Source organism: Halichoeres trimaculatus, unplaced genomic scaffold (genome assembly GCF_033239565.1).
Source record: "Halichoeres trimaculatus isolate MK-OKI-2021-1 unplaced genomic scaffold, fHalTri1.1 fHalTri1_scaffold_3, whole genome shotgun sequence".
Taxonomy (NCBI): Eukaryota; Metazoa; Chordata; class Actinopteri; order Labriformes; family Labridae; genus Halichoeres; species Halichoeres trimaculatus.
In genome coordinates, this window is record NW_027437181.1 from 7,783,289 (window position 1) to 8,044,240 (window position 260,952).

General features: G+C 41.4%; 7 protein-coding genes and 1 non-coding gene across 9 annotated transcripts; 5 read left to right on the plus strand and 3 right to left on the minus strand.

The window, feature by feature from the left end:
• Positions 1 to 5,703: 5,703 nt before the first annotated feature.
• Positions 5,704 to 62,611, plus strand: plekhg4 (pleckstrin homology domain containing, family G (with RhoGef domain) member 4). 2 transcript variants are annotated; one of them, XM_074666341.1, is made up of 24 exons: positions 5,704 to 5,861; positions 30,162 to 30,359; positions 32,594 to 34,550; positions 35,339 to 35,530; positions 36,499 to 36,622; positions 36,709 to 36,802; positions 37,774 to 37,860; positions 37,941 to 38,057; positions 38,159 to 38,257; positions 38,340 to 38,627; positions 38,724 to 38,846; positions 38,942 to 39,133; positions 55,842 to 56,782; positions 56,864 to 57,113; positions 57,276 to 57,365; positions 58,774 to 58,998; positions 59,097 to 59,267; positions 59,366 to 59,546; positions 59,636 to 59,752; positions 59,841 to 59,982; positions 60,066 to 60,166; positions 60,304 to 60,458; positions 60,608 to 60,667; positions 62,300 to 62,611. In XM_074666341.1, the coding sequence occupies exons 1-23, from the start codon at positions 5,859 to 5,861 to the stop codon at positions 60,644 to 60,646; spliced, it is 5,886 nt and encodes a 1,961-aa protein (XP_074522442.1). In that variant the 5' UTR covers positions 5,704 to 5,858; the 3' UTR covers positions 60,647 to 60,667; positions 62,300 to 62,611. The 2 variants fall into 2 exon arrangements, with proteins under 2 accessions (XP_074522442.1, XP_074522441.1); XM_074666340.1 differs by having other exon boundaries at positions 60,265 to 60,458; positions 62,300 to 62,610.
• Positions 62,612 to 68,617: 6,006 nt separating this feature from the next.
• LOC141787515 (ras-related protein Rab-8B) lies at positions 68,618 to 83,059 on the minus strand. The gene is made up of 8 exons (XM_074665983.1): positions 82,772 to 83,059; positions 72,086 to 72,146; positions 71,923 to 71,983; positions 71,733 to 71,810; positions 69,672 to 69,761; positions 69,348 to 69,413; positions 69,224 to 69,274; positions 68,618 to 69,127 (listed from the first exon to the last, which is right to left on the minus strand). The coding sequence occupies exons 1-8, from the start codon at positions 82,893 to 82,895 to the stop codon at positions 69,038 to 69,040; spliced, it is 621 nt and encodes a 206-aa protein (XP_074522084.1). The 5' UTR covers positions 82,896 to 83,059; the 3' UTR covers positions 68,618 to 69,037.
• Positions 83,060 to 85,986: 2,927 nt separating this feature from the next.
• LOC141787719 (isocitrate dehydrogenase [NAD] subunit alpha, mitochondrial) lies at positions 85,987 to 92,877 on the minus strand. Its single transcript, XM_074666360.1, has 11 exons — positions 92,727 to 92,877; positions 91,684 to 91,749; positions 90,796 to 90,879; positions 90,600 to 90,714; positions 90,330 to 90,517; positions 89,275 to 89,408; positions 87,725 to 87,827; positions 87,572 to 87,636; positions 87,404 to 87,488; positions 87,169 to 87,321; positions 85,987 to 86,794 (listed from the first exon to the last, which is right to left on the minus strand). Exons 1-11 carry the CDS (start codon positions 92,751 to 92,753, stop codon positions 86,711 to 86,713), a joined length of 1,104 nt encoding a protein of 367 aa, XP_074522461.1. The 5' UTR covers positions 92,754 to 92,877; the 3' UTR covers positions 85,987 to 86,710.
• A 1,486-nt stretch (positions 92,878 to 94,363) lies between these two features.
• Positions 94,364 to 102,330, plus strand: LOC141787952 (calcium and integrin-binding family member 2-like). Its single transcript, XM_074666711.1, has 6 exons — positions 94,364 to 94,645; positions 94,941 to 94,975; positions 97,396 to 97,507; positions 97,991 to 98,138; positions 98,769 to 98,964; positions 101,571 to 102,330. The coding sequence occupies exons 1-6, from the start codon at positions 94,595 to 94,597 to the stop codon at positions 101,590 to 101,592; spliced, it is 564 nt and encodes a 187-aa protein (XP_074522812.1). The 5' UTR covers positions 94,364 to 94,594; the 3' UTR covers positions 101,593 to 102,330.
• Positions 102,331 to 107,669: 5,339 nt separating this feature from the next.
• trnaq-cug (transfer RNA glutamine (anticodon CUG)) lies at positions 107,670 to 107,741 on the plus strand. The gene has a single exon. It is a non-coding gene; the product is annotated as a tRNA-Gln (tRNA).
• An 8,037-nt stretch (positions 107,742 to 115,778) lies between these two features.
• Positions 115,779 to 151,985, minus strand: hsd11b2 (hydroxysteroid (11-beta) dehydrogenase 2). The gene is made up of 5 exons (XM_074667181.1): positions 151,508 to 151,985; positions 133,316 to 133,528; positions 127,825 to 128,010; positions 125,640 to 125,777; positions 115,779 to 118,375 (listed from the first exon to the last, which is right to left on the minus strand). Exons 1-5 carry the CDS (start codon positions 151,785 to 151,787, stop codon positions 117,975 to 117,977), a joined length of 1,218 nt encoding a protein of 405 aa, XP_074523282.1. The 5' UTR covers positions 151,788 to 151,985; the 3' UTR covers positions 115,779 to 117,974.
• A 72,465-nt stretch (positions 151,986 to 224,450) lies between these two features.
• zdhhc1 (zDHHC palmitoyltransferase 1) lies at positions 224,451 to 241,461 on the plus strand. The gene is made up of 11 exons (XM_074667300.1): positions 224,451 to 225,054; positions 227,239 to 227,458; positions 229,574 to 229,749; positions 233,452 to 233,553; positions 234,067 to 234,191; positions 234,281 to 234,436; positions 234,841 to 234,962; positions 236,890 to 236,978; positions 237,795 to 237,909; positions 239,229 to 239,304; positions 240,529 to 241,461. The coding sequence occupies exons 2-11, from the start codon at positions 227,240 to 227,242 to the stop codon at positions 241,005 to 241,007; spliced, it is 1,659 nt and encodes a 552-aa protein (XP_074523401.1). The 5' UTR covers positions 224,451 to 225,054; position 227,239; the 3' UTR covers positions 241,008 to 241,461.
• Positions 241,462 to 248,383: 6,922 nt separating this feature from the next.
• Positions 248,384 to 259,757, plus strand: tppp3 (tubulin polymerization-promoting protein family member 3). Its single transcript, XM_074666783.1, has 4 exons — positions 248,384 to 248,484; positions 253,111 to 253,313; positions 253,402 to 253,555; positions 258,806 to 259,757. The coding sequence occupies exons 2-4, from the start codon at positions 253,126 to 253,128 to the stop codon at positions 259,001 to 259,003; spliced, it is 540 nt and encodes a 179-aa protein (XP_074522884.1). The 5' UTR covers positions 248,384 to 248,484; positions 253,111 to 253,125; the 3' UTR covers positions 259,004 to 259,757.
• Positions 259,758 to 260,952: the final 1,195 nt, after the last annotated feature.

Here is a 260,952-nt window from a genome sequence, read left to right on the forward strand (position 1 = left end):
TTTCTCATCTTCTTTGTTGGGAGATTACAAAATAATGTATTTCTAGTCATGTTGAACAAAGAGACGTGACCAGGAGCATAAAACACTCCCAATGTTAACTTTTAAACTTTCTTACATTTCTATTTACTGAATGATTAAAGCACAGTGGTTGAAAGTGAAACTGTGTTTAAATTAATAAATATGAGTCTGAAATATTATAATCCAAAATTAAGTCCCTCCAAAACTGTCCTTAGCTCAACCCAAATTTATTTATGTGTAACTTTTTATACATTCAGCCAATCTGGATGACGACTCATAGAAACAGACGGATTAGAAACAAAAACAGAACTTGACCACCAAAAAAAGTATTAGGAGACTTAAAATAAAAAAAGACAAGATTAAATCTTTCAAAGACCATAAAACTACTCTGGAGAAGAAATCTAAAGTAAGATTTTTTGACAAATCTGCAAATTGATTTGTTCACAAAATCATAATGCATTCAGCTTGCTGCTTTTTTCCTATTCAGGATGTGAACGTTAAGGCAAGTAAACAACCAAAGCACTGCCTTTTTGTCTACTGAGCACCAGAATTATAAGTTGGGTGAAGAAATTGGGAATATTTTCTTAATTTCAGGCCTTAAAATGCAAGTTATATGACGTGTTCAATGCTGGGCTGTAGCTTCGATACCTGGCAATTGCCTTGATGTTCTAAAGCTCTACTACTTGGATGTAAACAGTCACAGATGTTGTCAGTATTTTGATCTTGAGATAAATGGAGATAAAGTTGTTTTTAGACTGTATCTGCTTAAACTGACAAACTGACATACTCCATCAAAGACACCAGGAACCAGAACAGACATGAGGACGTTAACCTGCAAGGAGAACTGAAGGCTGCTGGAGCTAGCTCTGCTAACTTTAGCTACACCCTGTAAACCAACTTGTGGACTCCGTGATACCAGGTTTAGCTTTGCTCGATAGCTAGAGCTTAGTTTTGACTTTACTATCCTGTTTTCTTACCTTTTGACTAGTTAGCTGGACTCTAAATTTCTGTCTAAAAGATTAATGATGGAAATTAATCGCCTCAGAATGAACAGGGAACTGCACATTTCATTTAAGTCTGACTTATTAAAATATCTAATTTAGAACCCAATGAATCGCCTGAACAAAAAAAAAACTTTGGGGTTCAATTATTTTTTGTGTTGATGTATTTTTTTCTGTGAGCATAATCTACTTTTAAGACAGACTTGAGACTTCTGATAGTCATGCTTATTCCTACTTATCTTGCTGGTACAACTGATAAAAGTGTCTTAGAGTTTTCTCATGTTTTTACTGAAACCACTCTAGACTGATAGAAAACCCTTCCTCAGTCGACCAGATAATAAATTGATTTGAAAGAGGAAGTGACGCTGCAGTCAGTAGCAGTAACCAAACATTTCTTCTCTCTGCTCACATGACTAATGTCTTTATAGCGATTAATCTAACCTGACAGTGACGTGTGCAAACATACCTGCTGTGACCTTTTTGCTATCTGTGAAATCAGGTCATGAATCAATAATGTTTGATCTGAACTTCCTGCAGGTGAGTTACTACGCCCATTCATAAGTTACAAAGCTGCTGTGTGCACCTTGGATGTAAATCAAACACACTGAGTGATCGCCTGTGTGTGACTCTATCTAGGTCAGCTAGCTGTTGTCTCAGGTGTTAAGGTTCTGTACATACAGGTGTGTTCAAGTAACAATATGAGATGGGAAAAAAACAATTCAGACACTTTTTTTTTTCTTTTAATATGTTGATTTTTCTGGTCTTGTCAGGCGAATGAGGCTCATATTAAGTCCAATGTGACAGTTCTGCTAAAAATAATACATATGTACTTAGATTGTGTCTGAATTTATATAATCCAAAAAACCAACGAGTCAGTGCAGTTTTTTTTTTCTCAGAGTGATGCTCCCAACAGGAAGTCGTCTCCTTGTTGACGGACATCCTCTGTCTTGATGAACAGCCGTATTTCTTTACAGGTGGTCCAGAGTCAGGGTGACAGGGTTTATTTGTGTTGTTAAGAGCCTTGCAGGAAGCAAAGAAGCTCAGCAGTGTCCCCAGTGCTCCCATTAAACCCCTGACAGGGAGGGGAGGGGAGAGAAGGGGAGTAAGGAGGAGCATTTAATCCAACATGTCACCTCCTCAAAGCCATGGTCATTGTGACTCTGCCAGGCTGTCTCAAAGCTCTGATCTGGTATTTTCTCCTCAGTGAGAGCTCATTTCAGCCCCGTGGAAACCAGAACAAATCCCAACTCAGGACTGGTTTTAGTGGTCCTGCTGGACTGTCAGTCTGTCTGGGATTATTCCAACTTTGAGACACTTCTCTAGCTTTAAAGTTACAAGTTCTAAAATGTTGAAAGAGACATAATATTTAGGGAGGAAAAGATGTAAAGATTTTGCAGGTATAGGGAAACTTCAGATCCACATGCATACATGGATTTATCAGAGGTAGTTTAAATGTAATGTTTGAAAGTGTTAATGCAACAGTTAGAATGTAAAAAAAACATGCACCAGAAAGAAAGAAGATGTCCCGTGAATCTGGTGAAAACATCGCAAAAATCTTTGAGGTTTACTTCTCCTGATTTGCAGAGAGACGGAATCACAACAACAAGAATTTGAGATGTGTCTTTGCTTCTTTTTTTTAGATCTGGAAAGTAGAAACCTCAGATTTCTTACAATTCTGCATTTTTAATTCATTAGTTAATTGTCCTTTTGACTTTTGTATTGCTCCAACATAACAAACATTGGCTTCAACTTTATTCCAGTCGTAGGGTGGATTTCAAAGGATATAGGACTATCTAGATGTGTTAAATTTTCAGCAATCTAAAGCTGAAATCTAACTTTACGGAGCTGAAAATGGTAGTGGAGTTACCTGGATGGAGTTCTTGGAAAGGCTGCAGGGTTTCCGGATCCAATTTCAGTCGTGATGTGAGTCCGACATGTGGGTTACTTCCTGAGAACATGACCAAACAAAGCTGCAATTTGCAATTGAAATACACATGCCTGTTGGTCTGTGAGCATTAAAGCCTCACTCCCGGAGTCTCTAGTTTTGTGCAAGAGTATCTTTTTTTGGTTTGGTCATGAGACTATCCAGACCTCAGGGTAACCAACATGAATGTCTGAGCACGAGCACAACATGCTGAAAGAGTTACAGCTTTGGGCGAATATTTTTGATTCAGTAATGGCAACTTTTAGCAGATAGAAGTGCAAAACTTGCAAAGCCTCTAATTCGTGCAGTAGAACAGCCAGTTTGTATCATCACCTGAGACAGCGCTGAGAAAAGTATGATGAATGCATGCAGGGGAAGGCTAAGGCAAGTAAAGACAAAGAGAAAGAGACAGCTAAAGGTTGCTACCACTAAATAAAACCAGAGAGCAGAGCATGATAATGGACTCAGAAGTCATTTACACCTGGTTTCGACATGCCTTCTGGGCCTTTAGATTAAAATGTGGAGCTCTGAGGATGCATGTTTATGTGAACAGCATTTATTTCCAGTGAGTCACCTGTGATGGTGCAAAACTATCTCTGCATGCTCCTTGATCACCATGCAAGTGTTTTACTAGTTTGTGCAGCACTAAAATTGTCTTTGCAGTGTCTTCTGATGATCTAGGACAGGGTTGCCCTTAGTTTTTGGAAAGTTTATAGAAAGGTAGGATGAAGTAAAGAGAGGTCAAAAAGCATACTAAGTTGGTTCGAACAGCTTCAGGATTCAGCTGAGCATTGTGTTTTAAAAGTCACTGCCATCACAAACAGGTTTCCAGCCTGAGCGCGAGCAACAGATCTGTCATCAGGTGAAAAATAACTCTTTTCCAGGCACAGAGCCAACCGGACAATAAAGCAGCCCAGTTTTGTGTCTCTCTGGCTCGCTGCCATCACATTATCTGCTTCCCCGACCCCAAACTCAGGGGTCAGCTCAGTGTGATGAAGGCAGCAGCTGTTTGTCTCCAGCTGTGACTGCAGTTCAAACTGGACTCTGACTGGAAGCTGTGGGAGTGGAAGCAGCTCAGAGCAGGGTTTTGTCCCTGCTCAGTAAAGAGCTGCAGGTCCACAGTCACATGTGGGATCTGTTAGTGCGGTAATGGATTCAGCAGAGGACGAATCGCTCGGTTCACAACTTCTCTTCATGGCTCACAATAAGAACAGGAGCTGGTGTTTGGTTCCAGTTTAAGATTAATTTGTCTGTCAGTTTAGCCTTCTTCTGCTTCTTTTGGTCTTCCCTATTCACCAGATGTTTTAGCGTTTTGTCCTTCTTCTGGTTCCTTTGTTTGCCCCTCCATCAGGTCTGATTAGATAGGATTTCTAAAGATTGAGGCTGTACCTGTGAAAGAGGTGGAGCAGAGAGTGACAGGCGATCGTCTCGTTCATTGATTTGGATGATAAACACAAGAAAATACTGGATAACAGAGCCCACTTAGCATAGGAGTAGGTGTAATATACGTTGTATGACTGTGATCCACTTCTACCTTCTTTCTACTTCTTTTTCCTTGTGGTTGAAAGTTATATCAACCTTGCCCTACCTGATACTACACCCAGCTATAAAACACATGATAATAAAAGGTTGAACAGGCTGATGATCATATACTGTGGAGAATTTTCTGGACAAAATATCCAAAATATCCAGGCAAGGGCAGGTGGATATCATGACGTCAAATACAAAAGGTCTATAACAAAGGAGAGGTGTAGAAATGTAGAAATGGTTGTGTATTACTTTGGAGGCCCAAAATATATGAGTCGCACACAAAGTTGCAATATGTGTAAAAAACATTATCTTATATATGATTAGTTTGCTACTGTTGAAAATCATTTAATCACTTTAAATCATAAGCCAAATATGGAGTAATTTATCTGTCCTCTATTTGCTCCTTTTTTTCTAAATGCTGTGAAATATTCTCAGTTTTTGGGGACGTCACTTTGGATTTTCTTCCTGATCTAAAAAGGGTCTAAGATATTAAATTTAGCTGATGTGTAGAAAACGAGTACCTTAGGTCACATGTTGCTGTGTTTCCTAAACAAATCTACCTCCACTGGTACCATAGTTATACTGGTTTAGTCACCTTGGGGGGTCCTCAATCAAGAAAAAATCATCAATTTTTATTTTTTTCTGTTTGCATACTTTTATATCAAGTTTAGTGCCTATTTTTATTATAAATCTTTAATACTGGATGCAATATATGTTTACAGATAGTTTCTTGATTTTGAGAGGAATTTCACAACCCCTAAATCAATGTTTGGAGACACCAGGTAAATTTAATTCCTAAATTTAGAAATTGCTTCAGGTAAAAGCTAGTGGTGTTCTGGAATAGAGGTAACATCCTTATCCTTTGTTGCCACTTAAGCCACAGGTCTTTGCTCTTAGGCTCTTGAATTATTAAGAAAGGTTGCTTCCTTTTAGGGATTGAGGAAGATGCTTTAAGTGAAACTGAAAAGTCATCATAAGGCACATAGATTCCATGTAAAATTTGATTTGACATGTCACATATTGCACTAGTACACCTTGATCTGTTTCTGTTTGGGTTATGGCACCGTCAATGTGTCATGGTGTGGATTTATCTTAGGTAAGACAAAAACCTGCCAGCAGAGAGAGACAGAGGGGTGAGGAGGAGGAGGAGGAGGAGGAGGAGGAGGGGGAGGATCCGGAGAAGACTGAATGACTGACTGACAGCTGGTGGGCGGAGCTTAACATGTGAGCAGTTTGACTGTGAGTTCCAGATGAATCAGACCTGAGGGGACACACACAGACACACACACAGTGAGACGCTCTCCCCAGAGAGACAGAGAGAGACAGACAGAGGAAAATGACCTTAAAGTGGAATATACTGCTCCAGACTACACACTGCAAACACCATGGTAAGGCCACTAACACAGCAACACACACACACATGGGCTACAAGACATGCTGATTGTGTCCATGTGTGTGAGAGCTGAAGCCGGGTCTTTGATGGGGGAGGGGGCTGCAGGGGTGTAGGGTTTCAACCAAGGTGTATGCTTTAGACATTTGCCCTGAGGTGTGTGTTTGTGTGTGTGTTTTCAGCCACTTAAACAGTCATTACAATTTGTGTGTGTGTGTGTTTGCAGTTTGTATAGGGAGGTATTCTTGATGAATTTATCTCAGGTACTTTGTCAAGTTTGCTTGTGTTTACATTATCAGTATAAAAATAACTATATTAAGGGCAGTTGATTTTGCAGTAAATGTGAAAATATCCTTTTTAAAAGTTTTATTTGAGACAAAACAGAGACCGTCAGTAAGAACAGATTTAGTAAGAAACAGCTGAATCCAAAATCAAGACTCTAAATCAATAAGTTATATTTTATATGTACTTCTGTTTTGACAAGTTAAGGAATTGTCAACGTAACCGTCTCTAGAAATTCCCTTTTTACTGTGAGTGTCCTAAAAACACAAAATTCTCTCATCAGTCTGCACTGACAGTTGCGAAATAAATCTGAAAAAACATGTTTTCAGATTTGATGAAGGGCAACATGTTTGCCTATCAAACTTTAAGGAACAAGAAATGTTTGATTTTACTGCAGTACATTTCCACGGTGGTGATATTTACCTCTTACTGTGTGGTATTTCTGTGGACACAGAGACACAGATGGTGATGTTGTTTCTGTCCTGTTGTGGATCATCAGCATGTGAAGGACTTTTGTGGTGTCAGTGGGAGTCTCTGTTTTGTCCCTCAGCTTTTCCTGGAGTTACTCAGTATTTTAGTTTATTAAAATGTTTGGTTTATTATGAGTCTAAGTCAAACTGGAATTTTAACCACCTGAAAACACGTTGGTCTGACTGAAATTCAAAAAGCTGGATGAACACACCTGGATAATGCAGTCGGGGTTTGATTTTCTTTTTTACACATGTGCACCTCAGTTAACTGCAAACTCCACAGTTTGCACACCAGATTCTGATCCAGGAGTGTATCAGCATGAATGCATGGAAGGATGTATGGAGTAAACATTAAAGAGGATTAAACCAGAGAAACTCATATCCTATGTAACAAAAGTGCAGACTTAACTTACAACCTGCTGTACCACCTACAAACAGTTAAACCTGGTTTATACATCAGTGTTGAATCTACGCCTTAGTGGCCAGCAGTCCTAGATGCTACTTACTTTTGGGTCTGAAACATGTCTGTTTTCAGTCCCACTATGTTTGCTGCTTTTTCACAGCAGTTTTGAACATGTTTTGTTTTAGTGCAGCCGGAAGGTGTTGTCTTACATCATACAGCAAACTATTAAGGGCTAATTATACTTTTGCCTGGCTCCGTTCTCGGGTGGCGTGCGCACCTCAATAGAGCGCAGTGGCATTTATGCTTGGCGTATTCTCCGTTGTAATATTTACCGCAAAGACAGGGAGCGGTAGAGAAAAAAATGTTACAGAAAGCAGTAAAAGGAACCAAAAGACGAAGAAGTGAAGTCACATGGACCAAACATAAGGACCAAAACAATGGCGGCACCAAAGTTACGAATGAAGGAGGAGGAATTATTATGTTTACTGTTGTTGAGCAGTCAAAAGCAGTGCCGGAGAAGAAGGTTGTCTGTCAGCCCGTTGCATGCAGCGAGGCATCTGGATAGGGAACACACCCAGCTCGTGAAACTCATGCGGGCTGTAGATGAGGAAATGCACTTCAGCTACTTTCGCATGTCTGTACACCGCTTCGATGACCTGCTGTATCGGATCAAGCCGTTCCTGCAGCACGAAAGGACCCATCGTTGTCCGGTCAGTTTACAGGAAAGACTGAAAATCTAGAAGCGCCACTCGCAGCTCTTGAGACACGTTTGAAAATTTTGGAGGTGCACGACCACGCAAAGCGCCAGCGCGCCCGACTGTCGCGAATTGCGCACCTCGCGACCACGCGACTGCGTCAAGCATAAACTAGGCTTTACAAAGAGGGGCATAGGGGAGATGAACTGTACTATTGACTTGTGGTGATTCTGAAGATAAAGCCTGTTCTGCAGATCAATAACGGGGCTTTAGGTTAGCGATAGTCACATTTTGAAGGACATAAAAACACAGAAATATAAACCAGGCGGTAGCCCCTACTTTTTAGCCAGTTGTCATGAGTAGGGATGTCTCGATCCGATACACTAATCTGTATCGGTGCCTGATATGGCAACTTTTGGTGAATGGAATAGCATCAGATTTCATTATGTGATCGGGATCGATCCAGTTTTCACATGTTTTCACATGTTTTCAGCACTGTCACGCTTCACGGCTGCTGTAATTCAAACCCCGTTGCAAACATGTTGTGTGGGACTACTTCTCTTTGGAAAGCAATGATAGTGAAACAGGGTCTTGTAACATCTGTAAAGTGAGAGTTCCTCGAGGAGGTACCAACAGGGCTCACTTTAATACAACAAACATGATTCATCATTTACAACAGAATCACCCAACGATTTATCAGAGAAAGGTATCAAATCAGCAAAACATATCATGGAAAAATTGGACCAGGACATCATAAGTAAGATGTTGGATCATTGGCATGACATACAGTAGAGTCAGTTCTGGTTGCTAAAGAGTCTCTGGATTCTGGTTTTAGCCCCTTATGGTTAAACATTACTCCTCAGGTGTCTGATGTGGTAATGATCACCTAAGCGAGAGCTGCGTGCCCACTCCTCTATAGTCTCAACAAATCATCTCTGTAACATAAATGTTTGGGAGCACAAGCTTTCAGTCAAGTTCACTCTTTCATTTGCATAAAGCAGCAGAGTGCAAACTGTTGATGTGTGCAAACTTTGCTCGTAGCGAGACGTGTTTACAGAGAGACAAACAGCCAGTTAGGAGCAGACAGACAGGTTTTAAACACAGCCTAAGTTTATCAAGTTCACCCCAAACATCTGAAGCATTCTCCTCAAGCATTCTCACCCTCAAGTTTAAAACATTTTACACTTTAAGCACCGAAACCAACTCAAGACAGACCACTGAAAGGGCCACGTCACATAGCAGCTTTTATTTTGGAAGTTTATTAACAGGAAGTGAAAGAAAACTTGGAATAAGGAAGTCATGGATTATAGATTTGAGATACCAGGGATTCACATGCTGAGAGAAGTGATTTTTGATTGTTATTATCTTAGCTATAAATAGTTTTTTTGTTCTTTCTTCTAAGAAAAACTTGTTGAAATGTAAAAATAAAGAAATAAGTTTAGAGATCTTTCGTCTTATAGATTTAAACATTTAGATATGGGAATGTTGTGGCTGTGCAGCAGCTGATCTCCAGTTTTCAGTCTTGTTTTTGGTCCTGGTTTCACCTCAGGAGGTTTGGGAGATTTTCATGTTGATTTCCTCTGTACCAGAAGAGAGTTAAACAAAAGGAGTAAAGAAACCTTCGGCTGTTGTTTCAGTTATGTCATTGCGCTCTTTGTGTCTCATTACACACCTTAGCAAGGATGTTGTGTTTCCAAGGACACACTGTGTGTGATTGTACACACTCATCGGGGTGTGTTTTCATGGCTGGAGTCATTTTGTTAAAAAAGAGACAAACACAAGGGCAGACATGTTGGATGAAGAAATCTGATTTAATTCAGACTCAAACCTGAACCTGATAGGAATCAGCTTTTCATATGAAACACGTGAGACCTGAGTTATCTGAAACCTTGGTTTGGAAAAATTCCTGTCCTTGCTAAACTTTGTGATTTGGAAAAGTTGATTGACAAAAAAAGGGAGGTAAAACAACATTTTTAGTCTCAATATTGGAGCCACCTTTGTGTTGTTGAAGACAACGTTGAAAAAGGAAAGAGAAGTTAGAGAAGTGAAAGAAGTTAGCTGCTTGAAGTTGTTTTTTTGTCTGTGTGATTGTGCCCACCTGATCTTGAAGTTAAAGTTTAATAGAGGTCTGCAGACGCTTTAAGGCGTGCTGCCTTAAGCCAAACTGCTGCTGACGTCGTCACAGCTCAACAGGAATGAATCGTCCTGCTGTTTGGAGACATGCTTCCTCGTATTGATCTGCGCTGACCCATGACTCAGAGACCGTGTGATGTTATGCCATCATGTTAATGATGTTGGACCCTGATGTCACTGAGGTTAGACCGCTGCGGCTGCCTGGGTTTATTGCCTTTTAACCCTTCACTGACTTAAAAACCCTGTCACTTTTATTGGAAGATTAATGCCAGCAGAGCCGGACTGAATCAATGTGAAGAAGCTGTTCCTTATCTTCCAGTTCCGATTTTTTTAAGTGTGATTTATTGTCATGTTTTCTGAGTAGGTGCCTTTTTTAAAATTATTTTTCTGTTGCAAACATCAGTTTGAGAAGTCACAACAGCTTCCTGGTGGTCTTGTCCAGCACATTTGCTTCTCAGATTTGAAGACAAAGAGAGATTTTGTGGACTGTAAAACATAACCGGCATCCTGTCCAAAGACAGCTGGAAGAGGCTCCGGCCTCCCTGTGACCCTAACAGAAGAAGCAGTGGAGCTGATAGACGGATGGGCGAGAAACTGGTGTGACATTGTGTCCTGAATACTTTCCAGCGTAAAGACAAACTCTCCTCGAGAATTTTTTAGTTTCACTGTTTTAAATACAGTTTTTTTAGTTAGTTAACAAATCTGCATCACACACGTATGTCCTTTAATGACTTTCTTCTATTTATTTGGATGCAACAAGAGCAGGATCTGTGTGATTGAAATTCCTCTCCTGCAGAATACGGTCACGGTGCAGCTCGGCAGAAACAGATGCTCCCCTGCTAAAAACAGTGCCTATAGATGATGTGTGTGAGAGATAAACGATGCACAAAACAGATTACAGTCAACTAGGGGTGTGCATTTCAAGAAAAATTACTTTTCAAAAGTCACTGCCAACTATTCACCGATTATTTGCAGACTTTAGGAGATAAAGATTAATTAAATGACTGCTGAAAGTGAGTTAGATGTGTTAAAAAAAATGCATATGAGCTACATATTTTAGGGGTGCATCACAATAGTTAGGTCGTGATGAGATAGTGTCATGATTTATCACAATATCACAATATTGTGATATATTATGATATTCTACACAGTTGAATAGGAAAAAAATAGGGGTGCTGTTTATGTAAATCAAAATATTACTCAAAGTTAAAAGGACCAAAGAAAACATTGATGTCTATGGTGTACTGACTTGCTCAGTGCAACAAAAACCAACATTATCAAGTTTAGAAATTAGATATTTTAAATATGCTTTGAGATTATATTTATCAGAGAACCTATTGGCAACATACAGGGTAGTAGCTCTTCGGCCTCATCTGCCACCAGTTTTTATTTTTACAGAAATATCAATAATTAAAGTTGAAATATGGATATTGTATCAGAGGTCAAAGAATCACAATATATTGCTGTATTGTTATTTTTTACAAACCTCTTACGTAAATATTCTGTCTTGACTGAGCAAAGTTTGCACTCATTGTTTGTCAAGTTTTGTTTATTACTTTTTGTTTAAATTCCTCCTGTAGCTCTTTGAGGCAGAAGTCTCAATTTTTTTTGCCACTACTGAATTTCACCTAGTCTACCAGCAAATGGCACTTTTCTTTCTCCTGTTACTAAGATGTTTTATAAATGTTATGATGAAAGCTTCAAAAGCCTTGCACACACCTTTTCTGAAAAGTAATTTAAATTTAAGTTATTAAGATAAGTCATCATCACCTAGATGATTCAATATTTTTCACAAATATTCAGAGAAAACATGTTCCCTAATGTTATGTAACTGGAGGCAGCGGTGAAATAACCCTCATTTAGCCAGGATCGATGTTTTGAACCTGGACTTGGCATTTGTTTTTCCAGCATATCAGATCCTTGTGGGACACCATCCAAAAACAATAACTCAGTTATCTTATTCGTTCTGAGCATAGCACAACAGTTTCATCACCAACAAAGTGTCCACTGATGATGATGAGAAATGAACAGCATGAGAAGCAGCAGCATGTTCTAACCCTGACAGATGGTGACTCAAATCACCTGAGTGTTCACACTTGTAGTTTGGCCTTGCTCGGCATAATGCAACATAATCCCCTCAGCCCACGCTGCAGAGTTAGCCAATCAAAGTTTTACTGGTTCACATTCCTGATAGATGAGTTTGTCACGTGGATGGTGCGGTCGTACTGTTTATGTAGTGATAAAGTGACTGTTGCTGTGAGAGGAGAAACAGATCTTTTACTCATTGCTGAACTTTGTGAATCACTGCATCGCCTCAGCTTGGCAGCAGAGCGTGTAGAAACACGTCCAGAACAACACGACCCCTGCGTGTTTTCACCGCACTGTGTTCTCACAGATAAATGCTGGCTGAGAGAGTCATGAGTGCATTAAAACTGGAAAAAAAAAAGAAAATAACAAGACATAACAATAACAGCACATAATAACACATCATCTGAGTCCCCATGCCCTGGAGGGGAGGAGGCAGTTTTGTAGATATTTTCACCAAAAAGTAGCCACACATGGTGGAGGAGAAAGTATCTTTTGTGTCCCTTGACATTTACATCAGTGTGTTTATAATCTGATGCCCAGCAGCGCTGCACTCAAATGGACACACAGAGATAAAAGGAAGGGGACATTTTCTTCAGAGACTTTGAATCTGTGATGTTCAGACTTGTTGAGGGAATGGCGAGGCAGCGGGGGTGGCACAGTCCTGAGACCTGCAGGAATGTCAGGAGCACTTTCATAATGGACTGATACTGATGGATGGAGGCTGATGAGGTCACATGAGGAAAAACAAGCACAAAGTCACGACATGTCATTATTTAATCTATAGCTTTAATCAAGAATATCTGATTCAATGGACTGTATTTTTCATCACGTTTCTCAATATATAATGAGCTTTGCAGATACACTGCTGTAGGACTCCATCCCTCATAGTATTCGGTAAATTTAACTGCAATGTCTCAGACCTCAAATAGAGTTGACCTTCATACCCCTCATGTACTGCTGCAGACATTGTAATTGTATATTTTACTCCAGTTATGCAGCTATTCCTGCCTGAGATCCAAAATATTACAGCCAGACATCAAGTTGCATTGGCTGTCCATAAATATCCAGCAGTGTTTGGAAAACAGAGCTGAAAATATCAGATAAACCAATGAGGTGCCAGGGGAGCGCTGTCCTCCAGTCACAGATGGAAACTCCATCAGGATGCGTTACGAGCATACGGTAAAATGCAATCGAGGGACTGCAGATGTTGATGTTTAAGACAGTTATAAGAAATTATTGGTCTTCCTGTGGAGGGTGGAAACAAAACAGAGAAATGTAAAGAGTTCGTAGAGTAGTAAACAGGATTTATTATTGCTATGTTACTGGATTCTAAAGTTAGCACGAGAACAGACAATCAATAATAAATTGAGAGAATGAAAAAAGTTTTGCTGCAGAAATTTCAACTCTAGGAAGCTGGAATGGAAAAAGAAAAGTTGTTAAATGTGACAAATTCTTTTGGACAATACCCAGACCAACAGCAGATCAAGATCAAGGAGACCCCAAGAGCAATAGAGAGCCAGAAAAGGTGGTGTCAAGACCAAAACACAACAAATACTTAGAGAAGGCAGGACAAGAAGTTGTCTTTAAGGGACTTGAGCTGGGTTGAGAAAAAGACTTAGAGAGGATTTAACGAAGACAAAACCAAGACTAAGTTATAGAGAGATCAAACAGATGCGTATCAAGAACAAGTCAAAACCAGGACTTTAAGAATTGAGGCTGAGTGAAGGTGAAACCTGGATGTGTTGAGACCGATCCAAGTCCAAGACAATGGCATGGAGAAACAAGTCCGGAGTGGTTAAAAACGAGGCTGGGACCAAGACTTTGAGGGCCGACCCCACAACAAGACTGTGATTGAGTCAAGGCCAAAACCAATGAATGGAACTAAGGCTTTGAGGGTCATAGATTTAGTCAAGGCCAAGACTTGAAGAGGTAAAGGTCAACTTAAGTCCCTCAAACTTTCTTTAGTTACGTATATTTTAAGACGAACACTCTCACTCAAGCTGCTCTACAAGATCCACTTTCCAAAGCAGAAAAACTCAGAAAACACAGTAATTTACAAACATGACAGCAGTTTTTAAATTTCTATAAGACCTTTCTGATGCTTGATTTTTGTCTTATTCCAAGATGAAAGTTACAGGAGCAGCCCAAACACTTTCATCCAAACCATGAAATCAGCTTTGAACAGAAGAAACTCTGAAAAGAAATGATCATCTCTCAAAGGCCCAGTCTACAAACAGAAAGAGGCCTCCCATGAGCCGGACCGCCTCAGCTCTCTGGATCATGTTTAACACACTGACCCACTGGGCACCTCTTCAGGTCCTGATGGAAGCTGTTGTCACGCTTCCTGTCTACGGGTCAGATATCAGGGAAAGGAGTTCACCCTCTGGACCTGAAGGCTTCAGCTCACCCTGAAAAGCTTTTATATCCCCTGACTTGTCAGTGACAGGAAACGTCCATTGTCTGCGGTATTGAGTGCCATGTTGTTGGTGGACTACAAAGTCCTGGCGTCGGACAATGGGGCAGTATTCTTACAGATCCAAAGGCGTTTTTCATCTTCTTGCTCAAGCCTGTCTGAAACTTGAAGCCCTTTGGACCCCTCACTTCCATCCTTTGGCAAAACACCCGCCATGTGGAGACACACGGCACCCTCCACCTTAACCTGACACCCACACGAGAGACGATTCCCTGCGGACCATTAAATTCTGACCCACTTCAGTGAGAGGTGAAAGCTGCTTACGTTCACTGACTGCTTAAAGACCCTCAGATATTTACAGATACGGATATTGATCCATCTGGATTTACATTCATGAACTTTTATTCATCTGTCAATACCAACATACATGAACATTTTCTGCAATATTGATTATCACTTTTTCTTTTCCAGAAATTAAAACAAAAAGGACATAAATGATGCCTTCACTGGGATAACAAACCATAAACAGCAGCAGAACCGGTTCCTCTGCTTGTTCTAAACTGGATGTCACAAGTATCAGATGATTATTTGGATTAAAAGCAGGATCATTTCCTATTGTTTCAGCGTTGTTTTGTTGCAGTGCAAATAGCCAGACCGAATAAAACATGTTCTGTTAAAATCACGTGCCTGAACAACAGGACGTCAGGACAAACATGAGGAACAAAATTTGCTCCTTTGACTCCAACTTCTAGCGAGCTGAGATAAAAACTTGTACATTTGGATGTAATTTAGTAGCAGTTCCCTTTTCACTTATCAAGTCATGCATACTTCAATCACAAAAACAAACATCTTGCATGGATAAATGTGTTTTGAAGTTTGTTTGAGTCTAGAACTAAGACTAGACTAACTCATCTTTTTGTGTGTTGGTATGGTGACTGTATCAGACTAGGTGATCACACAGTCGTTAATTCAGCATTCAGATGTGTTTGCATTGAGCATGATGGAAAAGACTTTGTCAGAGGGGGCTCTCAACATACCTGTTCTATCAAATTGGCAGAAGTTGGGGCAGGCCTCCAGCGGTTGGCTCGGGTTTGAGTCAAACCTGCAGCCTGTTTCCTGCAAGTCACTCCTCATTCTTACCCTGTATTCTGCTTTATTCACTTTCCTTTCCTCTCTGAATTAAGGCAGGAAAGTCTCCAAAAATATCTTTGGGCTGTTGAGCAAATTATCTAAACCTGGTTTGGACATGGCGACCCAACTCAGGTGTTAAAACAGTCACAGTAACTGCCAAATTTTTCTTAAAATACATACGTTTTTATGTTGTATTAGCCTAAGCTAATAAACCCTCTTGTTTTAAATATTACGGAGAGACTCTGGGGTGAAATTCTTCAGCAAAGGAAACTTACTGGGAAATTAACCTTGAGCCACTGAGACTATGAACCAAAAATAGCACATTCTTCACTTCAAAATAACATGGGTCATTATTCTATTTCTGTCACTTACCCAAAGAATGACACGTCAATGACACGTTATTAAAGGCAAAAAGCTTCAAAAGTAGTGCCAAACTATAGGTCCACACAGCTTAAAACAGGCACAAGAAATCATGTTGTGACTGGTCTTCACACAGTGAGAAATGAGACCTTTCTCACGTGTTAGATTGAAGAACTTCCTGAGTCTTCCTGAGCTCACCTTGTTCATCATTTTGCTCCCAACTCTGACAGGTTGTTAGTCTGACATCTCACTCTGTATCCCTGAGATTATGATTTCTACCTTTGCAAGGTAAACCGTAAATTTTTTGTCCTCCTGCAGCCTCTTTGAGCCCGTCTTTGGTCAGAGATTAGCTCAGTGCTTAAATCACAGCAGGTCCCCGAGGGCCTGAAGCATTACCTCTTTATTTCCTCAAAGAAGCTCAGAGGAGCTGCCCTGACGTCTGCACAGCTGGGCTCCTCTTATTAAGCGGGAATCATTCAGTGCCTGTGAGACGCTCAAATCTAATCTCCTGTTGGAGGAACTCACTGCGTGTCAAGGTCATCGCTCGGCACTATCAGTCTCAGCTCAGTGGCGCCTGCCTTTACAACAGCCGGTTTGGATGTCTTTGTCCTCCTCTCATGGGGAGAGGTTTGTGTCAGTGTGGGATGAATCGACCTCCCCCCCTCATCCCAGCCTCGGCTTCAGCTGCTGTCCGCTCACATGAAGGTGTGAACTCCTGAGAAAACACAGGAGGCAGTTGCAGAGACAACAGGCAGTGAAGGCTGGTTGTAAATGCTGTTTGGTTTGAAGAAGCATGCTGAGGTGATACCTGCAGAGTGCAGACTCTCTGAAAACTTCAACACAGAATGCATCTTTTTCTCTCACTGCCAGAATCACCTACGAAGAGTGGACTCTTTTCTTTCATGTCTCTTTTCTTGTTTTGATAAAAAAAAAAAAAGACAAAACATACTTTTTTCATCAAGTTCATCACGGGCACCCCCACTCTTTGATCCTCTCAATGATCTCCGTCGTCTTTTCTCACAATCACGCCACTCTTTCTCTCTGAACTACCACGACACATCCACAGTTTGTGCGTGAGCTGACGGAACTTTTCTGACTTGCAGCGTCTCGCTGTGTCCCTGTCATCTCACATCTTCTCCTCATCTCCATGCTGAGCTCTCATCCAGAAAGCGCACCGCTCTCACCCACAGTAGTTTGTGAGCATGATTTTGATTGACAAGCTCCACCAGACCCTGCTTCTACAGACATCAATGGCAGCGAACAGGGACATTTCAATATTGGCCCTTTGAAAAAAATTTACATTTACAAATCTTCTCCTCTTGGTGTATTCATTTGATTAGTCACGCTCTACCATTTTGAAATGTCTTTTATATGAGATTAAATTGCAATTAATTTAGATTAATTAATTGCCTATCTTGTAATTAATTGGATTTTTATAATCACCAATAGCACTTATTTAATCATAACAGTTGGATTGTTCAGTTTGTGAGAAAAACTTTGCAGAGTTAACAATTATTCTGATCAGTGAGTCTGAGCTGTGCTGCTACAGGCAGGTGGATGAGTTTAGAAATGGAGGAAATGGGCATCAGAGTTGGATTAAAGTCAAGACTATGATGGGAAAACTGTGCGTATCATATCATTGTTCTTTGTCAACAGCGTGCACCAACCATGAACATTTTTGCTGCCAACTCACTGAAGCGAATGTTACTTAAGGACCTTGTCTGAGTGTCCATTCTCTTGCGTACATGCGGTGAGAAAAGTGAAAGAGGGAAGAGTTAAAGATGAATGACATGACCTCACCCACATTGACTTACAGAGGCTTTATATTAAATCCCTGCGTCAGCCTCATAGAAGTATTTCTGCCACAAGACAGGCCGATGACAGGGAACTGTGAGGTGGAGATGTTGCCAAGATAAAGCTGTTTCTTTCACGCCTCAACAAAGAAGGGAATAGTTGCTAAAACTTGCTAAAAGTTGCACCAAAATATAACTTTTGCATGCAACCAAAATTGCACGATTTTCTTTGTGTTGCTGAAGGTAATGTGCATATTTTTGTTATCTTCCCCAGACAACGCCTAGATGCACTTTATGCAGAAAGAGGGGAACACACTTCCTTCCTACAAAATCTAAAGACCAGGGGGGTAAACTACAAAAATTCACGTTTGGTGCTTGTGAATTGTAAGCAGGTTGTACATAGGGCTTTGAAATTCAAAAAAAAGGAGAAACAGGAGCTAGAGACAGAAAATCAAGAGTTGGTTATTCAAGGAAAACTGCATGAAATGACCCCCTGATGGCAAAGGCTAAAATGCTTTCTGTCTTTGGTTGTTGCACAATTGATGAGCTACACAGAAAGCCTTTCGCTATCACTGCCGAGGTTGGTTACTGTAAGATACTAATTTCTTGTTTCCTCAAAAGATCCTGAGGGGTGTGGAATGAAAAAGATTTGGGGTAGATACAGAAAGTTCACTTGCAATGAGCGAGAGGAACTGACAGGATGTCTGTGAAGACACAGGCCGATCCTCCATCCAAGTTCAGGCTTTTACTGCTGCTGACTGCACTCAAATAACATCCAGTTTTCTGCTCTGTTACCATCCCATCCTCTCCCAACAGAGGTTTAAAAGCCCCCCCATAAATATATTTATACATCCATGCCCAGTCGACAATGAAAGTAAAGTTAGCCTTTAATAAGGTGAGGAAACTCGTGAAATCTGAGATCTAACTTTAGGCTTGGTTTGATGACTTCCTCCTCCACCTGTCAGTGTCAGTTCACAGAAAAGAAAGGATCATCATGTGATGGACTTGAAGTCGTTTTTCACATCCTGTTAAAACATTTGCAGGTTGTGAAAGTTGCTGTAGTGTGGCAGTGCCCAATGTGTTTGTGTTTGTACTTCTGTAGCTTCAGTTGACGTACAGAATGAATCGACTGTTCGTACACATTCCTGATCTCAGTTGAAACATAACATCCTGATACGCTGTCTCATCTCACACCTCGTGGTTTCCCCCCGAGCTCCAACTGTTGCTGCACACACACGCCGCGATCACTTTACAGCTTTCACATTAATCTCTCTCTGTATCTGCTCAGCTCTCGTTCCAGCTCGTCATTCAGACAGCCCCGATACAATCTGACAGATGAAACCTGGATCCAGTGTGGCTTTAAACAAGCTGCAGCATGAAACGACAGACAGAGGTGAAAACAACAATGAGAACAAAGCAAAGTCATTATGAGAGGAAATGTAGGAATGAGGAAATAAGAAGAGCAGACGTAAAACAACACCAGAGGAGCTTCATGGGAGTCTCACACGGGACTCAGATTACCTGTGGACCTCCTCACTTGCATAAGAGTTCAGAAAACAGAGGGGTTCTGTGTTTTAATCCTGTGTGTAATCTATAAAGTAAAATTCCTCCAATAATTAAAGCCATAATTCACCTGGGGTCACCTGATAATATTACAGCTAAATATAATAAACAGCTTCTTTGAGAGGAAACGTGATGAATGACGGGATCTACCAAGTTCAGCTAAATGAACCCCTGATGTGTTTATGTATCAGACAGTGAGAGGTGTGTAGATTTGTTTTTATTAGTTTGCGGCTAATTTTTGTTTTCTTTTCTAACGCTGCCAGTTATATGCTAACTAATGTAATCATTGTTGTGTTATTCATCCTTTAAAAATCCCCATCAGTGATGGACATATGACCGAACTGTCTGCAGCTTTTGCATCACAACCGATTTGGGAATCCCAGAAGAGCAAATGTATAAAGGCAGTTCAGATTGATTTTTAAAATCTCAATCCTCTGAACGCGCTCTCAACATTTAGTTCTGTGGACATGAAATCTCACAGAATCCATAGTGTCAATCAAAAGCAACATCAACTATCTGACCTGTCGAATCCTGCGTACAAATCTACTAAAAACCTCCCTTTGATGTTTTCGGAGTAATGAAACCGAGCAGCATGACTTATATCCATCCCAAACTAATCTGCATGGTTTTGTTGATGCCAAGGCACTTTGTTACAAGTTACATACAGGAGCAGGTAAGCTGCAGAAGTTTACCAAAAGAAATAGAAAAACAGCACAGGACAAAAATCTGCTGCAAAAGTAATGCCAGGCCTACACTAGACTTCACAAAGATCTTCCATAAGACTGCCACACCAGAAACTTAACATTCAAGTTCACATATATATGACATCACAGAATCTTGTGTGATCAAATGTGGGGATGGGTACCTTTCACATTTGAAACAATACGGTACAAATGCTGAACGGAACCACTTTTGGTGCTTTTGTGTGTGTTTATATGGTGATAAATATCAATTAGTTCAATGATAAAATCTCAAAGTGTTTTAATTAAACATATCTATTCTTCAGTATATAACCTTGCTATGCTGTGTTTATGTCCAGCATGGAAAATTGCCTGCTCTTTCACTCTCTCACAGTCACAAGGATGCGTCTAGGTACCTAGTTATGGTACCATTTGATTTTACTTGACTCGGTACGACAGACAGATTTCAGTCTATACCTATAAAAGTACCTAATTTCGGTACCCATCCCTAATCGAATGTGACTTAGATCATTCGCCAGTCTCGTTTACAATATGTGTTTAGTTGACTTGGCACAGCTTTTACGTCTGATGCTCTTTCGTTAACGCAACCATCCCCATTTTTTTAGCATGGGATGGGCGCTGAGGAGAACATCGACTTGTGACCGTGAGTGATTTTGTATGAACACCCCCTGAACAACAGTAGGAGCAATTTGGGGTTCAGTATCTTGCTCAAGGACACTCCACATGTGACCCCAGGAGCCGGGACCAAACCCCTACTGATTGAGAGACAGTGTTAGAAAAAATGAACAGAAAAAAAACTTCACTAAATTGTTAATAAGTAATAATATTAATAAATGGAAGGAGTAGAAAAAAAATTAAGAAAAATGAATGAACCAATTTAAAGAGGAACAAACAAAAAACCCTCCTTAGGAATCTTGAATATTAAACATGCTTGGTGTTCAAGTATCAACTCCAAACCCTCAAGAATTTTTTTGACAAATAACCTGTTACGATGAGTCACAATTCAGACAACGCCCCCTGATCACTGGATTTAAACCTGGATTAAAATGACCAGGACTAGAGGTGCACGTGTGTTTGTGTGAGAAAATACAACTGATGGCATGCAGAAAACCCTACAAGTAGTATGTGATCAGATACTTCAATAGTAAACTGTGTAATAATATATGACTTTTATTAAGTGATGATCATTCATCATTCTGCAGAAGCGCTGACCTTGATTCGTCTTTTGGTCGTGACTTTCACCTCCAGATATGAACACAATAAGAAAGTATGTGTCACGTGTCTGTTTCTGCCCTGTAGTTTTATTAGCAACATGATTATTTCCCTTTGACCTGTCTGTCAAGGAGGATTTTGATGATTGGCACATTGTCCAACATGCCTTCCAAACACCTGATTCTGCATTTAGAAAGTATTGTAGGTGAGTAGTGATGTTTTGTGTGTGAGACACTCCTGCACATGTGGTATGTGATGCTTAAACACCATCTTCGTTTTTTTCTCTGAGGATACACGGAATAAAACTCTGAGTGCAACCTGAACTTTCACGATCCAGTCCAGTCATGTTGTAGATACATTTCCATTTTTTCACTCTCACGGTTTGAGAAAAATGATTTTCACTTTACCCTCAAGTGTCTGTAACGTGCAGGCTTCACGTTTCAACATCCCAATCGTGTCAGGTTCATTTAGAAAACACGCTTTAAGGGGTTCTCAATCTTATCTCTGACTGAAGGAGGTGTAGAGTGTGAGAAAAGTTCTGTGTTTTTGAGATGCAGCTGCAAATCAGATCTGTTGTATTTTAGCAGTCAGGGGACATTAAAGTTTCAGATTCAGCGTACTTTACTGACAGTAAACACCAAGAGAAGAGAGTTTCATTGCAGCCAGGAGACTGAAGCAACCTGCACTGTCTGCTTGACATCCAGACGTTAGTTTTCTGGCTTTTGGTTCATTTAAAGATGTTTTTGAAGCTTTAAACCTTTCAAGCTGTGCTTCTGTATCGCTTTGTGTAAGGTTGTGGAAAAAAAAACTCCAAAAAAGCAAATTTACTGTTTGTACAAATAGAAAATACCAATCCATTGGTCGTCTTTACTGATCTTAAGGACATTTTTCATTTTTAAATGCATCACTTTGAATTGCACAAGCGTAAAAATAATACATCATGGCCAACATTTCCTCTTCAGGGAACAATCTGGGTGTAGGGGTTCAAAGTAAACAGGGTAACAGCGTGATATGAAGACTTATCTTGGTTTTGTGTCATGCTTGCGCCCAACAACCATCCACCACAAGCGACAGCTGGCCTGATCTGTCACCGTGTTCACTCCTAAGAGGTCAGAGGTCTCGTCTCCTGTGGCTCCCTTGCATTTGGAGCTCCTCCCTCCCTGTGCCATGCCTCCATGATTGGTTACTAAAACAGGTCGTGAACTCAGCTTTTGGGAAACCGTGACCCCACTTAGGGTCTGGTTGTTCAAACACGTGAGCAGCAGAGACGGCGTTAAAGATGTTCCATCACACACAAAGTGACTATAAATATACATTTGTAGGTTCAGTTCAGGATCTGGACTCCAACAGTGACCCTGTTATTAGCTGCACCCTCTTCCTCCACACCCAACAGGAACTGGTTTTTCCATCAGTAAGTCAGCTGAGCCACCGTGGGGATGAATCATGGCCCTCTAGGGAGAGAGAGGCTGCCACTGACTATTCATTAAAACCAGAATAACCTGAGAGATTGGATTAGTTTATCCTAAAGGCTCCATCTGGATGATTAAACAACAGCCTGTTGTCTGTGGTCAGAAACCTGGAAGGCGCTAACACGTGACGGATTCTGTGATCTGAAGCCTGAATTTATGTCCCGGGACTCTTCTGGATCATTAAACAAGGCTGCACGTTTCTACTCTGACACTTGATGGATGTATTTGCACTCCACATGTGTGTGTGTGGGTTGATTTAATACTACAATGCCCATGAAGCTTTGCTGCTAATGTTTTGTTGAAGGATGCAGTTACAAAGTGCCATGGTTTCTAAAAGTTGCACAAACATTAAAATAAGCATACATGTGCAGGGTTTCTTCAGCTCTGTAACTGGCGTATGAAATGCACTCTGGGAGTTGTAGTCCGTCAAACTAAACAGGGTTCTCCATTTAATACACTGCTTTCAGCCGTACTTAATCATCTCTGAGAATTAAAAAAAGATATTTATAATCTTGTTCCGTGAACGAAACTCCTCCTTCTATGTAGTTCCTCTAGGTAATCATGGACAGATGTTAAATGCTCCATCAGAGGTATAAAAAGACTCTGGCATGATGTTGATCACTCCTTGCTTTGTCTATTTGACGTGTTACACTACTTCTTGTCATGATTCGATGATGAGACGTGGATCAGGTCTGTCTGGTCTCTCTGGTCCTGGTTCGTAATACCAAAGTAATGAACTCTGAATGTGATCATAATCATTATCGAGCCATGGCATTTGACTACAGTCGACAACAAGCTGAACATACCTTTTTTTTTTGTTTCTACTGAGCCACATTTGGACTGAGAGACAAAACCTTTTACTCACGAGCTTGTCTGATTTATTTGACTGTATTTTTGTATTTTGGATAAAGTGGCATACTGCCTTCAAGGCCTGAGTCTGGATCAACTTTTCTGAGCTTGGTTAGATAAAATTTTAGCTTGTTTTGAAACCAAGATTTCTACAACAACTGCTTTGTTTCCACAGAGGAGCACCTCTCCATCTGCCCTTGGTGAGTGGCAGTGCCCATCTTTTTTAATCCTCTTTGTTTGCGTTTTAAATTGGTATTTTCAGGCTTTTTATGCCTTAAATCAAAGAGGACAGGACAGTGGATGGATCAGGTCATATGGGAAAAGTGCTGCAGGTTTGGATGCTAACCAGAGCTGTTTACTCGAAAGAAGTTCCCACACGGAGCATGCAGCCTAGACCGCCAGGCGCCCTTGTCTGATTTTTAAGCAAATCACACAGCAGCTAAATCTAGCTTTTTACAATAGTTTCAAACCAAAATGAAGATATTTTTCTGATTAAATAATCTGTAGAAGAGTTTTGAATAAGTCATAAGGTTTGTATACACAAAAGAACGACCAAAGAACTACGAAGATGGAGTTTGGATTGACTCTTGTGTGGAGAATCTCTGCAGCATATTGTTCGTCCAGTCATGCGAATCTGTCTATTTTTGCAGCCTCCTGCAAAGTAACTTTTGGTTGTGTATTTTTGCATCCTTGGCTAGACTTCTTATGTTATCATTCAGGTGTAAGCATCACCTCTATTCTAGTCCGAACAAACCTTCAGTCCAGATTCCCAAAACAAGCTGTATCCTCATGTAGTTTATCTGATGCGTTGAAGCAGTTTTGCGTTGCCCAACTTATTCCAGTTTCACACCCTGATCACAGTATTTAGATTTGAAGACTCTGGGATTTCCTTTCCCTCATTATAAAACAAAAACGCCTCCTCTGCCTGGAGGCACTGACCACAGGAAGGAGCCTTAAACCCACTGCTTTGACCCCTGACCTTTGACCCCTCTCCTAATTGTGTGTTTGTGTTGTGGATGATCTCTGAAGTGAAGCTTTTTGTGTGTTTTTACCTCCAGTAAGAGCTGCAGATGAAGGAATGAATGAATGAAACTCCAAATGAAATAAGATGGTGTGTTTTTATCGCAGAAGTGCGCTCTGTGGAGGATAATGAAGTTATTCAGCAGGGCCGCTGAGTGGGTGGCCTCTTTCGGTCTCATGGGAACCTCACTCGGGCGGCTTTGATGTCCCTCCTCCTCACCCTCCTCACCCCTCCTCACCCTCCTTCACATGGCAGAGCTGCATTCTTAATACTATAATCCTCACAGTTATATACTCTGTATTCCTACAGTTGGATTAACATTTTGTGTGAGCTGAAGTTAGCTCTCATTTCCTTCTTTCTTCGTCTCAGAGATGCTTTCTGTTATTGAATCACACTGGGTTTAATGCTTACAAGCTTCTACATCACACACACAGTTTGTCCAATTTGTAGTGAGGGATTTAGCTTCAGTTCAGGGTTTGGAGGATGATGATGAACAAGGATCGTTTCATACCAGCCTTTTTTGGTGAATTGAAGAAGTTTTATGGTTAAGCATCAGAGTTAGAACTCCTTTCTGCTTTTCATGACTGTTATTTGTAAAGAAGGGACTCTTACGTTAAGAGGAAGACTGTCTCTTTAAAAACTGGGTATGTTGTTTGAGAATAGCCAGGAAATGCAAAAGTAGCTTACAGTAAGCTACCTGATACATGGCTAACAATAATATGTTGCAGCATTTTGGGATTTGATAAACTGCAAAATAATCATGTAATGAAATAATCCAATGTCTGAGTAAATGCAGACCATACAATGCTTTTTAAGGGTGAGGAGCAGGATTAATGTCTCTTGTAACTCTGGGAGGAGCTCAGAGAGATTTTTTTTGTTTGAATTATTGATTTTTTTGAGCTTTTAACCTTTTCTTGAAAGGACAGCTTGAGAGCGAGACAGGAAACATGCACCAAATTGTGTAAGAAAAAGGAATCAATCCTGCAGCCTGTGTAAAACCTAGTACGTCCTTTGTACATGGGGCGCTTGCTCTACCAGCTAAAGCTACATATAGGACCAGAGGATCCAAGAACTTTTTCTCCCTGTTAAAACATTCCCTAAGACCAAATAGTTCCTGCGGCCCATTGTTTGTCAGACCACCGGGCAGAAGACCCAGGCAGATTGTGCTACAGACCGGTAGAGGGTAGTAAGACAATAACGAGGGCTTTTCAGCCCAAAAATTAGAAATAGTGGACTGAGCGCTCCCTTGTTTAAAGCATGAAGACAGCAGAGATGGAGCCATGTTTGAGCTTCAAAAGGAGCCCCGTTGATTGAGGACTTGGGAGGCAGAGGGGCATCCCTAGATTTAGATCATCATTAAATACTTATCTGATGTGGACATTATGACACTTATATAAACGTAAACTAAACTAAGATGCATTCCCCAGGACTAGGCCTGCGCAATATATCGTTTGAACATCGCCGTCGCAATTTGCGCATGCGCAATAGTCACACTGCGCATGTGATGTGACCATCGCATTTCCCCCATTTATCGGAGAAATGGAAAAAAAGCAACTGAAATTGAAACCTATTCTATTTTGTACAGAGTCATGGCCTCCTGGATCCCTTTCCTATACAGTAAACTTCATCATTCACAGATAAACCCCCGTAACCTGGATTAAACGGTATTATAGGAATACAATGGTGTCATTGTGAGTCAACCAAATTCTTCCCAAACAGAGCTATTCAAGTCATCTGGTGAAAATTCTTCTATCTTTAATAATGCAATATATATCGCAAACCCCCCAAAAATTGCAATGACAGTTTTTTCCAATATCGTGCAGCCCTACCCAGGACTTCTTCTGTGTTTGAACAGCTGTTGTCAAACTGTATATCCACTGACATGTTCAGCTGAAGGTCTTCAGTTTACAGGGTCTTTCTTTGAACTGGAACACCAGGACCTGACAGAGACACATTCACGCTATCAGGCTCAAAGAAGACCATTAGGAGTTGTTAAATCAAGTCCATCACAGCTGGGGGTCTGCTTATCGTGGACTGAGGGAGGGGGAAATAAAGGAAAGATGTCCGAGTCAAATATTAACAAGATGATAGCACAGTGATTTCAGAGACATTCAAAACATGTTTCCATGGCTCCTCTGCTTCCGTAAACATGAATCTCCTCTGGTTAATACGAGCTCATCAGCCACAGTCTGGGTTAAGTATGTGGAGTTTGCTTCAGGCCAAAACACACCTCACAAACTGATTTACTGCGGAGTGACAAGTCATGAATTGATAAGGTTAAGCTGTAAAAGGCGATGATGATTTAGCTTCTGAAGCCTCTGTGACACTTAATTTCTCACACACTGAGAGAGTGTTTTAATATTTCTTCTCTTGTTTTTGCCCTGTGGAGCAGCGTGTTGATACCCCTGTGGGAAATTCTGTTGACTTTAGCAGCCGCTCTGATCCAAAAGAGGTTCTGTCTCTGCTTGCGTCAACAGTTTGCACTCATGATCTGTGATTGGTCATCGTTCCTCTCAGCAGTGCAGAAATCCCCCCCTGCAACCCGTGCCACCCTCCACCCTGTGTCATCTGATATCCTGCTGCTAATATTGGCCTTAGAACTGCATTTGGCTGCCAGTTGTTGTGTGTGAATCCTGACCGGCTGAGTCACATCCAGAATATTCACTCCAGCACAGACTGATGGAGAACTCTGTGTGTGTCGCTGGGTGAAAGGGTGATGTTTAACTGGATGGAAGCAGCGGGGATCAACCTTATGATGCACATATTGTTGTGCGAACAGGCAAATTATTAGTTCACTTTGTTGAGCTAAAGATACTTCATGCATTCTCCTGAACTGTTTTGTTAACGTTTAGCTCCAGTGTGCAAAAACCAAACATCCTCTGTAAACATGCACAACTGAAACTTCTTTAAATTGTGCAAATAGGCTGCACATGGGAGACAGTTTAAAGACCTGGAAATGTCCTGCTGCTGGGAAGCTAGACTGATGATAGCACTCTTATACACCTCAAATTCATCTCAGCACACAGCAAAACAAGCTCAACTTTACTCAGAAGTTCAACAGTTCTTTCATGAACCTTTAACGTCAAAGTGAAGCCATGGGCCAATACGCATGTGCACTGCAAAAACTGAAAACTAAACGTGTTTATGTCTTTTCTTAGTAAAAGATTAGTCTGAAAAGACTTTATATACGCCAGATTCACCTGAAAAGTCCAGAAAATGTCTTATTTCATGATGTTGGAAGACAAAAATGAAGTCTGAGTTGTTAGTAAGGGTTTTGTCATGGCAGGTTTTGTGAAATAACAATATCTTAATACAAGAAAATGTAAGAGCAAAGTTTTTGTACCTCGATGGCAGATTTTTTTACCCCTTCTTCTTTATTATAACTTGAAATAAGACATTTCTTGGTCATTAGTAACTATAAGTAAGACATAAAAACTTGATTATATTTCTGTTTTTGCTGTGTATGCATGCTGCCTCTGAACTGTTTATGGTTAACATGGCTCGCATGTGCAGAAACCACAACAGCCTCTCTCAAACATGCTGAACCTTCTGACAATTTCCTGAAATTTTGAGAATAAGCTGCAGGTTTGACACTGAAATATGTCGGATTTCACATTGCAGAATCAGATTAACTGTACTCAGGAGGTTGGCTTTTCTTACTTGAAATTTTAACAAATCTAGGAACGGCCAAGCAGATTTTCCGATCTCAATTTGCAGAATTTTTTTTATTAGTAATTAAAGTGAAATTTTTGTCTTTAAATATCTTGAAAGCAGACAATTTCTAGACATTTCAACTAAAAAAGACACTATCACTATCGCCTACATTTTAGATTACACCATGCACATACATTTCTGAGCTCTTTTTGGTTAATTTGTGTATTTTATGTGCAAAAACAAACCAAACAAAAAAAACAGACCCGTTCAAAACATACACTCAACTTTAGACAATTTACTGAAATTGTGCAAGTAAGCTGCAAGTTTGACACAACAGGTTAAAGTCAGGAAGATTCCCTGTTACAGAGATATTTTGTGCTGATGATATCACTAAGTTGATTCTTGTTTACTTCTTAAACTAAGACATTTTTCTTATTTCAAGAAACAAAACAGGTAAATTTTTCAAGTCCATTGACAGATTGTTTAAGAATTCTGGGGTCAGGTTCTGGTTCTGCTGGTTGTGGGCACTGGAAGTGTCTGTCTCAACCTTAATGTCACAGTTTCTGTAAAGCAGCAGCGTGCTGTTTGTTTACATTTTACAGCCAGCGACTGACCCCACGGTTTTCTTCTTCTTTTGCAATTTGATGCAATTAATATTCTTCTTCTTCTTTTGTGTAATGCTGTTAGCAAACAGCTTTAAGATGTGCCACAGCCACTGTTTGGAGGGAATGCTGTGTTTAAAACCAGGCATTGATAAAAACAAGGGAAACTTAATGTTTTTTATGATAACATTTCAAGTATCAACGCTTCAAAATTCATGACCCATCATTGATAATAGGTTGTAATTCTCTCTTTTCATCGGTTTTTTATCTAACCTTCTTCTGTGGCTCAGTAGTGGAGTGGGTCGTTTCACCATCAAAAAGTTGAAGGTTGGATCTCCAGCTTTTGAAGTTTGCCTGTCAAAGTGAAGCTTTGAAAGTGCTCATGTGATCACTACAGATGGAGAGTTGTGCGCTTTATCTCGCCGCCTCTTTCAGAAATGAATGTAACATGTAGAGAAAAAGTGCCTAAAGTGGTCGGAAAACTAGAAAAACATGAACTTAAAGCATTTCATTAACGTGTCAAAGATGCAGAACTTTCAAAAGATGAAATAACACAAGGAAATAAATCATCTTTACTGTCTGACTCAATGTGTTTGAATCTCTGGAGCAGCTATCGTGTCAGACGATGTTTACTAAAGCTCTGGAAACCTCCAAAGATAGACATCAAGTATTTACATGTAAGAATAAAGAGACTGACGGTGGAGGATGAAATTAAAAGTGGTCCAAGCTCATGTTCCCCCGTGCCAACAGAACGAGAGAGCAGATTGAACAGAAATACTCTGCTACACATAAACTGTGAGAACCGCCGCAGTCAGCAGTGCGGCGTATGTCGGTCAGAGAGCAGGAGCCAGACGTCGTGTGCCGGCTGATATTTTTACCTGAGCTCCAGTCCCTGCAGCTTCCAGACCAGTGGATCCACTTACAGCCCAGCACCACACCTCTGGGGCCTGCCGGGTACGCCCGGGGCCGTTTAGTTAGCTCAGTGTTGAACTTGTTTTTGTCTTTGCGCTGAAAGATTGAACACGTGCTGATGTGAGGCGTGTCGAGGAGCAGAATTGAGCTGACTGAACACTAATGCACAGAGACGTAAATGTGTCAACTAATAAAAGTAAAGGAGGCTGTGGTTTGTGTTAATGGTCTGGGTTAATTTACCTTTTAGTACAGAGCAACCAAAATACAGATTAATCCAGCCAGGGTTTGATAGAGAGAGATGGTTGAGACGTGGAGGCGTTAAATGACTCTCTGTTCTTTGTTTGACTGGAATGTCATGTAGAGGTGTGTGGTGTGTCTAAAGACAGCAGCTGGATGTCCTGTAAACACAAGCATGTGTTCCTGGACTAAGCTTTAACAATCAGACCCTGGAGGGTTTGGTGCCAGGGTTTAGTCCACCTCTCGAGTAAAGATCTTCATGTAGTGAAGAACACATTTTCTGACCCTCTCTTCTCCTTTCTTCCATTAGGACTCTGAATCTCTGGACCGCTGCATCCAGACCACTCTGTCCTCCCTCTACCCGCCCTTCCACGCCACGTCTCCCACTGTCCTCTGTCAGGTCCTCAACGTGGTGGAGAGCTGCTACAGAGGAGACGGTCTGCGCTACCTGTTACACTTCCTGCTGCCTGTGAAGCAGTTCTTAGCAAACCTCCAGCAAGATGCCTGTGTGAGTATCTGTCCTCCAGTCAGTTGGGGATTTAAAGGATTTGTTTTCTTTTATGGCTGTTATACCCTCTGTAATCTGTAGGGTGCGTTGTTCAGCCTGTGGTTGTCCTTCAGTTTCAAGTCATCAAGGCCATTGGTCAACCTCCTGTGGTCGCTGTTTCTTGTTTATAAGCTACCATAAGCCTCTGGCTGCTATGAGGAGCACTGTCTGAACAACTTGTGGGAAGAAACTGTTTTTCAGTCTGTGATTAATTTAGTGAAACTCTTTCCAGAGAGGAGGGGAAACAGTTTGAGGTCCTTCCTGTTCTCTGCGGTGCTGCTGCTGAACCACACCGTGCAGCCGTCGGTCAGTTAGGCTGTATAGTTAACCAGTAGAAGTTGGTCAGCAGGTGTTAAGGGATGTGGGCCTGCTTGAGCTCCCCGAGGGGATGTAGTCTCTGCTGGGTCCTGCCCACCTGAGCCCCAAGAAACTTGAAACGATCCACCTTCCATCTCCTCTCCCTGAATGAAGAGGATAGAGTGCCCAGTGCGCTTTGATCCGCTGAAGTCCATGATTACTTCCTTAGTATTTGAGATGATTATTGTTTCAGCACCGTTCTGTCATGAGCTGCACCTCCTCCCTGTAGGCTGTCTCATTGTTGTCCATCATCAGTCCTACTGCAGTGATGTCATCAGCAAAGTTGACAACAAAGTTGAAGACTGAGAAGTGGAGAGGACTAAGGACACACCCCTGTGGAGTTCCTATATTCACACAACAAACAACAAGCTGTAAGATGAAGTTTAACATTATAAAATTAAGAAGGTTGGTCAAACATAAAATCAACAGCACTTCTAATAGAAAGAACCATGATGTGGTCAGAACAACAGATCTTAACCTCCTAAGACCCTGAGTCCACAAATGTGGACTTTACATTCCTGCTTCTCAGACTCATGATACTTCATTTTTGAAAACTTTGACCATTTAACCACATTTAGGGACACTGCCCATGACATCTGTGGTGATATCACAACATTACACCCCTTTCAGTGACTAAAGTGTATTTATTTACAATAACACTGATTGCAAATAACTGATAACCTGTGCAAAGACCAAATTTAGATATTATACTTATTAGGCCTTACCTTTTTCAAATAGCACGGAGATATAAGAAAATGCACACCAGAAAAAAGCTTGAGTCTCAGGAGGTTAAAATGTTCACTGCTGTTCAAAATCATAGTTTTGGAATTAAAAATCCTACATCCTTAATGGCATGGTAAAAATATTAAACTCCATATATCAGTGTTTTTATTTATTCTACTTTATTTAACAGTTATATAATCATGGAAGAACAATTTACTTTTTACAAAGGCAACCTACCAGAAGGCTCAAAGTCTCTTGGGACAAGAGGAACAGGGGCTTAAAGAATCTTTTTCCTCCTCATAATGACTTCAGATGATTGGCTGAGAACTCAACTTGATGCAGTCTGTGGCTAGTTCCATTCATACTGCGGTGGATACTGATCCTTTTTGTCATCATTGTTCTGCAGAAAAGCACAGATTAAAAGTGTTGGACTGTTTGGAGGTGGCGGTTTGTTCACTCTTCATGTTTAATCTCTGAACTCAATGTATCAAGAAGTCTCTGCACAACTGAGTCTAGTCTGTGACTTCTTCCTCCAGCTGTCAGATACGGTGCAGGAGGTTTTTCTGTGAGTCAGGACTAAACTCTGTGAGGAACTTACTCTCACTAATGACTCTCATCTTCTCCCCCTCCCTCCCTCTTCCTCTGCTCTTGTCTCTTCTTGCCTGTTGTGCTCCTGGCGTGGTTCTCCGATGTGTCACACTCCGTGTTTCAGTGACTCTGAGGCTTTGTCACTCACCTTGCGGCTGTTGGGCCCCGCCTCGCCCACAATCATCAATCACTCAGATGCCTTAGAGCAAAGAAGGAAGTCAGTGTGTGTTTGGAGGATGATCTGATTATTTTGAATCACGTCCAGGAACAAGAAGAGTTGGGTTTGTTTATGCTGCAGATTAGGAACAGATTATTGGAAACAAGCAGAGATAGTTGCTTGAATCCAACGTGTGACCTAACCATGACTGGTCGAAGGGGGAATGTGATAGAAAATTCAACCTTTTCAGTATTTTGGTGTTACAAAAAGCTTCAGATTGCAAAATTATGTTGTACTGTTGGTGGCAAGGAGTTTAAAGTTTGATAAAACAATGAACTCTGACTGATCTCTCCTCCCCTCTGCTCCTCAGGTGCAGTACTGCGGTCTGTTGTTCCGTCACGAAGGCTGGCCTCTCTGCGTCCACGAGAAGGTAGTCGTCCAGCTCTGTCCTCTGGACCCTCGCCTCCTCCGCCCAGGAGACTTCTACCTACTCGTATCTCCTCCTGCTGCGGCCCCTCCTCCACCTCGAGCACGCGGGGCCTCCTGCAGGAGCGCTGTTGCCTCCTCCCCTCGCCTGCTCCTGTGCAGCGTGTCAGCCAGCGCCCACCATGTGGAGCAGCAGGAGGTGTCCGAGTTAGCGCTGCGCTCGCTCTTTAGCATGGCGTGGCTGGACTCTGTGAATAGGGAGAGGGAGCAGCGAGGAGCGTCCAGGCTGGAGCGCTGCCTCCTCTCTGCCAACGGAGACGTCTTCAGGGTCCCCTGGGAGGACCTGGTCTACCCACAGTTCATCAACCGGCCCCGGACCTCCCTGAAGGATGAGTCATCAACTAAAGATGGAGATTTGTTGATAAATACATCAACCAATCAGTGTAAAGATGCTAATACCTCAAGACCTGACGTCAAGCTCCTCCCATCTTCTCCAAAAACTGACCAATCACAGGCGAGCAGTGAGGACTCGGACTCAGAGGGCGAGTACGTGGAGCTGTCGGAGATCACGCTGCCTCGCTTCTCACCACAGAAAGGTTCTTTAACTCAGTCCATCAGCCTGCAGCACCGAGCCAAGACCAGCGCACACACACCTGCACACGCACCTCAGAACACTGCAGCAAATACAAACACACACACACCTCTAAATACTCACACATGCACAGACACACACTCAACTGTGAGCACACACAAGTTTGAAAAAACATTGACTGCTGCTGTCACACACACCACCACGCACTCCTCCACGACCTGTGAGGAGGTCGGCGCCCGCCAAGACCAGGATACCTCTGGATCCATCATCCTCACCCCGATATTCTGCTCCACCTCCTCCTGCACTGCTCCTCCTGAAGGCGTGGAAACCCAGGAGCAAAGAGAAGGTACTGATTCAGAGAGGAGTGTGAGCCCAAACACTGAACCTGTAAACTGCACCGAGGAGACAGAGAAAGAGGAGGTGAAAGAGGAGAGGAAAGAAAAGGAAGGAGATACAGAGAGGGAAGAGAAAGAGGAGAAAGAATCGAATGTAAAGTTAGCGTCAGACGATGAGGATGAGGAGAAGGAAGAGGAACAACAGATGCAGGAAGGAGAAAGTGAGACAGAGGATGATGAGGAGGAAGATGAGTTAGAGGAAGTGGAGGTAGAAGAGGAGGTTCAGTTTATAATCGTACAGCACAGTCAGGAAAGGAGGGAGGAAGAGGAGAAGCAAGTGATGAGAGATGAGGAGGAGGTGAGAGGAGGTGAAGAGAAAGATCAGGAGGTCGAAACACAGGTTGAGGGTTCGCCTGTTAACAGTACACAACACACACACTCTGAAAACTCTCAAACACACTCTGAAAACTCTCACACACACTCCGAGGGCTTGGACTGTGAAAACAAAACACACCCTGAGGAGTTCAGCACACCTCACACACCCTCAGAGGACTCTTATTCTGAAAACATCGCCCAAAACACACTCTCAGAGGACTCTTATTCTGAAAATACCACACAACACACTCTTTCAGTAAACTCTTATCCTGAAGAAAATATGATACACACAAACAATGAAGACTCTCACACTGAAAATAATAAACACACACACTCGCACTGTCACACAGAGAGGTCTAACACACACCAGAATCACCCTGAAGACCGCTATTATGAAACAAACACTCTGCACTCGACCTCTGAAGACTCAAACCCTGAAAAGGAAACGCTTATAACACACTTTGAGGAGTCGAAAACACCGGCAATGGATCCAGACTGTCTCAAGACACCATCTGAGGAGACGCTGGAGGAGAAGGAGGAGAAGAAAGAGGAGGAGGAGGAGGTTGGTGGAGGAAGAACTGCAGAGCTCCAAACTGAAGGTACAGAAACACGTCTCTCCTCATCACTCCCTTTTTTTTTCTACATTTTCCTGCTGTTCATCCCACAACCTGTCCTCGTTTTTTACCACCTCCTCCTTCTCCTCCTGTTCCTCCTCTGACAGCCCTCCTCGTCCTCCTCGTCCTCTTCGTCCTCTTCGTCGTCCTTCTCTTTTTTACCACCCTCTTCATGCACTTCAAACACATCTCATACTTTCTAACTAAAACAGTCCAGCTTCAGGTTGTATAACTTAAAGATGAAGAATCACTCCTCCTTTGTTGCAGACATTCAGACTCCATCCTTCAGACTTGACTGATTTTGTCGTTTTTTTAAATTTAAACAATCTCGACTGAAGAGAAATAGTCATTCGCTCTTTTTAAATCCTGACAGGCGTCTGAAATCTCTGCAGGACGTGATGTGTAATCCAGATTTTTACTTTTATCCACCTGATGATCATGTGTCAAATTAAAGAAGAGAAACTTGTATAAATCAGATTCTAACGAGAAATATTTGAAGTTATCCTTTTAAATGAAGCTGAGTCTGATGTTTGAATTTACAACCTTGTGGCTTTTCAAGCTTCAGTTGAATAGAAAATCGTACTGGATCAATGTGATGTATCTTTTCGAGTCTGTATCAAATCGATACCAAATACCATGACTGGGTTAGTGTATCCCTAACTCAGACAGCTGTTGGAGGGTCACTGGTGGTTTTACGTTGACGTGAAGCACCAGGATCAGTTTTGTTTGAATGTCATACAAAGGAGTGAGTGTTTGTGTCTTTTTTTCCACAGGACTCGGCAGAGAGCCACCTCCTGCTCAGCCGTATCTCAGTCTACCTGATAATCCTGGTCAAGCAGAACCAGGACCATCTCCAGCTGGTCCTACAGTCCCAGTTCGCACCCCTCAGTCCTCCCAGTCCTCCAAGTCCCACCGGCCGAATTTTTACAGCGTGCTGCTGAACTCTGCAGCTCTCTGTTTACCTGGTGAGGACATTTCAGGTGTTAGCTGAGGTTTATTTTCTATTTGGGTTTAATTTAGTCTGTTTTGGTGCTGGCCTGTTAGTTCATTTAGTTTTTATTATCTGAAAATACAAAGTTTTATTACTTTTACTGTTGTCTCGTCAGGGGGCAGAAAGCAGTATGTTCATAAAATCTAAAATCATCCAATGTCATCATTTGCAATAAATCAACCATAAAAGGGATGTGTCACACTGCAAAAACAGAAATTTGAGCAAGTGTTAATGCTGTATTTTAGGCTGAACATATATTTGCCTTAAAATGAGCCACAGTCACCTGACAAGTCCAGAAAAATGACTTATTTCAAGATCTTAGAAAACAAAAATGATGCCTGATTTGCTTGTTAGGATTTTAAAAACCTGCCAATGAGATATAAAAATGTAGCAAATGTTTCTTACCCCATCGCTAGATTTTTTAAAAACCATTTCAGGTGTGAGTATTGTCCTTTATATCTTAAAATAAATCTAAAGAGACATTTTTTTATAAGAAAAATCATAAACTCCCGTTTGGTTTTTAGTATCTGCAGTCCTGTTGATGCACTTGTGTCATAAATCAGATTAATATCTTCAAAAGAGCACCTCAGTACTTGTCTAAGACAATACTAAAGATATTTTCTTTTGTATTTTTATTTTTTAGTTATGTTGTAAACAAATGATGTAGTTTCAGTTATTATTGTTTGTAAAGTTCGGTTTTTATTATTGATTTTGCAAATGAAAAGTCGTGACAGTTTAGTTTTTTGTCATTTTGTTATTTTTATCTGTGAATTCAAAGCCTCTGTGGGGAGTTTTCAGCTGGTGAATGAATCAAACTGAAGTGAGTTCCGATGGATCCTTTAACCAGGACGAACACAGACTGATTCGAGCAGTGTGAGATGTTAACATAAGGTACATCAGGACTGTTTTTGTCACCCGCGTGTCTTCTGTGTCTCTCTGCAGGAACCAGAGACCGAGGCAGTCGAGCTCTCCTGACCATCTGCACCAAGAACCCTGTGTGGTCAAACCAGGAGTGTGACAGTGCAGAGCTTCTCCGCCTCTTCCTCTACTACACCTCCACCCTCAGGTAAGAGAACACCTCCATGTTCACTCCAGACTCCACTCTACATGTTGGTACTCTGACATCTTTATTTCCTCTGTGGTAAAAAACAGGAAGGAGGTGATGGCGCTGGGACTGACGGTGCTGGTGGATGCCCGTAGAGCTGCTCCTCCCCCTGTCATCTTTTCTGCCCTCAGGTCCCTTCAGGTGAGTCTGTCTGGAGGCTTGTGGAGGTAAATACAGGAGAGAACGAGTGCTGGGTAAAAGAGGAGCTCTATGTTTGCTGAACAGCTTGCTCTGAGTAAATGTGGGTCAAACTCTAAACCACAGACTCACTAATTTCTTACTGTCACGATACCTTCACAGACCTTCTCTTTAATTAGAAAAGCGTGCAAAAACTTCTGCGTCAGTGTTTGGGAAGTAGGTCTTCATGAGGGGTTTTACTGAAATTAGGTCTCGTTCCAAAACGTTGGTTACAATTTTCTTTTGCAAGTTGGACAGTGTGCAAAATTTTCTGCAAACTTTGTTCTTCTCACCCCACTCCTACTCACCTGAGTTATAAAAGTAAAGAAATGCATGACATTTAGTGCAGAAAAAGTAAGAATTTGTTCATGTAAATGTAGATTCAGCATCTCTTAATCCTAGGTTGCACATTTGATAGTTTTGGTATCAATTCAAGCGGCCTGTTCTCCTGGTTTTTTCGTCTTTGTAGCAGTTTTTGATGTAGACTCCAAGCTACAGGGGATCCCCAAGGCTGCTGGTTCACCAGACTCATCCTGATTTTGACCAGCAGAGGGCGACAGTTGCACAATGTCAGAGGCCTCTTCAGCCTCTTGGTCAGATTTCACCTTTGCTCTGTCTTCCTCCTTCCTTGGTTTGAATCAAATCAAACCGGCTTCAGTTATTTTCTTAACATATGATGAGTGAACTGCAGCTTCAAGCCTCAGGGAAACACGTTCAACCTCAAGGCAGAAAGTCAGACGGCCTGTGTTGTTGGCACATAGATTGTTTGTGTTAGGCTCCAGACAGACACAGCAAATCGAAACAGTAAACTCATAACTCAGAAAGAAGCCAACGGTGTGTCAGCATTCTGTTCATGTCACAAAGTAAGAAATGAAGCATGGAATCAAAGACCTTACACTCTGAAGTCTGATTTCTCTGAGTGTGTGTGTTCACAGGAGAACATACCTGGCTCCATCCACACAGTGCTGCTGCTGGTCAACAAGGACTCATCTCTGCGCCTGGACAAACCTGCAGCGCTACAGGTAACCCCTCACACACCCTGCGGCATCACCTGACCTCCTTTAAGTCAAGGTTAAGGAGCCTGTGTGTGTTTGTGTTTCAGGTGGAGGTGTGCAGCTCTCTGAAATCTGTTCAGAAACATGTGGAGCTACGACAGCTTCCTGCAGAGCTCGGTGGATCGTTCAGCTTCAGTCAGAGCAGCTGGATCTGCTTCAGATCGGTCAGTGCTGCACAAAGCACTCAGGATTTCCCCTCCTTAACTTGTGTGTTTCTCTACCAAACCCAAATATATTTAACTGTTTGTGTGTGTGTGTCATTCAGAGAGTGGAGCAGCTGACCAATCAGTGTGGAGACGTCATTAACCTCCTGCAGAAAACTATCAACATCCTGCAGTCCACACCTCTACCTGCTGAAGCTCAGGTAACACACACACTCACAGAAACACACACACACTCAGAGATATCATTATGATCTAACTAAACCTCTCCCCTCTTTTTCCCAGGATGCCGAGCTGCTGCTGTCCAGGTACAAGTCAGTGATGCGCAGCATTCTGGAAGACAGCCGATTGGTGCAGCTGCAGCAGGAGGGCGGAGCTTTGCTGTCGCGGCTGCGCAGGGAGGAGAGCAGCCTCAGCTGGACGGAAGATTATCGCGCAGCGGTGGAAACGGTGTCGACTCTGTACAACGAGGTGGACGAGCTGCTCCACCGCCTGGTGACGCTCTCCAACTCCAGGACTCAGGAGCTCACCTTCATCCTGGAGTTCAGCCGGCTGGAGCAGGGCTTTAACGAGGTCAGTTCAACAGATATTATTCAAGTTTATCACTACAGTTTTTTTTGTGGAAGTGCATTTGTAAATTTGGTTCATACTTCTTTTTGTGTGTCTCAGGTGAAGTCGTGGCTGCAGGAGGTCGGGGAGGTTCATCTGAAGAGTCTCAACGAACCTGATGATTCTTTGGAGCTTGTGAACAAAAAACAGCAGGACTTCAAAGATTTTCACAGCGCTGCATATGTATGACTCACAAACACACACACACACAGACTTCTGCAGTCGAAACCTGTTCCCCTGCAAGATTCTGACCCTTTTCTTCTTCTCTCCCTCTGCAGGAGCAGTGTAATCGAGGCAAGGAGTTGTTGGGTCACCTGGACCGATGGGGTGATATGTCATCACCTGATCTTCATGTCTACGAGGTCAAAGTTCATTCTTTTTGGGCTCAGCTTCAGGACTTCTCTCAGCGGGCTAAAATTACAGGAACTAACATCGAGCAAGCCGTGTGTCTCTACCGCTTCTTAGACCAGGTACGGTTTGTGTTCATCAAACAGCTGATGGTGTTACATGTTACACCCTCTAAACACTGAATTAGATGCATATCACACTCTTTCAGTCTCCACCCTGAATTTATTGATTAAAGTTTTTTTGTTTTTTGGGGGATTTTGTCAGTGTAAAGATGTTGACATCAGGTCAGAGAGGCATGAATTTGGATAAACGTCATCTTTTCCAGCAGTATGTCAATTGATTAGAGCAAAAGTAACCAAAATATTTAGTGACAGGTTTTAATTGATAATTTCATGTTCATTTTTAAAGTTTTATCCTCGTTTGAATCTTTCTCTTCATATTATAAACATGAAAAATGTTCTTTTTGGAGGCTTGATGGAAACAGAAACATGCTACTTCCTCCTTTTCTGAGACTAATCTTCAAAAAGTCAAAGTCTTCCTGATATCACAGAAGCACAGAGTTAACCAGAGTGAACTGACTGCTGTGAATGCAGAGTCTGTGTGTTTCCTGACTGTGAACTAGCACGGGATACTGCCGCAAATTACGCTGGATTGATGCCCAAGTCACAGCAGAAAGAAAGCCAGTGCATTGGTAAAGTTGCATGTGTAATTCATGCTAAGATGCAGATTTATTCTGGGGCTTTTACACCTTTATTTGGAGATAATTCAACAGTGGATGTGAAGTGTGGTTGTTAATTTGAAGTCTAAACTGTGTCAACTTTTTATTCTCTACATGGAAACAAACAAAGACTCCCCCATCTCTGATGTAGCTTCATCACCTCCTCCTCCTCCTCAGATCATCCTCCTGCGGGGAAACTGACAGCTTGTATTGAGGCCAGGAGGGAGGTTTGGGTGAGGATGGGGGAGAGAGTGTCAATATTGCTTTGTACGGAGTGTATAGTGGACCCTGCGTGTTGTAAAGGGGTGTGGTGGGGGTGTTGGTCTTTGTCCACATGACCCTGCACTGTAGGAGGGAAGGAGAGTGTGTGTGTGTGCGTGCGTGTGTAAATGTCAGCACTTATACACGATCAGAGGAGCAGTCATGGGGTCTCCAAATCCGAGGTGTGATTTGACATTAACCGCTTCAAAACTTCATCAACAGCTCGGTTGCTTCCACTACATTCAAATACAGGAAGCCTGTTTTTTTCGTGATAGATTTCACAGAGATTAATTTGAATTGATCAGTAAAATGAAAGAAAGAACAAACACATCATGATTCAGAGGTGTCATAAGACTGAATCCATAATTTGTTTGCTTCATCTGCAGCTCAAGACAGGACACTGACTTTGCTGCTGCTTTGTCTTTTAAATTGCTATGTGGGATGACTCACAAGAAACAAGAAATTTGTCTCGAAACAGCAAATCCGTACACAGACAGGCTTGTTTTATGCTTCCTTTTCAATGTGAACACAAGCAGCAACTTCACTTTGATTTGGCGTTAAAGCTCTGCTTTTCAGAGTACTCCCTGGGTTAGCGGAGCAGTCTTCTCAAGCTTTCCAAGGAGTGCTTAGTAAAAACCCCCATACGTACATGCAGATTTAAAGGATGCACACAGATCAATAGGATATGTACACAGTCTCAAGGTGGAGGCTGGGGTGGAGGAGGAATTATTAAGACAGCAGCAGCTGGGTAGCAAAGAGGTAGCAGGAATAAGGGAGAGTGAAGACGTGATTTAAATACACTGCCTTATTGTTGGACACACGCTGTGATTGGTTGTGAGGGGTCAGTGATTGAACATCAGCCTGTCAGCTGATCACAGCGGGGGGTATGACTTCCCTGTCCTGCATGAACTTATGCTAACTTCATTCACATTTTAAGTGATAAAACTTCACTACTTTATGTAGGCCTGGACACTGAGGGAGGATGCGTCAATAAAATGGTCTCTGATGAATCTCACTGCCTCCTTCACTGCTGTCTTACTGACACTTAATCTCCACCCAGCTGTTCTGTTTTAGTCTCTGTCCCTGCGCTCTTCTAGAGTGACCCCTAGGAAAGGGACCACAGTTTAGATTCGTACCCAGGCTCCCTGCTGCAGGGCTTACCTGATGAGGTGCACAACATAAATGCCAGGCCATTCCAGCTCCCAAACATCATTTTAACACTGCTTCTTACATGAGGTGAGGGGAGTCAATAGCTGTGTTTCCATTACACTTTTCACAAAATCAAAGGGATATTTCTGGAGTTTCATACAGTACGATTGCGCCTGGTCAATGTTTCCATTACAGCTAGTGAGCAAATAACTAAAAGAGGAGCTGTTTGAATAATGCCAGAGTCTGTATGCGTGGCAGTGGACACATACTAGGGACTTCTGGGAGAGGATCATGGCCTGGGGGAGGTGATGGAGGTGCGTCAGTTATTAACCTCCAGTGACGTTATTTTTTTGCAAAAAAAAGGTGTTTCCATTGAACTTTTGGGATAAACCTTAACAACAAAACTTCTGAAAAATCACCTCATGTGATCCTATATATTTTAATTTTTTTTTCCAACTTTGAGGGAAAAAATTTTGGTGTTCCCATTACTATTTTTATTGTGATATTGAAGTTTTGCGCAATTCTAAGTGTAATGGAAACACAACCAGAGAGACATGACAGATGATGTCCTAACAGAGTTTTTTCTTTGCCTCCAGAGGGGCATTTTTTTAAAGTTGTGAGCATTTTGCCTTTATTTTGAAAGGACAGCTCGACAGAGACAGGAAATTTTGGGAGACCAAGAAATAAAAAGCACCAAATCATGCTGTTTTTGGGAAATGATCCTTCAATCAACTGTCAAGGACTTTAGCCTCTGTACATTAGTCTCCTACTTTAACTGAGCTATGATGGCACCATGTTAATTGTTGTCTCTGCTGTTTATATATACTCCCATAACTTTACCATTTATTGGGAAATGACATAAAGTAATCGGAGTGCAAGGTAGGAAGAAAAGCCAAATAAAAGTATCACAACAGTAGTTAAACAGTCTGTAAATCTAGATTATAATCCAGTAGCCAACTCTCTGTATCTCCTGGTGTCTGTGTTTTAATCTGTGCAGTGAAGTGACGGCAGTTTATTGTGAAGTTTCCACTCTGATACACCGACCGGCTGATATATTGACCTGACACACACACACACACACACACACACACACACTTACAGTCGCAGCAGGACTCTCTCCTCTCAGCGGGAAACTTAGCATCTCCACATCATGGATTTGTCAGAAAGAGGAAAAGCTTTTCTTTAAACGTCTGTGTGTGTGTGTGTGTGTGTGTGTGTGTGTGTGTGTGTGTGTGTGTGTGTGTGTGTGTGTGTGTGTGTGTGTGTGTGTGTGTGTGTGTGTGTGTGTGTGTGTGTGTTTTCATTCATGTGTGTGTGTGTTTGTGTAGTCCAGGTATCACTCCAGTGCCAAGTTTTCCCTCCTTCCTCCTTTCTCTCCTTCCACAAAGTCTTTGTTGCTGTGGTGACCCACCCTCCCCCTGCCCCGTCCTCCTCCTGGGACCGCCCATCTGCCATTCAGCCTGTGAATGAGGTGGGGGGGTGGTCTGTGTGTGTGTGAGCGTGAGTGTGTGTGTGTGTGTGTGTGTGTGTGTGTGTGTGTGGTCGGCTGGCTGCTGCTGCTCTCCGCTCCCTTCAGTCAGTCTGCTGCGCTCAAACAGAACACACCGAGGTAGGGTTGACTCATTTACTCACACATTAATACACTTTTATACACACACACTCTTTGCTTGTGTTAAGATGGTGTACAGCTGCTGAGTTGTGTAGTTTGTGTGTGTGTTTGTGTCTGTGTGTGTCACAGGGATTCAGTTGGATATGAAGTTGGCGTCAGTTTGACTCCACATTCTTTGATTTGAAAGCCGCTCTCCTCTCCCTTTTTGCTCCCTCCTCCTTTGCTGTGTGTGTGTGTGTTTGTGATGGTGGTGTGTGTGAAAGTAGACGTGCGTGTGTGTGTTTGGTATTAGGCTAACTTTGCTGGAGTCAAAAGTTATGTTGACTAGAGCAGGCTAACAGATGCTAACTACTGTCTTCTTGTTTTGGATTCTCTCTGAGGAGTGTGTGTGAGAGTTTAGAGTTTAACTCAGCTCAGATTAAACCCTCTCTGAGGAGTGTGTGTTAGAGTTGAAAGTATAATTCAGTTCAGATTAAACTCTGAAAGCTTCTTATTCTCTTTGAAGATGCCGCTGAGTCTTGTTTTTCAGTTTTGGTCAAAGAGTTGATTGACATTTCAACCTTCTCATGAACCCTTGCAAAAGACATGTTTCTACTGCAGAAACTCCTCTGGGGACTAAGGAACCATTTCCATGCTCTGGATTAAGATTTAGGGACTTAATTTTCCCCATACCAGTACATAAACTTCAGGTTTAAGCTTTCAACTCTGAAAGTATTTGCAGTTTTTAATCTTAACTTTTACTGTGAAAATCTGCAGCCTTGAATCTGTGTGTTTGATTTTTATTTACTGACAAACTGATTGGTGTGTGCCCTTTTGAAACTGAGAATAAAACCTAGAACATATTGGAAAAAATGATGTAAGAAAGTTACTTTACACAGTTAAACAAAAAGAAACATCCCTTCTTATCAAAGACAGAAGAAGATTGGTACCTCAGCTGCCAATCATAATCAGGAAGCATTTGACTATATGGTTAATTTTGTAAACAAAGATGGTGGAAAGAGTGACACTTCCAGATCTGGAGTTGCAGTTAATGCAAGGACGATTCTTTCCAACTCTTCTTAAATTCTTTGTTACATTGAAGCTTTTTTTTTCCCCTAATAATGATGGTCAACTGTTGTTGCGTTTTTCTCATAAGTTACATTTTCAGGCATAAGTCATTCAGTGATATTCTAGGAAGAGCAAGAGAAAGTGAAACCAGACCTCCTGCACAAGGGTTATCCTCACAAACTGGCACCTAAACCACTTACCCATACTTACGCCCCCTGTTGTTCCGTTTTACCCGCTTATTTCAGGAAACCAAAAAAACAAACATTTGAAAACACAATATCTTCCATTGCTGCGTAAATATGTAAATGCACCCTAAAAAGTGACATCACAGCCTTGTGTGTGTTGTGTTTCTAGTAAAATCTCCACAAGTAGGTTTGTTGAAGAATAACCACAACAATGGAGGAGCTCCAGCGAGCTGTTAGTGCCCTGACTCCACTGAATTATTAACGCTAAGATGTAAAAAATGTCCTTTGTCTTTCCTCATAGTCTTATTCTCTGTTTGTATAGGCTGCTTTGTTAAAGAGCTGCTTCTTATGCAGGCGTGTTGTTTGCCGTTTTAGGATTTCATTCCAAAGTTTAAGCGCCAACTACTGGCCTAGCATGCAAACTGACATTTTCAGTTGTGGCGTCCAAATATGATTTTAGTTAGTTTTTCTTTCAGACTTTACTATATGTTATGAGTCTGCTCTTGAGTTGAATTGCAGTTACTTTGTCCTTGAATAAAAACAGTTATCAAGCATGAAGAATTATTTATTCGCTCAGTAATAAAGTACACTGAACAGTCACAAAAAGTGCCAACAAAACTTTGGAAAACCCAGCAACATGGTCTGGCCTTGGCCTACTGGCTCAGTCACGTGTTCGCACAGCAAACCACCAGGATTTTGCGTGTATTCTTCCTACCCAGAAACTAGTCCCTGATCCCAAAGGTTCCTGTTCACAGGGTCAATAACTCAACTTCTGATAATGTGTCTTTGTCATTCTTTAGAGGATGGTTAAATAGTATGACGACGATGCTGTCTAATGCATGAACACTCTGAAGTCAAGTTGATGTTCTGTTTTCTTTTGCTGATATTGAATAAGTCATCTCGTGAGTTTGTTTCCCACATTCATCTCTCTTTCTTGTGACTCTAGTCTGACGGCTTCAGTGTAAAACCTTCCAAACTGAGTCACTTTGACATGTTTGAATTTCCCGAAGGATTAATGTTATCATCAGATATCAGAGTAATAGAAATGTTGTTGTCTGCACACTCTACACCACATCCTGTAAACCCTTTGTCCTCAGCAACAGAATCAGAAAGTACACCACAGACGGTGTGTGTCCTCTGGAGCGCTCCTCAGTGCTTCTTGTTACCCTGCTGTGTTTGTTTTTCGGAGGACACAGAGAGTCAGTTTGTCTCCTCACAGATCAGATAGAGAGGAACAGTTTGAGATGTGATGAAGTCAGTCAGGCTGTTGTGACTCATGGGTCCTGTGTGTTACTAACAAACAGAACAATTTAAAACCTCGGAAATCTTTCACTTAAAGTGGAGGTGTAGTAATTTGAAACTGGGCTCTACCTCAGTCAATTCAGTGAATTAAGATTCTTAAAATGTTCTTGTTTCTTCACTGACAAGCTCAGGTTGTGACATTCAAGAAAGGATACAGACTCAATCAGCTGTTTTTGAAGTAGAGGAATGATTTTTTTCTAAGCATAAGAATATTTTGCTTTGCTTTCTGAAAAATTTTAAGACTGCTTCTAGAGCATCAGGACAGCAAAGAAACTTCTTTTCTTCTGCAGCCTCTTTAAGTTCCTTAAGGTGCTTTTTAACCACAGCACCTTTGCCCATGAACTAAGTACTTTTTGAGGCTTGTTTTACAAGCCAAACAGTGGTAAACTGCTTTAGATGGCAAAGCGGTCCGCAGTTTTAACCAGTGTTTTTGAAACTGCTTGGTCCTGGTCCCTTGTCTCCTTTCAAGTGCTGATTCTGTAAATCTAAAAGTACCAAAAATTGGTACCATTGAGTACTGGTACCGATTGCCAGGTACCAGGCATCGGTATCGTATTGTTTCAAATATGAAAGGTAACCATCCTACTTTCAGTGGTACCGAGGATAACTCTTTGTTTGGAAAATGGAATCACGAAACAGAGTAAAACTGCTGTCGAAACAAAACAGTTGTATTTTTCCTCTTCTGTGCCCACCAAGAAGGGCACGGTTGGCTGTGAACTCAGGCTTTACCGGCTTCCTGGACGTTGTGGTTAAAAAGTTTCTTTAGTGTCAAACAGAAAAAAACCTTACTAATTCAGACTGTGGCAGACAGTTTGGGTCAAAGCACTGTTTGCAAATAAAGTTCTTGGCTTTGAATATTTATAAACCAGCTGAGCCCAACAAAAGGAAAAAAACAAAAACTTCCTTTTACTGTCACACATAAAACAGGCAGATTTCAACCAAGCATGTCATCTCTGCAGCAGTTACAGCTCCTTCAGAGCAGCCACAACATTTCAAAACAACATCCAAACTTTTGATTGTATTAGATAATTGGCACCTTCAATAATAAAATGAAGGCCGGGGTTTGAAAACAACAGAATTCAACTTTAACATCACTATAGATCTGAATTCATCAGTCTCTCCTGCTGTGTTTAAATTTGTAGTCACAAGCTGCTGATCTGTGCTCAGATCCCTGCAGACAAGTTTCAGTACTGTGAGCAAACAGCAGCTGAAACAGAGTAAATAACTCTGTTGTCTCCTAAAATGAGCTTCATAAAGTTACAAACTGAGCATTGAGAGAAGCTTTAACCTTTAGAGGGGACCTGACAGACCCAGTAAACATGTCGCTGTGTAAACTGTTTGAAGTGAGTCCACTCCCCCACCGCCGCCCGTGAAGGTGAAGAAAAGAGGCCCTCCCCCTTCTTCCTCCTTTCATCTGGGTTTGGAGGGTTTTGGCCTCCTAACCCCCCTCCTCCCTCCTTTCCTCCTCCTCCTCTTTGGATCTTTGGTTGACTGCGTCCTGGTCTGGAGTCCTGCAGGGCCACTGTCCCCAAAAACCAGAGCCCGTCTCGTCGTGGTCCTCACTCCCTCCTCCTCTCCCTCCTCTCCCTCTGTCTCTGCAGCACAATAACAGGCACATGTTATTTTAATTAGTGTAGCGGTCAGTCCTCATGGTGTGTTGTCTTCTCTCTGCACCGCTCTCCTCTCCTCAGTCTCATCCACCGAACAGAGCTGAAACTCAGAGTCCAATCAGGAATCATCACCATTGATTACCAATTAAAGATTTAAATGGACACTGCTGTAAGAAAGTAAAACACTTTGAAGTAAGAAAGAAAAGTTTGAACACTCCTACAAAGTTTTTCTGGCGCCTGTAGCTGTTGCAGGTCTTGGTTAATCCTATATGCTGGGAAATCTTACTTCGCCTGTAGACCTGCACGCACAGGTTGAGCCAGGCAACGATACATTCCTGTTGAGTGGAGTTCCCCTCTCCACTGAGGTTGAACGTTGCTATTATATTTCTGCTTTAGGCTTTCTTTTTGCTAAACTGTCCTCCTTATTGTTGCAGTGGTGTTAAACCAGAAACAGAAACAGAGACTGTCATTGAACTCTTCTCTTCTTCTCTTCCTCCTCTAAGGTTAAAAACTTTGTCTAACCATCTCCTGCTGTTTCATCAAAGAAAATACAGGAAATTTGATGACCTAAATGATGTGAAAGTGTCAGGTAAAGAAGCTGTCACCTGCTGGCACAGACTTCTGATCCAAACAAGACAACAGTATAGCTCCTTTTAGAGATGTGTGAAACCCCTGAAAATTTCCTGACTCCTTGCAACAAGGTAGTTATTTGTTGAGGTTTTCTATCTTTAATGGACAAGACAGCTGAAGAGATGCTGGAGTCAAACCAGCAACTGCTGTGGCAAGGACTAAAACATTAAACTTCTAGGCCAACTATGCCCCAAACATTTTGATTTTTAAGTGAAGTTGTGGAGAGCAGATGCACAAACACAGGAGGGCAAAGTCAAAAAAATTCAAGACAGTAAATTTCTTTCCTTAAAGTCTTTACTCATCTCAGTTGCTGGTGTGTTTCTTTGAGATTTCTGTGTTAGAGTTAATTTGCTTGAATTTTTTTGTAATTGTTGTGCACTCCTGAAAATTTTCAGACTTTGCACGAGACTATTGTATATGTGAGTGAAACCATGAAACTGTATTTGCCAACTTTGTCCAAACTTTTTCAATCCTCCTTGTAACATTTCTGCAGTGAAGTCAGGGTGTGCATATGGATGAACACTGCAGGTCAAAGTCAGGAAAATTTCAAGTTACTCTGATTTCTTTAGAATTAGAAATCTCTGGGTATGAAGCACACGTGAAATAATATTCAGATAACCTGAATTCACTAGAATTATTTTAAGAATGTGAGAGTATTTTTGGATAGAGAGGCTTTACATTCTTGTGCACAGTCTGAGCCCGATCAGATTTTTTCAATTGCTTGCTCAAAAGTCTGCTCCAAACAAAAGAGCGTTATCACAAATATCTGAAACCCCCGAATTTGTCCAGACTTTGGTCAACTGGGCCAAAATTTTGAATGCAAATTGCTCAATTTTTCACTTTATCCAAATGTTGGCAGCTTTCTAGGAAAATTCCCAGCTGGAATGAGCTGGTGAGCCGATTTGTAAACACAGCAGGTAAAAGTCAGTAAAATTTAAGACAGCAAGACAGTTGGCCAAGTGGTTACTTTTGTTATGTTTTGAGGAGTTTCTTTGACAAAAATTGAGTTTTGGTTGCCAGATTTTGTCCCACACTCCTGAAATTTTGCAGATTTTGCAAGTGAGTTGCATGTTTAAATGCAAACAGACATATTTTTCACACTAACTTTGTTCAGACTTTTCCAGGCAGCTCCTTGCAACGTTTTTGCAGGAAGCTATAGGTGTCAAAATCTGGAAATTGCTTGCCTCATTAAGTTTTCTCCTGGCGTCTTTGTCTTGTAAGAAAAAAGAACCTGAAAACATGCTGTAATGACATCAAAATTGTGGATTAACATTCCCCACAACCTGACTTTTCCTCCCATAGACATACTATTTTTTTAGAGCTGAAATCTCCCATGATGAATCACGCATGTTTCAATTTTCTGGAAAACTTTGGGCCTAAAAACCTCAGAATTATTCTAAAAATGTGAGGGTGTTTTTGCATAAAAAAGCTTTAAATTCTTGCGTACAGTCTGAGCTCCTTTAGATCCTTCCACCTGCCTGCTCAGAGGTCTGATCCTGACTAAACTATAAGAGCTGATGGTATGTTGAATCTGTTTATTCTTCAGGGAATTAGGAGTTTGCCTCATGCACAGATCAGCTCTGTGGGTGTGAGTGGATGTGAGTGGGAGCTGTGCCACATTGTTGTGTAGATAAATGTTAAAGGAATGTCTAGGATTTACTGAGAGGCAGAGGCTGGTGCAGCCACACACCGGGAGACACTGGGGGGAAGCTGTGGGCCAAAGTCCGCCTCCTGAAGTGGTCTGACTCTCCTTATGCCCTCCTTTGGATGTGTGGAGGTTTCAGTATGTGGTGTTGATTGTGAGAAGTGTTTAGTCTATCCCCTCCTCTCTTTCTGATGTGGACTCAGGGTTTTTCTCACTGTGTTTCTGCTCTGTGGGACATCTCAATGTTAAAAAAACGGCCTGTCCACCCTCCTCTTCTTCACCACGAGGACAGATGATTGACAGCCTCCTCCTCCTCCTTCCACCAGCTCCTCACACGCGAGCATTAGCATCAAGTCTGTAATTGTGTTATGTGCAGCTCGAGCTTCTCCTCAGTGTGTGTGTGTGTGTGTGTGTGTGTGTGTGTGTGTGTGTGTGTGTGTGTGTGTGTGTGTGTGTGTGTGTGTGTGTGTGTGTGTGTGTGTTTGTGGGAACGGAGCGGCTGCTGTGATCGGGACATATCAGGCAGCTAATCAGTTTGGAGAGCACTCAGCCGACACACATGCAGGCCCACACACACACACAGCTGACCCAGTAGCCTACTGTAGGAGTGTGCGATGGTCCATATGGTTTGATTGTTGAGACAGCTGACCTCCCGTCCTAACAAACAAACGCTGAGGCCTCAATGAAACAGGCCGAACAATGGGGGAGTATGGATCCTCGTCTCATGCTTCATATGATCTCTGAATGTGACTCATGGTTTGTGTCATGAAGTCTGACATGTTCTCATCGCCAGAGGACTTTTCACCTAGCGATCAACCTGTAAGGATGCGTTTCATTGTACCTTAACACTAGAAGTCCCACAGCCCAGCCATTTGGCTTTTCTACCTTCCATGCCCAAGGGGCAGCCAAGTGGCTGGATTAGTCTGGAATCAACATCTCTACTTTAGGTGTGAACAGCCATCGGATCACCATTGTTTTGTAAATGAGGCAATTACTTTCTCCTGAACTACTGAAAAAGGGAAAGATGTTGCTATGCCTTTACCTGAATAAACCAATGTGTTGTAATGTTATGAGAGAGAGGTAGAGGTTTAGTATAAAATGTTAATGACTTCATTTTATGTTCAACAAGCTATAATTAGTCCACTTTTGTGATCACGACAGAAAGTTATTTTCCCCTCCCTTCTCAGTATGAGGTCAACACAGTTTATGATTTTTATTTCTTGCTGAGATTTATTGCTGATGCACAGGTTGAGTAAATAAACTATCATGGGCTGTGAGTGAGCTTTTTATCCACTTCAGGTCCCTAGTTTAGCCATCGGTCACAGCCACACCCACCCTTCCACCCTACATCCAGTTGGCCTGCTTTTACATTTTCCATCCATCTTTCTAACTATTTATTTTCTTATTCTATTGTTTTAACCAGGATTTTCTGTGTCTCTCAGGAGTAAATGTTAAATATGGGTAGATGAAGATAAACTTTATCCAGGCTACTCAAAGCACCCCATGTCAACTTTGCATGCTTGAGACTCAACGCTCTATTATAGTGAAAAAAACACTGGATCATTTTCTTTTAATATACATGTCTTCAAAGTTAGATCTTTGGGTGGCACCTGTGTGTGTGTGTGTGTGTGTGTGTGTGTGTGTGTGTGTGTGTGTGTGTGTGTGTGTGTGTGTGTGTGTGTGTGTGTGTGTGTGTGTGTGTGTGTGTGTGTATGTGTGTGTGTGTGTGTGCATTTGTGAAATGTGAACCAAAAGTTATACAAGCAGATATATTGTTAAAAAAAATAGCAGCCATGCAAACAGTGGACCTGACGGGAGCTTGTGACAGAGGCAGTCAGTTCAGTTTAGGTTTCTTTTAGCAGCTTACAGTGTTCACAGTCACACAAAAGGCTGTACACACATAAACAAAGTTCTATCAAGAAGAATATAGAGATAGTATAGCTATAAAAACAAACTTCAGAATAAATATAGTAAACTTAAACTAAACAGTCAACAGCTGTTTTGGACAAGGGCACTCTAATATGGGTTATGGAAGCAATATTTTTTTCTAATTATATCAGAGATATTTACAGCTACACTTGCCTCACACTCTGGCAGCCCGATGCAAAAAGTTTCAGTAGATGTTGGAAGCTTCCAGGCTCTTTTCAGGCACACCCCTCCCCCCTGATCATGTATCACATCTGTGGACTGCCAATCTGTCAGGTAAGGGCTGCATTTGCAAAACAATGGTGGCTAATTGAAGGCCGTTCAGTTGTACATTCTAACTGAGCAGCCATTTGGCTGTCCTCTGGGCATGGCAGCAGGGGTAAGAAAACCCTGGGACTTCTAGTGTTAAGAGGTCTTTCAGGGTTAACTGTGATATCTCCTCTAGTGTTTGTTAGAGATGTTCGATACCACTTTTTGTGCAGACTGATACCAGTACGAGTACTCCCTCTTGAGTACTCACCAATACTACTAGCACTTTTGATACATGAAATTTCAAATAACAGTGACAGATCATTTTGATCAAAGACAGCACAGTCACTCTGCCATTAAGTCAAAATAAAACACAAAGAAGTCTCTCTGAGTTGAGAACTTTTTTGATAAACTTTAAAAATATATATTAAGAATGCACAATAAAACTGACAACTGTCAGAGTTTAAGTAAACTAAAGTGCAAAATAAAAAAAGAAGTTTAACTGTTAACTCTTCCTGGTTCATTCATATTGTCTGAAAAGGACCTGGCACACGTTTGCAGTGGTTGTTCACTAGCAACAATTAGCAGCATCTAGTGGCGAGGAGGACTTGCTCCACTTAAGATTTTCTTGCCTAGAGTATCTGCTGCTAGTATCTGCAGCCCTCTCGAGTACTGATACCTTGAAAAAAGGCTTGTATCAGCCCGATACCGATCTATTGGTATCAGTATCTAGCCATCCCTAGTGTTTGTTTTAAGGATCCATTTGCATCTATCAAAGGGTACCCCTTAGAGTCCACATCAAGTTAATATCCAATGACTGTTTCAAGCGTCATCCTGTATCTGTGTTAAAGTACCTTACAGTTTTAATTAAAATTGATTTGGAAGATTCTTTCCCAGGATAAACTCTAATGTCTGGTGTAATGATCTTTTTTAAAAACCTCCTATGTGATGTGTATCAGGGTACCCAAAAGTAGCTGTAACACAGTACCTTTTAACATACTATATTGCTTTTAATTCAAGAAACCATTTAGGGTCAGCACCTTGAAGATGGCTGTCAGGGTCTGTTGTAAGGTACACTTTTTCAGCTTTCAAGTTGCTCACTATTTCAAGGGACCTTTAAGCATCTCGTTAAAAGGAAACCTTAAGCATCTACTTAAGGGTACCCCTTAGAGTGTGCATCAAGTAACTCTTCAGTGTCTGGTTAAAGGCATCCTTTAGGTTCTATTTTAAGGTACCCTTCCTTTTTTCTTTTTCAAACTATTGTAAGATGTCCTTTTCAGGGTTACCTTTGCGTTGTGGTGTTATTATCTCTTGAAAAACCTGCATTGTGTTTTGAGGTACCCCAGAGTAGCTGCATCAGAGTACACGTTAATACACTATAGCTATCTTTTTTTGTTTTCACATCCCTGTGATGTAGAATTTAGTGACTTTTACAAGATTACTCAAAGGGTCAGTACGTAAAATGTTCCTTCAGTGTTGGTTTTCTGGTACCTTTTGTTTGCTGTTTCCAAGGCCCCACATAGCATCTCATTTAGTGGGTACCTTGAGCATATATTTAAGGGTAACCCTTCTGAATCTAAGGCTTACTTTTCAGTAGCTTATTAAAGGTATCATCCTATGTCCGTGGTAGGGTACCTTACAGTTTTAAGTTAAATCAGTCAGTCTGCTATTTTGTTGTTGTCAGAATTGCCAAGTGTTTTTAAGGGTACCCTCTGGTGTCTGGTGAAATCATACTTTAAAAAACTTGTAGGTTGTGTATCAAGGTGCCTTGACATAGCAGTAACAGGGTTTCCTCACATACAATCTGTTTCAAGGTGCCATACAATTCTGTTTCACGGTACCATATCTGTTTCTATTTCAAGCAGCAATTTAGTGTCTCTGTGATTTACAGGATCAACTCTTAGGGCCAGTACTTAAAAGTTAGTTTCTGTTTCTTGTCTCATGGTTCCCCTCAGTGTCAGTCTAATGGTATGCTGTATAACTTTGTCCAAGCTCCTATTTGGCAACAAACTATTGAGGAGATACCGTGATTTCCCATTTTTATGAAAGGAAAACCCAGCTGTCATTCTCTCTACCAAGGTACCCCATGGAGCAGGTTAAGAGTTAAGGAAGAAATTCTAGATGAATGTAAGTTGACATAATTCAGAATCAGGACGTACAGCAGATGATGTTGTCATCATCTTCTTACATTCTCTTAAAGGAGTTTAAATCATTCATAAATAAATTTGTACACCTTCTTAAATACAGCACTCACTGTGTTAAAAGAAGCTTTAAGGACGTTGTCAGTTTGAACACCATCAGCGGTACCCCCCCTGCTTTTGGAAATATGCTCCCTGAAAGTTTGAAAGCTGCTTTTCAGGACAAAATTGGTTTCAAACGCTGTGTCTCTGAGAGGAGAGAAGCTGAATTTTCAGCCTTTTTCTCCTTGAGGAAGTGAATGTTAGTCTGTGTAAATAACCTGAGTAAACATGTGTGTTTGTGTGTGTGTTTTAGTGCACGGGTGTGTGTGTGCTGTTTCAGTGGTGAGGTAATGTGTTGGTTGTCTGTGAGGAGGGTAAAAGCTCTTTCAGTCCATCAGTGCAGAAAAGGAGGAGGCCTCTCCTCTTTCATTTACCCCCCTCCTCACATTCCTCCTCCTTCAGCCGCGACAAAAAGGAGGTCGGCGGTCGGCTCCTTTGTGGCGCTTGAACTCACACTCACACACTCGCGCACACACAAACTCATACACACATTAACGCACAAACTTCAAAGCCTTCGCTTCACCAACGTGGAGGGTGATGTCATCTTCTGCCCTCCTCTCTGTCTCTCCGGTTGTTTGTTGTTGGACCACTAACAGACCGAACCACACACTCACACACGCACACACACACCTCCGGCCATCATCCCACCGTGAATCTGAAGCAGAGTGGGTTTCTTTAAGTTGTCCTGTGTTTCATGCCTGAACAGGATCTTTGTTCAAACAGCACATACAGAATAAATGAAGCGTGTCTGGAGGAGATTCTCACAGTGATACGACCAGAAGTTTGTTACAGAGACGGGAACTCTGAGGGAACAAACCAGAACAAAACCCAGTCTGAGGATCAGCTTCCTGAGGGTTCAACTTGATTTAAACTTCTGTATTCAGTCCATGCCATAACCACAAAATGCATCAATGTGAGCTGGCTGATTGGTAGCTCTGAAACCATGAGCAGCTCAGTGCTTTGTTTTTTAACCAGCTGCTTCAGGCTGTTAGAGAAAGAAGAGGATGCAAACCCACATGCATTTTCTCCAGACATACACAAACACCCAAATGTCTTCCCACCATTTGTTTCTGCTCAGTGCAAATGTTGGTTTCCTGTTGAAGCATAGTGGAGTATCAAAGAAAGAGGAGGAAGACATGGTTTCATCAGGCATCTCAAAGTTTAAAGTTAAGTTACAAAAGTTTCCCGCTTTTTTTTCCTTTTGAGACACTTAAAAGTTAGGACAATTTCTAAACAAGGAACAAAAACAGCATTGATGACTGAATTATAAATAAACAAAAAGACAAAAATAGATAGTTTAAAGGGTGACCCTGTAAACTGGTGACCTTTAGCAGAACGTGTCAGTGGATATCCAGTTTACAACAGTTTAAACACAAGAGTAGTCCTGGGGAATTCATCCTAGGTTAGTCTGATATACGTATGTGCCATAATCTCCTCATCAGATCAGTATTTAATGTTGATCTAAAGCTGTTTAAGAAGGATGCATCCCGCTCAGAGTCCTCAGTGAACAAGCTCCTTTTAAAGCTCAAACACAGCTCTATCTCTGCCGTCTTCATGCTGAAGACCGGGGAGCAGTCAGTTTGCCGTTTCTCCCTCAAAGCTGTTGTGGCTTTTAGAAACAGTTACGACAGGCCTTACACGGTTCTGTCTCTAGAGCTCGTCTCCTTTCAGATGTCAACAAATCACAACATCGATCAAAAACAGCACAGGCTGAATATTCTCCATGCAAAAGACTGTGCCTTGCATAAACAGACATCGAGCAAATGCTTTCAAGTATTAGAGCATGTTTGTGATTTTTCTAAACATGGGGATTTTCAATTTGGACATTTCAGGGCATATTTCCTCTTGATTTTCAGTCATCTCACAGTACTCTTGATTTTTTGCTTTCCATTTCAACATCCATTCATAGCATTTTAACTCTAAGTAGAATTGTTAGCTCCAAAGTCTGTTGGCATCTCTTTTTTTATGTTGCAGGATTTCCAAGTTTAAGTTGCTGAAAAATATCTACAGCTCTACAGCGATGAGCTTGTTTCAGCTCGTTCTGTTTGGAGTTTATGTTGGGGTTAATAAAAAATGCACAGACATCAGGGTTTGAGGTCTGAGAGGGTTTGAACATGTGGGACTGAAGACTGAATGTTCCTGCTGCTGTTAGTGTAACTGAGTGTCACGCCTCAGGGTCAAAGGTCAGAGGTTAACAGGAGGACACACCCCCTCGTTATGATGTCCTGATCTGAAGCTTCCTCTCCTCTCTGTCTGCAGGCCTATGGCTGGGCGCTGGAGGGTATGCGTCACCTAGCTGGAGTCAGCATGGAGGAGTGCACGCTGCCAGACAAATGCCAGTCTGTGATTGGCTGCCTGGAGGACTATCAGCGCCAGCACCCACCAATCCCCGATGCCCATTTCCAGGAGATGAAGGCACTGGCAGAGGAGCTGCGCGGCGAGCGAGGCCTCCGTCAGTGGACCTTCGCCTGGTCCAAATGCCAGGAGACGAAGAAGATGTTCGACCGAAAGATGGAGGCGGCGCTCAGGACACGAGACTCCGCCCACAGACAGCGTTCTGACTCCAACATCAGCAGGAACTCAGTCTCCTCCAGGAGATCCCTCTCAGGACTTTTAGGGGTGTTTGATCGGTCCACCTCGTCCTTATCCTCCTGCCCCCCTGAGGAGGAGACATCAGCTCCTTCTCATAGCACTTCCTTCTCCTCACCCATCACCTCCTCACCCATCGCCTCCTCCACTGTCACCCCCCAACACACTCCCCTCCTGCAGCGTCTGTTCCGCAGCCCCTCCTCTGAGGAGGCGTCTGATAAAGTGGAAATCTGCTCCTCGGGTCCCAGTCTGCCCCGCCTCGGCTCCTGTCACAGCTTCACCCCCTCTTTAGCCTCCTCCCCGTCCTCCTCCTCCTTCTCCTCCTGCAGGCGGCAGCAGCTGAGGAAGACTCAGAGCTTCGACTGTCCCTCCACCCCAGAGCCGACACGCTACGGGCCAAACCCCCGCGCTCTGAGCGAGCCGGTGCGCAGAGGAAACACAGGCGTGTTCATCCGCGGTCTGGAAGTCAGCAGCTCTGAGGCAGCTGACCGCACACTCTGCCCCAGGACGGGGACTCAGGGCTGGGCAGGGACAGGGGCACGCAATCCAGGGACGCCCAGTACACCCAGAACCAACGGCAGCCCGGCCACAGAGTCCAGACCCAGAGGGAGGTGGGTCATCAACCTAGTTCTAACACTTTCTGTTCCAACCGAATGTGAAAATCTGAGGTTGTTGATTTTGTGTTTTTGCAGTAAACTCCGGCACGTCGTGGAGGAGATGGTGACCACAGAGAGGGAGTACGTACGCTCCCTGAGTTACGTCATCCGTCACTACTTCCCCATGATGGACCGAGCCGACCTCCCTCAGGACCTGCGGGGAAAACGCTCCGTGGTGTTTGGGAACCTGGAGAAACTTCTGGACTTTCACAGCCAGTTCTTCCTGAGAGAGCTGGAGGCGTGCTGGAAACACCCGCTCAGAGTGCCGCACTGCTTCCTCAGACATGTACGACACACACACACACACACACACACACACACACACACACACACACACACACACACACACACACACACACACACACACACACACACACACACACTTCTGTGGATACAGCCTGAAGATGTTCTGCTTTGTAAACATGTTGTTTTGTTTTGTGTTGAGCAGCAGGAGCAGTTCAGTCTCTACGCTCTCTACAGTAAGAACAAACCGAAGTCTGACGCACTGCTCGCTCTGCACGGACACTCCTTCTTCAGGGTGAGGACTCATCATCATCACGACCTTTAACTTTAAACATCCCAATGTCTGAATGTGATAATGAAAAGTTGAAGAACAGTTAACCAGGGTGTCTGCAGGGTCTTAAAAAGTATTAAAAATTTACAAATAAATTGTGGGAAAGTTAAGGCCCTTTAAAAGTATTAAAAAGTCTTAATCATGGTTTTATGAGGGTTTAAATTTTATTTATTTTAAATCGGTGCTGATTTCCTTAATTTTGGGGGATCAGTGATCTGCCCATCCTAACATATGAAACTGATCTTGTTTACCTCCAGAAAGGTCTGACAGCCAGCCATTGTCGCTTTTTGCTCTGAGACCTAAAACGCAGGACACTATATTGGTTGTTTAGGTGTAAACATTAAGATTCTATTGTTTCAAAGGTTTTGTTCGATGATTTTAAATAAAACAAGATTGGAACATTTAAGTTATACGCTGTCAGTTATAAAAAACAAATCGGTATCGGCCCATATCAGTATCTGCAAGTCAGGCTTTTTAAAGATCGGTGGTTGGCCAGAAAATTGTGATCGGTGCACCCCTGTATTCATGCCTTGACTCCAAAAATACCCATGAACATTTATTTTACTCTGTGGCTGTTAAGCATCTGGTGAAAATGTAAGCCATTAGAGCTTGTCAAGATGGAGATGCAGGATTTCAGAAAATAAACCACGCGAGTCGTCTAGATCGCCTCAGAGCCCCCTGCTTACATGTCATCAATGACGTGCCGATGATGGACACAGAGAAGCTGATGAAAATCAAATCACACAATCTCTGGCACATTTCCTAAATTTTGATAATGATGAAATAAGCTCTTGTTTTTTTAGCTAGTTAGCCTCGAATAACTGCTGTTAGTTGTTGTGGGAATGGGAATGTCAATTAATCTGCCCTTGGTTTCATTTATTCTTTCAGGCTTTATTCCTTCTCAGTTTACCTCACTTCTGTTAAAATGCAAACTACAACTGTTAAAGATGGGTTACTAACATCAGCTTAAAGTTGCCATGAGGTCTAAAACTTTTTAAAAAGTTTTTTATTAGTCTTAAAAAGGTATCGAAATTAACCTTAGGATTTAAGTATCTACCCTGTTGATTGACTGAATGTCTCCTCTTCATCTTCCATTTCTTCCTTTTATCACATCTGGTGCCATTTCTCTTTTTTCCTCCTCCATCTCTTCCCTGCTCTCACCTTTCTTGACCACCTTCTTACTTCCCACCTCTTCGTACCCCTTATTCTGATTTGTCCTTCTCCCAAATTCTTCTTCTTCTCCTTCATCTCCTTTCTCTCTTCTCCCTCTTCTTAACTATTCTCCCTTACTCTTCTTTCTCCCTGCCTCGCTCTTCCTTCTTTATCTTTTTCTTCCTCCTCCTCTTTCTCCTCCTCCTTCTCCTCCCTGCAGAGGAAGCAGGTGGAGTTGGGGGATAAGATGGATTTGTCGTCCTACCTGCTGAAGCCGATCCAGAGGATGAGTAAATACGCTCTCCTCCTCACCGACCTCATGAAGGAAGTGGGCGGAGCTCAGGAAGCCGAGCACGCCGCGCTGCAGGCTGCCACCAGCATGGTCAAGTTCCAGCTCCGCCATGGCAATGACCTGCTTGCGATGGATGCCATCAGAGACTGTGACGTGAGTCTGAACCCCACAGTGTGATAGTCTTCCTCCTCTTCCTCACGCAAGGAGATCTTTGACTCCTCCTCCTACGTCTGTGTGTCCTTGTTGTCCAGGTGAACCTGAAGGAGCAAGGTCAGCTGATCCGTCAGGATGAGTTCACTGTCTGGACGGGAAGGAGGAAGTGTCAGCGCTACGTCTTCCTGTTCGAGGAGCTCGTCCTCTTCAGTAAGCCGAAGAAGATGGAGGGAGGACTCGACGTCTTCATCTACAAAAACTCCTTCAAGGTAAAGCCAATCAAGATCCACTTGAGGATGAGGATCCACGAAGAGTCCGTCCAGGTTCAGGTCTGACTCAGACTGATCTCCTCTTCCTCCTCCTCCAGACAGCTGACGTGGGTCTGACAGAGTCTGCCGGGGACAACGGGCTCCGCTTTGAGATCTGGTTCAGAAGGAGGACGTCCAAGAACCTGACCTTCATCCTCCAGGCGCCATCTGCTGACGTCAAACACGCCTGGACCAGTGACATCGCTCGAATCCTGTGGACGCAGGCCACGAAGAACAAAGGTACGGACTCACACACCTCAGGGACGTCTGTTTACTGAGAGCGCGCCTCCTCCTCCTCTTTAGTGACATCACTTCCTGTCCTGTTTCAGAGATGCGTCTGAAGGAGATGGTGTCGATGGGGGTGGGCAACAAACCATTTCTGGACATCCAGCCTAGCGACGCTGCCATCAGCGACCGAGCCGTTCACTACATTATGAAGAGCAGAGGTCACCACCTCTCAAAATAAAAGTCTGATTTCATTAGACCCCTTTGTGATGATCAAATGATTAAATATGTGTGTGTGTTTGTGTGTAGGTGCCAGAACACGGGCGTCCATCGCCGTCTCTGTCTTTGATCACTCCAACCCGTTCAAACGAGGCATGGCGACCCCTGACCCCGCAGCCTGTGGCCCCTCCTCATCCAGCCTGCTGGGGCCGCTCAACCTGCACATGTACAGGTACGACACACACCTGTCTGCTCTGTTCACTTCAACATGACACAGCTTTCACACCTCCTTCTCTTTCTCCTCCTCCTCCTCAGTCAAACCCTGTCCTCCTCCCCTGCTGCTGAGAGCTCCTTCATCACCTCCTGCATCGAGGAGGACGAGCAGGAGCACGAGACCAGCAGTCAACCCTCCATGAGTAAGTACAGATGCTCTGAGCATCACAGCTCTGGCTCCTACATCCCCCATAATGCACCTGGGTCTATGTCAAACCTTTGACCTTTGTCGTCCTCTCAGCCACAGAGAGTTCAGGCTCATCGTCTCGCTGTCTCTCAGGCTCCACCGGCTCCGACAGCGGCTGCGTCTCCTCACACCTCCAGGAGGCGCTCCCAGAGGAGCCCAGCCCCACCAGCCAGCCTTCCTCCTCCTCTTCTTCCTCCTCCTGCTCCTCTTCCAACAAACAGCACCTCAATAGCCAGTACATTTCACCGGTGAGTGCAGGGAGCTCAGACACATTCTGGTCTTTCAGTCTAATGCGAGCTCGTGTTAACTCTCTGTCTCTTCCTCTGTCTTTTTCTCCTTCTCTTCCTCTGTCTCTTCCTCCGTCTCTTCCTCCATCTCTTCTTCTGTCTGTCTGCAGAAAACAGCTCCGGTCATCAGCCCCGCCACCATCGTGTGAGTCAGCCGACCTGACGGACTTGTAAGTGAATGCATCTCTCTAAAGCATCTCATCAATCTCATAATGTTTGGTTAAGTTTTCACATTTGAAATCTTACTACAGATGTTAGTGAGCCTCTGACAGCTTCTTGTCCAGCAGAGGGCGCTCTAACTTCAATTTTCCCCACATAAAACGAGAAAGAGAAGAAATAATACAGACAAAAAAAAAACTTATTCTTCTTCTGGAAACAAGCCTTTTGGTTAAATTCTGACATTTTTTCTGAACCTGTCCCTTTAAATGAAATTAATCAATCACTCTAGATTTAAAAAAAAGAAGACGGTGATATCAATCTGTGTTTTGGGCACATGCTGGACAGCCTAAGGGCTTTGCACTCCAACAGCGAAGCGAATAAGCAGCACGAAATTGTGAAAAAATTGGAGGCTTCATATTCATATCCACAATTATTCTCCTCTAGTCGTTGTCTTTTTAGTTTTTATGTCTTTCGTCGTGAAAAACTGGGTGCTGGGACACGAACACAATCAAGCGGTACACTATGTTGAATGTTTTAGTATGTGACGTATCAACATTGAGTGTTTTGACTGGTCGAATGTGGTTGCGAGCAAAACTTTGGAAAAACCAACCTCAGTCTGAAAAAATCATAGCCACAATTTTTCTCTGTAAAATAATGCTGCTGGTGTTAAAGCTTGCATTAAAAAACAGTAGGTTAGAAAAAATAATTTATGGGAAAAACATTTGTGCGTCTGGTGTGCAAAAAGCTTTAATCCCAAATTGAGGACCTGGTTTGTGCCCTCGAGTGACGTCTCAGAGTGTTGAAGGATAGTAATGTTAATAATCAGTCTGAACACTCCATATGTGTTTGTGTGTAGACCATAGACTGTAAAAAAATTGACGTCCACTTGCTCAGCTCGAAGTGAGGTCTCCACAAAATCTGCTCCCCCTGGTGACTGGCTGCAGTACAGGTTAAAAAATCTGGCTCTCCAGTCATTCCAGATAGGCTGTGGTCGAACTTTAAAAAATTATTACACCTCGCAGAAATGTTTCTCACGTCCGATTGTTGTGGTGATTTGAAGATATTGTTTGGCTGTCTTGTATCCAAGTCCTCTTTTTTTCTGAAAAGTTTCGTTTTCATTAGTTATAAGAGGTTAAAAACAAGGCTTTATGTAACGTTTAACGATGATTGACAGCTGCCGTTCTCGTGTATTTTTTCGGGGATTGTAAAATATGTAGGGAGGTAGAATCAGGAAGTGATAAGACTCTCGAAAGAAAAAAAATATATATTTTTTTGTCTTCCAGCTCCATTCAGTTTCTCCCAGAATCCCTCATTGTCTCTACTGCGCAGACTCTGGCTCCAAATTGCTACAATGGTGGCGCCCGAGACGGCGGTATTTTGGCTTCAAAACCGTAGAATGATAAATGACAGAGCCACGCTGTCCACTCTATATACAGTCTACGGTGTAGACAGACTATATCTGAAAAAGTGACGAAACAAATAAAATCTCAGTTTAATGAAAAAAACATTTGGTCATTAAACTTCTAAAGGTTAAAACTTTTTCACTTTAAACGTTATCACCTGTAAGACAATCTTCTGAGCAGTTAATCCCAGAGATTACCTTCGTCGTTTAATCAAACTCTCCCTCTCTATTTGTGTCTCAGGTCGACGAGTCTCCGGCTGCAGTTTGGCGTTCCCCCCCAGACCTGAAGAGCCCCCTTTGATGGATTCTGTTGTTTGGATCATTGTGTTCTTGTTGTTGAGCTCCAGTAGAGTTTCTTCTGTAAATACTGTTAGAGTTTATTAAACTTCGTCTGTCTGTAGTTCGACTCCTCACAGCTGCCGTCTGTGCTCTCTGAATGTGTGGCTCGTCCCGGCTGTGAAGAGTCCAGGTTTTGTGGATCGGAGCTGGTCCAGGATCAGCAAGCTGGAGTTCTTTGTACATGTGTGTAAATATAACACAGCTGAGTGTCTGCTGTTACTTTTCTTACTTGAAAATAAATGAGTTTGTTTCAAACTGATCAAATCTCACTTTCGTCCATGTTAATTAATATTCGTTCACCTCTGAACGTTCACTCTGTGCAGACTGAATTAAAAACTCCTCTCTGCTCCAGTCGGAGAGTTTCTCCTCTTTGGACTCACAGAGACTCGGCTCTGCTCCATGTTACCCATGATGTCTATTTCATGTTGGTGCTGTGTGTCCTCTCTCACAGCCTGTAGCTGATGGAGCTCACCTGTGCCCATTAACCAATCAGGAGCAGAGTGAAATGAGAGTGGAGGCCAGTGTGAGGTGGACTTTTGATCTATAAGATTGAATTCAAAGAGTTTTTATTCTGTTTAAGGTTGTGTTTCTTTTTGTTAACTCTCAAACTGTGGGTTACTTTTTTATTTTCGTCATCACTCTGAGCAGCTGAAAACAGAGGTCTCTATGGATTAACCTGAGAAACACTGCCCTCTGCTGGTGAGTTTGAGCACACTGCCACAAGACATCAACAAACTGAAACATCTCAAAGAAGGGAGGGAAGAAAGGGAGAAGAAAATTGTGGAATATATATATATATATATATATATATATATATATATATATATATATATATATATATATATATATATATATATATATATAATTTATCTATGCGGTCAAGCCTGATGATCCCGTTTGCGTGTGCACCATAGCAAACCGCGCCCTCTCGTGGTAGGCGGCGCGTAAGCCGGATGCCGTAAACCGCATTTGTTATAATAACGTGACGTCACATCAGCGCGACACAGTGTACCCGGCTAATGAATCCCGCGAAGAACAAATTGCGACATAGTCAACAAACAGCAGCGATGGAGGACATGCAGTGGCTTTTCTTCTTTATGATCGACATGTGGATTTTTGTTACAAATCGCAACCAGGCTTTGTTCGAGAGAAGGCTGCGGGCTGCGAGAAGAAACACAGCCGAAAAAACAAGACTACTTTGGGAGATGGTTCTTAAGACGTCCGATGTGGACAACAGCACAATAACTCGACAGAAACGACGACGCAGAAGGGTAAGCTATACTTTCATTTCTTGTGAAACAGTGTATTTCCTCATAAGTGTTTGTACAAGTTTTCTACCTAAAGCGTTAAAGGGAAAGTTCAGTTTTTTTGAAGTGGGGTTGTATGAGCTCTATGTGACCACTAACAGTAAGACACAAACTGTAATCGCTGGTGACGAGGAAATAGGCACTAACAGGGAAATACCGTACCAGATTCAAAGGCTATTTTCTCTGCCTACAAGAACTAAAATCAAAAAGTAATACCACAGTTTAAGAGTATGCTACATAGAATAATTTTCAAGTGCATTAAGTCTTCGGAAATATAAACATTTATCCGGACCTAACTAACTGGTCATGTATCCTTCCGCGCAGCGCTAGTGCGCTCCGTCCCCCTCCTCCTTTCAGCTGTAGGGAACGTAAACAAGCTACCTCGAGCGCCGGTTACAGACATAAATGTTTATATTTCCGAAGACTTAATGCACTTTGCAATGCAAGTTAACTGAGGGCTAGGGCTGAAAGAAACAAAGCACACAGCACAACTGATGTATTCAATGTGATTTATTAAAAGTACTGATGACTTGTGTTTTTTAGGTACTTCAACTGCTGGAGAATTATCGTCACAGACCAACTTCGCGTTCCTCACGGCGTTGTCTATTTCCCCCTGCTCGACCTCTTCGTCGGTGATGCCAAAGAAGGTCTGGACCTCGACGGTAGTCCAAGGAACATTCAGTAGTCCACTCATTGTCTTAAAAGTCAGTTTTTCTTAGCAAAGTCATCTGAAGATTCAAACATGGAAGGCACGGGAAGTGACGATTCTACCGACCAATCGGCATTCTGCAGTGTCGTAGCTCCGCCCTTTGAGAGCGGATCGGTTCAGCCTGGAACCAAACTGTACTTAGTGGAAACGCGGCTTTAGAAAACTACACATAGACCCAATCCTGGACCTGGATTCTTCAGAGCTGCAGACTCCCCCTGCTGGCCGAAACTGGGTGCTACAGCTGAGAAAGTGAACTTTTCATGACTGTTTAACGGGATTTACACAAAACTTGAACCGTATTTAGCCGATCAGAAACTCTACTGCCCCCCACAGGAAGAGAGCAGGAGCTACAGATTTATAAACTACATCAAAGGCAAGAATCAATCTGAGAGGAATTGATAAAAAAAACTGTTTATTGATCACAGAGCAGGAAATGAGACATATGATCACATCATCATAACAAGGCAAAGGTCAAAGTGGGGTCAACTCGGGGTCACATGGTTTATTTTCTCTAAAAGAAGGTAAACATCAGGCTGCTGAGGTCAGAGCCTTCATCTGTCCTTGTACACCTGTCCTTAATGTTTCTGCTCCTCATGTTTCATGAATCACCAAAGCTGAACAATCTGACAAACACAGAATTAAAACTTTTTTGTTCCTCTGAATTCACTTCCTCCTGATCTCTGAATCGACACATTTTGTCCGTTCACACATTTAAACCCACAAATGTTTTGACAAGAACCAGGAGTTTGTGTTTGCATAGCCATGTTTTATCAAAAAGTGCAGAGAAAATAAAAACAAGTTTTTACAGTAAAACAAACACTGATTGTTGCTGTGAATGACTATTTGACTCAGGGGTTTAATCTGTAAAAAGTGAGCACTAAATATTTATTATTCAGGAAAAAGCAGCGGAGAGGACGGACATGAAACAAAACAAACTGCTCCACTGAGTGGATGAGTTTGTTTTTTTGCACAGGAGACGTTTGAAATGTTTCCACAGGACGGTTCATAAAAGCACCTTTTTTAGCGAACAGACAGAACATAAAGTGCAGCAAGGCAAGGAGACTAAAAAAATCTTTAAGATGATAATAATAATAACACTGCTGCAGGGTGTCTGTAAACAAACACACAGGAGGAGGAGGAGGAGCAGCAGGAGGAGGATGTTCCTGTGGCAGAATCAAGGCATCAGGACCAGAGCCGACCCAGAGACAGGATTTATTCTACACACCTGAAGTTTAAAATGAGGTCTTAAGAGTGTTGCATTTGAAATTAAAGATCAGGGAACATGTTTCAGGAATGGTTTTTGTTCTCTCCTGCTTTAGGCAAACTGTTTGTCTGTTTGAAACGAAAAAGTTGACCGGACACGATCAGGAAAGAGAAATCAGTTTCCTGCATCGTTCACATGACACAGTTTTATTTAACAGAAACACAAACTTAGAGAATTTGCAAGCAATATGAGTTCCTTAAAACTGTTGGTAAACTGACACTTCTAAAATCAATTCGAGTTTTGGTAAAGCTCCTGTGTAGGTTTTAGCTGAGGATGAACTGGAAGAATGTGTGGCTTTTCCTGATGACAACTGTAGGATAAATTTAACAAAATCTGAGCTAGGGTCACCAGGTGTCCCACTTTGCTTTAAGCCTTGTTTCCACCAAGCTGTTCAGTTTGGTTCATCTCAGTTCAGCACACATTTTGTGGTGTTTTCTTTGACCAAAATCGGGAAAGGTCCCCCCCCCCCCAAAAAAAACAACCAGTACCATCTCACTTTTTGGTCCCCTTATGTTGGGGTGCCAGGCACACCAATCCAATCTCAAAAGATGAGGCTAGAAATACTGTAATCTGCTGATTGTTGGGGAGGAACTTCCCGAACCAGGAGCACAGATCTGAGAGGAATTGATTAAGTTAGACCCAGCGGTCTAAGTTGCGCCCCGTGGAGTTCACCCTTGAATGGGCGACCCAGGTTTGATTTCAGCATGTAGCATTTTTCTCTTAAGTCACTCTCACTTCAATGGAAGCCCATTGTTGCCAATGACAAAAAAAATCAACATCATGAGATTAAAACTCATTATTATGAGATAATAAGTAAAAATTATGTGATACAAAGTCATAGTTGTGAGATAATAATTTCATATTAAGAGATTCATGTGCTCTTGGGTTGTAGTTTCTGCATTACTTCATTCTTAGTGCATCACTGTACGTGTATATGTAGATCTGTAAACAATATGCAACCCTAAACAAGGTAATTTATTTCAACAAATGAATAGATAGATGAATATTAGCGTAATTAATAGTTGTGTTTGTTAATCTGGTGTCATAAGAACTAAACACATTACATAACTATTGTAATGTGTTTAGATTTTTTTTTTTTTTTCACAAAATCGTGACATTTTACCCCATAATTATAACTTTAAATCTCACAATAATGACTTCTTATCTCATAATTTTGACTTTTTTGTGTCTTTTTTTCTTTAAATGGTAGAAATGGGCTTCCATACGCCCCCTTTCCTGCTCTGTCCACGGTCCTCTCCTTTCTCATTCAAGGCAGGAAAAAACCCAAATTATAACAGGGAAAAAAAAAACCCTTATCAAACTGTGCTAATCCATACCAGACCACTTGGTAGATACAACGCTTTATAATCACTTTTCCTACTTCCTGCCAATAGAGACGTTGTCCCAATGACACAGCACAACTCCATCCGTTATTTCTTATTTAAATGTTCAAATATATTTTGTATTATAATTATGTTAATCTGCAAAAATGACATTTATTTTCTCCTAAAATTATTCATAAAGAAGGGGAAACAATATGACAGTATTTTCTTACATTAAGAATAATACATTATTGATTAAAACCCTTTATCATTTTCAAAGCTGTGACATGTTTTAGCAGCGTCACTGCTCATGTGTAGAATAAAAGATGTTTCTGGATCAGCTCAGGCGACAGGAAGTTATTTCCTTTAAACTGCACAGACTGTTTAAGGCTGGACGAACACACTGATCAACTTCACAAGTTAAAGAACTAATCAAAGACATACACACTTCTGCATTAATGATGCATTTCAAACTAAACACACAGTTAAAGGTTAAATCCACTGTTTTAAAGCAGGTGTGTTTCAGTCATAACAACCTTTTCTGTGATTGAGTGAATTTAAACTTCATGATGTTGAACATGAAGAGATCAGAGAACAGAGGTGTGGACGGGTTGAAGCTGCACATGAATCAAACTGTTTTAAGACATCGTAGATAGAAATCCTTCAGGTTGATACAAAAATAAGAATCCAAACAAACGTTCTGTAAAAATCCTTCTTCATGACGGAAAATCAAATCAACACAGTGCTGTTAAAGAGGAGAGAGAAAAGGCAACGATGATTTCAGAGCTGATCCTGGTCAGTGAACGCATCACGTCAGTCTATTCACCTTTTCCTATGTTTTTTTTTTTAAACTACTTTCAGGATGAATTCGTCTCTATTTCTGGATTCAAACACTCAGATCATCTTTAAGACTTTTCTGAAAATAATATAAATATCACATATATATTCTGTATATATAGTTTCTTATATAAAGGTAGGATGATGCTCAGTGCTTAATGATTGATCCTTCACATTCATATAGTTAGAATTAAACTGTGAATACTGCATTTAAAGAATAGAATAACGATATAAATCTATGAATTCTTTAAGAAGACTTTCAAAATAAAAAAGGAAACAGGAAGTGATGATTATTTTAGATCCTGTTCAGTTTCTTCACATGGACTAATGATCAAATTGATTCATTTAAGAGAAGGTGTCCTGCTCTTCTTCAGACTTTGAAAACTCTTTTTGTCCAATTGCACAACTTTTTAGAAGCTTCCTCCACTGCTGCAAATCTGCAAAGATATCACCAACACTCACAGGTAACAAAGATCAGATTTGGTAAGTTTGCTAAAGTCTTTAAAGATTTACCAATTAGTGACATCACAAATTGAGTTTCTTCTCCTGACGTTAGATTCTGACATCCAACATTTTTGATCTCTTTCCTTCTTGAACTGATAAAACAAGCATAATAGTTCTTAAATGTTTCCGTCTCTTTTCATAAATTCATAAATAGAAACGTGTGTGTGCTGATTGTAACAGTCTGTAAACCGTTCCTCAGACTGACTAAAATTCTTCATCCTCTACGTTTCAATAAAGATTCATCACTTATCTGATCAGATCCTCTTCAGGCTCCTCTTCAGGCTCCTCTTCAGTCTTTGGACTTAAAGTTTCTCTTCTTCCTCCAGCCTGTAGGGGGCGAACTTCTGCAAACACCTGACCCAAAACACAACGCTGTCCACTTAGTCCAAGGAGGTAAACATCCTCTGAGAGCGAGTTAAAGCACAAAGAAGAGGAGGAGGTGAGGATGAAGGTCTGAGCAGATCAAGAAGCAGAGACACTCCTGATGGAGCAGATTTGATACGAAGAGTTTGATTCTTCACGTGTCCACAGGTTTTTCTTTCCACAGGTTTTTCTTTCCGCAGGTTTGTTTACACAGGTTCGACCCTCGGCTGAGCGACGCTCCGTCCTGCAGTCAGAGCTTCAGTCCTGCAGCAGCCAGAGGAGGAAGAGGAGGAGGAGGGGGATGAAGAGGGACAGGGGAGAAGGGAAACTCCTCCTACAACAGTGTACACCTGAAGAAGCTTTTCTTAGAGCGGGACTCCGTGATCTTCACCGGGCCGCCGCCTCCTGCTGGGTTGTTGTCATTCTGCAGGGGGAGATCAGAAATCAGTCATCTTCATCATCCTCATCATCACCCAGCATTCTGAGGAACTGGACTTTGGCAGATTTGTGTCAGACTCACCATTTTTCTGTTGAGTCTCGTCATGATGTCTCTGCCCAGAGTGAAAAAAGCCTGAAGGAGCAGAAAGTTCTGGATTAATATTCTGGACATGACGTGACATGAGAAATGTGTGATCTGGACTCACCTCCTCCACGTTGATGCTGGACTTGGCGCTGGTTTCTAGAAACTTGATCCCGTAATCTATGGCCAGCTGAGAGACGAGAGGAGAGACTTTAAAGTCAGTGACAGAGTTTAACGTTCAGCTGTTTGAGATCAGAACAGCTCCAAAAATAGAAATTAGAGAGTTTTGTAGAAAATATGTTAATGGTTTGAGAGTTTAAAAAAAAATATCTGCTTTTAGTAGTTGGTTTTTGTAATATACAGGTTTGACGCTGTCAGATTTGAAGCTAGGGTATCATCTGATGTGTCTGTAAACAAAGAGGACATAAAAAAGGAAGCGTAATCTCACCTTCTCTCCTCTCTCCTTGGACACTTGTCTCTTGTCGTTCATGTCACATTTGTTCCCCAGAACCATCCTCTCCACGTCTGCAGAGGCGTGCTGATCAAACACAAACACGCACAGGAGATATTACTCACCACGACTTATACTTGTTACACTCACAACCCCAAAAGACACTTATTCTAAACTCACTGTAAGAGCAAAAACACCAAAAAGTCAAGAAAAATAAAAAGAAGAAAAAATAGTGACAGTTGCTTCAAAATCAGCCAATAAGCTGAGAGAGTTTAAATAATATTTAAGACATTAAAAAAGGTTTTTGGTCAAGGAAATTAAAAAAATGAAGTTTTAAAAACTGATATGATACACAGTTTGTCCAGCAGATGGCAGCTCTGACACGTCAGACTCAGAGAGTGACCGTGGCCGAACCTCAATGTCCCACTCAGTGACTGAGTGAGTAAGTCTGCAGAGCTCAAAATGGTAAAACTTGGGTTGGTACAACACTTTGCCACTTCTCATAAAAAAATACATGTATGTCACCATGTAGCTCACCTGAGCAGCAGAATTAATTGTTACTGAACAAGGTTTAGATTGAAATAATTGAAAACTTTAACAATACGCCCCTAGTAAATCCAGTTTTAAGAAACTAGAAAAAGAAAAACTAACACCAATTAATAAACACTGATGAATTCTTACTGTAATACATGTTGTAAATGCTGATACTTTTTATATCAAATTATGTATATCTTGATGTGTTTATTGTTAGTTGTTGTATATTTCATTCTGTATGTAGTTGATAGCTACTTGTATTTTGTGTGTTTTTTTGTTGTTGTTTTTTTAAATGTGGACCACAGGAAGAGTAGCTGCTGAGCTGCTGCATTGGTGGCAGCTAATGGTGAGCCGATGAAATAAAGAATAAAGAATTTATTTAAAACAATTTATCCACAAGAATGAAAGGAATATGAAAATGAAGAATCTTAGTATGGGCTGCATGATGGCGCAACGGTTAGCGATGCAGCTTTACAGCAAGGTCACTGGTTTGATTCCCAGCTTGGCCTGTGGGCCTTTCTGTGGAGTTTGCATGTTCTCCTGAGCATGTGTGGGTTCTGGCTTCCTCCCACAGTCCAAAAACATGCTCATCAGGTTAATTGATCACTCTAAATTGTGACTAGGTGTGAGTGTGTGTGTGAAAGGTTGTCTGTCTATGTGTCAGCCCTGTGATTGACTGGCGACCAGTCCAGGGTGCACCTTGCCTCTCGCCCAATGACAGCTGGGATAGGCTCCAGCCACCCGCAACCCTGAACAGGATAAGCGGTTCGAAAATGAATGAATGAAGAATCTTAATACATTAGCCTAATTAGCAGTACGTGTTGATGTAAAGATATGGGTAGATTAAGGCTATTATACACATTCTGACTGTAAGAGTTAATAGACTGGCCTTTTTGTTTTTTATAATTTTATTCTATATTTTACATTTTTCTGTGCAAAACAGTGTTGTTTAATAAATTCTATTATGAGAGAGATCGTTTTGGCATTTATTTGGGATACATTGTGGTTTTGAAATAATTGAACAACAGAAAAAAAATCGTTAGACTAATCATCCAATTCATCGTTACATTAGTCGACTAATCGATAAAATAATTGCCCGATTAGTCGTTTTAAAAATAATCATTTACCCCCAGCCCTATCTGAAAGACAGACAAATGTATGTCTCTGAAACATCAACTGTGGTTTTAATTTCTGCGATTCTTGTTTGTCTCTTTTTTCATGTTTCCATGTTACAGGTTTGTTCATCCTGCCGAATTCATGGGTTACCCCTGGGAACCTCATGGCAAGGAACTGTGGGTAGTTCCCTCACACTTAGTCTGCAAACTAACCGACTTATGGAAAGGGTGCATTAAGGGCCCCAAAAGTCAGGGCGAGAGCCCTCACACTTTACGTGTGTGAGTGTGAACATTGAGATTGGGCCTGTCTCTCTGGAATAAAGTGCGTGTGTTAGTTTATTCAGATTTATTCAAAAATTAAAATACTACATGGTCTGGTCACATGTTGGCGTGTGATGTCATGGCGTACCTCCTCAATGTTGCGGATCCAGTTCCTAATGTTATCGAAGGACTTCTCGTTGGTGATGTCGTAAACCAGCATGATGCCCTGTAGCACAAAAGACAGGAAGTGACTGCAGAGGAAGTGATGTCAGCGCAGGAAGTGCCCGAGCAGTGTTTGACATTTAGCTGACACATGCACACACACACACAGGTCTTACCATAGCTCCTCTGTAGTAGGCTGTTGTGATGGTCCTGAACCTCTCCTGACCTGCCGTGTCCCTGCAAGATCAAGAAACAGACTAAGTGAAGGCTGATAGCGCTAATGGCACTGCCGTGTGTCATCATGATGATGATGGCGTCCTGCTCTGAGTCCAAACTCACCAAATCTGAAGTTTGATCTTCTTTCCATCAAGCTCGATCGTCCTGATCTTGAAGTCGATTCCTGAAACACAAAGTCAGCTCGTTTAACTTCAGTGTTGTTACTTTTCTGCTCTGTTAGACCCCACCCGTCTGACGTACAGGGTGCGTTTGTTTCCCTTCTCTCTCTCTGTGTTAAATCTGTCGGCTGACTGGGTGCGACTCACAGCTTGAAAAGGAAGTTAAAGATATTTTTAACAAACAAAAGTGAGTCAAACGTCGCTTCCTGATTCGACAGAGAGAAAATCTGTTTCCAAGAAGTCTGACAGCTCGGTTTCCTGACGCGTTTCCTGCTCAGAGCAGCGAGGAGATGTCGGTGATGCTGGTTCAAATCCCTGTATGCGTCACACTGACCTGCTCTGCCTCTTATACACTCTGATCAGCTTCACCAGCCTGTGTGTCAGCAGCTAGTTCACCCAACACACCGAGGAAGATGATTGGCACTCCTTCCATTTAAAGCATCAACACTAAAAACACAGCCCATCTGGAACGACTGGGGAGACCTTTGACCTATACTGCAGCCAGCCACCAGGGGGAGCAGTTTTTGTGGCTACCTCACATTGAGCTGAGCAAGATGACGTCCATTTATTTTTTTATTTTCAGTACGTTAGCTCCAACTCACCAATTTGACCTGTGAACTGATGAAATTTGTATCATATCAGCTTTTTCCGGTTTGTTTATGTATATTTCTGATTTTCCCTGCTTGATATTAATAAAGAATTTCTGACTGTATGTATCTCTAAATTATAAACCACGAATCTGTGAATTATTGAAAACATCATCCAATTTGTTTTGCTACATTATTCTCTTTGAATAGCTGCTGTAGCGCCACCAACAGGCCTATTAATCCACTTTACTTAGCCTATGTGAGAAGTTTTGATTATTTCTTTAAGAGGGGTTTCCAGGTTTTCTTAGCGAAAGCAGAACATTGATGGAGATCAGATCAATATTTTTAACCATCTAATGATCTGAAAACATTTAGAAATAGAAAATAAAATAAAGTGTTTCTTCGGTTTCGCTCAGATCAAAAGAGGGAGGAATAATTCGTCTGGTATAACAGACTGAGTTTCAAACATTCAGTTGTCTCTCCTCCTCCCTTCATTCTTCTCCGTCACCAGGAAGTGAAACCACGTTACTGCTGTTTGAACGGAAACGTGCAGCTCTGTGGGTCAGTGACCTCCTCCTACTCCTCCTCCTCCTCTCTGCTCCTCAGAGTCAAACTAAACTGTTCACTTCATGTGTGAGGAAACATTTTTATACGCTACCAAAAAAGTTCAGTGTCACCGTACTACATCTGTTACATTAAGAAAAGAACTGTACCGTCATGTAGCTTCTGATTCATTTCCTGTTGATTCTGTGATCATTTTACACACTTTTATTGGGCTTTTCATGTTGTTGTTAACATTATTATCTGCTATCACTACCAAAACAGCATAATGCAGGTGTTAACATCACGTCAATGTCAGTAATCAATAAGAATATCTCTCCATTTGAACTCAAACTTCAAATTTTAGCTTTTCTTACAGAGTCAGAGTCTCTAGCTGCAACTTGTAATATAACCTCATTCTTCTTCATGTGTAGCAGTGTAGCATGACAGTGATGCTAACTTAGCCCACAGAGCAAACACATTGTTTACTTCAAGCACTGATGTGCAATGATATGCTGTTGTGCAATAAATTAAAGTTGTAGTTTTAAGCTGTTTTGTGTTCATTTTGGGATTGTAAAATAATCTCGAATTTCTAAAATGTGTCAATAAAGCTACAATGTAACTAAAGCTACTGTTAGGGATGTTCGATACCACTTTTTTTCAGACCGATACCAGTACGAGTACTCCCTCTTGAGTACTCGACGACACCTAGTACCAATACTACTAGTACTTTTGATACATAGAATTTAAATAAACAGTTACAGATCATTTTGATCAAAGACAGCACAGTCACTCAAGTCAAAAATAAAAAATAAACAACTCTGAGTTTACTTTTTTTTAAATAATTACACTGGCATCAGTGGTTTAACATTAATTGTACATATTCCACAACAAATTCGTTCATGCAGTTAAAACAAAGTAAAAAACAAAAAAGATTTAGAGGCTATGCGGAGGATCTGTTGGACTGGACTTGCCACCCTCTGGTCCAGAGTCTCACGCGCACTGTCATAAAAATTTGACTTTTAAACAGCCACATATTTGTTCTTGAACAAATTTTCTTTGTTCAAGACAACTTTTTACTGGATACAACATGACAAGGCAAGGTATGTATTAGTACAGTACAAACTTTGTCAGTTTGTACTGTCCATCAATAGCTGGCTTTATGCAGCGCTACAAGCAGCTCTGTGTGACAACATATCCGTAGGCTGACCTGTCAACAAGCAAACTGTCAGTTCATACAGTAGTTCGTACGTAGCACTGACAGACCAGTGCTGTGAGGCATGTCCATAATCTGAAACGTTAAATCCTGGTAAGCTATGTCCTGCCAGTCATCTACCAAGCAGAGCTAATGTGACCTCACTCTTCATTTCATTGACAGACTCTCAAGTTTGAACAGACCACTGCAGAATAACTGCACGTGGGTTGGAATGGACATCATCACAGACAGCTTAACCCCTTTAGCCTTTAGCTTGTGCACAATCTCTCTCCTGTTTATCTTTCTTCTGCTCTTCTGTCCTTTTTCTGTCTGACAGTTAGGCTCGTGTCCACCATCACTACAAAGTTAATCACAGAAATCTTTTTCAGCAGAGAAAGACACAGATATATCTACTCACTACTAAAGTTATACAGCTGGCATGGTGTTGTCATAGAGACTTGGATGTGCCATAAATCAGCCTGTTTTGCTCGACCACATTGGGAAGCTATGAAGTAGCATTTCGAACAGCCTACATTGGCGCTGATAATCTCATTTTAAAATGTGGATTACAATCAGGCACATACCTAAAAGGAAGAATTTTCCAAGATCACTTTCAAATTCTTCACAGCCCCTTTAACAGTTGCAAAAACTGACTTTTTACAGCTTTGTTCAGTGAGAATACTGTGCAGTGACAGTCGTTGAAATAACACATCTGATACATTTAAAACAGCAAACTGAATGAAAACAATCAAAGGAAGTGTTTGTATTTGTATTCCATCACTAAAACACATTCATCACTTCCTGTCGTTTTACTGACAACATAACAAATCAGTCAGCTCAGACACTGATCCATAAACTGATCTCTAACACAGTGTCAGTGTCCTCTGACCCACAGATCAGAGTCTCGGGTCTTCAGTCAGTTTGTGGGTCAGTTTCTCTGAATGTGTCTTTGTGTTCAGTCCGTTATAAATCCATCCCCAAGATCCGTGTCACATCCCTCACATACTGCACACACATCCCACTTCCACGTTCTCACACACACACTCACACACACACAGCCAGAGGTCAGCTGACTCTCACGAGACCCGGGCAGCGTGGTGACAGTGCATCCTCTGTCCGACCATAGCAGCAAGGGATTGTGGGATGTCGTTTAAAATTCGTCCAGTTTGAGTAGCTGAACTGGAGGAGAAACCGGCGGACACACTCACACACACTCTCACACATTCAGATGGTCATTTCTGATGACATCACTGCTGAGAGCCAGGTGGAGGTGTCTTAATGATGTGTGCTTTCAGTGTCAAGGTGAACGCAATACATGGGTTACACATGTAATAGACATGCTAACACTTTAATGAATGCTAATGATGAAGCTAACTCTATAAGACTGATCAAGTCACAGACTGTCAGTTCACCGTCACAGGTTCATGATTACTTAAATGCTGCCGTTTGGGTTTCCCCACAAAAAGGCCCCAAAAAATCTTGATAAGGGAAGCTTTCCAAACTCTCACAGGTGAGTCATTAGACTTTTTATGTTGCCTGCCAAAAATGGAGCTGTAAAGCCAAGCTTGGTAATGGAAAAGTCTTTCTTCTGCTGAGCGTGGATCAGAGGGTTTCATTTAGCTATTAATGCTTGTAAGGACAAGACCTGATGTAAAATCACACTCTGGGACACAAATATTACAACACTGGCATCATGGGTTCATTGTAGGGCTGCACGATAATGGAAAAAACTGACATTTTTTTTAGGGGGGGTTGCGATATATTGCGATATATATTGCGATATATATATTGCGATATATATATTGCGATATATATTGCGATATTTAAAAAAAAAAAAATTCACCAGATGACTTGAATATCTCTGTTTGGGAAGAATTTGGTTGACTCACAATGACACCATAGTATTCCTATAATACCGTTAAATCCAGGCTAAAGGGGTTTATCTGTGAATGATGAAGTTTGCTGTATAGGAAAGGGATCCAGGAGGCCATGACTCTGTACAAAATAGAATAGGTTTCAATTTCCGTTGCTTTTTTTCCATTTCTCCGATAAATGGGGGAAATGCGAGGTCACATCACATACGCAATGTGACTATTGCGCATGCGCAAATTGCGATGGCGATGTTCAAACGATATATTGTGCAGGCCTAGTTCATTGTGTGTGAGACAAAGGGAGAGTGACTGCAGGGCCTCAAAATGGGGGGAATTCCCCACTATGTTCTTATCATAAAAGGGATTTTATCGGTACACTTTCTCAAACTCTTCCCAATGCTCTGTGTGGTGAAGAAGCAGCTAACAGCTCCCAGTGAATCAGTCAGAAGTGCTCACAGCTAATAGCATGCTCTATATTTGGTCATGTAGCACAGATAGCAGTAGGCCGCATGGATATTCACTGATGAGAAGCTGAAAAAGAAAATCAGGGATGTCCTAATACAGATTTTTTGACATCCGATCCAGTACAATTTTTTCATGATATGTGTTGCCAATGCCGATCCAATACCTTTCTCTGAAAAGACCCGTACTCTGTTGGGTGATTCCATTGTAAATGATGAATCATATTTGTTGAATTAAAGTGAGCCTTGATGGTACCTCCTCAAGGAACACTCACTTAACAAATGTTGCAAGATGCTGTTTTACTAAGAGCACCAAGAGCCGAGTATAAATAAAGCTCCCTACTAGCTTTGGCTAACGTGACTGAGTGCTGGATGCAGGGACTCTGCTCTGCGGAGCAGCTCGGCTTTACATGGTGAATTAGTAGTTAAAAGACTGTAGTTTTAGCAGATGTCGTAATACTTGTGAGACTGTGATATTTGCATGCTTGTTCTGACATATACTGTGAGCCTGGACCACAATAATGTGTGTAATGCTGCGGTAATAACATAGTGACGAACTGACGGTAGAGGCGATCTGTAGACGACACTTTCAGCATGATGGATAAAGCAGACAGAGAAAAGTGAAGGAGCAGGATGGAGCCCTGTTATAGAAATAGTTTATTGGTGAAGTCTGCCTATATTTCCACGTATAAACTATACATGTTACAGTACCAGTTTGACTCACCACACTGAAGCGTCCTGAGATGATCTGTGTCGAGGTGGATTTTCTTCCTCCTGAGCTGCAGAACCGTCCGGGTCTGACTCGGGGTCCAAAAAGGACGTATCCTACACTCTGCCATTTTATTAGTGCTATCAATGCCTTACGGTGAAGTTTTGGCAAACAGCAAACTCGCTCGGTCTGCTCCATTCAATATGGCGATTTTAAAAATATTGCCATGCTGCAAAAACCGCCCCCTGGCTCTACGCCCTCCGCCCCTCTGATAGAACTGACCAATCAGAGCACAAAGGGCTGTGATGCGAGGTTACTGGAGGTCATTCTCCAAACGGAGCGTTTCAACGAGATCTTCAGAATGGCCTAAAATGAGGATATTGAGAATACTATTGTGGGGCAATGAAGGAACTAAATGACTTGTACTGAGGGCAGAAATACTTTACAGGCATCCTAGTCTGGCATAGTGAAAAGGAGAAACAAGCATGATATGTCCCCTTTAAGGAAAACATGGATTCCAGCGTATTGACCGGTCTAAGGGTAAGAGAATGTATGTCACACAGCTGGATCACATGAGTCAGCAGATAAACTGTGTCAGGAGGTTTACAGAGTGTGGCTAACGTTTACCAGGCTGGCAGCGTCCCCTCTCCAACGTCCACATGTCTCAGTTTGTTACACATACCACGCAAAAATGATCTGGAGGTCAAACTTTGACAAAACGCAGACATTTGCTTTTTTATGTCTGTGTAAAGACACTCAATAGAAATATGGCTGTATCCTCATCCTGATGATGCTTTTCACAAAACAAGAAACAATGAGCATATTTAGCTGTGTCATCAGCTTATATCTTAAGTCTGTCTGAAGTTTCTATTTGCATCTCCATCTGAACTGCAGAATCAGACACTGCTACACAAAATGAAAAATGCTCACTACCCCACCACACACACACAAAAACACACAGAGTGAACAAGACAGTTCCCACTTCCTGTTTCCACCAGGAAGACACACTCTGCACGGCTCACTCTGACGAACAGGAAACACAGAGAGAAAGACATATTTGTGTGTGTCGGTCTTCTGTTAGAAAGTCTGTGTGTGAGTGAGAAAGAGGCTCCTCGTGTGCTTGTCGACCTCTGACCTGCTGGTAGAGGATGAACTCAGGGCTCACAGCAGTACAGACTACAATGAGGAAAACAAAGATCGAGTCATCGACACACGCTCTGTGCAAACACCAGCTCATGACCAAGAAAAGGAAGAAGAAGAAGAAGAGCTCTTTTGTTCATCCTATTGTCAAAAGTCAGAGAAGAAGTGTGTCAGACTGACACCACATGTTCAGCTGCTTCACTCTTGGCACAGACTGTCAGTCAGTCACTCATTCATTCATTCATTTATTCCAAGGAGCTGGTGTCACATTTCACTCAGGGTTTGATGAGCTCATGATCAAATCCCAGCCATGCAGATATTCAGGAGATCGGACACCCTCTGCCTGATGACCCTCTAGCTGTAAGAGTGGTGTCTGTCTTAGGCTAGCTTGAGGAGCTACTAGACCATCTCAGACAGAGGAAAGGAGAGCGATGTCCTGTCCTGCAATCCAGGCAAGACTCTCTATGACTTTGGGCCCAGCTCACCTTGGTATTTACACAACCACCCCTTCACTAATAATTTTTTAACATGCTATTGAAAGCCTTTAGTATAACTATAATATAAAAACACCTTTTTATCTCCAGCACAAGGCCACAGCTGCTGATACAAAAACCCTTTAGCATCTTTTTACCTGAATATCATACTGTTGCCCCACTGAGTTATTAGTTATATATAACAGTGGTGTGCACGGAGGGGGGCAAGTGTCCTCTTGGGAGCCAATATGAGCACTTAGGTACCCTCTTCCTCCAAAACACGCACTATAAGGCCCTCTCGGGAGCCAGAATGTGCATTAAGTGCCCTTTTGGGAGCAAAAATACACTCAAGTCCTCTATTAGGAGCCAAAACCTGCACTAAAGTGCCTTCCTCGATTTTTCAAGTGCATTTAACACCATCCAGCCCATGATACTGAGAGATAAGCTCAAAGACATAGGAGTGAACCCATCCTTTGTCTCCTGGATCACAGACTATCTCACAGATAGGCCACAGTTTGTCAGGTTGGGGGCTCCACAAGGAACTGTTCTGGCTCCATTCCTATTCACACTTTATACTGCAGACATCAAATACAACTCTGAGTCCTGTCACATCCAAAAATACTCCGATGACACTGCTATTGTGGCGTGTATCCAAAATGGACAGGAATCTGAATACAGGGATCTGATAAAGGCTTTCTGTGACTGGAGTCATAGAAATTGTCTCATACTGAACACCTCAAAAACAAAGGAAATGATTGTGGATTTCCGAAAGTCTGGGCTCTGCCATCAGCCAGTTAACATCCATGTGGTGGACGTGGAGGTGGTGCCAACCTACAAACATCTTGGTGTACATCTGGACAACAAGTTGGACTGGTCCCTTAATACAGATGCACTCTTTAAGAAGGGGCAGAGCCGTCTCTTTTTCTTAAGGAAGCTCAGATCAATTGATGTCTGTGGAAAGCTGCTGCAGATGTATTATCAGTCTGTGGTAGCGAGTGTTTTGTTTTATGGTGCAGTCTGCTGGGGAAATAGTTTAAAGCAGAAGGACAAGAGGCGACTGGAAAAACTGGTGAAGAGAGCGAGTTCTGTGGTTGAATCCAGTTTGGACTCACCGGAGGCTGTGGTGGAAAGGTATACACAGAAGAAAGTGGTGGCCATCATTCGTTACGCTGATCACCCACTTCACGCCATCATTGACCAGAGAAACAGCAGCAGTGGACGACTCACCTCTGTGCGCTGCAGGACTGAGAGATACAGAAGATTGTTCCTCCCTGCAGCTATCAGAGTTTTTAATTCTTTAATCTTTGGAAGATGAGCCCACACAACATGAATTTCCCTTCGGGGATCTATCTATCTATCTATCTATCTATCTATCTATCTATCTATCTATCTATCTATCTATCTATCTATCTATCTATCTATCTATCTATCTATCTATCTATCTATCTATCTATCTATCTATTCTTTGGAGCCTAAATATGCCCATAAAGTGCCCTTCAGGTGGCAAAAACATGTGTTAATGTGCCCTTGAAAAACATGCTGAATTTAGTAACCTCTTCAGTGGCAAGAACATGCTGTATGTGCCCTTGCCCTTTAAGAAGCCTGTGCACGCCACTGTTTTACAATATTGTTTTATAATCAGTTTTACAGTTTCATTTCAGCGTCTGCTTAATGAAACTGTCTAACCATAGAAATGTAATCAAACTTCAGACAAACACAGTATGCAGCACCCACAACCTCAAACACTTCCTGCTAATACTTGCAACAAGAACTGACAGTGAGCTATCTTCTCGCCAAAAGCCACGCTGCCCACCTTAACCAGTCACTTGTATAGAACTGAGGAGACTTTTCAACACCTGGTTTAGTTTGAAGTTTATCACAGATTTTTTAGTGCAGATCACTATGACATAGTGAAAGAGAAAGCTGTTAAAAGTGGCGCCACTGACCTGATTGCTGGGTATGTAAATATGCTCTGCACAGACTTTCAGCTGGGCCCCGTCACATTCACTTGGCAAGTTTTCAGAGCTGCTGCACAGTGAGATTTACAACTTTTTAAACCCAAAGAGATTAACAGATATAGTTATTTCACAGTGGAAGAACAGAATTTACTTCTCTTACTTCTGGTCTTAAAATTATTAGTTTAGGTTCGTCAGACTGGCTGATGCACATGTATGTGTTGAATATTTTGTAGTAAGATTATGGCTTTTGGGGAGGGTGAGTGGAAAATGAAGCCAGAGTTTGACAGACTAATCAGGGGGGTGTCGGCAGAGATACTGACGCTATACCAATCCGTTTTGATGAAGAGAAAGCTGAGCCAGAAGGCAAGGCTCTCAATTTACTAGTCAATCAAGGTTACAACCCTCACCTATGGTCATGAGCTGTGAGTAGTGACCAAAAGAACAAGATGGCAAATACAAGCGGCTAAAATGAGCTGTCTCTGTAGGGCGTTTGGACCCAGCCTTAGAGATAGGATTTGGAGTCCAGACATCCAGGAGAGGCTCAAAGTACAGCCTCTGCTCCTCCAAATTGAGAGGAGCCAGATGAGGTGGCTTGGATGCCTCCATGTGGAGGTGTTTTGGGCATGTCCGTGTAGGAAGAGACTCCGAGGTAGGCATAGGACATGATGGAGTGATTCTATTTCTCAGCTGACCTGGGAACACCTTGGTATCCCCCCAGAAGACCTGTTAGAAGTGGCTGGAGACAGAGGTCATTGGTCTTTGCTGATGGCATTGCAGCCCCCATGACCCGGGGAAAAAAGCAGTGGATGTCTGGACTTTATTGTCAGACTTTACAACAAAAACTGCAGGAAAACATGTCGCTGTACATTCCAAATAATAACAGAAAAAAAAAGTGTGTGTCCAAAACAGGTGATAGAAAGGGGCTCTCAAAGTAGAGGGGATGAATCCACAGCTCTTAACTTTGAAATTAAAGTCCTATAACTCAAGTCCTGGTGCTTGAGATACATTCTGTAACATTTCTCCTCCAGTATTAATGTTGAAACTGTTAATCCCACCCCTGATTGTTATTGGTTTGAGAGGAAGAAGTGAAATTGCTGACTGGCATGACATTGTTCCAAAGTTTTTAAGCAGCACTATCACAGTGACAACAGCAGCTGATGTGGAGGGGGTTTTGTTCATAGGATGCTTACAGACACTGACTTTTATGGAGGGAGTGGAAAAAACCTACTATAGTTTTTACTTCTTGTTTCATTATGCGTAGACTGCCACATGTCACTTCCACCCTCAGGGACAGTAAAGTTTCTTTAATGATGGTACAATGAGTTATAACTTCTTATTTTCGGTCATATTAAGTGTAAACATTGTGGTTTTCAGTGTTGTATAACGACATTAACTGGGGTTAAAGGTGTGAGAACTTCTTGTTCTCCTGTGAACTCTGAGTGTTCAGAAAAAAAAACTTTACAGCTTCTTAAACTCAAACAGCCACTGAAGAGATGATCAATACTCTGAGTAAATAATCTGATCAGGTAATTGATTTCGCCTGGCTCACTGATGGGGTCAAAGGTCACCTGAAGCTAACATCTGGACTGTCAGTTAGCTCTGGTCCGTTAGCTACCATCAGAACCAGAACCATTGGCAGCTAAAACTCGAGTCTGTACCGGGTTAACTCGACGTTAAAGGGTCAGAGGGGACTCACCGATGGTGGAGATAAAGGTGGTGTTGAAGGCGTCCTCACTGAACCTGAACAGCAGGCAGGTTTTACCGACCCCGCTGTCCCCGATCAGCAGCAGTTTGAACAGATAGTCATAAGTCTTCGCCATTTTCCCGCCCTTTGTCCCGGTGCTCCCGGTACTTTAACGGAACCTCCGGCCTCCTCTCGCACTGTCGGCCCTCCGGCTCTCTGCTGAGATCACTGGGTTCACTGGGAGCACTGGTTCTGTACTGGGTTCCACTGAGAAGGGACTGAGAGGGAGCAGGAAATGGTCCAGCTTCAAGGCGAACGAAGTTAGCTGCGCCATACATCCGGTGAGGCTCTTTCACAATAAAGCACCAAACCAACGAATGATTGTTTTTCTGTACTGCAGGAATTAATTCCACTGATTCCTCTAATTAAAGCTTTATAATGAAACTAATAATAATAAAATGCTAGAGAGGTCGTAAATGCTTGCGAGCTAAACTAATTTACTTAAATCTCATTGTATTAAATGAAGCATATAGCATTTTGGCTATTTCTTAGTTTGATGTAAATTTGACAGTAACATATATTTTCATACGAAATCATTACATGGTTAAATAATTGTTGCGATTTTTACTTTTTTAAACATACAAAAAGAAAAGGGGTTTGCGGCAAAGGTTTTCTGAGGTTTTTTTTTTTTTTTTTTTTGGACAGCATGCTGAAATAGGGGACACCACTAGTTTTCAATTTTTAAATAATCAGATAAAAACAAATTATTTTTCTTCAAAATTGAACTTCATTTGCTCTTAAAAAGATGTATAATCAGAATAGTTCTACAAATTTCACAAAAAGGCAACACTATGGACCTAATTGGTTTTACACTAGTATCTTAAGACATTTCCAGCTGCGTTAACAATTTTTCTAAATTTAACCACAAGAGAAAATTATTACCTTAAGTATTTATAGTTTTCCTCAAATCTATAGAATTTAAGCTCTTGATAAAATAAATTATTTTTCTTCTTTTGCTTTGCTCTCATTGTTTTCTACTCCCAAGCTTGTATTTTTAGAGACAATCTACCCACTTTTCCGGTCAGTCTAGCGCAGCTTTATGAAGCCAGGAAAAAGGGGGTGTTTACATTTGACGTCATATGCTGGGAGGCGTGGTCAGGGCGCGCCCTCGGTGGTGGGCTGCCAGATTAGGACAGAACATTTCCAGGTCCATACCATGGGTCCTGGCTCAAAGAGCTGAGGGGGGAGATGGTTTCTATGATGTACTGATTCTATCAGTCTGAAGGAGTCAAAGGAAAAACTAAGGGCTAAGAAACACAACAAACCGCTGGCACAGGGTAAATTATGACTATGGCTCCTTCCACATCTGGACTCCGACAGCTGGACAATCAGGGGACGGCAGAGACATGAGGAAGGACATGAGACTGACCCTGGAACAGTGAGGAGGACACATCCTCACATCCTCTGAGGAAGTTACACCCTCACAAGTACCAAAAAGTTCATCTGTGAGCAGTTCTGAATGAGAAAGGACTAAACCCCCCTAATGTGGGATGTGAATACATTACTATCTGATTGCAATAATCCTATTCTGTTGTCAAATACATTTGGTTTGGTTACGAGGGATAACAGAGATGGTAGATTATTAGAAATTAATTAGATTTATCTGCTCTTTGTTTTCTTTTTGTATAACTTAAATAATAATGTATGGTGGCCTTGACGATTGACATGGAGCAGCAGAAACATTTCACCAAAATACTGCAAGGATCTACAAAAACTACTTCAACTGGTTAATTTTATCTCGAAGTCAGCTTTCTGAGACTCTGATTGGCCGCATCCTGTTTGCTTATTATCTGCCTGTGTGCTGGACAGTATTCAGTTTATGTACTGTTTGTTGTTAATGCTTTTTTTTTTACTTCCAATTTTCCTTTTTAAAACCTTATCCCTTTGTCCTCAAGAGGCTTTGCATTTTTTGCCAGACTGTAAATCAGTAATTGTTCTCAATGACTTGCATTGTTAATCAAAAGATAGAAGCTAAAACTATAAAATATTTTGCATGTTTCTTCACATTGGTTCTATGTTTGCGTTGCCATTGCTTTTATGGTGTCATTGCATCGATGGCATCATTGCATTGACACATAGCAGGATTGTGGTGATTTTTTTTTCACTTATTGTGCATGGTGGTAGGAAATTTAGTTAATTTATCTTATCATTATCATTTATTGAGTTTCAGCCAGTATTATCTTTCCCATTTTCGCCTTCACTGCTCAATGGCTCCTTTTTGATTCGGAATTTAGATTTTGAGGCATAGATATACTTAAAACTGATCATGGACCTTCAGAATCTTTGAAAACGTCACAAAAAAAGTTTCAAAATCCTCAGCTGCTGAAATTTTGAAAGAGAGCCCCAACAAGATACATTTATGATAATTAAAAACATATTACAGCACAAAATAATTCATGAAATACAAAAACAGTACACAAAAAAGAAAGTCCTCGAATTACAAAATTGTTTCACTAAATGCTAAAGGCTCTTAAAAAAGTTTGAAAATACATGAAATATAAATAAATATAAATATTTAATATTTATTTATTTTTTCTTCAATAAGGATATATATATATATATATATATATATATATATATATATATATATATATATATATATATATATATATATATACATATATATATATATATGTATTTCATTTTATTCTTTGTCAAAAAATGGTAGCGTTTTTGTATTTGCATTGTTTGAAACACTTTAATCATTTGCTGAAATGTTTGTGGTCTGTGTCTGCTTTTTTTAACTGCCTTCACTATCAAATAATTAAAAGTTGATAAATTCTTTATACTTCAACTTTGCACATAAAACGTTTACATTTGGTCAGATAAAATTGTGCATTCATTAAATGAGTTGCCTTCTACTGCTTGCTGATATACAGTATGTTTGATGAAGTTCAACAGGCTTGCTGGCTGCAAAATGCAACACATGAATCGTTGGATTACTACAGCCTGGTATTTGGGGGGATGAGTTCTAGTTTTAAAGTACGGCTGAAAAAATCCAGTCTATGAGGGATGTTGTACTCTGTGTGCAGCCTGTAGAAAATTTTAAGATCCACTTTGGGAAGAACAACAACTCGTGGTAAAAATAAGAAATGTGGACTAAAAAAGAAAACATTTTCAAAAAGCATTTTTTGGCTTAACTGGTTGAGTTTGAGACTGAAAAAGAAGTTTTCTTCTCATTGCTGTCATTTATTATTTATTCTCACATTAAAGCAAACAACATTGATCAGATAAAGCGCCTGAAACGTTTTCAAAAAGCCCTTTTTAAAGAGTTTGAATGTTTGAAAGCACTCAGTAAAAAGCTTGTGTGTGTGTGTGTTTCAAAGAGAAGAAAAAGGAGAAAGACAGGATCAGTGTGTTCTCTCTTTCTTTATATACGTTCATATATCTGTGGATCTCTGAAACTGAAGAGAGCAGCATGAGACGGTAACAGGAAACAATAAATAAGAGGACATTTCAGCTACGGCTACACTGCATTACCGTTAAAAAAATAGCAAATATACCAAAGCGGAGTGTCGATATTAATCATGTTAAGATGATACTTTCAGTAAGACACACTCCGCTGATGATGTCATTCAAAATTGGTCATGTGACATTTGTGCGTATGCTTGCTGTGAATGTTTTATGGTAACTAATCAGGTTGCTGCTGCAGAAGCCCCACCCCCTTCCCCGCCCTGCCTGTCATGTCACTACAAAGAACAGATTTTTCTTGATGTAAATACAGTTGAAAGAAAAACAGAAGCTCCCAGTTTCCCAGTAGACTGTGTCCCTGCAGCTCCAGAGAGGTAAAACCGGTCAGCAGATGGGCGAGGGGGGCGGAGTTTGGAGGAGGCCGGGCTTTGTGGTTGTGGTGGTGGGCGGGGCTTCCACAGCAGCTCTGTCACTGCAGGCTCAGTTGCTGTCTTGAATGCGACGACAGATTTCGGCTGTAAACTCTGAACACTTGGAGTTTCCACCCAGGTCCTTTGTCAGCACCTGAGACAGAAAAACACAGCCCATCAAATATTCATGCAGTGGTTACGCCTAAAGAGTTTCATAACACTGAGCTGCATCAACACTGTAGGTACACGCCAAGAGGAACATGATACGTCCCTCTGATCGAAGCAAAAGAGGGCAGATAAAGACTGAACACAACACAAGAGAGATAGGTAAGTGTAGTGTGTGTGTGGTGAAAGCAAAACAGAGGGATTAGGCTTCAAATAGTGAGTTGAGCACACATCTGTCAGACAAAAAAAATCTCCTTCTGCGAGGTGAATGTCAAAGCTTCAAGTCAGCCCTGCATGTCCTGAAATCATCTGCAAAATGTCTCATTCATGTCTGAGCCCTGACTGAGGACGTCTGATTCTCACCTTCTTGTCTCTGATGGTGTCAAAACACGCTGTCTGGATCTTGCTGGCGTGATCGTGGAGACCCATGTGACGCAGCATCATGACAGCGCTGAGTAGCAGAGCGGTGGGGTTCGCCATGTCCAAACCTGCGATGTCTGGAGCTGTACCGTGAACCTGTAGGAGAAGTGTTTCTAAATCAGAGTTTGGTCTTTTTTCAGTTTATTAAAGATGATAAGCAACGTAAAAGAGGACAAACCGATTCAAAAATAGCGACTCCATTTGCTCCGATGTTCCCGCTGGGAGTAACTCCGAGTCCTCCGATGAGCCCGGCGCACAGATCACTGAAAGACAAACACAACTCCTCAATATGACCACCCTCTACTCCTTTTAACAGGTGTTTCTAACAAATGCTCTCCAGACTGACCTGAGAATGTCTCCGTACAGGTTGGGCATCACCAGGACGTCAAACTGAGTGGGATCCTGAACCATCTACAAGCCCAGATCATCAGGAGGTCAGAAATCAGTTTCAGTGAGTGTATTTTAGACTTAAAGGTGGATAATTTGAAAATGAGCTTACATTGAGGCACACAGTGTCGAGGTACATCTCAGTAAACTTGATATCTTTGTAGTTCTCTGCCACCTCACGACATTTCCTCAGAAACAGACCGTCTGACATTCGCCTGGACAGAAACACAAACACACAGAGTCAAGCATCTCTGATTCAGAACTTTGATATTCCCAGATTTTACAGTAACACAAAGTGACTCGGCTGAAGTTTGCCCCTCTGACCCTGCAGCACAATAATCTCTCTGTCCTGGCTTTGTGGAGGTGGATGTCTCAGGGTGGAGCCCTGTGTGCAGATTCTTCAGTGTTAAGGCTGCAGTTTGATCCTGAGAGCAGCTGCTATTTAAAACTTAGTCTGCTGCAGAGCCACGTTAACACAAACATCATTTAGAGACGTGTGTTTATGTGCATGAAGGGACACGAGGGCTGCTCGACTTTAGCCGGAAATATTTTGAAAAAGGCAAAAATACAAAGAACTTGTGAACATGATACACTTATACAAAGAATATGTATGAAATCTGAGATCCCTTTATGCTTTGTCTGACATTTTTAAAGCAACATGAGACATAAAAGTTCATCTTTCTGAGGATAAATAACACTTCTAATCTCATTAAAAGATTAAAACAAATCAGATTTCACAGCTTTACTAAAAATAAACTTCTTCAAGAAACATCTTGGATTTAAAAAAGAAAATCACTTATCTCTTTTGTCATTGTAAATGAGTTTTTCTCAAACTATAAGCTCATAATTAGTGTCTCTTAACTGTTGATTTTACCGCTGCCATCCTATAAGATTAATTAGATCTCTTCTACTTTTACTGTTTTTTGTTCATTTTATCACATTTTGGTCACTTGTTTGAATGTACTCTATTTCCAATTATCTTATTTTAATGTCTGATTTTACTTTAAGCTCCACTGACAGGTTTTTGGCCTGATATAAAAACTGAGAGTAACTAAAAAGCACGCTAACCTGACTCTGACCAAACCATCACCAAAAAACCGAGGCACATATTGAACCCTGGACGAACTGTGTTGCTGCGTCTTCAGTAGGTGGTTCGGATAAGGTGAACTTAATGCTTAAATATAAGCCACAAATGATGCAGTGAGTATTTTTAAAAGCATGAAACAAGACACCTTTGTTTAAATTTTCCACAGAAAGTGATATCTGATGGTATAAAAGAAGCAAAATGATGTTTTGTGTGCAGTAAAGGATCATTAAAGACATGAAAGTTACTGCTTCATCCTTAGAAGACGCCAAATTATCCCAGACTTAGAGCTCCTGATGAGACCTTTGTCATATCTTACCTCTGTAAGCACTCTGAATCGGTTTATGTATGAACAAAGTTTTATAAATACACTTCTTTTTTCTCTAGAAAGCCCAATATTAAACACTCTGCAGACAGGTAAGATGCTTTTTTTTCCAAAAGAGGTCAAAACTCCAGCAGCAGCTGTAGTAAAATAGAGGCCTTGCGGGAGTTTTGACCTTCTTCTGTGTCTTATACCCCTCTGCCCCTCTTGGAAGGAGGTGAAGTTGTGCCAGAGTCCTGTACTCTGTTTGACTTACATGATGTTTGCTTTGTGAACAGCCGTCACGCTGCTTCTTTGGTTGTTTCTGGCGTATTCGAAGGCGTACTCGGCGATGCGTCTGCTGGCGTTCTCTGTGATCAGTTTGATGCTCTGAACGACGCCATCGACAATCTACAACAAAAACCAGACAAAAAGCAATCAGAGAAACACTTCCAGAGGGATTTTTCTGCAATGTTTTGAATGGATTCACGTGTTGAATGTACTAGACAGAGTTTCCTCAATATCTTAAAACAAATGCAGGTGAGAAAAAAGGGAAACATTCGGAGAAGAGATTGTGTAATTTCGACAATATTTCTGTCTCTGGGAGGGTTAATTTTTGTTTTCTGAGAGCGGTGAAGAGGCAAGAAGTTAAAGGAAAGAGTAACAAGTACAGCCACACACACTGAGGAAAAGATAACCAGGAGCCAGGTGTGTGTAAAACATTAACTGAATGTGACATCACACACGTTGGGGACGTTTACCGCCAGCTGACAGATCTGTACTCGTGGTTTGGTCACAGATTCACTAACTAATTATGTCAATGCTGTTGTTTCTATGTTGATGCACCATGGCTAACAGTCTCCACCTGCTTCCATTCTTTGTGCTAAGCTAAGCTAATGACAGTCTGTTCCTGCCACTGGGTTCACATGCAGGTGAAACTAATCTCCATCCTGGGATCTTCAGATCTGAGCTGACAGCGTAAACACAAACAGATCCACATCAGGACTGAGCAGGTGGACAGGTAAAAGGTTCAGGAAGCTTCAGTGCTTTCATTTTGGAAAACTGAACCACTTCCTGTGTCTTACCCTGGAGATGAAAGGGAGCAGCAGCTACAGCTACAAGCTGACCTACAGGAAGACAGGTGAGGAGGGCAGGTACACCATCATCGTTGTGTCGGCTGTTCCTGTTTCTGCTCAAACTCTCTTTGTCTATCTTTTCAAACCAGAATTAAATCTACTTTTTGGTCCTTACAACTAAGATTTCATATAAAAACTGGACCCAGGTTAAATAAAATCACTGTGAGCGTGAGCAAAGGCAGCTCTGTCCACCCACCACGTGTTCGATGCCACTGTATTCGCCCTCTGTATTCTCGCGGATGGTGACCAAGTCGACGTCGGTGTATGGAGTCTTGTAGCCCTCAATGGAGACACAGGGTCGCACATTGGCGTAAAGGTCAAAGGTCTTCCTCAGCAGCAGGTTCATGGAGGGGTGACCTGCAGCAATGGGGGTCTTCAGGGGTCCTTGAAGAGCAAACATGCAAAGTGGGGGTCAACTCAAGCTTTAACGGAGTGGAATGTAGCTCAGAACAAAATGTCAACACACCCTTCAGTCCGATCTTGCTCTTATCCATGGAGTCTTTGGCGTCAGGAGGAATCATCCATTTGCCACCAGGTCCCTTAATCGCAGTCACGTTCCTCTCCTCCCATCTGATTGGAGCCTGCAGGAGAAAATAAACTCTTGAAAACACAGACTCTGAGGAGCTGGAGTTGAAAGATTCACTCTGAGAGATCACACTCACTTTTGCAGCTTCAAAGATCTTCATGACAGCGGTGGAGATCTCAGGTCCAATTCCATCCCCGGGGATCAGTGTGACCGTCTGCAGCTGCAGAGACAACACAGACAGAGATGTTGTTTTTAAGTTAGGGTTTATCCCGTCAGCCCTCTGATACTGTGTTACATTTAAAAACTGTATTAATATCTGTTTTATTCCCTCTTTAGCTTAACCCTTACATATTTTCTTCCCTCTTGTTTCCACGCGAAGCATATAGATCTGAGATCAATAAACAGTGAAAACTACTCGAAAGATAGAGCTATTTTTGTCTCAGCACTCTGTGATATTGAAGGATGTCCAAAAACAGAATAAAAAAGGAGAACCTGTCAAGAAAGTTTGACATCTTATAAAGCTTTTAACCCTGTAAATCCTCCGCTTACCTGTGCCCTAACACCTTATTATTATCATCAAAATGTGGATCATAATCATCATTATCAAAGAGCTGTTAAAACTGAATAACGAGATAATGAAGAAAAAGTAAATCCTGAGCTACTACAATAATTGCAACCATTCTCCAATCTGATGTGACCGATTATTTCTGAAGATTTGAAGGTTTTGTTGTTAAGTAAGAAGTAGGTTAAGAGTTTTAGGCTGTGGAGGAAGAGGAATTTGGCAACTTCACATGCCATCTGGAGGTTTCAAAGAGCTTTTTGCAAATTGTTGAAGATTTTAATGACACTGGAATAATCAATTCATCATCAACTAACAAGTTGATCACTCCATGAGAATAGGAAACCTTTCCCGCTGTCTGTGTTCTGGTGGGTCAGTGTGTGTGTGTGTGTGTGTATGTGTATGACTGAGATCCCCTGTGTTTTCTGTCACTATGTGCTGGTGTCATGTTGGTGAACTACTCACCCCTCTGGAAAAGGAAGTTGAAGAGAGAGCAGGTCTCCTCACTGCCCCCGCCACCACCTGGGTCAGCTGAAGGAGACAACATGAAGGTCACACACAAGACAAGAAACAGCCACAGTAAAAACAATACATTTATCAGAGGAAGTTATTATGTCTGTTTCTTCTTTATCAGGGGAAGAAGATCCAAACACAGACTGTTGATATTCAGTTGCACAGCTTCTGGATGGGAAAACTTCTTCTCTTAAATATTGTTGAGATATGCTCGTCTATTGTCCATCCAATCACACATTACCTATAGTATTCCATTTATGTATTTGTTCATATATCTAATCACATATATCTCCGTTTTTATGAAGTTATCTATTATTGCTTTAACGTATAACAATCTTCCTCCTGTCTCAGATTTTGTGCATCCATGCCTCACGCTCTATAGAACTTCATAGGATTTTCTGATAAGGTATTTCTATATTGTTGGATGCAAGTGATGTGTCCTGTTATACAACACCAAGTACATTTTAAAGGTAAATAGTTCAAATGGTGTTTAAGTGTGCCGTATTCATATACCTTAATTTACATTATTTTCAAATCTTTAATAACCAAATCTTAAGTATAATTTCCGATGAAAACCAACTTCAACTTAAACTAATAAACTAATATGGGTTTCCATCCAGTTTGGTGAGGGTTTCTACACACATGAACCAGAGGCTGACACCATCTGTAGTAGTTTTACTTATAACAGGTTAATTAAAATCCTTTATAAAGAGAGATGAATTTTCTTCCTTTAAACCATCTTTGATAAAAGTCGTGACTGTATCTGTGAATAACGGTCAGCTCCTCGTTAGCTCTGCTAGCTGTCATCACGCTGAAGGACACTCACAGGGAGCTAACATGCTAACCGGCTAAAAGCAGCGTGTAAAGTCACGTTCAGGGATAGAATAGCGAAGCACGGTGATACAAACATCTCCGCTCTCATATGAGACGCATATCCTCTCAATTTGAACCATATTTAGTGATTTTAAAGGTGTAATAAATGAACATTTTCATACCATTGACCTCCACGCGCTACCTGCCATCCTGCTGAGGAAGAGGATTCACTCTGATCCGCGACAGGGAGACGAGAAGCCGGCAAAAAGATCCTCTAACAAGACAAGGACTCACTCTGAAGCTCCGCTCACGCATGTGAAGATAAACAGATTGATTCATAAACTGAAGCCAAGTTTGTAAATCTTCCTCACTAGCTATCTCATGCTAACACTTTGATTTATGTGAAATATACACTGATTAAAATTTGCGCCAATAAAATTCTTCAGCTTTAACAACAGATTTGGCAACGGGTATACATCGTGAATTTAATAGACGATCTTGGGTCCAGCATTGAAACAGGAGCTGGGTGGCGTCGTCAGGAGCGTGATGACGTCAGAGAAGTCTTTGTTGCCAGATTTGTGTCTTCCAGTTTCACAGGTGATATAATTCACACTTGATCAATTTATCTCTTCATTTCTTATAATTTACAATCTCACATAACAATTGCTCCTTCTCTAACTACTAGACTACTGTTTAGTAATAATAATAATAATAATAATAATAATAATAATAATAATATAATAACAACCAAACAAGATTATAATACTTAACTTACTGTAGAATAGTTGTGTTATCATGTCTTTTTGTCATTGAAGCATGAACAAAAAATTCCAACATGTGGTTATCCCAGACTCTGTGCTGCCTTCAAGTGCTGTGAGTAATACTCAAATCTTTGGAGATGTTTACAAAGAATGTGACCTTTTGTGTTTTATAATTAAACATCAGATGCAGTAGCAACATTAGCTGTCGCACCAGTGGCTACACTTGCATGCTTTCACATTATTTCCTGACTCTGAAACAAAAAACACTGATGTTTTTGACGCAGTATTAACAGGCAGATGTGAAATAAGGGACTACTTTCATGTTGGATCAGGGCTACTGAAACAAAATGTTTGAACGTTTTTTGACCTATTTTGTTTACTGTTCAATGTTTGCACACAGATAAAATTGTGAAATGAAATAAGAAATAAAATTGATGAGAAGGGTGTAGGACCTAACATTTGCAATCAAAACACATAAGAGCAACTAAAAAAAGCATAATCCAAGTTAAAATGAATTACTGACAGAACGAAAAAAATAATAATTCTATGGTTAGATAAAAAAAGATTAACTTTTATCTCAGAATTCTGCTTTTGTTTTCCTCCTCAGAATTTTGACTTTAAAGCTAGACTAAACAAAAAACTATTTTGTGCAGGTGTGATCAGCTTGTCCCTTTAATTGTCTTAATGAGAATATTGTCTCAAGGTTTCAATCAATAATAATCACTGCTGGGAAAAATAATGTTTGTTATATGTGTTCAATTATATTTCATTATGTTGTTTTTGTAATTTAGCATTCGTTTTTCATTGCTGTTTACTATATAAAAAATATTAAGTTACCACCTTTAAAGCATATTTCTCTTGTTCTACTGTTCATATGATAAAAAAGGCAACAGAGAAAGAAAAGAAGACACTTGTAAAGCTCATAAAACCCCATTTAAAAAAAGGTGAGAAGAGAAAAGGCCCAGAAACAAGCCACTCAACTTGCATAACTTTTAAACCTTAGTTGAACTCCACCGTGAGAGTTGGAATGTACGTGCGGTACCTGAAGGCATCACCCTGGTACCCGCACAGCCTCCTCCCAGCACCACCTCCAGGCGTCTAAATCGGCTCCTTCTCCGCGCTGAAACGGCAGCACTCAGCTCAGAGACTAAGCTGGATTAAACTGGGAGCAGGACCTCGAGTGGTGGAGCACCTGTCGGACCAGAAATGTCTTTTTCTACGGATTTAAAGTGAGCTGAGAGGGAGAGGGGACTGATGCAGCTGTGTGATGGGAGAATCAGCCGAGCAGGATGGGCAACAAGCAGACAACCTTCACCGATGAGCAGCTGGAGGCGTATCAGGTGATCACAGACACTGATTATCACACACACACAGAGATCTCAGCTGCAGTGTTTAAACCTTCTTTCCACTAAAGTAAGACGGGGTGTTTGTGCAGAAAAGAAGAAGTGAATGAAGAGGAGCAGGCAGGGCAGGGTGTCTCTCCTGTTGCTGATTGGCTGAACTCCAGCCTCCCTCTGCATCCTGCTGCATGCAATGCAATGCTGCTGCTGCTGAGGGGCTGACTGATGGTGTGAAAGCAGATCCTCCCAGAGGAGCAGCAGCTCTGTGACTCATTGTGACTCTGTCTGTTTACAGGACTGCACCTTCTTCACCAGGAAAGAGGTCCTGAGGTGAGTCAGAGCTCTGACAGAAAGCCCCATCAGCACAGGTGAGGTGCAGGTCAGCCGAGTGAGAGGATGGGTTACATAACGACCACGCCTGTCTGTCCAGCCCACTGAGAAAACTTGATTTATGTAACGCCTTCGTACAAACATGCAGCTTAAAGTTTTTCGTTGTTATCGGAAATAGAAGCTAAATAAAGTTGATCAGAGGTAACATCTGAAAACTTAGCCAGAAGAAAAGCTGCTGTCACACATACAAATTTGGTCTGGCCTGAAGAAATTTCCTTTTTTCTCTATAAGATTCTCTTTGTATTACTTTCCTTCTAATGAAATAGTCTCAATTTGAGCTTAAAGCTTTCCTGGTTCCCAAAAAGCAAATGAGAGCATCTTAAATGTCTGTCACTTCTGCTATCAAACTGTTTCTGACAACAAAATTTACAGCACGCTCACTGAAAGAGCGTTTGTTTACATGCCCCTCAGCCAAGTTTACTTTTAAATGTTCACTTTCACAGTTAAAAGAAAGAAAAAAACAGATCATTACTTCCCAGAAAGGACTGTGCAGGCATGCCAAAACTGCTGTAAGAGCGGGATCTTTCATTCTGACACTGGAGCTGATTTATTTCAGGTACTTAAAGATGATTTGCTCTGCTTCTGCTTAACTTGTGTACTTGCACTCAAGTACAGTTTGCAGAAATTAATCAGAGAGCAGCAGGAACTTGAGGGTGAAGAAGCTGGGAAGGAGGAAACTCAGTTTGAAGGGAGGGTATTCTGCCCTCGCGAATATAGTATGCAGATTTTCAAACCTCCATATTTTTTTGTGTTGTAGAAATCCCTGAATCTGTCAGATCATCACAAAGTTATGAGGCACATTGGAAGGGTGGGTCTCAAACACCAAGGTCTGCTCTTTACTAGCTCTGGCTAACTTGACTGAGTGCTGGAAGAAGGGACTCTGCTCTGCTGAGCAGCTCGGCTTTACATGGTGAATTAGCAGTTAAAACACTGTAATTTTAGCAGATGTCGTAATACTTGTGAGACTATTTGCATGCTTGTTCTGACATGCACTGTGAACCTGGACCACAATAATGCTGCGGTAATAACATAGTGAGGAACTGACGGTAGAGGCCATCTTTAGACTACACTTTTAGCATGATGGATAAAACAGACAGAGAAAAGTGAAGGAGCAGGATGGAGCCCTGTTATAGAAATAGTTTATTGGTGAAGTCTGCCTATATTTCCACGTATAAACTATACATGTTACAGTACCGGTTTGACTCACCACACCGAAGCATCCCGAGATGATCTGTGTTGAGGTGGATTTTCTTCCTCCTGAGCTGCAGAACCGTCTGGGTCTGACTCGGGGCCCGATGCAAAAGCACGTATCCTACACTCTGCCATTTTATTAGTGCTATCAGTGCCTTACGGTGAAGTTTTGGCAAACAGCAAACTCGCTCAGTCTGCCCCATTCAATGTGGCGATTTTGTAAATACTGCCATGCTGCAAAAACCCCCCCCTGGCTCTACCCCCTCCGGCCCTCTGATAGAACTGACCAATCAGAGCAGAGAGGTTACTGGAGGTCATTCTGGAAACGGAGCGTTTCAATGAGATCTTCAGAATGGCCTACACTGAAGATATTGAGAACGCTATTGTGGGGCAATGAAGGAACTAAATGACAGAAATGCTTTACAGGCTTCCTAGTCTGGCATGGTGAAAAGGAGAAACAAGCATGATATGTCCCCTTTAAAGAGACAACAGCTAAAGCAAAATGTTCCATACAGAGGCTGAAGTAAGGGTTTTCTAAAACACCAGAGAGAGAAAAATTGAGATTTTATGAGATGTAAATTATGTAAAGATACCACAGGGGTACCTGAGGGACAGAAAAAAGACTAAAAAAAACCCACAATACCCCCTCTTTAAGCAAGAGACTATCTGATTTCAGGCAAGAGGAGAGTTGTCGGGGCAGAATCACAAAATCTTACCATGAATAAAAAGAACATACTAATAAAGAAATATTTGTCTTTTTCTGTAACTTGGGTCTTTAAATCACCAAAATGTGCATTGCAGAATGAGCAAATTTAAACATGCCTTGCAGAACCCTGACAAACTGCAATTTTAATATCTCAATGTCATGATAGATCATTAGCTGCTACACATGCATGTTCATACTCATGTTTCTAAATTACTTTGGTGTCAAGTGAAACCTGTTTGGGATAAAAAAAAAAACTAGTTTAATACCTCTTTCCAAAACTCTCACAGGCTTAAGTTCATCCTGAAGTTTTCTAGCCATTTTTTTTTGTTTGGGAATCAGTCACTTCTTCCACCTTATGAAGAAAAATCTGTCTAAAATGCATCAAAGGAGGTTTATCATCAAACAAAGCTCTGCAGTCTGACTCATGAAGGTGTTTAAACACTTTTTCTTCACGTTTTTGCAGTTTACACAGCAGATTTCGAGAGCTGGCTCCACACTTAGTGCCGCTGGATTACACCAACAACCCCGACATCAGAGTTCCCCCGACGCTCATCGTCACCATGCCGGAGCTGAAGGTAGGTGCTCACACCTGCTGTCCTCAGGTCACCTGACTCTGAGAGACTCAAACATCACTGACATGAAGGAGTCTGTGATTAAGACATAATTGTGCAAGAATAGTTTCTACAGATGCACTTTAATCCAGCATGGATGCTTTATTTTCAAACAGACATGTTACGGATCCTGTTCCTCAGCTTCTTTAAAGTTCAGTCAGAATGCAGGAAAGTAGATTACAGCAGCTTACTAACCTTTTTGCAAAGAGAAGTGGGTAATATCCTGGACTTGAAGTGCAGTAAAATGACTACAACCTCACCAAAAAGCTAACTCATCACATCACATAAAATCAGGAATCAAACCCTGTCTCTTTTTAAAGCTGAGTGAGTAACAGCTGCTCCTTTATCCCCGTTTAGTTCCATTAAACAATGAATAATGAATGAAGTGTTTGTAATGCGGTTAAATCTGTCTGTGTATGCGTGTGTGTGTGTGTTTTTTGCCGACAGGAGAACCCGTTCAGAGACAGAATTGTGGAGACGTTCTCCGAGGACGGACAGGGGAACCTCACCTTCAACGACTTTGTCGACATGTTTTCTGCTCTCTGTGAAACGTCACCTCGAGAGCTAAAGACCATCTACGCCTTCAAGATCTATGGTGAGACTCACCACTCTGATTACACTCTGATTTACAAGAAGATACGCTTCATTTTTTAAATCTCTTTTACCTAAAGAACAATTCTATTTTGCGTAAAAATCTTTTAACTATAAATTATCTACCTTAACTCCTTCATTATCAAGAGCAAGTATGAAATGAAAAGTGAATCAGTCCTTTAGTTTCAACAGTGGTAGTGCATTATTGCTGGTCAAACTAACATTAAAGAGGGGGTATTGTGCTTTTTTAAATGTCTTTATTCTGTCCCTCTTGTGCCCCATAGTAGCTTTACAGCTCAAAAATCTCAATTTTTCTCTCTGTGGTGTTTTTGGAAACCTCTTTTACAGCCTCTGTCTGAAACACTTTTTTTTTCAGCTGCTGTCTCTTTAAGGCTCCCTGCTCCACAAACCCCCTTTGCTCTGATTGGCCAGGCCTCTGGGGGGCGGAACTGGGAGTTTCGTGCAGACCTTGGTGTTAGACCTCATCACTTGAGCCAGTCTTGTGAAGATCTCGTAAAGATGCCCTGCAGTTTTTAGAACAGCATCCTCCAGTAGATGTTCTCAGAACTGCAGTTTTTAGCACTTCAGTATCAGCCTCTGTAATAAACTGTGTGATCTCCTGTTTGTGCTCCAGACTACAACAGGGACAACTTTATCTGTAAGGAGGACCTGACAAAGACTCTGAACAAGCTGACCAAAGGAGAGCTGACGCCAGAGGAGGTCACGCTGGTGTGCGATAAAGCCATGGAGGAGGCTGACCTCGACGGAGACAGCAAGCTCTCCTTTGCAGATTTCGAGAACATGATCTCGAAGGCTCCTGACTTCCTGAGGTACGACTCTTCTTTCTCTTAGCTTCAACATTTTGTCCATATATTACGACAAGCGGCATGTCTCAAGAAAGAAGCTAAAGTCCCGTCATAGGCAGGAAGTGATGTCAGGAGATGCTGTGGCAGAGCAAATAAAGGACTGGATTTATCTGGTCATAAACATGTCCATCACCTCGAATCACTGCTCACAGGCAAACCTGGAATGAGGTCTCGTGGGTGTTAATATGGGGTCAGATTTGAGTAATGAAGCTGTGTTTGTGCATTCTGTTAGTTACAGGTGTTAAATCAGACTGAGCGCTCCTGCTTCACCTTTATGAAAGAGGAACAGCTCATTCACATTCTGTCCTCTGAATGAACACTGACTCTTATTAACGTCTGCACAGGCCAACAGGAGATGCAACACCAACCAAATCTGAACAGGTTGATTCAGATTTTGTAAAGAGGAAGGTTAAAGAAAATAAAAAAGACACACAACAGTTTGATTCTTATGCTTATTTTCTTTCCTGCAGACTGAAGATAAACATGACACAACAAAGGCACAGAAACACACAGAGTATGGGGAGAAATGCAGAACCTGGGAAACATTTACAGCCAAAGTGAAGGCAGGATTAAATCTGCTATATTAATCAGTGTTGAATCAATGCTGTCACCTACCCTTGAGGTCTATAGAACCCTGTTTCTTTGCAAAAGCTTACACACTTAGACTGACATTCACATCCTCCAGAAGGATTTCCAAAATCTCTGTGCATCCTATCATCTCCGTTCTTTTTCTTTTTGTAACATTTATCACCTTCAGTTTAACATAATACACAGAATCACTGTAGACAAGCTGCAGAAAACATTGCAGACAACAGAGAAAATAAACCAGGTCATTGTTTCAAATTTGATATGACTAACACTAAAAGCACTATAAGGAGTTTCAAAGTGATGACAAGTCTCCATTCTAGATATATGCCTGATAGTATCTCACTTTAAAATGAGATTATCAGCACCAATATAGCTTATTCCTAAATGCTATTTCCGGATCAGATTGATTTACGGCACATCAGAGTCTCTGTGACAACATCACACTGGCTGACAAAGTTAAGGTGTGAGTAAAGAGATTTGTGTTTTTCTCAACTGAAAACTTTCTGTGATTAATTTTGTAGTGATGGTGGACACTGGAGCCTAACTGTCAGACAGAAAAGGGACAGAAGAGCAGAAAAAAGGACAGGAGAATGATAGAGCACGGGCTAAAGGCTAAAACACAAGCTAAGTTGTTTGTGACATGCAGCAGTTATACTGTAGTGGTCGCACATAACTAGGAATACCTACTGTTACATGTTACCAACACGTCTCAGAGCACCGGCTGTGTGTGGCACTAAACATAGCTGACTCCTAAACTACAGTACAAACTGACAAAGTTTACTTTTTGTTACATTTTAAACTGTAGTTCTATGTAACTGTTGATAAATACATTGCCTGGCCAAAAAGACACAAGATTTATTTCCGTCTAATGTTGATTAATTCTTCACCAAGATCTTATGATGATGGTAGAGGCTGACTGCTGCACAAATCCTCCTCCAGCACATCCCAAAGATTCTTGATGGGGTTAAGGTCTGGACTCTGTGGTGGCCAATCCATGTGTGAAAATGATGTCTCATGCTCCCTGAACCACACTTTCACAATTTGAGTCCGATGAATCCTTGCATTGTCATCTTGGAATATGGACAGTTGTTAACCCAATTGTAGTAGTTTCTGCAACCTCCTCAGATGTTTTCTCTGCGTGATGCATGCCAGTGATTCCATCCTTCTCAAATAGACTAACATCTTCTTCACGACCACGGGGTGTGTCTTTCCACGTGGTTGTTTAAGGAATGAGAAGCAACTTATTGCACTAGTTGGGGCTAAATAACTTGTTGCCAGCTGAAAGATAATCACCCATGCAGTAATTATCCAATAAGAGGCTTCTATTTGCTTAGTTAAATTCCGATGGCGACTTCTTTTTGGCCAGGCAGTGTACCTTACCTCATTGTGTGGTATCCTGTAATAACTTATCTTGAAGAAAGAAAGATAGAGTAAAAAAGAAGATCTAGAAAGAAGAGTTACTTGAACGCCTTTGTGAACATTTTCACAATCACTCACTTGGTTTCCTGATAACAGCTGAGGTTGCGTTCAGGGTTTAACTTCCAACTGCATACATGCCACTTTAAATGTGGTGTGTCTGCGTTGCAGCTGCAAACAATTGCACAGTTCCCGTACAAAAAGCTCTGTTCAGACATGTAAACAGGGTAAGGAGTTCAGGATAGTACAATAAAATACCTGCGTGCTCGTGTTTCTTTGGTACATCTTGTGAAGCACACTGAGTTTACATTTTGAATGAAATGTTCATGGAGGGAGGGATTATGCTCTCCTCTTCGCCTTGAAGAACCTTGAGCTCTCAGTTATGTTAAAAGATGAATGGATGTGATGACTGATGCTACACCTTCACGATGCTTAACTTTTATAGCAGCAGTATTTCAAGCTGCTGAGTGCTCTCAAACTCAGAGGATGAATGGAGAGGCTGTGGTGAGGTTTCATGATTCTCCAGCACTCCTGAATCAAACTCTTTCTGTTTTTGCTTCTCGCAGTAACTTCCACATACGTATCTGAGACAACGCTGAGATCCTGCCATGGACAGACGTCTCACTTTGACTGTTTCCTGCTTCCACCGGTCTCCACCCCCCCAGACTCCACCTCCACCTGAACCTCAGACACCACCTCGACTCAGTGCCTGTCCTTTGTACCGCCGGTGGGGAGTCCTCTTGAGACCTGACACAGAGTCCGCTCCGGACTCAGAGAAGCACAGGCAGTTTTTTTTTGCCAACTTGCATCTTCTGGAGACCCGAGAGTTTCTGAGAGAACGTTGTTACTGCATGGTCCTCTATTTCAGTTCTTTATAAACCGAGGGGAAGGATCGATAACCAAGATGGGGCTAATTTTCTACCACGAGGGCTTCTCTGCAGCTCTGTGTCTCCTATGGACGGGTTTGCTCCCCTGAGACACGTCTGGAGACTCTGCAGAGTAAAGGGAACAGGGCTTTTTTGACTCCAGTGCTTTGCAGAGAGGCCAGATCCACGGACTGGATTCTTTTCAACAAGCACAGTTTTTAAAGGGCGAAACAGTAAAGAGCTATGCAATCTTTCTTTGTGACGTGCATGTTGTAAATTGCTTCTAGCTGTGGTTCCTTTGTACACCTGAGTAGTTTGACGTTTCGGTGCATAATGACAATCATAGTAAACTGTAGTTCAGTTAATGGAAGGGCTCTCTGTTGTCTCAACTGTAAACTCTGGCTTTGATAAATCTTTTCCTGCTGCCGACCAACTTTATAGTAGAGCTTTCAGTCATTGGACAGAAACGGTTTTGTGGCTTGAATCCAATAAAAGATTTTTCTGTTGCTCAATGCTCACTCAAGGGTTTTTCTATTTATTGTTTTGGGTTTGCTATTTTTTTTCTGGATGTTGATCAGCTTCAAGGCCGCTTCATGAAGGTCTTTATCCTGTCTCAGCATAGATAAAACAGATTTTTATGCTCACTTATTCTATAAGACTGCTACACTATATGCGTAACATTTGTGGCAACAACTCCACAGACATGAGATCTCACAGAATCTCAAACGTGACTCCAGAAGATGAACAAACAAGGAGGACGATCTGGGTAAATAACTGTGTGTGGTTATGATCTGACATCAAGTTTTGTATTTTAAGGACGCTTGATAATTGAGAGCCCCAGAGATCAGGGGGCGTGGCCTGATTCATGGCTGATTGTCACTGATAATTTGTCCAAATTATCCTGAAGTGTGTGAAGTTAATACAACTTCCTGAGTGTGTCAGAGTTTGAATCCAAAGTACGCATTCAGACTTTAAAAGGAGACAGAAGATTGTGAAAAATCAAGAAGAAGAGCAACAAAAAGTAATTGTTAGAATCAAATAAATTGATTTATGATTTTAATAAAAAATGTCTGTTGCCCCCTGTGGACAAAGTTAGTCATTGGTAGGGTTCACATTTCGGACAAATTAACTAAACAAGTGGGATTTTTTTTTGCTTTTTTCAAACTTTTTCTCAAAACTGATGTAAACGTAAGCTTAGAACAAGTAACCTTTTGGCGCCCCCTGTGGTGAAAGTAGATAATTGACTCAGGTATAAAATTGGAATGAACATCATCATCATAAACAGTTTAACCTGTGGTTTAGGTTTTAGCTCATGTTTAGCTTTAGCCCCTGTTTAAGCTTGTTAACCCCCTGTTTAAGCCATAGACTGTTAAAAAAATGGATGTCTGTTTGCTTGGCTCAAAGTGAGGTCTCCACAAAAACTGCTCCCCCTGGTGACTGGCTGCAATATAGGTTTAAAAATACGGCTTTCCAGCCATTCCAGATGGGCTATGGTCAAACTCAAAAAAATTATTACACCTTGTAGAAATGTTTCCCTCGCCCTATTGTTATGGTGATTTGAAGATATTATTTGGCAGTCTTGTATCCAAGTCCTCTTTTGTTTTCATTAGTTATACGAGGTTAAAAACAAGGCTTTACGTAACGTTACCTTTACGTTTAACAATGATTGGCAGCTGATTTGCTTCAAAAACCGTACGATGATAAATGGCGGAGCCACGCTGTCTACTCTATATACAGTCTATGGTTTAAGCCTGTAGCTCATGTTCCACCGCTCATGTTAGCCTTTAGCTCTTGTTTTAACCTTTAGCCTGTGTTTAAGCCTTCAGCTAATTTTTTTGCCATTAGCTTGTATTAGCCTTTAGCTCATGTTTTAGCCTTTAGCTTGGGCTCTATCACTCTCCTATTTAGCTTTCCTCTGCTCTTCTGTCAGAAAATTAGAATCCAGTGTCCACCATCACTACAAAATTAATCAGAGTAATCATTTTCAGCAGAGAAAAACACAGATTTTTCTTCTCTCTACAAAACTTTGTTATCTGAAAATCATCAATGTTCTGTAAATCAGTCTGGTCCTCCCTGACCTGACGGGGGAGCTGAGAAATAGCATTCAGGAGTTGCCAATATTGGTGCAGACAATCTCATTTCAAAGTGAGGATTAGTATCATATATGTTATTTTTAGAAGGGAGTCTGTTTCTAAGATCACTTAAAAAGTCTTCACAAAGACCTGCTGCCTTTTTGTAACCGGGAAAACATTAGAGACAGGATCAAATAGAAATAGTTGAGCCTAGAGGGTTGCAAAATCAATTTAAATACAAAATACATCTCCTCATCAGTAGCGCTCTGAAAACAAGTAGTGTTTAAAGACAGTATATGAGTTATTGGACTCATGCACACAATCATCTGCATGTATTGATAGTTTAACTCCTCAGAAGCATCTCCAGTGTCACATGGTCTCTTAGCTGAAAGTGGCTACTGTTGGTATTTTTATATGGGTTTGTCATTTTTTTTAGTCTCTGTCACAATCATCCTGTAATTCAAAACAGACTAAACCATGGAAGAAAGACGAAAAACAGAAGATAAAGAGTCTTTGAAGACTTGATGTTGATGATTCATTCTCACAGACATCATGGTGATGAAGATGAATGCAGGTTTTCCAGGCAGAGGAAGCAGCTGCTGGTTTCAGGTTTCAGGCTGCCATTCAGAGGTTGCTCGGTTCAGGTGGAGACTTGTTCGCTGCAGCACTGAAACACCAGCGGGACATTTATTCTGATTATTGTGACCAGCCAACTGTGGTTATTTCACCGTGTTCCTGCTGCAGCAGCACATCGGCTTTTAACTGCCGGACCACACGGCCTGCTGGACCTGCTGCGTTCACCTGAGGAAGGTGTTACTCGCTGATCGACGCTTTAACAGGATGACTGCTGCAGGACACATGGAGATTAATTCACACAAGGTTTTACTGACATGAACAAAGCTTTTACAGGTAATAACACTGCATTCAAGGGCTCTGTGACTGCACAGTCATTCCATAAAATTGGAAAATCAAAGGTTAAAGAGGGGGTATTATGCAATTTTTTTTTTTAGACCATTCTGCTTCTAGTTTCTCATAGCATCTTTACAAAGAAGAAATGGGAACATCAAAAAACAAACACACACACTAACAGATACATATTTGCCCCTTTAAAAGAATGATTGCTGATGATAAAAAAAAAAAAAAAAAAAAAAAAAAAAAGTGAGTGTTTGGTGTCCCCGGACAGGATAAGTTAATATACTATTGAAAACAAACAAAAAAATAAACAAAACCAAAACAAAACAAAAATAATTATTGAATAATATTAGGAATAAATTGAATAAATAATAAAATGTTCTAATCATTCTGTTGATCCCTGTGGGATAAGGTTCATGTTCAGACTTCAAAAGACAACATAAGGTTTGTGAAAAATCAAGAAGAAAAAAATAAAAATAAACGAATAAAAAGGAAAACAGAAGAAAATCTGACAAAATTTTAACCAAACCACAAGTGCATAGAAATAAATATCTGGTGTCCCTGATGGACAAACTCTGTCATTGATAGGGTGCACATTTATATTGTAAAATCAAAGTCTAACAACTAAAAAAACGAAAAGCCATTTTTTTTTTTGTTTGAGTGAAGGGACTGCATGGTACACTGTAAAATGTGATTTTGCACATTTTTTGTTCTAACATATTATTTTAAGTATGTATGTAGTATGACAAAAGATTACTCAAGTTGTGTGAAGTGTAAACTTTAAATGCAACTTGTTTCAACATAAAAGTTTGAGTTAAAGGGTTGTCTTACAATTTTAAGTTAGGAAAATGATACATTTTGTTTTTCGTACAACAACAGAAGTTAACTTGATTAAATACAATGTTTTGTGTCAACCCTTTTCTTAGTTTGGTTGATTCATTATTGTTCGTTGACTTAACTTCTTCAGGTAGTTGTTTGAAATTATTAATCTATTTTAACTCAATTAAACTTTTCAGTTATGTTAGCATGCAATTTTATGGGGAGTTGAATTACAATGTTAGTCAACTTAACTTTAATACTGTAAAACATTTCACCACACTGTAAAAAAAAATAATGGTAAAATACCGGCAACAGGGGCTTCCAGTTATTTTCTGTTATTTTACAGTGTATGTACTGTCATTAATTTTAACACCATACTATAGGTTGGATACAGCATATGACTGTGAAATAACATTAAAATACTGGCAACCCTGGTTTTACTGTTATTTTACAGCAAAGTGATTGTACACTGACATGGCACACTGCAGGGGGCACAGGACACGATGTCCTCTGTTATTTGAGCACAGCTCAGGATTAAACCTTTCCATCACATACATGTTGGTATATACTGATATCTTCTTCCATGTGTGTTTGAGCCTCAGATGTGATGTTTGTGTTTGTTTTGATGCCACTTCTCACCACAGCAAAGCATCAGCTTTCTGTCTCTTTATATGGATCAATCTTGTTTCTGTCTGCAGCATTTTCAGTTGTCTGTTTCCTCCTGGAAACATGTCAATGGATCCTCAGCTTCAGTTACACATGAATCTAATTTCAGCCACTTTACTCTGCTCTCTGTGTTTATATAAAAACATACAGGAAGTCTGAGTGCTCCCTCTCTCTGCTGGCCACGTGCGTTCAAAGACACTTCTGTTTGGGTGGTTTTTGGACTGACAGGATGAATACTGACATGAAGTCACAGCAGAGTCAGAGCAGAAACAAAGAATCAATCAGTGTGTCTGCAATGATCAGCCACTCTATGACAAACCAAGGAAACATTAACAGTGATGTAGCTTAGTATAAGAAAAATTTAGTGAAAGGAGACCCACTTGTTTCAAAATAAAATGAGTAAGTGTAAAACATTATATTGAAAAACATGCATGCATACATAATGTAAAGCAAATCAATTGTTAAATACTTCAACTATATTACATATTGTCATATTTCTTGGTCATTTTCAAATTTATTTGATGTAAATATTAATTGGCAGTTTTTTTTTTTGTTTTAATTCCACTGAATAAATAAACAATACTTATTTATAATAAGGAAAATTAAATTTAATCAGAAGTTGCCAGCAGATGAGTGATTGTGGTAATGAACAAAAATATTTTAATCAAACAAGAAGGTTTTTTCTTTCTTCTTTTTCTTTTTCTTTGTATCCCAATTTTTAAGAAATGGCATTGTGCCACCTTTCATTTCATTTCATCATATGTTTTAACCTATAAGAATTAATAACTATAAGAACACCAACAAAAATCCTTTGTAGTAATAAATTATATCTACAATGGCTTTTTCCCTTTTTTGAAAACTGTTTCTTTTGTAACTCTTTGTTTACCTAATGTCACTTGAACGTTTCAGGAACAGGCCCCTCTGAAGGGATCCGCTGCCCTAGACTGACACCTAGTGGCAAGGTGCAGAACTGCATTATATAAAAATATATACAATTACTTCGAATCCTCACATCGGTTTTGAATTCCTTCCTTTGATAACTTTCTTAATTTGCTCCATATCTGTTTCCTTTATATCGCTGTTTAATTGTCCGTGTATCGTTATTTGAACGTTAACAAATATTCGGGTAAGAAAAGTGTGACGTTTCTAGCCACAAACAAGCTCACGCCCTCGCTGTTAAGGGCAACAAAGATTATTTAACAATGAAAAACGTCATCGAAACATCAAAAGTCTCAGTACAACTACAACATATGTATCAGTATATCAGACTTCTACTATCCAAAAACTCATTAGTTTTATTACTCATAGAGTCGTCCCGATGTGCTCACGGGGTTCCATGGTGTAATGGTTAGCACTCTGGACTCTGAATCCAGCGATCCGAGTTCAAATCTCGGTGGAACCTGCGATGTCTCTTTTCCCTCACCGGTGAGTCTTAGGGTTACAGTCGTGCAGTACTGCAGCATAGTACAACCAATAAGTCAAAATCAAGCAAACCAACACAGATTTAAATAAAATCAGAGTAACTGCTCTATTTTTTTTTTATTTAATGAACCAACAAAATGGTATAAACTTAGGAAAAAAGCAAGGAGATGTATTCAAGTCTTTGTGCTCAGAGGTTTAACTGTGCAAATGTAAAAAAAAAAAAAATCCTTTGTACCAAGAAGACAACCCGTATATTTGACAACATAACTAGATAAATGAAATTTAAATAAAATTAAAATAAAAGAACATTCAAAGTAACAAAAAAAGAGATTCCGAGTCTGAGGTGATGTTAATATATGCTAAAATAAATTGTAATTCCTTTATTGTCATAAATCAATCAATCAATCAATCAATCAATAAAAAGAAAGAGAAAAATTGCGTTTTTTTCTGTAGCCTTAAGTACTTTTTTATTTCCACTGTGCCAGGGTAGGTGTAACTAAGAAAATTAAAAAGGGGGTTTGCATAACTGTATACATTTTATATACACATTTTTAATAGCAACCTTGGGAAATTGAAAAAAAATAATTTCCACTGTGGTTCTTTCATATGTAGTCCAGTGTAGTTAGTGTAGATTCTGGTGCCCCCAGAATCTACAATTTGTGTTTCTTGCAGTTGCTTTAAACAGAATTTGTGGATCAAAAGATAAATGTCAAATAATATTAATCAACTTTTATGCAGATGGAATTGTTTTTTGTTACCTATGATGTTTAAAACACACGCAGCACCAGAGTGGCTACAATTCTCTGGCTTAAAATAACTCAGTCCTTATTTTGTCAGTTGAAAAGCAATTAAAAAAAAAAAAAAGATTTTAAATGTTGAATGAATCGGACATAGCACTGCCATGTAACTCCAGCCAAGCAATCCATAAAATCTCTCTGAAAAGCAGCATTGTTAGAAAATCCAGTGAATCAAACCAGTTTCATGTGAACTTAAGTTCAGCTTCCTGAGGGTTAAGCTGTTCTTTGGCGCTGCTCGTGTGTCCTCTGAATGATCTCATGAGTGTGTTTTTTATGTGTGAGAGGAGAGCAGCAGGTGATGTAATAAAGTTCAGAAATGAGCTCAGACCGTGCTGGCCTACATTCACCCAGAGCCAAACGGTCAGGACATCTGCAGCGCGGCCTCCTCTGCCAACACACCACAAATGAAGTGACTGGTTTCAGCTGAACTGAGTGAACCACGGAGACAATCTGCTGAAATCATCGCGCTGACACTTCATGAAGCTCATTCTGATTAGCTTAGCACAAGCACTGGAAGCCTGTAAAACAGCTAGCATGACCAGTTTAATAGCTTGTTTTGCAACCACAAGCTGTTTGTAGAAATGTATAAACAACAAAACCACCCAGACAAAATATTTAAACCTCAGGGGTGATTTTTAGAGCAGCAAGACGTCTTAATGTAGAGCAAATTTACCTTAGCCTCTATAATCTGAGTTTACTGATGCTGACCTCATTCAGTGCTAATCAAACCCTAATTAAAATGGGTTTTACAGGTGAATTAATAACATATAAAGATATTTTAAAAGGGTATGACAGCCACACAGTTAAATAAATTGTTCCAGTTGGAAATTGTGAAAAAAACAAATGGTGTTAACTCAATAAACCAAATCAAGAACGTTTTGAAAAGGCCTCTCACCAAAAGACAAGTCTAAAGAGGTTGGTCTTGAGACGGAACAGGGTGATTAAGAGATTTAAATGCTGATGAAATAATTTTAAAATGGATGTGTAATGTGAACTGTTGTTCTAGGCTTTATCAGCGGAATTTTGAAGCGGCCCATTTCGGGGCCAAAATGCTCTTGGCTGGTTAAGATGTGTTTGTGTTTAACGTGTCTTAAGTGCCCTCTAAAATATGTGCAACTTAATGCCCTCTCCAGTGGTCAGGGTGCGCTGTGCCTTTTTGTTTTTCCTTTCGCCCCTGCCCTTCAAAAAGTCTGTGCACGCCACTGCCTTTAATAATCCAGGATGGATGAATCCACAGTGACTCTGTTAAAAGCACCTGTCCCAAGAGGTAACTAGCCCCTAGAAGATAGTGTACACACTGCAAAATTTTTGGCACTTGCAAAGATTTGAATTCTTAGATTTAACATATGATCATGTGTAAGCCTAAATTAAGTATCAGGTACCGATTCACGTAAAATCAAAAGGTACCATGCTTAGGTACCTAAATGCATCCTTGTGACTGTGAGGGAGTGAGTGGAAGAGAATGTGATTTTCCATGCTGGACATGGACACAGCATTGCAAGGTTATATACTGAAAAATACAAATATGTGAAATTGAAAATAATTTAGATTTTATTATCAAACAAATTGATATTTTTTACCACATCAATGCATAAAAGCACCCAAAATTGGTACCCTTGAGTACCATTGAGTACCAATACCGATTAGCAAGTACCAGTAATCCGTACCTTATCATTTCAAATATGAAAGGTACCCATCCCTAGTGTTGAGTGTTAACTTATTTCTTATATTTGAGCTTAATCTAGACTGAGCATCTTTTTATCTCGAATTGTGAGGGGATCTAAGAATTCAGTAAAAAACTGTTTGTAAGACAAATTAGTTATTTTCACAAAAGTGTCATTAAAATAAAATTAGTTTAAAGATTCCAAAAACCCTCAAGGTGCTTGATTTCAGAATATCACAAAGATGCATTGTTACATCAGTTAAAAACAGACTTCAAACCACATCTCCTGATAAAGTTATACATCCTAAGGCCCGTTTGTTTATTCATTTATTTATCTATGTGTCTATTTTTAATTTCCAATTTTTTTGTAATTAAAATAGTAACTATATATATATATATATATATAAATTCATTTATACAGTCATTTATAATTAGCATTTTTTTTAATCTTACAAGTCTGACTTTTTTTTCTCAGAAGAAATAGTAACAGACAAAAAAGAGATTTGAATTCTTTTGTTCCAAATCTAAATCCCCCCCCAAAATCAAAACAAAAAAACATTTTGATCATACTTTTTTAAATATGAGGCACACACACAGCTTTAAACAACTTCTCCCTCCCTACTTGAATACCCCTCCTCTTTCTGATTTGCCTCCAGGGATTATGATACGGAGCATTTTGATTCAAAACGTATCCACCTCAAAGTCCAGGATGCAGAGCAGGAAATGTGTAAAACCAGAGCCGTGGTTGAAAGAGTTCAGCTTGGGTTGAAGAAAATCTATGAAACATAAAAAGTCTGAGTTCTGGGTGCTTCAAATTAAAGCCTTTCAAATGTCATCATGGTGTTTCCATCAGAGTGTTGATGCAGCTTTTCTTCTCAGCTGGAGCAGAAACAGGTCAAACGAGGAGAAAGGAGGGAAAGTGTGTGTTGAAGAAGAATAAATCAAAGTGCTCCGTAGGGATTTGTGTGCTTCTTGTTAAGTGAGACTTAAACTCAGTGACTCGCTGATGCAGCCAGCTGGTATCCCACAGAGCTTTAAACAATGTGAGTTATTTCCATCACTTGGCTCAGAGCTGCTGCAGGGAGGGGGGGGGGTCCGGCCTCCGACACAGACCACATATGTTAACCCAGGGGGAACATTTGGACTCTTCTCCTCTCGGTCTCAGTGGAAACAAGCCGGATTTCCTCAGCTGCTGCTCTCCAGGATGCACGACCACATTCAAGGCGACTCAGCTGGAGATGAACGTCCACGCTGACGTCCAGTTAGCGCTGGAACCGTCTATGCACCATGACAGTGCAAACACTACTCCAAAAGAAGCAGCTACTAGCTCAACGGCTGCTGGAGCTGGTCCACCGCAGACCATGTGAGGACACACACCTGGTTTTATCCAGAAAGAGATTTCCTAGAAGCCCGAAGGACGACTGAACGTGTGAGTGAGATGAATTCAAGGAAAAGACTGATGAGAGCTTTCTTCATTTTCAGACTGAAAGCTGCAGAGTTTGATCTCCTAATAAGGCCTGTGTGTGTATCACAGCTCAGTATTTCTTTTTCCACTGAGTAATAAAGCTCCATTGTTGTCCAGAAACTATTAAAAACACATCAGTGAGGGATTGCTTCACTCAGTAACATGTTCCCTTTATAACCATGAACACACAGTGTGATCCCTCTGGTTTGGGACTAATATAGTACATATCAGATTTCATTTAAAATATCTATAGCTGTATTTAATTTTTTTTACAGCCATCAACAAAATTAACATTATATGCTCTATAAATGCATGTATCATCCACTGATGATGATAAATAGAATGTAACACAGTTAATAGACTTTAAAGAAGAGGTGTTCTGCTTTCTCCTATCGTAAACATAAATATAAAGTATCGATCCTGGATGTTCAGACTGAGCATGTGCAAATTTTCAAAGCTCATCATATTCATATGTTGTAGAAATACCTGAATCTGTCTGTAAACTGATAAAAAGTAGTTAAAAGTAGTGCCAGATCTGCATGAGATCTTCATGAGACTTGCTGAAATGATAAAGCCTTTGCATGAGGATATCAGACGGGCCTCAAACACCAAGGTCTGACCATACATTCACCCCTGACAAGTCTCCGGAGGGCTGGCCAATCAGAGTCAAGGGGGTTTGTGGAGCAGGGAGCCTTAAAGAGACAGCAGCTCAAACAAAGTGTTTCTGACAGAAGCTGAAATAAAGGTTTTCTAAAACACAGAGAGGGAAAAATGTTTTTTAAAGCTTTAAATCATGTAAAGATACAACAGAGACACCAACAGACATAATAAAGACTAAAAAGGCACAGTACCCCGACTTTAAAGACCAAACAAACAATACGGGTTTAAAGTTACAGCTAAGAAACATCTTTGACTTTGATTTCTCACAGTCAGTATGAAAAAATGTATTTTTTAAACCACCTGTGTTTCAGTTTTTGTACTTCGAAAAGTGAGGACACAACGTTATTATGAGACAAACTCTTTGACAACAAGTTTACTGAACACTGACGGGAACATGGAGTTATGAAGTGCAAGGATGGCGGCTCAATCTATGATTGAGAACCAAAATGCCAAACTTATGCAAAGAAATCTCAGAAATGAAGTACTTAGGACCCTCTTTTCACTCTTTCAGTCGGAACAGTTCCTCCAGGAACTGTCTCTTGTTGTTATGTTTCTCAAAACTCCTCCGTCTGTTGTAGGTTTGATTTATTCTGAAAGTTGCTCTAAGGAAATAAAAGTTTAGATTGTGTTATATAATCTGTCTAATTTGATTTCCCATCTCCTCTTTTCTGTCACGTTTCCAGCGACAGTGATGAAAAACAAACGTCAGTGGAAAACCACAGCGTGCTGAAAAGCTGCTAATGTGTGAGTTCTAACAGCGCTGATCTGAAGAGATCCTCTCCCTCTGTCAGAGTGTTTCATCGTGTTTCTCTCTCCCGAGTCCTGATTTCCAGGAAGCATTTTGGAGGCTGCTGTTGAGAAATACACCACATGATGACGACCTTTGACCCTTCGTGTGTTTCATTTCCATCAGCTGGACTCATGACTCCTCTCAGCACCTCATCAGAGAAAAAGCAGACCAAGATCTGCTCTTATGCAAGGTGTTGGACACAGAGAGGGTGAAATATTAGATGGATGGAGACTCAGATTAACATCACACCGCATTAAAAAACTTAAAGAATTTATGAATATAAGATTCATGTCTTAAAAGGACGAGAAATTTCCAGGCACTGCTCACAATTTGGAAGATACAGAGGAAAACTGGGACTACTTTCACAGTGGATGAAGACACATTTTATTCTCTTCATACACAGATATGAAGGTTCAGAATCTCATTCACTGTGTGCTTCAGAGTTAAATGAGGACGGTACAAGCTTTTCATGGTTACAGTCTAGTGAGCAACTTCTGAAGTAGGACTTTATTCTAAATGTGTTAGTTTCTGAAAAAAGGCATGAAGGCCCAAGTGATACATCACTTCAAAAAAGAAACAAAACAAAACAAAACAAAAAAAACCTAAAGTGAAGTCTGTCAACAAAAGGAGAAGACAACGACTTCAAACTGCTGAATGGAGGCCTGTGTAAGAGGAAACGGATCGTGTTTTCTAAGTAAGTTTTGAGAAATTTGACTGAGTGAAATTTTAGTCAACCTAATGTGTTCACATGTGATTTTTAAAGCCTATTTTTAATCCCACTAATGCAAAATCTACCTTTTAAATATCACTGAAGCATCCTGAGCATCTCTCTATCAATGGTAGAGTTAAATTGTGGGCCTAAGTGAAGTATATGAAAAAGACTCAGTGGCCATAGTTCTAATAGTCTTACAAGCCTCTCTATGCTCAGAAGGCCTGTGACTCAGGAGAAGAACAAAATAGGCAGGGCTTCTGACTAATAGGCCTTCTGATTTTCTGACCAACAGGCCTTCTGGGTAAAAGGCTTCCTGACTAATGAGTCATCTGACTAACATGCCTTTGGACCACTGAGCCTTGTGAATAATGAGTCATCTGACTAGCAGCCTTTCTGAACAGTTAGTCCTCTGACTTATGAGCCTCTTAATGGGCTTCCTTCACTGCAAAAACTGAAATCTTATCAAGTGTTTTTGTCTTATTTTCAGTAGAAATTTCCTTTTTAGACTCAATATGAGCCAAATTCACATGACCAATCCAGAAAAACGTCTTATTTAAAGTTATTTAAGGACAAAAATGAAGTCTGAATTGCTTGTAACCAGTAAAAAATCTGCCAATGGAACGAGAGAAAAGTTACTTGTATTAAGACATTATTCTAGTCTTGAGGAAATTTTCAAGCAATTTTTTCTTGTTCCATGGGCATATTTTTTTTACTGGTTACAAGCGATTCAAACCTCATTTTTGTACTCTGATAACTAGAAACAAGACATTTTTCTGGATTGATAAGTTGAAAGTGGCTCATATCGAGTATAATAAGACAATTTTTACTTAAAAAAAGACAATAACACTTGATAAGATTTCAGTTTTTTGCAGTGTTCAGACTAGTGGGCCTTTTGACTAATGCGCCTTCTGACCAATAAGCCCTTCGACCAAAGGGCTTTCTGACCAACAGGCCCTCTGACTAAGGGGTCTTTTGACCAGTGAGCCCTTTGATTAAAGGGCCTTCTGACTAAAGGGCTCACTGACTAAGGCGCCTTCAGACAAACTGGCCTTTTGACCAACAGGCCTTTCCTGACCAATGGGCCTTCTAACTTAGAGGCTTACTGACTGAGGCGCCTTCTGACTAAGGGGCCTTCTGACTAAGGGGCCTTCTGACCAAGGGGACTTGTGACTACAAGGCCTTCTGACTATTTGCCCTCTGAAAATAAGGTGAGATCATGAAATGCCTCATAACATCAAAAACTATTCAAATCTGCATGTTTAATCCATTTTTGTAAAGTATAAACAAACATATATTGAACATAAAACCACACCAACAGAAAATTTTTAATCTATTTTTTTTAGTTGAAGACCCCTGAGGCGACTTCACCAGGATAATGTTGGGAATCACTGGAGGCAGATTTATTTAGGAAGCAGAAACATGTGACCATTGGTAGACTAACTTTATACATATCAGATATTCAAGTATCTTTTTGTTAGCTAGCATCACTATTTTCTGGGGCTGAAAAGTTCTGAAACACCTGCTTTAGAGGGTTTCTGGCACTTTCCATGATTTGGACTTCAACTGGATGTATTAAAAAAATTACATTTTGTTATTCATTTTATTCTTTGCATTTCCTTGGCTTAGTTTTCATCATTTTTTGAAAGGGTATACATGTAAAAACTCTCTGCAGAAATCCCCCAATAGCATGCAGGAGCAGCTGTTTCACCGCTGCTCCATTTCTGGACTTCAGTCTAAACTTTATTCTTTTTATATTCATTCCAATGTTAATGTTCTCTTTCTGTTTTTACCATTTTATTCCTGTCCTTCTGTTTCTGCAAATTTCCCACTGAAGCCTGTTTTTATCTTTCACCAAACAAAGTCCCAAAACCATCCACCTCCACCACCCCGACACAAAGAGCAGAAGAGGCAGAGTCTGAAAAAAGTCGACTTTATTTCTATCAAAGAATGAACCAGGAGAACATTTTACATCATATATTTGTCCTTTTTTTTGTCATTTTTTAAAATTTAAATACAAAATTCACAGTTTAAGTGCTGATAAAAGATACAAGACGCCATAAATAGTTTGACTCAAAGACAAAACGTGGGCTGAAAAAAAAAAAAAAATGAACAAACACAATACGTTGGAGGATCTGATGAGACGGACAGAGCACAACACACTCAATGAACATAGAAGTGCAAATATATATTTATTTATTTATATTTATATATCAAAAATATTCCCTCTAACACTCTGATCTGCACCATATTTAAAGACCTGTTCCTTCTGGAATAATGGCGAGGTACAATTCATCACAGCTGGGAAAAATTACCGCTACATGCTTTGTTTATTTACTGATAATGTGACGTTCAAAGACCCTCAATGTGTGGTTAAACTCAGTGTCTGAAGATAAAAAAAAAAAGAATAGGTGCTTTTGTTTTTCTATGGTTTAAAAGAAGGATGGTGGTAATTGACTGATAGTCATCTGACCATCAAAATAAAAGCACACTCAAAAATGACAAAAATATGGATTTATGAAATAAATCTTCTAGTTTGAATTGAGGTGATACAAGTTTTTATTTGCAAAAAGTTGCAGGTTTCAACCCTAGTTGATATTTTTGAGTCTTTAAGATCCAACAACAAAGTGAGTGTATTGCAATTATGTGCTTTTATTTTGAAAGGATTCAATGTTCTTGTCATTAGACTCAGGTATAACAGGCGCTATCTTTTAGTACATGATGTAAATGTGCAACAGATGTTAAAAATGTGGAGTTCAGTCAGGTGATGTTTTGAGGAACCAGCTCAACTGCAGCAGCTTGTTTTACTGAGCATGCTCAGTTTGACTGACTCTCTTAATGAAATATATGGGAGGAGTGTTTTATTCCTTTACAGAAAATCTGAGTTATCCAGCATGGTTCATGTTTGTTTTATAGTTTCTCCTTTTTTTCAGATTTTTTTTTCTTAACTTTAAAAAGTGACACATTGTCTGCGCTTGAAACTTTAAAGAGGGGGTATTCTGCTTTCTCATAGAGTAACAATGATCTTCTCCAGAGCTGAACGAGACCTGCACAAGCCTTGGTGAAATTATGAGGTCAGTGCATAAGGATCTCAGGTGGCCTCAAACACCAAGGTTTGCCCATAGCCCCACCCCTTGACAGGCCTCCAGGGGGCTGACCAATCAGAGTGAAGGGGGTGTGTGGAGCAGGAAGTTTCAAACAGAGGCTGGAAAAAGGGTTTTCTTAAGCACCGGTGAGACAAAAATAGAGTTTTTATAAATTGTAATTCATGTAAAGATACTACAAGGGCACCAGAGGGATGAAACAAAGACTAAAAAAGGCAAAATACCCCCTCTTTAAGGACCAAACAGAAGATCATCACACTGAGGTGCAAAACACCATTATTGGCCTTTTCAACAGCATGTGTAGTTTATTTTACTTTTATCGTTGCCTCTCAAAAATGAAAATATTAAATCTCTCTGATTTCTTACAGTCAGAATTAATAGAATGTATTTTTCTGAGCAACCTGTTTTTCAGTTTTTTTGTACTTTTTGTACTCTGAGAACTTAAGTTTTGTCGTCATTGTCAGATACACTCTCTGACAACAAGTGAAGTGGTGGAGTTTTGAGTCATTTCAGGCCCCAGAAATCAAAGATCACAAAGACCAAAATGCCAAATTTTAGCTGTAAGACAACAGACCAGTCAAATGATGACGGTAAGAAGCTCAAAAGAGGCTGGAACGATGAAATAACTGACCGAAAGTGAGGGGTATGAGCTCTCTAACACCTGCTGCTGTAGTGTTTGATTCCAACCCACTGCTCCTCCATCCACCCCCTGGTGTGTCGCTGTGATGAAGGCACATAAAGTCAGCGTGACTCTCAGTGTGAATGTGTGTGTGTACAGTACAGCTCACCTCTCAGATCTACCTGTGGCTGCACTGCTACCTCAACCAGACCCCGCCCCCTGACCCCTGACCCCTGACCTCTGAATGTGTCCTCACTCTCCATGGCGGAGGTGTGAAGAGGTCAGAGCAGAAACAAACATGTTGGTGCGTCACTTTGATCCCTTCCACAGTTGAAAACACAAAAAGGAAACAGTTCTATGAGTGCGTTACAGACGTGGTCCTCTATGGCTGCGGGAGCGCTCGCTGCTATTTTAGCTTCTCCTCGTTGTTGTTGTTGTTGTGGAGGCTGAGGTTGAGGTTGAAGCCGGACTGCTTCCTCAGGGCGCGCGGCATCACCTTCTTCTTCACGAACAGGTTCTGCAGGAAGCGGTTGCTGATGCTGAAGGGGCAGTAGCTGTAGATGAAGTACATGAGGCCCACGCCGGGCCCTGCGTAGTATGTGGCCTGCGGCTGCGGTGACAGCAGTGCCTGGGTGATGGTGAGGATAACCGGGCTGAGGTCAGGGTTGGCCTGGCGGGCGTGGCTCTGAAACAGCTCCTTGGTTTCGGCCACGTAGTCCTCGCCGTACTCCTCGAGCAGCGCTGGAGAAAGACTCTGAAGTAGCTGTTTGTGCTGCTGCTCCCAGTAAGCGTGGTTACTGGACTGACCTGCAGAGACAAACAAGCCAGCGTTAATTGAAATGAAACCAAACTTCAAAACAAAACGCTTTAGCTCAACCAGCTCCTGTTCCCCTGAAATTTGCATGAAAAATATGCAACTGTATATTCTTTAACTGAAGTCATAACACTCCACTATGTTTAATTTGGAACCAAGCTTAACACCAATAATGTACAACTTCAAGTCACAGAGAAATTGCTAAAAACAGGTTGTTAGTACAATGTTTCTGAAGCATGTCCCAGTCATCAAATTAAAAACAAGCAGATATTATGAATACAGTAATAACATTGGCTTTTTTTTAGATTCACACTGCAAAAAAACTGAAATACTATCAAGTGTTTTTGTCTTATTTTAAGAAAATATAGCCTTATTACAATTGATATGAGCCACATTCAACTTATCAGTCCAGGAAAAAGTCTTGTTTGAAGTCAGACCTCATTTTGTCTTTAAATAACTTGAAACAAGACAGTCAGGTCAATGTGGCTCCTGTAAAGTCTAAAAAATCATTTTCTACTGAAAATAAGACGAATTCACTTGATAAGATTTCATTTTTTTCAGTGCAAAAGCTGCAACATGCTTTAAAAATGTTATAATCACCACATTAGAAGCAGAAATGACTCTGTAGTGGAACTCACTGCATGAAATGAACACAGTGCATCACAGTTTTGATAATGTATCAGCTTTCTCTTAGAAAAAAAAAATTATGCAAGTTTTTATACCTGGTTGATTTTCAATGTGATTTTTTTTATTTTTTTTATTTTAAGTTTCATTGATTACACAGCTTATTTAAACCTGATTTTATCAAATTAAACCCATTAAAATATTGTGATTGTGAGAGTCTTAGTTGGCATTTGTTGTTGTAGGTCATAAAGTAAGTAAAAATAAAGGGCTAGGTCTAGGATTACGCTTTAAATTGTTAGATGAAGAGTTTCAAATGGGAATAAAGATTTAAATAAAGTTAAGTTTGACCCAATGGGAGCACCAGTGTTACCATAACCCCTCAACTATTTGGGCTGGCAAGAAAATTCAAAGAGCTAAAGAAGAAAGAACAATCATTTACGGTGAAATTCAAGGTACTGCATGGAAACCCATGTGCAACCATGTTTCATTCACAGGAAATAACTGATATAAGCTTGTCTCATTACCGTAACTCTTTAAAAAATTCAAACTTTTCCAGAAAAAAGAGAAGATGCACTTTCCATGCTTGATCTCTGAGTCTTATAAGGACAAAACAACAAACCGAACAAACACTGAACAATTTTTGGAAAGCTTTGTGAGAAGCTGAGTTGCGATGATGACCCTTTACCTGAGCTTGGGAAAAAAACAGATCTAAGAAGTCTTTTTGGAACATATGAGTAAAACTTTCACTGATCTACTCTGCTGACAGCTGTCCAAACCCTTTCTAAATCATGAACTGTGTGTGAAAAGAGTATCCTGAAGGTAACCAGGGAGGTTAATGTTTCTGCCACAGTCTGCAGTTTGGCTGCTGATTCAGGCAAACATGGCAATTCAATCATCTCCACGTGAGGACAGAAAGCGCTCGTAATTCCCTCTGCACTGATAAAACGATCATTATTCTTATCTCAGAGACGTGCAGCAGTTGTTAGAAACATGATAGCATCATTTCACTGTGTTCTGGCAGCAGCTCTGCTTGTTAGGAGCCAATCCTGGTTCCTGGCAGCTCCTAAATATTTGTAATGTGAGGGCCAAGCGGTGGCTGGACTTGATTACGCCCAGGTGGTTTCTTTTCTTGATAAAGAGAACGCAGCAAACTGTGATGAAGGTCAGTGGTAAACTGAGCCATCTGCACCACAGAATAAGCTGGAGTTCTTCAGGGGGAGTGACACTAAACATGTGCTGATGTATGGTTTTTGGACGGGTTTCTGAAGTTTAATCAATTTGGGGTTAAGAGGCGTTTAGAGTCAACTGTGTGGTGTGGTAGGGAACAGGCCGGGGGCCACGGAGAGGGCTTTAAGTCAGAATCCAACTCAGACCATGCATGAAACCAGAAGCTGCATGCCAAAGTATCTTGGGTTTTCAAACAACTCTTGAGTTATTTAATGTGTATCTGTCATGCTTTGCTCCAGTAAACACTAAAAACCACATTTCCCATGATGCATCTGGACAGCATCTTTCATTAGCATCTCCTTTCAGCTAAGCCCAAACCATCTTTTTGAGCTCATAACTCCAGTTTGCACCCTCAAAACAAATCCCCTTGAAAAAACTGCAGTTCCCCAAACATCCACTAGAGCCTGCTCCCAAAAGTGATTCAGCCCCAATTTGGCTCCATGTCAACTCCCTTACAGCAGAAATGCACTGTTTCCAGCAAAATTCAGAGATGATCATGTCTGTGGAACTCTGCGTGGGCTGATTTGTTACATAACTCACCTGTTCTGTTTCGATAGAGACTTGGAGTGACTCCAGATTAAAGGTGTGGTGGCTTTAGGTGAAAGGTGCCCACTGCGTGCCAAGTATCAGCTGAGCCCGTTTAAACCCTGAACTTAATCTTTAAGGTATGTTGGTGTTGTTTGTGCCCATTGAGGAAACTTTTCATGTTAATACTCGACATGTACTTCCTTCTGTGTTTCAGGTTTCTCTAAAAATGTATCCAAGCGAGTGAATTTGAGCCTCTAATAGCACCAAGTTGTACAGCATTTAGCCCATGCTATCTGATTAATCTATTTCATTCATTTGCTCTTGTTTTGTGTCTGTACGGATGAGCTGTAGGAATCTTTCCTCTCTGCTGCTCATCTTGAAACTTCTTGCCACTTTGGCACAAAGTCATGATACTTATGACACTCTTATAACAAAGCTTCCTCCTCTAGTTCCTCCCTAGTGGGTCACAAGCCAGTGTTTCACATTAGTGAGCTGGATAAATGAGGAGGGAAAATCAGAAATAAGTGATTCGCTGTGGTAAAAAAGGAAAAATCTGAAAGAAGAACAAGAAGGTACACACACAAGAGCCAAAAAGGCTGGCTCCAAAAAAAAGTGAAGCTCAAACAACCTCCCTTGCATTTAACTCCTTATAATTAGGAAAATAGCCATGCTGCTGTAAAACTAACTGATTTTATGCGCATCCAGGAGTTGGATTGTCTTTAACGAGGAGGCTTCGTGCTGTTTTAAGTCTTTATTCTGTCCCTCTGGTGTCTCCGTAGTATATAATGTACAGCTCATACATTTTTTCTCTCACTGGTATTTAAGAAAAGCCTCATATCAGCATCTGTCGGAAACACTTTGTTGGGGCTGCTGTCTCTTTAAGGCTCCTGCTCCCACAAACCCCCTTCCCTCTGATTGGTCGGGGGCAAAGCAAGAGGCAAACCTTACGCCTCAAATACGCCAGAGTGGGACACCACTCTGTTGTGTCTTGACTGCGTTTGTCAACTCACACCAGCTGTGTGTTCAGTCCGGTGTAAGCTGCATGACTGACAGACAGCTTGAGTCACAGACCGAGGAGTTCCCACACTTCCCACTCCTTTGATGAACCTCTCTTCACTCATGTTGGGGTGTGAAACCTCAAACCTGTTGACTCCTGGTCTGGCTCTGCTCATTCTGACCATTTGTTGTCGTCAAGAAAGATATATACTATCTGGTTTGGACATGCTTTGTTTTATTTTGAAAGTCACTGGGTGTTATTAGGTAGTTCCAGTGCACCACTTCCTGTCCCGCTCAATCTTTTGCATCTGGCAAAAAAACAATGGCTGCGTATTGGCTGCAACCTGCCAGACCAGCCATGCAGCTGGACCACAACAGAGCGGATACAGTGTAAGATGACTCATTGACTTGAATGGAAACCTATTTGATCTGGTGCTGTGACGGAGCTGAGACCGACTGGAGACGCATCAGCTGTTAGTGTTTGAGGCTATAATCCCATAAAGTGTCATTACTAAGAGAAGATCCTCGTGCAGCTCATTTACAAAGGGCCAAACCTGCCCCTAATTAATGCAAACAGTGCACACTGCACCTTTAGTTGAGCATTTGCATTGATATGCTCAGGTCTAGATGGCACAAAAGCTGCACAGCTCTTTTAAGAATCAAGTCCAGAGTGTTATTTTACAGATAGATTTCCACAAATTCGCAGCTATCATTGTACAAGCTCACGTGCAGAACCTGTTCCCATCTGTTCCTGATTCAGTGATTTCTGGGTTGTGAGACCTACAGGACTCAGTCTGTGGGTTGGCTCTGAGCTTTCCCCTCTGAGAGGACAGTTTATGATGAGAAAACAGGCTGCTGCTCAATACAGGAATGGCTTTGACTGATAGTTACCCCATCAGGGGTGTGTGAGAGTGAGATGAGTTGTCAGTTCTCTTAGCTTCATGAGTAAAATCAGAAAATGTCTCCAAATCATGTTTTTGTGTTAACGCATGTTCACATTCGCGTTCGAGGCACTCTCGTCTTTAAGAAACATGAAAATGTTTGACTTCAGACGAGCATCTTCAAACCAGCGTGTGGCTGCGTCCCGTTCTTTTCACAGTCTCTGCTGGCAACCGTCTGTTACGTCAGTGATGTGTTAAAGATTAATCTCCCCTTAGGTCTTTGGCAGCTGAGTTACTATTAAGTTATCAGCGTGTTGTAACATTAGTAAGCGTGAGTCAGCAGACTCAATCGGTGACGAACGGTGTGAAGTGGAAAGTCGTAGCAGCAGAACAAAGTCTGAATAAAGTTCATCGGCTCAGTCGGCGGCTCGCCAAACGGAGCCGCTCCAAACCCCCAAAGAGTGATGGCAGGATTAGGAGTTTGAACACAAACCTGTTCCTTCAGGATTAAAGTGAGAACAGGAGGATAAAGTGTGCTGATGAGTCACCAGATGATTATCTGAATACTGCTTCGCCCAGTGGCCTCCATGGCTGCTCCGTATCTCCACATGAATCTCCTGTAAAGCCCCCTGAACACAGAGCGCCATAAACACCAGAACTCGGAGAATCGGAGAAGATTGGCTAAGAGTCTGGCTCAGAGTATCTTCAACCCCCTAATCAGCCTCCATCCTGCAGGGTTACAAAATTCAACATCAGCGATTTATTCTTTGTACTTTGTGTGAAAACAGATGGTCTGTCCCACATGTGGTCCTTATTAAAGGAGTGTTCTCCTCAGCAGGGGACCTGTCATCGTGTTCGACGTGAGGCCAAACCACAATGTAGACAACCAGAGGACAGAGCAGCAACAGGAAGAGGGAGATAGATCAGGAGCGGTAACTGTCTGATCGACTGTTTCTCACCATTTCTTGTCTTTGTTTTCTTTTAGAGCAATAAAGTTTTAATCCTCGGTTCACTGCGGCCTCTCTTCACCTCCTACTGAGTCCTCTGATGGGAAACTGAATTTCAGGGTGTAAATGATTACCGGCTATGAAAAGTTTGGGAACATCTCTGTGGTTAGTAACAATCTGTGAAAAGAGGGGCTGTATCTGTCTTTGCATAACAAACATCTTTCACTATGCTCTATATTCGTACATTATACAACCAAAAACAGCTGCTGTTGCAAAAGTTGGTGGCAATGTACAAAGTATGCAATTGAAGTATTCAAAGAGTACAGAAACAATCTAGGTTAATCTCAATAAATCTAAAGTCTTGCTCCAAAGACAATCAATGCAACTGGGATAAAATAAACACATCTAGAAAACAAAAACAACGGTAGAGGCGCCAAAGATGAGACAAAAATAAACATATCTGCAAAACACTGATAGACCAGCAGAGGGCCATAAACAACAGCTATGGCGTTTCACCCAAATGACACTATAAAAGGAGACAGACAAGCTTTGCAGCGCCGCAGTTAGTCTGTTAGCATTAAGAATATTGTGTCATATCTTGCTCAAAAGATGCGGCTCACAGCTCCAATGCTCAGGAGTGAATCAGAAGAGCCGACTCCCAACCTTTCCCTTTTTGCGTCTCATGGCAGGACTGTTTTAATTGACAACATGGCGGCCATGTTTGAGAGGATATAAGATCATTTCATTATGTGATAGCAGAGACGGGGACACTCAGTCAGGTATAGCGTCTTGTCCCCAGGAGGAGAGTGCGCCATGTTGTAAAAAAATTTAAATTTGAATGACGCCCACAAACGAAGCAGCATCTAGGTCAGTATCTTTTGTTCATTGATTTTTGGGAAAAGAGGTTTGATTAAAAGATGAAAAAGAAGTAAGAATGCCTGCTTTTGCAAGCTCCATAAGATGCTTGCATTTTGTGCCAGAAAATGTGTTTCAAGTCCCATCTAAAACACATTTTCTGGCAAAGGATCATACTTAAATACGTGTCACTGGACTTTCTGACATGCAGGTTACATGAAAAGAAGAATGCATTTTGTGAGACATGGGAACCTTTCCTGAACTATATGCATCTAGATATTTCTACTATTCTCACAAGAGGGTTTGTTTAGACCAAAATGAAACCTGCCAGATAGCTGCTGGTTTCCCATTGATTTGTATTTGTATTGTTGGTTGTGTTTATGTTGATATTTGTATTTATTTGTATATTTTGTGCGAATTCGGAGTCTTCCACCTATCTGTTTGACTTTGAAACCATGAGCTGAGATGTTCTCCCTAGCTCTCCCTAATATTCTGCCTGTGCTAGCTTTGATCAAGGTTTTGATTTGTTGACTTTGAAAGGAGACAAGCTTTAGGGACAAAGCCAACAAAGCTGTTTCTAAAAGCCCCAAACAGCTTTGAGCAGAGAAACAGTGGACTGAGCGTTCGCCCGTCTAAAGCATGAAGACGCCAGAGATGGAGCTGTTGGAGCTTCAAAAGTAACCTGTTGATTGAGGACTTTGAGCGGGATGATCCTTCTCAAACAGTTTTAGTCAGATCATCATTATATTCTGATCTGATGAGGAGATTATGACACCTATGACACGTTCAGCTAAAGGTCTCCAGTTTACAGGGTCACACTTTAAACTGGAACACCAGGAGCTGACAGAGACACATTCACACTATCAGGTTCAAAGGAGATCATTGTTTATGAGTTGTTAAACCAAGTCAATCACAGCTAAATTTATCACTACAACCAAATTTCTACCCTAGTTCTGGTGGTTGAAAAGCAGCTTTTGTTAGAGCTTTTTCCACTGGAGGCACAAAAACAGGTTCGTTTTGGACGCCTTGCGGTTGGTAAAGTTTGCTCTGAAGATCAGCTGCTGTGTGTTCTCTTTCTGCAGGTCAACAACTCTGAGACACTGTTCCTCTACTGTTTCATGTGCAGCTTCTAACAGATGGGAGGAACCAAACAGTGGCCTTGTGAAGGCTGTGAGACCTGGTCTAAGGTGTGCTGTTACCTGTCTTGTACGCAGATGGCAGGACCGTGGACACATGGACCCCCCATGGCTCCAGCTCGTGCCTCAGAGTGTTGGTGAAGAGGTTGAGAGCTGCTTTGGACGCTCCATACGCTGCCAGGCAGGGGAACGGCTGGTCACCTGAGAACACAGGTAACAACAGGAGTCAGTATGACATCACACACAGACTGACCAATCAGATCTTTGCAGCAGAAACTGAACAAAAAGGAAGGAGGAAAAACTTCATTTCGAGGACGTTGACTGTTGATGTCCTCATCTGACCATTGATTATCAGCTGATTTCTTGTTTTTCTGCAGTCTCCATCAGCAACTGCCTCATTCAGACTCTCAGATAAGAAAGAGGAGCCTGATCTGAGTCATTCAGGCTGCCCTAAGAGGTTACTGATCATATCTCAGCCCATCGTCAAACCGCAGATTAACAGCAGCACAGTTTACAGGGTTTGGTCGTTGTGCAGCCAGGAAATGCTCCAAGAAGCCGGAGGAAGAAGAGGAAGAGGAGGAGGAGGAGGAGGATATTTGTGCCGCTAATTATAGGTCGTGGGTTCAGATCACAGGTTGTATAAATCTGTGGTTTTCCCCCCTCCAGCTCTGAGATAAAGGAGTCTTTGTGAGGAGAACAGGCTGTTGTGAAATGAACAAGTTCCTGGAATACTCTCACCTGGACTGACACGAAGCAGAGACTCATATCAGACACGTGGGATTTATAGGAGGATGAACTGATGCATTAAATAAAATGTTATCTAAAGGATTTATGTGCATCTGCAACTGGAAGGAAGGAGAAAAGGCATGCTGCATGTGTGTGTATCTGCTCTGGAGACAGGGAAGGCAAGATATAGACCATGAAAACACCCAAATGTGGAGATCCACATGTGAAAAATCAGCAAAAATCAACCCATATCTTAAAAAAATTACATGCATCTTTAATATGCATGTGTAAAATGTCTGAGGAAGTTTTTTTTTATTGATCAAACCATGCATCGTTGAAGTTTAAGACAAAGTATGGTGCTGATGTTCTGCAGACAGTTTGCTGTCATCTTGGTTGCTTGCATCCTGGGTCTACTTGGGGTTCTCCTCCCAGTTGCACATGCCTAGTTTTCTGGACACATCCATTTGATATGGCTCCTTTCGATGCACAACAGTTGGGGCTTAAACCCCGACCTCTCAAGAGCTCCACAAAAAGCTCAGTCAAATCACTTTTACATCAATTTCTAAGGAGTCCTTTGCAGATGCTGGTGTTTCTACATGAGCTGAAATGAAAACAGCTCCTGTAAACTTCTATCCACATCTACACGTCTTTAATCTGAGCCACAAAATCAAGGACTACCAGTCGAAGAAAAGATCTAAGCTTGATCTAAAGTTAGCTGGGCTTCAGGGTCTTCTTTATCGGCTCCTGTCCTTTAGTTGTCTAAGTGCCTGACCCTTTCCCTCATACTTCATCAAGCCTCTTTTTGCAGGAGCTGTTGAAATCTTCAGCGGTAAATCTACCCAGAGCAAACAGGTAAGAAAGAGAGGAGGTGTCAGATTATTATCATCTCTTACAAAACGCTTGAAACGCTACGAAACATGACGTTATGGTCCAGCACATCTTTGACGTCTGCAGAGGATGAGTAACGAAATGACGCTACTTTGCAGACCGACAGCTGAAAATCTTCATGTGCTGCCAGATTACGGATTTAGTGTTCAAGCTTCACAGTTTACCCCCTGCAATCTGACCTCGTAAGGATCCCAGATTTAAAGGATTATAACAGATACACTGATTAAAAGCACCTGTGACAGGTCAGACCCCATCATCCTCTCTGGTTTGAGGGATAACTGATGGATCCTTGTTCCTGAGGGCTGTTGGATTATTGTGCTTCCAGATCCGTGTTTTTTAGTTTCAGGGAATAAACTTTGATAGTTTTTCAGGGAATAAGAACCCTCGGACTCTGTGCAGAACATTTGTGAAATCTAAGAACCTGCAGAGCCCGTAAATCTGTCTCTGGGGAGGCGAGTGTCAATGATTGATTGGGTTGAGCAGAGATGGGCAGCAGCTCTGTTTGTTTGGTTTGGATGTTTGAAGCAGACGTCAGTTCATCTGTGGTTCACTTCTTCTGGAACATTCAATTAAGATTTATTACACCATCTTGCTGTGTGTGTGTCTGTGTGAGAGAGAGAAGAGTGATACACACCAGCCGGGCTGGAGATGGTGACGATGCGACCTTTGGCCTGTCGCAGCAGTGGCAGGAAGCTCTTGGTAACGCTGAGCGTGCCGAAGAAGTTGACCTCCATGCAGCCTCGGAAGTTGGACATCAGGGACAGCTCGGCGTCTCCAAAGTTTACACACACGCCTGCGTTGTTCACCAGACCCCACAGACCTGCCACACACACATGGATACATAACAAAGATGTGAGCGGAGTGTTTACACAGCGGGGGAAATGGGAGCGGATAACAAAGCTGGTTTCTGTCATAACGGACGTGCTGGCACGGGTTTGAACCTACACTGAGACGTTTAATGTGCAGAGCTTTCAACACGCTTTACAAACCCTTCAACTGGAAATCCCTTTATTTATCTACACACACATACATCTGTGATTACACTCTGAATGTTTAGAAATCGTGTGTGAAGTGTGGAGGAGGCTGGGTTGTTGCAGGATTTTCCTTCTAGAAAATCACGACTTTCTAAGAAACTGGGGCCGTTTCTGATGTAGGAAGAGGAGGAATATATACACTCACCAGCCACTTTATTAGACACACCTGTCCAACTGCTCGTTAATGCAACTGTCTAATCAGCAAATCACATGGCAGCGACTCAATGCATTTCAAGACGATCTGCTGCAGTTCAAACCGCTGAAAGGAAGGCTACAGAAACTCAAATAACCACTGGTTACAACCGAGGTCTGCAGAAGAGCATCTCTGAACACACAACACGTCCAACCTTAAGGCAGATGGGCTACAGCAGCAGAAGACCACACCGGGTGACCCTCCTGTCAGCTAAGAACAGGAAACTGAGGCTACAATTCACACAGCAACACCAAAACTGGACAATAGAAGATTGGAAAAACGTTGCCTGGTCTGATGTGTCTGGATTTCTGCTCCACATTCGGATGGTAGGGTCAGAATTTGGCGTCAACAACATGAAAGCATGGATCCATCCTGCCTTGTATCAACGGTTCAGGCTGCTGCTGGTGGTGTAATGGTGTGGGGGATATTTTCTTGGCTCACTTTGGGCCCCTTAGTACCAACTGAGCATGGTTTAAAGTCCACAGCCTACCTGAGTATTGTTGCTGACCATGTCCATCCCTTTATGAGCACAGTGTACCCATCTTCTGATGGCTACTTCCAGCAGGATAATGCTCCATGTCATAAAGCTGGAATCATCTCAGACTGGTTTCTTCAACATGTCAATGAGTTCCCTGTACTCAAATGTCCTCCACAGTCCCCAGATCTCAATCCAATAGAGCACCTTTGGGATGTGGTGGAACGGGAGATTCTCATCATGGATGTTCAGACGACAAATCTGCAGCAACTGTGTGATGCTATCATGTCAATATGGACCAAACTCTCTGAGGAATGTTTCCAGTACCTCGTTGGATGAAGGCAAAAGGGGGTCCAACTCGGTACTAGTAAAGTGTACCAATGTGGCAGTGAGCGTATATAATTTTTCTTACTATTTTATGGGGGGAAAGAACGATCAGGGTTTCAAATTAAAAAGACTCAATTAAAAAAAAAAAAAAAGTTAAAAAGTAAAAGTTGATAGGGTTGAAAGGGTTAAGCCACTTTTGACCCAAAGGCAAACTTTAGTTCCAGGATAAAGAAATTGACCCTAACAAAGATTTCTGATCATGACATTGTTTAACTGAGGAAATAATACCCTGACTTTGTAATTAAAATTTTAAACCTTTAATAATCAGTTTTTCACTCTTAAAGTCATAAAACGTTTTGGTCTAAATTCAGCAAAACATCATCACAACACACGGTCTGTTTTTATGACTTGTGACTTAGACCAGGACTCCAGTTTTAGCTTTCTTTTTGTAAATTAGTCCTAAATGACTCCTTCCTGTTTATTTCTTTGTTAATGTGAATAGATGACTTTAAACTCCACGGTAGAGCTTCTTCCTGTTCCTAACGAGCTAAAGCAGCTGATGTTTTTCTCGTAGAGATTAAAGCTCTCCATGGTTTCAGCTCTTGTCCTGAGTTAAACTTTGAATCACACAAAATAACAAAGCAGAGTGTAAATATTTACATTGAGGTTACATAATGACCTAGCAGCCAGTTACAGATCTGTCAGACTCTCTTAATCCCGGGTTATTATCTGGCTCTTCATTGGCTAATGAGACTACAGCAGAGAACATGTGTTCACGATTGCTTCTGTTTATGTAACTGGTACAGTCTCCCTCCTTTCATGAACATTAGACTGTAATCATGGTCAACACGGTCGCCTGCACTACACCATGAGGTCATCCTCTCCCTCTCGCTCCTATTCTTCGAGTACAAACAGGACTCGCTGGGCTCTCGTCGAGAGCAGCTGACCCAGAATCTCACGCTTTGTTTAACGGGCGGCTGAAAGAGCTTTGTTTGGGCTAAACTGTTCCCGAGCTGATGAATGAAAAACCAGGAAAAGAACATCCAGGCTGGCAGAGGCACAAACACCTGAGAGGCCCGCCCAGGTGACCTCCTCTCTGCTCCGCTGTGCAGGAGAGTAAACTTTATTCATTCACAGAGAGCTGCTGATTACCTCACTAGGGACTGTAAAACACACTGTACCAAACCAAAGAGAGAAGAAGTTACACAACACAAGCTTTCAGAGCGGAGATTAATGACTGTAACACACAGTTTCTCTCTTTTCATTCCTGTTTGAATGTTTGTTTATATGACGTATGAGTGAACAAATGTGGTGGATCATTTAACAAATGAAAAAGGCACTGAGGTCAGACTCATTAAAACAACAAACTATGAGCTCAAAAAGAAAATGATTCACATTTAAAAACTGTTACTTAATATATCTGAATAAAATCCAAAGAGGAACAGAGTCCTGATGATAAAAGAAAAATGCTAAAGTTCCTATGTAGGGATAAGAGTCCAGATTGGCGCTTACTTTGACTCTACATCAGGACGTTAGTTTGACTTTATTTTGAGTAAAATCTCATATTATCACTTTATTTTAACTTTAATCTCTTACATTCTGACTTAAATTTCTTACATATTGACTTTATTCCGACTCCAACCCAGCGCTATTCAATTAAAAATTTGGTGGGGCCAGATTTTCAGACTAAGGACATGAGCTTGGCTGCACGTTTATTGTTAAGCTGCTGTGACCCTCTCCTGAGCTATGAAAGTCTGCTTCACTGTATTGGTCAAACTTTTTGGACATTATAACCTTTCAGGACTGCGACGCACTTATTGGACAGCAAACAAACTGGTTTGGTTTTTGGACTTGGTGGTAAAATAAATACTTTCCAGTCAATACAGGATTAAACTGAGGATCATCTATGCTGATTTTTTGTATCAGGGTAGAAAGAGACATGTTATTTTCTGCTAATGTTAACTTCTCAAATGCACCTGCTCAGTGACACAATGTATTATGGGTTAATTGCTAGGTTACAATTAGTGTTGAAGTTAATAGAATAGAATAGAATAGTATAGAACTTTGCAAAATAGCTGCCATAAGTTCAGGTTCATTGATGACATAGGGGTAATTGTTATATTGTAATTATGTGATGACAAATGAGAGTGAGAGCCTTTGTGCTTTATTTCGTGCTTTATTATTATTATTTTTTGCCTTAAAACTTTATAATAATATTGGAATTTGTGTAAGAGCTTGTCAATGTTAGTAAAAAATGTTATTTTTTTTATTATTTATTTATTTATTTATTTATCCAAGTCACTCAGCAGCTGCTTTAAGGCCACATTACGTCTCTCAACTTTATTTTGAGTAAAATCTAATTTTTTATGACATGACATATCTTAACTGTAATCACTCACATTTTGACTCAATTAAGATCTAATATTTTACATTTTGACTCTATTCAAATTTAATATTTTACATTTTGACTTTATTCTTCTTTATTCTTTTTATTCTCTTGCAGTCTGACTTTATTTAAACTTTAATCACTTACATTCTGACTTTTCCAACTTGAATCTCTTACAGTCACATTTTGTTCTGACTTAAATCTCTTACGTTCAAACTTTTAACCAACTTTATTCTGTTACATTCTGACTTTAATCTCTTACATCACAACCATATTCCAGCTATAATCTATTCTTACTTTATTTAAACTGTAATCTCTTATATTTCAACTTCTGGTTTAATCATTTCCTTTTTTAATTCTTCCTTTTTTAAGTTCAACTCCAAGTTTTTCCTCCTTATTTAATTGCAAAAAATTCTTCTTCTAGGTGAAATTTCTTCTTCAGCTTAATTTAATGTCATGTTTCCAACAGCATAATAAAGTTTTGAAGGTTAACTTAAGTTTTATTAAAACTTTTTAAAGTTATCACAAAGTTTTTTTCTGGAGACTGCAGCCAAGAAAATCTGTCAAACACCAACAAACCTGTGATCACACACCTTTCTGCACCAAGGTTCAGTTTACACTAGTCAGTGCCTGCACACACACACACACACATACACGCACACACACACACACACACACACACACACACACACACACACACACACACACACACACACACACACACACACACACACACACACACACACACACAACCAAACACACCCAAACATCCAAACACGGTTCCAGCTTGAGTGCATGGGAGTGTGTTTTAAGTGACCTTTCCCTCTTGTTCTTTTATTACATCCACCCGCCCACTCACTTACACACACTAACACACACTAACACACACTAACACACACACATCCACACTCGGTTTGTCCTTAAATGACTCAGAGGTAAAGCCAGCGGTCGGAGCTGACTAATTACAAAGCCAGTGGGAGCTGCAGGTCTGAGCCAATCAGAGAGCAGAGAGCAGCGTGTTTGTGTATGTGTGTGTGCGTGTGTGTGTGTGTGCAACATGAGACCACCAACACTCCATACTCCGACATACGCCTCAGATCAGATTCAAACACTGCTCAGATATTCCCCAGATACGGCTCACATACTCCCACTGTCCTCCCCTGAGGCTGCTGGGAAATTTCTCAGATCTGCTCAAATTATCCTCCGTTACTCCTCGAGTGGAGCTCCTCCTGAGAGTGTTCGCTCAGATACTCCCCCGATAAGTTAGGAGGACTCTGAGTTACTCACTGTTTTATTGTTTTTTTTTTTTCTTATGAGGCTTTAAAGGTTTATTGAGTTCAGGAGCACGGCCTTGCACGCTTGTTCACCTGCATCTGAATTTTCCATGGACAGCCAAACATAAAGAGAGGACAAAGTCTTTATTTTGTCCCTCTGGTGCTCCCTTAGTATCTTAACATGATTAACAGCTTGAAAAATCTCTATTTTTTAATTTTAGCTGCTGTCTCTTTAAAGCTCCCCACTCCACAACCCCTCTTTATTTTGATTGACCAGTCTTCTGAAGACCCTGATACTTATCCTGCACAGCCTGGATACTAAAACCTTCATTTTTGCAGCTGATTTTCTGGGATTTTGTCGCATTTTGCATGTGGAAAAAGTAAAAACATGAATGAGTAAGAGTCATTCAGAGGTGTCTGAGCTGCAGGTCTTCACCTTTGAGGCCAAGCTTGGCCTTGGTGTCGAGCAGCGCCTGCTGGACCTGCTGCGGCTGCGTGATGTCCACCTGTAGGAGGGTGAGGCGGGGCGAGCAGGTCCTCTGCAGGTCTCTGGCTCCATCTCCCGACAGATCCAAGACTGTGGCGAACACCTCGAAGCCAAGAGCGTCCAGATGCTTCGCTGTGGCGTTTCCGAAACCGGTATCACAACCTGTGGGGGAGACACGGAGAGGGTTTCACAAACTGACACACAACGAACTCCTGTGGCTGTTCTGTTCCTGCAGCTCTGACTCGTCTTTACGGGAAGCTTGTTGGGTAATTTTTGGAAGCTAAAAATCTCCATCAGATGTTTCTCCAGAAGCAAATTAAACCCAAGAGGACAGAGGCAATGTGTTTTCAGAGGGATGCAGATGTGTGACCGCATCGCACAATAATCTCTGTTCAAGCATGAGCTGTTTATACAACTACTGTGAACATGAGAGGAGAACAAAGAAGGAGTCAGCTAACAACACCAAGGGAAGACATTTATCTTCAGTCACCCAAACCAAAGTTTACTCACTTCAACCGCAAGATTTTTACTGATTTTAACAGATTGTTACCAGGTGTGATGAGAAATATGAGCCAAAAGCATACTTCTCAACATTTTTGGTTATTGTAGAGCAGCCAGCAATTAGCGTCTTTCCCTTAAGCTTCTTTTCCTTCAGCTGTAACCCTGGTACAAAGAACTTTGTTTCCAAGCAGCAAGTCTTGCGTTTTCTGAAATAACAATGTCCTGATGCAGAGCGCTGACACGTATATAGTCTGTCCTTAAAGGTCTGGAAGTGGCATCAATCATTTTTGACCATTCCTGGAAGTCAGCGCTCTGATTAGCTTTTAAATACACCTTAAGCAGATTTGTCGCTCAGGTTTAAATGCTTTATCTTGATCAGATTGTTTGGTGCACTCAGAGTTAGAAATCGGATTACTGCTGACAGACCTCGGGAAGTGGGATTGTGTTCCTCCTGCTGTTGCTCTCCGTACAGACTCCAATGCTTATTAATACATCATTGATTGACCTCTCAGACTACAGATCCCTGAGCCTTCATCTTTATGTATATAATCTATAGACAGGGATTGGCTAAAGCCTGGTTTGGCCTGACAGACGGGGATGGTTTAAAGAATCTTGATTTTAACAGCTGCTGTAGACGAACTGGTGCCTATCTTCTTTTTGCTCAATTTGTTCTTTGAATAAGTTTTCAGGAACGCTGAATTCTCACTCACTCACTATTTGCTTTCATTTCAAATAAGGAGGAAAAGAGAAAATGAACTGTTTTTCAATGTTTGGATTTTTTTGATTCATAGTTGAATATCGATCGAACGAATGATACATGTATTGTTCAGACTAAGCTTGTGCAGATTTTCAAGACATTTCAGAATCTGTTTGTCAGTTGATCAAAACGAAGCTTGGGATCTGGTGATTGCTTAAGGATCTCAGATGGACCTCAAACACCAAGGTCTGCCCATAGCCACACCCCCAGTAGGCCTCAGAGGGCTGGCCAATCAGGGGGAAGGGGGCGTGTAGAGCAGGGAGCCTTTGAGGAAAAAATGTTAAGGACAGGAGCTGAAAACAAGGGTCTGAAACACCAAACAGGATTTTTTAAGATGTAAAAACAAAACATAGACTCAAAAAGAAGAAAAAAAAAATCAAGACCTCCTCTTTAATTCTGACTTCTTTTTTTGATTCCTGTCTTGTTTTGCAGTAACAGCAGAGAGATGCTGTCAGTTTTACAGTGTAAGAGCAGGAATGATTGGTGCGCTTTCCTCTGTGAGTACAGTAGATTACAATCTGATCTAACACTTCCTGTTTGTCTGACTTTACAGCGCTGCAGCAGTATATTATTGACTGGTTTTAGAACACAGAGTGGTGTCAGTAGATTATTGAAAGTGTTGGTAGATGATTCTTGAAATGTTCTCAGTTTATCAGCTAAGGATGTGGTTTGTTTTAACAGCATGAGTTCATTTTAACAGAGTATCAGCAACAGATATGTGTCCACTCTCAAAGCAATCAGCTAACAACAGTAGGATATCGTCTGATTTTACAATGCTATAAAAGAGTTTAACACGAGCAGCAGCTCTGATCCTCTGCACACTGTGACAAACAATGAGAAGAAGTGGATTCACAAACTCTCAGAAAGATTAAATCTCATCGGAGCGAGTTACGAGCAGCTTCCTGCAGCGCTGGCAGAGCCGCAGATCCAGATTAGATCAGTGTGTTTGAACTTCATCTGATGTTGAAATCGCTCTGATCAACTGTCACCTGTATCTGGTCCAACAGAGCGGAGCAGCTTGTGATGTAATAATGAACTTCCTACTGGTCTGATGGGTTTGGTTGTTTGGATTTCACAGCTGCAAGTTTGGGCAGAAAAATGCTGCTGCGACTCGAGAAAGACAAATATAGAAAAGCATAAATATGTGGACTGTTATCAACATTTTAATCATGCTGACAGGTCCCGCCTGCAGACGAGGAGGTTGGGTTACGTAACATTCAATGCAAGGAGGATCTGATTCCTTAAAGGTTGTTTCCAAAATGTTTTCATAACACAAGTAGATTCAGTCAAAGATAATTCATACATAAGACGACCTGAAATAAACTCACACACATGGCCTTCGAGTACGACGGAAGAGTAGGGGCACGTTAAAAAAAAAATACAAAAAAGCCCTAAATTTATGAGAATAAACTTAAGATATTAGTGGTAGAGACAATTACTCAATTCTTAGGGACTTGGTTTTGGAACTGGAACTCTGAAGAAGACAAAGTTCGGAGTAACAGTTTGTATCTTCAGGAGACCAAATTTAGACGTTGGGAAATGACATTGTAAGGATGTTGGTTGAATGTCTCTTTGCTCGGTGGGTTACATTGTCCTCTCTTCACAGCCAGCTCTTGCTCAAATAAAACATCTGCAATTTGCAACACTAAAAAAATAGGATACAGAAATATTACACAAATGTGATCTTTCATTTTTTATCCTACATCTTCTAGCCTATAGCTATAAAATAACTGTATTCTTGTGATTTTTATGGGATTAATCTCATAAGTGTCCTTTTTTTTTCTTTAACGTGGCCCTATTCCCACGTCTTGTACAAGCATCAAACTGCAGATGTGGCTCTAAATGTGAAAAAGTGGCCCCATTTCGGCAGCTTAGCTGGTGACTGCCATAATCATGTCTGCAGCCCCTGCACAGAGCTACCGACTCCTCAGTAAGGAAAGGAGCTATTGGCTGTCCTAAAAGCCACCACATAATGTCATTATTAACCATTTCCTTGTGATTATCATGGACCATAGACTGTATTAAACATGGACGTAGTCTCCTTAACGTCACCTGTCTGTTCCTGAAACAGAAAGTGAAGCACATCAGCTTTTGCGGCCTTATTGGTAGTAGCAAGGGCTTCTCATAAAGCTATAAGGCACCTGTCGGTCACGTGACCCTGAGCTGTGCCTCTGATTGGGCAAGCTTGTGATCTTAATATCCTCTGAATGGCTGAGTTAGACAAAAATTCACCCCCCCTGTACAGTGGGTGCCGATAGTAAAATTAGCAACTCATTCAGGAGACGTTTTTTGAACCAGGCTGTAAATAGGTTAATTTCTGCTTTGAAAACAGCTTTTTTTTTGGCTTGATGTGTATGTGACTTCCACTACTTTCGGAGTCATCCTCAAGGGGACACTTGAGAAACTGTAGATTTAAGCACTTCAGCATTGTCTCATATTTTTAGACCAGACGTTGCTGCTTGTAATGGAAGCTGTAGGAGAGAGGGGTAATATTGGGGAGAAAGAAAAAAGTTTAGAACGGCAAACAAACTTTCTCTTATCCATTTTTTTTTTCAATGTCTATATATCAGTGTTGCCAAACTCATCAGCAATGGAAGTGTCAACTGGCCATCCTAGAAGTCACCAAATGGTGCCATAACCTAATTTTCTTTTTAAAATATGTGTGTACTTGTAAGGGACACTATGGAGGATACCAGCCAGCAGCTGCTTTGCAACTTGCACAAAATTCATTTACAATCTGCATCTAGATATCAAGGTTAGGAGTATATCCCGCTCTGATTGCTGCTGGGAATGACACCATGTGAGGATTTTTGAGTACTTTAGGAAGAGACAGGGGACCACATCAGCACCTGCTGTTTGCTGGGAAGCAGCAGGAGACCCTGGGACTCATGTAGACTAGTCAATGACCAAGTTTATTGTGTGAGTTTGAAAAATCTAAGATCTAAGGGACAAACTGATTCTGGATGGATGATTAGGAAGTTAAGTTGAGTTTTTTTTTATTATTATTAACACAGGGAACTTGTTCCCTCTGAAGCAGGTCTGATCTGCTCCCAGCTTAAACTCAACATGCAGCTTTAGCAGACCAGACCTGTAAATACTTGTGAGAAAGTCAGATGTCTGCATCAAGAATGGATCAATGTGCATGGAATATAAAGCTTATATCATATAAAAACTGTATAATTTTTTTTGGATCATTTCACACAATGTTGAAGCTCAGATAACTGAAATTTTATCAAAGACAAACATGTGGCTGCAAGTTGGAGCTGTTTTTTAAATTCCTCTGTCTGTCGCTGCAGATGGATTTTGTGAAATGTGCATGATCTAAAAAGTTTGCATTTGTCTGATTTTTTTTCTTTCTTTTTCTTTTTAATAAAGTCTTATTTATTGTCTTTTACTTGGTTCATGTTGCTCTAAAACCAGAGGAGACTCCATGTCAGACTCCAGGAGTGTGTGCAAACTCAGAGTGTGTGCAGCATTTCTGGAGCAGAAATAAAAATAACTCAGAGTTTACGTCCCAGTTTGTGTCCCGGTCTCACGTCTCTGCTGAACTCTGGTTGGGCCTCGTATAAATTTACGAGTTTGGCTCTGGATTTTAGAGCTAAACTGGAGTCACTTTCAGGGAACTGTGTTCCTCTGCACAGGAACACAAAGAGGGAGCCCTCCTCGCTGCACGTGCACATTTGTTTCCCAGAGGGGAGTTCCTCCCCAACATCCCCCCACCCCGAGGGATCCGTCACGTAACCCTCGGCTCCCCCGTTTCCCAGAAGCCCAAGCACCTACAACCTGATCTGCTGCGGTACTCGCTGTTCTGTTTGTTCTTTTGTGCGGCGGGTGTTTGAGAGAGCTCTGCTGGCTCGGCGTTGGCATGCTGCTTGACTCCGTGTCCTTGGAGGACTTCCAGAGTCACGTCCCGAGGAGAGAAACAGAGCTAACGCTGGCTCCAGAGATAAATACCAGCACTCTGCCCCATGTTACGGAAACACAGGGTACACCTTACTCACACACACTCTCACACACACCTGCCAACTCCCCTGAAAGTGTGTGTTCTTTGAGCGGTGACAGTTTGATGAGTGATGATAACGTTTGTGTTTGTGTTTGTGTGTTAATGATTGAGTAAATGAGCTGATTAAACCAACAAGGCTATTTCTGCTTCCTGTATTTTTAAATCATCATTGATCATTATCTTGTCGTATTCCTGGCTCTGAGTGAGGAGATGTCATCAAACTCTCTGCAGAGATTGCTTCAACTTGTAGCTTTGAAAAAGGCTTGAAAAAGAGCTTGTTGGATTTGTTTGCAGCAGCATCAGAAAACTTTGAGCATCATGCACTAAGTTCATGTCCTTAACCCATAGAGCAAAGAGGCATTCAGATGTTCAGAAACAGATTTCTGAAGCAAATTGACTGTTGCGGCCATAATGGAAGTGACGCGGGCTTCGAGTCTTCACACAGTGTGCACGTCAGTCATGTGAGTTGATTGGGTAAACTCACAATTTTAATATTTTCTGAACTGCTGAGTTAGACAAAAAATCACCCCATATACAGTGTGTGTGGATAGTGAAATTAGCGACTCAGACAGGAGACGTTTTTTGAACCAGGCTGTTAATAGGTTAATTTCTGCTTTGAGAACAGCTTTTTTTGGCTTGGTGTGTATGTGACTTCAGATACTTCTAGAGCCAGCCTCAAGCGAACACTCGAGAAACAGCAGGTTTTAGCACTTGCTGCTTGCTGTTACTCCAGACCATGTCTTTTTCCGACGTCTAGAGGAGTTATGGGCAGACCCAAAGTAAAGCTCTAAAATTTGTGAAAAATGAAAAAATTATTATCAAGCTGGAAACTTTTTCTTTGGTCCACCCATTCCTTGGACATGTGAGCCTTATCCAGTGAAGGCTAATTTTTTTTTTTCAGTAATAAGTAATGATGAAATTATTTTACTTCTTAATCAGTAACGTTGGTTAAAATCACCTGAACATTTTTCAGTTGAAGAAATTAGGGACAGGAACAGGGAAACAGGCGTGTGGATGGAAATCACTTAGTCATAGTGCTCTAGGGTTAAAGGTGTTTGGTTTTCCACTAACTGCCTTAGGTTTTTTTTCAGTCTACATATTGAAAAGCACACAAAAAGTCTTTGAAGGTGTTGGATTTGCCAAGATGCAATCTTTTTATAACCAGAAGCAGCAAAAGATGTGCAGGGATATGATCCAATGATGTATAGTAATGGTAATGGACGCTTTAGGGGAGAGGGATAACAACGTGGATCAGTCGCCTGCTCCGGCTGCAGCTGGGAGGGACTTAGAGTCTCCGAACTCCAGAAAAAGTCACTAGATTTGTCGCCTTTTTGAGGACGAGTGGTCTGAAAACTCAATGAACACTCCCCATTAAACTTGCACTTGCACTTGCAACAAGTTCTGTTCGATGTAGACTCTTTTAAGGGAGCTCCCTGCCTTTCCATGTGCAAAACCATTTCGATTGTTGTGGATTTTAATGTTACCTGCTTCACACTGAGAGTTTCCCATCAGTCTGTTCAGACTAAAACAGTTTTGTAGCGGCTGGACTCTGGAGCTAATTTTGGATTTTGGAGGTATTTGCAGGGGGAATATTCCGAGTCACTGTGCACGTCTGCAGATCTGAGCCTCTCAGGTTTCTGTGAAGACCCCACACTGTCCCACATTCTTCTGCTGACCTCTCACAGCAGGGTGCCATATTTGCTCTCAGGGTCGAAGAAGGTGTGCGCTCGGACTCACAGGACTCAGACGGGCCTTCAGCATCTCTAACGCCGACCGAGGTTCCTCTCTGAAACTGGAGCCCACAGGAGCATCCCCAACAGAACTCAGAGATTTATCCCGGTGAAGCATATGAGTTAGGGTTGCAGCTGAACTCTGGGTCGTGTTATCTCTGCTCTCTATTATATAACGAGGCCGGGGCTCCAAGGGGCTCCTGACATGAAGAAATAAACGTGATTCTGCACAGAGATGGGCGAGAACGAGGCAACGCTGAGGTCAAAACGCACATCTGTCTATGGGAGGAGGCTTCAACCTCTGCAGAAAACAGATGGAAGCAGTGACAAGTTTGCTGACAGGACGGCACATCAGTCTAATAAATTTTAACTTTATAACTTTTGGTGTGGAAACTTTTATTTGCAAACAAGATAAACAAAGTTTCCCTTCAGTGACAACATATTAACCCACGTTCGAGAAACACTTTGGATGCTCTTTCCATCATCACCTGAAAGAAGTTGGGATCCAGAAAAAGCCCGGCCTGATCCAGAGATGACTGATTTTAAACATATGTGAAAGAACCAGCGGTGATAGTGTAAATTCAGCTCTTCGTTCCGCTCTGATCCAAAGACGTCCCTCCCTGTAACCTTGCAGCAGAGGGAGGAGACGTGTTTCTGTGTTTCTGTACAGACACACCTGGAAGTCATCACATCATCAGCGTTATGATTAGAGAATCATCGCTGATATAAAACCACACAGAGGGATGAGACCGACCCGTGACCTCGACTGATGAGGTGTCACTCAGAGGTCATGTGTCCACACCCTCGAGACTTCAACACCAGAGTTTGACCTCACACCTTTTTTAATCCTCTGCGGCTTTATTGTTTTCTCTTTCCCAGCATTCTACCTCACAGATGCTTCCCTCATTTTCAAACAGATTCATAAAAACAGATCTGTACGGGACCCTCAGGTAGGTCCAACCCTCAACAGATTAAAAGTAAAACAACTTCTCAAGCGTTTCAGTAAAAGATCTTAATATCTCTCAAGTTTTAAATACAGACTAGAGTGACACCCCCCACCCCACCCCTTGTGGGTTAAAGGAATGGGGTCTTTCATAACTTTTTTGTATTTCCACATGGATGCATCAATCCACTGCTATTTAAGGAGGTGACAGTCCTTCACATATCACTACAATAAATACTACATAATAATAAAAACAAACTCAGCAAATCTTCTTCATAACATTTTGCCTTAAAAAGACACATTTTCGGGTAAGAATTTTAACAGCTTTGTCATTTTTAAATTTTTTTTTTGACACCAAATCACCTCTCGTGTGTCCTGCACTGCAAGAAATGAAATCTTATCTGGTGTTTTTGTCTTATTTTCAGTTCTGCCATGGAGCAAGAGAAAAGTCACTTGTATTACGAAGTTCAACATTCAAACATTTTATAGCAAATTTTTCTTGTTTCATTGGCAGATTATTTGAACTTGTTATAAGCAATTCAGACCTCATGTTATTCTTTAAACAACTAAAAACAAAACATTTTTCTACACTGATATGTTGAATGTGGCTCGTATTGAGTATATTAAGACAATTTTTACAAAGAACAAGACAAAAACACTTGATAAGATTTCAGGTTTTTGTAGTGTGGACGTCCTCACATAACTTTCACAGCTCTTAGTTTGTTGATAAAAGGTCATAAAAAACCCATTGAGATCATATCAGAGGCCTGTCTCTATAAATGGGCTTTTCTCAACTTGTAATCTCAGTAGCTTTGTCTTTTTTAAATGTATTGACAAGAAATCACCTCTCGTGTGTCCTGGACATCCTCTTATAACTTTGACAGAAAAAAGGCGAATGTTAAAAATGAAACTGTCTTCGCCCCGGTATAAACAGTACGTAATGCAGGATACCTTAGGTTGAATATCATTTCAGAGAGTGACTAAAAACAGCAGCTCGGAAATGGAGTTTTCTGTCTGTGTCTTGACTCTCACCAACACAGGTCAGATATTCAGACCTACATCGGCTGCACTCTAAAGTTAAATTACTGACAGACAACAACGGTAACAGCCACACTTTAGATGGAAGATATCGAGCCTGTAGTCCACAGAGCGGACCGTGTGGGACCATGTCCCAATCTGAAAATGTAACTCAAGCACGAAACTTCCGTCACAAAAAAGCATATATTTTTTTTTATAACTAAGAAAAATTTTAAAAAATATTGTAAAGCACAGTGACTTGGATAAGTAACTTTAATCTGATAGCTGTTTTAGAAAGAGTGATGTGTTAGACTAGCCATTACAGAAAAAAAGTGCTCAAATTAGAGTAACACGCAACTACATTACTAAGAAACTAAGTAACTAAGTAATGCATTACCAGCATGGGCACCGGTTTTGAAGCAGGGAGTCTTAAACGCCCCGTTTCCACCAAGCAGTCTGGTTTAGATCAGTACAGTTAGGTATGGGTTGGCTCAGTTAAGCTTGGTCCTGTTTACATTTCCACAGCCATCCATGCCCCCTCATGGTAGGGGGCGTATTAGCCGGATGCTGACAGCCGCATGTAGTATGACGCCATAGCAGCGCCACACAGTGTACCCCGCTAATAAATCCAACAAAGAAGAAAAACGTGACACAGTAAAGAAAAGAGCAATGATGGGAGACATCTAGCATTTTGTCCTCTCTGGCATGTAGCTCGTTGATACAAAGTGCAATCAAGTTTTGTTTCAGAGAAGTCTGTGTGCCACCAGGAGAAATGCAGTTGCTGTCAGGGTAAGTGACGATTCTATTGACCAATCAACGGCAGTGTTGTTGCTTCACCTTCTGAGAGTGGAGCGTACTGAGACGAAACCGAACCAGTCTGCTTGGTGAAAACGCGGCTTAAGAGACAGCAGCTTAAGTAAAGTGTTTCAGCTAGAGGCTGAAATAACTGTTTTCTAAAACAGTAGGGAGAGAAAAAAAGAGTTTACCGAGCTGTAAATCATGTTAATGATTTTATTCATGTCTTAACCTAGCTTTCTCTCTGTGTGCAGAGAAACAACTATGCAACTGCAGCTGCATGAGACAACTATAGCAGTTTTTATGCTTAATGTGTCTGCGAGGTCTGCACAGCTCGTTACAGATGAATGACCTCATTTTAGCAGCCTCACGCCTTTGCGTGATCCTTCTCAAGTGGAAAATTTCTGCAAACGAACAGGGGCCCCTAGCACGGAGCGTTAAGAAGCATATAAAAGCCATGCGTGTTCTCTCATGGTCGTTTCGTGCATCTAATTTCCATTACCATTATCCAGCCTATAGTAGTGGTTTGGTAGACTGTACATTTTTTATAACGTAGGGTCAAGAGGCCGACAGGAAGTGCAGGATCTGCAAACCGGAGCTGGCGTTCCATCCCAATAAAATATCTGTGGAGGTCTCCTTTCCCTTTATATCATTAAGGCCTAGTTTTGTTTCATTGATCACGCTGAGAAAACAGCAGAAGAGGCTCTGCTCTGTTGTGTGATGACTGCATGTGCAGTCCGGCCTTTATCAGGACCTCCAGAGGAGTTCTCTAGAGTCCTACCCCAATAATGATTCTCTCTTGGTTCGTTCTATTGTCAAGCCAAATATGATCTGGTTTTGATACGCTTTGTTTTACTTCAAAGGTCAGCGGGTGTCTTTAGGTGGTTCCCGTGCACGACTTTCGCCTTAAGGGTCTTGATGCTTGTTGCAGGGATTGTGCACAAAGTTTGAAGGGTTTTTAGAAAGTCAGATGATCCCTAAGAAGGTCTCCATGAACCATCCTATCCTCTAATCACAGATCTTTCTACATGGACTGTTCGAAGATTTGTGATCCGCTCTGAGATCAGCACAGATTGAGGCCACATGCTCGTGTTCTCATGGTGGGCTGAATATTGGGCAACATTTCCTCAAATGTTCCTGCTTGGTGTTTGTTCTGTTGCAGCCATCCTCTCTGTGTGAAAACAACACGGACTCGCCGTGGAGGTCATCGTTGCTTCATCAGTTGGAAACTCTGTGGTAACAAACAGTCGTCCAACTGTGAGCCGAGGCCACGTGACAGGACGAGGAACAAAGAGTCAAACCTTTAAATAACTGACGGCCATCATCAGTAAACATGCTCTGCTAGCTTACGTAACGTGCTCCAACTGTGAGGCCTGATGGTTCCTCTCAGGAGGAGACGCTCGCTTCAGCCCAAACTTCAGCTTCATCCGTTTAGAGGAGTCATCATCGCTGATCGCCGGGTTGATGAACTTTGCTGAACTTTGTGAGGAAACAGATGAGGAGACAAGGAAGGAGCTGAAAGGAAGAATGAAGTCAAAGGTAGAGGAAAAGTGAGGAGTGATTTTGATAAAAGACAGGAAAAGAGGATGAAACTAAAAGAAAAGAGAGCAGTAAGAGTGAAAAATGCTGAGTTAGAAAGATGTAAAGACGAGTCCAAAACAGGGAACTCTGGTGACGAAGACATGAGATTCGAGCGGTCATATTTCTGTTCCTGTTTCTGTTGGACCCGTTCTCCTGCAGCTGTGTAACTGGAACCTTTGGACCCAGAGTCAGCGTCTCGTGAGAGCCCAAGTGATCACCAGAGATCATAACGGAGGGGAAAACCACCGACAGATTCGGACGTGACGAGCAGCCGGGGTGGACTGGAGAGCCAAAAATGGTCGTCTACTTTCTTCCCCACTTGAAGGATGGAGTGTGATGAACTGTGCTGCAGACATTCACGTTTCCCTGATGAGGACATTAGCCTCTCAATCGCAGCAGAAGTCTCTTAAAACAACATTTCTTCACCATTTGAAATAATTTATTGCTGATTTTTGGCAGCGCTGGAAGCTTCAAGCAGTTGGCTGTCGTTCCCGGAGTTTAAGATGCTGTTAGACGACCACCAAAGTGAGTTTCAGCTTATTGTAAAAGGTCTGTTGAGGTTCTCAGTATTTATGGTCGAAGTGATTCGAAGCATGATCCAAACTGCCACAGAGCTCTTTAGATTTAACTTAAATGGAGTTGGAACAGTTGGAACTCCCACAAAAGATGTCAGTCTTTACTCTAACGTCAGTCTTTCAGGATTATACACAAAAAACACCCTTAGATTAGCTTTGCAAGGTGTGCAAGAAATGTAGACACCAACAAACTCTGTGCTAATATTTATAGATATGGTGTCACACATTTATGCAAAAGCTCTTTTTTCATTCCAAATGATTTTTATTGTTTAGGCTCATTTATTCTCAACTTTAAATATGGATCCGGACAACGTCTTTTGTCTGTGCTTTGCGTTCATTTTGTCCGTATTTTGCCACATTTCCATAAAGCTTAGGGATACATTTGTTGCTTAAGTGAGACACAAAGAAGAAATAACAATGGCGGGACTTTTTAAAGGAAAACTTTCAGAGTTGGCAGGGAACTTCTGTCTCTGTTTTTTATCTTTTATTCAAGAGCTACATTATCAATAGCTTCTCTACGTCCTCTACACGTTTGATTTTGAGTTTGATGTCATAAACTTTTGAATCTGGGCTGCCCCACCTCGTCTGGTGGATTTATTGGTTAACAGCAATGCCAACATACAGGAGGCAGGTAAGTATGTGAGCAGTGATGGTAACTTTGTTTGAAGAGGATGGATACATTTTTGTATGTCTTTCCAAGGACGGATAAATTGACCTTTTTAGGCCTTTGCACACTGAGGCCATTTTTTTGTCTGAAACTAATGCAGGTTAAAAAATAAATTAAATCCCATCTTGTGTCAATCATTACGATGGCGTATTAGGGCCACTAAAGAAATTTAAAAGAATAAATAAATAAATTCGAGAAAAAAACTAAAAATTTTTGAGTTTCCAAAGTCGCAAATTTACGACTTGAGAAACAAAAAAATTTGCAAGTTCATTAAGTGGAAAACTTAAGACTAAATAAACTAGTAAATTTGCGAGTTAATAAAGTCACAAATTTGGCCCTAATACGCCGTCGTAGTTATATACTTCACTGCAAGATGGACCGAATTGTAAGCCTCATAAGATTGTACTTTGGAGTTGATCTCACCAATAAGGAGATACTACTGGTTTTAGCCCAGAGTCATTGCATTCTTACGGGTTCTGAAAAGACGTTGGCGCGCCATGGGGCTGTTCAGAAGAAAGCAGCACACTGGACTTGAGGAGGTCTTTGTTTTTATCCTACAAGAAGTTTAACGCAGCGGGCAGATACGGGAATATAGAACATAACTTTATTAGTCATTGCAACAAGTACAACAAAATTGCAAACATATTGCAAACATGTAGATGGTTCTCCGAGTTAGGTGTGTGGTTCAACAGGACACGAACGAAAGAGATAAAATAAGAAAAAATCACTTGATAAGATTTCAGTTTTTTGCAGTGTGGATTATCCAGCTGGTCAGGCTGGTCAGAACAGACTTTTTCTTTCAGCTGGGATGAGAAAAGTGCCACTAACCCCTTATCCTTACATGCCCGTAAAAGATACACCCAAATTAAATTAGATGCTGTTCTTGGTTTCTCTTTAAGGAAAACACTCTAAACGTTAAACCTCAGCAGTCAAACGTATTGTAACTGTAACAAGTGTTTAGTTATTTAAGTAAGAACACAAAAAATTAAACATTTTTTGTCCTCGCTTGGATTATTATTTTTTCAATGTAACGGCACACTAAAGGTTGACAGCATAAAATCGAAACTTAAGCCCCGTTTCCACCAAATGGTTCAGCTCTTTTGTCCTTGTATGGTGCGCATTTTTTAGCAGCAGCTGGTACGCAGGGGTTAGAGACTACGCTAGTTTTCCCAAGTTGGCAGCTGCTTTGAATGACACGTTTTTCTATCATCAGTTTTTACAGTTTACTGTATTTAAAAACAGGTTTTATTAACAGATGTTATTGTCACTTTGAGGAAAGCAGGAGCCATGACAGACGACCTCCAGTTGTTGGTAGTAAATGCTGATGAAAGACGTGCTGTAATGAAGATTTTGGGGCTAACAACAACAACATCTCCTGATTCTGCTCCTGACTTTATGAGCTAAAGAAACTTATCTGCCACGAGTGGACACTTGAAGAACTGCAGTTTTATTCCTCACTGAAGAGTTTTAGTCCCTGGGCTGTGAGTCTGTGCTGTTATCTTTGGTTTTAGCTTCACGTAGAGACACTAAACCCTGATGTGTCTGAGTCTGAATCTCTGAGGATGTGGACTGATCTAGAGCCCCTCCCCTCCCTGACAAACCGTCTAAAGAGGCTCCGCGAGGTGTCCTCCACATGACGGCAGGACGCCAGCCTGCAGCTCTGCCCGGTCAGCGAGCCCTGTGACTTCAACCCTCATCCTTCGAAGAATGCGCCTCTTTGTCAAGCAGTTCATTAGCTTTCTAAGAGGTTTACTGGCTCCTTTTTTTCAGCCTCTGCTCTTATTTCCAGAGTGACCCCGCTCTGACCTTTACAAGCTTTCAGCAGAGCCAATTAAGAGTGAGCTTTTGATTAAGATCTCAGCCCTGGAACGGGTTTAAATCTGCTCTCAGATATCCCGTTATACTGCATCAAAGCCAGCGCTCGCTGCGCTGGGCAGAGGGCGAGGAAACTCCCCTGCTGTAATAAGACCTGGAGTCCTGAGGTCGAGGTCTGAGGATCTGAGGCTAAACTTCCTGGGAGGAAGTGGAAACCCTGGTGTCCACAGATGTACACCGCCACGTGAAGAAGCAGGTCCAGACCTGGTCATGTGCAGACTTCCAGGACTTTAAAGTGTGTTACTATGACACCAGACGGCCTCCTGAAGCTCGACAGCTTAGTCTGCAGAACACTCTGATCCGGTTTGGGATTACTAAGACACAACACGAGACTGAGGTTCAAGATCGGAAATCAAGAAGAGCTCCAGGGTTTATGGACTCAATCTTTATTTTTAGCAACTGAGATGATTTTATGTGACCCCTGCTTCGTTGAGGGAGGAGTGACGATACAGCTCCATCACATGACGGTCACTTAAGAGTTTCTACTCTCACATGAATTTCCCTGCAGGTGTTTATCGTATTATTTCAGCTTTTGCAGCCCAAAGCAAACAGTAACAAGAGCAAGAAAGATTGCATAGTTTTCGTCGTGGCAGCGGCCTCGGTTTCAAAGTCCCATGTACACGATTGGTGCAGCAGGAACCCACAACACTGTGTTTGAATACCAGTTTATGCAACCTACAAATGTTAAATATAATTTAAAGTTTGAAAAGTTATGATTCAGTTTACCTCCAAAGTCAAACTCTGCATTACAGCGTCCACTCTCTGATTTATCTGGTGTGTTTTTCCAACATGGCCCGTGGGTGCTCACAGTTGCCCACGAGCACCGAAGCTCCTGACCACCTACATCCTCGGCAGCTCTGGTTTCTGGGGGTTAGCTCTCTCTCAGTACGTGACTGCTCGCAGTGAAGGTAGGAGTTAAATCTCAGTTTGAGGCCCCCGAAAGGCTCAAAGTCTTCCCTGCCCCAAGGTCGCCCCCCCCTCCCTCTTGGGTTCATATGTGAGCGTGAACTGTTCCGTAAAGTCCGGCTGGTATTTGTGTAACCTAGATTTCTGTCCCTCTGATCAAGCCGGCACCTCTTCCTGCGTGGGAGGCGGCTGCTGGAGAAGTGGACCACACCTTTGTTCAAAGTCTGAGAGTGTTTGAACACAAGAATTTCACATCTGAGCACAAAGTGGAGCAGGGAAGAGACACAAAACGATGAAAGAGTGATGCAAACTCAAGCTCATGACTCACAAAGGCGATGAAAGTGTTTTTTTTTTCATCATAGTGATGTGACCGAAGAAGCAACATCTCTCTGTTCTGATCCAAAGGAGAAGCTTTGGAGGAAAGTTTGTCAGGTTTCAAATTGTTGATCCAAGTTTAAGCCATTGTGATTCTGAATTGTGATTGTTTTGCACATTTAAAGCTGCAGTTTGGCTGCAAAATGTAGAAAAGTCTATGAATTAATGAATAATATGTTCTAAATGTTTAATGTAATGGTGAAGAGTCTTAAAAATCATGAAGCATGCTGCAAACTGTCTAGTTACCTCATGGCTTGAGATGTGATTGGCCACCATGGAACCAGCCCTTAAATCCCTATCACTGATTGGCTGTTTGTTTTGGAAGAGGCAGGAATTGCATGAAAGTTAACCATTACAGGTGTTGCAATAAGTTTTGTTGCATTTTAATACAGCAAATTATTTTTCTTTGGGCTTGAGCGTTGCAGAAAAATATTTGTTAAGGAAAGGGAGAAGTGAAGTTTTTGAACATTAAAGAGGGGGTATTCCACTTTGTCGTATCTTAATCATGGATATAAAATATCAATCTTGGATGTTCAGACTGAGTTTGTGCAGATTTTTAAACCTCTACATATTTAAATGTTGTAGAAATCCCTGAATCTGTCTGCCCACAGCTCTGCCCCCAACTGGCCTCCAGAGGGCTGGCCAATCAGAGTGAAGGGGGTTTGTGGAGCGGGGGGGTTTAAAGAGACAGAAGCTGACAAAAAGTGTTTCAGAAAGAGACTTTTTCTGAAACACCAGGAAGAGATAAACAGATTTTTATTAATTGTATATAAGGCTAAAATTTTGTTTACCATGAGTCAGTGCCTCAGTCAGACCGCCCAGGTAAAAGAAAGTCCTGGCCCTTTGATGCATCACCTCTCAGGAGAAGAAGCTGCTAAAGGTATTGATCCACAAACCTCTGACCCCAGCAGCTGTTTTGAACGTATGTGCTGCATGTACAGGTACACAAGTGCAAGGTCACTGTGCAAAGTAGGACAAGCTGTCTGATGTCCAAGTGGTGAAAACACAAGCACACAAAGCTTAAAGTCTGCACATGATCCTGTCTACAACAACACTTACTGAAGTTAAGCTGTTTCACGCTGTACATGAAACAACCTGACTTCAGAAAGCATGCACTGCTCCTTTAAAGAAGCAGGTATTTGAGGACATTTTTCTTGTGTTTTGAAATTTTTCAGACCAATTATCTGATAAAGAAAGCAGAAGCATCGCAGTGTGGTGATATCTGAGAGCAGAAACAAATCACAGCGTCTTTCCTGTGAGTTCATTAACAACAGCAGAGCGAGCGCAGCATCGGCCCGTCTCCAGGGTGATGTCTGTTTTTGACCTTCCAGGTTACCTGAGGACCTGTTTGGGAAAGTTTCCGCTTTAAGTCTCTCCCTCTCTCCCGCTCTGTGCAGCTTACATGAACACAAAGGCAGAGCGTGGTGTTATTAGACAGCAGCATTAATCTGCAGATCTGATTACCTCGTTAACCACCACACCGAGCGCCCCGAGCCAGCTGGCAACAAAAAATGTGATTAAGTCTGCAGAGAGGGCTGATCCAAACACACACACACACACACACACACTCACACACACTGAGGGCTTCACATGTCTCTCTCACACACACACAAACACACTGATCCATAAACTTATCAGGCGTCTTATCAGGCTGACTTCCTCTGAGCTCTGATAGCAGAAAATGGAACATAAACACTCAACAGTCACCTGTGTACGCAACGACCCCTACTCCTGATGTCACTCTTTGACTCTTATTGTGAAAGGGAATCCCCCCCCTTACAGACAGCTATTGTTCCTGGGGTCCACCCCCTCCTTCCCTCCCTCAGAGGGTCCCAGGAGGATCGGATCACCCTCCCACAGCTGAGCGGTGATACTGTGGGTTTCTTAAAAGTAGGTTCTGAACAACGTGACCTCAACTTATCATTTACACTTGTACAAAAGATTACCAAACTCCTTTGAAGCTTTCAGAGCAGAAACATTCAATCTGTGTTTTGGAAGAGCTGGGAGTAAACTTCTAAAACAATTTATAAAACAAGACACATCAGAGAAGTTAAATTTAATGAGGCAATGTAAAAGTTTTAAGAAACTTTTGGATCTTTGCTTCGTAAAATCTGAAGTTAAAGGGTTGAAAATGATCTTTTCTGATCAATTCTGCAGGTTATAACCCCAAAAGATGCACTTAACTTTTTGTATTTTAGGCAAACTTCTGCACTGCATGACATTTTTCCTTCAAGAACACTAAAATGAAGCTGATGCAAAGAAAAGCATCAAGTAGAAAGTTCAACAGATGCTCTAGAGTGCATTTGTAACTTGTAAAAGAAAAACAAAAATTACTGATCATTCAAGGAAGTTGTAAAAGCTTACAGTAAAAGTGCAAACACATGCACCTGAGAGAGTGGGAGGAGCCCGCTCTTACCTGTGATGAACACAGCCTTGCCGTGGGCAGACAGCGTGGTGGGCGGCGAGCCGGTCCTGGCGGCAGAGTAGATGCACAAAGCGAGGACGAGCAGAGCCAGCAGCAGCACGGCTGGCAGGCAGAACGCCCACAGGCGCTCCACCAGCACGGTGGCCCCCAGCCAGGCCACCAGGGTGGGGGCGGCGCTCAGGTGGGACGCCAGGATCTTCTTCATGGCCCCAGCGACGAAGAAGGTCAGAACCCCCAGGTAGATCCAGAAAGGAAGAGTGTAGTCGTCCATCACAGGAGGAGAGTAGGAGGAGGGTCACCTGGTTCACCTGACGCTCAGAGACTCTCGTCTTCAAAGCAAAACAAACTGAAAGAAAGCTTCTCTGCTGTTTGTGTCAGTGAATGTCTCTCTGCCGCTCTCCCTCTCTGCTGCACACACACACTCTCTCTCACACTCTGAGTGTGTCGGTGGAGTCGGTGCAGAGCTCGTCCCCTGCCTCTCTCTCCCTCCCTGGCTCTCTCTCAGTGTATATATAGAGGAGAGCTGCAGGGGGAGGAGGGACTACAGGCTGCAGCCCTGCATCTAATCTGCAGCCCACACACACACACACACACACACACACACACACACACACACACACACACACACACACACACACACACACACACACACACACTAATCATGGCCTATTGTTTACAATTCAGCCAAGACAATTTAATCAAACTGTGTCTCAAACTTTTAGAACCAACTTTGTTTTTTCACTGTTTATCAAAGGTCAGAGGTCACAATCATCCAAAACACGAAGAACAGTTTAAACAGGAGAACCTTGAGGAGAAATTTTCAAACAAGAGATAAAAAATAAATAAATAAATCCGATTTAGAATTCTTAGAACTGAGGTACCTAGAAGATTATACAAACCTGCTCTCTAACTACACTGCAAAAAATGTAATTTCATCAAGTGTTTTTGTCAAATTTTCAGTGAAAAATATAGTTTTAGACTCAATATGAGCCACATTCACCTGACCAGTCTGGAAATTTTTCTTATTTTGAGTTATCCAAAGACAAAAATGACACCTGAATTGCTAGTAATGAGTCAAAAAATCTGCCATTGAATTGAAAATGTGCTTGTATTAAGACATTATTCTAATGTTGGCAAGCACATTTACATTTTTCTTGTCTTCTTCTGGTCAAGTGAATGTGGCTCATATTTAGTCTAAAATACATTCTTCACTGAAAATAAGACAAAAACACTTGATGCGATTTCAGTTTTTTGCAGCGTAAACACCCAGCTGTGACAAAAAAACTTGACTCTGATTGGTCCAAACCTGCATAGGTGCATGCATCATAATTTTCTGGCCAATCACCGATCTTTAAAAAGCCTGACCTGCTGATACCGACTCTTTTTTTTTTATTTTTAGATAAAACTGACAGCATATAGTACCAATCTTATTTTACTGAACGATACCTGTGAAACAATAAAATCTTTTTGTTTTATATTAAACAACCAATAAAGTGTCCTGGATTTTAGGTCTCAGAGCAAAAAGCAACAATGGCTGGCTGTCAAACCTTCCTGGAGGTATACAAGATCAGATTCATATGTAAGGATGGGCCGATGACCTGTCACCTATTACGGATCCCCCAAAATTAAGGAAATTGACACCATTGATCAGTTCATGTCTAATAGCAATGGTTATTTACTCACGAGTGATGCCCGGGCAGAATAATCACACACCATTATAAACCACTCTGCAAAAAGGCTTGGTAAGATTGAGCTAAACACAAGTTTAAAGTCCAAGGACTAGGGGGTCTAGACCCGTAAATGTTGATAAAAGTTTATTAGTAGAAACTCAACATCAAGACAAGTTAAGAAGTCTTACCTCATCTTAACCCACCTCGAGTACAGCACTTTAAGCCATTAAGCAAGATTCAATGGCTAGGAAAAAACTTCCCTTTAATAGGCAGAAACCTCGGACAGAACCAGACTCATGTTAGACAGTCATCTGCCTCCCGTCTCCGAGCACCGACTGTAAGAAAGACCAAACAGTCTGCTCACCTTCTGGACACTAAACACTAAACTAAACTAAATAATCAAACTTTATAAAGTTTGATTATCATCGCCTTTCACACTACAAGTAAATACATTACCGCATTGCTTTCCTGGGAATAAAGTTGTCCTGAACAAAGAGAAATAGTGTTCCATTGCTCTCCAAAACAAATGCACACCTTAGGGAGAATCAGTGGGTGATGGCGCTTATTGGATATGGAGTCTTTATCTGGAAGTTGTTGAACTCTTCTGCAGCCAGTCTCCAAGGGGAGCAGTTTTTGTGATGACCTCACTTCCAACCGAGCAAGATGACATCCATTTCTTTTTTTTTTTTACAGTTTATGTTAAAAAAAGTACATGGATGTTTCATTAGCTTTGTTAATAACCATTTTAAAGCTTATTTCTTGACATCTTGACATAATTATGTCATGTTTTTAGGAAAAAATGTAAAATTTTTTCAAAGGTAATGGATTCAGCTCAGTTTACTTTTCCCAAAGTGTCATGATAATGGTTTCCAGTTGCCCTATGAATGATCAAAGCTCCTTTAAGGAACTCCTATAAGTGTGTCTTGGTTTTGGTGCCCTCTCTGGATTTACAATTCAAACAATATTAAACAAATAAAAAAAAAGCTTGCTGCTTTGCCCTTGGTAAAAGTGGTCTTGAATAAAGAAAACTCAAGTGAAAAAGAGGATCTGCTTTCCAAGACAAATGCATGCCTAGGGAGGAATCATGTCTTTTCGACAGAGGGGTGATGGTGCTCATGGGAAACAGAGTCTTTATCCTGGAAGAACGCTACTGATTCTGACCACGGGTGCCATTGCAATCAATGCCGAATGGACAGGCCTTGGTTATATTATGTCCAACCCAGGCTCCATGGATTTGAGCTCCAGGTAGTGACAACGCTAACACTACCCACCCTTAGCCAGACCCCAACCCCTAAAACCCAGCAAAAAGAGAAAGAGTCTGTTGAGATGTTGGGAGGATGACAGGAAAGACAGCGCTAGGACAAGGTGCCTCATCCCCAGAATTCGTTGAAGGTATTTTTTTATCCCACCTGGTCTGGGATCACCCAGGATTCCCCAGAGAGAGGGATGCCCCCTCTGTCCCAACAAACTGAACTTGATCTGATTCATTACCCTGAAAGTGAAACAAACAAACTCAGAGTCTGGATCCAAGCCCGTCGTTGATGAAAGGTTCTGTGCTCCTGCAGCTGGACGCCAAACAAACATGATAAATGGACTTTGGGTTTACATTGTTTTGACGCATTTCCAACTTCAGAGGTGGACTTTGTTCACATTTACTGTAATTTATTGATCCTTCCCAGAAAGACAGAAGATAAAAAGCTTATATCATGCCAACATGCAAGGGGGGGGAGAACTCAATCACTTTCTATTAAAACCTGAGAGCATGCTGTGGAGGAATCATGTTCAGATCATGTTTAACGACAGAGTAGGGCGCTTAAATCAAAATGTGGACACTTCAGGGGTCAGATCGACGAGATTTGACACACTTCAGTAACTTAAACAATGATGTCTGTGATTTTGCAGCACCTCAAGGACAATAAGTGCAAAGTTTGAAGCTTGGCATGACAATTTGGGTCCACTGTGGAGTTAGGTTTAGACCTGGTCTTGATGAGTCAGGCAGGCAAACTGCTGCTAGAAAAGAAGAAGAACTAATCTCTGTGGGGTCAGAGGTCAAAGCTCAGGAGCTGAGCTGGAGCTCGACAGGCAGGGAGTAAGAAAACTTTATCAAACATTGGCATACAAAGAGGAGACTTTATCTCTGAATGCACTGAACTTGATCTTTACACACGCGGTGCTCGAGTCTTACCGTAAGTGTGACGCTGCAGATTCAGGTTTCTCGACAGCCTCTGCTTTCCAGGGAGGACATCAAAAGAAAACAAAACACGGCATAAAGGTCAGCAGGACACGGTGTTTGTGGATTTAACAGATTCTTTGTTGATGTTCACGTAACTTCAAGGAAGCTGAAGAGAAAGAACACGAGCCTCCAACGAAAAACTTTCATCTGTGGGAGCTCTTACCAGAATGGTGTTGTTCTTGGTGTTTATTATGTACCTGTTCTTATTATGTGGAAGTGATGAAAAAGGCAGTATGAGACCTCAGGGGACCTAATGACTTCTTTTTCATCACATAATACACACAGGACAGAGTATTCTTGGAAAATGAGCTTTTGAAGAACATCTCTGAGCATCTTAAACACTCAGAATAGTTCAATATGGCAGGAAATCTCTACTGAGCATGCTCAGAGGATTACTAAAGCTCAGGGAGGGTTTTTGTCAGAGCTGAATCCAGAAGTCCACCTTCAACTTAAAGTTGCTGTTCTGCAGCAACGGAGATTGATCAAGCCGTGGAAGTTGGGGCTACAGATTCCTACAGGTGTCCCAAGTTTTCTTGATTCCTTCCAGCCATCGCTGTGTGTAAAAAAAGTTGAGCTGAACACACCGCAATACCAGACCCTCATGGGTGAGCTGTAGAAAACAATTCATAGTGAAATAGAGACAGAGCAGCAGAACATTTACAGAAACAGGTCTTTCCTCCAGAGAAATGTGGTCAAAGAAAGTCAAGGTGAGCTCAGTGAGGAGAGTTTCCTTCAGCATCTAAAGACTCTCAGGAACTGGGACTGGGACTGGAAACTCTGACAGGAAGAGGTCTGTCAGAGTCAAAGCCAAACCAGAACCAGATGACTAGTTTCTGAGAGTCAACAACTTCAAGCTTCACAGCTTCAAAGAGGACGTAGTATGGCTGTCTCAGCTTCAGTTACTGTGGAGAGAAGACTTTGAGATGCAGCTTTGACAGGTCAAAAAAGGAAGACATCTCTTGCTAAGACAGAGTCAAAAGAAGAAGATAAGGCTGGACTGGGCCATGAAACACCATAAAGCATCACCAATGGACTGCTAAAGACGTGGAGATGGAACTATGGACTAATTAATCAAAGTTTGAACTCTTTGCTTCATCATCAGGGTTTTTGTACGCTGTACGTGGAGTATGGAAAGGGTGATTCTTCAGGAGGGATGGGTACTGAATTAGGTACTTTTATAGGTACCGACCAAATTCTGTAAAAAGTACAGGGCACCGATTCCTGTAAAATCAAAAGGTACCACGTTTAGGTACCTAAATCCATCCTTGTGACTTTGAGGGACTAGGAGGGTAGGCGATTTTCTATGCTGGGCGTAAACGCATCATTGCAAGGATATATATTGAAGAATAAATATGTTTAATTAAAAAAAAAGTGTATTATTAAACAAATCAATATTTTTTACAGCATTAACAAAAAAGTACTAAAAAATGGTACCACTGTGTACCAATACCAATTGCCAGGTACCGGTCATTGGTACTGTATTGTTTCAAATGTGAAAGGTATCCATCCCTATTCCTCAGTGTGTGACATCAAATAGAAACATGGAGGAGGACGCATGATGCTCAGGGCCTGTTTAGCTAGATCCAGAGTCTGTGAACCAAAACTGCTCCCACAGTATTCTGCAGTGTCCAAAACCTTCTGGAATGAGCTTGGTTGGTCTGGGTTCATCCTACAGCAAGATCATGAGCTCAAATATCAGTCCATGCTCTGCTAGAAGCACTTAAAGAATAAAGAAGAAGAAATTCAGCTTGGAAACATGGAGGGCACTGCCAGCAAAGTCTCAGTCTGCAGAATTAAACCCTATTGAGCTGGTTTGAAACAAAGAAACTTAAAGATTCCCGATGTTTATAGAAATTTCTGATGGAACAGTTGAGAGAACTTTCTGAAGAAGATTCGGTTTTTGGAGAAAGAATACCAACAGTAAACTGCATCATTTTAAGAAAAACTGGAAAAGTTGGGACGTTTGACAGTTTTTAATCCAGATTGAACATTTGGAAAACACGCCTCTAACTCCAACTTTTATAAATATAACCATAAGGTCACAAAGTGCGCTGACATCCTGCTGATGCACTCTGGAGCCAAGACATGCAGAGTGATCCAGCAGGTGATGAAGTCACACCTCCTGATGACACACATTTAACTGATTAAGAACCCTTGATAATAAAGTTATGCAAAGTTTAAAGACTCTTGCGTAAGCATTTGTGCTGCTTTTACAGTTAGTCATCTGCTCCGGCAAAGAGCAACAGAGCAACCTTATTGGTCGACAGAGCTGTCAATCACAAGGGGAACAGCTGTTTTATTGCAAAATCAAAGATGTAGATTTATGATTAATAATGTTGTAACCTTAGTCTTTGGTATTTTATTTTGGAAGGACAGATCAGAAGGAGAGCCTGCAGCCACCCAGATGAGGAATTTTAAACTTCTGAAGTTTTACTTTTATATAAATTTCTTTAACAAATGTAAAACTTTGAGCTCATCATTGACACAACTATTAGGAATCAAAAACACATAAATCTTTTTTTTTTTTCCACTACAATTGTTCCAATTCCTTCATGTTGAAAAATAAGGCTCATACAGTAAAATATAGTTTTATTTCTCTTCTAAAGTCCCATTTCTCTTGCAGCTTTGGACTTGTCCTTAGTGACTTTGAGCCGAGCTGCCGCTTGGACCAGGTCAGCGGCACACGGCGAGCGTCCGCACCTGTCTGACACGATTACCTGCCTCTGGGAACACTCCCGCTGAGCTGCTCTAACCTCCTTCCCTTAATCTGAGCAGCATTTTGCACACATCACGCCCCTCGCTGACAGAAGAAACAATCCTCACGTGTGACAGATCAGCTTTAGGGATCACACCATGACCCCGGCCTTCACAGGATGTCCCAAAACCTGCAGATTAAGGAGAAGGAACGGAGAGCAGCCGGCACGCAGAGAGACGGGCACAAGGCTGCACTGTCACCTTGGTGTTGAAAATCCTCCAGGATCCCTGACATGAGCGGCTCAATGTCAGAGAAACATGGGATTCATCAAGCTAAGGGCAGAGTTTAAATCTCATAACTGATTATCTCCGGGTGCAGTTTAACAAGTTTAAGAAGAGACAATTAGACTGAAAATATTCATGAAGACAGGTGATAATCTCATACACTTTTAAAAAAAAATTCTGACTGGACGAAACATGTGTCCTGTTACGTTTGAGTGATGCTGAGCCCTGCAGTGAGACACACTTTGAGGTTTGGAGACTTTATATTAAATGACAGGTGAAGTAGATGAGGATGCTGGCTTCTTGTTGTTGTTGTTGTCTGAGCTGCAGGAGCTCGAGAGGATCTTGGGCCATGTCTACACGTAGTGGTGTATCTAGGAAACAGCATATATTTTTACATGTTTAGGCCTGTCATCCACACTGAACCACAGTTAACGTCACTAAAAACGTTTTCTGAAAACCCCGACCCAAGTCAAGGTTTTGAAAAACTCCCTTTTTATGGTTGTGTGTATACACCAGGAAACAAAGTTTTTGGTTCTCAAACATCACATCTGAATGACGGGGATTTATTCTGATTGGCTGGCAGGGGTTTCACGTCTAAAAACACTGCCACATAAGGGTTTGGCATGTCCCCTCGCTTCTTTAATCAGTCTCTTCTCTATTTTTTCCCCTCTCCTCTGAGCACAGTTATTGCTTTGAGAAATCCTTAAATATGGTGGCTCAGAAAGTATTTCCAGTGCTGTGGAGGAGAGAGGAGAGAGGACACAGCAGTTTATCGTTTTGAGACCCACCCTCTGCTATGAGGAGCTTAAGAACAGCTGCTGGTTACCAACAACAAGCTTTAGCTGCAAGACAGCGGAGTGTCTCGGCACCAAACATGAAAAACACAACCTCTTTGCATTCTTAAATTATTATTGATAATATTATTTTTCAGGGTCAAGCTTCAGGGAAGAAATAAAAATCGTGGTATTTTGATCAAACACTGATCAAAACACTCTGTTCTGAAAATAGCACTGGATCTTTACAAGGTTTCCATAAGATCTTCTCAATATTTACCTTAAACACCAAGGTCTACCCAATCAGAGTGAAGGGGTTTGTGGAGCCAGAAGCCTTAAAGAGACAGCAGTGTTTCAGACAGAAGCTGATGTTGAAGTTTAAAAAAACACCAGGGAAAGAAAAATGTAGATCTTTTTTTTATTTAGTGTAAATCATGCAAAGATACAACGGGGGCACCAGAGGGACAGAATAAAAAGTAAAAAGAGCTCAAATGTTCTGTATGTGAGGAAATAGGTATCTTGGCTTTACAGAACTGGGATTTAAAGAACAAAAAACATGATCATAAATGCAGCTATCCCAGCTTTCTGCAGCACATTTTCATTGCACTTGCATAAATTTCTGTCATGTATTTGTTTTGAAGTATTTCCAAAGGCAGATTTATGCTTGACATGTCTACGGGGTTTGCGCGGTCTTGTGCCGACAAATGACGTCATTTTTGCACATACGCCCCCTCTAAGAACAGGATCTCCTTGTGGTCAAAGAGCAGATATACAGGCATCTGTATGACTCTCCATGCACTGATCACCGTAACAACAGAGTGGTAAATAATTCATGGCATGAAACTGCCGCCTACCTCAGCAGAGGAGAGTCATCGGATTAAGGAACCTGGAAAAATCTTCGGGGACTCTGGTAGATGTATGTTTGTGATAAACTGCCCCCTGCAGTTTGGAAATGGACACCAGTGAACATTGCATAAAAGGTATTAAAAAGCATTAAAGCCTCTTGTGCGGATCTTGTGCGTCTCATACTCGGAAAACATAACACAGACTTGAATTTGCAAAATGCATGTGCCCTCTGATGGGCACTAAATGAGTTGCTGCAACACTCCATTGTTTCTCTTTATGCATTTCCAACTAAAAGACTGATTTTATTGTAGATTAAAAAAAAGACGAGGCAAAAAGTCAGATCCTCAGGGTTTCTTTAAAGCATGAAGGAGCCTGCAGCAGCTAAGATGGCACACCAAATGGAGGATATGCAGTCATCTTTCTCCAGATGAGTCACACGTTAGAGCAATTCATCCATCTCTGCTCAGAAACAGACGCTTGAAATCTGCACAATGACTCTTGATTTCTTTAAACGGAGGAAGGTGACAAATCTGCAGACTCAAACTACTGACCAGATAAAAGTCATTGAGTCAGGATCGAGGTGTTCTCTGAGCAAACATAAAACCATTTATCTGTCGTCCGTGACGTCTCGTCAGGGATAAGCTGGATACGAAATTATCCCTCGCTCCTGTCAGGGCTGTAACGCAGAGTGCTGAGTCATGTGAAGGGACAAGAGGCGATCTTGAACTCTGGATTCAACAGGTGTGTCTTTGACAGCTGAGGACGGGCTGTATTTGTCCTGCTTTTATCATGACGTCTTAATGGCCGCTGTAAAAGTTGTAAGGTTTGATTTTCTGAAGCTCATTACAGTCCATAAAGTCTTGGAGTTGGAGCGATTTGTCCTGATGTGCAGCATCACCCTGCAGGTGCGAGATGCACGTGTTAAAATCACAAAAATCAACAGTCTGATTAGTCTCTCCATGTTCTTTCTCACAGATTGTGTGACAAAGTTGTTCTGTTTTATCAAACGCAGATGACACTAAGGCAATCCTTCCCCTACAACCCAGTGACCAAAGCACACCCTCTGTTCTCTCCAGAGTCTGGATGATATTAACTGTCGATGGGTGATAACTTTTTACTGCTTAATGAAACAAACCTAAGATCATTGTGTTCCAGCAAATGAGCTCGGGCACCTTTGCTCACCCTCCAAATCTCTTGTTCACTTATAGATTAAAGAATAACCTGAAGTTAGACTTAGAGTCAAGACCTGTGCACCAGTTGGACCAAAGCCTGGTTTTGTTACACCTGAGTGAAACTTTAACCAGAGAAGAAACAGCTGGAGTCACAGAGCAAGGAGTTCCCTGGATTCCCACCCCAATAATGATCCTCTCCTGAGTCATGTTGGGCTGTAAAACCTCAAACCTGATGACTCCTGGCCTGTGCCTGCTCACTTTGCTGGTTTGTTGTAGTAGTCAAGATAAAAACAATCTGGTTTGGACACGCTTTGTTTTATTTTGAAGGTCACCTTGCGTTTCAAAGTAGTTGCCATACACGACTTTCTGTCCTGTTTGATCTGCTTTGTGCATGTTCTGTTCAGTGTACTGAATCGATAGAATCATTTCAGCAAAGATTTGTTCACTGAATCATTCTTGGTAAGTAGAAACACAGCCGAAAGTTCAGATCTGTTCATAATTGTACTGAGCTACAGTTTGCAAACTGAAAGCTGCTAAAACAATCCTGAGTGTTCTGTTTATTGTGTTCAGTACATATATCATTCAAAAGTTTAGAGTTACAACACAAGCAAGAAATTAGACAGAAGGAAAAACCTAGTTAGTGCGACAAAAGAGCTTCAAGTTATTTGGCTGTGGGTACTGTCATTAAGTGCAAGAATTTTTTTTTTAAATAATGTAAAATAAACTAGCCAACTAAACACAATTAATTGTTGCAACAACATACTTTAACCTTCAACAACATTCAGTAATAGTGTTGAAAATTCACTAAGAGCTGAGTCTTAGGCCCCGTTTACACGGAGACTCCCGCAACGATTCTTCCTTTGCGTTTTCAAAAGCCACCCGCGTTTACATGAGGACGGCGTGAAAACGATCCGCGTTCATACGACTCCAGGAGGACAAGTCTCCTCTTCTCTTCTTTCTTTTTCTGCTGTTTTGTTGTGTGAGATGGTCGGCAATCCAACCATGACGCGCATTACCGCCACCTACTGGACCGGAATGGCTCAACTGGAAATGTGGCTGAGCGCGGAGCCTTCACCTGAAACTGCGAGTGCGCATGCGGTGACGTCAGCGTTTCACCCTGAGACGCTCCGCTCTGTTTACACGAAGCTGGATGGAGGAGCGGATTCAGATCTTTCCACGCTGGGGAGCGTTTTCAAAAGTTTGCGTTTTCACTGAAAAAGCAATGTGGTCTCGTCTAAACGGAAGGCCAAAACGCAGCGAAATGTTTGCGGAATTGATCGTTTTTGGTGTCATGTAAACGGGGCCTTAGACCCTCTGACTCATTCTACCCCTGAGGACCAAGAGGAGGAGGGTCAGATTAAGTGCTTAAGTGTTCCCTGAACAGATGAGTTTTCAGACATCTCTTAAAAGTAGAAAGGGACTGTGCCGATCTTGTAGTGCTGGGTAAATCATTCCACCATTTGGGAACAACAGAGGAGAAGAGTCTGGCTAGAGCTTTGGAGCCACGCTGGGCTGGGAGCACCAGGCGTCTTTCACAAGCAGAGTGTAGTAGTCGAGAAAGAGTGTAGACCTTGATGAGGGACTCCAGGTAGGAAGGAGCTGTTCTTGTCAATGTTTTGTAAGCCAGAAGAAGAGCTATGAACACTGACTGTTTGACACACGAGGGGGTAGATTCAGAGAAGGCCAATCAGTACGTTTGCTCTCTATATCAGTGAGTAATTTGTGTCTGAGCTGCCGTTCAGTACGATCAGTTAACAACTGACTGACTGAGCTCAGACGCACGAAAATGCAAGTCCTCAGCCTCAGTCACACACAAACAAAATTGATGTTAAAATGTTCAGCTGAGTGAAATTAAGTTGTAAATACAAGCTGTTTGCAAACTGACAGCAGCTCTACAAAGCACGTGCATTTTGGAACATTCATTCATTCATTATACTGTTCAGGGTCACGGGTGGCTGGAGCCTATCCCAGCTGTCATTGGGCAAGAGGTAGGGTACACCCTGGACTGGTCGCCAGTCAGTCACATGGCTGACACATAGACAGACATTTTTGGGACATTTAAATATTAATTTAAATATGTGCAAGTTCCTGGATTTTGTAGACATGAGAGGGAGAGTTAGGGTGACCTGTATGGTCTACAGGGAGAGAAACACAAGACAGAAGAGAGGAGAGCGCAATATTTCAAGGTATGTTTTGGCTCCCAAGAATGCACTCAGCTCAAGTTTTGGCTGTTTTGTCCTTCTACCTGCCCTGATATCTAAAGAAGAACTCCCAGAGACTCAAGGAGCAACAAATCTAAGCTAGTTATCCAATACCGACATTTTCCTCCTTTACATATGAGCTTCTCACCTGATAGGAGCCGCAAACAGGATCCAATCAACAGCTTGACTTCTTTATTACTAGAAGGTAATAAATTAACCTCTCTGCTCGATGTTTGGAATTATAAAACTTTCTCGAAAAGACTCTTTCAGGGTGAACATGAAAAAGTAGCTCTGAAACGTGACTCGTAAAGACTTTTACTCTCTGATTAAAACCTGAACATCTCCTCTGCATCCCTCCATCACGTGGAGATATTCCACCATCCTCCAGGTCCCCAGCATTGTTTTACCTCATGCTGAGTTTTGGTAGATCAAAGTGCAGTGTTTTAACGACGTCTGGACAACATGAGACTGCAAAATGCTTCTCAGATGGTAATTAGGAAGAAATGTGTTATGCAGCGTCTCTGTGTCATCCCCAGGACAAACTCTTCCCACAGCAGACCTCTGACGTCCAGCAAACATCTCCCTCCCTGCCCAGTCGAGCCGGCTCTGATTGCAGCGGGTCGTGCCAAACATGCCTCCAGCCCGCTCGGAATGAAAGCAGCCTATTACTGCCGGGCGCCCGCGAGCCAAGAGCAGGCTGGCAGCGGCAGAAAGCATCCTATCTTCAGTCATCCAGGCCGCTCCAAGAATCCGGTGTGCTGCCTTTCTGAGAACTGCCGAAAACAGACTGTGACACTATTGACTGTTTGTGTTTGTGCACATGTTGGCTGCTGAACAGCTTCAGACCTCACAGGCTCATAGTCAGAGGGCAGCTGGAGGCAGGGAGCAGATCCTGATCAGGACTGTAGAGGGCGACCACAGAACCGCTGCTGCAGCTGTAGGTGGAGAAAAGGGAGGAGCTCTGTAGGAGCAAACGTGCACAGGTTTTATGACTGAATAGATGCATTGTAATCTTTTTAGATGCCAAATATCTCAAAGAGAATCCCCTCCATCTTCAACCTCCTTTTTAGTAAACAGAAGCTGTAGCTGTAGTGACTTTTAAGTGCTCCAATCATCTCCCTCAACCAGCACTCCTGACACAGACAGTACTGTTGCTTAATGATTTATGTGAATCAATGAGACGATTCAGGTTTCAGTTGTGAAATGTTACCCATGAACAGAGGCCATAGTCCTTGTTGCAGCTTCACTAGTTTGTCCTCCACTGTTTCCTGCAAGTCTTCCCGACTCCCTGCTCCACACATTTACTGTCTCTCTCTTCAGCTTTCCTGCATTACTGAGGCAAAAAATCCCCAAATATGAGACTAATTTATGTACATGTACATGTACTGAAACATGCTCCAGTGCACCCCCTAGGTGACAAAAAACTCAGCCCCTCCCGTTTCTTTGAGCTTCAGGCCTGAATTTTTATTTTGCATAACTATAATGACAAGACCTACAAAAAGACTCTCATCAAAATGGGGAAATCTGAACTGGAAGTTGGGAAATTTTAGTTGAATACCGGAAAAAAAAAGCTCCATAGAGCCATTGGGCGAGCCCAAGCGGTAAAAAGTGGTAAAGCAGCTATGAATATGAGACAATGCGGGAATGCTAAAATCTGCTGTTTCTTGAGTGTCTGCTTGAGGCTTCCTCCAGCAGTGCCAGAAGTCACATACACACCAAGCCAAAAAAAAAAGTATTTTCAAAGCATAAATTAGCCTGTTTACTTCTTAGTTCAAAAAATGTCTCCTGTCTGAGTCACTAATTTTACTGACGGCACACGCTGTGTGGGGGGTGAATTCTCGTGACTGACAGGTGCCCTATACACGAAGCCCTTGCCACTACCAATATGGCCGCTAAAGCCGATGTGCTTTATTTACCATTTCAGAAACAGACGGGTGACGTCGAAGACTACGTCCATGTTTTATACAATCTATGGGTGAGCCCCAAAACCTTAAAAAAAAACAGCCCCTTCACAGAGTTTGGCCTACATGCCTGAAATTTTTTGTACACGACTATTATGCCAACACCTACAAACAAGTCTGTTATCATTATTGTTAAATCTCAACAGGAAGCCGACAAATTAACCTCCAATTTCATGTTTTTTTATTTTTTTTAATCTTGCGTTTTCTGGTGATTTCTAGGATACAACTTTATATGTATTAGAAAAAACTAGTTCCAGAGTTTTTTTTACAAATCTTCTTCAAATGTGTGTACTTGACTCACTGACGATGAAAATCTATTTAAGGATTTTTTGTAACTCAGTGGGCATGGCTTGGCCAAGAGGTCAAAGTTTATGGGCTTTTTTTTCCAGCGATGTCTGATCTGGACTAAAACAGACACATATGTTCAGTGTCACGGCCTGAATGCATTAATGCCATCATTTTCACCTGAAAGTACAGCGCTCCCTTATATTTCACCTGTCAGTGTTGAGTTGTGTTTAACATCTTCCTTCTTCAACATTTAATTTTCAGATCTTGCTGCACATGTGGTGGCTGCATCATGGCCCAACAGGCGCACAGGGGCGAGGGTTGGCTTATCACCACTTGAAAATTTTACTTAAACTGTATTTTTTTAAATTTAACATGCCAGATTTTCCTCTGGAGCTGTGTTCTCTCTGCATGTGCAGTTGAGATTTATGGACTGTTTTTCAGACTTTATCTCTTTGAGTTGCGGTTGCTGAAGCCATGTTTACACTGTGCTCTGCAGGTTGCTCTGAATCTGGGCCCTGTTCTACGAAGCAAGTTCAGCCTAGTGAGATAGCCTTGGAGCTACCTCGCTGAACTGAGCGCAGTAGCCGGCGGTCTCGCTACACGGTTTTACGACGCTGGTTATCAACCTCATAAGTGGATCCAGCTAGGCAATGAGCGTGTGCACACATATAAGGCGGAGCCCGCTGCATCTGACCAATCGAGAACATGGAGCAGTCTGGAGCGTCAGAGCAGGCCGGAGAGAGAAGGACCGCATACTTCACACAGGAGGAGCAAGAGGTGATCATGAGGAAGTATGACGAGGTGAAACATGTAATTAACGTTAAAAGCAGCACCGTCGCTACTGCTAAAGCACGGAAGGAGTGCTGGCAGAAAATTACTGACAGTCTAAATGTGTAAGTGTAGTGGTGTAGTGCAAATAAAATCTTTTGTGCCATTATCATCCTGAAATAGCACTGTTCACCATGTACATCTACTGTAACATGCAACATATGTCATTTATTTCTAACATGAATTTATGCATTTGTTCATTCCTATCGTGTTTACATTTTTTGTGTGATATGTAGCCCACATGAGCCCTACATGAATTCCTGTCACAATTTCAATATGGGCAATAAAATATTGTCATGGAACAGAAGTGTTGGCAGTGAAGATCTTATTACGACAATGAGAGTTCTTCATTCCCTTTAACTACCTGTAGAAAGTGTCATGTACTACCAACCCCTCCCTGGAAAACCGGTAACTTTCATAAAGGTGGTCATCAGAAAAAGAGAGTGGGTCGGGCTCTGATGTCCACGGGATCCTCTAAGAACAGACAAGCCATTTTTTCGTGAGGGCTCATTGGTCAGTGGGCGGGGTTTTTATAGTCCGCGAGTTCAATCTGGAACCTAACCTGCCCCGGAGCAGGTTAGCCGTTCAGCGTACGTTGCCATGGAGACTCACCTCGCTGAGGAGTGATCCCGTGTCGTAGAACGGGGAATCCGAAACCTATCCTCAAAGCTACCTCGCTAGGCAGTAATCCTGCTTCGTAGAACAGGGCCCTGGCTGGCTTATCCAGACCCCTGGATATTTAAGATGAAACAAGATGCAAAGGATGCAAAAAATAGGTAGAAGCTTCTGGAGAGGAGATACGAGCTGTCTTTCAGCAAGAGGTCTCTAGGAATAAGATGGAGGGGCAAACAGGAGTTAGAGTTTGGGGACTGCAGTGTGCTTTGCTTTATGGGGACATTCATTGTCATTCATTCCTTATTAACCTGTACTCTCTATTTGGACTCCAAATTTCTTCCTTATTGTGAATAAGAGCAACTGCACTGACCCAATTTTCCCTGGGTTTATTAAAAATTTTCTGATTGTGATGTCAACTGGACTCTGCTTCTCAAACATGCCATCTCAAAGACAAAGAGACTCCCCAAAATACATAAAAAGTGTCTTTTTCTTTCATAAATAACAGGCTTTGATTGTTGTTTCATTGCCTTAAAGGTTTACAAAGTGAATTTTTGCACAGAATGCAAGTTTATCTGCAGGAGTCCCGCAGCTACTGCTCAGTTTTCAAGAGTTTGGACTCAACAGTGGTTTGAAAAACAGAGGTAATCATTCATTAAACCAAAGACATGACAAACCACAACCAAACCAACTCATAGTGGCAGTGACAAAGCAACAACTCTTGCGGTAGAGGAGGTATGTTTACAGAAATAATGGGTGTAACAGCGTTTTAAAGTCAGGTTCAAGGGCCACAATGCCCTCTCATCTAACCTGATTTTTAAAAGAGTGATGTCCTTTATTATAGAGCAGAAAACAACAATTACTCTCTTCACTTTAAAGCCAGCAGTCTCAGTTTAAAAACAGTCATTCAGAGATTTGCAGGTGAACTTCTGCCTCCAATGGCAAACCGATCCCCGCAGGAGCAGACAGGCGAGTTTAATTTTGTAAGTGTTCATTTTCTTGGTGTTTGCATCCATCACACTCTGTGCCAAACGTGTCCTTCAGCTGCACGGTCTGATGCGCTCTGGTTTCTGTGCGGTTTTGCATGATCTCCCTGCGACTTTGTGAATTCTCTGTGGGAACTCCATCTTCCTCTGGAGTACACACGAGTTAGATTAATTGGTAATTTGAGGAGCTGTGGCTTAGTGCGAGAGCTGTTTGTCCCCCTGTCGGGTTGATGGTGGTTCAGGCTCCCAGAAACATGTCAGCGTTTTTTACGCTGAGGACAGAATTCACAATCCACTGTGTCAGTTACTGGCATGGTCAGCTCTCCATGTCACATCACAAATTCACAGATGTTCCCAGTGAAGCAAAACTTTTCCTCTGTTATATCTCTGACTTTTGCACAAGTGCATTTTATAGTGATCATCTTCGACTTGGAGCTTCCCAAAGGGCACTTTCCTGGCGTCTCTTTCAGATATCAAAGCATCAAAGAAAGCCATCCCACCTCTTTGTCCCTCTCTGAGTACCCCCACTGCTCTGCATACCAGGTTAGTTTCCTCTAACAACATGTTTCACTGATTTTGATCCTTGAATTATGAGAGCGTTCTGGTTTTGCTCAGACTGTCTTCACTCTTTGTTCTTGTTCTAGTTTCTAGTTACGAAAAACATCTGAAAGCCATGATGAGTTCATTAACTTTTAACCAAAACCATCTTTCTGTGACGTTAAGTGTAGTTTCTTCATGTTCTCTGACCCACACGCCGGACTCAGGACTCCTGATCTGATTATGGGGGCTGACGAGGGACAACACGATGCATGACTCAACAGGCTTGTAGAAGGAGAGGAAGGATGCAAAAAGTTAGAAATATACAAAAGTCTGATGAAGTGCAGGAATGATTCATCAACAAGGCAAAAACAAACAAACAAACACACCTGTTTTCAGCTCTCTGGTTCTCACTCTCCATCCAGGGATCCACTCAGACCTCCACCTTACTGCTTTAGCTCCACTTACATCCAGCATCATGCTTAAATATGTTCAGCGTGTGTGTCTGTTTTTGTTAAGGTCACGTTGAACTCACAGGTGACCATGAAGCTGTCTCCTGTCTGTAAACATCGAAGCTTAATGTTAATGCAGAGCACGCCAACAACATATAATTTAATCATCATAAAGACCAAGGCAGAGGAAAGTTCTCTGGTTTTGATTGTGCATTCAACGTGAAGTCAAAGAGGACTCACGTGGTGAAGTCAAACTATGGAGTAGACATGAACGTCAGAGTGAGGCCGAAATGTCGTATAGGGAGAGGAAAGGTTAAAAACAAAGAGTCTCATTCAACACTTTCTCAGAAAGAGCCATAAACCTGCTCAGCTGACTCAAAATAAAAGATTAATGTTAAGTTTAGAGATGCTAAACCTTGCACATGAATCCCATCAGCTTAAAAAGAAGCAAAGAGGCGAGCTCTGTCAGTCGAGTTAGCTGTGCCTCTAATTAAGCCTCATTTCCACCAAGTGGTTCAGTTCAGTTCATCTCGGTACAACATGCATTTTGTGGCGTTACCTTTGACTAAAACTGGAAAAAGTCCCCAAATTACCGACCAGTATCGTCCCACTTTTTGGTACCCTTCTGTTGGGGTGCCAGACATACTGATCTGACCCCAGGAGGTGGAGCTACAAACACTGCAGTCTCTCTCTGAGCCTGTAGCCAGTTCTGGTGCTCCAAAAGTCGAGCAGTTTGTTTAAAAACTTCCATCCGAATGGAAAAAGGAGGAATGCGCAATGCAAGATATGTGATGCTAAAATAAACGACAAAGAGGGAACAACGTCCAACTTTATCCGCCATTTAAAGACTGCACACAAAGCCAAGGAAGTGAAACCAAGCTAACACTATTAGAAAAGTGTGTGTGCGTGTGCATGTTTGTGTGTTGTTGATATGTTTGTCGATGGTGTTTTTGAACATTGTTGCTAACAATAAGACAAGCAATTTCACTCACCACTGTAAATGTTGACATGGGTGACTATAGCCTATGTGACTGCATAAATAATATCCATCCATGGCAGCAAGCCCAACTCTTCTAACACTTTATCACTTTTCATAACAAACATCCAGTTGTGACTCGTCAGCAGAGTAAATAACTCCCATGCAAAACCTTTATTCCTTCTCATTTAGACTACGATAAGTTTTTCCTCTAGCTGTAGTTCTATTTAGTCCGCTCTGTTATTCTTTTGGAAAGGGGATAAAGGATCCTATGCCAGCAAAACATTTGCATGTGGCCAGGCACTATAGGCAGCTAAATTTGTGCCTGCTGATGAATGACAGCATATGTGGACAGCATTAAAATGTCTGGTTGCTGGCAGAAATGATATGATCCACCATTTACAACCAATCAGTGTTCTGGAGTAAAGAGTGACCCTGCTAACTGGAGACCTTAACCAGAATGTGGGCTGATAGTCTCCAGTTAACAGGGTTACTCTTTCCATTGAAAGGTGTCTGTGTCTGTGAGTTATTAGTGTTAGTGGCTCAGCCTCAGTTAACCAGGTCTGACTGGAAATAAATCATTTTGACTGATGAAACTCTAAAATGCAGCTTTTACTTTGTGAAGTTGATGAAACAGTTGGTGTGGAGCTGAGGTAATGACCAAATACGTCACTTATGTGGAGAGTAAATAATCAGAGGAAGTTCAACGATGATTAACAGAAAAAGATTTCATGTTCACAGTCAAACTATGCTTTATTATCAAACTATGAACTTTGATAATAATCAGCCCTAAAATACCAAATCATGTTTGTTCGGAGAGATTTGGAGCAGGTCTGGACGTGGTTTTCTGGATCCTTTATGACAACCCAGGTCTCAGAGTCAACAGTCTGGTTGGGAGAGTTTCTGGTGTCAAGTTTAGGTCTTCACATTTTACAGTCTGAACATAACCACAAAGAATTTATTCCTCCATGATGAGTGACGTGTGCGTTTACACTTTTACCTTTTGGATTGCACTAGAAACTTCTGTCCATCAAAGAATTGTTTAGGCAAAATTAGCATTTTTTTTAATGTAGCTTGATAAACCAGTATACTCTAACCGTTTTTAAAAAGGTAAAGGGGTATTTTTGTTTATGTGTTTATTTCTGCCTAAAGGATTGGCTTTCTGAGTGGGTCTGTGTGTGGTTTCTGGTGTTCCTGCAGCCAGCCTCAAGTGGACACTCAATGAGCTGCAGTTTTTAACACTTCCGCATCAGTCTGGGCAGGTGTCACGTGATTCATGTAGCAGAAGTTACATCTTTTAAGAGCAGTTGCAAAAGGAGTCCAGTGTTTGAGAGGGGCTTTTTATGCACGGATGTAGACGTTTTTGCATGCAGTGTTTAAGAAACAAGCGCTCTTGCATCCACATCTGTAATACTATAAGAGTTTAATTTGGACTTCCCAACCTCTACATTACCATAAAATCAGATGTAGCCTTAGAATGTGCAGCTTCCTTGAGCCCTATGCCCTTATATGGGCGTCAGAGGGGCTTGAACGTTTTCTTAAACTGAAAACATCTGGCAAAAATGTCACACGTTCGAGGATGTTGGTTCAGTTTCTGAAAGCTTGTGTATCTACCTGAGACTGCTTTTTCTGTAAGTTATAATCCAACTCAAGATTAAAAGGTAGGACAGTTGAGCATTTGAAAATGGATCATGTGACCCCAAAGATGTTGATGCGTATTGTGAGATCTTGTGACCACAGACTTAACAGCGAGACAAAGGTTAGAGCTGCTCAGCACGCAGGGCCTCCCCCTCGGTCTACTTTGCACGACACAGTGAACAAAGAGCTGCAGATTTAGGTCAGTGTGTCACAGTTTTCCTCTGCACGGCTCAGGTCTCACACCAGCTGCTCAACGTGGTACCCAGTGGGTTTACTGGTCTGCTCAGACCTGCTGGGTGTCTCAGAGGAACACCTGTTGAGCTGCAGCAGGCTGATGTCAAACGCCGAGTATGTGAGCTTTAAAACGGTTGGAAATTATTGTGCATATGCGGATTAACAGTTGCATGCAAGAATATCATCATTTCCTGCCTCTAAACCTGGTCCGGCTTAAGGCTGACCCAAAGGGAAAGATTTCACAGCTTTGTGTTGTGATACAGTGGTTCTCCAACCTTTTCTGCAGAGATGTTGGGAATGACTCCTGTTTTCTTGCAATTAAATTTAAACTTCCTTGATAAATAGTACAGAAATAAACCATTTGCATGGTTCTACAACATGAAAACTTCCAGTTTCACATGAGCAGCAGACCACACACTGACAGATTCAGCCAACAACCAGAGTCTTCACTCAACATTTGAAATCTTGCAAAATCTCTTGTGGCTTAAAGATTAAACACGTTGGTTAACTTGCAGGAAGAATCACCGGAAAACAGAGAGCAACCTCAGCTCTCCTCAGGGTTCCCCCCACACAGGGCTCTGGGGTTGTAAATATTTATGATTTAAAACTGAGGCGTCCATGACATCTTGTAGGGGAAACAGTGTCTTAACCCTCCTTGATCATCTACAGGATAATCGACTGATTTTTGTCCTGTTCTTCCTCTTACGATCAAAGCCAGCAAAGGCCTGATTGTCTGATGTGTGTGGCATCGTGTGTGATTTTCCTGTGGTGAAGGATGTGTTAAGTGTGATTTTGTCCTTTTGGAGCCACTTTGAAGGCCTCTGATTGAGAGGTCAAAGATAATCAACATGTTTAATATTTGGGACTAGAAATCCTTTACAGTGCAGGGTGCTCCAAGAGGAACCAAGCGCACACAGTGTGTAATGTCGCAGAGCAGAGTCAATCAAGACTTAAACTGACTCAGCTGACAGACCGAAGAGGAAATGAAAATTCTATCTGGAATACTTGTGACGACTTGACTAAAGCCCATATCCTCACCATCTCCACAACTTTTTCCGTTTTTTTTTATTCTTGTGTGTTTTTTTTCAAAATTTTAGAGGCCAAAAAAACCCCATCATTGCTTTTTCCTGTTCGTCTGTTATGTTTGTTCACACAGAGGTTACGTTTTACCACGCAAGATTTGGTAAATTGAGCGTGAAGAACCTGATACTCTGCTGAAGAATTAGTGTGTGGTTTGCTCTAGAGTGCAAACCACACACTATGAGATCAGAAGAGAGATATCTTTTGCAATCTGTCTTTTGTAATCATCAATGTGTGCTCTCTAAATGGGTGAAGGTTTAGAGAATCCTGTAATGTGTGCCAGCCTTTACAGTGTGTATCCATTATGAAACTTTAACAGTGGTGTGCACAGGAGGGGGGCAGGGAAGGCAGTCGCCCCCCTTAATGGCCCAGTGGTGGAAAAAAATGCACTTATGTGCCGCCTTCCTGGACCCCAAAGTGGGTGCCAAAGTTTCCTTTTGGGAACTAAAACCCATGCTTAAACAATCTCTTTGGAGCCAAAGTGCTTAAGTGCCATCTTGAGAAAAACGCACATAAAGTGCCCGCTTGAGTCAAAAAGCCCAACAAAGCGCCCTATTCGGAGCCAAACTGTGTGCTAGAGAGTCCTCTTCAGGGGCCAATGTCTGTGCTAAAGTGCCCTTGGAAACATACAGAACCCTAGTGCTGTATTCAGTAGTACGAACACGCTGTGTGTATCTTCTTTTCTTTCGCCCCTGCCCTTAAAAAAGTCTGCACATGCCACTGCTCTTTAAAGCAAAAGCTCATTTCGGTGTGTGAAACTCAACATCCTCGAAGTACATTCACATAAGGCCTTCTAACCTGTTCCAAAAAGTTACCGAAGCTGGAAAGACTTGCCTCTAGAACCTGACTGAGTAAGCAGAAAAACACAGCTGGATGGAGAGAGCCCTGCAGGTCAAACAGCATCTCTGCATGCAAAGAAGTATGTAAATTTGAGTCAAGTTTGACCCTTTAAACGCATTTTGTGAGTGGAAATATCTGCTGCAGGCTGCACGGGCTTAGAGAAACTGTCGGTGTTTTACGCATTTATCATGATTTGTTGAAGGTTTCCTCTTCGCTTGGTACATTTTTAACCTGCAGCCACACAGTTTGAACACAGTGCTTTTTTTTTGTTACAGCATTGTGACGTGGAACTCATGATTCTCAGGGAGGCCTGCAAGCATTGAAAAAGAAACTGAACACCAGAACACTGGAATAAATAGATAGATGTTGCAGCAAGAGCTGTACAATAGAGCATGAAACTTGGGGATCACGCAGATGGTCCCGTACATGCCTTGGATTTGAGAAAAGTAAAAATTATACAATAAAACTCCTTAAATGACATCCAGCAAGTGAAGTGAGGAGTCACAAAGCGTTACCTCATCTCTGGTTTGGTCATTTGGAGCCCTCGCAGCCCAATAACCTCAATCATTTTCCAGGTGGCGTCACAGAAGTCCTTGAGGGCTAAGGGTTTAAGGGGGATATTAAGATTCAGAAATGTGAAAGAAAGATTTTTGAGGCCATTTATGACCTTTGATTTGGCAAAAAAAAAAACCCACTTATCTCTGTAAAGGAGAGTTCGACAATGTCATCCGTTTTTTTTAACACTGTAAAATCAAACGTTGGGAAATGGTCGTGCACTTGACAAGGTGTGACAGATTTTGTCTCAGATTAAACCATCTGTCCTTACACAAACTGACAACATCCTCCTCTGATAAGAACACAAACGTTTTGTGAGCTGTGCTGAAAGCCAAGCTCACAATGTCAACCACAGACACAGCAGAGCCCGTCCTTGGTACGTCCTGATAAACGTCCTCTAACAGTTTTCTTTGTGGTAAATTTTGGGGTGGAAGGTTTATGTAGATGAAACGTAAACACAGCGGGGACTCAGCCCTTCCATCAGAGTGTGCAGGTACCATTCAGCCACTCTGCTTTCAGACCGTCTACATGCTCATTATCAGTGTACCGTAGTCTGATCCTGCTCTACTCTCTTGGCAGTACAGACGACTCTGCTCGGGCCATCTTTCTGAAAACCTATCCTTACGTACCCTCTGCACCTCTGACCTGGACTACTCCTCGCCTCTGCTTCCCACACACTGGCCTCCCTGTTTGGCCTGAGATCACCTTTTCCTCCTGCCACCCCTGCGAGTCCATGATCCGGTCACTCAACAAGTCCTCTTTTTCCAGGCTTGGGTCTCCATCCTTTAGGAGCCGTTTTACTCGACACAAACCGTGAAACTACACCATGTAGAGCAGAAACAGAGGTATGAATGGGCAGAGTCAGGTTTTTGGGGTTAGAGTTAGGTAACAGAATGTTTACACCACTCTCAGGCTAAATCTGAGAATGACGTAAACAAACAGACCACTTTTTGGTGATTTTGCCAGTGTAAGCAGCTGAGGCTGAGCCAATGTGCAACTGGTTCATTAATACAACTTGGACACTTCTGGGGTGTTGTTTTTAGCCCATAACCAATCAGACCAATCGTCTGTTTACATATATCATTAACACATCGTTAACATTTCACATCTCAAGTTTACAATTATTACAGAATTCAGCAGCACGTGTGCTGACGAAGACCAGAAGGCGGGCTCACATTACCCCTGTTTTAAAATCACTGCATTGGCTCCCTGTGTGTTTTAGGATTGATTTCAAGGTTCTTTTAATGGTTTTTAAATGTCTTAGGGGTCTTGGACCTTCTTATCTTTCAGAACTACTTTTACCATATGAACCCTCGCGGACCCTGAGATCCTCTGGCACTGGCCTCTTAATAATCCCTAAAGCTCGAACACGGACTTACGGTGAGGCATCTTTCCAACATTATGGCCCCCGTCTGTGGAACAGCCTGCCAGAGGACCTCAGGGCTGCAGAGAATGTTCATATTTTTAAAAGTAGACTCAAGACCCACCTTTTTAATTTAGCATTTAATTAATCCCATATTTTTATCTGTTATTATTTATTTTTTTTATTTTATTTATTTATATAATCTCGCCTTTTTACTTGTTACTCTTATTCTATTACTATTTATTTCATTTACTAGTGTTTTATTTATTTATTTATTTTATTCATTTTATGATTGTTAGCATATGTAGTTTTATGTTTTCACTCCATATCTCCAGTGTTTCCTCAGCAGGGGGCTGCCTGCACTGGGGGCCGCTGTTGGCTCTGGCTGGGATGTCTCTGTCTGTGGCGGGCGTCGTCTTGGCCAGGTGGGGGTCTGCAGCAGCGTTTTGCTGCAGTGGGCCCCTTGCTGGTCCTGTAGCGAGGCATGCCCGGGTGGAGGCGTCCTGGCTTTAGACTGTGGGCGCCGCCCAGTGCAGTCGGCCTCCTGGCGTTTCCTGACCTGGCTCCTCTGTACTCAGCCACACGATTTTATATCTACACATTAAAATCATGTATTGTGTGTGCATATGTATGTGTGTGTGTGTGTGTGTGTGTGTGTGTGTGTGTGTGTGTGAGAGTGTGTGTGTGTGTGTGTGTGGGTGGGTGGTGCTTTGGGGTGGAGTTTGAATGGGGGGGCGGGGACTGTTTTTAACATGTATAGCACTTTGTGCTGCATTTCTTTTAATGTATGAAAAGTGCTTTATAAATAAACTTGATTTGATTTGATTTGATTATAGTCAACACTCTTACAAATCTTGAGATATTTGACAGTCGACTTTCAATTGCCATTGGGACTCTGTTATATGACATAGGAGCAACATAAAACTTATGGTAACTTGTGAGACAATTTAAAAAACAAATCACCACACATTAGAGATTAACCCCTTACTGCCTTAATCAATCAACAATTATAAAAATAGATTGATTTTGTGTTTTTGCATTCTTAGATGTTAAATTGGGTTCAGATTGTAAACTCGAGTATAGTACACACAGTAGTTATATTATACATTTCAACATGAGAACTTCACCCCCTGACCAATATATTGTGACACAGTGGATCTGATATGGTCTTTGGTTTGTGTAGAATATGAATGAATAGGTAATAATGAGATACAAAGGTCATCTCAGCTGCATCAAGACCTAACAGGGTCTGTCACAAATTTGCGACAACAGGCATCAAGGGGTTAAATAAAATCAGGTAAATAAGAAATCAACAGTCCCACTCCTTGCCTGAGAAGCAGAGGATGCTTTCTGCCTTAAAACTGCTTTGATGGAAGACATGCAGCATTTCATCCTCTCTGTGATTGGCATGTAGCTCTTTGATACAAAGTGCAATCAAGCTTTGTTTCTGAGAAGTCTGTGTGCAGCCAGGAGAAATGCAGTTGCTGTCACGGGGTAAGGGATGATTCTTTCAACCAATCAATGGTCTGCGGTGGTGTTGCTCCACCTTCCGAGAGTGGATTGGTTCAGTCTGGCACCCATACGAAAGGGTCCCAAAAAGTGGGACAGCTCGTCTGGGTTATCTGGGGATCTGTCCCAGGATAAGTCAGTAAAAATGCCACAAAATGCGTGTCGTACCGAGATGAACCAAACCTGTCTGTTTGGTGGAAACAAGGCTTTAGTTGCGACCTGCTGGACCAGCCATGCACCCGGACCAGTCAAGACATTGACTTTAATGGAGCAGAGACAGACTAGAGACACATCAGGTGTATTTCTGCTGTGAGGATCTTGGTTCCAGAACAGCTTATTTTTCTTAAGCATTTCAAGTATTTTGCTGGGATGTAATGGCTTGAATTGAGCTGTTTCTGGATAAATTGGGCAAATATGTTATAGCAAATGTATTAGATCAAATAAGACACTTTTCCTAATTCCAAGTTGACAGAAGACTTAAGTTTTGACAGGTTTCATGTGAGTATCTACTCAACCAAGGAGTGTAGGCCTGATCTGGAGAAGTGAACCCACTAAAACATCTGCCAACATAATCTCTGGAACCACCAAATATCTGGACTGTCACCACATCCTGATTTTGTAGTTCGTATCCTGTTTGACTGAAAGGTCTGGTGTAAAGAGACCTGTAGTAATGTGGATATAAAGCAAGGGAACAGTTTCATGAGAGGGGGGCCCTTCATTTGACTTTGAGAGGTCGTCTCTCAGACTCTGCTCCTGATGAAATCAGTAAAGCCCAATAAAATCATCTCATATTAAAACCAAGCAGTACAGAAGTTTGGTTTCTCTGAGTCTAATCCCAAACAATCCTACTCCAAAGCACGTAAACTGTAATCTAAACAATCGACCGTCTCCTGAAAGTTAACCCTGGAGACAGTGACTGTACTGCACATCATCTCAAACAGAAACATCTCCTCCTCCCCACTCTTTCAGATCTCACAAACTCAGTCTGTTTTTTTTTCTCCGTGAGGACACATTAAGTTATTTTGCGGCTGTGTTCTGTTTTAAATGAGTTAAAATGTGACTCGTGCTGTTGCCAGAGGACTCCTCATAACTTATTTTACCTCAAACAGACATTCAAGGGGCTGCTTTGAAGCACACATGATGGAATTAGAGACTAGATTGTTCTCTGGAACAAACATGCTGCTGTGTGCTCTGTGAACACGTGCTGCTTTGATTTGACTTGGTGGCCCGTGTTGTGAAATTTCAGGGAATGTGGAGGAACCCAGGGACCAAATCAGATTTACAATGGAGCAGGAAAAATGTTAAACAAAGAGGGATGTGGCCAAGATGTGTGGGAAGGACATTTTTTGATTTACTCTGGCTTGTGGTGCCGAACATGTCCACTGCAGCATCTGATGTTTGTTGCATAATTGTCCTCTATGGCTGAGAGTCTGAGAAACAGACAGTGTGCCACCGGTTATACACAAACTTGGAGCACACCACATCAGCTCAGTGCCTCTGGATGATGTCTTCAAGACTCTGTGTGAACATCAGGCACAACATCCATCAGAGCAGAGTTAACAGATTCACAAGTTCTGTCAAACTCTTGCTTCAACCAAGGCCCAAGACCCAAAGACCCGGGTCGATTACACAAATCAGGTCAATGACAAATGGAGGACAAAAAACAGTAATTGCACAACATCCCCATACCTGTAGAGAGCAGTAAGCACAGCATGGTAATGTTGTTCTTACTAACCAGTTAGTCTGTTAGCATTGAGGACATTCAGCCCGTGCTGGTTTTTAATGGAGCTTTATTTATTTCACTGCAGATGGATTTGTTGACCCTTGAATGAGAAGCTGGTTGAAAACATTTTTAAAAGCCTCCAGGGGCGGACTGGCCATCTAGACGTTCTGGAGAAGTCCAGAACGGCTGGTGCTGCAGGTCGGCTGACAGCCAGTTTGATCGGTGACGCCACCCCTTGACAGCGGCGGCCGTCGTCAGGCTGAACTGGCCTTTCATAGACGGACAGCAACGGCCGGTTTCTGCCCCCTGGGGGGTTCCTGTTAGCCAGGGCTGTTTTTCAGTCCCAGTCCGCCACTGAAAGCCTCGAACAGCTTTGAGCAGAGAAGCAGTGGAGGACTGCTTCCCCTGTCTAAAGCATGAAGACGGCGGAGAACAAGCCATGTTTTAGCATGAGGAGCCCACTGACTGAGGACTTTGAGCGGGATGCATCCTTCTCAGAGGTTAGATCATCATTAAATACTGATCTGATGAGGAGATTATGACACATTCCCCAGCAGAAAATCCCGAACATCCATGGGGAGTGCCGAGCACCATTGTGTGCCAATCACACCAATGTGGCAGTAATTTGTTTTCAGGCGCGTGTGGCTGTAAACTTTGTTTTGTAATTGTGTCTGTCTCCTTAAAGCTCCACAATGAGCAGTTCGAGCAGGATTAATAATAAATGGAAGATTGGCGCGTCTTGATTTATGGCATTAACTTACAGAACCGCAGACAGCTCCATTTTTAATGTTCAGCTGTCTTGCCCCTTCCTAGTTGGATTATATAGAGAGGGTTGAAAAGTTTGTAGCCTGATTAGGGAAGAGTTATTCCATAGTGGTTGTTCCCAGATGAACAGATGCTGATGTTATGTTTGAGGACTTTGACAAGTAGAACCAGAGACGTTTTGTGTATATACCGTGGAGTTATCAAATATCTGCAGAAAATGGGTTAACCCACGTTTACTACATTAGGGGATGATGCTCCAGCTTTATCAACTGAGAAAACATAGGCAACTGAATTCAAGAGGGGTAGGGGGAGCCTTGAAGATAACCCAAGGTCTGGATGTCCTGCTACAGCAACAACCCAAGAAAACATCAACTGTGTTGAAAAAAAAAAAAAAAATGCCGTAAGTGTCAGAACATTTTGAATTTAATACATACCAAGTTTCATCACTCTGGCAGAACTCCTTCCTAGTCAGGCTAGGAACTTTTCAGCCCACCTTGATAGATTTGATATAGCCTATACTGTGTTCTTTCATCCACAACAGACTATTGCATTTATTAAATTTGATAAGAAGAACCCCCCCAGAAAAAACAAAACAAAACAAACTGGTTTGTGTCATGTGCAAATTTCATGTGCATTTATGCACCTGTAAGTGTGCGTATGTGCATTTAATCTGGTTGCTGCTGTATTGTCTGGGTGCTAGTCTGTTCACTTGCAGTGCTTTTAAATAAAATTCTGTGCTCAAACACCCATTTTCACTGCTTGAATGGCTGTTGTCAAGTGGATATCCACTGACATGTTCAGCTGAAGGTCTCCAGTTTACAGGGTCATCTTTAAACTGTAACAAAGCTCTTCTTCTGGCTCACAAAACATTGACAAACGTCGCTCCTGTCTACCTGGGGTCCCCCATCCAGGTCTACAATCCTCTCCCACTACGCTCTGCTTGTGAAAGACGCCTGGTGCTCCCATCCCAGTGCAGCTCGAAATCTCTAGCCAGACTCTTCTCCTCTGTTGTGCCCAAATGGTGGAATGAATTACCCAACTCAACACAATCTGCAGAGTCCCTTTCTACTTTTGAGAGACGAGTGAGAACTCATGTGTTCAGGGAACACTCAAGCACTCAGGGTGACCCTTCTCCTCTTTGTCCTCAGGGGTAGAATGAGTCAGAAGGTCTCAGACCCAGCTCATAGTAAATATCTAGCCGTGATTAATTGTGATTAGATATGGACATATTCTACATAGGAAAAATAACAAAAAAAATCTGAATGCACTTAGTAAAAAAATAAAACCGTGGCTGACAGACACATTCATATCATCAGGCTCAAAAAAGACCATTGTTTAGGAGTAATTAAACCAAGTATAAAGTAACTAAATTTCTTTCTGTTTTCTAAATCTCTCTGATTATAACACTGATCTCTTTCATTTTGTAGCAGAAAATGCAAAGAGAAATGATCTGAATGTGACTTTTTTCTGATATTGTGCAGCCACACTCGTAATCGAGACGACTCCATCTATTCAGTCTGCAGCACGTCACTGCCTGACGTCGGGAATGTTCGAGCGAATGCGCGATCACAGGCTGCATTATTTGTTTGTGTTTCCTGTGAAATAATCTCATGAGCTCATCGAGTCTCTACTGAACACTCTGACCTGGTTTCAACCGCCTCCTCCGGCAGGATTCAGAGATACCTCAGTGAACATGTGAACGAGGCGAGCGTCCGAACAGTCGGCTCTCAGTTACAGTGCGTCGACGGCTTCCTGCTCCAGCTGAAGAATGCTCTCTTTGTGGAGGTGGATTTACTGCTTCAGGATCAGTGTGTGTTTACAGAGTCTCATTAGAGGATGGCGTGACACAAGGACCTCCAGCGTGGACACCAACCCGATTGAAATGCTGTCAAAACACTGCATGTCCACGGTAAACAGGAACAGAAACAATGGCACGGCACGCACGCTCCATTTAACAATTACGCCCTCAGCGGTAAACAACGTATTGTCTCTGTGAGCCGCGCGCTTCTTATGTGAGCTCATGTTCATCTGATTCTGGGAAATGTAAATGAGTCTTTGACACATTTCACAGGACTGTTTGCGCAATCACACTCATTAACCAGGAAACCAAGCAGCAGGGGACAAAGTCAGTGTGTAGGGTCAGCAGTCACATGATCAGGTGCTTTGAAGGAGAGTGGATGTTTAACCTAAAGGGACCTCACACTTCTTTCTGTTCTCAGCTGGAAGGTGTTTGGACTCTGAGCTTAATCCAAGGACCTGAAAAGCTCTTAAGCCAGGCCTCCACGCTCTGCAGAACATTTAAAGTCTCAGAGTGTCATCCGTTTCAGGCCGTTTGTAAGAAGCTTGAGCATTTTTAACACTTTTGGATAGTGCTGGTCATCCACAGATACTTCTGTCAGATTGTTTGCTCAGCAACCTGCATGAATTTATAAGTTTTTAGAGTTGGCTCTCAAAGAAAAAGAAGTCTTAGCCGTCATCCTGCAGGAAGACTTGAAGTGCATTCAGCAATGTGCCGTTTCTCTGCAGTTGTGTAGCTTTATAATATAATACAATGTTTGCATATAAAACACCTAAAAACACTCAGTGACTTTCAAAACAAAACAAAATGTGTCCAACCCAGATGGTATTTATCTTGACAAACTGACATAATGAGTGGAGCCAGAGAAGGAGTCAACAGGTTTGAGGTTTTACAGCCCAATATGAGCCAGGAGAGGATCATCACTGGGGACCTGTGAGACTTCAGCAATGTGGTGGACTGAATATAGAGCTAGTGTGAGTTGACTGATGAAAATGCACACTGCGGAGCAAAGCTAGATTATCTTGATCATCTCTGGGGCTTCTGCTGTAGTCAGTGTTTTTGCTTTGGCTCTGGTAATCTGGAGACTTCTGTTTTTGTTTGATGCTGGAGCCTGTAGATCTGTCTCTGCTCTTTCTCTTGTCCATCAAACCCCATCAGCTGCATTTTTAGGAGCACTGACTAAAAAAGCTGGACAGCTCCAGTTATGAGACAGAAGATATATATCTAATCAACTTCCATAAATCAGCAGAGAGCACATCGAGCAGGACGGGAAGTCAGTGACTGAAACAATAAAAATCTGTTTGATTTCCAGAATAAAACACCGTTTTGTGTCCCCCTTGCTACGAAAGGGGGTACAAAACCATTTTAAATGACTACAGGCCTAAGTTATCTGTGCCCAACGTGATTAAAGGGATTTCCTTATAACATTTTTATTGACTTGTCAAAGACCTTGGACCACAAGCTCCGTAAACATAGATTGATTTTTATCAGGGCTGTCTGATCATTCACTCAGATGATTGAAAAACTACCTTCAAGATAGATCACAATGTGTGCAGGTAACTATCTTAGATACACTTTTACTTTACAAAGGTGTGCCTAAAAAGTTCGATTCCAGGTCCCCTTGTATTTATAATTTATATCAACAGTATAGGCTATGTTATGTTTCAACAACTCTTGTGACTTGAACAACAGGAGTCACAGACAGGGAAACCAACAAAAGAAAATCTGCACTTTAAAACAGAAACAAGGTCTTTGGGGTCTGAAAGGGGGAGTGGAGGTTTCACTCTCCACAGCCACCCACTGAATCTACTAAAAGAGTAGACAAACTGAAGGAAAAAAAGTCTTAAACAAAAGTGGAGTTACTTGGTTGGGAGATGACACTGTGCAAAAAAAAAAAAAAGCCTTAGAGATCAACTCTCTTAAAAAGACCCTCTTTCCCTCAAAACGTACACACACTCCCAAAACACTCATTCCACAAACCAAGAGAAACCAACTGAAGGTGTTGGCTCTCTGGTGTCACACACCTAACTGAGGGAAAGAGCCTCCTTTTATAGACTCCACAGGCTGATGAGCAGCAGCTGGGTGGATTGAGAACAGGTGAGCAGAATGAGAGCTCGTTAGGAGAGCTGGAGGTCACAGAACACCTCCATCTGTAGCAGCATACCCTTTTTTTGCCTTTATACTCCCACAATACATTCTAGTTGTCATGAAATATTTTTCCAAAAAGAGAAAAGACCTTTAGGAACCAATACCAGTGTTTGAATTTGTTATATGACCCTCTGGAGGTCATACAGAATCTCTTTTTTGCAGACTTTCTTGTAAGGACCAACTCGACCAATTCTCTTCACAGAACTGTCCAGTAACTTATTTTACCAGCGTTGTCAGTCTAAAAAAAATAAAAAGTTGTTTTATTTGACAAGAAAAAGTTTAATCTCTAATAGTTAACTTTATTTGCCAAGTAATTAATGGGAACCAATCAAAATGCAAATGCCCTACTTAAAACAAGACATTTTTCTGGACTGAGCAGTTAAGTGTGGCTCGTATCAATTATAAAAATACATTTTTTATTAAAAATAGGACAAAAATGTGATAATATCTCTTCTTTTTTGGAGTGTACTACTGCATGATAAAACAACCCTCACACTTGGTTCATTAATGTCCTCTTTTTTCCTATGAAGACATGATTGTGACCATTGAAGGTGGCCGGGTGCAGCTCATCCAGCTGATGACCTCCAGTCAGGACACACTTCCCCTTTAACACAGACACACACAGACACACACACGCAGTGATGCTAATAATCTTGATTATACACGTTCAGTGCCGACAGCCTGGGAAACCGGCTATTACACGGTGACCATTGGAGACAGCTGCTGTGGACACTTTCACACCACACTGAGGAACCCGAAGTGAACTCTAATAAGACTCTGCTTGTTAACATGTCAGCAGAAGCAGGGTAGAGATTTACTGCAGCCTGCACGGGCATGAGGACACTGTTACAAGGAAATACAGTCTGAAAACAGCTGATTTTAATAAAGCAATTTGTTGGACAAAATGATTTGTTTTTAAGGAAAATATCAAGATTAGCTTGTGACATTTTAGCAGAAGGGATTTCAGGCAACGATACAATCCAAAAATTGACAAACAGATCCCAAAACTAGTGCAAAGTGGGTCTTAGTGTTATTTAAAGCTTCAGTTTGTGTATCAGCTGATTTTCATTGTGACATCTTCTGAAGTAAACATTAGAGAGCTCCGCTCATCAGCAGGATCTCCTGCACCGTGGCTACAGGATCATCTCATTAGCAGATAATGAGGTAACAAGAATTAAGTGAGCACTTAGTACCAATCATGTGAAATGATCTTTCTGTTAGGGATACCACCCAGGGATCAGGCGTGTGTCCCTCTGACCTCTCTGACCCCCGGTTCAAACAATGGCACTGAACCTGTCAGACGAAGCTGAGGGCATCGTTAAACCACATGGACGGCTAACAGAGGGTCTCAGCTGACAGGTTACTCAACGGTTAATCTGTACGGTCTCAGGCCTGCTGGCCCCAGCTGGGACTCAAAGCCTCTGATCCTCAGGCCATTAGTGTCCATGACTGAGACACTAATACTTGTTCCTGGACCGGCTCCTTATTTACCGCGCTGGTTCAACACCTCATGTGTTCACCTTTGTCTGTTTTGGACTTCTGTGGGCTGAGAGGTCCTGCAGGGTTTAACCTGTTTGCTTTTAGTTCAGATGTTCTGTTAAAAACTCTTGTGATGACATAACTGTTAAATATACCCACACTTAATTAATTCACCTTTGGTGACCAATCACGTAGCATGAAGAGTAAGAAAACGTCTTTTCTTTGCTGTAACAATGCCTCTTTGCAGTCAATTACATTTTACTTTTAAATGCTGCCAATATTTGAAAGGAACATCCATTTTTGTCCATGAAAAATTTGCCGAATCTACTTTCTACCAATGCCAAACACAACATATGGGACATGTAAACTTGTTGGAGGTAAACTTGGATCCTTGCCCTTCAGAGACCAGAGGCATTCCCAGGTCAGGTGGGACACACAATCTATCCTACTAGTTCTGCATAGATCCCAGGGTCCCTAACAAGGTAGAGGAGCCAAGGAAACCTCCAAATCCTGGTATCACTGGGGTACTGAGGTCTGCATTTGGAACAAGACACCATCCTATTTGTTAATGTTGATTGATGTGTCTCTTCTTACCAGCATTTCTTTTCATACCTGTGTGATACTCTCATCCACAGGTCACTGCTCTTCTCAGCATCAATAGCAACTGATATCCACGGGCTCTTCACACTAGAACAGGGGTGTAACTGTAATGGTGCAGCCACACCAAACACGAACTCGTGAATTTATTCGCGCGAGTCGCCTGTCATGCGCCGCGTGAACACCTGAGTCTCGCCGCTGGACTATTTTGACAAGCTGAGGGGCAAACGCGCGTTAGCGCAGCACTGCACATGCGGAGTAGAGAGCCCGTTCATTTAAAGACCGAAAGCCCAAAAGAGCAGCTGAAAAACAATGAGCTGTGGTTTCAAAAGCATGACAGGAGAGTGTGTGAAAGCTTTGGCGATCACAATCAATGCCTGCTGCCTCACCCTGGTAATCCACCGGCCCTGCCTGGCTGTTCCCTACGATCTCATCCTCAACCCTCTGAACCTCTGAACCTCTGACCCCCCGAACCCCCGACCCATGTTCCCGGTGGTCTCCCTGGGAATAATGAAGGGGTCGAGGAAAGAGAGGACCGCAGAGATCTTCCATCTTTTCCCTGGCTCTGCCCCTTCCCCGCTCTTTCCTCCTCTCTATCAGGCTCAAAACTCCACTGAGGAAAACACAGTTGGACTCAGTGATAGCCCGTGCAGGCAAATCCAGCTGGGAACGAATGTTTACAGAGCTTACCTTCAAAACCTGTCTCCTCAGCAACTTTCACCCAGCCTGCTCCTTTTTTCCAGTCTCTGTAGAGTACACACGCCGTATCGTATAACTCTGGATGATGACACACCGCACAGATTGTTTTCTACTCCATCTTCCGGAGGAGTTGGAGCCGGAGCAGGTGGCGGTTCCCCCCCAACTTCATCAAATCAATGAGGTCGTGGGAGAATGTCATCGCTGATTGGCGGCCACGGCAAGCCTTCACGCGAATTCGCGTCAGAAGTTCAATATTTTCAACTCGAGCAAATTTGCGTCTGCTGCTCAAATGCGTGAACGCTCCAAACGTACAAATGCGCAAACGCCCCAAACACGCTGGCTGAGGCCCTACCATAGACAGTATAAAATCAAGCGAAATGTAATCAATCATAATCTAAAATAAATGTAACTGCTGCTTTAAAAATTCAACCTCTGAAAAAGACTTTGCAGCACAGGCAATTTCTTTAGTCATAATAAAGCTAGCTTTTACTGCTGCATTATTTTTGGTTGTGGCTTTCTTGAACATATCCTGCTGTGATTGTAGTTTGCGTCTTAAATCTCTATTTGCTCTATTTCTTGTTTTTCTTGGAGGCTCACTTTGGCGTACTTAGCTCCGTGTTTGGTGTCAAAATACCGACGTAGATAGTACTGTTTGACAACAGGCACAGCATCACTAAAGACAAATCTATTTTTCTCCTTGAAGTATAGACATGTATTTGACTTCCCGTCTTTCTTGAAGCAGCCTCCCATCTGCATAAACTTTTCTCTTCCTGGACATTTTGGGATTGTTGTTTTATTTCTCAATTCCACTGGTTAGGTGAATGGCACTGATGTGAAAAAAACTGCAATCAAGTGGCAAATGCCATCTCTTTGCGGGTAACATAATCCTGGGTATAATGGGAAATTAAGTTTATGTCAATGCAGCCTTTTGACTTATCTATTATGAGACAGTCAGACCTTTTAAGCTCTCGCGGGCCACATAAAATGGCGTGGCAGGCCACATTTGGCCCACAGGCCTTGAGTTTGACACGTGTACTAGAACATCCTGTGTGTTTTGATACCGTGGCAAATATGAAAAGTTGCTCTGTCCAATGTTGGCTTTGTGTTAAATTGTGTTTGGGCGCAAGTGAATGCAACAAGCTGCAGTGAGAATTTGGCACCCTTGTCTGAGCATCTCTTTAACATATTGTTTTTAAAGTCTTTATCTTATTATGATGGTGTATCCTTTTTCTGGGATGACATGACAACTTCATCATCTCAGCAAGTCTTGTGAAGATCTCGTGGAGTTGTGCAGATCTGATCTAGTGCTATTTTTTGGAACATTAAAAGCACATTTGGAGTGTTTTGATCAGTTTACAGACAGATTCAGGATTTCAACAACCTACGGACACATAGAGGTTTGAAATTCTGCACATGCTCAGTCTGAGCTTCAAGCATTGTGACTCTATACCCATGCTAACAATATGTGAAAGCAGAGTACCCACTCTTAGACAGGAGCCTGACTGGCATGAAACACAGGAAATTAAACCACAACTTCATCCTTCAGTCAGAAATCACATCATATGACTATAAGGTTCTGTTTTTGTTGCTCTGTACATTCAGTCGATAACTTGTTGGCACACAATCCGTTTACTGGATTATCGTCCCTGTTTGCACCCTCCTGCTATGTGTGGAATGAAGTTTTCTGCTTTAACCGTTGTGAGAACACAGCTTCTCTCAGACTTCACAACCTGATCTGACCTATTGCAGCAACTTCATCCATCATAACAACCTGAAACACATGATGCTGAGGCGGAGGGGCTGCAGAGCTCTGTGATGGAGGAGAGATTAGCTCACCATCAGCCTGGAGTGACCCCTGGTCATCCCTCTGTTAGCGTGCTACTAATAATGAGGAGATGGTTTTATTGAGGTTTTCAGAAGCTCAATGGATTTCATGGAGAGGAGAGGAGTGTCCAGTGACTTTATGGAGCAGAGACGACATCTGCGCGTGTGTCGAACCAGAAACTGTGTCTCTGTGTCGTCTTCCTTTGGTTTATAAAGAGGTTTTTTTTAATCCTCTTTGATGCTATATCACATGGCTTTTTTGACATAAAACCAAAAACCAAAAAGAAACTCAAATAAAACCTGTTTTCAAACCAGACTCAAGAGCTCTTTTGGCCTGAATGTCTTATTTCTTTCAGTACGGATGTTTTGTGAAATAGGGGAGTGTGACGTGTGATGTAAAAAGCACCGTGAGTGGTCTGAAAACTGGAAACAGAGCTTTGTAAACACATTCATTTACAATTAGGCCACTCCAGCATCTCAGCTGCCAAGCTCCACAGGGACCCAACTGACTCCTGTTCCAGCTTCAAGTTATTGTCCTCCCAGCAAAGAAACAATACACATTCAGCTTGATCTATGAAGGAAAACAACACAGACTCTGAACAGAAAGAAAATGTGTTTACAGGAGACCACAAAACACAATTTCTACATCTCTGCTGTTTAACATACAAAGTTGGAGATTTTGCATTTTGGAATATCTGCAAGGATACTTTAATCACATGACAGAAATCAAGCAACAAGTTGTGCCTAAAACTTGCATCATCAAATCTTATGTTAATGTATCAGAGACCATAAAGCAGGGCTGGATTTTCAGACTAAGGACATGAGCTGCGCTGCACATTTTTAGCAGCAAAGTTACGCCGCTCCGGAACGGTTGCAGTCCAGATACCAAGCGGATTTTCCGCAAGCTGCCACTCACATCAGCTCCAGATAGAGGCTGCAGCTGCCGGGTACGGGAACGGCACTCGCGAGAGTAGAAGCTCACATGGGTTCACGTTCTTGTCTGGACTTGCACGAGAGCTTTATTCCTCTAATGTTTATTATTTTTAATAACATAACTTTTTTTTCTTTTCTTTTATTATACTTATAATAGTATGGGATGTGTCATATAAAATGGAATGACTTTCCATTTCAAGGATGAGTCTCTCGTCGTCCCTTGCTGTCAAAATGCGACCTCGTGTCTCTGGGTGTGATGTAATGTTACATTTACTACTAGCGCGACTGTGCTGTCAAAAAGAGTCAAGTTACATTTGTTTGTTCATTGATTTTATTTTATTTTTTTAAAAACAACGGATCTTCATGCCACACGGCAATTCATTTCCTGTATAGCTCGTCATACTTCATTCAGCTTGACGCAGACCCTGTCCGGCGTCCGGAAAAGATAGACTTCTTGCAGGTTCTTTCCGTTGTGCCGTACGGCTCCTGCAACCGGACTCGCACCGCACGGGGCTGATATGAGCCTACAACAGTGATTTTAATGATACAGATTACATGCGGAAGCCGCACCAGACCCGCACCGGACTCAGTGTGAGCCTGGGGTTAAGCTGCTGTGGTCCTCTCCTGAGCAAGTCTGCTTCTGTACAGCTTTAGTTGTAATATGCAGTCAAACTCTGAATTTTAGCTGCCCCTTCATGAGATCCCTTGGGAAAGTTTGTCCAAAATGTGTCACATGTTTTTCAGGGTAGTGTCTTTAGATATTATAATCTTTCAGCGCTGCAACACACTTGTTGTAGATGAAACACATTGGTTTGGCGGTAAAGTAAGTAGGTACTTTCCAGCCCACGCAGGACTATATTGACGATTTTTCTTGCTGATTTTTTGTTTTAGGGTAGAAAGAAACATGCTATTTTCACCTGTGTATGACTGCTGATGTTAACTTTTCACCTGCACTTACTCAATGACACAATGCATTGTGGGTTGGTTGCTTAGCTACGATAGGTGTTAGGGCTGCTAATTGAATAGCGCTGCCATAGAAGGTTGCAAGGTTGTTATAGAGTGAACACTTGACAATATGCATTGAAAAATACAACTTGAACAGCTTAATTTTCAAGGGAAACATCAGAAAAGAGCATGGGATTGTTTTCTGACACAGCTGACCCTCAGAATTGCTAAACAGCACCTTGAGGGGCTACGGAAACATTGGAGGTACATAAGCCGCAGATTCACAAAAAGAGTCATAGTCAAAGGTAACATTACTCTAAGGCTGTGTCTGAAATCACTCCCTATTCACTATATATTGAATAGGCCATGTAGTGCTGTCCGAAATCTGAGTGAGCATGGTCATTCACTATATAGTCCACTCAATGGATCCCACAATGCATTTTGAAAAGTAGTGTATTAGCAATGCTCACTTTATTAGCACTATATATCATCATGCATTGCGGTTCAAACAGAAGAAATGGCTGATTACATGATTAATGATAACTGATAACATGAAACAACATTAAAAACTGTCAGAGAATAACACTTAGCTCTCTGGCTAACTTTCAGAAAAAACCCCTCTCACAACTTGGAGCAGAGAAACAAACAACACGGTCATTAGCCGCTAAACCGCTCATCGTGGATGATGCATTTACTGGACCTTGTAATTCTCAAACACAGCATAAGTTTCGCCCAAATGTATGGTCTATTTATTCAAAAAATATCAGGGATATGTAATAAATGTTACTATTATATTTGGCTGTTGTGGAAAAAAAAAAGTTAAGTATAATATTAGCTATCACTGAAATAAATACAGTTTTGCAGTGCTTAGGAAAAGTTATAAATGTAAATCCCCAGCTGTCTGTGAGCATCGTGAAAGTAACTACGTCACTGTCAGTGGCTGACGAGTGAGTGAGTAGTGTCCAAAATGTTTTAATTTAGCTGATGTAGTGGACTATATAATTTACTACATCTAATTCACTATATAGTGAGAAGTGAGTAGGGGATGACTGAGCAATTTCAGACACAACCTATGAGAACAGTGAATGAAGAGTCAGTGTTGACAACTTCTCAAGACGGAGGGGAGCGATTGGCTGTCCCAGAGAAGTAGATCAAGTGTCAGGAGAAGCCAAGCAAGAGGCCAGAGAAGCAAAGTAAGCAGCTATTTGAATGTAATTGTCTCGGATGCTGTAGGAAAGAGGAATAATGCTGTGAGAGACATAGAGTGAGTCTTTCCCTCTGAGAGACTCAGCCTCTCCGGAGACTCTTTTTTTACACCCAGTCATGTGACTAACCTGTTGATCATTAACCAAGTTTATAAAGAGAAGCTTCTCAAGCTGCTTTTTGTTCATCACACACTTTTTCACTGATATTTTTTACATCCCTGTCACAATATGTTTTTGTCATATTTAGGGCGTGAATGACTTTCAAACCATCAAAAACTGTTTTATAATTCCAATCGTTGCTGCTGCATTTGTTCCTCTCTGGGGTTGGTTACACTAACCAATTCCAGATCACATCCCCGTCTTGTGCTCAGATTTTTACCAACTGTTTTGTTCTTTTGGGTCTTTTCATAACCATGAACACGCTCACCTACTTTTCATTCATCCTTGTGCATAACAGTCTATTTTTGTTCCCGTTAAACTTTGTTTTGGTTCTTGTTCTTGGCCCTAAAGTCTCCTCCCCCCTCCGTCCTGGACTCCTTGCACAGCCAAACACTGAGTGCTGAAGTTTTGGATAATCTGTTAGTCCCCTAACAGAGCGTGCTGGATTACCCACCGGAGACAGCATGACTGAAACATTCTGTGTTCCTTCCCCCATGTGTTGTTGTTGCCTAAGGTTGTGAAATACTACTTCTAAGGTTTACTACTCCAAACGTAATGTTCCTGACAGGGGGCATTAGAGCTGATAAGCTGATTTGCAGTAGTAGAAACAAACTTATGTGGGGTGTACCAAGATAGTAGACAGCTTTAGTAGGATTGAGCAGGACCTTTCCAAAAAACAAGCTGATCCAAACCTCAGATAAAGCTCTGGAGGGAAACACATAGGCTGTTTGTTGCGTGAGCTGGAAACACGCGGCAGACGCTGCAGCAGGCTATATTCTTCTTATTTCTAACCCCGCGGCTCCTTATCGTGCTGCACAACCACAAAGCTCTGTCACTAACAGGCGCTTCAGCTCACAGTGTCCCCACCTGCGGCTTTAAAAGCACAAACCTGCCCAACAAACAGCTGCTGCTGCTCCTGCAGGTCGGGACGTTCTGTACAGATGCCAGTTTACAGTCTGCCGCTGCGTTCCTCAAAGTGTGAATCAGCTCCAGACCGGGAGGCTGCGTGTGCTTTTAAAGAAAACCATCTTTAGATTCCTCTCCAATGAGAGGAATGGAGGTCAACAGCTTTCACCTGTGAAGTTTAGCACTGAATCAGAGAAAGCAGGAACTCATTGTGAGGAGACTAAATATGCTTCAGGTTAGAATAAAAATGTCAACAACAGAAAAAACTGATTAAGTGGAAAAGTTAGGGAGAAAGTTAAGTGTTAAAGGTCAAAGAAGAAGACAGATTAAACATTGGGAGAACATAATCAAGTCAACATAATGAGTATAATCTTATCAGTCTGGGATTAATAATGAGTATTACAAATCAAAGTAAAATGTCAGTACTTAGGTTGCAACTTCAGTCTAAAGCGGAGATATGGATAAAGCCTTTAAACAATCGGTACAAAATTTAAATCATCAATGAGTTAAAAATTCTGAAATGCAGAAATGTTCTTAATTTGTTGAAATTATTTCAATGTTTAATTTTTTTATGTTTGCTTTTGAATGTTTGTGAAAGCACTTTGAATAGATATTGTTTTATTTTGGTTATTGATAAAAACAACAACAACTAAAAATGTGATGAGCAAAAAGGCAAATTTGTATCAAAATAGATTGAAAAGCAATGCGACTTATAATTTGGATTCAAATGCATGAATCAAATAAAATAAATAAATAAAAAAATTAAATAAGATAGGATTTGAGCCAGCCTAAACCGGATGTTGCTCTTTGGATGAAGCACATTTGATGAGAAAAAAAAGAAGAAGAAGAAGAAAAAAAGAAATATATAAAAATTGGGGGAAAGAGTTGTCATTGAAAGTGTTAGATATATTTTATTCTGAATTATAATGTTATAAGTTTAATTCAAAGTTGCTGTATTAAGTAAATGAAGAGAAAAAAATGTGAAAATGCTTAAAAGAAAGTTGAATGCTGACATTATATTTGCACTACTGACAATAAAGATGATGTTTCAGTTTTGCCTAATAAAAAAAAAAAATCAACCAGAGTTAAAATATTTCTCCTCAAGTGAATCAAAAATAAAATGAAATAATAAGTTGAATAATCAATATCTGTAAAAAATGATTTTTGAAAAGTCAACTTTTTCATGACGTGTAAAAATATTCAATTACTATACTTAATATTCTTTTTGGCTGACCCAAATACTAAGCAAAGAAAAACACCTCACCCACACACACACACACATATACACACATATACACACACACAATCAGAGTCATAAACTCATAACCTGATAATCAAATTAGTGGGGACATGCTGCTTTTCTCTCATTAATTACGCAGAACTCTGAGAATGTGACCAAAGTGTTTGGGCTGCCAGGAAGCACGGGATTATAGTAAGAGTGCGTGTGTGTGTGTGTGTGTGTGTGTGTGTTTGTGTGTGTGTGTGTGTGTGTGTGTGTGTGTGTGAGTGGGGAACAGGAACATCGTGTCCTCCTGGCCTGACCAAACAGCACTGATAATCCCCCTTCCCCCTTTTACTCCCCTCGCCACCATCTGAGCCTGAACCTCAGCGTGGAGAGGAAGCGCCCAGTTTTTGTTCCCACTCCCAGAAATCTGCAGTTCTAGGGTTTCATCAGGTTAAATCTGACTCTCCCATTCATTTCTGTCTCTTTTGTTCCATTTGACCCATATTTATACTTCTGTTTCATTTTCAAACACTCTAAAGCTGCACAAATAAACCTGAACCAGGGAGAAATAAAAGTGTCTGTTGTCGTGTTGTCTCAGGTTGAGTGCATGAAGATGAAAAAACATTTGGAAATCACAAAATAACAAATATTCAGCATTCACAAAACATCACGATTCCAGTTTATTTCTGTGCCATTGTGCAGAGCTTCAAGAGACTTCTCTCTCTGGCTGTCGAGGCTGACGGCAGAAGAAAAGGCCAAAAATTGTGCACAAAGGTGTCTCTTCATCAGAAGTTAAGTGATAAAATATTAAACCATCCTTACAGCAAAGTTTCATCTTCTTGAAAAGTTTGTAGCCTACAGCTACAGACTAGCATCAAAACTTAGCTCCTAGTTCCCCTTAAAGTCCTCTGCCTCGATGAATCTTCATATTTATTCAAAAGAGAGACGCATGGAAAAAAAAGGTTTATACATTTAAAGTAAAGTCTATTTCATGAGACAAAAGCATAGTTTCCACCAAGCGGTTCAGTTTGGTTCATCTTGGTTCATCTTGGTACCACACACATTTTGTGGCAGTTTGTATTGACTGAAACCATAACAGGTGCAAAGATGTAGCATTTAGGAATGACCTTTACTGTAGCTGATAATCTCATTTTAAAGTGTGGATTATAATTAGGCGTTTAAATAGATGGGAGACTTTTTTTTAGAATCACTGAAAAAAAGTCCTCACAATTCCATTTATATATGACAGGAGAAAAAAGTTACACAAAAAAAACAAAAACAAATATACCTGCAGTTCTCTGGGTTTCCACTAGAGGTTGTTTGCAGAAACAGCAGAAACCACATACACACCCACTCAAATACCAAATTTACAGCAGAAGTAAACATGTTTACAGCCTGGTTCAAAATCATAGATGGCTTAAGATATAGATGTAGTCTCAGCAGCATCACCCGTCTGTTCCTAAAACCGTTAAATGAAGCAAATCTGTGGGTGCAGCCACAGAGGATATGACCCAGGCTTTGAGCTTCCTTTGTAACAGCTTCAGGACACCGGTCAGTCATGTGAGCTGAGCTGTGTCTCTGATCAGACAATCAGATGATCCTTATATTTTTCTTTGTTGTTGTTTTTTTCAAACAAAAAAACAACAACAACAACTAAAAACTGTAGCATGTACCAGTAGCAAACTTAGCATTTCAGAACCAAGGCTGTAAATATGTTGGTTTTTTAATGCTGTAAAAGTCAATTTTTTTTTTGGCTTGGTGTTTCGTGGTTTCTGGTCTTTCTTCAGCCAGTCTTATCACTTCTGCATAGACTTCATTTTTCTAAACCGGATGTTGCCCCTTGTTGAAAACAGGATTTCAGTCCATGTAGATCATTTCTCTGTCAGCACACCTGGAACAAAGGGTGGAGTTCCCAAAGTTCTTAAACCTCAGAGTTTTGCCCATACAAGGTTAGAATCTGATCTTTGTCAGTGCGGCTCGATTGTGTGTTGACTGTGTGATCTCTCATCTGTCACCTCACACCGGCTGTGTGTGTGTGTTTCAGTTGTTTTAGTCAAGATAAATAGCATCTGGTTTTGACACGCTGTGTTTTATTTTGAAGGTCACTGGGTGTTTTTATGTAGCTACTGTGCATGACTTCTTGTCCTGCTCAATTTGCTTTTTGTAAAGTAACGTACCACTGCTCTGACATACATTAACAACTTTACTCCATGTTTTACTGAGTTGTTTCTTTGATTTTTATCTGCACTTCAAAAAAATAGGAAGGTCTTTAGAAAAACTTAAATTTAACCTCAAAGAGTGTTAGAACCCTGGAAATTTGTTTTGTATTTGTGAATGAAATAGTTTGTGTCTCATTTTCAGTGGATCTAGCATCTAAAGGATTTTCTGGATCATGAGAGCAACGAGAGGAAGCAGGAGTCCACTTAATGAAAAGCTCTTCAAAGTCTGCCTCCTGCAGGCTGAGTCACTGAACCAAAGTGAGTCATAAAGAGAGCTGTTAAAGAGGCGAGCAGCAGCTTTGTGTCTCTGTTGTTCCTCTGACATAATGTATATAAAGACTTACAAAACTCTGCGCTCGGCCTCTTTATGACTGTGCTGTGGGAGTCATAAAGTTTGGTTTATAGAGCAGAACTTTGTCCCAGTTTTTCTAAGACACAAACAATAAACCCCACATCACAACGAGACCATGTGGCTCATTATTCATCTGTGCACTCTGCTGGTTCTCCATGAAGTACAAAGCTGCTCCCAGAGCTGTCATCAGGGTTAGAGTTCAACTTATGGCTGCCGTCACTCCAACGATACAAGAAGACGTGATTATTGAGACTGACACTGACAGGATGACGGCAGAGATGGCGAAAAGTGTGATGTTCATACTCCAGCTCCACCTGAGCGTGACGGAGATATCAGCATCTGCACAGAGCTGAGCTGTGCGCTCTCATCCTGACGGACCCAAACTGGATCCACATACACGAAGACAGGTGACAAACGCAGACAGACAGGAAACAAACACGCTGAGTCAAGCTGAGTCTCACACAAAGCAGAGTTGTGTGACAGCAGCAGCGGGAATCTGGAGCAGAACAGTCTGTTCACACACACGCACTGATGGAGATGGAGCCAGCTTCCTGTCACGGTGTGTGTTCTCTAACTCGCTCAGCTGCTCACGTGGGGGGAGACCGGGGCAGAGAGGAGAGGAGTATCAGGGGGGGAGAACAAAGTAAAGGAAGGTGAATGAAACATGAACACCAAGAGTATGTGGACACACACACGCACACACTTGTTATATCAATGTGCGCATTCCTCTGTGTGAGTGTAGGTGTGTGTGAGGTCCTCTTGAGTGATGTCCTTCAACTCTTGCATCCTGAGTTCAACGAACACGTCATGAGTGTTTCATTATTCTAACCTATAGATGCAGTTTGTGCCAGCCAATAACCGGAGTCACACTTATTTTTCATATAAGGAACGCGATGACCCTGTTTGCCAACCCAAACAATCCTCCCCCACATATTTTTCTGAAGTTAAATAAAATTCAGTATTGTGTCAGGACAGAGTATTATTCTAGAAATCCACTGGATGATGCATCTGCACTCTGCTGCGTTGCGTGTTGTCTGAGTTTGTCAACTTGTTTCAATCTCTGCAAGCCGCAGAGGCCTCTCTATGTTCATGTTGGGGTGTAAAACCTCAAACCTGTTGACTCCTGGTCTGGCTCCACTCATTTTATCTGTTTTTTATTGACGTCAAGCTAAATACCATCAGGTTTGCACATACTTTGTTTCATTTTGAAAGTCACTGGGTGTTTTTTTGGTAGTTTCCATGCATGACTTCCTGTCTGGTTCAATCTTCCCAACAGAGAATTGTCGCGTCACAGCTCCAGCATCTGGCAAAAATAGGACAGCTGCAAATTGGTGATGGTAAACTTTATTCTTTTTACTGAATCAGGTTTTAATGAGTCACTCACCAAAAGTGAATCAGTGTTTTTCTTTAGTCATTTTTGAGACTTTTACACACATAAAAGTTACATGTGAGTCAAGTGATGTTACGTACTGTGGGCTAATGAGTGAGTGCTGTGAGTGGGGCTGGGCAACTGTGAGCTTTGTACTGTCTGTAGTGACCATACTCTATACATAGAGTGGACAGCGTGGCTCTGCCATTTACCATTATACGGTTTTGAAGCAAAAATTCCCACGACACAGGCGATGCCACTGGTAGCCATTGTGCAGCCAGGGTCTGGGTAGCCTGTGACAAAAATAATAATATTTTTTTCTTTTGAGAGTCTAATCTCTTCTTGGATCACCCTCCTGACATATTTAACAGTCCTTGAAAAAAATGCAGAAGAACGGAAATTGTCAATCATGGTTAAATGTAACGTAAAACCTTGTTTTTAACCTTGTATAACTGATGGAAATAAAACTTTTCAGAAAAAAAGGACTTGAATACAAGGCAGCCAAATGATATCTTCAAATCACCACAACAATTGGACTTAGGAAACATTTCTACAAAGTGTTTTAATTTTTCAAAGTTTAACCACAGCCCATCTGGAATGACCAGTGAGACTGATTTTTTGACCTATACTGCAGCCAGCAACCAGGCGGTGCGACCTTGTGGCGACCTCACTTTGTGCCAAGCAAGATGACGTCCATTTTTTTTCACAGTCTATGGTAGTGACAAAGTAGTGACTCACGAGTTAGTAAAGTGATTCTCAAGTACTGAATGATTCATTCATGACTCAACACAACACAACACTGTGTTGTAGCTGCGACCTGCCAGACCGGCTATGCAGCTGACACATGACAGAGCAGATCAAGTTTAGGTTAACACACTGATTTAAATGGAAACCTATCTGATGCAGGGCAGAAATGGACTGGTGACACATCTGGTGTATTTAAGCCGTGAAGCAGCTTCTGATGTAGCCAGCATCACTCATCAATCTCAGCTGCTTAAACTTACTGATTTATACTCAAAGATGTTGAAACATTAGTTTTCCTGCCATGTGATGGTTTACATTTTTCCAAACTTGAACACCATTTCCCACCTCAATAATCCAGCACAGATTGGGCTGATCTACTCCATCATTTCAATGCCTATTTGGTGAAATCCAATGAGGTATAAACAAGCTTAAACCATCTGTTTTTTGTACCTATCCAATGATCCCTTTGGCTTATTGTTTTGCAGAATTTTTTGTGAGAATGAAGAATCTGTTAACCACATTTTTTGGTGATTCAACTTCGAAGCTTATTCTTTACCTCTAATTTTAAACCCTACTTCATTTGATTGTCTTCAGATGACCTGGTTTGATTTCAAGCAGCATCGACTAAAGTTTACAGACACTTTTTTGCAAGTAGCCACAAAAGTTTTGAGGTTATTGACAAACTCTTGTTGGATGGAGCTCTAAATTCTTCAAGTCCAAGCTTCTGCGGAAAGAAACTGTCAATATGACACTGTAGACGTGAAGAAGAGTCTCATAAATCTGATATTTTCCTCTCCCACATGTGTAAAACCCAGAACAAACTCTTCCTCCTAATGAGGACTTCTCTGACACGTGAGCATCACTATTTCTCTGCAGCTCAGAGGCGACTCTGCGGTGTCCTCCGGCCTCGTGCTGCTCGTAGGTGTCGGCTCAGTTGGCAGCTTTCCATTATTTACACGGCAGCGGAGAATGTGACACAGATTTCCAGAACACCGTGTCCTGGGCGAACTGAACCCCCCGTCCTCACCGCGGCTGTGTGGGCGGAGCGCAGACCCAAACAAATCCAGTCTTTGTCCCGGAGCAGAGCGTGGAGGGGGACATTACCGGGACCGGACACCTGTTGTTACTGCAGATACAGAGCGTGAGTGGGTAGCAGGGAGGGGATGCAGGGCGTGACAAACCGAGAGTGACGTGGAGATGGTGTGATAACACACATCAGCCGTACAGTATGTCTCACTGTGATGTGTGCATTCTTTATAAAAACCTAAGAGATGTAAATGTGGCATCAGGGTGAAACACAAAGTAAGGAGTGTATGTGTGTGTGTGTTTGTGAGGAGGCCTGAAGGTTCAGCCGCAGAGTGTGTGAAGAGTTAAAGTGGAACTGTTTCTCATCAGGTCTGCGTTTCTCTCACTTCAACACCCAGCAGGAAAAACACAAAGTATGTCAGGCGTTTTTTACGTTCTGTTCTGTTTGTTCAGACTCGAAATCCCTCCTCCTGGCTCCAGCTCCAAAAACCTGATGTTTTCATGCCACCCATTTTATAACTGAAGGTACATCCTGGAACATTGGGAAATATCTAGTTAGCTATAAACAAGAAAATGTATCAATGAAGATATCTGCTTCAGAGCATCATACATGATGGTTAAAGTGTTTCCTTAATACTAAATTTACAGTAACACAGTGATGACAGAATAACCATGGAATTATATTCCTTTGAGCTACATACAGCTGTAAATTTGCCGACTTTGCAGATGAGAGTAAAAAATCTGAACACAGGAATTCAAGGTCTGTTTTTTTGCTGTTGCTGTTTAATGATACTTGAGGACCGTTAATGTACATTACGTATGGATACGGATATGGACGGAGCCTTCTGTCCGTGCTCTGGATTCATTTCGTGCATATTTCTGCACGTTTCAATGAAGCTTGATACAGACCAAACGGAGCACTACCACTGGAAACCGTGAAGGCACCACTGCCTGCTACAACGGTGCCTCTGTTTCTGTCAGAACATTATTGATACCTCCTCCACAGTCGCCATGCTTGTTTTTGAGTTTCATAAACTTTTGACTCTGGGCTGCTATGACTATGGGCTATTATGAACTCCAAACTGGCAATCAATGTACACCTTCCAAATGTAGACCTAAGAAGGACAGCCTCTGTTGCTCAGAAAAAAACAGCTAATCAATGTGTTGTACTGAGGAAAGGAAATGTCTTGCAGATCATCTGGAACGCCCAACACCAGAATATAAAAGAAGCTGCCCCTGACTTTTGTTAGAGGTTTTTGGAGAGTTTTTTTGAGGTCTTCAGAGGTTTTTTCTTAGAGTCTGTGGAAGGTTTTTAAGGTCTTTAGGGATTTTTTTTAGGGTCTGTAGAGGTTTTACTGGAGGTCTTAAGGGGTCTTTAGAGGCTTAGAGGACCTGGACCTTTTGGATTCAGGCTAACTGAACTCCTTGGATGATTGGACTTCATGTCTTCTTCCTCAACAGTCTTAGATCAAGGTATTTGAAATTCAGCTATGAAGTGTTTAGGCAGAGGAAATAGGGGCCCATTTCAACTGGGCCTGCAGGAGGCCCTGAAGCTCCAGAAACGGTTACTACAGTAGCACAATGCTATTCACAGACATGGCTAACAAAGCCAATGGTGCGTTCCATTTGTACTAGGAATTGGGAAGTTTGGAGTGGGAATGACGTCATCTCCAAGTTAAAGCGTCCCAGTTGCCAAGTCAGAAAAACTTGCCATAGCAGCAGAATTTTTGTACATGAACATAGAATTATACTTTGCATATGGCTGATTTATTGTGACAAACACTAGTCAGAAATTTGAGAATAAACAGAATATAACAGGAACATAACTACTGTTTACCCCTAAAGTCAGAATTTCCTCTTGGGAACTCAGGAGTGGTGTGGATGCTTCGACTTCCTGGTTGGAAATTCTGACCTTGGGGGGCATTTAAGTTGGGCGTTTCCTCTAGGAACTCAGAAATGTTATGCTATTCTTTTCTATTCTTTTCTATTCTATTAAAGGCCTCTCTTGGACACTTGACTCTTCACAGGGAGCGACTACTTTTAAAAGATATTGCTTTTACTGTACATAAATCAACGGACAAGGCCAAAACAAGTGCAGAAGTGTTAAAGACTGCAGTTCCTGAGGTGTCAACTTGAGGCCAACTGCAGAAACACCAGAAACCACATACACGGCCATTCGGAAAGGCAGTCTATACAAAAGCCATAAACATGTCAACTAATAACTCATTTTCTCAGAGGACTTTCTGTTTTGTGTGATTGCTGTGCCACCAGTGGCTGGAATCTGTAGAGACAAAGACTCCGTTTCCCATGAGCACTATCAGTCACTGTGGTAAAGATTCGACTCTTGTCAAGATGCGCATTTGTTTTTGAGAGCATATCTTTTTATTTTATTTTATGACGAAAAGCGTTATTGAGCTGAATTTGTGGCTGATCTGAGTCCATCAACGTCTGAAGCAAATGTCCTGACCTGCATCTGACACATCAGGAGTTTGTACGAAGGCCAGTATTTTGGACTCTTTTGGAGGGTAATCCTCATCATAATGTGCTGCTTGTTCCAAAATGTTCAGCTGAGTGAGAAGGAGGAGGAGGAGGAGGAAGTGATTAAATGAGGCAGAAAGAAGTGACCCAAACACACATAACAGCACAGTTTAATTCCATTGTGCAAGTGTTCAGAACAAAAGCGTCACATTACCGGAAAATAACAAACCTGGGCAAGAATCCTCGACCATCCTGAGCAGGTCACAGTGACCTCTGAGCTCAGATATACACAAAAACACATGTTAATGTTAGGAAAAAGGACATTTCTACTTTCATCTTCAGATTCACAACCAAACCAAAAGTTTAGAAACCACTGACTATGCCCATTTTTCCATAGTCTATGAATTGTCTATCGGTTGGTTTTTGACAGATGCAACCTCACAGGTTTGAGTAGACCAGCAGTGGACTACTCCTGCCATTGCTCTTCTACTCAACAAACTGGTTTTAGAGATTAGATATCTTCCTAGCTACAATATCTTTTAATCTAGGTTGCAAAATACAGACTGGTCAAGCGGGACAGGAAGTCATGATCGAAAACTACCCAAAAACCACCCAATGAGAAAACAGACCGTGTGAAAATCAGTTTGTATTTAGCTTGACTATGATGATCAACGGACATAATAAGCAGAGCCAGACCAGGAGTGAACATATTTGAGGTTTCACAGCCCAACATGAATGAAGAGATACTTCAAGAATGGACATGCTTGTGTATTTAATGATAAGCCAAAAAAGGTCATCCTCTGAATCTAAGGGACAACAATGAGAAACATTCCCAAACTACCCCTTAGAGCCCCTTAGGACTTATCTCATTCTGCGTTTGTTGTGGTGAGAAAATGTTGAATTCACTTCCTTACAGTCGACCTGTTCCGTGATCTCAGGGTGAAAGAGGATGCCATAACTTTCGGGGTCATTTATTCGAACTTCACTAACCTCTCCTGGACAATGAATGAAAGCTGTTTCTGTGAATGCTGATCAACCGTAAGCCGTTAGTCTTAAAAATAGAAACAGAGCCTAATGACTAAAAGTGCTGAGCTCCAGAGAACCAATCAGTTTCAGGTTCATTTACTTCAGTTTCACAACACAAGAAGACGAAAATGAGCTTGAAAACTACACAGAGACCACACAAGGAGATAAGGGTCTCTTTTCTGCTGAGAGTTTCCCAGCGAGAGGGGATCAAACCTGATCGCTGGGGACGATAAGAAGAGATCCAATCTGTCGACCAATAAGGGTGGAGACAGATGATCAGCTCTGTCTGAAGCATTTTGAGGTCAGATGTGCCCTCCAAGAGCACAGCGCTGTGGCTATTTCCCACCACTTCTGTAGTGAGAGCAGGGGGGGCAGTTTGAGCTAACTACAGTGTGCCAAAAGGGACAAAAAAGCTTGCAATGAAATAAAGTACTATATTGACCCGAATAAAAGAGAAGTTTTTTTGTTGTTGTTGTTGTTGTTGTTGTTGTTGAAAATAGTGTGAGAATTTTTTTGGGGGGGGATGTCTTATAATCAGGGCCTAACCATTGACACATGCTGGTACTTGTCTAGGGTAGCTACACAACCGCAAGCAGAGAGCGCTGAGACATGGAGAGGCACGCGTTGACCAAGTGATCAAAGTGGACCAAATTAACAGACAACTGAGGCGGAGTTATGATGCTAGTTTTAAGGTGATGTTGATCAATGCAGCAGAGATGTTAAGCAACAGTCAGGCAGACAGAAAATGCAGAGTTACGGGGTGTAATGTCCGAAGATCGTGTGCCTGTAAAGACCATCTGAAAGATGCAAACTGTAAAAGACAAGTTCAATGATTGTCTCATAATTTCAATTAAAAATAGTTACAAAGTAAATTATGGTTATCAGTCTTTTTCTGAAGATTGGTCTTGAAAAGAATGGGTGTGTCATGTCTGTATAGTTTCATTCCTTTTTGCACATTCATGTCATGCTTTTATTTTGAAATCACTAACCCTTGTCTCTGTTTTAGATGTGTTCCTGTTAGCCCTGCCCCTGTCTGGTCACACCTGCTCCCTGATTGTTCCTCCCCACCTGTTTCCCATTACCCTCATTACCTCTTGTATTTAACCTCATGTCTCTCACTGTCTTGTTACCAGTTCGTTGTACCTCACTGTCTTCGTCCCAGCCTTCTTTCAAAGTCTTGTCCTGTATTGAACCTTGACTGCCTTTTTTGACCTTGCCTTTTGACAAGCCATTCAGTTCGTCTCAGTACGCATTTTACATCGTTTCCGCTGACTGATCCTGGGACAGATCCCCAAATAACTGAGACGAGCTCTCCTACTTTTTGGGACCCTTCCGTAGGGGTGCCAGACTAAACCTATCTGACCCTGGAAGGTGGCGCTACAACACTGCAGACGTGGATTGGTCAAAAGAATTGTCACCTACTGTGCGACAGCAGTTGTATTTCTCCTTGGCATAGTTTCTCTAAAGCAAAACTTGATTGTGCTTTGTAACAAAGAGCCACATGGAAATCACAAAGAAGATAAAATGCTGGATGTCTTCCATCGTTGCTCTTTGTTCACTGCGTTACTTTTTTTGTCTTTGTTGGGTTTATTAGCGGGGTACACTGTGTCGCACCGCTATGGTGTCATGCTCTTGTTTAACTGATACAGCTATCAGCATTCAGCTTACACACCCTCTACCATGAGGGGGTATGGTTGGCTGTGGGAATTTAAATAGGACCTGGCTTAACCGAGCAAACCTGTACCAAACTGTACTGAGCTAAACCGGACTGCTTGGTGGAGACTTCCTGCAAAGGTCTCAAGTTAAATCAAGCTCCTTCTTTTTTATATTGTAGTGATCAAAAAGCTAGATTTCTGATATATGTAACCTGAAAAGTTAGATCCAAACAAGCAGCATGTTAGTATATTTTCTGGGAATCGCTAAAGACACCACTCATCCTGTTTTAAGAGCAGCTGGTGGTCAGTAAGAAGGATGGTGAACATAAACACCTCCCCATTGCAGTGATTATCTCACTTTCAGCAGGTTAGTCAGTAAAATCCCCCCCAAGACAAACCCAGACTCACTTCCAGTAACAGGAAACTGAGAAGCCAACACAACCAAAAATTCCAAAAACAACCACATCTAAGAGATCTGAAGCAGAAGGGGGTCAGACCTGGATCCCAGGCCGCATGTGTGCTTAAAAGTGTGTGTGCCTTTATTTCAAACTGTTGATTTCAAATACAGTTAATATAGTTAGAAAGTTTTAATTGGGGGTTTAATGTTTTCACTTAGTAAGAGCTCACATATGTTAAATGATGACTTCAAGAAATCCTGCATCTTTTATGCAGAAATATAAACAGCATGTAAATTTGTGAGACTGGAGGAGAAGTCATCAACACTCACACGGGAACTCTTTGGACTCTGAGCTGCAGAGAAGCTTCGACTGTGTTTGTGTTTGACATGTTGGCCGTACGTTTGGAGCAGATCTTTTTATTTTTAGACACTAAACTTGGCTTCAGTTTTCTTGAAGTCGTCTGAGTTCACAACTCTTCAGCAGGCCTGCACATGCTGTTAGCTTCCACATTCCCGTCAGGATTATCTGTGTGTGTAGTATGGGGGTTGTTTTCATGTGTTTGGCTTGTTTTCCATAAAGCACATGTTCCAGTCACACTCAGCTGCTTTCATTCATAATGTCGACACACACACACACACACACACACACATACACACACACACACACACACACACACACACACACACACACACACACACACAGTGTTAAGTGTGAGCAGATGTGTGTCCTCTGGCTGCTCTTGGTCTCTGCAGGTCTGATGGGTGATCCACTATGAACCGTTAACAGTTTCAGCTCTGAACCTTGACCTCAGAGACATGATGCTTGGATTGTTTTATAACTCTTAAAGGAACAGACGCGCCTCTTTTTCACGCTGAGGAACCTGTGGTGATGTAACTCATTATAACACACAGTGTTACTGTTGCCATATGATCATTGTTGACTGTACTGTTGACTGTAACCAGGCCGCCAGGCGTACGGGTGACCTCCCGATGTTGTAACAGAAGACTGAGACGATCCTTTGGAATGTAAATCAGTTCTGCTACAAACAGAGTTTTCTGCATGGCTCGATCTAAATTCCTCCAAGAAGTTCTTTTTTAAACTTAGATTTCTGCAAAAAGAAGGAAAAAAAATTAAAACGGTGCTGAAACCTGCAGTTCCCAAAACGGCCACTTGTAGCTGACCCCAAAAGTGCCTCAATCCTCATAGAGCCTGATGGTAAATTAGCAAACTTTGCAGCAGGAATAAACATGTTTTAAACAAAACTACAAAGAAATTTCATATTAAGAGCCCTTTCCTTTTTTTTTATTGTATGTCAACTTTTCTTGGTCTTATTTTCAATGAAACTTAACTGATCAGACTTAGGTGGGCTTTACACGAGTACGAATTTCTATGACTCCGGTAAAATAAACTATCGATCCGGTGATATTGACACACAGAGAAGCGTATTTGTTCATGACTCCGCATCTTTTTTGAAAACGGGTCTGCAGGTGGATATCTGTGTATTCGTCTTCATGCCGTACTTGGTATAAACAGATAAGTCTGGAAAAGACGGTGACCTCATAGCACCCCTCCTACTCCCCGCCCCCCACCCACGTTGTCACACACAACAACGATGGCGGCAGGTGGACTGATTCTGATATTGTTTCAGCATACAAATATTGCTTTGACTATTATATCAACATTTTCTCAGAGAGCATGAACAACACCAGCTACGCCAACAACAACAAGAAGTGCTCATGCAGAGACACAGCATGTTACGTGTGCATGAGCACTTGTTGACGTGGAATCCGCCTCGGAGCAGAACCAGGCGGGCAACCCAACGACAGTTTTGCGTTGTCATGTAAATGCACAAGCCTATGCACAATACGATGTGTAAACAGCGATACATGTTTTGATGCCGATGCCAAGACGATACGGGGCCATCCTCGTGTGAGGAGGGCCTTAAAGTTACATTTTGACAGCTGTGACCATGCCAGCTGTCATCATAAGCTTAGCAAAGCTAATTCACTCATATTATTTATTGTAGGAACTGGAATACTTGGAATTTTCTAGCGGTAAGTGTTAAGATTGAAATGCTCCCTTGCTCATCCTTCATGTTGGTGAAGCTACGGTGGCCTGTGAGGACAAGAAGCTCCAGTGAAGCATGTTAAGTGTAATCCCACATCAAAAAAAAAAAAAAGAAATTTCTTTGTACACTTTAAACAATTAAAAACATGCACAAACTTTTACAGTAATTCAAACTTACCTAAGAATATTATGTTTCATCTCTATCATGACTGCTCTAATAAATTGCTGCTAAAACTGCACACTGTTCCTTTAACCTAAGGAATGTGTCTGTTTCAGACAGACTGGGGTGGACTGGCACTGAGAGATAGCCCAGCCCACAATTGGTTCATGGTAGACCCTTTTCAGCAGCATAATGCACAAAGAAAGTATTACTGATGATGATGAAATGTGAGCCGATGAGGAGATTGTAATATGAAAGAATTCTCACAAGTCCTTTACAAGAAGGGGCACTTCCAAAAAAACCCAAACATTGTGTGCTGAAAAGAGGCAACAAACATAAAAAGGGGAAATAAAGTCTGTACCCAAGGAACTGAGTCACCCTAATTAACTATGCTCTGATTAATTTGTTGCATAAACGAGACAAATGTATGGTTGCTGGTTAAACACCAATAGGATCCGGCCTACTGATATGATGGTTTGAAATTCAACATTTTTTTTTCTAATATCAAATCTGTAAATATAGATAATGGACTGATAAATACTGCTAATGCAGGGTTAGGAAAAACTGCAGTTCCTCAAATAGCCACTTGAGGCTGGCTCTAAAAATGAGTCAATCCCCATAGACTCTCATATTAAAATAACTGACTTAACAGATTAAAAATTAAATGTTGTAAAAGACTGTCTTAAAAATGATGCTGGGGCTTGAAAGCTTTTTTTCCACAAATGATAATTGAAGAGTTGAAATTTAATTAAGTTATCAAAATTATATTACAACTTTTGATAGTGTAATCAGGGGTGTTAAGCACAAATCTGCAATGAGCTGAGCCCGGACAGCTCATCTTCTCTCCTTTCAGAACTACTTGAATCTTTCTGCTTGCTCATATTGTTGAGGAGTTACGGTAACGAGAACAGCTTGATACCCTGGATTGCCGTAAAGCTTATATTTTCTCTTTTGAGGGGGTGTTGTTGCTAGCCCAAATAGCTCAAAAGTTAGGGTAATTTAAAGAGGACTTGTAAAATGGGGGAACTGGCAATTTGATAGGTTTAATTACTGGGGGTAACTCACTCATTTTTAGAATAAACCTTACAGGTGTGAGATAACATTTCTGACCAAGGCGGCTTTTAGTAACACATCCAGAATATGATGGTTATTAAGGATAAACTGTCTCAGAAATCTCAGAGAAGTCTCTACATGTTGCTCAACACTGACCCCTGCTAAATGTTTTTGAAGTGTTTTTAATGGTTTAAGTATGAATGTAAGCAATGGCGTTAATGCCTGAAACAGGTCTGCTCTGATCTAATGAAGCCTGGTTTACAGGAGTTCATAACGTCAGCACCAGATGTCCCCATGAAATCCTCTGGATCTGCAGGAACACCCAGGAGCTCCTCCACCACCATTGTAAACAAACAAACAGGCCCCTCCAATGTTCTGTGTCGTCGATAAAGTTTTATAGTAAAAGTATTAAGTGGGACTAGCGTTGATGTGCCATGTGTATGCTCTCCTGCAGAGCACCTGGAGGTTTAATGGACAGTAATGTTTGTTGGTTTTATTGGGAATACCTTGGCAACAAGACGCTCTCCTGTGGTCCATATTCAAATAAAATTTAAAGTATGTTTACATTCACACTGCAGACCACAAAGAGGGAAACTAACAAAAGTCTTAGTAATGCCACGGCTCCTCTCCATACATTTATTCTTGATGCCCCTTTTTTTACTTTATTTATTTATCAAATGGTTTTCAGTTGCTGAAGTATGAAAGTGTGATAATTTGGATTTAGGTTTACAAAGAGTCTACAAATCCATCCTGCTGCATCCACAGCCTGGTTATTAAAAAGGTTTAATCTTAATCAATTTGACCCAGAAAACGTTCTGCTAGCCAGGATCAGGAAATCCAGCTCAACTTTGCCCGAATTATTCAGAGAAAAACTGATTTGGATCAACCTAATCCTGGCAGACAATCTTAAAGATTACAGGCACTTCGATTGGGACTATGTACTATTCGGTTTGTCCACAGAGGGAGCAAAAATCCACATAGACCCCCACAGGCTGTGCTATGCTTTCCACATGAACATGATGCATGGAAATGAGACGAGCAGAAACAACGAAGAGAATGCTTGTGGCTTTAATATTTTTTACACTTACTTACATACACATGTATGTTTCCAAGCTGCATGGGGCGGTGTATTGGCCCAGCTCAGGTCATATGACTGACGGGTGCCCTATAGCTGGACTTGAAACCCCCATGGCTTCCAATATGGCCGTGATAGCTGATTTGCTTCTAAAATCTGTTTCAGAAACAGATGGGTGACATCGGGAGACTACGTTCATTATTATACAGGCTACGGTTGAATCATGAAGGCCAGGATTTTTCGGACTTCGGACACTAGGAGTTACGGTTTGGAGATGCATAACCTGGAATTTTTCTGCTTGAAAAGGACCATGTGAGGGGGCGAGACTGCAGGAATGACTCCTGGACACGTCAAGCATAAACAAGGCTTAACACAGCTACATATTTCAATTTTTTAAAGTTATTTTTTGGGCTTTTTATGCCTTAAATGATAGAGGAGAGGACAGTGGATGGAGTAGGAAAGGGGGCAAGAGTGGGGAGTGACATGTGGGAAACAGGCCACAGGCTGAACTCGAACCCCACACCACTCAAGGGCAAACCTCATGGGGCGCAACCTAAACTGCACCCCACGGCTATATATTTCAATTTCTTTATAATCCCTATACCCACATGATCTAGTGCGTCATTTTGCGTGTCAGTATGAAAAGAAGTTGAAAATATCAACAAATATGAAACATCAGAATAATCCTGATTATTTGGATCAAATTGTACCAATCCTACTTCAATGCTTTAGTAAAGCTGAGGATTTGCTTTGTTAAATAACAGGACTTGGTCACCTTATTTGATCTGATATCAAATTCCCCCATATTTAACAATTTCCCGCACGACTCAAACTCTCAGAAGCATTCAGGTTTTCCTCTTCTCTGCTGTCCAGTTCTAGTTCTGGTATCAACTGGCTCCATTTTGTCATAAATCCTATCATCAATTGAGTAATTCACTGTCAGTGACTGTAATTATCTTTGTGAAGGAACAGGACTCCTCGTACTGAACTCAAACAAAAGTCTTTCTGTGTGAGAAAATCCAAACCTGAGTTTTCATCATGACTCCTCTCTCTCACTTAGAAATTCATCAGCCGTCGGCCGGGACAGAGAAAGAGAGGCTTCAGTGTGATGGGATGTTTGTCTGCCATGAAAGCAGATGAGTGTTTGAGCTTCACACTGAGGTCACCGTGACTCTGACTGAAGGAGGGGGTTCAGGCTGCTTCAGCAACGTGACGCTGCAGACTGCTGCTGCACGGATCAGCCTGGAGGAAAATGGAACTTTAAAGAGGATTCAAGCTCAGTTTGATTTGTCTGTGCATGATTAATTTGCATTAATTGTATCAGGGTTACAGATATGAGACACCTGTAAACCAGGTGACCTGTCTGCAGGGACACCAACACACACTTCAGTTCCTCTTCTTTGTCTGTCCTCTGTTTTAAAGATGATACAACTTCTTAACAAACCAAATGGTTACATATTTTTGTCAGCCCCTTGTAAAGAAATACCACAGAGACAACTTTGACCTGTTGCTTGACTCAGTAACAGAATTAATGTGGATTTCTTATCACAGACTTTAATGTATGAAAGCACTTAACTTAATCCTTGTTTCCACCAAGCAGTTCACTTCAGTTCATTTCGGTGCAGCACGCGTTTTGTTGCGTTTCCTTCGACTCTCGGCCCCTGAGGTCTGCTGATCACCTTCACCTTGTGGTCTTAAAAACCAGATTAAAAACTTGAGGTGATCAAGCCTTTTTGGTGGTGGCGAAACGATCTGCCTCTAGAAATAAAAACATCCCCCACCCTACCGACTTTTAAGTCACGTCTTATTACACATTTTTATTCTTTAGCTTTAATTCAGCATAAGAGTTGTGTGATCGCTGTCCTTTGATGTCTTTTATGGCTCTTATTTGTTCCGATGTTTTATTTTAATCATTTTGTTTTATTGATCTATTCTTTTTTTTTATTTTATTTTTATTTTTTTTTACTGTGTAGCACTTTGGTAAACTTTAATGTTTTTTAAAATGTGCAATATAAATCAAGCGGATCAGATTGTATTGGACCCCATAAGGTGAAGCTAGAAACACTGCAGTCTGTTTAATGGTCGAAAGAATCCCGACTTCCTGTGCAAAAAACAGAACAACACATAACCCTGACGTGTCTAAATCTCCAGTTGACCTTGTGAAGGTAGCTTTCTTTTTGTCAGAAAAATGGCGTCAGGAAACATGAACGTGAAACTGCTGTTGAAACAAAACAATGTTGCGTTTTTTCTTCTTCACTGGATTTATTAGTGGGATACATTATGCCCTGGTGCTATTATGTAGCTGACATGACTAGAATCATCCAGCTTACACACCGTCTATCAAGGAGGGCACAGTTAGCCGTACCAACTGTAGAAAAAAAATGGACCTCATCTTGCTAGGCTTGTTGTGAGGTCACTCTGTCTCCTCAGTCATTCTGGATGGGCTGTGGTCAAACTTTAAAAATCTAATATACCTTGTAGAAACGTTTCTTACATCTGTATGCTGTGGTGATATGAAGATATTGTTGGGCTGTTTTTTCTAAATCGTTAGTTTTTCATTAGTTATTAGACCTTAAAAACAGGGTTTTACGTCTTATTTTCTCCAAAGAAAAAAAAATAAATTGTCAGCCGGCTCCACTCAGATTCTCTTAGTCCTTCATAGTCTCTACTGTACAGACTGTGGCTGCACAATGATGGCCCCTGTGATGGTGGGTATTTTGCTTTCAAAACGGTACAACGATTAAAGGTGGAGCCACACTGTTCTTTCTATATACAATCTATGGTGGAAATGCAAACAGGCTCAGGCTTTACCAATCCAACCCGTACCAAACTCAACAGATCCATACAAGACCACTTTGTGAAAACAGGACTTTACAGTCTTCTCTTGTTAAAATAGTCCACAGTCAGTAGTTGCGAGTAGAGCCTCGCTCTGAATAGCTTCATATCTGCAGATTACTTTCATTAGCCTGCACTGCATGAAGATGTTCATTGTGTAAGAAACTGGAATGCCTTTAAATGATCCGTAGCCATGCCTGGCTTCAGCGTATATACTGCAAATTAAGTTGCAAATACGATTTAGGATAAAATCAAGAATCATCAGAAATTTATCAGTAACATATCCAGAGACAGATCACAGATGAATCTGTAAATTTGTGTATCTTCTCTTGAAGGAGAAACAGAAGTATCTCCGTGATAGATGAGCCGCTGTGGATCAGAAGAAGTCCTGGCTCCGCGTTTTCTCTTACCTCACTCTGGACTGAAACGATCCCTGATATCTTCCAGGACTGATTCATAATCCGACAGCTCTGAATCAGGACCAAGTTGGAGACGGACGGCCTCCTTACTGGATCATTTCACTTGGTTTACTTAAGAACACCACACGAGGCCTTCAGGGGAGAAACCTCCTGCTGAGACTCAACCCGTGAATCTGGTTCTGGTCGACATGATTTGTTCTGAGGTTCACCTCGATATCCACAGATTAACTCAAGTGTTCTTCCAGGAAACGGAGCAACAGTAAACAAAGTTAGATTCAGTCAAAACACTCAAACGTTCCTGTGTCTGCAGACATGCTGGACGTGAGCAGCTGACGGTGATTATGGAGGAGAATTTCATGTTTCTGATCTTACAGATGTTATGCAACTTTTTAGCTTTTATGTTTAAGTTTTATAACTTTTAATTAAAACACTCTGAGTCCAGCAGTCCTTTTTAATATGCTGCATCTCTTTCTGGATCATTCTTGACACATAAGGATGGTGTTAGTTTCCAAAATATCACTCAGAGGTGATGAGGAGAGGATGGAAAGAGCAGGATAAAAGAAAGTGGGAACACGCGCCTAGTGATGATCCACAGAGAGCAGATGACCTGTTGGGATCTGGTTTTGGTGCTGAAAGTGTTCTGGTTTATGTCTATACCAAATGTAATAGTCCACTAGTGTTCTAGAAGACTGTCCTCAGAAAAAGAGGAACACAGTCTGACTTCACAGCATCCCAGGACCCATGTGCAGTCATCTGAGGACAAATGAGCTTAATTCAACGTCAGAAAGAAACAGCAGAGACTTTTTCATACATTTGATTCAAGACTTTCTGAAGCTCTGCTCCAGTAATTCACACAGAGCTGTATGGTTCGCTAACAGCAGACAAGTGAGGATGACTTGGCTTCAATGTGTTGTGAGCTGTTATCCACGTCTGCACCACGATCCTTAAACTACACACAGAAGTTACGTAGTCCATACTCTCAAGGATCGAAATATTTACATGTGAAGGAACAATGCTGCCAGAAAACAGTCTGAGCCTGTGGTCTGCAACTGTTAAGGAGAAACACATGTAAAAAACTGACTTGTTAGCTTTCTTCTGGCTGCATCTGTTTTAAATGATCTGGTCTATACATCATTTGGTGTGTCCACGTATGCAATGGATTCGTCTGTGGTGGATGTTTCTCCTCCTCTAATGTTTCTGTCAGCCCTGATAACACAGAATGAACATCACAGGAGGAGAACTAACCTGTTTCTTGATTCAGGACGACAGTTTAATTCAGCTGAATTACGGGATACTTATATCTGAGCCTCGTGTGTTTGCTTAAATGTTTTTCTTTTTTTTTTGTGTAAGATTAGAACTTCTGTTTTTTGTCTGAAAACTTCCAGGCACTGAGCATGTGCAGTGTCAGCTGAAATGCCTCAAGTTAAAAATGTCTTCGCAAGGAGGTGCAAGGAGTATAAAAAATTCAGCATTAAAAGCAGACCTAATGGGGTTACAGTGGCTTTTGGTGCCAGCCCCTGGTGGATACTCAAGGAACTGCTGTTTGTTGTACATCTGTACTGGCTTCTTTCAAGCAGGCCAAAGTTTTCTTTTCAATTTACAACAAGCTGAACATTTTGGCTTCAAGAACAAAGCACCAAACGTACAAGGCCTGTTGCAGAGATTATTCAGAGGTTTGTTTGACACTGACAGGACCAGACTTTAAAAGTGGGGGGTAGAGTCAGACATGGGCATGTACTGACTTTCAAACCTCTACATATTCACATCTTGTAGAAATCCACAAACCTGTTTGTAAACTGATCAAAATATCAAGACACTCCGTCCTAATAACAGCCCCAGATCTTCAAGGAAAACTTGCTGAAATTTTGAGATCATTGCATTTAACTTGTTCAAGATACATCTGAAACATGTCTGTCCAAAGCCCAATGGTGTACGGGGGGGCAGTCATCCCCTTTAATGGCCCAAAAACCACATGTTAAAGTGCTCTCTTGGGAGCCAAATTCTTGCTAAAGTGCACTCTAGGGACCCAAAACATGTGTTTAAATGCCCCCTTAAGTCACAACGCCCACCAGAATGTCCCATTGGGGTTCCAAAACTGTAGTGTCCTGGAAAACATGGGAAATTTAGTGCCCTCTTTAAATGAGAATGTTCAGCATGTGCCTTTTATTTTCTGTTGCACCTGTTTTCAAAAAGTCTTTGCCTCTTTTTGTTTTTTGCCTGTTTCTGTGCCACTGCCTGATTTTAGCTGTTGATCATATCAAGATACTACGGGGGCACAAGAGGAGCAAAATTATGATAAAAAAAGAAAAAAAAGAAAGTGCCAACCTCTTCTTTAATGTGACAGGCTAGTTTTACTCTCCTTAAAATAATGTGAATGAAAGAAGTAGGATGCCTCAGGTATCAGGGGTGATATTGAGTTGCGTGGGGTTGTTTCAATGAGGCTTTTGCATTTATCTTCAAAAGCTAGCTTCACATCAGAAAAAAACGTACCAATAACTAGTTTAAGGAATAGAAGAGAAATTATCCTCTCAGAATGAACTCATTTTTTGAACGGGCTGTAAACATGTTTATTTCTGCTGGAAAAGAATGGATTTTTGAATGGCTGTGTATGTGATTTCTGCAGCCAGCCTCTGGTGGACACTGGAGGAACTACAGCTTATAGCACATCTGCTCCATGTTTTAGGACCAGAAGCTTCCACTTGGTTTTCCAGCCTGCTTCAAGTTTAACAAAGATCGACCTGGACAGGAAGTTCGGCACAAAACTTCCACTTAATTTGGAAAAAAACACTTGGCACTGACTTTTCACTGTAAATTGGCTTGCGTTGATGAGAAATAGTCCTGGATGATGGATGTGATGGTTAACAGTTTTAAAACAGAGTCATATCTGTAATCCAGTTTGACAACAAACACATTTTCTGGGCAGGATGACGCAGTTTGTCAAAGACAAACTAAGGCGCTGATGGAATGCCTGTTACAAACTCCTCACAGTGCCTTTCAGGACACCATGGAAGAAGAAGAAGATGGATGTGGTTCCCCCGTTCATCTTGATGGATCTGTTGGTGTTCTCTCCATGAGTCTGATCTTCTTTTTCTTCACCTGGAGCGTCTGGTCTGGTTTCTCCTGAAGCATGACTTCTCTGCATCCGTCAAACAGCTGCACAGTATCTCTGAGAAGGATGAATATCGACATCCAGTCTGACCCCAGAGGCCTGAAAATGTGCTCAAATAGATTGAGCCATCGCATCGTCGTCCTCATGAAACCTCACAGACAAATTACTCTCTCTGGAGTGGAGTCAATGTTTTAAAGAGCTGAGAAAAACTTGCAACAGGCATGTGAGTAATAACACGCAGCCCACAAACATAAAAAGAAGTAAATATGCCAGACTTCTCTGAGCTTTAATGTTCTCAGAAAACAGACAACCGTCTCTCCTTTACAAGGAAAACTTCATTTAGTGACTCAGAGTTTGAGTTAACAACATCCTGCAGTGGCTTATTTCAACTTAAGAGGACAACAAAAAATGTTTTTTGAGGAATGGATGAAAAACCGGAGTTTTTAGAGGTGGCATACATTGAAATCAGATATTTAGGACAGTTTTTAAATTGGAATGTTTCCTAAAAGTGTGATTTTGTACAAATATCTTTATTTAGGATCTTAGATACTGACACGGTTAAGTCAATTTCAAGGTTTAACAAGAATTCAGTTTTTTTTTATTCCTTTAGAAGTAAAAGTAGTTATGAATGGCAGAGATAACCCACCAAGGTAATTAAGAGCTAAGCTCCTAACCTTAAAGAGAGTGTATTGGTTTTTTTTTTTAGTCCTTATTCTGTCCCTCTGGTGCCCCCGTAGTATCTTTATGCAGTGGTGTACACAGACGAGGAGCAGGGTGGTTGATTGGCCTCCGCCCATGACCAATGCTTGAAAAACAGGCAAAGTGAGTGCCCTCTTGAGTCGAAACACATGCTTAAGTGTTCTCTTGGGAGCCAAAACACGTGCTTAAGTGTCCTCTAGGGAGCCAAAACGTGCGCTGGAGTGCACTCTTTGGGGGCAACGTGTGCTGAAGTGCCCTGGAAAACATGTGGTATGTAGTGCCCTCCTCAGTGGTGAGAACACACTGTGTGTGCCTTTTTTTTTGTTTTACCCTGCCCTTGAAAATGCTGTGCACGCCACTGTCCTTATGTGATTTACAGCTCTATAAAATCTCTATTTATCTCTCACTGGCCTTTTAGGAAATCCTCATTTCAACCTCTGTCTGAAAGCTGATGTCTCTTCAAGACTTCCTGCTCCACAAACCTCCTCTCCTCTGATTGGCAAGCCCTCAGGAGGCCTTTTAGGTGGTGGGACTATTGGTAGACCTTGGTGTTTGAGGCCCGCCCAAGATCATTTTGCAATGACATCATCATTTCAGCAATTTTCATGAAGATCTGGTGCTATTTCCAGTGTTTTGATCAGTTTACAGACAGATTCAGGGATCTCTAAAACATGAGAAAATCTGCACACGCTCAGTCTGAACATCCACTTTTGGTACTTAACATACATGTTTGATATACAGGAAAGCTACCCCCTCTTTAAAGATGAAAAACTGGAATGGCAAAAAGCTGGATCACATTACGCCCAGCCAAGTCTTAAGCCTCTTTTTGAATGTTTGGTTTTGTTTCTCTATCATAAACATGTGTCTGCTGACATAACATACCTCCAAAGCCTGCTGATTATGAAAACATTCAACCCAGAGACGAGAATACATCCACGCTCCACTTTAAAACCCAGTCTTTCAGATCTGGAGTCTGTCCAGTGAAATGCTATTTACTTAATTCACTGTATACTCAGGATGATTTGATGTGAAACAGGATCTTGATTATATCTCCTCTTTAATGCGCTGTGGAGTCAGAACTTATACATCCATCCAGGAAGGCAGATATTATCTAAAACAGCTGTTCATGTTTTCTTCTAATTGCTGGTCCAGAGTCTTAAGGTGAAGACATAACTCTGCTTAAATCTGTCATGTGTTGGCGGCAGTGCAGACTGAATGATTATGAGAAAACAATCTGTTTTATGTTTCCTCTCTGGGGATGGAGCTTAAGTGTGATTGTTCAATCAGAGCTCTTGTGTTGATATCGTACAACTGAGAAGCACATGCTGTTTTCCTAATATCTTAATGTGTTTCTCTGGAAGTTCTTCACAACATGTGTGAATGATCTTCTGCTAAAACATGAAGTCAGGTCAACTTTTATGTATGCAGCTCAATTTCTGAGCATCAGGGGGCTTTGGCTGAGGAGCAGTGAATGCTGACTGTCCTCAGAAACCAGATAAAGAGAATCTCTTAAACTCTGCAGAAGCTGCACAAAGCTCTCTCTGCTCTGCTAATGTGTGGGTGATGAACTCCAACTGTTCTTGCATGAAGATGTTGTTTTGGAGTCTACACATGCTTCTAAAAATATGAATTTCTGATAAACTGGAGTTTTCAAACCCGCTTCACATCATTCAGCTCAGCTCAGCTCAAAGCAACTTTGAATAAATTCATTTGGATGCAGCTAAAACCTTCACACTTACCAGAGTTCATCCTGTTAAGTTAGCCTGTAACAGGAAACTTTCACTAGACCTGTGCCTGGTCCATCTCTATCTTAAGAGAGTGATTATACTGCTCTAGTGACTCTTTTTCACATAACCATAAAATCTAACGACTTTTTCTGGAGTTTGGAGACCCGGTGCAGAAGTCCCTCCCAGCTGCAGCCAGAGCAGGCAACTTGGTGCAAATGAATCAATCATGCATGTGTCTCTTTTGGATCACTTTTGCTGGTTCCAAGTCCGGATAAAGGGGGAGGGTTGATATTTTGACATTAAAAAAATGTTTGAGTTTGCAAATAGTCAATTGGGGTGATGTCATTTAATGACTCCTATGACAGCCAATAGCTACTTTCATCCAGTCCATTGTGGTCCTGCTTTATCTCAGCACTGGCAATCCAGAGACCACAGCAGATAGAAAAGACTGACCATAAAGCGATCACCAACTCCCTGCAAGAGCCTTTCTGAAAGAATCAGTCCAGGCTAGATTTTTGTGTTGCTAAATGTAGCTCAGATTTTCTGTTGTGCATGCCTTTAATACATGTTTTCCTATTGATTCCCCTCCTCCAGCCATATCCTTCACTACTACCTGAAAACTCTGAATGAAATCCAGTGTTTACACCTTGTCCTCCTAACTGAGTGTGTTTCTGGGTTCCAGCTGTCTTTTTGAGGCTTTTGTTAGCGTAGCATCATCCTCAGGGAAAAATATCCAAATAAATATTTCTAGGTTTTGTGCTTCTCACCCTTAAGATAGAGCAGGAAAGGTGTTGAAAGTGTGTCTTTGGTATCCAAATGTACACGAACTTCAGCTTCTTTCATAACCAGCTATGAAAGTGTGTTGGTTGCACCCTGACGTATGTCAGTTTGTACCCTTTTCAATCTGTGGTGAAAAACAGTACTCGAGAGCGTAACCTATGTCACCTCATGCTCAGTTGGTCTAAGTTCTCGTGAGTCCCCCATGATGACCACTGAAAGGAACTTGTGTCCTTTGTTTTTGGCTCACAGTGGAGGAAACACGTTCAGTTTGTACTCCAGGTGGATAAGAACTCATCCCTCTCCTTGTGTTTGTGATCTGAAGTCTGAGTCCAGGACAGGTTGACCTGGAGGGACAGAACCTGGTATGTCCCGTGTGTGCCAGGATCGCAGCTCATGCTTTCGTGGCTGCTTTGTCCCCGCTAATGAAGGCTCTTTAATGAGGACTCTTCAGTTTGAGATGAGGGTCACTGTCAGGCTGGCAGACAACCCGGATCAGTTATATCATCAGCAGAGCAAGCGGTGGAGGAATGGATCTGTGGGGTCATGAGCTGGTTAGATCACAGCTCAGGGCTGAGGAAAGGGTGTCTGAAACCAGATCAAGAAAGAATAAACAGAAATACCTGCAATAATATTGAATTTTGCTTCTTTTAAACACTGACTAGACCCTTGTTAATGCAATCAAACTTTTCCATTCTTCCATCTTTTATCTTTTTCTGACATCTAGATGCTCTAAAGCTCTACTACCTAGATGTAAACAGTCACAGAAATTATGTTGTAGCATGGCGTAGTTTATAAGTAGGATGATCTAGTAGAGAGGAAGTTTTTGTGTAGTCCTGAAAGCTGGGCTTTTCTAAATGGTGGAGCAGCCACAGAGTCTTTCTTTTTACCTCCCTGTGTTCACAATAAACTGACTCCCAGCTGTGATGGACTTGGTTTAGTACCTCCTCAACAATGGTCTTCTTTGAGCCTGATAGTGTGAATGTGTCTCTGTCAGCTCCCAGTTTAAAGAGTGACCATGTAAACTGGAGACCCTCCGCTGAATGTGACAGTGGAAATCCAGTCTGGTCAAACACAGAAGTCTTGGGGAATGTATCCATATTTTGTTTGATGTACGTAACATTTGGTGTTGTAATCTCCTCATCGGGTCAGTGTGTAGTGATGATCTAAAGCTGTATGAGGAAGCTCAATCAACAGGCTCCTTCTGAAGCTCCAACACGGCTCCATATCTGCCATCTTCATGCTTTAGAAGGGGGAGCAGTCAGTCTGCCGTTTCTCAGCTCAGAACTGTTTGGAGCTTTTAGAAACAGCTTCGACTGGCTTTAGATGAGTTTTATCTAGAGTTTGTGCCCTTTAAAAGTCAACAAATCAAAACATTGATCAAAACCAGCACAGGCTGCATGTCCTCTATGCTGACAGGCTAACTGCAGTGCTACACAGCTTGTCTGTCTCCAGATTCAGATGACGACTTCAGACGACTTTATTAATCCCTAAAGGGCAGTTCAATTTGCAGTTAACCTTGCCTCATTGAGTCAATCGTCTACAACAAAACAAACAAATGCGAGCATACACAGCCTCATATATGTTTGGTTTAAGCTTTGCTGGATAGCTTTCATTGTCCTCTTACTTCCCTCTACAGTTCTGGTGGTATTTTGCAACCCCGGGCCAGAGGAACAATGGTTCTGGGGACTGTTTTAACTGGTATTAAAAGTTCCAATATGCAGCTATAGACACTGTTATCCTGCAGGCTGTGTGATCCTGTTCAGCCATGTTGGACAAGTTGACTGAGTTTGTTTCTCTGATCTTTTGACACAGCTTTGCATTTCACTCCTGCAAACTTTAACACATATTTACCAGGTGGATGAAACATCAGAGCTATCTCAGGTGTGTTTGGTCACTGTTCCTCTGCTCTGATAATCCAGTGCACACAGTGCTGCAGAAGTCTCATTGGCCCACAGAGCTGTCAGTCATTACATTGAACCTTCTGTATAAAGACTCGAATAATGAAGAAAAACTAAACACATAGACATGAATCAGCCTGTTCACTGTCAGGGAGCTCTAAAGGTTTTGGCTCCACTTTTCGGGAGCTGTCAAGAAGCCTTGGCAGATGTTCTTTATCACAGCTCGTGTCATCTAACAGCTCCATGATGAAGCTGCTGCTCTCAGATATTATATTGTTGTTTGAGTTTGGAGATTTATTCAAACCAGGCGATGTATTCTTGCAGAATTATCTGTCAGAAGTTAAAGAATGAGCTTATTCAGACAGTTTCCTGTGATCAATCACTGACATGATATGATCTCATAGTATGAAATCACAAAATAAAGATATGACAGCATCACGGAAATCCATCATTTCCACCCTGGAGTTATTAATGTCAGCTGAATATATCCAGTGAGTTGATCCTCTCTGTGTTTTTGGACTTGATTTCTGAAGCTCTTTCCAAACACTTGTCTCTTAGAACTTCTGGATCTTTCCATTTTGATAGTTTATCCTTCTAAACAGATATTTATGAAGTTGAACTCAGCTGACTGGAGTTTGGTTCCTCTGTGGAGCACGTGAGGAGTTTGCAGGTCACACTCTGAGCCTGATTTACACTGCTGCTCTTCCAGACTTACCGGGAACAAAGACCCACGCTGCTTTTATTTGTTTTATTTGAAGGAGCCTGAAGTGAAGCACAGCTGAGAGCTTCAAAGAGTGTGAGGGCTGCAGGCTCAGCTCTGCAGTCAGAGCGTGGTTCCCCGTCAGGACTCCCTCCGTCTTGGCTCTGGACGCTGTTACGTAACCTGCAGACCGGCCACATCTTCTCGCTCTGATTCAGGGGAAACTCAGGCCCTTGTTTGTGGTCAGTACCCGCTGGAGGCCCCTGTGGGACCCACATCTGTCAGCTGACTCAGGGTCTTTAACAGCCAAAAGTTTACAGCAGAACAAACCATGGATTCCTGCATGTTTTCCATCCAGGGCTCCATGTGGGAGTCGTCCCATTTTCACGGTAATAAAGACTCAGAGAACAGATTTTCTGCTAAAGCCGATGAAGTGCAGTTTAACCGGCCCTTCACCCCGGAGGAAGTTTTTATGGTGATGAAACATTTAACCTCTTCAACTCCGCTCAGGGAGAGAAAGAGGATCATTAACAGAAAAATAAAGTGATTTAACCCGAGGAAAACACATGATCCAGATGAAAGAGGCATGTTTTGTACTTTCACGTTTTCTACTTTATAACTGAGAAATTAGTTATCTGCAGATTAATCAGTTATCAAGACTTTTATCTTATCTACTTTAATTTTCAAATACTCTAAGAAGAAAGGTACAACCAGGAACATATTCATCATGCCTTTAAGTACCAGCAGCTGCATGCTGAAAACGGTCCCCTGAATGTTTTACAGTCGTATAATTTTATAGTATGATTGTTAATACAGAGCTGAAGCAACATGCTGAACACAGAGATGATTTATTTCAACATTGATGGATCAGACTTAATGTGAGCATCTGTTCCAAATGAATCGACCAGTGAGAGAGCAAGCCTCTGAGTTTGATGCTCTATGTCTCCCTCTAGTGGTCCAACGTGGGCTTACCAGACATTTGCCTTACATTAATAGAATTTTTAAAGTTTTATCAGGTGTTTCTGAACACAGGGTTTTTCTTGTTTTGGTTTAAATGACCAAAGAGTGCCAAACTTTGAGCAGGATACAGTGGCTGCAATGCAATCCCTGGAGAAAACGCTCTTGATCAATGCAGGCTTTGGAATCTTGTAAACTCAGGATCTCTGCTCTTTTCCATTTTCTGTTTTAAATCCAAGCCAATCAAAAGAGTAGTTTAGGGGCTGGACACGGTAAAATGACTGGTTTCGAACCCTAACTGATGGGGTGAACTTCAGATAATGCAGGCCTCTCACTCTTTCCTGTCCTCTTTCACCTAGTCTCTGCTTTCTCTCTTTGCATGTGGGTTGATGGACAGTTAAAGCTGGCATGCAGAGGGGTGGTTCCAGGACACTTGAGTAAACTGCAAACCTCCCTCGGGTTTTATGGTCCTCCTCTGAAAATGGAGGGATTGATGTGTTTTCTTCACTCCTTATCTCTATCGAGGTCAAGGTGTGAGGGACAAAAGTGGTAAAGCTTTAGAGCACCTGGAGTTAACATAAACTAGCCTTTGTCAAGTGAGGCTAGCTTCAGTCTAAATCACCAAGATAAGAGTGCAGTAAATGCTAAAATGATAAATCCTAAAGTGTTTGAACTAAAGGTGAGCAGATCACTACAAATATAAATACTATTGATACCCCCCAATTTTTTGTGATGCACCATCACATGGCTCAGCGGCACCGGGCAAACAAGCAAGCAGACTCCAAAAAAGAAGTTTGTTTGAAATGTTTTTATAAAATTTGTTCTGGTGTGATAATTTTTTATACTTTCGTATTTTAAAAAATGAGTGCAATAATGGGTGAACTTTCATTTATTTATTTATTTATTTTAGTCTTTAACTCTGTACCTCAAAAAATATATTGTTTTGATTTTACCTTAAATTTTTGCACTTTTTTTTTCTTAAGAATTCCACACAACAGTGTTTTTTTTTTTTTTTTTTTTTTTAACTGTTGTATTGTTTCTGAACAGAAATGTTTATAATGACACTAAAGTAAATTGTAGTCACCTTTAAATTTTGCCCAGATTCTGCCCTAGGTTCATAATCCAAAATAAATAAATAAAAATACATAAACAACACAGTAAGGTCAGCAGTTTGATGATTTATCAACCTTAAGTATTAAAAAAGTATCAGTATCTGTATCAGTATCGGTATTGGATCAATACCAAAATTCCCAGTATTACCCAACTCTAGTTTGAACATAGGAGGGTCCTCTTCACATGGTTCAGGGGTCAAAGGAAAAAATTTAAAGGGTATATCTTTCTCCCTCTCTCTCTCTCTGTCTGACATGCTGTCAATCTCCTCTGCTTCAGCACCACGGACAGCGCTACATTTGTTGATTTCATTGCCAACTTGTGCACTTGTGTGATTTATAATATAGGGGTAGACACCAAATGCATTAAACACAGTTTAGTTGGTTCTTTGCAGCACAGGGAAATGTTCTCTGTTCCTGTTCAAACTCTACAAACCTTACAAGTACCTGGGTGTTCAATAACATTAAACTGAACTGTTGGCTTCAAGAAGAGTGATGTAGCTGTTTTTTGCTCTTTCTATGACTTTTAAAAATCTTAAACTGAAACCAGTTTTGACTTTAAAAATGAGTAAAAATTTAACAAAAAAACTTAAGGTGATTGTTTTTAAAAGTGGGATCAGCCATAAAAAAAAGGTATATTTATCCAATTGTATTTATTTATTTATTTATTTATTTTTTGAGGCACCAAATTACTAGTGTGCTCTTTGAACTGCTGTGTTGTAGAAACTCATTGTTTTAGAATAGATACGAGTTAGTTAATTAAAAAAAAAAACAAAAAAAACAACAAAAAACGGGTTTAACTGTGTCTATGCGGCTGCTTCCACCTGCTGGACGTTGCCACACCTCACAGGTCTCGGTTTGGAAAGTCTGAGCTCAGATCAATTTGTAGTCTATATGGGGGAATGGGCGGGGGCAGCAGCACTGACCAATTACAGCAGACCTGGAGCGTTACCAAGGAGACGGCGTACATGGCTTGGAGACTGCAGGAGACAGCAGCAGCAGGGCTAGCGGGCTAACTAGCCTGTTAGCGCACACTTGAACCAACAGCGGCTGTTAAATGTTGAAAAAGATGTTTAACGCTGAGCATCCAGAGTCTCTGCCTGCTGCCTGACCCTAAAGACCAAGGAGTCTCTCTCTGGAACCTTAGAAAGCTATTATGGAAGCAGTCGTGAGCGGCTAACAAAGCTAGTGGATATCGCGCTTGTAGTGACACGATTAGCACGCTAACTGATCACTTATCTTAATATCATCCCATAATTGTTTCACATAATGTAGCAGCACACGAACCAGGTCTTCAGCCGGGATGGATGTGAGTTAACGGCTGGCCTTTGACTGTTTTACTTGGGTCTGCGGTTCTCAGGACGGGGGTCTGAGTAGGGGGAAAGCCAAGCCAAAGAGTAGCAGAAGGGGCAGCCTGGTCCACCCGGTCCGGGGTACGGCGGGGCTCGACGCCGCCGGTCAGGCCCGGTCACGGGGGTGAGATAAGATGCGGCGAACCGGAGGGCCGACCAGCATCCCGAGTCCCGTTAACCCGAGCTACTAAGGTAAGACCGTCTTCTTTTTGGATAACGGATCTTTAGATATTGTCATGTGTACGTGTTTACGTTTCAAATTGAGGTATATTTGAATCTGGATCAACTGTTTTGATCACATTTCAATTTCAATCTATTATTGATCGATTAATGAGTTTTAGGAATACTTAAGTATTTTTCTTTTATCAACCTCCAGATTATTCATTCAGTAAAACGTGGATTATTAAAATATGGCTGATAACAGAGGCAGATATAGACTTAATATGGACTTTTCTCTTATATTTTTTCATCTTATTATTATTATTATTATTATTATTATTATTATTATTATTATTATTATCACCATTGTTACTATTATTATTATAATTATTATTTTTATTTTTTATTATTTTGTATTCATAATGACTTAAGATGAGATCAGACATCTTATCTTGTTTTGATGTTGGGTTTCTGTAATTGAAATATTATTTGCAGTTCTAGACCTGTTTAGGATACATTATTTCATTATTTTGTGCTATAAAAATAGAGAGAGATTAATTGATATTTTTGAAGTTCTTTTTTTTCTTAGACAGCAGTTTGCACAAAAAGTCACTGAGACTTAAAATGTGAAAACACATCAGAGAGCTACTAGAAAGAGTCAAGGTCTGATTCAAATTACTGAAAATAACAGAACCACACAGCTCTTTGTTGCCTCTGTAGACTCTGTCATAAGGGTGTTACATGAACCACTTGGTCCAGAGTCCCTTTTGTTGTATTTTTCCATCCCTGAGGTGTGGAGGGTAGAGAATGTAACCATCTAAAGCAGAACTCAAGATGACAAAAAATGTATTTATCAGCACATCTTGCATGAAAATCCTAAGAATAACACATTAAAGGGCTCTAGTGTGTCCTTGCTAAATGTGCTTTTAGTACTTTATGAAGTTCATCGTGAGGAACTCTCAGGATAAAGGCCTGTTGTTGGTTTCTTGGAATTCACACTGCCTCCAATATCTGACTTTCTCTGCTTTAAAAAAAGCATTATTTACTTCTTTATAAAGTTATATTTCTGAGTATTTTTTGTTGCCTTGAAGAAAGATGTGGGATGCAGACAATGGCAGTGTTGTAATAAAGTGAGAAATGCAGCTTCCACTCAAATTTGCTCCCACTGCAGTGTACACCACCAATAATACACTACAAAAACTGGAATTCAAACCACTGTTGTGTCTCATTTTAGTTGAATAAAAAAAAAAAAAAAAAGACAAAAACACTTGCCTAGATTTCAGTTTTTGCAGTGCAACACCAGCCGTTTTATTTTACGTAGTCTTCCTTTTTTCATTAATTCAGGATCAAAACTGCCCTGACCTTCTGAGAATCGACTCCTCTTGACCTCAGAAGGTGAAGCAGAGGTTTCTGTGATTTATATGTTCTTACCATGAGACGAAGCTAACAAACTGACCAGAGTTAAAGAGCTATTTGATTTCCATTACAACTTTCCAGTTTTCTTCAAGGATGCAGTCATCTCTATGTGGGTAATAAACACAACGCTGAATCTTTGCCTTGGTGCAGACTGCTTTGCAAAGCTCACTAGAGGCCTAACTAAAACTCCCAAATAATTTGGAGAGTCTTTCATTTTTAGATTTCCAGCACACACATGCTAGCAGCAGATCCTTCCAAGTCCTTGAAGTTGTGAGGTGGAGCCTCCATGGATCAGACTTTGTTGTCCAGCATCTTTTCCTGTATTAAATTGGATAACTGGATTTAAAGGTGTCCAATCAGGCCTGTAGGCCAACAGCACCCCTGTTTAAGTTGTTTAAGCCATCATATTTCCCCCTTAGTCTTTCTACCTCAAGAAAAAACAAGAAGATCTATAAATATTCAAACATAATGAAAAACTTCTGGAAAGTGATTGGAGCTCTGAACATGTGTGTGTGTGTGTGTGTGTGTGTGTGTGTGTGTGTGTGTGTGTGTGTGTGTGTGTGTGTGTGTGTGTGTGTGTGTGTTGATGTCATTAAGAGCTGCTGTGTATGACCCTCCTCAGCCTGTTGCTGGGCTACCTCCTGTTTGTTGTTGTGTATAAATATCCTCAGACCTTGTGCTCTATTTGACCTCTTGTTCTGCTTGTTTTCCTCAGTGATGGTTATTTCATCACAAAGCTGCTCTTTGTGTAGCTCCTCTCTGCAGATGTCATGTGAAAACTTCATCCCAATCTGTTTGCAGGATGGATGTGTGCAGTAAGAACCCGAACCGCACAGCGCCGGTTGGGGAAAACGACTCGCACAGAGCCGACGTGCCTCTCTGCTCCAGGACAAACGGGTGGAGCTGGCCACCGCACCCCTTCCAGCTGCTGGCCTGGCTGCTTTATGTCTACTTCGCTGTCACAGGCTTTGGTGTGTTTGTCCCACTGCTGCCTGCACACTGGATCCCAGCAGGCTACATCGTATCCTTACACCGAGGCACATAAAGAAAAACAGGCCATAAAGATAGAAGATTATTTCCCCGTTAGCCATCCTGTGACTGTCCAAATCTGGTTCTTGTAATTGCCAAGATTTCAATTCTGCACAATTTTTTTGGTTCCAAAACTAAATCAAGTAAACCATTAAACTATGAGATATCGTTAATGTTCAGTTTATCACAAATAAAATCACATTATATTTGTGAAATAGCCTACTTTTATCCAAATGTCTGTTGTAAAACCAGTAGCAGTACATAGGACGGATGTAAAAGCTTCAAGATTTGACCAAAACCATCCCTGGTAGGTGTTTTTTTTCCCCCAGAAATAAAAAAAAAACATCCATAGTTGTTGCTATCCTAAGCATCACACATAAATAACAAAAAATAATTTTCAGTTTTCAAAATTTTCCAACTTTTTCTCTTCAAATAGAGAAAGCTTTCCCTAAATGCAGCTGGCAGATGAACTTAAGACTTCACAGCCAACCCTTAAAGTTAATGATTTCAACCCTTAGGTTTTGAAAACTCCGCTTTGACTCAAGTTTTTCTGGAAAATCTCTGCTCTTTTGGTATTTTATTAATGTATCATTAAAAAGCTACAGCATAGGAGGTTGCTCATTGAATAAAGCTTCTGTGATTTAAAGACTACAAAATTTTAATGGGGGTTAGTCTTTCCTCCTACCTTTCTTCTTCTAACATGAGCTGTGACTGTCATACAACAGAAACTGAAATCTGATCAAGTGTTTGTGTTTTATTTTGAGTAAAAATGGTCCTTTTGGACCTAACGTGAGCCAAATTCACCTGACAAGTCCAGGACAATGTCTTATTTTAAGATGTTCAAAGATAAAAATGATGCCTGGACTGCCAAGAGCAAACATCTGTAATAAGACATTTTTTTTGGACATGTTAGGTAAATGTGGCTGACATTAAGTTTAATCAACAATTTTTACTCAAAATAAGATGTCAACACTTAAGAAGATTTCAGTTTTGTAAGTGTGCAGTCCTTGTTACTCTCGCCCAAGTATTGATTTCCAGTCCCAGCTGTGTTCAGTGCATGTCAGCTTGCACTTTGTCCTTGAGCTGTCCTTTCCAACCTCCCCTAGTAAATGAAAAAGATAAAAGGAGTCCTTCACTGCAAAAAAAAAAAAAAAAATCTAAGGATTTCTTTGGTCTCATTTTGAGGAGAAAATATCACATTAACCTTAAAGTGAACCACAATCACCTGACAAGTACAGAAAAATGTCTAATATTAAGATGTTAATTGACAAAAATTACATCTGAATTGCTTAAAACTCTGCAAGGCAAGTTTATTCATGCAGCACAGCAACAAGGCACTCTAAAGTACTTCACAGAGACATATAGTCGTTAAAAAGGTCAGCAAAACATAGTAAAAGAAAATGAAAAGTCATCTAGAAGAAAATACTTTAGTTCAAGTATAAAGATAAAAAGGCAAAAAAGGTTTTCATTTGGCGAATGCTGCTCCTCCATGTTTGCTTCTGACCCTTGGGACTGAAAGCAGACCTGATCCAGATGACCTGAGTGGTTTTGATGGTTCGTACCAGATCAGAAGATTACTGATAAATTTTGGCCCTAATCCACTGATTGCTTTATAAACATGCAGGAGCATCTTAAAATCTATCCTCTGACAAACAGGCAGCCAGTGTAAAGACCTCAGAACTGGACTGATGTCCTGTCCAGTCCTTTCTGCAGGGATATGATACCCAACAAACCACTTCTCTGTGAAGTTTAAAACATCTGAAAGCAGAGTGGTGGATTCCTTTTTGGTTTTGGCCTCCGTGATGTGGATTGTTTCGGTGTATCCATTTGGCACAATGCTTCATTAAGAAGACGGTGACCTGGTAGACGAACAAAGATGGGTTTAAAATATTTAAAATTATTTATAAATGATGAATGAGGATGGAAATATGTCTGACGACTCTGTCTGAGCTCAAAGATTCAGCCAACATCAGAAACACTGAGTTTTAGCCGCAGAAGGAAAAATATGTGATGTGTGGCTGATGATGCTGGATGTGTAACAATGTAAATGTATGAATAAACAGGTTTGCTTTTGTTCCTCTGTGTATGAATCCTGAGCTGCTCTCAGTGTACGGGCATCATCTTTGTCTGTCACCTGTGTGTCCACGTCACGGCTGTGTCCATTGACCCCGCCGACTACAACGTCAGAACAAAGAGCGACAAAGGTCCAGTCCCCGTCTTCGACCGCTCCAAGCACGCCCACGTCATTGAGAACTGCCACTGCTACCTCTGCCAGGTCGACGTGTGAGTACGCTTTTTATTAACCCCGAAAAACTTCTCTATCACGTCAGAAACTTCTCTGATACATTCGGTCTGACAGATCTGGGATAGAAGAGCCAGAATCTCCTCCAAACTCACTGAACATGTCATCTTTTCTGCAGCCATGACCCGTGTGCATGTTCACTCACTCAAGCAGAATGATCTGATTTGGAGACATACAAACCAAACAAGGCAGAGGAGATTAATAATAAAGCATTTCTTATTTACAATTCTGGGTTAATTGAACTGAAGTTGTAGATGTTTGAAGAACTTTTAAGTGTTTTTTCATTTGGTATGAATTAAGCATCTTCTTGTTAGATTATAGCTATATAAAGCTTTGTAGGGACAGATTGAATGTCAGTCATTAGCTTAAGAAGTGCATGTGTGAGTTTCTAAGATGTGAAACTCCTGAGCAAAGTGAAGACGTGTTGTTTTACCTGACTTTGTGTCATCATATCCCAGCTGAACGTCTCTCAGTGGATGTCAGAGGGTCTCTGCAGGCTGCAGCGCGTCAGTGTGGGTGTTAATCATCCATAGTAACATCCTCACCTCTGGTCTTTAGGTGCTTTCACGTCATCTTCTGCCAGGCTGGTTGTTGTTTTCAAGTAGTTGCATCTACAACATTTAGAGACCTAAAGGTTAGTATCTATCATAGCCTCAAAAGAAGAGGTGGACCCAAGCTTTAGATTCTGAAAGTGAAGCTTTGGACATGTTTTTTTTGAACGGCCATCAGGGGGTGACGACACTTATAGCAATGGTCCTCACTGCACAAAGAGACTTTCAAAGGTCGTGCTTTAGCGTCATTTTTGGATGTCTAATTTTCGTCTCCTGAAGGTGCAGACTGTTACTCATGACGTCATCTTTTTCTGATGTCCACTGAACATCTATTTATGACGTCCACAGTACTTGTAAATTTTGGACAATTCCAGGACTTGAATCAGCGTCCTTGCAGTTTCAAAGTCAAGTTCCTGTGGACTAAGCTATCGTCACTACTGCTGCCACTTCAGCCGTTTTAAGCATTCTTACTTTTTTTTATACAACTTCTAGTTTCTGTGCTCAACTGTAGTCCAGTTTCAGAAGGTGGCAAACTGTTTCTCTACATTTTCGTTTAGCTTCAGTTGATTTTCTCAGTACTGTAAATTCATACAAAAGCCTTATACATTTTCACTCCAAACCTGCTGCTGAGCAGAATGAAACTACAGGAAAATTAACTTCTACAGGGTAAAAAATCAGGATTTTAGAATGGAAAACATGACATATGCAAAAATAAACAAAAAAATATTACTTTTATTCAAAACCAGCGCGTAAAATTAATCTTCCAAAAATGTTGTTAAAAGGACGTCCTTTCAACGACTATTTGCACTGTGATCTTATTCACCCACTCACTCAGTCACTCCTGCTTAGACGTCCACTTGACGTCCACTTGATGTCCAAAAAGCCAACATTTAAATGTTGAACTGCATATTGACGTCCAAGTGGGGTCATGGTTTGACATCCAGATTGCAAACCTCATGTGAATGGTGTGTAGATGTCCAGAATTGGTCTTTGACTGACAGACGCAATACGGACATGATCTGCACACCCATCAGATGTCTACTGTGTGGCGGGTTAGTTTCATCTCTGCAAAACAAAAAAGAAAATGACTCCCTCAGAGTTCATGTATGACCTCAGCGAACATTTAAAATAAGGGTTTTCTTAAACACCAGTGAGAGGAACACTGCCGGGACACCAGAGGGACAGAATAAAGACTGAAACAGGCACAACACCCCCTCTTTAAGAGTTAGTAGATGGAAAAACAAGCATCCAAAATATAATCACAGCTAATGTGAATTACAGATCCAAGCTAGTGCTTCCTGATACCTGAGCTATACTCATTCCTCACTTCTCTTATCCTCTTCTCTGGTTGTCACTTTTGGCTCTCAAACATCAAAACCATAATTCATGTGAATGAAGGTGTAACTTTATGGTGGTTATTTCCTTCTTTTTTTATACTAAATATTTCAAGCACTGAGGCTTAACACCTTGAAGTAAACATGAACATTTGCAGAAATAAATGATTGGACTGTAGTCACTGATTAATCCCACACTTGGAAACATGCAGCAGGTCAGTTTCTCTGATTTAACTTTGTGACATCTTAAAAACCAGTGACATAGTTCAAGACTTTCAGGAGCTTTCTCCTCTTCTCACGTGTCTAAACCTTGCACACCAGAAAAGAGAAAGCCAACATTATCTAAGTTAACATGTTCTGGTTCTCTGCATGTTTAATGCAGCACAGTTCCTCAACACGGTGTAAATAATAAAAGCTCTCACTGAGGGCAGGAGGTCTGATGTGCTCTCAATGCCTCAGAAAAAATCAGGTCAGCGTGCTGGTTTCTCCCAGGAGGTCCTGGAGAACTGGGTCACAGCCAGAAGCTGTTACACACCAGACTGACACATTAACCTGTCGCTGCTCCACATGAGTGCCTCTGTGCTGCCCAGGAGTTCATTAAAGGATAGATACAGTACTATTCTGAATTAGTTAAAGAGAAACCAGGAGGATTCACAAAACAGCTTTACGATAAACCAAGCTGCCGACTGAGGAGTTTCTCCCTGACTCACAGTGTAGAAAATTTTCAAATTTTAAAAACTTCTTTAAAATTTTCAGATAATTTAGAGGCAACAAGCTTTAAAAGTCATGTTTTGTGCAGCAGACTAACAATGCCTGAGATTTTACTGCAGAAAACTGAAATCTTATATCTAATTTCAAGATATTAATACAAGATATATGTTTTTCTTTTTGCCCCATTGGCATATTTTTTTAAGTAAGCAATTTAGGCATCATTTTTGTCTTTCGATATCTTGTATGCAGACATTTTTCTGGATTTGTCAGGTGTATGTGGCTCATTTTAAGTCTGATAACATCTTTTTACTCAAACTAAGGCATTAAAACCATACACTATATAAAACATGGACGTAGTCTCCCCAACATCACCTGTCTGTTCCTGAAACGGAAAATGAGGCACATCGACTATAGCCGCCATATTGGTAGAGGCAAGGGCTTCCCGTACAGCTATAGGGCGCCTGTCGGTCATGTGACCAAGAGCTGTGCCTCTGAATGGGTGAGCTTGTGATGTTAATGTCCTCTGAAAAGCCGAGTTAGAAGAAAATTCACCCCCTGTACGGTGAGTGCTGATAGTAAAATTGTCGACTCAGACAGTAGACGTTTTTTGAACGCTTTCAAAACAGCTTTTTTTGGCTTGGCGTGTTAGTGACTTCTGGTACTTCCGAAGCCAGCCTCAAGCGGACACTTGAGAAACAGCAGATTTTAGCACTTCCGCATTGTCTCATATTCTTAAACCGGAGGTTGCTGCTTGATAAAAACTTGCTTTGATTTTTTTTTTTGCTGTGTGCAGTCCTTGTGGTTCTTGTTGAAGGATCAGTTTCTGGTCCAAGCTGTATTTGGTGCATGTCAGCCACTGTCTCTGTCTTTAAGCTGTGAAACATAGACATAAAAACACAGAAGAATAAGCATCTTGGAGTTGCTATGACCCATAAAAAAGCAGAATGTTTATGGTATTATTAATTCTGTGTATTCAACAATGTTTAATACTGGGCAGATTTGCAGATGGGGTGTTGTTCGACTGAAGTGAGACTTTCTAAAAGTAAGTGACTCCTGCCATGTGTGTGTATGTTATGTGTTGTTTCAGGGGTCCTAAGTCAAAGCACTGCAGTGCCTGTAACAAGTGTGTTGCCAACTTCGACCATCACTGTCGGTGGCTCAACAACTGTGTGGGGAGCAGGAACTACAAGTGAGTTAGTCTGACTTCTTTTACCGCTCTGAGGTTTTCCTGCTGAGTCCAGGAGAGTCCCAAGAGAGACACAGCAGTCATGGTTAACAATATCTTGATGAGACTCATGTCCCGTATCTTTTTGAATAAACCCATACTCTTTAAACAAATGTTATGTTTTGTCAGTTTTATCATTAAATACAATTTTTTTAACTTAAATTTCTTTATTTTTCATTTGAAAATGCCTTAAACACTCATTAAAATCACAAATAGGCTTACTAAATATAATATAAATGTGTGAGAGGACTAAAACGTTCTTCAAAGAACTCAGAACATCTCTGTCTTTATGAGGGAAGCTGCATCTCAGTGCGAGATCTTAAACTGTTATTGTGATGTTTGTCTGCCCTCTACAGGTGAACAGTATATACACACCCCTAGATATAGACCCTTTTCTATCCAGATGATCCACATTACAAATAAGAGCTGATGCATATTTCTTCATGATATTAGTGGTCACCCTCCATTCCCCTGCAGGTTGTTCCTCCACAGCGTGATCTCCGCTCTCCTGGGGATCTGTCTAGTTCTGGTTGTTTCCTCATACGTCCTCATCGAGTTCTTTCTGGATCCCTCCAAACTTCGCACTGACAAACACTTCCTGGGTAAGATCTAACCTCTGACCTCTGATGCTGAAACAGAAGCTTTGAGGTCAGATTGTGACGTTAATATCCGTGTTTCTGTCTTTCTGCAGTGAGGAATGAGACCGGTGTGTGGTTTGTGTTCCTGCCCGTGGCTCCCATCAGGTCCACAGCAGGAGTGATTCCTGGTTTGGCTGCTGTCACCATTGCTCTGGGTCTGCTGTCGTGTGTACTGCTGTGTCACCTGCTCTGCTTCCACATCTACCTGAGTAAGACAGGGAGGGCAGACCAAGAACATACATCCCCTTTTTTATCAACTACAGCAAATTTTCTCTCCTTAATGTGACATTTTATTTTGTTTGATGGTACTAAAGAGAAATATAAATATCTCACTCTCTTTGTCAGTGTTTTCCACACTTGACTTCCTTTTTTCATTTTTATCTTTGAACAGCTTCACTTCACACTCTTTATTTAGCTGCTATAAGATCTGTAACTTCTTCTTAAAGATCAATTTAAGGTGCATTAAGGATTAACATGGCAAACAGGCACCAGTAGGTGGCAGCAGAGAGGCTTAACTTTGTGTGTGTGTTTGTGTGTGTGTGTGTGTGTGTGTGTGTGTGTGTGTGTGTGTGTGTGTGTGTGTGTGTGTGTGTGTGTGTGTGTGTGTGTACAGTGTGGAATAGACTCAGCACCTATGAGTACATCGTGCGACAGCGTCACCGTCAGGATGGCAGAGACTCCAGGAAACCCGCATCAGTGAAGGAGGCGGCGGCTCCATCAGTGAACGTTATTAAGGTAACTTAGGCTCCACCAGCAGCCATTTTGGCTCTGGTGAGCTGGGGCAGGGAGGGGGAGAGGAGGGGGACTCTCAGATGTTCCAGTCAGACACTTGAAATGTTTGGAGCAGCTGTTCTCAAGGATACGCTTTGCTGTCAGTCCTCACTGTGATGCCATGTTACTCATATATCTCCATAGATACCTCTACAAAACATGATCATCTTATAAAAGTTGATCCACTCCCACTTCATGCCAGGAGCTTAAAGATTTACGTCAAGGGAGGTAAAGATGGAAAGAGCTCTACCTGAAGAGTTTATTCACGTTTATTCAGCCTCAACTTGTGGTCTCATGAAAGAATTAACGGACAGAAAGAGACAAAATGAAAGGGAAAGACATGGACAGCCTGAAGGACGGTTTCTGAATCATTCTGCCCAGAATGAGATCACTTTCCAGGGCAGACTGGACTGAAAATGAACCCCTCAGAGAACAAGCTTACAATGAAATCAGTCCCACAGCGTGACGAGCTAATGGACCAAAAAGCAAACATTACAACAGCCTTTCCAAAACACTTCACTGCATGGCTGTAATATGATTCTAAAAGCTTCATCTCTAAAAATTGTATTTGTTCCCAAAGTGAAAAAAAAAAGTTTTTGGGCCCACAGCAAAACTTACAAACAACACTTATAAACAAGAAATCACAGAGTGCACAGAGTCCTCTGCATCGTACAAAGAGAACAACATTTAAAAGTTTTAATTGTTCTTTAAGAAGTTTGAAACAAAATTAGGCAATCAAATCTAAATAACCGACATAATACAAAAACAAATGATGGGATTGTGCACAGAGTGCACATCATAGATTCACAACAGAAAATAGATATCACACTTTTTTCTGGTCCATAGAAAACAAATCCAATGAGATGTGGGTGTGGCCTGGAAGTAGGGCTGCACGATTATCGCAATCGCAATCGCAATGTCAGCACATGCAATTACGTAATCGCAACAGAAGATATCGCAATCGCAATGTCAGCACATGCAATTCAGATTTTTCTCCATGATAACCAAGCAAGTCTGTAGACCCATCATGACACAACTTTTTTTATTAAATCGCAAGCACAATCGCAATCGCAATATTGTCTACCTAATCGCAAATCGCACTTTTTCCCCAAATCATGCATCACTACCTGGAAGTTAAGTCCATAGTCTGTGTCCTGAAGGGATGTGGGCTTTGTGAGGGCACACATCTGTTTCTGAAACAGAGTTTTGGGCCAGATTGGAAATGCTTAACTCCACCACACTTTGTTTGAGTTAGGCTGAGGTAAAGAGGCAGGGCTTTATCCTCTTTGCTGACAGTTGCAGGGTGCCCACCTGTTACTCAAGTCAGTCACGTCCTTACTGGGGCAAAACTTGCAGATTTAATCACTTCTGAAAAATAGTTGTGAAAAAGTTCACCCCAATCAGTGTGTGCTGTCTGTTTAGACTAAAATTCAGTTTTGAACCTGGTTGTAAACAGTTCTGCTGTAAAGATCAGCTTTTTGAATGGCTGTGTATGTGGACTCTGCTGTTATTGCAGCCAGCCTCTAGTGGGTGCTCAAGGAACTGCAATTTTCTGCCTGTTTTGTGCATGTTACTAATCTGCTCTATCTTCTCTGTGTTACGGCTGAAAATGCCCAAAGAGAAAACTAATAATTTATGAGGTGATAAGTCCTCTGAAATTTACTCACGAAACAGCAAATCTGCCTGCATTTGGCGTTTGGAGGGTGTTCAAATTGAAACCTGTGAGATTTTGTTTTTTTATTTGTTCCATTAACTTTAAAAACTACTTACTTAATTATGTTTAACAAAGAAATCTGCACAGGCCTACAAGCTTGAAAAAAAAAAAGTTAATTGTTGTGACTGTAATCTTTATAGCTGTGTTTTAAGCAAACTCTCTGCTGTCTCCTCTCAGGACGTGAACTACTCAGGGACTCTAGGTTACACCAACCCTCAGCTGGACGTGGAGGAACCAACCACTGTGACTGTGCGAGCGGAGCCAGAGTAAGTCTGAAACACTTCTGAATCTAGTCCTCCAGACGCTCTGTGGTGGGTCAGCCTCAGCCCACAACCTGCTGTGATTGGCTGAGACTGACCCATCGGGCCTTGTCACGTTTCAGTAAACAGCCGGCTGCAGCCATTTCATAACACAATGAGGCTGGAGCGCTGTCTCCATGGACACAGTTTTTCTTTGCAGAAAACAAAGTGTGCAAAATGAAATTCTTTGGCCCTGGATTCTAGGAAGCAAACAAAGTGTGTGTGTGTTTGAACTGTGGGTGGAGGGAGCTGTGTGTATTAGTCCAACAGAAGGACTTCATAAATAACTTCACTGAATGTGGCTGTTTGCCCTGAAGCCTGAGTGCTCCGAGTGACAAGAGAAACTTTATTTATACCACAGCTCTGAGAGCCAGAGAGGACAGAGGATGACACACAACACAAAGTTTATCTATCCTTTAAACTTTCTTTCTTTCTTTCTTTCTTTCTTTCTTTCTTTCTTTCTTTCTTTCTTTCTTTCTTTTTAACATCACATGATGGATGTACAGCAGCATTAGATGAACTAAATCACAACACAAGACGCATGGCAGAAATCTCAGGTGTTTCTGAAAACACATCTTGAAATATATGAATACTTCACCTAGCTTTAAGTAAATCACTATTTGAATTCTATAACTACGTAACATCTTTTAGTCGTGCTCTGAACATGCAGCTGCAGTCATGGAGAAGACCTCTAACCAGACAAATGTCCAGAAGACGATCGTGGTCTGAGAATCTGTACAGGTGTGTAACCTCAGTGGGCCTGTTTGTGTGTGTGTATTTCAGGTTCCTGGCTAATGGCAGAGTTCGGACCGTGTCCAGTCCGGTCATGGAGGAGGAACTTTTACCCAACGTGTCAACGGAGCTCAGAGCAGCAGCACACACACACCGACGCACACAAGTAAGAGAAAAAGAGGAAGAGGAAACAGAGATTCAAAGTGTTTATTGTTGTGTAACAGTCAGGGAATGTGTTTGCGTGTACAATGAGATGCTTCTGTTGCTGTCTCCAGTGAATGCGGTCAATAGAAGATAGGAAGGGAAAGGTTAGATAAAGGACGAAAAATAATTTAATAATATAAATATCTAACATTTCATATTGGAGATATTCTATATATTCATGAAAAATCTTAAAATTTGAATTTCTAATTTTTTCATAAGTCAACGATACACTGGGGGCACATTTACAATCCTTCAATGAGACTGATGGACATAAATGTCCCCTGCCAAAAACTGATATATAATAAACACAACAGATTAAAATCTTTTTCTACCTTTTTTTTTTTTTTTGCTCAGATTTTTCAACCAACTTCATTCCTAATCAAAAATTCCAAATGTTTAATTTTTTTTTGTTATTGTAACCCTTTAAATGTCTGTTTGATTACATAATGTCACTGTTTTTATTTTGAAAAATGTGCATAAAATAGTACTATTTGTTATTGACGTTGGAAGGTTGGGGATATTATTTAAAGATGAGACTTTTTGGAATTTCCTAAAAGTATTGTAAATTAAGAATATTACAGTGCAAAACAGCGAAAATGTATCAAAATCAATTTAATTACTTATCTTATGTTTATTTAAGCCTGATCCGGCAAAAATATTCCCAGCCTCCAACGTTCATTGTATGAAAAAAAAACAAATTTAACATGTATTTTTCTAAATGAGACAGTGACATGTAATAACATGGGTATCATAGGGTTGAATAATAAAAAAAATTCCACCATTTGGTGTTTTCTATTAGGAGTTAAGTTGATTGAAAGAATTAAGCAAAAAAAGGTTTAAAATCCATTTTATTTTTTTTGCAGTTTTTGGAAGAAGAAATTTTTATTTACTGATATCCTTAAAGGGTCGTAAGTAAAGGGACCCACCCAAGGGTTAAGATAGTTACAGATCCAATAGTTTACTTTTATCCAATGACTTATTAAGTAAAAAGAAAAAAAAATCATACACAATTTAAGGTTAACCCAAAGCTAAAAACAGTTAAAACAATTTTAAAAGGTTTTATTTATATATCACATGTCTAGGAGTTTTGATTTTTATGATCCCAGCCAGAGTGTTATTTGATTTCCCAATTTGTGCGTGTTTAGCCCAGACAAATGATCCAGCTGTCAAACTGGAGCCAGTTACACAAGACCAACATGTGCTCTCACTCTGATTAGACCAAAGTTTAAAAAAAAAAAGTCAGTGAAGAAATAAAACCTGGACTGTTTCATGTGTTCACAGAAAAAGAAGAAGAAAGTTCGTAAAGTTCCAGCAGAGGTCACCAGAGAGCGCTGTGCGAGTACAGCCCCACCTCCTGGTACACACACACACACACATACACATCATTGAGTCTGTGAGGACTCATTGACACAATCCTCTCTCTCTCCTCTCTTAAACATCCTCTTAAAACCCTACGGCTGATTTAAGAGCCAACAAAACAAACGCTCAGTGTGAGGTTAGAGTAAGCTCCCCTCAGGAGGAGCCCGATGCACCAATCAGGAGTCAAACAAAACTGGAGGAGAAAATAACTGGAATTCATTCACAGTCACATGAAGGAAACCACCAACATGATGATTCATCAAACAACAAAACTTTTGATACAAAGTTGCTACCAGGCTGCAAAAACTCAAAACAACTGCTGCCTTTATTACATTCTGGTCATTTTAAAGAGGTTAAATTTTTGGCTCTTATTTTGTAGTTTGTACATAAAACCACTGGATGAAGTGTTTGCTTTTGCAGAGACATCGTCTTTTCAGTTGTTTGTAGATTTTTCAGATCAGGAGATCCAAGTAATGTCTTGAATTTTTTGTTTGAAGCTATGACCATGCAGAAAATCTATTTGACAGCTCTTCGTATGCAGACGATTCTCTGTGTTTTCCAAGAAAGAAAGTACAAGACCTTAGCTGCTCTGTTTACGGTCAGACTATGGCTATAGACCATGGCGATTGCAGAGGCCAGATGCCAACAGCCATCTGTATCCATCTTCTGGCCAGTCCAGACAGTCGTTAAGCCACTGATAGTGACTGCGTGGTGGTGAATATCCTGGCGCAGCCACGACCTGGTGTACCGCACACCATACTGCATTCCTGTGTAAACATAGCATCAGCTACAGCAGGATACTGGCTAAAGTCTGCAACCCCACGGTGAAAAACAATGACTAACAGTCCACAGCTCTCTCCAAATGCATGCCCAGAGAGGAGTATGGTGCACCTGCACCAGGCCTCTGTGCACACTGGTAGATCAGTCCATGAGTCCATGGAGGGGTAAGCTGGAGTTTGGCCTTGGATCAGTTCCTCGTACTGTTGCTCAGAATAATTCAACCCTCATTGCAAATTAGGTTCCTTGGCAAAATGAACCAAAAAAAGTGACAAAAACCAAATGAAGTAGCACTTCAAATGAAGTAGTAACCACTCATTTTTGCAAGTTTTCTCAGATTTTAACCAAAAATGACACATTTTAAAGAATGATTGAGCCTCTTCAGGAGAATCATCGTTTTACTTCTTAGAGCATCAATCTGAACTGTTTGCTCCTTGTCCTCCAGCTGAGCCCAGCAGTCTGTCCTCTGTGTCCCTGGGACAGAGGCTTCCTTTCTCATCGTTCCCCCTGAGGGCCTCCCTGCCGCCTCTGGCTCAGTCCTCAGGCCCCGTCCAGGCCGCCGCCCCTCCAGCCGAGTACCACTCAGACTCTGCAGAGTCCTTAGAGGAGATCCCGGTGGCACTGGCCAAACTGGGCTCTTCGTCCTCTGCTGGTGCTGGAGACGCCTCCACATCGTCCCACAGAGCGGTCTCAGCGTTCCCGCTGCCGTCCCCTCAGCCCAGGACTAAGAGGAAGGCCCCTGCCTCCCGCACAAATAAGAGCACGGCCGAGCTGAGGTTTGAGATGGCCTCCACGCAGCCTCCTACAGTTTTTGTCAGTCGGGTGAGTGGAGACCCATCTAGAACCCGGGAAGAGGGCCTCAGGAGGCAGACCAGCGCCAGACCGGCCTCTCGGACCTCATTGGCCTCCTGGATGGAGCTGTGACCTCATCAGTCTCTTTCTGGACTCACTCTTTCTCTTTTTACAATCACGGCCTCTGCAGCCTCGCACAAACCTGTGTCTGTCTTTGTTTTGTATGTTTTGTATCTGTCGTTATTTATTGTTTACGATAATTTCGCTTTAATTTTGAATGCCAAAGGTGAATTCCTGTTTGTGCACAATCTTTATAAATGAATGAACACTTTGATCTCTGCCTGCTCTCCTTACTGAATGATGTTTGTGAGCTCCCCTCTGCTCCTACATCCCTCTGAGTTGTTGTTACTGTTTCCCCGTCAACAGCTCCTCTGCTGTGTACCGCTGGGCTCTATGGTAACGCACTTCTGGAGGAACAGGATGACTTCACTTCCTGTCTAATTTCTGCTCCACAGCTCCATGGCTGTGTCCAAAATCACCCACCACTCACCATAAGGAGCTCTATAAAGGGAATTCAGCAAAGGTCTGAAACCTGGGCCTCACCTAAAGATTCTTCAAATCTGAACAGATGTTAAAAAAATGAACAATCCCTCTGAAAACTAACAGGTTTTTGTTCTTAAAGAAAGAGGAGAGGGAGGAGACATTTTACTTCACTTAAGCAAAAGTAACTTGACCTAATACACACATTTCTTGTGTGTAAAGGGAGTGTGTGTGCAGAAGTGTGCAGAAGTAGTTAAAAACAGAGTCTCTGTGATGTTTTGCACTCAGTATGTGAAAAAATCTACAACAGAACAGACCTCTTTTTTTTTTAGAATAAGATCATTTTATACACTGCTATAAGTGACAGATGACAAGTCCAGAAAAATGTCATTTGAAGATATTAAAGACAAAAACAATGCCTGTGTTTGTTCAGAGTGAAAAAAAAATCTGTTTTAATGTGGTAAAACAAATTTATGTGAATTTTTTTGAAATAAGAATGACTCAAAGGGACTGTGAGGACTATCTGGTTGAAGTGGACTGCAGCACCACCTTTTGGCCTGGAGTCTCACACACACTGTAGTGAAGAATTGACTCTTAACAAGGCGTGTGTTTGTTTTGGAAACGAATAGAGATCAGAACTGCTTTTTAAACAGTTGGATAGAGCTATGGTTTGGAAAGTGGCCACAAGCAAACTCTATACAGTAGTTTAGTAGCCGCCTATTAAGTGCTACCACAGCCTGGTGCTCTGCTCGAAACTCTCCTGGAGACCAAGCTTCTGTCTGCTCCAGTTTTCTGCAGACAGAGCCAAGTCAACAACTCAATTTCATGCCTTTATGGGGCTCTCACACCAAATGTCAGGAAAATCACTCCAGAGAATGAAATACATGAAAAGTAGCAAAGTTCGTGTCTGATAGTGCAAAATCACAGCTCAACATATATATTTTCTGGATGCAATATAAACATAAAAAAACAGCTTTCTTATAAAAAAGTAATCAAAAAAAAATCTAAAAAAAAATCTTCTTAATTAAACTGTTTTCCTGCATAACATTATCCATGCATTCTGCAGTGTCTGCAATGTGCAATTTCTGTGTAGCTGTGTAGCTCTCTTTAAAACCACATGCAAACTTCAGTGCAGGAGTTTAGTTCAGTGTATGACCCAATTCAGTGCCCCCCGACATTCATTTTACACCAGCCTGAGCTGCATCGCTCTGAATCCCAGCATCCTTTGCACAGAGTAGCTTCATCTTCTGGGTATTTCATTCAGAAAAATACTATAAGTTGAAAAAAAGACTACAAAAATGTTTTATATTTCAGGTTTAACAGTATTTTCACTTTGCAGGACTTGTGTGAGCTCTGCTTTGATTGCTTTGTTTATGTCTGCTCTCCTTGTGTTACATAAACGCAGAGGTCATCAGAGGTCACACCAGGGCACTACCTGCCAACCAGGTGATATTATTAGTAATACAACAACAACACAATGCTCCAGATATTACATCACACCCATCCTCAGCAACAGGTCTGGATTATTTTTAGAGCCTGAGTTTGTTTTCGTGTGTTAGGTGTGTATGTGTGTGTGTGTGTGTGTGTGTGTGTGTGTGTGTGTGTGTGTGTGTGTGTGTGTGTGTGTGTATTTCATCATCCAACCAGGATATGAGGAGGAGTTGCCTGGCGACAAGTCAGGACAACATCATAACAGCATCAATCATACAAGAGCGACACTCACTCTCTCTCTCTGTTACACACACTCTTTAACACACACACACACACACACTGAAGAGTGTTTTGCAGAGAAGGTGAGACCTTTTTTGAGTGTTGGCTCCAAAACACTCGGCTGTGGCTATTTCCTGGAAACTGGAAAACACTCAGAGCCCAGGGAAGATTCATGAGTTTGTGTTTTGTAACGCTCGCCTCAGCAATGCTTCTGAAGGTCACGTGACCGTCTCCGAGGAGACACTCCCACCCTCAACAAGATGATGTCATCCTCCCACACGGACAGCTGCTTCCTGTTTACAGAAGCTCTGACATGAGGTCACATCCTCTGAGAGTCCTCAGAGAGAGTTTAATCTCAATCAGTTCTTCACAATCGATCACTCAGTGACAGAGAGTTACACAAAGAGGTCACAGAAAACAAACTGGTCAATACAAGCAGCACATGGACCGAACATGCAGCATGATGTCTCCAAATCACACATTTTCACTCCTGTTTACTCTTTGAACTCCAGCTGTAAATCAGCTTTACTACACCGCTCTTCTTGGACCAAGTTTGGTTGACTTTTCTCAATCAAATAAATCCCCAAGAAAGGTTTTCATTTTTCTGCAAAAGCTAACAAAATTACCAAAATCATTTCTGTAAACTGAAACAAGCTTTTGGGAAAAAAAAAAAAAACTTTACAAACTTTGATTGAACTTAGTTACTGAAACCAACTCAATCAAAGGAAATGACAGATTAAACATCTATTTTAATTTTTTTGTTGCATGTTTCATGCATTTTGGATGTATTTAAATCTTTACACCGGTTCTTTAGCTGTCGCTGTCTTACATCAGCAGGTAGCAGCACTGATTTTTTGCATTTCACATCCTTTTTTGTTGCTTCAGTTGCAATGAGAGTCAGGTAAAACAGCTGCAACTGAAGCAACAATAAACTAAACCACATTTCAGCAGCATATAATGAACTAGAAAAGCACTCAGAGAGCACAGACTTCAGCCAAGGATATTGTGATCGTCGCACAACACTTAAGTCCTACTTTAATGTAATACTCCCTTTCAGCAGACTATCTGCTACAATTTGGTGTAAGTTACAGGCTTGTACGATAAATTGTTACCTGACAGTGTTGAAAATTATGATGACCCAGTTCATATTTCATATTCCAGATCTTAGTATCCAGAATATTGCCAGGATCTGGATCGTACTTTTACATCTGTCAGAAATTATGGTGGCCTTGTCTTGTATTGTTTGCAAAGCAATCTGACCATTCACCATGGGGTTATACACACATGGTGAAAACGGCCCATCTTACAATTATAAAGAATCCTTTAAAAAAAATCCTGGATCCATACGGTGACCCAGATCACCTCCAACATTTAATCACTTCTTCCTTATCCCATTTTGAACATTTCCTGAAAATTTCATCACGACCCGTTTGTAACTTTTTTTCGTGGTTGGCTATCTCATGATGTGTTGTTCAACTTTACTTCATCCCCCACTAGTTAAGGGCTAAATGTATTGCCTCTTGAATAAGCTCCAACATTTTTGTGTCTTTTTTACATTTCAAGCAGGTGTGGAGTTATTATTTTCAACCTGGAAAGAAGAGACAAAAAGACTGTCCACAAGTTAATTTATAGTGTGCAACAGTGATGTACGGACAAGTCAGAAACTCGTTAAATGTTGGTCAGATCTCTTCTGTCTGGTCACTCAGGTGCAGATGTACAGATGTGAGGAGCTCTGCTGGTCCATCCTTAACTGTACAAATTTCCACCTGCTGCTCCTCTGTGCTTCTATTCAGCTGCAGAAGACAGAGGAGATAAAATGAAGTTAACGGCCACATGCAGTTAACCCAGGTTAACTGCATGTGGCGCCCTCTGCTGTTTGTAAATGGAACTTGCATTTATTTTCGTCTCACTGATTTCAGAGAGTCATGTTAGTAGCCACGTATACATGGACCCAAATATCTAGCTTGCATTTGGTTTATTTGCTCAAACCAAAAGAATTTAACCTTTGTATACACCTCACTCCGAAAGAAAAGTGCCAATTCGAATGGACATTTAATTGGTTTCACAGGGGTGGAATATTCCTTTCCCCAAACCAATTGAGGTATCATGTATCCACTCAAATGGAAAGTTGTCAGGGTGCGTTCTTTCAGCGCATGCTCAGGTATTACGTAAGATGGGACTTTGGTAAATCACGTGATGTTTACGTTATTCTGCGCATGCCCCTTTGACTATTCTGTTTGATTATAGCATGTAGACCAGATATTTGAATATTCCTTTCTATGTATACTATTGTTTTTGGAAAAGTCATTCAGAAAAATTACATTCGGAAAGACGAAAAACCCCTCATGTAACCGTGGCTATTGACACCTTTATGTTTCCAGTGCATTCTGGGTAATTTCCTCAGGAAAGTCTGCAGATAAAGGGAATGTAGCACCAGTGCACTGATGTACCTGATCTGACTGTATAGTAACCAGGAGCTGTGTGTAGATTTGGACGGAGCCAGCGTCTTCTTCCTGTCCGCCCTCACACACACTTTCACACACACACTTTCACACACACACACACACACACACACACACACACACACACACACACACACACACACACACACACACACACACACACACACACACACACACACACACACACACACACACACACACACACACACACACCATGAAGTACGTTTTGCCAGTCCCTGTCCTGACCACTTAGTCTTCACTGAGGTAAAGGTGGTAACACTCAAACTTGTTGTCATTGTTTGTGTCTCTGTTGTCATGACAGTGGATCCAGATTAAAATGATGTGACAGAGTTTATTTGAAGTAGAGGGCAGTCAGGTTCAGGTAGGATCTAGTCAGACGGGATCGGCAGGTCCCATGAATGAAGGTTTCTGGATGTGCTGAGGTGGTTCACTTTAAGGTCATTTTCTGAGGCCTGTTCTCTTTAAGGAAGCGGAGCATCTCAGATCTTTCTCAAGGTAATGCCACTCAAATGTTTAAGTGTGTGCAACTTGTGAATCTAGACTAATGTCTTCATGAAGACAATGAAGAGGACTGTGTTTATTGTATGGTGAAGCTGCGTAGTATTCATGTTTTTAAGTCACATCATTTTAAAATGTATAGTATTATATCAGATGCATTTTTTGTAGCGTTTTGTATGGCATCCCATTGGGTCATATTTTATTGTATCTTATTGTGTCACTAGTTGAATTATGTTGTATCCTATCGCATTGAAGCAGTTTTGATTAAATTACATTGCATGATATTATATAACATTGCATTATCAAATTGAATCACTTCTTATAATTTTGTATAACATCAAATCTTATCAAACTATACTACATCGAAACATGTATCATACCAAATTGTCTTGTATTGTGTTGTAGTTTTGTTCCCTGTTGTATCATGTTGTATCAAATCTCCAAACATTTGTTTACAACATACACAGTAAATATATATTTTTACATATTCAGCACAACAAATGAGTAGTGTCTAAAATAAGCCCAGTTTCTACCGAGGGGTTCAGTTCAGTTTGTCTCAGTACGGTTCACATTTTGTAGTGTTTCCTTTGACAGGTCCCCAAATTACCAACCAACCCTTACCGTCCCACGTTTTGGTACCCTTATGTTGGGTGCCAGACAATTCAATCCGATCCCAGAAGGTGGAGCTAGAAACACTGCAGTCCGTTGATTGGTTGAAAGAATCGTCACTTCCCGTGCGGCAGCAGTAATAAAGAACACCACATAACCCTGCCATGTTTAAATCTCCACTCGACTTTGTGAAGATAATTTTCTTTTTGTTCAGAAAATTTTGAAAAAAATCGTTGTTCCATGGTCAACTGGGGAAGTTTTTCCTCTTTTCTGGATTTATCAATGAGTTGTATCAAGCAGTGCCAGGCATAGGGGATGTATCGCGTCTTATAGTGAATCAAACTGACTTAAATCATCACATTGCTTCACAGTGCATTGTATCAAACTTTGTAGTATTGTATCATGCTGCATTATCTCGTATCATTTCGCCTGGTATCAAACCATAAAAGAAAAGCACCACTTTGTGTTGTACTAAATGGCATTGCATCATTCTGCATCATCTCATGTACACCATGTTGTATTGTATCTGTGTATTTGGTTGTGCAGTGTTGTGTTTTGGACATTAATGTGCTTTCTTGTCACTTTCTGTTTCTTCTCCAGGTATGTGTAGTTGATTAAAGCCCTGTTTCCACCAAGCGGTCAGGTATGGATCAGTTAAGTTTGGTACAGGCTAGATCGGTAAAGCCTGATCCCATTTCCACAGCCAACTGGGCCCCCTCTTGTACGCCCATGGCTGCGCCAGCTACAAAATAGCATGACGACATAGCAGCACAACACAGTGTATCCACCAACAAATTCAACAAAGAAAAAAGATGACACAATAAACACAAAGCAACGATGGAAGACATCCAGCAATTTGTCTTCTTTGTGATTTCAAAAGCACAATCAAGCTTTGTTTCAGAGAAGACTGTGTGCCACAAGGAGAAATACTCCAGCCGCTGTCACACAGTAAGTGGCGATTCTTTCCACCAATCAACAGACTGTAGTGTTTCTAGCTCCACCGTCTGCGGTCAAACTGGCATCAAAGTGGAAGGATACCGAAAAGTGGAATGGTATGAGTCGGTAATTAAGGAACTTGTCCTGGTTTTAGTCACAGGAAACACCACAAAATATGTGACAAACCGAGACGTCCCGCAATGTACTGCTTGGTAGAAATGAGGCCTTAGCCTCTCTGTTACGATCTGATTCTTCTGTTGGCCTGTATTTTGGGCCCATTTGGTCATTTTAGATCCCTTTGTGGTAGCTATGGGAGGTTTTTTTCTGCTTTAAGATCCCAGTGGTTGTCGAACTGTAATTGATCTGTTATGGTTGATTTTTTTTTTTGTTTCTTGCCTTTACTCTAGACCTCAGTAAATGCATTTAGAGAAATTTGCAGATTTAGATAAGGTTTGTGAACGAATTTGCCTCTAAAGGAGCAAAGTGCTTCCATATTTGTGGTCATGTTTTCACTGATGGGGTAATTATTAACAGCTGTTTAAAAATCAGCCTCTGACCTCTGACCCCGTGTTCTGGGAGTTTGCAGGATCCTGCACCGACCCGCACTCCTCCTCTCCTCTCCTCTCCTCCTCTCCTCCCTGCTTTTTTATTTCACTGCCCTCCCCTGATGTGGGACAGGACGTGGTCATGGCGACAGGATAAACAGATGATAACAAGCCTTGAGCGCTCCGCGGAGCTCATTTGAACGCTGCGACCGCTGCAGAGGGCCAGAAGAGGGAGAGGAGAGGCTGAGGTGAAGCAGGGACAGACCGAGGAGGACAGAGGACGCACAGGTAGGACTGCAGTGCTGAGTGTGTTTGGGTCTGTCTGAAGTTAAAGCATGCATGTTTGAATCATGCATCTCGAAATTGCATCACAAACTGCAGTGTTTAAACTTTTGAGTGCAAGGGTCAAACTTTTGAACATGCTTTTTGATACCAGAATGCGGCCACTAATTTTTAATTTGCAGCACTTCTGGGTTTAATGAAATATTCATTAATTGCATTGTAGAAAAAGGAACGTTTGCACTCTTGCAGGTCTTGCAGGAACAAGGCAGTGTGACATTGGCATTCAGAGGGACCAAGCTTTTGTTAAACTGAGTACTTTTTAGATTAACCTTGCACAGATTAGTAAAACAGTGATCAAACTGGAGTTTTGCATCTTTCATCTGTGCAACAAATTCTTAAAAAAGACACAACCTGAAACAAAAAAAAATGTCAATCTGAAAAAAAAAAGTTTAAAAAAGCAGCCGGTGTGTTGAATTATCTTCGATTTTAAGTACCCTTACTCATTACAGAGTCCCAAAAAAAAGTTTTCCGCCTCTAAATGACTGTTTTATTTTTTCTAAACAGTGCACATCTTCATCTTTTGTCCAAAAAACAGCAAATCCATCTCAGAAATCTTCTGTTGGTTTTTTTATTCTGTGTTTTGCAACCAAATTTGCCATAAAGAAAGCTGAAGAACCAACAGTTGCATTGCAAAAGCCGCTGCTGGTCTTTTTTCTTTTCTTTCTTTTTTCTTCTTCTAAAAACTCCCAGAAAGCTTCTTATCAAACATTGTTAATTCACTCCTATTGAATGCATCTTTGGATAATCGCTGCTTTTGTTGGCTTTGTTTTGCATTTTATGTTGTAAAGAAAACAGCTTTTGTATGATGGATAATTGATGACTGAACACACACAGTTATGTAAGGGTGTGTAAGGGCATCCTGACAAATACACACACACACAGTAGCACAAACACAGACACACACAGACACACCCATGCAGGATTCAGAGTGTGATACATTCACATCTTCAAATCTGAGGTAAAAACTTTAATTAACACTTCACAAACAGATTTATTTTTCCTAAAGTCGAGTGAGGTAGAATCTGTCGAACTCTTTCTGGGGAGAAACGAGTCGATGACATATGCTGTCTGTTCTCATTGTAACACGATACTCAAACATGATCCGATTACGAACAAATGACATTACTCTGCACGAAGAACATCAACGGCCTAACACAGAGTCTCTGCAGCTGCTCAGAAGGAAACTGGAGGAGTTTAGTGATTTTAAAGAGTCTTAAAGTCAGCAGGGACTCCTGCATGCCTCACGTTACCATGGTTTTAAGTAAACACAGTTGGCCTTCTTTTTCTTTTAGTTGACAGTCGTTCACCTTCATTTATTCAATGCAATTTGTCTTAGAACTAATGTGTTCAGTTATGTATTCATTTCTTGCATAAACCAGTAGGAGGCAGTGTAGATGGTTTCATAGCAGGACAGAAGAAAGAAACCCGTGTTTAGAGAACTCAGCATCATTTCATCATGATCATATTCTGACATGTGACTCTTTTTCGCAGCACAGATGAGTTGCTTTACAGAATGTGTCTTATTTTACCTGTTATGTCACATGGTTCAGACGTCTTTGGCCCAGTAGTCAATTTAGGCGCTTATCTTCTTAATTAGATTAGAAGTTTGAAGAGGGCTGCTGCTTCTGTGTACATTACAAATTATTATCGTCTTTGATTCGACAGTTATTAAACCAGGAAGTAGCATTCAGAATAAAAATCTCTTTTTACCCAAGAGACCTGGTTGGAGTAGCAATCTCCTGGCAGAGTCACAAGCACTTTTAAACACAAATTCAAAAAGTTGAAGATTATTTCATGTGTTAAGTGTATCAGAAGAGAAAGAAAGGGCGGTTTTATCCAGATCTGTCAAAACCTAGTTAGTCAGAATAACCTAAGCAGAAACCTCTGGCCCTGAGAAGCCAGTATGAAGAACTGCAATTACGCAAGTGTCCACCAGAGGCTGAATGCAGAAACAGCAGAAACTACATACACACCCATTTAAAAAGCTGACATTTAAAGCAGGAATGTTTGCAACCTAGTTTGTTTCTCTATTAGCACACACTGAACGGGGGACTATAAAAAGTTCTTTATGAAGTCATTAAACTTGTCTGATAGGTGGGCACTCTGTGGCTGTTACTGAGGAGGCTTAAGGCCTCTGTCTTTACCTTATCCTGACTCCAAAGAAGCTAGGTTGAGTTAACAAAAGCCCCAATGCTTGATGGGCTCTTAAACACTTTTTTTTTTGCTTGTCTTTTTTTGAATGGGTGTGTGTGAGTTTCTGCTGTTTCGGCACACAGCTTCTGGTGAACACTCAAGGAACTGCAGTTTCTAAAAATTCTACATCAGCTTCACGTTGTACGACCTGAAGTTTCCGTTCGGTCGGCCGCTGGTCCGTCTCCCAGTTGAAAAAGTTTAGGAAACCTTTAAAGCCAAAGCCTCTGGTGGGATCTGGATCCTAAAAACAGAGCTCAGACACTGTTTGAGAGGACAAACAAGTCCTGTGATGTTCAAATCTGTAATCTCATTCTTTATGTTATTTCCTGAAAGCTATGATTTCAGGTGAGGGTTGAAGCTTTTCTATCATCTAAAGCCTGACCTTTAATCTCAAGGGAGTGGCCAAGCTCCCAGCTTTTCTTACCTTGAACAGAGAGGTACTAACCATCATCTGACTCATTTATCTGTCTTTAAGATAGCTTTAAGTTTATTCATTTTTTAAGTTCCACAGTTTCAGTTTCCAGAAGCTACAGCGAGGAGTTCGCACCCTGCAGAGTCTGAATGTTTCAGAGTTTACAGATTTAACTCACTGAACTGAAAACTGTAAACGTCTCGCCTGCCTGGAATTTGACACCTTCACACACACACACACACACACACCCTGAGACTCTCACACGGAGCTTCACTTTTACGACATACACACTGTCTCCTTCTCTCACTGTAACATAACTAAAGTAAGCCCCGCCCACTTTGCATCACACCCTTCTCTGATTGGTTCAGCTCCCTGGCAGAGACACCTGAGACCCATTCACACACTCCACGTGTTTTTGAGCAGCAGGGTATAAATCTTATAAATCTTAGAGGGGCGAGGGAACCGAGTTACCATGACAACTGCTGTTAGGCTTGCATCAATGTGTGTGTAATCACACAACAGTGAGAAACCGAGTGAGGTCATGTCCCACACCCTCTCTTTCTCTCTCTTTGACACACACACACACACACACACACACACACACACACACACACACACACACACACACACACACACACACACACACACACACACGTTGAATGATCAGCCCTTTAATTATAAAAGATGAAGTTATTTGTTTGGTCACCTTCACATTGAAGGGTGTGACTGCAAAGCTGCAAAAGCTGTGTGTTGTTAGCGTTGTTCTCTCACACCGGCTGCGTCCTCAGTCCGGGACGTATTGGGACCAGGAGTTACCACCCCAATGATGATCCTCTCCTTGTTCATGTTGGGCTGTAAAATCTCGAACCTGTTGACTCCAGTGTTTCCAATCTCTCAGCAAGGACAGTTGCTATTGGCTGTCTGAAAAGGCGCTAACATAATCAGCAAAACCACAAAGTGTGTTTAATTAACTCAACTGTAAATACAAAAGAACTTTTAAAAACAACCACAGCCGAAACAAAGTGCTGTACATACATAGACAAAACAACAACGTATCATGGATGCTGAAGGAGAGACAAATAATGTTGCTGGAGAAACAACAAAGCCATTAAATTGGCAATGCTAGAGGACTCCTGGTCTGGCTCTACTCATTTTGTCACTTTGTTGTTGTAGTCAAGATAAATACCATCCGATTCGGACACGGTTTGTTGTATCATGAAAGTCAACAGCCGTTTTTTTTTTTTTTTTTTTTTTTTGGTTTCCCTCACAACGTCCTGTCCAACTTGATCTGTCTTGGGCAAACTGAAACATCACAGCTCTAGCATCTGGAAAAAATAAAGTCTGGCATTTCTAAACCATATCCTGTCAGAGCTGGGACCCAGCCGGTACACAGCAGAGTGGATCCGGTGTGAGTTGATACACTGACTTAAAAAGAAACCTCTCAGTTCCAGTGCTGTAGTAGTTTGAGCATGGTTTCAGTGGAAGTTTACACACTGATTAGAAGTGAAACCCCAAAATGAGTGGAGACTGACCTGACATGGACCTGGTAGAATTTGACCTGGAGAATGATATTTTGTCCCTCTGCAAACACTCAGGGTGGAGTTAAAAATCATGCAGAACTGTATGGAAACAGAGCTGGCAAGTTTTGATCTTGCATGATAGGAATTATCACAGCAATACTGCAGAATGAATTCAACGCAAATATCCAGGGGCTGCACAACTTTTTTTTGCAAGTTGCACAATTTAAATACTTGTAATTGAAGCTGTTTGTCTCTGCAACATTATTTTCAAATTTTCTGACAGTGTAGGGTCGTTTTGCTGCATGAGCATACTCTTTCATGCAATGCAAACTCAAATGAAATGTTGACTAAGAATGTCTTGTCTGTTGAAATAAGGTGATAAATTACACATACATAAGTTAAAGTCTTTGAAAAACTAATGATGTGCTGTTGTCGTTCTCCTCGCAGGTATTTCTTCCCATCATGGCAGAAAGTGCTGACATGGAGCAGCTCCTGGTGTCCTTTAAGAAATTTGCCGTCCACGGAGACACGAAGGCGACGGGGAAAGAGCTGAACGGGAAGAACTGGGCCAAACTGTGCAAAGACAGCAAGATCATTGACGGCAAAAATGTCACCAGCACGGACGTGGACATCGTCTTCTCCAAAGTGAAGTGAGTCTGCAGATGAGGAGAGCCTGACTCTAGGAGTCTGTTACCTGTCAGGGCTTTTCCCTAAAGTCTTTCTTCTCTGCCTCTGCAGACAGAAGACGTCTCGGGTCATCACCTACGAGGAGTTTCAGAAAGCTCTGGAGGAGCTAGCCCCCAAAAGGTTCAAAGGTCAAAGTAAAGAGGAGGCGGTGCAGTCCATCTTCAAACTGGTGGAAGGCAAAGAGCCCACAAACGTCGGGGTGACGGTAAGATGAGAAACTGTTATCTGAAAAATGTGAACTGGGTGTTCTCAGACACAGGTGAACTCATCTTACGGACAGAAGAAGTCAAGATGTGCAAACATGAGTTCTGTCTGTGTGGGGTTATAAACTATGTACACACATGAAGGAGAAGAAAGTGTGCTCTTCCTGCCACAGACTTTGGTTTTCCACGTAGACACATAAAAGGGCAGGGAGCTCCTAGAACAGAGCCATACCTCCATATGACTTATGATAGACTGAATAATTCCCTTTGCAGATGTGAGTCTGAGGCGCAAGATTTCCGTCATTAACGTCTCATTATGAGACCTGAAATTGTAACTCAAGCGACAAAATACTTTGACTTCCTTAGATGTTTAGATATTAAAGTAGCCTCTTAAAAACAAAGAATGGATGAAGAAAGGATGTTAAAAAGTTATCTCGACTTCTTACAAAACTTCACGGACAAATCCTGACTCCTTTGTTTTTTTTTTTTTTTTTTTACAAACCTGAATAATGATGGAATCAGAACCAGAATTAGAATCATCTTTATTCGCGAATCATCTCAAGAATACAAGGAATTTGGCTCTGGTTAACCACACTCTCTCTGTACAATTATTATAAACACACACTTAATATTACAGAAGGAAATGTAGGGCATAAGTAGTAAAAAATATTGAGATAATAATAATAACAATAAGGAGCTTTGTACAAAGAAGAATAAAAGATACATATACACATAAGTAAAAATAAAACAGAAAAAAAAAATAAAAATAAAAATAAATAAAAAGTTTTTCTTTCTTTCTTTTGGTCTGAACACACTTAAGGACATGTAGGAGAAAAAGTGTGTGGGATCTAGATCCTCTGCCTGCTAGGCTATGGTCTTGCAAAGGTTGTAAGGTCAACTCGGTTGCAGATGATGCAGTAACTTTCACTTGTGTCACATTAAAGGCTGATTTATGCTAAAAGTAAAGTGAGGATACGGATACAGATGGAGCCTTCTGTCTGTGCCCTGTGTTCATTTCATCCATATTTCTGAAAGTTTTCATGAAGCTTACAGATACGGACCAAACGGAGCAGTACTATAGACTGTATGTAGAGTGGACAGCGTGGCTCTGCCATTAACCATTGTACAGTTTTGAAGCCAAAATTCCCTCGTCACAGGTGCAGCCATTGAAGCAGTTGTGCAGCCAGAGTCTGTGCAATAGAGACTGTGAGAGACTCTGGGAGAATCTGAGTGGAGATGGGTGACAAAAATAATACATATATTTTTTTCCATCGAGAGTCTGATCACTTCTTGACTCTGCCCCCCGACATATTTTACAATACCTGAAGAAAATAGAATAGAATAGAATAGAATAGAAATAGAATAGAAAATACTTTATTTATCCCCGAGGGGAAATTCAGGAGTCACCGCAGCATTTAAGAAAACAAAAGTAAGAAAGTGTATAGAAAGTGCAAAAAGCTCCATAAGAAATTAGATGACGACATCCCATCCACCACTCTCCAGCCCAGCCAGTCTCCACCTCCACAGGGTCCAGGACTGAGCCTCCCCAGCAGACTGTTCAGTCTCTGTCTCCTGGATCCTGTCTGCTCACAGCAGGCGAAGCTCCTCCAATGTGGCGCCGGGGTCCGATGTCAGCTCCGTCAGCCACGTCCGTGAACAGCACGATGCCGCTGGGTTAGCTAGCTCGTCCATCCCCCGGGGCTAGATCCCACGTTCCCAACAACGATGGATGGAAGGACAGGTCCACGTCGTCACCTCCCAGCTCACATCCGAGAACCAGCACGTCATCCTCACCTCCTCCTCCTCCTCAGCTCGAGGGAAATCATCAAGCCCTACACTAGTTAGCATTGGCATGCTACAGGCTGCTAACAGCTAGTTTTGCATGTAAACAATGCAGCCATGGTTACATGTAGGATCTCCAGACAAACACAGGAAAAAAGTAGTAAAAAATATCGCCGAAGCCACAAAAAGTTTGGTGTCCGTGACGGACAATGAACCAAACAAAGTAATGATCCACTCCAAATACAAAGATGACGAAAAAGAGACAAAAAAAATTACAAGAAACGGACAAAGACAAGAGAGCTGCTGCAACAGGCAGCTACTTGGGTAGCGCCTAGCAACGGAAAGGACACGAAATACACGAGACAGCTGTCAATCATTGTTAAACGTGTCTGTTAAACGTTTAACCTTTTAAAACCAATAAAAAAAAAAAAACTTTTCAGAAAAAGAGGACTTTAATACAAGATACCCAAATAGTATCTTTAAATCACCACAACAATCGTACATGAGAAAGATTTCTATGGGGTGTGTTAATTTTTTTAAGTTTGACCACAGCCCATCTGGAATGGCTGGAAAGCTGTATTTTTGACCTATACTGCAGCCAGCCACCAGGGGGAGCAGTTTTTGCGGCAACCTCACTTCAATCCGAGCAAGTTGATGTCCATTTTTTTAGTCTATGAGCAGTGCCACTGGGAACCATGGGGGAAGTGTTGCTGTTACTCGATACAAGTTTTAGTGAGACACGAAGAAGGAATAAAAATGGCAGAACTTTTGCGACTTATTTATCAGCCTCTCCGACCACTGCCTGCTACAACGCTGCCCCCATTTTTGTCTCTTATACAAGCAGAACATTATTAATACCTCCTCCACAGTTGCCATGCTTGTTCTTGAGTTTTGTTGTCATAAACTTTTGACTCTGGGCTGACCCCCCCCCATTTTGTAAAATAACGGGAATATAAATGGGCCTTAAAAACCATCAAATGCCGCTGCTGTTTTCACATCTACAAGTGAAAAAGTGCAGCCTAGTTCAGGAGCCAATGCGTGGAAGCAAAATATGTACGGAAGACCAGCTAATGAAGACAAATTATGGCCCTTTAGGCCTTCCATACACAGCCTGTTTTTGCCCTTTGAAACCTAAACTTTAACTCTTGGCTGCAGACTAAAGCTGGATTGCGCGCTCTGAGCCAATGAGCCGCGGTGATTCTGTGTGAATAACATCCACAGCTCAATTAAAACATGATCAAACATGATGGATAATCTCTGCTCCATCTTTGATTCAGAGTTACATCAGCTCTGATCATCGCTCAGCTGCAGAGGACGAGTCCAGAGTTGCACCACAGACACACTTCTCACTCCGCCGCCGCCCGTTCGTGAAACCTGAGAGCGCTTTGTAAATGTTTGGACACTCATCACAGGTTTATTATTATAGTGATGAAGTCATGTGAGTGTGAGCCAGGAGCTGAGGCAATCTGGATCATCATCTGATGATTAAACTGCCAAAGTCACCAAGGGTCCGGTAAACACCACTCTGACTGGAGTATACACATCTCAAATGAAAATAAATTAAAGACAACAATGTGTGTTCGTGCATGAGAGAGGAAAGGTTTTACAGTATGCTGTGTAAGATCATCAATCATTTCTGGAGCAGAATATACGGTGAGAAAGTTCCAGATGGCCTGAAGTCATCAGAACAATATGAGATCCAGAGCAGACCAAGAGCAAGAAAGGTTTCTGTTTGGAGGGATTATAGACAATGTAGACATAATGCAAAGGTTTATATTTTGTTTTTCTTACAAAAATATGTCTGTGTATCCTGATTTAATAAAAGGTAGTCTCTGTGATGTCACCCATTTGTATCTAAAGCAGCGTTTTGAAGCTTATCGTTGTTGGTCGCCAAGTGTGTGCTGATAAAGACATCTATTCAGAATCTCATGTGGACACAAGTTTTAACCATTGACTGTGTATAGAGTGGACAGCGAAGCGCCACCACTTATCATTGTACATTTTGGAGGTTTATAATATATATATATATATATATATATATATATATATATATATATATATATATATATATATATATATATATATATATATATATATGAATATGTTGTTTTTGTTTTTGTTTTTTCGAGAGAGAGTCTAATCTCTGTTTGACTTTACCTCCCAACCTATTTTACAATCCCCCCAAAGTACACAAGAACGGCAGCTGTCAATCATTGTTAAACGTGACATAAAGCCTCCTTTTTAACCTCTTATAACTAATGAGAACAAAACTTTTCAGAAAAAAAGATAACCTGAATACAAGGCAGGCAATTAATATCTTCAAACCACCACAGCAGTCGTACGTGAGAAACATTTCTACGAGCTGTGTTAATTTTTTAAAGTTTGACCACAGCCCATCTGGAATGGCTGGGGAGATAGATTTTTTGACCTATACTGCAGCCAGCCACCAGGGGGAGTAGTTTTTACGACAACCTCACTTCAATCTGAGCAAGATGACTTCCATTTTTTTTTTTTCTACAGTCTATTGTTTTAATACTTTGGTCTCAAATTTAATTTAAAGTAGATCAACCTGGTAAGGAAGCCAGACATGGAAACAGCATAAAAGATTTGTGAATGTCAAAATAAAATGCTTTGTATGGATTTTTCACCTTTAATGAGATTGTATAGTTGAAGGGGCAGTCAGGAGTTTCAAAGTGATTTTGAAAAATTCTCCCTTCAAGTTATATGCCTGATTGTTATCCACACTTTTGAAATGCCACTTTGTATCTCCCTGATTTGGTCAGGCAGGATCAGATTAATTTAGGCACATCAAAGTCTCTATGACAACACCACGCTGGCTGATGAAGTTTAGAAGCCTGAAGAGAAATCTGTGTTTTTCTCTGCTGAAAACGATTTCTGTAAGTAATTCTATAGTGATGATCGTGCTTGAGAGTCTATCGATAAAATGAAGACTGAGGTTATGTTAGCTCTGCTTGGTGGATGACTGGCAGGACATAGCTAACCAGGATTCACTAATGTTACACATGTCTTAGAGCACCGGGCTGCCAGCTGCGAAAAATAAAGACAGCTACTAAACTACTTACAAACTGACAGTGTTAACTTGTTGTTAGGTTAGCCTACAGATACATCAGAGCACCGGGCTGCCGATAGCACTACATCTAGCCAGCTACTACAATGTTTGCTTGATGTCACATATCAAACCGTATTGCTACGTAACTGTACCAATAAATCCCTTTCCTCGGGGCGCTGTATTCCTTAAAAAATTGTCTTGAACAAAGAAAATTTGTTTCCATCTTATCTCCTTTTAATTAAATTTAACTTAAATGAGGCCTCTGAAGATAAGATTTTCTGAATGTCCATAAAAAGGAAAATAAAGTTATGAGTGTGTCTACTGATCTCACCTTTAGGGGGCAGTAAGGATCAGCACAGCTCTATATTTGACCTCATTTCTATCTCACATGTCTCATCAGAAAGTGGCGAAGACCGGGGCAGTGGACCGTCTGACCGACTCGTCCAAGTACACTGGATCACACAAAGAGCGCTTCGATGAGACCGGTCGGGGCAAAGGCCGTGAGGGCCGGGAGGAGCTGGTGGAGAACACGGGCTACGTGGGAGCGTACAAGAACGCAGGGACATACGACGCCAAGGTGAAGTCGGAGAAAGAATAAGGCGGGACGTACAGCTCCTCGACAGCACTTAGTCTGGACCAAACCTTGAACTTTGACCCCTCTTCGTGTGTGTGTTTGGTGTGAATGTGTGAATGACTTTGTGTGTTTGGCCTGGACAGACTGACGGACTTTCAGGTCTGTAGACTCGAAGAACCTAGAGTGACAGAAGTTATGAAAATAGGTGGACAGTTCTCCATCCGCCCATCACTTCAGCTCCATCAGGTGTGTGTGTCTGCAGGGAGTGTGGCTTCTTTTACCTGAGAGGTTCAGATCAATTATTAGAGCTAAAATTAAGAACAACACAAGTCTGCTCCAGTTTTCCGTAGACTTTTGGTGCGAGAGCCTCTGATTGGTGGAGAGTTTGTAACACAGCCTCTGATTGGTTAGGAAGTCCCCCTCCTGCTCTAACATTAGCCCTGCCTGATGGAGCTGTGGTTCACGGGTAAATCCTGACTCTCATCAACTACTGTTCTTCTTCTTTAATCACATTAAACCTTCAGTTGTGTATTTGACTTCCTGTTCCTCCATCAGCAGCAGCTTTAGGATCCTCGCTGAATGTAACTCTAACTGAATCTGCAGCTTCTGACACCCTGAGGGATTTTTTTTTTGTCATTTTCTGATTTATACTTTGCAGCTTTGTTACTTTTCTGCATTTTTTTCTGCCTTAACTTCTTTGTAAAGAGTTGTTGCAGAAACTGGACTCTAATTAAAGTGAAACGTACTTCACTGAATAAATAAAAGTTAAATTAAAGTTTTTTTGTTGTCTCATAATTCTTTTTTGCCCTCCAATAATGGATTTTTTTAAAATACACATCCTATAAACATTATTTCTGTTATGAGAAGTTAAAACTTAGAAGTAATGACTATATAACACAGGGTCAGAGCCATCCTAAACTTAAGCAATACTTAAAGGTTTCCAGGGTTAAGTCATGAAGTCTAAAAAAGTAAGAGTGTTGCAAGATAAGGTCAAAATAAAATGTCCAAAGAAGGAAAAAAAAAAGGTTTTTGATGAATGAAACAATTGAAATAAAGTTAAAATAACAAGATTAACAACAATATAAAATGAAAATTTGATGAGATTAAAGTGTAAATGTTACAAATTCAAAGTCTGAACAAAAAATGTTGAGATTTTAAAAGACCTAAGTTAAAGTAGTGATGAAATGTGATGAGATTAAGGTTGAAATAAAGTTAAAATGTTAATAATTAATTGAACAGTGTAAAAACAGAAATGTTACTTATTGGCACTAGCTCCACTCTCAAGAAATCTAACAGCTTCACAATTCCATTCGACCACTCCTCCATCTCCCCCTCACCCCAAGTTAAGAGTCTGGGTGTCATCTTTGACAGCACCCTCTACTTCACATCTCATATTAACAACATCGCCCGATCTGCTGATTTCCACCTCAGAAACATAAACCATCTCTGCCCCTTCCTCACCCCGCACAGTACCTCCATCTTGGTCCACAGTCTTGTCACCTCCAGACTTGACTACTGCAACTCCCTCCTGTTTGGTCTCCCCCATAAAACCCTCCATAAGCTTCAACTGGTCCAGAACTCGGCAGCTCGCATCATTTCTAGGACTCCATCCACCCATCACATCACTCCCATCCTGCAGCAGCTCCACTGGCTCCCCATCACGCATCGCATCCAGTACAAAATCTTGCTTCACACATTCAAAGCCATCCACAACCTCGCCCCCCTGTGCCTCTCCGCCCTCATTGACATTCATGTACCTGCCCGTACCCTTCGTTCCTCTTCTTCCATCCACCTCTCTATCCCCTCTGCGCGCCTCAGCACCATGGGGGGCCGAGCAGTCAGCCGCTCGGCTCCCCAGCTATGGAACTCACTACCCCCTGACCTCCGCAATACTGACTCCTTACCACTCTTCAAAACAAGACTCAGAACTCATCTATTCAAACTTGCATACTCCCTCTGTTAATTTACACTGT

What these genes read in the sequence shown, in the direction of transcription:
- plekhg4 (XM_074666340.1), top strand. An exon ending in TGCAGAGCTCCAAACTGAAG is followed by an intron (nt 34,551 to 35,338) that starts GTACAGAAACAC and finishes TTTTTTCCACAG; the next exon opens with GACTCGGCAGAGAGCCACCT. An exon ending in TACTACACCTCCACCCTCAG is followed by an intron (nt 36,623 to 36,708) that starts GTAAGAGAACAC and finishes GGTAAAAAACAG; the next exon opens with GAAGGAGGTGATGGCGCTGG.
- LOC141787515 (XM_074665983.1), bottom strand. Translation starts at nt 82,895, where the DNA reads ATGGCGAAGACTTATGACTATCTGTTCAAACTGCTGCTGATCGGGGAC. An exon ending in AAGATCAAACTTCAGATTTG is followed by an intron (nt 71,984 to 72,085) that starts GTGAGTTTGGAC and finishes TTGATCTTGCAG; the next exon opens with GGACACGGCAGGTCAGGAGA. An exon ending in GGATCCGCAACATTGAGGAG is followed by an intron (nt 69,762 to 71,732) that starts GTACGCCATGAC and finishes GTGTTTGATCAG; the next exon opens with CACGCCTCTGCAGACGTGGA.
- LOC141787719 (XM_074666360.1), bottom strand. Translation starts at nt 92,753, where the DNA reads ATGGCAGGTAGCGCGTGGAGGTCAATG. An exon ending in AGATCTTTGAAGCTGCAAAA is followed by an intron (nt 90,715 to 90,795) that starts GTGAGTGTGATC and finishes TTTCTCCTGCAG; the next exon opens with GCTCCAATCAGATGGGAGGA. An exon ending in ACACCATCAGAGACAAGAAG is followed by an intron (nt 86,795 to 87,168) that starts GTGAGAATCAGA and finishes TTTCTGTCTCAG; the next exon opens with GTGCTGACAAAGGACCTGGG.
- LOC141787952 (XM_074666711.1), top strand. Translation starts at nt 94,595, where the DNA reads ATGGGCAACAAGCAGACAACCTTCACCGATGAGCAGCTGGAGGCGTAT. An exon ending in ACCAGGAAAGAGGTCCTGAG is followed by an intron (nt 94,976 to 97,395) that starts GTGAGTCAGAGC and finishes ACGTTTTTGCAG; the next exon opens with TTTACACAGCAGATTTCGAG. An exon ending in CTACGCCTTCAAGATCTATG is followed by an intron (nt 98,139 to 98,768) that starts GTGAGACTCACC and finishes TTTGTGCTCCAG; the next exon opens with ACTACAACAGGGACAACTTT.
- hsd11b2 (XM_074667181.1), bottom strand. Translation starts at nt 151,787, where the DNA reads ATGGACGACTACACTCTTCCTTTCTGGATCTACCTGGGGGTTCTGACC. An exon ending in CACCATCTCCAGCCCGGCTG is followed by an intron (nt 125,778 to 127,824) that starts GTGTGTATCACT and finishes CTGTGTTCTCAG; the next exon opens with GTGACCAGCCGTTCCCCTGC. An exon ending in GCCATCTGCGTACAAGACAG is followed by an intron (nt 118,376 to 125,639) that starts GTAACAGCACAC and finishes TTGTCTCTGCAG; the next exon opens with GTCAGTCCAGTAACCACGCT.
- zdhhc1 (XM_074667300.1), top strand. Translation starts at nt 227,240, where the DNA reads ATGGATGTGTGCAGTAAGAACCCGAACCGCACAGCGCCGGTTGGGGAA. An exon ending in TACCTCTGCCAGGTCGACGT is followed by an intron (nt 229,750 to 233,451) that starts GTGAGTACGCTT and finishes GTGTTGTTTCAG; the next exon opens with GGGTCCTAAGTCAAAGCACT. An exon ending in CTGCTTCCACATCTACCTGA is followed by an intron (nt 234,437 to 234,840) that starts GTAAGACAGGGA and finishes GTGTGTGTACAG; the next exon opens with TGTGGAATAGACTCAGCACC.
- tppp3 (XM_074666783.1), top strand. Translation starts at nt 253,126, where the DNA reads ATGGCAGAAAGTGCTGACATGGAGCAGCTCCTGGTGTCCTTTAAGAAA. An exon ending in ATCGTCTTCTCCAAAGTGAA is followed by an intron (nt 253,314 to 253,401) that starts GTGAGTCTGCAG and finishes CTGCCTCTGCAG; the next exon opens with ACAGAAGACGTCTCGGGTCA. An exon ending in CCACAAACGTCGGGGTGACG is followed by an intron (nt 253,556 to 258,805) that starts GTAAGATGAGAA and finishes ATGTCTCATCAG; the next exon opens with AAAGTGGCGAAGACCGGGGC.